Raw genomic sequence first — 254,993 nt, forward strand, 5'->3', positions numbered from 1 at the left:
ATTGACACTCCCTAAATTATTACTGAGTGAAGCCACACCAAGGTTTGGATTACAAACTGCACAGGCAAAGCAGAATACATGGGCCAGACTCCCGAGACCACCAAAGACCACCAAAGACTTTTTTTTTTACTGTTCAGCAATCAGTTTTTAGGGATATCATCTTGTAGCTGGGCTCTAAATTTAAGTCTAAATTTTAGGAGAACAGTATTTCATCATCTGGTACAATTTAAAACCCAAGCTAAGAAATTCCATTTCATTACGACATAGTCATTTAATGTTTATAGTAATTATGATGGGTGGGTAGGCAAAATACTGGACTATTTTGCTTACATGGGAACGTATTAAGAAATTCGAGGTTTTTATACCAGTCAAAGAATAGCAAAATAAATACAAAAGTGTCCTTTAAATGATAATTTAATTTATTAAGGGAAAACAGCTAGCTCAGGGGTGGGCAGTCTCAGTCCACGAGGGCCGGTGTCCCTGCAGGTTTTAGATCTCACCTTGGGTCAACACACCTGAATCACATGATTAGTTCGTTACCAGGCCTCTGGAGAACTTCAGGACATGTGGAAGAGCTAATTTAGCCATTTAAATCAGCTGTGTTGGTTCGAGGACACATCTAAAACCTGCAGGGACACTGGCCCTCGTGGACTGAGATTGCCCACCCCTGAGCTAGCCAAACCTAACTGGCCCTATGTATGTTTCACTAGCCACACCCAGGCCTGATTACTGCCAGACCTGCTGAATCAAGAAATCACTTAAAGAGAATCTGTCTGAAAAAGTAAAGTAGGCACAAGAAAAGCAATGTGTTAAGTCACAATCTGAAGAAACTCAAGAACAACTGAGAAAAATGGTAAATGGTAAATGGCCTGCATTTGTATAGCGCTTTTCTAGTCCCTAAGGACCCCAAAGCGCTTCACACTACATTCAGTCATTCACCCATTCACACACACATTCACACACTGGCGATGGCAAGCTACATTGTAGCCACAGCTGCCCTGGGGCGCACTGACAGAGGCGAGGCTGCCGGACACTGGCGCCACCGGGCCCTCTGCCCACCACCAGTAGGCAAACACGGGGTTAGTATCTTGCCCAAGGATATTTGGCATGCAGCCAGGAGGCAGCCTGGGATCGAACCACCGACCTTCTGATTAGTGGCTGACCTGCTCTGCCACCTAAGCTACAGCCACCCCAAAGTCATTGACATGTATCACTCTGGAAAGGGTTACAAAGCCATTTCTAAGAGTTACTTCAGTGAAAGTCATTTTCCACAAATAGAGAAGACTTGGTAAACCTTCCCAGGAGTGCCCAGTCTACCATGAAAGACAAAGACTCATCCAGGAGGTCACAAAACCCCAGATCAAACCCGAACTGCAGCCCTCTCTTGCCTCGGCTAAAGTCAGTGTTCATGATTTAACAATAAGGAAGAGACTGGTCAAAAATGGCTTCCATGGGAGAGTTCATAGGTGAAAACCACTGCTGACCAAAAAGATTAAAAGGCTCCTCTCATGTTTACCAAGAAACGTCTTGATGATTCCTGAAAGTTTAGGGAAAATATTCTGCGGACCTACGAGAGCAAAGCTGAATTTTTTGGAAGATCGTGTTAAGTGTTTGACAAATTACATAAGTTATTGTTCAGACTCGCCAAAACCCCTCGGAGTGCGACTGTTCTCCTATCTATGCTAAGCAAGCAAAACCCGATTTACAAAATCAAGTCATGGGCAAATTCAGAGACAATATTAATATATCACTTAGTTCTGAACATGAAATAGTCAAGGTAAAAAAAAAAAAAAAGCACAGCTCTTTAGATCAAATGTAATGTTCCAGTCACTTCTGACCTCTGAAGGCGGGAGATGTTGCGCTAACCGTCAGAAAAGGTTAAACCAACCACACACTCAATGCAGCCCCTCCACTTAATTACCGCAGAACAAGAGGAGATGGGGAACATGTTGAGAATGAGCTTAATTAATGTAGCAGTAAAAAGTGGCCCTCCCTCTCCGTGTCCGTTCTGCTGTTCAGTATTAGTTCCACTTCGGTGCTCTCAAAGCCTCGAACAAATAGTGACTCTAATGATGGACATGCAACCTCCCCCCTCTATCCTCCTCACACAGCCTCACGGCTGGTCTCGGGTCACTGCCCTCCCTGCTTGCGTTCTCCCCCCCCTCCAGCTTCCCCAGGGAGTGCGTGGGGGGTAGTTAGACAGCCGTGTTCACTCCATCAGCTCGGAGAAAGCAGAAGACAACCTTGCATACTGACTTCATTAGCACTGACAAGTTTGGGGGGGATGCGGCTCAGTTTATAAGACTTTAGAAACAGAAGAGAGGAGAGCCTCATGGGGGTGTAAGGGAGTCAGATGCAGCTCTGGATTGTTGCTGTGCCAAAGTGTTTATTGTGATGTATTTCTGGGCCCAAACTCTATAGACAGCCATGTTTATTTCACAGCTCAGGGACTATCTGCTTCCTGTCTGAATGATATGTAAATAAAGTAAATATAGAAGAAAAGAGAAGGAAGATTTGTCAGATGGGGCTGGCCAATCAAAGGAGTGAATTCAATTATGAATATTTGAAGTTTGATTCACTGTCATACATGGAGAAAGAGGGATTATGAGAATAGGACCTACACAAACCCTAGGCATACTTGGCATGCAGTAGTGTTGGGTAATCTGTTCCATAGTTCAATTGTCCTGTTGTCTCCCTCTGTGATCACCAATAAAATCAGCACTGGGATGGGGCTGGGGGAGTAATTAAAATGCATCCATTAAGGTAGCGTTATCCATGCGACATAATGCACAACGTGTGGCTCAAAACAGCTTTCTCACTAGAGCTGGTGACAGTGGAGCACACAAATGGACACCAAGAGAAAGAACACACCTGCAGGAAAGCTTTGTTCACCTAGAATGATGCATAATTTAGCCTACCATAATTAATGAATGTAAGCGGGTAGATATCAGCTGAACAGATCAAACAGTATTAAGTCACACTTGCCTTCCTTTTTATTTTTTAGCTTTATAGTTTTGCTTGTTGTTCAGCTTGTTTTTATGTATAAAGTGGCTTAATTGTCTTTACTTCACTCTTCATAGTGCCCTTCTATAAGCTGGCAGGAGAAGTGGTAGAGGAAGTACATTTGGTTTGCAGTGATTACCAGGCAAACACAGCAGCTCATGCTGGATTTGAATAAAAAACAAAAACACACACAGAGAAAAACTATACCAAAAAAAAATGTAACAAACTGTTCAAAAGAACATAAAGAGACTTAGTCAAATGAAAAAAAAATGTTTCTAGGCCTGTGGCATTTGGGCAGTTGGCTCCCTCAAAAATATATTTTAGAGGTTTTGCAGACATGTTACCACTAATATTAACTTGTTTGACAATTCAGGGTTAATAATCACAGAGGCATAGAAATCCATCCATGACTATCTGGCTTCCATCAGTCAATAAGGAAAAAGACACTGCCAGTACTTAGAAAGTGTTTGTAGACAAGTCGGTGTCTTCCATGCAAACTACAGGTCATGGGCTACAATTGTTATATCACTGCATTAATGTATTACTGGGAAGATTTTGCCCCGGAAGTTGTCCCCAGTCACTCTGATCATCATCGATCTCGATTAGTACAACCCTGCTAGGGAGCTCACCAACCAAAGAGCCAACAGTACACTGCCTGATGCTGTTAATACGATGTGTGGAATCAAGAACAAGAACTACAATGTACAGACAATGGCTACAGGGAACAGTTTTCATTGTTTTTAACACTTGTTTTTTCTTCACAAGAAATAGGTTTTCTGTCTTCCATTTGAAGTGGGAAGTTGGAAATCCCAAGTTCTAAGATGGAATTTTCAGATGAAATACTTTCCTCCAGAGTTGTTCTTTCCATTCAGAATGTTACACCAACCACCATCCCTGACTTCTTAATCCAAGATGGCAGCAGTGAGCGTAAATTGTAGTAAAACTTCCAAGTCTTCCTGCAGTGTCTGTGAACACTGACCAGGCTCCATCAGTGAATGTGGTGCAGAGGTGTTTTAAAGAGCAAAAAAACCCAAGATAAATAGCTCTGCCTTCTTAGTCAGCAAAACAAAACCTGTTTTTGTTACTTGTACTACTGGAATGCGGTCAAGTGGGACATCACTTACTGGTCCGACATTTGAGGTAAGCATAAGCTAACAGGCCAAAATAAATAAAACAATAAGAGTAACCAACATTATAACTTGTTCCACATTTTTGGCCCTGGCCCCAGTGCAGTACACAGCTACAACAAAGCTCTACATATCACCGAAGAACCACCAAAGCATGCTGATGCGGACTAAACCAAAATAGACAAAATCAATGTTACAATGTACTTGCAATATACAGCAAATGAAGAAAGATGTTGTTTTTTTTCTTGCACTATTCTGATGTTGGACATCAAGGTGCTTCCTCGCATTACAATAATGCAGTCTTGGATTAATACTACAGAAAAATCGACACTTTAATACTACCCAACCCTATCATCAACTCCTCCTGAAAAAATGTTAAAAAAATCATCAACAGACACAGTGTTGTGATCCCAACAGGCGATGCAATCACATGTCTAAGGCAGTAAAGTAGCTGCCATGTTCTGCGGTTTAAATTGGAGAATTCTGAAGCAACAAAACAAATCGATACTCTCTCGAGAATACACTGGGACTCATGTTGGAAATCTATTCTAAACAAAACAAAAGGAATATCACATGAAATTAAGGTGTGAAAAGGTGCCATGAATGTTTTATGCCTTCCAGCCACTGACATAAAGGATATAAATATTGTATGCAAAGAGAAAAATCCCCTGTTTGAAGTCTTGAGAGCAAAGACACTGGGAGAGAAAGGGAGGGGAAGCAGGTAATTACTAGTGGAGATGCTCTTTGACGGATTATTATATTAAAGCAGGAGGAGGATCAACCAAACACAGCTAACCTCTAACAGCGCTGGTCTCCACCTATCAGTGACAGGAACATTACAACCTGAGGAGCCACTTGCACTTGACAAACACGACAACGAGCAACAAATCCCCAGGCTGATAAAAAGAAACCTGACTGCCAAGAAGGCACCCCATACTGCAAACCTACCACAGTCGGATCTAATGAAAAGCTAAATACGAGGCTTTGAGTTACTTTAACTTAGGCTACAGTCACACCAGGGGAAAACACTACAGACTGCAGTACAACCAAAATCATTGCAAGTTTGCAATCAGCTTGAAAATTCTTACCTCTAAAATCATCACTTTAACAACAGGAAACAGGTCTGCAACCTCTTGCAGTCAATTGCGGTCTTTAAACCAACTTGATGCGTCAATATAGCGATAAGACAGAGTCAGTCTGCTAACTGTTTTTGATAAACCTAATATCTATTAACGTAAACCTTAACAACGCATGTTTCTTTTTTTCTTTATTTGATGGAGACAGCAAAAAAAAAAAAAAAAAAAAAGTAATGCAATCACTATCCAACCACTGTTTTTCCTGGTCAGTTGGAGGTTGCCATCCTATTCTTACTGCAGTGTGAAAAGAGACACTAGAAAGGACAGCAGCTGCGCAAATATAGCAGCAAATTTTTGTCCTCTGCTCCAAATTTTTACACCAGCTTTGGATTATACAAAATTCAAAAGTACCTTTGAATACACCTTACATTGAGCCTTGGCACAGCCCCTCAGTTGATCAACTATGAAAACCACAGCTTATATAGAAGACTATAAAACTAGCCACTGTGACGCCACCTAATGGTAAATGAAGCCTCCTGAAACCTTGAGCTGAATGTTCTCACGGCACCATCTTTGCTGTTTCAAACCAGACTGTGAATCCAAGCATGCTGCAAGCTCACTGGCTAACTTAATTAAAGAGTCATTAGCCTGTGATCGCACCCTGGATAACCATATTCCTAAGAGGTGGGTGGGGCTTAAGTGTTGTATCTGAAATATCTGAATATTCCCTCTCACTGACATCACAGTGGGGCAAGAGGAGAAAGATCAGCTTGAAACTGAGCATACAGAGCAGTCTGAAGTCTGGGCTTTTGGCTCATAATTCCTTGACTCTTCAGAAAATGTTTAATATAACAACAAATGTGGAAAAGCACAAAGCTCCACTTGGAATGAATAATATAACTTTTTCTTTCACGTGTTTTTTTTTTACATGTTGCTTAAAAGTTGGAAAGTGCGCTCATCAGTTCCACCGGGGAATGCCGTATCACGCTGAGTGGTGCAACCCGCATCATACCTTACATCAAAAAAAGTGTAAAAACACGCAAACGGTGTGTCTTTTATGTGTGTCTGACATTTAAAAAACAAACAAATCACAAAGGACATCACAGGGAAATAAACAATGGTTTGAAACAAACTGATGAAGAAGAGAAGATGTAGATAAAAGGGCCAGAAAAAGACTAATAAATGGACTTGTTTAAAATCAGTCAAAACTGAGCAATCCTTATTGAGAGTTTTGTCATTTTTGGTTATAAAATAAATAAAAATGATCTGCATCCACATGGTCTGCAGGATTTCTTTCAAATTTCAGAAGAAAACTTCACAGTGTCATTACATTTATATATTTTCTCAGTAGTCATTTGTGCACGTTTTGCACTCTGTTGTAGTCTGCAGACACGTTCGTTTAATCAATTTAGAAACTTTTAAGACTGTTCTTATAATTTTTTGGGACAGAGCAGAGGCGAGGGAAGGAAATCTGTGGGTAAAAGCACGGGAATAACATTTAACCCTTTGTGGACCTCAGGAGGAGTACTGTAGAAGCCACATCAGAAGTTAAAGAGAGTTCTAGTTGTGTTCTTTATTAGCCTTGGCACTGTTCATTTAAAAAAAGGACTGCCTTATGCAGCTTAAAAGCAAACTAATCATACAATAGTCCAGGGCATCTCCTGCAGCACTGCACAGGATAATGTGATAAGCGATTCAATTTCAAGCAAAACGGGAGACACTCCTTTTTTCTACCGATGCGCTGAGTCTTCTGAGTCTTGGGCCAATAAATGCCACCACTGAACTGAGAAATGTGGGCTTAGGAAAATAAAGTAAAAAGCTTCCCTTTCATGAGCTCCCGAGAGTTTGGAGCAGAGCTGCCTCCTCTCTCCTTGCCCGGGGGCAGGCTATCATCTCTGGTGACACCAGAGGAAGGGCAGCCCCAACCCCGCCCCTGTCGGACCTGGAGATGTAAGGCCGCAGTGGAGAAGAGGCTCTGCTGCCGGCCTGGTCTCTCAGCTCCGGCTTCCTCTTTGATCACCAGCAGCCGACCTCCATGTCTCCACAACAAGGAGGAGGGCCAGATAACACGCTGCTGAGCCTGTAACCCCACCCTGCAGCCCTTGTTCTCTCCAAATATGAAAAAAGGGTTAATTGTATTTAACAATATGCTCTCTATCCTAACACCCCCCGTCTCCATCACCTCCACCCTCCCGTCCTTGATTAGAATTAGAATCACATCTGGCGCCATGTTCTGTCCCTCATTACTGCTGAATCTCATTACAACGGGCTCCCGTGGGAGGGACACGCTGGGTTTTTAAGCACACTTTTTGCTTTCTTTCTGCCTCTTGCTCATCTCATCTGCCTCGCCGCTTCTTCTCTTCTACGTTTACATTAGCGGAAGTCCTCATCTGAGAGAATGACTGAGCACCACCACCCTCCATCTCCTCCTCCCAGAGCTTGGAAATTGTTTTACAGTGCCAATTAAAGTAGGTATGTTGAGTTTCTTCCAGAGTATGTATTATTCAGAGTGTATTATTTGTTGCACTCAAAAAAAAAAAAAAAAAAAAAAGAGGAGAAGAAGAAAAAACCCACTAAAATAGGACTTGCAGAGTAAGTTCCACTTACTTGCAATAAAAACTACACCAAAGGTTTGGAAATAGAGTCAACATGAGGAAAATGAGGGAGCTTATTTATGGCGCCCTGAAGTCCTACTGAATAATAAAAACCTCCACATATAACCACATTTTAAACTTTGTTTCTGAGCATCTCTGTCCAAAAACTGCTCTGAGTGGGAATTCGCTTTAGATGAGGGGTGGAAAATAAAGAAATGTGTAAAGTTTGACTCCAAAATGTTTTACCTCCGTAAAATATTAATTTAAAAGTTTAGAGGCAGGAAGCACACACTGCACACTTTGTAACTGGAGTGAAATAAGAGTTTCAACAAATATTCAAAGCGTTTTATTTGCTCTTTTAACATACCAATATAAAGTAATAAAAACATGAACAAAACATATAAAATTAAGAAAGAAAAAAGCAGTGATGTCTGACAAGATTGGACCCGGTGTCAGAGCGGCGAGCTCTGAAGGTCGCGGGGAAGCCCTGAGGTTTTAATGATCGTTTAGCTCTAGATCATCGGCGAGTCGCAGAGCGTGCAGGGTGCCTGCAGTATCTTCTTTATCCACTCTGGATCTGTGGGGAAACAAAACAACTTCTGTTTGTGCTCAAGATTACGAACAACAAATTCATTTAATGTGGTTATGTATATATTAATATCAGAGACTTTGAAGGGTGACAGGAGTACAATTTAAGACCCCCCCCCCCCAAAAAAAAATGGCCTCATTAAGCACTACGAGTATACAATTGAGCACAAAATAAGGGCATGTGCAAACTTACCACTGGATTCATTAAGTGTGCACACTGGCCAATTTGTTCTCACTGCCATGCATATGTTACATCCTCGTTCTACAAACACAGTTGTACTCTCGTTATTTGCAATCTGCGTAGTGCCACACCCCTTTTCTCTATATAAGAAACACAAAAATCGATAATGTTCTTGTCCACTAAAGCAATAAAAGTGGGACAATCAATAGTGCACACCATTCCTAAGAAAAGGATGTGGCTAAATAATAAACATTTTTAGTAAGTAAGTATACAAGTGAAGTTTGAGCTGGAACAGCCGAGGTAATGTGTTGTGCCCTCGAGACACGAACTGTAGTTCAGACAAAGAAAGAAAAGGTTTGATATCAAAAGATGGGGAGAAGTAGGTGATGAGATACAATAAAAATGGACTGCAATGGAACGCAAACATATTTAATAATTATGTAATAACCATTTTTATATGCTGAGCATTCAAAACTGGGGTATGATCACTATTGTTTGTGAACTCTACATTTTTATTTGTGTTTTGTTGAGTCTTCATTAGTGGTACTGCACTGTAAAAACGATAACTAGCAATTGTTGATTTCACTAAAGTTTTTAAATTAAACTGACTTAGAAATAAAACTTTCTATTTACAACCTAAAAAAGCTTGTCTACCCAACAAATTTCTTTCATTGTTGTCCTAACTAAGATTTTCTAGACAGCATAACAAAGATTATCAACTTTTGAGCAGAGTTTCTGAGTCAAGTTGGGAACCAGTGGGAAACCCCGTAGATGACTGGCACATGTGGTCTGAACAAGTTTGAACTAAACCAAACGGACTTTCAACTGAGCCTGAGCAGACCTGAGCTGTGTGATAGTGGTTTACCATGTGTTCTAGACTAAAAACCTCCTAAGAAAATTTGAACCATCGTGGCTGGATTTGGATGCAAATTGCAATTTTTCGACCATTGAGGATTTTCACTTCTGCAGTTTTGGACAGGTGCTGGAGCTGCCGACCATTTACCCTAGCAGGTAAGCTAACTACATGTGTTATTAAGATTTTCTACAAGCGCCTAGGCTGCATCCTCCTGAGGACCCGGGAGGATGGAACTAGTAAAACACTGAAAAAGGCCAACTATAGCATTTTTAAGTTATCTAAGTGACTTAATTGACCCCCCCTTGGCTAGCTATCGAGCTGGTGGGTAACAGACGTCTCCGAAAGCGTCGGAGCACTTTTGCAAGTATATGTTGTCTTAATAAACTGAACAGATATTAGCAATTTACACAGCTACATTAACGCCTGAAAATATCTTAAAAGTTTATTTTGTGACCCAGAAAGAGTAATATTAAAACTAATTCCACAGATAGAATTTGCACATGCGCAATAAGGATCGGGGAGTCCGATCCGTAACTTTTTTCTCTCGTTTTTTTTCTACATTATATTGAAATGTTTCAATATTGCAAACATTTTAAGAGATGCTTATTATAAGGAGGACGTATTTCTCGGACAAATTTAGAGGAGTCCACTATGAATTTGGGCAGCCTTCGTCGCGCCGCTGTGTCGTAATCGGGCTACAAGCAGCCTCTGAAGGTTTTAGCTCAGAGAAAGACTTCAGTAGATTCATTGCTGGACATCTCTATAATGACTTTACTGTGAAATGGGAAAATGTTGTATTTTGTTTCTTTCGAAGGCAAAAAAAAGAAGATGTTTACTTTATAATAAACTTATTAGTTATCTTAAATAAATTTTATTTTCACAAATGCAAATACAGTAACAAAAAACCTAATTTTAAACATTACTATAATGATGTTTTATGTTACATAAAATTGATTAGTGGATCACTTAACAAAAAGGCTATGAAAACTATTACCATTTGTAGTAATTACAAATTATTTGAATGTATGTAATTCTTTGTATTACACCCCCTGGCATATGTTAATTTTGTTCTGATTGTATACATGTTCTGTATACTGTTTCTTAATAAAGTTTAATATTTAAAAAAAAAAAAAAAAGGTTTTAGCTCAGAGTAGTGGCCAGCGCAAAAAGTAATGTTTAATGTTAAACACTCTGATATTTAGACAGACATCACTAAATGACGGTATCTCACACTGGCTTTTTACAGCACTTCTGCCATGGTAAAACTTATTAGCTTATTACCCGTTTTGTAACCAGTTTCAATGTTATCTTTGCATGAAAACGTTATGTTAACATTGACAACAAACTGGGCCAAGCACGCGTTGTCATGGAGACGCTTTCATGGGTCGGTGTAGGATATGTGCGCCAATTATATGACAGTGATATAAGTAACTTGCATATTGTCTAATATTGTTTTTTCACTTTTTCAATAGTCACCGTTTATCCGGTGCAGCACTGTTACTTTAAAGTAATGTTTAAAGCTGACTTGACAGTTTGTCAGCTGGTGTAAGATTGCCTAATGTACTGTAAGTTAATGTCACACGCAAATTAAAGTTGTACTTCATGCTCTGTATTATAAGATTGCTACATTTTCAGAGCTTTTTACATAATGGGGAAGGAGACAATATTAAAGGAATGATTGTGTGTTGTTGATGTATACTGTGTTACAGATAGTATTAATTTTTCTATAGTTATTGCATTTTTTTATCATAGTAACAAAAAAATGTTTGAATTCAAGCTTGCATTTATGTTACATGTCATGTATGTTATCAATCATATACTTGATATAGTAGACAAGTGGTCATATGTAAGTTAATATGATTCCTTACATATTTTTTTCATGATGTCTCTGGTTTTGGCTTGTTGATGTATTCAGCTCCTGCATCTATGGATTCCTTCTGTGTGTTAGATATGGATGTTTTATCCCATTGCAAAAGTGCTTTTGGCAAAATTGACTATGTCTCTTGTGTTTCAGGGGTGGAGTTCATGCAGTGCCGATTTTGCAAATTCACAAGCTCCAGTCAAGAGACTCTTTTGAAACATTTCCGCCTTCATCACGGACAAGGTGCACATTGGCCATGCATTCACACAGACTTTGTATGTGTATTTAAAACACCTGGAGCATTACGATCACACCTCTCAAGGTCACACTCAATAGTAAAAATCCACAAAAATTCCACATTTCAGTGTGAACATAATATATATTTGCATATTGATACTGTTTTTTGTGGAGGGTGTTTCTATTCCTGTGCAAAATGTGTATTCATGAGAGATTTTTGAAGTAGGTTTTGCGGTTGATAACACAGTCAGGCATATAATATGGTGCAGACTGTACAAGGCAGCTACCCAGAAATTTTCTGTGCTGAATAAATGGCAATATTTTGGTTATTGTCTTGTTTAGATATCTGAAGAATTTCATCGGATCACAAGCAAAGACCTCCTGGGGACGTTCAATGCATCCCTGGACAAATTTGTGCCTGGCCTGCTGAAACTATACCGGTCTAAGAAGGGAGCTCTTGGTGAGGAGATGGAAGACATCTTGGATAAACTTGATGAACAGGTAAGTGCTCCTTTACCTGACATTTTTAGAAGAGAGTATACCTTTGTCATAACAGAAAAAAATGTTGGCTTCAGCCAAAACACATCAATGGAAATGAATGTCATCAGTCATTACTTTGTTTTTATTTGGCGGTATTTTATTTAATTTGTAAAAAGAAAGTAAAATTGTTAAAATGGTGTTTTGTTTTTTTAAGTTTTACATGTTGCTGGGCCTGATCTGTATTTTATTTTCATTACTATAAGAGTTCTGATTTTGCATTGTGTGTAGGTACACCACGTTACTATACTAATTTAAATGTCTGTTTTCCACTGAATACTCTTTAGACATCTGACATTGTGTCCCACCAAAAGACAGCAGCACTGAGAGGCCTGCCCATTTTCCTCGGAGAGGATGCAACACAGGTTTTCCTGAAGTGCTTAGTAAGTACAAAAAAGTAATGCAAGAAAAACTAATTGCTATGAGATGTTTTTAAAAGATGATTTAATCCAAAATGGAAATGTACACTTCCTCAGTGCAGTCCAGATAATTTTATGGTGAGGATTGCAGTTGTCATAACTCTCGCTGCTTTTTTTTCTGCTGAGGAGCACCTGGGCATTGTTAGCGGGTGTTCAACAGCAGAAAATATTTTTGTACAAAACTCATCACAAGGTTGGTTGGTGAAAGATATTGTGCCGTTAATTAAAGGAAAATAAGCTTTTTCTTTTTAAAACCTCCATGAGTCAAATGAGCATCATGGTATAGAGGTTAAAGTTAAGATCTTTAGAAATGTATTTTGTCTTTAATTTTTCTTAGCTTTCAATAATTCATATTTTACTTTTCTTCTCTTCAGGACACTGACATTTTGGAACCAGTGTTGAACGGTGCATCAGTTGCCATCCTCACCATCCTGCAAGATGACGATGCCGATACGTCTGTGCGAGAACATGCTGTTGTGTTGGAAGGGGACATCGTGCTACATAACATTCCAGACCTCTCTACTGCCTTGGCATACCTCTTTGGCCTTCTGTATGCCCTCAACATTGATTATCCAAAGCAGATGAGTTTACCTTTGAAGCAATTCAGGGCATCTTTTTTGAACTCGGTGGCTCTCGATGCTCACAGCGCATAAGGTCTCTAAAAACAAAGCTTTTGCTGTGACTGTTAACGGGGAAGCCAGACATGAGTTTAACTTGTTCTTAAACATGTTCAAGTGCATTGTAGAGTCATGTAAAAAAACAAAACAAAACCCAGTAGTTCAACCCATTTCCCTCTATATAATCGTTCATTTTACCTGATAGTTCACTGTTCATTGATGGTAACATTTCTAATAACTTTTGACTTCTGTAGTTCATCATAGTGAGCCCATGTAAAATGTCAATGTCTGGGTACAAAGGCAATTGTTTGTTGCACTACCCTATTTAGTGTGCAATAGTTAAGTTAAGCTTTTACAGGACAGCCAGGGTGTGAACGTGAATGACTAAGCTGCTGGACACTTTTCTTTTTGTCTGGACTCTGGAATTTTAATGTCTCTGCTGGGGTGCTCAAAGCACCCTAAAGAAACTGGCAACACATTTTTTTCTGTTTGTTTGCTTTTTTACAGAAATTCACCCCACTGCCCATGACCTTCTGAAATATACTGAAAGCACTGTTGAAAAAAATAAATACGTTTTTACACAACATTCAGTTGTGCTTTGTTTTATTCTATATCTGTTTGAGTGTTTTTTCAAGTACGATAACAGCATACATTTTTCTTTATTAATATTGGTAAATTTTCAACTCACTGGAGTAAGAATTGTATGATTATTCAACAAGAATATCTGTGTTTGGTGAATTTAGGAATACATGGCCTTGGAGGGAATGATTGTATGTTAATTCAACAGGAATATCTTTGTTTGGTGAAGGCAGAAATACATGGCATTGAAACCAGAATTTCTTTGTTAGACTTACAGGATTATCCTAATTAGGTGAACAAGTAGATCCAAGTTGGCAGAACATGAAAATATTAGTTAAGTCAACTACAGTTGGCAGAAGTTGAGAAAACTCAAAAATCTCTTGCATCATGTTGCCTTGAAATTTTAAGTTTTCTCAACTTTTTCTTTTTTACAGTGTGGGAGGCCGGCCTATTCTAATACGTTATATAAAAGTACGCATACATTAAGCTGAAGCTTTATCCTGCACATTCACAGTTGTTATTCAGTGTCATTTACATTAATTAAAATACATTACAATTCATTGTTAGTGTGCATGCATAGTCTAATACTAAAGCACCAAAAAGAAAAATTCAGGTGAGAAAATATGGATGAAAAATTAACAAACTTAGCCCTAAACTTTTCACGACACACCACAATTAAGTGAGCCACCCCTTGCACACACTGGTCTGACAAACTAAGCGCTTCCTGTAATGAGAGCATGCTTCTCTCCTGCTGCTTTCTACACGCAAGACAGGACAAGTGTAAGCGATGGTCAGTCTGCATTGTCTTCCAACATTTGTTAGAAGTAATGCGAAGGAAACGGCTTACTTTTCTAAAACATCTATAACATTTGTCAGAGTTTCTGACCACTGGTTAAACAAAAACATCTATGCTTGAGTAAATTAACCCGCAATGAATAAAACGGGTTAAAAATTGTATTTATCCCACTGTACAATACTGAAAAAACTAATTTTAACCTCATGTTTGCTATTGACGTAGAAGTATAGAACAGGGCTTTCTAATGAAGTATGTGAGAGATAAGAAATGACTAAATTAGGAAGTTTACTGTGAAAGTGCATTATCTCACACTCATCAGTGAGGCAGGACTTAGGGGAAAAGAAAATTCTTCTTTGTGATCCCAAAACACCCACGACTAAAGTTAGATCTCACAGACATGATGTGCAGTGGCTCAGCGGGGGAAACGGCCTCCTGTCTGCTGCACAGACTGTAGTGTCTCGGGCATATTCAAGATGGCAACATGGCTGGTTTGTTTATCTCTAATTATTTAATGCCATATATTTAATATTAATGTAGGTTTTTTTGTCTTTTGCTGTCAGACATAGAGCTTCTAAATTGTTTTTAAGAATTTCATGTATAAAAGGGTTTTTATTCCAAACAGAAACTGCTGTGATAATAATAAAAATAGTGAAATAGGAACTATAAAGAAGGCAAACATCCTAAAGATGTTTTTAGACAAGTGGGGGGTGATGCTGATTTTGACAGATGCCACAACTGCACAGACCTGTCACTCATTAGCTCAGATAGGCTGGGATGACCAGCAGAGCTGCCCCTCAGGCAGGTTTGATAAAGACCTGAGATCATTTTTCCCCCTGCAGGACCACAGAGCCTGCTCTTTTCCCACTTCTGTGTTTATGTAGAATAATATATTTTTTTCTCATTTGTATCATTATTGAGCTTACCTCCACCCATTTATAGGCTATTATGATGATGTGTACATTACATGTCATAGAGACATGTACTGTAAAACCAATGCAGAGCAAAGATCTCTAACTTACAAATATATCCGAACATAAATATGTAAGAGGGTTTCCTACATTTAATGTGAAGCAAATCATACTTTCCCCAAATCCAATTAAAGAAACTGAAATACTGGATACAATGACCACAGACAGAAATCTTCTTAATCAGTTTGAGTAAATAGTAAACGTCTGATAATCAGATTACTTAGATGCAATAAACGTTCCACAGACTCACCGAGGCTTTCTGCGTTTCAGGCTTTTTAAGACCATTAAAAGAATGCAAATTATTACTGTAATGGTCAAAATATAAAGAAGACATGAGGAACGTATGGTAGGAGGAAAACAATTATAAAGATAACAATTATTTGTTAGCATACAGTACAATTCCCCTATGTTTAAGCAGTATATTTAAATCCTAAATTCTAATGTTACAATTGTGTACTGTAATGACTCCTTATCAGAATCGATGTAGAGCTCGTACCTAATGAGTGAGCAGCAGTCAGCAATGTCACTGTGGTCGGGACACCCCCAGACTGATACAGAAACCTTTGCTGGCTTGCCTGCACAGTCGACTGCGGGCTCGAGACAATACTTAAGGCTTTTGTAAACTTAATTCTTTCCTTTAGGACTTTTATGAGGAAACAGAATGCAATCATTATTTCAGATATAAAGGCAATCAGAAAACATGTTTACATGCATTATATAGTAATGATGTATGTAATGCATTCATCTCCTCTTTCATCCCGCAGCTCTGCTGTCACACCTGTGTTTCTGTTTACAGTCTGTTGTGAACAGGCTGATTAGAAATCCATCTAACTGTACACATGGCAGTGGAAATCAGCTTTCCACTGCCAACAGGTTTTTCTAATCCAGGTTATCGTTTACTTAAGAAATCCGGACTAACGTGTCTCCTCCTCACTGGAACCTCGGATAGTTTTGTTTTTTTCTCCCCTGAGTATCAAAGTATTAACCCCTTCAGTAATTCACAAGCACAAGCAAAAAGAAAAAAAGTAGTCACCCGTTCTGTTAATTGCATTGTTGCACGTGCATGTCAGTGCACATTTCTACCCTCCTACTGAGCTGACCGACCTTAAAGAAGTCATGCAAAGATCACTTACTCCCGCTCCAGCATTCAGAATTCCCCAGCTACACATTTCAAGTCCTAGCCGAGAAAGTGACAAGACTGAGCTTTGTGACCAGTAACTCAACTCTTGCCTTATAAGAAAATACAAAAGCACACTGGCTAGAAAGAAAGAAAAGACGCTGTGCTAATTTCTGCAATCAGTCACAGTTAATAAGTATTATGTTTGTGTGGCTCAGTCATCCAACATGTCGAGCATTGATCCGAGCGGCAGAGGCTGAGGTTGAAGGTGACAGGAGGAGACGGCTGATCGAGAGCGCGACTGTGAAATGGAGGTGGAGGGAGATGGAAAGTGGCGCTTACCCTCAGGCTCTGGCAGTCTGGCGATGCTATCCAGCAGGAGGCACCGTCTGAACGTCAGCGTCTGGCAGGCCTGGTATGACAACGCACACCTGGAGGAGACCGAAAGAAATACATTAGAGAGCTGGCTGCCAGGGACAGTCACACACACACACACACACACACACACACACACACACACACACACACACACACACACACACACACACACACACACGCATTATAAAAGTAGAGCAGAAACAGTGCTGAGGTGCAGCTGACGGGCACAGATTTCCCCTCAGTGCCCACCAGAGGCACCACGTTCAAGCTAGAGAGTAGGCAGGAGAAATGTTTGACAGACGATATTTATGAGACGATGAGAGTGCTGCATGGGTAAATATCAGAAGGAAGGAGCCTTGATTACTGCTCCGAGAAGATAAATAAACCGTCAAAGAAGGCGTTCGGCATTGAGATTCAATTCATGTCCCAACGCTCAGGCTCAGCTGTGGCATCTGAACCAACGGTGCACCTACTCATCCTGTCAGGCTAAAGCTAAGAAAAACAACCATCCTTAGACGTTTTAAGTTTCTAAAGTTGTTCAAGAATTTTGTGCGTACCTGAGCCACATGTGTCCATTTTTACACATGGTTTGTTTGTGGTCTGTGAAGGGCAGCACATCCTGACACAGGCTGCAGCGCTCCGAGAACGTCTGCTTGTTCATCTTATTCTTGATGTGGCCAATCAGGACCTGAAGGACAAAGCATGCAGGACCAAAGGGTCTGAATTAAAGCAACCAATGCAAGCATTCCCAACTTGTATAGCGGAGGCAAAGAAGTCAAAGAAGTTTCTTCCACTGCAGCCTTACATCTAACAAGTATCCCCCTCCTACATATTTGCCAGACTTGCATGTTTCAGATAAACAAAACCTGAGTAAATACAAAAGTTAGAAAATTTCCAAACCCTCTTGGAAAAAGTAGCCCCCTAAACTTACCTGGTTGCGCCACCCTTGCAACCATTGTAACTGCAATCAAACATTTGCAATAACTGGTAATGGGCTGGTTTCAGTCATTATGCAAATGTACAGTTTATAAAATTGAGGAAACCTGCAGTCAGCTGAGGCTACATCCACACTAGCCCGGATAGATTTGAAAACGGCGTTTTTGTCTGAAAACGCTCCGCGTCCACACTAGCGTTTTCAGTCGTTTTCACAGAGTTGCGCGTCCACATTGAAACGGCCGAAAACGCTTACGTTCCAGTACTGCGCATGCGTGAAACACAAGACGATTCGGCCTGCCTCATTTCTGTCTGCCGTTTATTTACTTTCCGGCTCTTTCAAACGTTGCGGCAAAACGTCGAGGAAACGCACAGTTTTTTTAAATGGACTAACAATGAGGTGGAGTTGTTGCTGCATCAATCTTTGGAAATTTACTTACCTGGATGATTGAGAATGCATCACGACGAAAACTGGTAATGAGTTTAGTGAATTCTTAGCCAACTATTCTTTGTAATCAACCCGCACTGAAGGGTTTTCAAGCTAGGGTGGCCTGTTTATGGGCGTGCCAAAGCACCTCAATTGGATTTAGGTGCTTGGATTGGATTTTCTGGGTCATGAAGCAACAACAGAAGTAATTGGGGTCTGCAGTTCTTTAGATGCTGTTCTAGGTTCTTTTGTGACTTCCTGGATGAGTCTTTGATGAAATGTTTTAGTAGGCCGGCCACTCCTGGGAAGGTTTACTACTGTTCCAAATTTTCCTCATTTGTGGATCATTGCTCTCACCGTGGTTCACTGGAGTCCCCAAAGCCTAAGAAATGGTTTTGTAACACTGTCCAGAGTGATAGATGTCATTGAATTTGTTTCTATAATCTACAGGTTCTTTTCAAATGATCACGTAAAAACTCTGTCCTTTGACTACTACTAACATTTTTTAAATGATCTGAAACATTTAAGCTTTTCAAATACTTTTTACAGCGCTGTATTCAGGAAAACCAAACCAAAAGAACGTGCAGTGGTGTCTTAAGTAGAAAAAAATAACACGCGAGTCATTACCTCTGATGCTCTGTCGTTGGTGTCTTTAGAGAGATACTCCACCAGGCCACAGGTGGGTATGCTAATGTTCTCTGCTAGCCAGGTATTGAGGTACACCACCCCTAACACCTTCTTCATGTTTTCTCTCATCAAGTGAGTCTCTACGGTGTTCATCCAAGCCTGTACCTCTGCCCTTTGCTCCTCCTGATTTTCCTCCTTCTCCAGTTTTTCTCCTCCGGGCTCACCTTCCTCTTTCACAGCACCTTCTTTGTCTTCTCCATCCTCCTCTTCCGCATCTCTTATGAACACCTTGCTTCCCTCTTTTGCAGGTTTCCAGTTGTTTTCTGTGTTAGGTGACTGCAGTGACTGGTGAAGTATTCGCACCAAAAAGAGCTTGAACCGCCACAAGTAAGGAGAGTCCGCTTCCCGGATCTTTTGATCGAGCTCGTCCTGCAGTGATGCAGGGATGGACTTGTTTTTCAAAATCTGCCACCTCACCAGGTCGAGCAGGTCGGCCATTTTATACAAGTTCTGCGTAGGAGACCTGAGCAACAACGCTGCTGCGGCTTCTGGAGTTTTTAAGGTCACAAAGTGAACCTGGTAAGTCCTGTTAACTGGATGATAGCCATCAACCATACCTTGCGTGCTGACAAGTGCAATATATGCTCCGTTGCGGCTCACTGCAATCCCGTGTATCCTCCTCCCCGTGAGGTTCTCTGGTCGCATCATTTCCTCCTGCTTAAATATTAAAGTGCTCTCTGTAAAAGTTGGCGTCAGCTTTTTAATCCACCCGTCTGTGGAACAAGTGTACACCGCGACACCTTGTTGACTGACCGCCAGGGAGACTACAGGAAGGGAGTGCAGCCCAGCCACGTGAGAGTTGTGTACATTTAGTCCAGCGGGGGAAATCACAAGTAAACACCAAAAGACGTAGCAGCCACGTGATGCGACGATGAGGCTGCAGCTGGATTTATGTATCGGGTGGATCATCGGGACACATTTGAGGTTTTCAACAGCGATTTCATCGCACTCCTTCCACAGGATGACGGGGTGTCGGAGGGTGAAGTACCCCTTTACTCCCGACAGGCTGACTGGCATGATCTTGACGGGTCCCACCTCACTGCCGACGATCAGGCCGCTCATGCGACGATCTGCGTTTTCATACTCCCACCACGCTAAGTCACTTGGTCTGGTCACGCCTGATTCGATGGTGTCATAAAACGTGACATCTGCCCCGTCTGTAAAAGGCAACACAAACTTCCACAAGACGAGGTCACCGTTTTCCATCAAGACAGCGAGGAGGACCATCTCTAAGTCTACGCCCGTGTTGTCCGGCTGAACCTGTTTAATCGTGTAAATACTCGACCACTCCATTCTCAGTGGCGTCTGCATACGGAAACGCCGCTGCAGCTCGTCAAAGTCCTGTAAGTTAGTCTGCGGCAGCTTGTCATCCTTTCTGGCATAATTCCGCTCTTTTAGCCTCTCGCTGTACTTTTTAGTAAGATCAACTAGCGTGTTCCACTCAAGACGCTTGTGGCTGTTATGAATGGTAAGTCTGTGGTCAAGCGTTAGGCAAGCGAGCAAGCAGCGTCCACTCGAGTCACAACCCAACGGAGACCAGCTGGCGTACTTTATTCCTTTGTGCACGCCTACTGATGGGTTGATCACGCTGTCAGCCAAAAATGCTTGCCTTACTGTGGGATCTGGATGTGTAGCGAACTTCACCATTGCTTCAGACAGCTCTACTGATGGCCCCACCTTAAAAGGCAAAAACAACATATATTTAAGGATTATAAAGTCAAGTTTGTTCTTAATTTCATGTGCAGAAATGTTTTATTTGATAAACCACCAACACTTCATCTGAAAAGCTGTGTGTTTACACTACTGCCATTTTTGGTGCTTTGACCAAATGTGAGGACTGAGGGTGGATCAGCAGAGTGGACATCCAATGAGCATACCCTGGATAATCCCGCTGACTCCAAAAATGTCGATAATTGCCTAAATTAATTTGATGTTTTAATCCCCATGACTTGACCCATGAAATCAAACAGCAAAGTATTAACTTGGGTCAGAAAAGTAAGGCACAAGAGGGCTGATTTCCCCATAGATTCCCATACAAATATTATACACACGTGTTGCCCCTGCTGGCCATTGAAAATAAGGCCGGTTTAAAGCACTTTTGTATTGGCTTTACTATGATATTTTATATCATCAAGCCAACATGCCCCAGCCCTTCCTGTTTTGTTTTCTTACAGGTTGTCTCAGCTTGGGGGGGCCACTGTAACAACACCCTGCTACAGGCAGAAAACTGGTTCTTTATGCCAGACTTGCTCAGGCTACAAGGAACGTGCCATATCATAGCATCTGCTATAACGCAGATATAAAATTTTCACGTGATATAAAAGCATTATATCTTGGTGTCAGTGACATAGGGATGGCACATGTTTACATTCCTATGCACCTACAACAACAGCACAAGAGCCACATCATCAGCCTCTGATGATGATAAGATAAGATAAGATAAGATAAGATAAGATAAGATAAGATAACCTTTATTAGTCCCACACGTGGGAAATTTGTTTTGTCACAGCAGGAAGTGGACAGTGCAAAAGTTATGAGGCAAAAATTAGAATACAGATTAAATACAGAAAAAAAGGAGCAACTTCAACAACATCCAAAAGAGCTGAATACTTTGCAAAATATGCAAGAAAACTATGCAAAGTGAGAGCAGAACAGAAGTAACGTCATCAGCTACAACTCAAGACCTACCACAAAGTCCTTAGAAATGTTGCAATATTGCAAAGATTTACAGAGAAGCACCATATAAACAGTATTTTTGAAAACTATTCAAAAAGTGTGCATTTATCTCACATATAAATGCACTTATATATATATCATTTTTCTATGTGCACATCTGAATGTCAGTATGCACTGCTAGATGTTAAAAAAGCATTAGAAGCACTACATATAATTAGCTGTAATGATCTCTTTTTAGCAATCATTTATTTCTTCTGTTAAGCAACAAAATCATCATCAGGTTTTAGCTTAATAAGTGGTATTTCCACAGAAAAGGCTAAAACTGTTACCAAAGCACTGATGATCCATTTTCTGTGAATCATCTAATGAAATAACCACCTAATTATTGCTGCTCTACAGCGAGTAGAGCTGGGCAATATGAGATTTTTTCATATCACGATTAGGGCTGCCACAAACGATTATTTTGATAGTCGACTAGTCACCGATTATTTATGCGATTAGTCGACTAATCAGATCATCATCCACTGGACGTAAAACTACAGCTTATTGCACCAGCAGCATCTGCTCTTATATAACTATCATTAGCTTACAGCTTTAAGCTTTTAAGGTGCTAACTAAAAATAAAGACAAGATGATAGTTTATTTAATTTTAATGAAATTTGCAGATTGTTTTGGTAAAGTTTAATAAACTCCTTGCTATCTAAAATATAACAGGACACCGGAGTATATTCTCCAGCATCTCACACTTCTGATAATCAGCTGTCTGCTTGACGTTTATTCAGCTGTGTAAAAACTATAACTTTAATCTCAGCCAAACCGATTTACTCAGGAACAAATAAAATACTAAAAAAAAAAAAAAAAAAAAAAAAGCCAAACAACAACATTTTTAATTTATCTAAGTGACTCATATATATTTAACCTGAGTCGCGAAAGACGGCGGTGGGTTTGAAAACAATTTGCCGGGAGTCCGGTGTTCTCACGGCGCTAGTGACCTAGCCCCCGGCTAGCTATCGAGCTAGTGGGTAACAGACGTCTCCGAAAACGTCAGAGCGCTTTTGAAAATATGTGGTGTCCTGATAAACTGAGCCGATATTTGAGGTTTACACAGCTACATTCTCGCCTGAAAATATGTTAAACGTTTATTTTGTGACCCAGAAAGAATAATAAGAGTAATATTAAAACTAACTAGCTACCGCCATTGTTGGAAACTAAGCTGGGCCGCGCTATGAATTCTGGGACACAGCTGCTTCTTCTTCTTCGGGGTTTAACGGCAGCTGGCATCCTTGTACATGCAGTGCTGCCATCTTCTGTTTCAGTCCGTTATTACACTCTTAAATCCTGCTATTATTCCTGCGTCTTTTGCGATCTTACAAAGCTTCAAACGACACGTCGACTATTAAATCAGTCGTCGACGATTTTGATAGTCGACGTAATCGTGACTAGTCGACAAATCGTGGCAGCCCTAATCACGATATGTTTTTTTCATTTCAGGCGATAACGATATCTATCACGATATAAGTCAAATAACTATATTTGTAAGATTTAAATGTGCCGTTGCTCACAAGTAAAATGTGAAATAATCAGCAGCTTGTTTTAATTTAAATATTTATTTCCCATAATAAGTTCAACAGGGTAGATGTACTTAAGGAACATGAGACTTTTTCAGATAAATAAAGGCAAATATTGCAAACTACACAAAAGGCAGCCGCTAAAGCGTTTAAGTTTCAAAATAGAACAAACGAAACAGACTAAATTGTCAATTCCACTTAGAAACAAAATATTAATTCTAAAAATAAATCTCAGTTTGTTTTACAGAAGAACAGACAAAACTGACTAACTTTTGTCAATATCAAATAAACTGAGAACTAAAAGGAAATTCTCAATCTCTCCTTGTTGTATAGCTTAGCTTTTCAAACAGTTTTAACAGTTACTTTAGTCTGACAAAAACCGAATGACGAATTAGCGCTTCCAGTCAGAGACTGAGGCTACGTCCACACGTACACGGGTATTTTTGAAAACGGAGATTTTCCGTTTTCGTTTTAAAAATAATCCCGTCCACACATAAAGGCAGAAATGAAAGAAAACGCTGCTATGAACATGCCAAAGCAGCAGGTGGCGCTAGATTCCTAACCGTGCAGAAATGTTGCCCAATCAGAAGTCTAGAAGCCTCGGTGGGAAAAAGTAAACAAAGCTGGGGCATAGAAGCAGAACCGAGTCGTATGTGTGGACGGACAGTAACTGTGTGTATATGTAAGCATTTAAACACTGCAGAGAGTAGAATTAACAGTAACAGTATTGTAGAAATTCATTTCACCGAAACAATAACGTGGCGCACAGTGTGACGCATGCACCAGTTTATTGTATTTCCAGACTTGCTTTCGGCACAATTTACAGTGCACGCTACTCTGTTTTTTGTCAGACTTGAAATAGCCGAAATACCTTCACACTACGGAACTTCTATGGCTCTTCTGTTCGACAATCTCTCCGGCATTGGAACCATCATCTGTTTTCTCTTCGGTCACGCTCGGTAGATTTTTCTAGTCGGCACACTCATTTCCTCCATTACGCGCTGGCTCCATTACCCGCTGGCTGCTTCCCAAACAAACACATGTGCGGCTTGGCACTTGTGCTGTATGTAACAAGTCACACGACGTGACGCTGTGGCTGTGATTGGTTCGGCTCTGCGCTACTTAATTTGGATTGGCTGACCTTTTTTTTTTTTCTTTTTTCTTTTTTTTAAGAGGACAAGAGCGGCAAGGTCTATCGCGATAGTTTAATTTCTCTATCGAGTAAAAGTTATATCGCGATACATATCGTTATCGTTCTATCGCCCAGCTCTAACAGCGAGTAAAACCTAGAAAAAGTTTTATGTCAACAAACTGGACAAACAGGATAGACGCAGTATAACCAAACAGACTGCAATGAATAAATTAGAGATATCTAAGTTTTGTTATCTCATTTTTTAATGCAGGATCATTTTAGGTAAATGGTGAACATCATGGCCCAGCTTCACCACAGAAAACAGCCTCCTGGGTGGCTGTACTATTATACAGACAATATCATGGCCTCTAAAAAAAACCAAGCCATGCTTTGTGAGCCACAGTCTACAGCTCCCAGCTCAGTACCTCCCATTAAAAAGCAGTTATTCATATCAGCCATTGACAGCTGGAAACTTTGCCTGTCTGCCACCGTGCCTAGTGGATTATAAAATTCAGCTAGGTCCAACAATGTATCTGCCAAGTGGATTTTTGGACTGGAGACGAAACCTAAAAGCACTCATGTTTATACACAAGAGCAGCTGCGAAGAGACAAATTTACCACAACAAAATTGTTTCTCTCGTTTTTTTGTTTGTTTAAAATCAGCATTTGTATTCTATTACTTTGATTATCTTCCCTGCGCTTTAGTAAATAATGAAAATACAGAAACATTCACCACTGCCAAACTAATAGCCAAACTAATAGCACAAAAGTGCTTGGCTCCCTTTCTGAGACATGTGTACACAATTTGTTTAATGAGAAAACAAACATCAACACCGTTACAGGAGTAACACATATCAGTTTGTGATCACCTATTTATATGTTATTTATTTACTGAAGCAATGACTTTAATAATTTGTGAGCAGTGATCATGCTCTGAAAGGTCTTGCACAAAGCTAATGGGTCAATAAGTTGAACACACAATGCAAACAATTGGGAATGTGTTACAAGCCATTTTTGTGCTTCAGGCCTGTAATGTGACGAAAGTGCATACTTCATACACCATCATTTAAAGGGGTTTCACAAAAATACTGCATCAACTGTTTAGAGTACAGCCATTTTTAAGCACTGTTGCCCAAATCGCAGTTTCATGTCACTGGCAAGCAGTTTCATGGCCAGGGGAGACCTGTTCCTTTGTTATTTCATAACAAATTAAGCAAATCGAGGATATGGAGTTCTGCTGTTCAGAGGTGCCCATGCAAGTTAAAGAAAGCATTACTAGGTTGAAAAACAAAACAAACGTAGCAGAGACACACACACAAAAAAAAACTTCAGCAGTGGCCAAATCCAAATCAGTAACCTGGTGCATTCTTAAAAAGAAAAAATGCACTGCCCAACTCAGAAACAAAAAGACCAAAGATGACATCATGAAGTTCAAGACGACAAAATTAATTCCAAGGTCTAGAAAAACCAGCACTTAGCTGAGTCAAGAACATTCGCTTGCCATTGTGAAAGTCTAAAATCAAGAGACGCCTTCATGAATGCAAACACAAAGGGTTTAATACAGGGTGCAAACCACAAAAACCTATGGGCCCAACTGTATGTAAAGCTCTGATCACAAGAGGAGACATGAGGGAGACTGAGGGAAGAACCTAAGAGTTTATTTATTTCCCACATTCATTTATGAATATGAAGCAATGTTTGAAAATCTCGTTTAGAAACAACATTAAACAGCTGATTTAGTCTACCTTGATTAGTAGACATAAGTGGACAGATGTGAGCTAGTTAGCTGTACCCTACATGACAGGAAGAGTACCGTAGTTACATGGTGGAAAAGCAGGGCCTTAAACAGCTGGTTAAAAGGCTCAACCGAAGATAAAACATCCCAGCAAGAAAACATTTTTTTTCTGTTTTATGATGTGACAATATTGCAAAACTCCTGAAGAGTTTCAAGGCTAGTTGCTCTTAAGGTCAACTGTTTAGCAGTTATACTCTTTCTTTTGTTCCTCGGTTAATGAATGACTGTCTTGCAGTGTATTTAGTATAGCTATAAGAGTAGCTATTAACCTTGGTTAACATGGTTTGAGGCAGTTATAGTTAACTCTTCCTGTTTTCCTTTATATCCATATATACAGTGGCTTGCAAAAGTATTCGGCCCCCTTGAACTTTCCCACATTTTGTCACATTACAGCCACAAACATGAATCAATTTTATTGGAATTCCACGTGAAAGACCAACACAAAGTGGTGTACACGTGAGAAGTGGAACGAAATTCATACATGATTCCAAACATGTTTTACAAATAAATAACTGCAAAGTGGGGTGTGCGTAATTATTCAGCCCCTTTGGTCTGAGTGCAGTCAGTTGCCCATAGACATTGCCTGATGAGTGCTAATGACTAAATAGAGTGCACCTGTGTGTAATCTAGTGTCAGTACAAATACAGCTGCTCTGTGACGGCCTCAGAGGTTGTCCAAGAGAATATTGGGAGCAACAACACCATGAAGTCCAAAGAACACACCAGACAGGTCAGGGATAAAATTATTGAGAAATTTAAAGCAGGCTTAGGCTACAAAAAGATTTCCCAAGCCTTGAACATCCCACGGAGGACTGTTCAAGCCATCATTCAGAAATGGAAGGAGTATGGCACAACTGTAAACCTACCAAGACAAGGCCGTCCACCTAAACTCACAGGCCAAACAAGGAGAGCGCTGATCAGAAATGCAGCCAAGAGGCCCATGGTGACTCTGGACGAGCTGCAGAGATCTACAGCTCAGGTGGGGGAATCTGTCCATAGGACAACTACTAGTCGTGCACTGCATAAAGTTGGCCTTTATGGAAGAGTGGCAAGAAGAAAGCCATTGTTAACAGAAAACCATGAGAAGTCCCGTTTGCAGTTTGCAACAAGCCATGTGGGGGACACAGCAAACATGTGGAAGAAGGTGCTCTGGTCAGATGAGACCAAAATGGAACTTTTTGGCCAAAATGCAAAACGCTATGTGTGGCGGAAAACTAACACTGCACATCACTCTGAACACACCATCCCCACTGTCAAATATGGTGGTGGCAGCATCATGCTCTGGGGGTGCTTCTCTTCAGCAGGGACAGGGAAGCTGGTCAGAGTTTATGGGAAGATGGATGGAGCCTAATACAGGACAATCTTGGAAGAAAACCTCTTGGAGTCTGCAAAAGATTTGAGAGGTTCAGCTTCCAGCAGGACAACGACCCTAAACATAAAGCCAGGGCAACAATGGAATGGTTTAAAAAAAAAAAAAAAAAAAAAGTCTGGAATCATGTATGAATTTCGTTCCACTTCTCACGTGTACACCACTTTGTATCGGTCTTTCACGTGGAATTCCAATAAAATTGATTCATGTTTGTGGTTGTAATGTGACAAAATGTGGAAAAGTTCAAGGGGGCCGAATACTTTTGCAAGCCACTGTATCTATCCCCTGCACATGCCTAAACCTTTCAGTATGACTTTGCTAAGCTACGAACCGCACAGTTTGATGGATTGTCGGAGCATTACGGCTAACGTAGGCAGGAGCCTCGCGGAGTGATCTGTACTGCGCTTCGATATAATATTACCGTGTTGTGCGTGTATGACGTCTTTTTAAGTTTTGTGGATATAAGGTTATGCTGAGGATATGTCGGCCAATTTCCACTAGGTTTGGTTAAACTGTCAGCAAGGAATTTGCATTTCCACTGTTAATTTTTATATAAATTTAATGCACATAAAAAAAAAAAAACAGCTGCTTGTTTAAGTGAAAATACATTGATGGGTTTTGTTTTTTTTGCACTAATAAAGTTGTGGAGTTGTAAAGTATTTTGTCTATTGTCAATTATATCGTCAATTATATTGTTATCGCAAATTTTCAAATGTATATCGTGATAAATATTTTTGGTCATATTGCCCTGCTCTACACCAGTCTCCCTCTCACTCACACATGTATTATGTCTTTCCTCTTTGCTCCACAGTATACCTCCACCTCTCCAGGCTCTCTTCCACCTGCTCTTTACTCTCGCAATGTCATTGCAAACATCACAGTCCACGGAGATTCCTGACTGACATTATCAATCTGTCCATCACCGCTGCAAACAAGAAGGGGCTCTGAGCAGATCCCTCGTGCATGTCCTGCACCACCCCCACATACTTCTCTGCTACTCCGGACTTCCTCATGCAGCACCACAGTTCCCCACTCTGTACTCCTACGTTTTCAAACAAAAACTAAACTAGCCCAAACTAAACTGAAATTTAAAAAATAAATAAGTAAAATAAAGGTGAGCTTCCCGCAGAAGAAGTTATTGTTTCCCAATCAAAACAGTGGAGCACGTGACTTGTAAACACCACATCAGCTCAGTAAGCTAAAGCTACAGAGCTGCATGGGTTCTGATATTTCCCTCTTATAACGTGTTGGTGTTAGCAGGTAACAGGCGACTGTATGCGGTCGCTTACCCGCAGTTTGTATTCCTCGGCTGGGACGGGGATTGAAGTCCTGTGCAGCGTTAGGTCCTGTTTGTTGTTGTGGACGTCGCACACCAGCTCCATCACCGCCAGGGAACTGGAGGTGCACACAGCCAGGCGGTGGTCCTGCGACCACGAGAGAGGCTGGAGTCCGCTGACCGGGGCAATGAGAGGAACGACGGGCTCCCGCTTGACCGACACATCCTCCGCTTCTGGTTCAGTCTTAATGACTACGTTTTTGGGCAGGGTGTGCACCGAATCACAGGTACTGGCAGCCGCCATGTTTTCTGGGCGGCGGAAGTGACGTCAGATAAGCGCGGGAGGAGAAAAGTGAGGAGCTTCCTCCGCCGATTATAAAATTGACTTTTATCAAGTCATTTAGCACACATAATAATAATGAAATAAATAATAAAATAATAAGAATAAAAAAATATTAAAAATAAAAATTCAGCAACATTAACATCAAGTGACAAAATAACCGAAACACTACATTTCACTGTAAAGAAAAGGTATGGATTGTCTAAGAAACATACCTTTCCATAATGCTTTAAAACACTGCTAATAAATTAAAGCATCAAAAATGCTTTTATATGATTTTTATATGCATGCTTTTTATTATTTGCAATTCACAAGAAAATGTTCATTAATCCCTTTCATATTTTGCCACATTGTGCTTAATTATAAATAAAAGTCAACTGTCTGGCTTGTACAGTTAGTAATATTTTTTTAAGCTCAAGTGAAAATGTAATTGCTTAAAAAGGGAGTAAAAGGGACTCTTGCTGCAAAGTAAAGACATGTTATTGGGTGCAAGCTGTGACCTATCATGTTATACCAGATCAATACATGTTATTAAACTTACACAGGGAGCTTTCTTTGACCATGATACACTTAATCTCTGCTAAGGCTGTAAGAATCTTTGACTTGAAGGCATTAAGAGGGCTCAAGAATTGCAAAATTGTCTCTTACTTGTCCAATACACATTCACTGGCCACTTTCTTAGGTATATCTGTTCAACTGCTTGTGAACACAAAAATCAGTACATTTAAGCACGTAGACACGGTCAAGATGACCTGGAAGTTCAAACTGACATCAAAATTTTTAAAAAGTTCATTTACTTTGAGTGAGGCATGGTTGTTGGTGCCTGAAAAGCTAGTCTGAGTATTTCAGAAACTGCTGATCTGTTGGGATTTTTCTATACAAACATTTTGGAGAATGCTCAAAATAAAAAGAGAGACTATCCAGTGAGCTGAAGTTCTCTGGGTGAAAATGTATTATTGATGTCAGAGGTCAGAAAGGACAGACAGCTTTGAGCTGACAGGAAACAGTAAAGCAACTCAAAACCCATCTAAATATCTTCAGTCATATTTAGACAATACACAGACTTACATTAAGATGATGTATGCTAAACAGGCTGAGCTTCTTATTACAGTATCAAGCAACAAAAAATAAATAAAAATGTTGCCTCAGAGCAGATACAGCTTCATCTAAAACAGATGTGAAACCGCAGCAAAACTATATGTAAAAGATTGCAAATTTTGATTTTTAACCTTGTCAAAACTAAATAAATAAATAATAGCAGTGTAGTGATAGCTGGCATGCTGTCACCACATCTTCAGTACCACTGTAACAACGCTTTATAAGGAATATTTAAATTTCTAATCTGGATATATTTTTGTCTGTTCTGTGTAGATTCGCTGTTGCCTCGCAGCCTTGGGCAGTTTGTCAGGACTTGAACTAATTCGATTAGATTAGATGAAACTTTAATGATCTCCATGGGGAAATTTTGTCATGTGTGTGACACATTCATTCAAAAAGGGTATGTTGAAATAGCGCTGGCACTCCACAGTGACATATTCATTCAGCTAGCCCGAGCACTGACAGGCACGGCATTAGTCACTTCATTTGTCTGCGTGTGGTGATTTGTCACCAGGAGAGATCATTAATGGCCATTAATTAATAAAAATATGAAACCTGTCCCTTTCTTGGTTGATGGCTCAGGTATGTATCAGCACGCCGTGTGTGATGAGTCCCTGGCCACTCCTGGACCAGTCAAAGGTCAAGCTGCTGCAATCGGATGCAGAGCTGGATAGTCCCAGACAGACAGACAGTAATTTGTTACAGCCCCTCACATGAAAGCTTCTCTCGCAGTAGCTGCCTGACTCTCAGCAAGATGACAGCAGGATTTCAACAGACAGAGTTATTTGTCACAAAACAAATCGTTACAAATCTGTGAGACAAATACAGAATAGCGCGCCCACCATGTTTTAATCTCTCATTTTTCTGTCTTTTGTTTCGATAATCGAAATGAATAAATGAACGGGGACCATGATATGTTTCATTCTTAATGAAGTGTGTAGTGAATGAATATTTTACACACCTGCTGTGTGTCTTTGGTGGGTTTTGACTGGGGACCCAGTCCCAGCCCTCGATGTATGAATGTTGGATTAAACATTCATCAAATGCTGTCACAAAAACTTTATCCGCTCCTGTCAACCACATATAAGGATGGAAACATTGCCAAGCACAGGCCAAAGAAGCCCAGCCATGATTTGAACCTAAGCCTCTGCTTCACTCGTTGTGTGGTGGTGGAATTATTTAGGCTGCTCTGGACCCATGTCTTAAGGTATATAGGTTAGGTAGTGTGGGTTTAAGGATATGGATGGGTCAGCTCAGGTCAATCCTCTGCATCTCTAATATCCACCTGCTGTCTTGTTATTGCCTGCAGGTTTCTCCCCGGCCTTTCAACCCTCAGTAGATCACATCCTCTGCTGTTTGCTGGCTCAGAGTGTCAGTGGAGCTGCTTACATGTATCTTGCGAAGAGGCCCGCAGGGACATTTTGATGCATGGTTCATCATACATGTTTTAATCATTCAGTCTTTCAGACACCTCCCTGGAGGAGGCTGCTGCAGCACGTTACCAAGCACACACAATTAGTGATATAATCATGATGATGATAATGAAATGTATTTAGAGCATGTCAGCGTGGTTCATTCTGTTCGGGGAGACATTAGCAGGATTGTAGCCCCAGAAAAGCCTCAACGCTGGGGCTCCTGGCGCTCTCTCTCTCTCTCTCTCTCTCTCTCGAGACTGGCAGAGCCCGGCAGGTTGCCACGTCACAGATTAGCAGTCATAGCGGTCGACCTGGCACTCTTTCTGCGCTGTCAACTGCGAAAGCCTCACCTGACAGGTGTTGTTCCCAATCAGTGCTCCTCTGCTGCCCTCCTTACTGTCCTTGGGGCAAGAAGGGATGAGGAAGTCTCTTTTCGACACTTTATGCACCCTGACAGCCTCTTTTTCGCAATGTGGGCCTTCATATACCAAAAAAAGCAAGAGCAAATCCCCCCCTTACTGAAAAACCATTGATATCATATCAGTGGCATCAGTAGAAAACACAGTGGTGCCCTTTTATTTAGCTCCCCTCAGGGATGCTCAGTCTTTTGTTAAAGGTCAAGGCGATAGGATTTCAGCATCAGAGGTTTCAGTGCATGAGCAATTGTACAGGCTGTGAACTGTTTTAACCAACCCCGAACAAAACAGTGATGATAGTAATAATAATACCAGATGGCCAAATTCTTTCTTCTTTAAAGTAAAGAAATGATATGTAGGTCTCTGGCAAACCAAACATATAAAGGTTGTGAATGCATGAAATAAGAATTTGGTGTCTTTTGAATCTCTTACTTAGTCCAGTTTAAAATGATGCCTGTAGGGGTGTAATTCAAGTGGGTTTTTTTTACTTAAAAGTATTCTTAATTAATTTCATTATTTTTAAGATTATCATTTTCAAAGCAGAGATACGTAAAGGAGCTTATGATAAGTATCACTGTTTAGCTTGCAGTGTAACTGTAGAAGAGGCCCTAACTGCTGATGCAGAAAAGATACCCCAAACCACGACTCTGCCTCCTCCAAATGGACTTCTCACACTTTGGACACATTTCTCTAATTTTCTTAACATATATAATATAATAAAAATCAAATTAACACAAGGCGGCTGCATGCATGACACTGGATGCTAGGTGGCTCCTGGCTAAATATTGAGAGGACTGTCATTTTAAAATTTGAATCGTTTAAGAACTGGAAAAACTACACTCTCTTACAATTGCTTCAAGGGTCATTCTGTCAGTCTTTACCTTTAAAACAACCACGAGCTCGCCATCTTTCAAAGTGATTGATATTAGTTTTAGGGCAAAAAGGAAATTACGACCAAGTGCAAGGCTTCCATCTGTGAAGTGTCCCAAAGAGTTCATTTAAAAGCTTCTAATTTGAGGGTTAAAAAAATAATTGTGATGTGCAATATTTGCAGTTTTGATATTCCCCTCAGCTTGACCCCCCAGTTGATGTTAGGATAATTTTAAATTATCCTAACATCAAATTAAGATCAAATTCAGGATAATGTAAGTTGTTGTCTAATTTTGAGTAATTTTGAATTGTAGTTTTCACTAGTTTTTAATCTATTAACTGATATTAGAGAGAAACCCAAGCTATTTAAAAGAAAAAATGTTGCAGTTATACTTTGAACTAACATTTTATTTGCTGGTGAACATATAAAATGCTGCACACATATGTATATAAAGTACTGCAGGTTTTGTAGTATGCCTTCTGTGCATTGCTGCACGCTGTGTAAATGATGCATGGCTCAGACTTTCCTGACTAAATTATGAGAGGACGTATTGATCCAAGCACTACCTTAAAGCAGTACCTAGCAAGAGTTGCCATCATTTCAATAAGAAGAAATGAGATGTGGGCCAAATTTGCAGGTTAGATTTGAGAATCATCTGTTAATGTCTTGTGATAGCCTCTGACATTGCTAAGCCATTTGTTCTGAAAAAACCTCCCTGAGAAGTCCTCATATAAGAATTATTAGGTTATATAGGGGGAGGTTTGGTCTGAAGTCACTTTTGTCAGTTAAACCACATTTTAATATTTATTTGGTTCTAAAGTTTTTCTTTTCTTTGACTTCATACTTGATTGGATTGGATTGAAATGTACTTATTTACTTATTATGTAGCATTCCCACAATAAGTAAAATGCTTTGGACAGTCAGTAGACGATGCACTTTTTCGACTGGCTGAAAGCATTTAGAAAAAATAATGCATATGCAGGTTTTTGTTACCTAGGTATTCTACATGCTGTCTTCTAGCCAAAGGTTTGAAGAAGAAGGGGTAAAGCTAAAGGCTATGGCTCAACTCGGTGGGTAAGTAGCTACCTAGCTAGCTTAATTGCTGCCTATGCTAAGCATCTGATCAGACTTGCTTTTTCTTGAACTTTTTTTTTCTGAAGAAAAATTACACGTGTCAATATTACAAACTCCATGATAGCTGATTTAATTCTGAGGCTTTGGCCTTAGGCTTTCATCTTATTATACTGTGAAGACTCTATTGAACACATGCAGAACAATGCCTTCTGTGTTTTCTATTAAACCCAAACAATGTTTTATTGGCTTTATATTGTCCACAGATATATCTTTATTGGCATGTTTTGACTTTGTGCAGAGGAGGAAAGCAAGGAGTAATTTAGAAATGATCACTTACAGTAATGTGAAAAACATTGAAACAGTCCTGTAAAAAACATCTAAACACAACCCATGATTCAACAGCTTGTAGAACCAACTTTAACAGAAATAACACGGACCGACTGTTTTCTTTATGACTTCTCTCACATCATCACAGAGGAATTTTAGCTCACTTTACTTTACAACATTGCCTCAGTTCTTTGAGATCTGTGGGTATTCATTTATGCACAGCTCATTTAAGGTCCCAACACATGATTTCTGGACTTGCCAGACTGAGCCATTGCAACACCTAGACTCTTTTAGTTTTTTTAGTCAGTCTGATGTAGATTTGATTAAGACAGACAGGCTCACATTCGACTTTCAAATGACTTGGTATACAGAGGAGTTCATGTTTGACTCAAAGTGACAAGGTCCTGTGGCTGTAAAACAAGCCTAGTCTCTGTGGACTGTGATGTTTGCAGATGGCATTGTGATCTGTAGTGAGACTAGGTGGAGTGGAAGAGACCCTGAAGAGGTGGAGGTATGCTATAGAGAGAAGAGGAATGAAAGTCAGCAGAAGAAAGACAGACTACGTGTGTTTGTGTGTGTTTGTGTGTGTGTGTGTGTGTGTGTGTGTGTGTGTGTGTGTGTGTGTGAGAGAGAGAGAGAGAGAGAGAGGTGTAACAGTGAAGCTGCAAGGAGCAGAGGTGGTGGATAACTTTAATTAAATAGGGTTAACCATCCAGAGCAACAGCAGTGCACAAGAGATATGAAGAAGAGAGTGCAGACAGGGTGGAGTGGGTGGAGATGATTTTCAGGGGTGATTTGCAAGAGAAAGATAGCAGCAAGAGTGAAAGGGAAGGTCTATAAGATGGTAGTGAGACCTGCTTTGATATATAGTTTGGAGATGGTGGCACTAACAAAAAGATAGGATACGGAGCTGAAGATGCTAAGTTTTTCATTGTGGCCAGAACTGACAAGATTAGAAATGAGTATATCATACTGACTGCTCCAGTTTGTAAAAAAGATAGACAGCTGCAAGGCTGAGATGGTTTTGGCATGTTCAGAGGAGCGATAGTGGACAGAAGATGGAGCTGCCATACAAGAGGAAAAGAAGAAGGCCTCAGAGGAGGTGCATGGATGTAGTGAAGGAGGACATGCAGAGGCTTCATGTGACAAAAGAGGAAGCTAGCAATAGGCTGAGATGGAGGCAGATAATCCCCTGTTGCAACCCCTGAAGGGAGCAGCTGAAGAAGGAAGAAGAAGAAGAAAATAATGCTTGACTGTGAGTGTTGTTAGTTTTGTAAGCTCACTGTGATTGTATTTTCAGTAACTGCAGAAAAATACAGCCTTTATATTTTAACACCACCGCACATGGAAAATGAACTTCATTTCCCATTTTGCATCAACAGGAAACACTGACCACACACAGTGATGAGCATTGATTCCTTTCCAATGCAATGTTCTTGTGGGAACCACTGTGCCCTGCAGTTTGCTGACACACACCACCCATCTAAAAGCCACTGTAGGCCTTGTAGACACCCCCCAGGGCAAAGCACCCTGCTACTGGAACTGCCTGTGCCAGCAGTGAAAGCGCACACCACCACACAACAAAATCTGTTCAGAACAATGTGAGGATTACGATAATAAGCCTAAGGCATTGGATAGGACCTCTAAAATTCCCAGATCTCAATCCAGTCAAATAGGGCAAGGGTTGTAAACGACGACACTCAATCCAAGATGGGGCAACCTCTGGAGAGGCCTGAGCTGTTTAGAGGGTTTTAATGTTAGCTGATCATGTGCATCTTTTCATAGGACGAGACCTAGAGCTAGCAGGACATCGCATGCTTTGTTTTGTAGGCGGGACGTAATATAGCACTTAAAACTAAAATCCTATCAAAGTGTGTTTCCACTGACCAGTTTCACATTATTTGCATTGTAGTGTAGAAGTAAATTACCTTTTATCGACAAGACTGCAATGTCTAAGAACACACTTTCTTAAACTGCTGAATATCACGACGTATTTCAGTCTCTATTAGTTATAGGGTGTATTAACCTGGGACCAAGCCCTAACTATAGGCTATTAAGGAAAAGATGATAACAGAATGGATGGAACTCAAGAGGAAAACCAGCCTTACTATTTATTCCCAGTGATAATGGCTAAATTATTCATCCTGTATGATGATTAATTAAAAAAAGGCCCCGGGTCCTGTGGCAGGTACAGGCTGCTGAGGCACACACTGACATTCCCATGTGATGCACTGGATGTCGCACCCTCCATCTGCCCTCCTTCCTGCTTTCCTTCGCACGTCTACACAGAAGAACCTCTCATGCCTCTTACGTCTGTGCACCCAACATTTTAACCAATTTCACAAATACATGAGGTGAAAGTGCCTGGTAATCATGTAAAAGTACAGAGAGGGTCAAGTAACCATTTTCATGGCTTTCATTACAGTTCATTAGATTTCAAATTTGTAACTTGTGCAGATGAAGTAAAATACACCGATTGTAAATTTCTCAGCCAATGTGACACCAGTGTTTGGAATTGCAATTTGACCATTAGCTGATTCTAAATTTATTTTGTTTTTGTTATTTATCCCCAGGCCCCACAGTGTGGAGGACAGGCTTTGATGACCTTTGCTCCACATTGATGCATCGTGTGACTCGGCCAGCAGCTGGCTTCTGCCAGACTCAGGTAGGCAGTGGCTGTTGCATTCTCTGACCTATTGTGGGCAGCTGGCAGTGGGATGACATGCCCTGTGGCAGTGCCAGGGGAAGGCCAGTAAGGCTGGGGTCCAGGCCTGCTCTTGCCTCTGCTTGGGCCCCGCTAATGGAACAAGGCTGGGGCGCCCATATGGCACTTGTGAGGAGAACTGGGGGCTCTGGAGGTTGGCACGCGTAGTCACCAGGCAGTCTGCCGTTAGATATTAAACAGGACAGGGCCAGACCTGTGTGATCAGTGCACAACCATCAAGGATTATGGATGTGTTAGCTGATGGGGATGGAGTCACAACTGCTTCAGAGGGCTGAGGCATTCATTTGAAAAAAAGAATACTTGCAAGGGAAGAGCACATACATGTGGGCACAGGCTTATATTTATACAGCTTTCAGCCAGACTTTCTGCTTTCTAACTACTTTGAGAAGTCCTCATGATTTTGCTGAAGAGATGATCAACAAAACATTTCCAGTTAACAAGCCAGACTCTTGGAGAATGTCCTCTAGTTGGAGGTCAAGGAAAAATTGGTTTGCCAGGATATGCACAGTGCTAGCTCTGCGATCAGGAGCTGGCCAGATAGGGCTGTGTGTAGGCAATGAGGTAGACAGGGGGAGAGCAATGTAGTCCACCAGCCCTCTCTGGCACTGGACTGACCTGGCTCCTCTCTGAACTGCATGGGACCAGGGGAAGGAGAGCCACGTGGGATGGGAGGTTGGAGGAAAGTGAGTCGGACTGGACTGCAGTGCTGCACTTTCTACAAAAGTGTTCACAACAAGATGTTCTGAGATAATGCTTACCCTCTGGAACAGCTCTGTGCTCCTTGCTGACTGTACCTCACAAACTGATGCAAACTGAACTAAAATTACCTCTTCAGGGTGACACTGGCAATTTGTACTGCAGACCTAAAAAGAGAGAAATAGCTGGGGTAATTACAGTCAGCAGAAAAATGCAGCTTGACGTTGCCCTGGCCTGGTTTTCCTGCTAATACTCCATTAAAAAGTAAGGCCTGACTTTTAAAACGGGTCAGTTTTGCTAACACTCCCTCCCAACTCCATTTTCTTCCCCTCCTACACCCCTTCTTCATCCTCCTTCTTCTCCTTCCACCTCCCACCTCTCTGGATCTGGAACAAAAGCCACCTCCGCTGCCGCCGCCTCCCCTCCCCTCCCCATCTCCTCCTTTTCCATTTTATTGGTGACAGCTGCTGCGAAACAGACTCTCGGAGCGAGAGAAATGATGTGTCAGTGGAAGGTCCTTTAGCCCGCGCTGCTAATCTGTCACACGGCGTTTGTTGTTTACTGTTTCTTCCTGCTCGCCGACTGGCCGGCTGCGTGCACCACGCAGTAATGGCGACAGATGCTGACCCACAGAAGTGTGAATCTTGGCGATTTCTCCCTGCTGTCAACCTGTAAATTACAGCTATCGGGAGTAATTAGACCCGATAAAACCCTTCCAAGCCTCAACCCCCCCTTGACACACACACACACACACACACACACACACACACACACACACACACACACACACACACACACAGCACTGGCCTGTCAGTGACCTAAGTGTGTCATCTGAAGATATAAAGGTTCAGGTCTTAACTGCTGTGTTATTGTTTTGCTTTTGTAACTTCTAAAGTTTTATCGTCACTATTATTCTTTTAAAATTCTATTATGGCCCTAAATTCTTCACCACTCTTTCCTGGTTTAAGGGTGTTATCTCTCTTTTGGGTCAAAGTCTGACATCCTTCCCCCAGTATACTTCATGACTTTGAGGACTCTAAGATCGATGTTGGCAGCAACCCTGAAGTTGCAGAGGTGAGCCCGTCGACAGTGAACTATCTTGGATGGATCTGCAGGCATTGCCATTCGTCCTCTACTTATCCTCGCTGAGGTGTTTCAGGGACAGCAGGGTCTTGGGCACAACCAGAGAAGTCAGCATCAGGGCCACCTCTTCTTGCCCTGGCATCCGTGTTCGGCCCGCAACCACCACGGCGGCCACCACTGCCAAGCATGCTCTTAAAAGCAGGGCCTCTGCCCCTTTAGATAACTCGTGCGATACGAAAGGTCGCGCAGCCAGGTCTTGTCATCCTCTTCCTTAACGCTCTGCACTCCTTCTACACCTCCTTCTCTAGTCCTCGGTGCCCACTTCCTGACCATCAGAGCCAATCACTTTCCACCCCACTCCTTTTTCGCCACCGATGCCGAGCGGCAATCTGTCACCCGGGCACTAGGAGATGCCACCCTGCCGTCCACCTTCCGTACACTGCGGTAATGGCTTCTGGCAGCTCCAGAAAGATAAGTAACGGGCAAAATGGCAGGAGATAGGGGTGAGGCGGGGCAGGGTCTAGGACCCTTCCTCATATTCAAGCTGCCCTCATCTTGCCACTGTTCGACCCTCCTCTCCCCCTTTCGCCTCACCCTGCTTTGGCCCGGTCGCTTTGCACGATACTTCAGTGAATAAATGAGTCGTTTTAATCCGACTGACAAGCTGGCATTGCCCAGCCCTGCCCTCCATCTGTACTGGCGGCCAGCGCAGCAGCAGGCCCCAGGCAGCCCAATGTGCCAATCCAACACACAGCTTATCCTGGCTGTAGCTTCAGGGACAGAAGGGTTAGAGCTCTATGCGGCAGCTACCCTCTCCACCAAAAGAGCTATTTATATAAGAAAGGGATTAGCTGGTAGAGGCTTTGATGAAGTGAAAAAAAGGATGAATTTGCTCCCATATTGCTGTAGTACGTGTTTGAAGTCTTTTTTTTTTTTTTTAGATGAACGCTACAGCGTGCGTTTTGCTTTTGCACGTGATAAAATAAACCATTCTCAAAGAGGCTATTTCTGTTTTAGGGTGGCCATTGGTTGTTTGCAGAAGCAATCACAAGATCAAATCCACGCATCCCTGCAACACATTCAATTTAAGAAGACTGCAAAACTGAATGTAAAACTCTCTGAATTTCTATCCTGTCCCCACCACTGAGGGGTTAATTTTGCTCTGTCATCTTTGGCACAGCGAGAGGCCAAATGCACTATCAGTCCCGCAGTCCGCCATCCTGAGCAAAAAACCCAAAGGGAGAGAAAAAATACTTGGCGGCGGGAGGTGCTAAACCCTCTGCTCCATTTCCTCTCTCCACAAGCTCCGCTCCACTCCTACTCTTGGCCATGTGTCACCTCCAAGTCGTTTGGGAAGGGACCTGATAACATTTGAGTGCCCAATTAAGCGCAGGGGCTCAGTCCGCACCCCCCTCCGGGTTCCGTTCAGGCACGTCACCGATGAGCACGCTGCCATATTCCCTGTGAACCCCACACACACTCGCATATAAACACACTCCTCCCACCCTCTCGTTCTTTTTCATGCTCACTTCCCCCGTCTGTTCTGCCTCTTTTTCACACAAACACACTCTCCTCTCTGGTTAAAGATCCCCCACAGATCTGATTGCAGCTTATCTTTGGAACAGGAGGTTATGACTGTTTGATCCATGGCCGCCGAACCCGTTGCCAGTTATACACCGGGGCCTGGATGCTGCTTATTAACCGGAGGGGTCCTCCCGCTGCGGCGCTGAAGCCCAGTGTTTTGCTGCTTTTGGTGAAAGATTAAGCACTGTTTTCTTAAATTAGCCTGGAAAACATGAAGCATAGAGATAAAAGAAGATATTCTTTATCCACAAGGTCAAATAGGCGCTCATTATCACCCAGATTGAATAATTACTGAACTTAAGAAGTGCAGAAAAAAATAAAACAACAACTCAGAGTTAGCACAGTCAGGCCTTTTGAAGTGTTAAAGGACTGCTTATTCCCTTAACTGGAGTGAAAGAGCATCACTGTATAATTTAGGTTACAGGCTCGGCGGTGACAGCTGGGCAGCATTGAAAGCCAACCAAATCGACATAAATCACTGACTTTTTTTTAATAAGTAGGTTAATATCTCAGAATGGTGTTTAATGTTTTATTCAGCGCTGAGGCAGAGACAGTGTAAAGGGAAGGCAAGTGTTTTTGAATGCAGATGGGAGGTGGAAGGCTGGGCAGGGTTTGGCAACTCTCCGCGGTCGCCTCAGAGCATGCCGGCCCTGTAAAAGAAGCGCAGGAGCTATCCTCGCCCCTCTCGGGCCCTCTCCATACTAAACAAGTGCTTTGTAAGTGTGCCGTCATTACTATTCATCGGAAATAAATACTTAAGCAGTGACAGCTTAGCACCCTGCTGCTTTACAGTTATCCATTATTTCTGTCACCTGGTTGTCCTTCTTCTGTCTCCTCCTCTCTTTGCCTCTCATTCCCTTTTGTGACTGGATGTTCCGGTGCCCTTCAACTCTGTAGTGTGCTGGGAGGGAGCTGGTGGCTAGTGCCCATGTGCCAAGCCTCCCTGCTTGGTGTCCCATATTCTCTGCCCTCACCTGAGGCCTTGCCCCAACAGGACAGCAGGGCCAGAGGCTGTATTGTATGCTGCACTTCCCAAGATGATGCCTTTGTCTGTTTACAGCACTTTTCCCCTCCATGCTCTATTTCTTGTGTTGCTGCATAAACACAACAGCACACCCACACAAACACATCTCAAGTTCAAACACTGCACCAAGTCCACTCCAGTTTCAGACACGGGGGCAAAAGTCCACTGCACCCCGTCCTCTACGGTGGGTTTTTGGAAGGTGATCCGATCCTTTTTCCTCTGCCATGGTGCTTAGTGGGCTGGCTGGCTCTGATGCAACGCGGCGTGTGCTGGCGTGGAGGCTTCGGGCTGGGCCAGTGTGCTCAGAAACTGATGAATTGCAGGCGAGATGCGGAGCGGCAGCCGAAGAGGAGCTCCGGCAAGCGGCCGTCACGCGCTATCACCGTCTGCTTATGTGATGGGGGAAATCAGAGAGACAGCGCTGACAACTTAATTTAACACCAGATCTGGAGGAAGCCAGAGTGCCACTGCGCTCTGGATAATTGATAACTCTGCCACCCCTCCACACCTTGCTTCACCTCGCAGGTCGTCAATGATCCAAATCACTAGTGGACAGATTACTATAGAGCTTAAAAGCTTCTTCTGTTTTGATAAAGACACGCACTTATATTACAAAAGCATGGTCGCAAACTGAAAAATGTGTCTGCAATGCAACCTTATTTCCGAGCTTCGTTTGGGACTGAGTATAATTAGAAATAGCAATATAGAGCAAAAACACAAATTCTGTCCTGACTTTTTTAACCTTAGCTTAATAATCTGAATGTTTTTGCTTTTTTTAAAAATATGCCTTTTCTTTTTAACAAAAGAACACAGTAACATCAACACAGAAGAAGCAACGTTTTGATTTCCAGATCAAAGAAAATATTGCTATTCAACTATTACAGTTTTCAATAACTGGCGCTATAGTAAACAGACCACAGTAAGCACTGAGGTTAAAAACCCGGCTTCAGCTTGAAGGCTGTTTAGGCTTCGTGCTACATTCTTCCGTCTGCAGTCAGACTTAAGAGCGACTACACTGTTGAAATTTCTCCTTGGGCCATGAAGCCGTGGCGCTGCAGGGGGATTGCGCTGCCTGGATCTTCTTCACAGGCTGCCGAGCAGGAGCCCGGTTGACTGGTAATGCCTATTAATTACTAATACAAACTGCTAATTAGCAGACCAAACACTGGCATCTGTACAGTTTGTTTTTCCCTGCAGCGGTGATATTGAGTTCTAACACAAAGAGGCAGTAAACCTGAGCTGCCGGATGCACATCAGAATCAAAGGGGGACTTGCTGCTAAGCATACTTAATGCCAGGATCAGGCACCAGAGTGGTCAAATAAAGGACAAAGCCAAATTTCATAACAGTGAGATGATTCATGACTTGTAAGATCAGCTAAGTTCATAGTTGCGAGGTAACAAAATATTTAAATAGAGTGAACGACTGAATGCAATTTTCTCACACTATGTTTTCTGTTTGGTTTCTCTGTAATACTGTTACCTCACTGTTCAAAGTGCCCTTTTTATTTGATTATTAATAAATAGGGGTAAGATTTTTTTTTATAGCTTTTACTTAATTTCCCATGCCAGTAGTTAGGCTTTAGCTGCTTTCTATAACATATTTGTTATATTTAAATCCCGGGACAGTTTTGATGATGTCTGGGAGGATTCTGAAATAAAAAGATGCTCCTAAAATGATCAACAACTCTTTTGCTGTTAATTGTTTAACTCAAGTAACATTTTTATTAACAGTGCTTTGCTGGAGCTACTTTCACTTAACTGATGATTGGAGTCACAGTAACAGAAATGCATTTCCCTTAACACTCAATCTATTATCAATTCTTTTTAGATTTTTTAAAAATATTTTTCACGTATTCTTTGAAGACATGGCATCAGCCTTTTCATTGTTTTTCTTCTGTAACTGATGCTTATTGTTTTGTTTTGTTAGGCAGTGAAAATTTGATTCCAAAACTCTGGGATATTTTTGGGAATAGTATAGAAAATCTGAAAATGCCCAACTGCTCTACCCTGATAAAGGATGCTGAAGTCAGTGCATTTGTAAATTATAACACTTGGCTAGCAGCGTTACCTTTGAGTATCCCATCCCCAGGCCCCACCCAGCTCTTCCCAGCCAAGTCAAGACTCAACCCCACCCCGCGCTTCTCACACACAAAAAATAAATGAGTAATCGGCCACAAAGTGTCAGCCAGCCCTAATCCCCTTTTAATTTCCTTGTGGGGCCTGCGCCAGGGCTCTGGCTGCAGAGCGAAGCTGGCCGCCGATGTCAGGATGGCCGCAGTGACAGGCAGGCAGCGCAGGCCTGGGGGTCTTTACTGGGATCCAAGCAAAGAAAATACAATAACCATGCACTGCCACCACTGTTTGCCTTTCACTTGAGCAGGATTTAGGCTTCCCCAGCACACTGCCGAGAGTGTGTGCGAGCACACGCGCCCGAACACTCAATCGTCATGCAACCAGATTGCTCTATGGACATATGCATGCTCTTTTTCTCTTTGCTTTCCTCATGTTGTTGCAGACGCACACAAACACACACCTACATGCATATATTAAGCATGTGCTTGAACACTCAAGCACACCCATGGTAATACTGCACTAGATGAGGCTATTAATATCCTAATTTATACAGGATGGTCTCAGCATAGGGGTGCCTGCCACACAGCTGCCCATTCCTCTGCAATCCCACAATGCCAAGAGTTTTATCTCCTTTTGAACAGCAATTTATTCTCTTCACTGTTATTTAAAAGTAAAGGTCCCGTCATTAAAATGTATGCTTTCTCAGTGCACTGGCACCAGAAAAGGGCAGCCGGTGAACAGTATTCACCTCCCCGTTCACATAATGAAAGGCGTAACGGAAGAACGAGCTGCAGGCAACGGAGACGCCTCGCATCTTTGTAACACATTTGCCTGTGAGGTGGGTTCAGTGGAACAAAATGATGAAGGTTATTCTGGCAGATGAAGGAATTTTTCATGACATTTACACATAGCAGGGATTTTCTCCGTGGGTGCACCCTCATAACACTCTGTACGCAGCATATGAGCTGTGGCATATGCATTAAGTGTACAAAATATTAAAAGTGCCTCCGTGTTCCAGACGGAGCCCGTTTTCAGATGAAACTATAAACACTTTTTAATGTGCTACTTTGTGCCAATTATACTGTAGAGATGTTTGTAGGAAATAGTTAACATATTCAGACTTGCATACAAGTTGGCAATCAGTAAAGGCGCTCAGATAGCACACCCCAGCCAAGGCCAGTGCTCTATTTTGCAACATAATGAAAGAGATTCAGATGTGCACCAAATTTAATAATTTCTGCCTTTTTCCATGCACCACCTCTCTGCCGAGGTTAGAGAAATTTGGTTAGGCAAATTTGCAACTTTGTAGTTTGGAAACGGTGGTGCCATTACAACGCCTGACCCTCAGAGAGGAGGGACAGGTTTATTTTTCAACTGATAAGTGCACAAAATGTACACAAAAATATCCACATGGATATTTTCTACATCATTGGCTAATGATGTTGCAAACAATCATGCTTAAGCATGGTTTTGATTACCTTGGAGTCATGTCTGAATGTTATTTGGGGTGCCAGTAAAGCAAGTAAAGACAGAAACTAATATAATTGTGGGGCGGTTTTCCCTTCCTAGATTCACATGCTTTGATTGTTTGCTTTTTTTCAGCGGTAAATGTATGTGTCCTTCAACTTCTTCCATGATATGCCTTCACTAACATCGATTCTGGTAGCTTCAACAATTTCTATGTGACTCCTCATGTGGAAGCTATGATTATTATTCTTTATTTTGAGGCAATGATTGTTATTCTCCCTCTGATATGTTCAAAAACATTGGTGATAGAGTTACTGGAAATGCATAAGAGGAATCAGTAATACTAAATGAGCCAATAAGCGGTGCTGATGTCATGTGCAGTTACATTTCCAGACAGGTGCATGTTGGATCATGGTGTAGGGTTTTAGAGGAGTAGATTTAACATAGAAGTCTAAATCACCTGTCAGTTCTGGAGATAATAACTAGCAATATCTGCTTCTTTTGCTTAAAACCAAATGCTCTTTTGCTTTGTTTGTTCACAATGTCCCCCCAAAAAATATGTTTAAAAAAAGCTTTTCATGCATTTGGACCCAAAATATCCACAAACCTCTAGTGATATGAATTGTTTTACTTCTGCTAAATAGCTGTGCAAAAGAAAGCAGCTGCACACTTTCTTTGAGGCTTGTGCTCATGATAGCATAACAGGATGTAAAGATTAATGGCCTCATTCCTGGGCTGAGCTAGTAATGTTGGCTAGCTACACAACTTCTTTTGACGGGTGGTTAGACAGTAGAAAGAAAACATGAAACTGCAAAGTTTTTTCTTGTTGCAAAACAAGATGAGAGCCATCAATTTCCATAATATTTAGCAAACTGCAAACATCTCTACAGCTGATATCTCCAAAACTGGGCGATCCTTACCGAAAATGTGCTTTTTCCTGCACTATTCATTACGTATGTCACAATAAGTAAATATTTAGGATTCATTTTAATTATGCAACATGAGGCAGATGTAGTTGCCAATGCAGATCTACCCATCTTCTATGCTATTAACCAAAATATAGATGAAAATAAAATGTTTCAATAATTTAGTCATAGAAAACTATTAGCTGTGAATGTTAGGAAATAAATGTGTTAGTCTCATAGCCCGAGGAACAAAACTGTCCTAGGAAGCTTTGATTACCCGCTACAGAGCTGTTTTGGTGTTTGTGATGTTTCCAGTTAGGATGTGTTCCATCGCTCTAGTGCACAATAAGGATTCTTTATCATTGTTTATATTTAACAATAAACAGCTGATGTACCAGCCTGTTTCAGTTCCCAGGGTGTTGAATACTGCCGTTTTGTCAAAGCTGCTGTCGTCTCACAGATTCGCAAAAGTTGTCCTTTGGTGTCCCGCTCCCTACTCAGCACATATGGAGGCTTAAAGGACGTCTTGGAAGCTCACTTAAGCTCAGAGATAAGTGTAATTTTTATAGAATGCAGGGTTAACTTTGTGAAGAAGTGGATTTTAGCACAAACCACAATTTTATTCTAAAGCCAAACAGGTAGCCATAACCAGCGAGTGAGACAAAGCAATAGCTCCCAAATTTGTGACAGAAATATAATGAACATAACTTTCACTGACAAATGAAAACATGGTTACGTCCCCGTAAAGAGAAAATGCAAAACATTTACTTGTTTTTAAGATGCCAGCTTGGCCTTCGGGAGTTTGCTACGCATTTTTAGAAGGTTACAAACATTTACTCGGTTGATTAGAAAAATGATGATGAACTTTATTTGGATTTTTCATTGTTAGTTTAGCTGAAAGGAAGGGAAAAGAAAGAATGACACCACCTTGGGTTCTGAAAAGTTGTGATGGCAAATTTTCACCATTTTCTGACGTTTTATAAATTAAATGATTTATCAGTTTCTACTCTACCCGCCACTTAAATTTATATTTCAGCATCTGCTGTGTTTGATTATAAATAAAGCCCAGTAAGTGGAAAAGAGAATTTTCAATCATCATCTACTTTCCGTCTATAAAGGTTTTTCTAAGCGCCGGTTTTCACAGCAAAGGTCTTTATGGCAACATAAGGGGTTAGCCTAGATTTCCAGTCCAGTCTCATTTAAGGCTAATTCCTGTGTGGGTCTGGATGTTTGATCCCATTGCCCATCTGAAGTAATTAAAGGGTTATTAGTAAACAGATATTCACGCTCGCTCACTCTTGCCAACTGTTTCATGCCATCTGCTGCCGGCGCACGTGCTTTGACATTGGAAATATGCTGCTGAACTGACACGGATGTTACAACGCATAGGGAATGAACCGAGCTTTCATCAAGTCTAAACACAGTCAAACAGTGTCATTTTTGCTCTGTGTGTGTGTGTGTGTGTGTGTGAGGGCGTGTCAGAGAATAATAGAGAATATAGCCCTCTTGTTAATTTCAATCCCTTTTAACAGGCTCTACTTTGGATAGCAGACGACCACTATTCATATCATCTGTTCCTCCTCTTCTTCTTCTTCTTCGTCTCTCACCGCCTCTCTCGCTCTTCTCTCTCTCTCTCTCTCCTCCAGCACCAGCTCTGCCCTCCTGTCTGTTTTTATCCTTTTTTTATTTTCAGTAATATAGAAGGGATTAACCCTGCTGCCCCCTTGGTGGTTACTGTTTCATTTTATTCTTATTAAAATCTTAAGAACCTGCTTTATTATTCCTGTTTGATACTACCTCAATAATCCTCTGCCTTTCTGTGCATGCGTGTGTGCGTGCGTGTGTGTGTGGGAGTGTGTGTGGGTGAGTGTGGCATGCAGCCACAGACCCATAGGTGTGCTGCGTGATGGATGTGTGTGCTTGTGTTTGGGCTGGCAGGAAGTCCAGGACACAAATTTGAATCATGGATTCGCAACATATAGATGGAAATACACAATTTTATACAAGGACTTACATCCAGGATCCCCCCCCCACACACACACATACACTCACACTAGGACACAGACACACACACATTTAAGACCTTAATAATGGAGAGAAGCCTTGTAATATGACATGTTGTACATTTCAACTCATTGTCTCGTGTGTTTTCTGTAATTCACCGCTTCTGACAGATGTATTTTTTCTCTCCCTGTTACGTGTCGAGATGGCTATTACCGCTGATGGGTCTCTAGTGTTTGCTGTGATCTTTCTTACAGTGCGCTGCATTGATTTTGTGAAACCTCTGATAAATCTCAGACAGAAACTAGACAGGAGTTGTTGTCACAGCAAAGCTTCCCTGGATCATCCAGTGATTTCTCCTGCAGTTCCACTGACCCAGGAAGGTTTATTTAGAGAATCGGTGCAGAGTGGCACTGTAAGGTGCTATCTGGTAGTGTTTTATTGAATCCGCTGCTAAATATTTTAAAGCTGCTGAACATAAATGGTAAGATGGTAGGGGGTATCGATTGATCTCATTTCTTTCGCTGAATCTTCATGCGTGTTTTGCAACAGTTAAGGTAAATGGCAGCCATGCAGTTGCTCTTGATTTTTATGAGCAGTCACACGGGAGGGGGATAAATTAAGATTTGCTTTCATCCTGGGTGAGGAATAGCTGATGTGACGTTAACCTATCATTTAGTATGCTTTTGGAGAGCATCTGTCTGAGTCCAGATGTAAGCTTTTCAACCCGGAGGCTGATCAGCTCTTCATTAAAAAGTGTGATACTGTTCAAGCGTCTCCGCAGGCAGCACAGAAAGCACAGAGGATTACTCTATTGATTTAGCAAAAGGTCAACGCTATTTGATTTTCTTAAAGGTTACTATTTATACCCATTTATCGACTGCCATCTTCCTGTAACATGTTTGAGCGCTACGCGAGAACGTCACGCATAACTCGTTTCCCTCTCTTTTGTCCTCTTGTTTGAGAGTCGTCAGCAAAAGTGTGTGCATCCTAACTTCTCATTTACGATGTATTAAATTCAGATGAGGGGAGGATTGGTGGGGACAAAGCTGATCGTGCTGCGTGAGATGAATCAGGAACTGAACCAAAGTGTTTCATTAAGAGCTGCTGGCTGGCTGCTAGGACAACATGGGAGGGCACATCCTTCCTTCCCTCTATCCTTCTTTTCTTTTCCACCTTTTCTTCCCGCTCTCCATCCTTTTTCATCACTCTCTCTCACGTCCTCTGCAGGAGCTCATTTTGTCATTTCAACCCTTGCTTCGTAAAAAAACACCGCAACCCTCTTGTACTTTCCTTCCTCACCGCGTGCTCCTCTTTCCATTTCCCCTACCTCCTTTTCCTCTGTTTCATCAAGACCTGTGAGAGCACCTCCTCCTTGCAAACAGAGACATAACCAAATTCTTCTCTCCACCCATCCCGCCGACACCCCCTACCGCCCCACCTCCTCCCCCATTCGCCTGTGCACCGGGGTCACACCGTCAAAATGACTCTTTTTATTACAGTTCATAAACAGCGGCTCCCCGGTGGCCCCGGGAAATTTCACATAAACTTTGATCAAACAGACGTTAGCCTCCCTGGTCCTCAACCACCTCTCTCCACGCGTGAAAATAGCTTCGCTCAATCACAGGCAGAGAAAACACACCGAAAACAGTGCAAATAGCAAGGTAGTCACTGATATATCAAGTCATTATTGACCAGAACACCAGGGGAATAGATCTCATATAAAAACAATAAGTTACTCTTTGCCTTTTCTTTTTTCCTTTCCTCTACCCTCTCCTCTTTTAGCGGAGGCAGAAATGTGAGGCCAGGCACTGGCAGTAAACTTTGTGGCTTAGAATTAATAGCTTTGAGGGGAGCTCAGGTGAGCAATCCAAAGTGATAAAAGCATCCAAAATAAAAGCCAGCAGTTGATTTAACTGTGTGTACGCAGACACTAGGACCCGCACAGTTCGTGGCTTTCCCTCTTCTTGTCATCCCTTCCATCTCATTTAGTAGAGCTGTCAAAACGTTTTTTCTCAGCGTCGAGGGCTCGCAGCGCTCCCCTGTTAGTAATTGTGGTTGAGGCCCGCTGTAATGGAGATGAGCAGCAGCAAAGCAACACACAGTTTTGTTGTTTAGCCTGGTTTTTAAGACGCCATTTCACAGCATTTCACCCCGTAGCTCCAGATCTAAAGTAACATCAGTTCTTTGTCTTTTTTCTCGGGTCATGCTTCAATAGCCTCCAGCACTGGTTTTCGCTGTAAATGTTCAAAGGGACAGTTGACACCAATGTCAAAACACACATTGGCTTTAGTTTGAGTTGCCCAGTTTTGGAGATATCGGCTCAAGAGTCCACAGTAAGCAATCAGAATGCCAAAAAATCTGTTGGAAAAATTCACCCCTATCCAGAAATCATGACCTCGTGTTTATTAAGTGTATTGAAAACTCCAAGTAGTTTGGTATCATTACATCCAAGAGAAATGTCATATCTTCAAAACTAGGGAATCATATTTGCCTGCTCCAGCAAATGTGATGCAAATCAAAACTTATATATGCATATTATAATTTAACTGATTCGTTTTTAACTTCATCAGAAGACTCACTAAACACTCAATTTATTTTTTTAAATTAGAATTTTCTGGCAATTACTTCATGGTTCAGGCTTTAAAGGGCTCAAATTCTCTCATATACATATATATTTTTCAAATTGATAAAAATTCAAGACTGCAGATTCAGAGCTGAAATCAAGATCATTAATAAACAAAGAAATCAAGATTTCTGTATCCTTGGATACTGTGCATCTGGAAAATATTTAAGGCCTGGATTGCAAATCCAGATCAGATTTCTGTTTGGTTTTCTTTGATAGTTTTTGTTAACCAAAGAGCTTAGAAGTGCCAGAATCACTCTCTTTTCACAAGGTCACTTCTTAAGAAAATTCCTAATTTTTGAGAACAGGTGCATCTAACATGCATCTCACTTTCCCATAGGAGCCTCAGCAGGTTGGTGTAGGTAAGCTATAGTTACTCCTCTGTGGTGTTTGTGTATCGGCCTCCTTGCCACACTGTGCTGGCTTTGCCTGGGTCTTCATATCAGCGGGTCTATCTTTCCCACCCCCTGCTGACTCCTCGCCTTTCCTTCGCCGCATCTTATAACTCAACCTCCCCTTTCTTTAATACTCCGTTAGCTGCGCCAATTACTCTATCTGCGCGAGCCATCTCCCCACTCCTTGCCTCCCCTGGCTGCTAATCCTCTCTCCGTCCTAACTGAAGGGGACAGCAGTTCTTTGAGGTCACACGCCAATGTGGTGTTAAAACAGAGAGCCTGGTTACAGAGTGACACATCTCTTCATCACGATCAGCTTCTCCTATGTATATATATATATATGTGTGTGTGTGTGTGTGTATATACGCTCTGTTGCTATTATTGTCTGAGCCTCTTCCCCGTTTCTGCCTCGTCTCCTCTTTCTGCTCCTGGGGGTCAGGAAGCAACCTGGAGCCAGAAGCAGTCTACAAATTGTCAGAGAAGCCCAGAAGAAGAAATGGAGGCTCGATGCCCCTAGTTCATTATGACTCAGGATGTGAGTTAGGCAGCAGTATGTGTTGACATTGTCATAGTTATCACTGGAACATCTGTGTACGGCCTGTCAGAGGTGTGTGTGCGTGTGTGGTGGCATGCATACACATATTGCAGACATGTGTGCTCTCTGTGCATTTTTTCCTGGTTTTTTTTTTTTTGTGAGTCCATGTGGAGAATGATAGCTCCAGGTTTGGATGGCGGCGTCTTGGCACCCTCGGGTCTGCTGAAACCTGCCTCTGCGCAGGATCAAGGGGTGCAGGGGCTGCTGCCGCACCCAGCCAGCCTGACTGCACGCCAGCTGCAATCCCCAACGCCTCCGCCACATCCTTGGCAGGCTGCTCCCCTGCCCTTTTTCCTCCCCGCTCTGGCAACCTCCGAGCTTCTTGTGAATTTATTTTATTCCTGCTTCCTCGTCTTCACACCTCAGGATAGGTGACATACATTGAGGCTATTAGATGAGGGGGCTTGATCAGCGGGCAGTTGATAATTGCTCAACCTTTAAATGTGCTTAAATCACATATTTCTGAGTAGTTTCACTGTAAATAGTCCCATCATCTATTAAAAAAATCTCCAACAAGCACGATGGAGCACGGGTATAAATTATGCTGCAGAGCTGTGGAGAAAAATGTTTGATGTGATGGATTTTTATGGGGAGCCTGTTTATCTTTGTACTCATGTCAGTGTTTACAAATATGTTGGAATTATTTTGTATGGCTCACAGTATTTGTCCTTTACTGCGTGTAAGAGGATGCTGATATTCTTAGGTTAAAAAAAAAGTGTTATGAGAGCTGTCAGGAAAAGTTGATTCCCATAAACAGGCTAACTTGAGACATCTGTTGTGAGAAGCACTTGAATCACTATTTACTGTTTTGCAAATTTCCCCTGCACATCATAACTTGTTGGGGTGTTTTTTATATTGTTTATTCTCAGCCAAGTGGGAGAATTTGTTGTGTTTTCTTGGGATGTTATTATGGTTGAGTTCGGGGACTGTCAAAGGGACACGGTGCTGCGCAGTTAAACTGGGACTCTCAGTACCCATCAGGCCCCTGTGAGTCTTTCTGAAGACGACACCACAGAAGGCGCCTTCCAGTGAAAGCGTCACATCCAGTTAGCAGACACCCAGCTTGCTAAAGAGGTTAAACTGCTGCGCCTGGCACAGCCAATTGTATTGATAACCGTTTGAAGCTAGTTTTCTCTCCTACCTGGCATCACGCTTCACATGCTTTATTCAGCTTGCCACTCCAGACAAACTTCAAAATAGGAGAGTGTGTTTTCCCCCCACTCAGGTGTATACAGGTGTGGGTGTCTGTGGGTGTCTGTGTTTATGAGTGTGTGTGCAGAGCTAGGGGCCTTTGCTGTTGTTTGTTTGTGCTGCCTCCGTGCTCTAAACCGGGCCTCTGATCTCCCAGGCAAGATGCCTCCAAATTCCTCTGCTGTTCCTTCTCCATGTAAATATATCGGTGTCAGTTTGTCTGATGATGAAATGCGCATTACGATCGTGAGCAAGGCAGGGAAACCACGGCGCTTCTTTTGCGATTAAAGCCATCCTCTCGGCAGTGTGAGATCTCCGGCTTCTGCGTGATTCAGAGAATAAAGTTTCTGCAGCAGAAAAGTGTCTCCTCTTGACTTCTCGGCCTATTCCTACTTTTGCTTTACTCCTCTCGGCTGTCTTTCTCGACTCTCTATCTCTCACTCCACCACTCTTGCCTTATTGGCTTGTTAGCCCGAGGTCCTCGCTGTGGCCTGGAGTTATGGCTCTGTCGGGCAGGTGCTTGGCCAGCCCTAGGGGTCCTCAGAGGCAAATGGCATGTCAAGAAGTGGTCACTGAGGTAGATTGTCTTCCCCGTCATCAACATCAGCGCCACCGGTCTCACTTGTCCAATTAGGGGCTTTTTGGCTCCCCTTTAAGTCCCTGACCCGTCCACTCTTGACTGATTCTCCAACATCAGTGACCCCAAGACGGACACTCCTGACACCCTCCATGAGTGTGTGAGATACACATAAATTCTGTGTGTGTGCAGACAAGTGGAAACAAACACAGTAAAATATTGACCTCTTGTTTTTATGTGTGTGTGGGTACATATACACACGAATATGTTGTTTATGGACAGCTGACATTACGCATACATAAATACTACTAAATTAACCCAAGAAAAATAGCATGTGGGTTTCAAATCCTCACTGATTCCAACTACTTAGAAAGTCATTTTATGTCATTGCTGCGTAAAAACAGAATGCAGTGATTTGCAAATCTCATAAACCCAGAATTTTTCACAATAGAAGACAGAAAACACATCAAATGTTTAAACTGACACATATTAGTATTTCATGGATAATATTAGCTTGTATTCAATTTATTGGCAGAAGCACGCTGCTGGGACGGGAGGAACAAAAGGCTGGAAAAGTAAGTACTACAATGAAACAATTAGACAAAGATTTAGCAACTAATTAAGTTCATTGGCAACAGATCAATAACATGATTGGCTATAAAAAGAGCATTTTAGGCATTTGTGGTACAGTTTAAAATTGCGAAAACTTTAATATCTCATAATCGACACTACATAATAGCATCAAAGAGTCCAAGAATCTGAAGAAATCTCTGTGCGCAAAGAACAAGGATCCCTGTGACCCAAGGGCCTTTAGTCAGCACTGCATTGTTCCTGTGACATCCACAAATGCAGGTTGAAGCTCGATCATACAAAGACGAAGACATATGTGAATATGATCAAGAAAGGCTACCGTGTTCTCTGTGCCAAAGCTCATTTAAAACAGACAATCAAGAAAACTGTTCTGTGGTCAGACAAATCAAAATGTGAATATCTTTTTGGAAAACATGAGCACTGGATTCTCTGGACTAAAAAATGAGAGAGACAATCCAGGTTGATCAGCGCTTATTCAAAAAACCTGCATCTCTGATGGCATGCGGGTACAGTAGTGCCTATGAAACTGGCACCTTGCACATCTGGAAAGGCACAAACATTGCTGAAAGGTGCATAGAGGCTATTTTATCCAGCTGGAGTCTTTTACAGGGAAGGATTTGCATATTTCAGCAAGACAATGCTAGACTGCATCTATTACCATGTATACAATGTTAAACACGGATGGTCCCAACTTTACTGCCATCAAATTCAATATTATTTTTCTTAAAATGATACATTTGGTATGTTTTCTGTGTTCTTTTGTTCAGTGTTCTTTTTAAACAGCATCCGGGTATTTTCAAGTTTATTGAACTCTGATATAAAATGGATGTTAATTTGTTTACTCTCAGTTGAATAGAGCTGAACACTAATGGGACAGTGCTGGTAGTCTTGTATTAGTAGCCTAACAGCTGCCTGCCTTTTGATAATGACAATAAATCAGTGGGATCTTTTTACATGCAAATCAAACTAAGGCTGTGCTAGTAGCCTGCCTGCCATCGCTGATCGAATCGATTGTTGTGTGCTCGCTCGCTCACTCCCCTGTAGGCTGCAAGCGACATCAATTACTTCCATTCCTGACTGAAACCACGCCGTTGCTCCCTTGACGCATCTGCAACTTTCCCATAATTTATCCACAGCCACGACTCGAGTCAATCTGACTAAATCCTAAGAAGAAAAATCAGCTGATCTATACCAGCCTGTAAACCGTCATGCTTGGCATATTTAGTTCTCTTAGATGTAGATTTCATTTTGTTGCTTTTCTCTGTTTTAGCTTTAGGCGCACATCATCATTATCATTGGATGGTCGAACAGTATCAGATCAGTGATTTTTATAATGCATCTTTAAAGACTTAATGACAGAAACCCTGTAGGTGAGACACTTGATCATGATGACTGAATTTCTCCTATTTACCCTGTTTCCAAACTCTCTCATTTCACTAATGAAGCAATCAGCCCGCTGGCAAAGGTGGGTACCTGTTATCCAGCGACATACTACTTTTTGGAGGGGCTTTTTTTTGCCTCCACCCTTCACTTACCCACTTCTTTGTCCTCACCTCGACACGCAGACAGGGAGTGAGAAAGGCCTAATTCAAAAAAAAAAAAAAAAATGCGTGGTCTTGCTCTGCTCTCTGCCCTCCACCAGGAGACAGAATGTGAGAGAACTGCCAGACATCACACAGAAGCAGCACTGAAAAATACATGTATACCACTCCTCATCTCTTATTGATGGCCTCTCCTCCCTTTATGTTTATGAGGTGAGAGGCCTCCCTGTGGCCCTGACAGTGACCCAGAGGATCCACTGGGGTGTGCAAGAAACTGCCTGTTCCCTCTGATTGAGCCCTCTTTCAAATCAAACCACAGTGTGCACATTCTTCCACATGTATAAGTACATTTATGCTGTGCTGAAGAGGGGAAAAAAAGGCTGCTTTTCCAGAATTTGAAGGACCAGCTTTATTATGAGATTGCTGACCTTGGTTGTTAGATAGAGGAAAAAAATATATTTTTAAAGGTCTGACCTGTTGTGATTAAATTTTTGCCACCTAATCAGGACCGTGAAACTTCCCAGTTTACAAATATGAAAATGGCAAATGTCTCCTGTTGTCTGGCAAGTGAATTTCTTATTTGTCTGCATCCGTTTTCTTTAATTTTGCGTTTTCCTGCTGACGTGTAACATGTCAAGGCTGAAAAATAGAAAGACCACCAATAATTTGTTTTGATTTATTTTTTATTTATTTATTTATTTCCCATTTTCTCAAATGTCTTTGTCTAGACTGAACAGTGTAAGATTTACTCACTGTTGGTCCCAGAGGCATTTGTAGCACTTGCTGACCGTTGGGGGTCAGGGCCTCGGGCTGTTTTTTTTTTTTCTCCTTTTGCCATGTTGTTTGACCGGAGTGGTTGCAGAGAGGGCAGTGTGGCAGGTGAAAAAGCCTGACATAACAAGGTATTGATTGGATAATCGGCGTCATCTGATAGTAGTGTGGCTTACACCAACCCCTGCTGAGAACAACACGGCTTTAAACACTGTATGGGAAAAGTGGAAATATATTCTAAAACTTGACTGGCCCTGGTTTCAGGACAGTTTGTTAAACATTAAAAAATAAAATAAAACAAAAAACTGTCATTTAAGAAATGTCTCACACTGATAGAATACAAAAACCCTGCTTTTTTTTGGGGGGGGGGGGGGGGGGGGGTGTAATCTACATCATATTAAACTGAAACATAATTGGCATCAGGAGTTTACAAACATTTTCCCGCATTTATCAGAATAAATAAATAAATAAATAATAATAACAGCTAGCTCTATAAAGTTAATGCTAGCTATTATTATTATTGGGGTGTGTCATGAACTAATGAATCTGTCTTTTAAGAGGACAACAGGCTTAACATATTTCGAAACTAGTTTGCATTGATTATTTGTGTACAATTAAAAACAAAAGATTCAGATTCAGGTGTCGACTCAGACAAAGCTCTGTATGGTGAAAACTGTTCAGAGTTGAAGATATGGGAGAAATTTCCTGTAATATTTTCAATTGGCAGACGTTGACAAGAAGAAATAAATAGAACGCAACATTACCGTTAATTCATTTAATCCTGCTTATTTAAAAGCTGCTAGAAAGAGTTGACTCCATGCCCGGGCTTGCCTTTGTCCCGCTAGCCTTTGTTACCCAGTGAGCTCTGATTTAGCGCTTCTTTCATTGGTCTTTGTGAATGAAACAGTCGCATTATTGTGGGTGTTTCCATAATCTAAAAAAGAAAAGACGACTTTTCAAAAACTATTTGAAAGCTTTTACGAGTTACATAAACTTTAGCTAAAATTACTTTATGAACACAAAAAAACTACAGCGTCCATCAAACTGCCACCATGCCATTGTTAATTTGTCTTGTGTACATTTTTTTCTTGTTTCTTGTTGAGTCAGGATGTTTAACACAAGAACATCCAGAGGTTGTGGGAAGTTGTCCTGAAAAGGCTAAAGAACTTTTTTTTTGGTTCTTTTTCGAAAAAAGCTCTTTAGTTATGAGCTTACCGTAGTTGAAAATATCAGGATTGTGATTTTTTTTTTGTACATCACACGAAACCATTTTTTGTGTGTTAGCAACCTTTTTGTTTCGTTTTTGTTTGTTTTGCTGACTAACCAGTGAAGGATATGTAACACTATCAAATAATGGTAATTTAGCTATTATAATAATGCTGGAAACAAGGCAATTTATTGATCTCTTACCAGCAGTACTTTAGTAAAACATTAGCTTGCGTTTTGATTACCATACTTTAGGACTAATAGCTGGCTAGCAAGCTAGGTAGCCTTCACCAGACTAATTAATAAGAAACTTTTGCTGACCTAACTCAAATAACACGATCCAAAATGTTTGCATTACTGTTGCTTTAACGACTGAAATCTTTGGCTGATACCAATGACGATGTTTAAAATGACAATTTAGCTGATACCTAATGTGGATACAGCTTTGTTGCTATTTATCTCTTTTTTTTTTTTGACAACGAAACAAGGACGTCTAAAAAGTCTCTCCCCCTTTTTTCATACTAGATTTGGAAGACAAGATTTGGAGTTCCTGGTGTATAGTGATTGCGAAATTGATGCTTGGCAACATTAAACATCATCCTGTATGCTAACTGGCTGATATTAGCCTATTGCTGGATCAATAAATTTCTGTATCTTTAACTTATTTTCTAAGCTTCATCCAATTTTAGTGAAAAAAAAATAGAGAAGGAAGGTTTTTTAAATACACTTTCAGTCAGTTTTTATCAGTGGTACTGAAGTTCTTGGTGGTTTGTCCTAAAACTACAACATATGCCAGTTTCAGTCAACATATTGGCATGTGTGAGATATTCTTTCTCCTCTGCAGTCCAGTGGAAGAAAATACAGAAATTAGATGTTTCAACTGTAGACTGTGTGTGTGTCTTCACTGAGTCGATCCCCCAGTTCTCCTCTCCTGTCTTCCTCCCTAACCCTCCTTGTGATCCGAGAGGAAAGCTTTCATTATTTGCTGAGATTGGGATGTCAATCCCCGCGCCCCTGACCCAAGTTTGTAGTTCTCCGCAGTCATATTGGGGAAATGATTAGTGGGGTTATCTCCCCTCCACTCCACGAGGCTTTCATTCCTCCTCACGGCCCTCTGTACGTCCAGGCAAGGAGCGGATCTCTAACTGGGAGGCTGCTGCTCTCCTTTTACTCTTTCTCACTCCCTCTTTACACTTACTGATACTTCATCATGTTCTTCATCTTTTTAAGCGTCTCTGTTCATTGCTGTGTCAGATTATTTTAAAGATAACCTCTCCTTTCTCTTCAGCTATTGGGCCAAAGGAAATTTTAGTGGAGTGAATGAAGTCGTGGGTGACTCTGCATGGAAGCGAGGACTAGCTCAGGCTAAAGTGTGCCTCGTTTTGCTTGCTTTTTATACTGAAGCAACACGCATAAAAGATCCCTGCGTCAAGCTTTGGTTCATTTATATTTTTGCTGTGAAGACTAAAGCATTATGAGTCTTTTATATTTTTATATAATAGACTAGTTTGCCATGTTTTTGGAGAGATACAAATATATATTTTTAGATTTCTAATTTCTCTTTTATGTTCCAAAGAACAGGTTTAAAACACCACCCTTTGTGGAAAAACTGGCAGAAAAATCTTTAACATTCTTTGTTTTTAACAACCAAAGTCAAACACTGTGTTTGGATTATTACACACATGAGGATCTGTGTGTAATAAAGCGATTTTGCTTTGTTTTGAAACACTTGTGTGCTATGATGGCTTCAAACGTTATTCCAAAATGACCCAAATGCACATAGCATGTGGGATGGAGACTTTAGGGATGTGGGGATAAATTGATATAATTTCTTATCTGACTGAGCGCAGATATAATGGCCCAAATGAAAGCACATTTCGCTTGTGCGCACGAAACTGTAAAATTAGAGCTTTTCTTTTATGGCTATTGTTCGAGGGGGGGAAACACGGCAAATTAGGCCATGCGTTTCTTGAACATTTTAATTGATCTATTTTTCATCTTCCCTCGCGGATTTTTTTTTCTTTTTTAAAAAAACAAAACGCTGGCAGTGCATCGCAACAGTCTTACTGCAAGCTGCACATGTGCCTCATTGGTCCACTGAAAGAAATAAAAGGAAATATAAAAGCTTTCACATTACGAGCATAATGCAAATTACGCTTTGATTGTCTCTTAATTTCATCAAAAGGTTGATGGTTTCTTTTCTTTACTTTTTTTTCTTTTGAATTAATATTATTAGTGGGGTCCGTGGGATTAGGCAGAGTCACTGATCTTTTGGGTTTAAGCCTTTTTTTTTTTTTTTTTTTTTTTAATGTCAGTCGGGAGCTCAACGAGACTCCATCCGCACTTCATTAACCCTGAGCCCGGGACAATCCACGGTAAGAGCCGGGGGATTTACCACCAGCCTTTCACATGCAAAGAATAGAACAAAAAATCTCCGAGTCATCCAACAAGACACACGGGGGCTTTTGCTTATATAATCAGCTGTGCACTTTGCAAGTATACCCCCCCCCCCACCTTTTTTTCCCTCCCCCCCAAAAATGTCTCGTTGTTAACTGAATCGGTCACGGATCCTTGTGATGGGACTATAATGATCTTTTGGCAAGTTGGGAGGTGATTTTTTTCTCCTTCTCTTCACTTTCCTAGTCGTCAAAACCCGCCGGGCCGGCTAACTGTATTTTTAATGCAATTTTACGCATCATGAAAGCGCACGTTATCGGGCCGTCAGTCTGATATTTCACGGCATGGTCAGCCACTAAGTGGAGCCCCCAGATAACAGGTGCCTTGCGTGGAGGACAGCAGGGGGAGCTGGCTATCAAACCCATTATCGACTTTCAATTAAAACCTATTAAAGTCTTTTGTCTAATCGTTAACATCCTACATGCCAAGTCGTGTCCGTCAGCCTGAACTCCTTTAACCCCCAAAGCGCCATGGCCGAATAACTTGGGTCCACACAGACTTGGAGGATGAGAGTGGGGTTGGTGCATGGGTGGCTGATTGAAATTTGTAAGGATGAAGGGAGGGGTTGTGGTGGTAGTTGTGGTGGAGCCGCTGACCAGCTGTCCCCACGCTGATCCCCGGTCTGCAGTCAGCTCCAGCCCGGTCACCAGCTGTTGGAGCCGTTTGGCAGAGGAGCGCGCATCCAGCACCCTCAAGGAAAAAAGAAGGATGGAAACAATCAATTTCCAAATGGGGATCATTTAAGGCACTTAAACAATTGCGCACATGACATTAATATTTCATCTCCTGCATTGTTTATGGAAAACGAATTGGAGTCGCTGCTGTTAATTTAGAAAAGTGGGAATGAGAGAGAGAAAGCGAGAGGGAGGAAGGGAGGGAGGATGGCAGGAGACAGGGGCTCCATTTTGGACAGAATACCCTTCTGCTTTGTTGGCCCTCCTTTAAAGACATTAGCTGGAATTGATCTTTGATTGCACTTTTGAATGTGTGTGTGTGTGTGTGTGTGTGTATGTGTGTGCACTGTCCGCGTGCGCTTTTGTTCCTTTTGTTTAATTATCTGTAAAGCCCTTTGCTGTCAAAAAAGGAAACGAAACACCCGATAAGCGCAACTAATAATAATATTAAGTGGAAAAAACCGCACTAACATTTCCAGAGACGTCTGCTTTTTTTTTTTTAAAGATTAGAAAAAGTGACAACTGTCCACCTTTCCATTAATTAAAATCAACACCACCAAACCAAACAGAGGAGGGATAGACAGTTTTTTCCTATAACTTCTTCATGTAAAGTGATTTAAAGCAGCAGGATGCATCTCCCCAACTTTTGCTCAATAACACTGACATTCCTTAAAATGTCTTTTTAATAAATCCCACTGACGTTTCGCTAAACATCAAACAGGACTCTGCTCATACCTTCATACTGCTCATACAAAATTCTTCTTCTTCTATGATTATTAAAATTTGCTAATATCCAGATTTCTATTTTCGTTTTTTTAAAAATGCCAAATTAAAAAAAAATAGTCAAAATAATTTTTTTGCTGTTTAAATAAGCTGTATTTGTTTAAAGATACTTTTTGCTATGTAAGCGGGTAATACGTTTTTTTTTTTAAAAACAAACAAACAAAAAAACGGCGCATGTGTACACAGCGCAATCCGAAATAAAGAGTACCCCCCCCCCCCCCCCCCCAAAAAAAAGAAGCTAATTCAGCACAACACGATCCCCCAAAAAATCAGAGCTTCATGGCTGCATCAGACTGCACCAAGTGTTGCTGCTGTTTTTGTCCACCTCGTGTAGCTTCTTCTGCGTGATGCCCCGCGTCCACGTGTTGATTCCACCTGAAAAGCCCTCCCGTCACACACTCAAGCAGCCACTTGATTAAATGAAAGACTTTTATTTCCACATTTATAAAAGTAATTCTCTTTTACATCAAATCCCCCCTTTTTTTCTGTCCAACTTTTGCTGTGAATTTCACCAGAAAAAAGAAAAAGAAGAAAAAACAGAACTTCACGAAATTGGGGAGATAATTTGGGGGAAAGCTAGAGGAACGAAATTTTTATTATTATTATTATTATTAATAATAATAATAATAATAATAATAATAATAATAATAATAATAATTAAAAAATATATAATTAAAAACGATCCAGGAGATATACGAGAACCACTCCACAAGTTTGATATCTGCAATATACATTTTTTTCACCAAAGGAGAGTATTAACAATTAAGGGTTATCACGGGTTTCATATGAAGTAACATAAGTAATCCACAATGTTCAAATACATCTATAGCAAATCAACAGGCGGTTACACCTGTATGCGGACCCGAGTCCAATCATTTATCGAAAAAAATACAAAATGAATAATCACTGAGGTGATTGCCTTCCCCTCTGCGGGGATCAAACAGCTTTTAAATAAATTACTTGACAACTTTACTCAGCTAAAAACTTCAACTAAGAACAAGAAAAAGACTTTTATAGATTTCTTTCTTTTCTTTCCATATCTCTCCTGTATATGTGCCTACACGTGGGTCCGGGCAGGTAGTCCATCCTTTCTCAGACAATATGTGTTTTTGTTTTTTTTGTGTGTTTTTTTTTCTGTATAATTTCTGATGGCTAATCTAGCCGATTATGTTATACTGGATCACCGTGGTCTGAAAGAGACGCAGTAACAGATCAAACAAACGGGAAAAGTTTTCTTTTAAAATCAGTCTTTTTAGGTTAAAATGCAAAATATTCTTATTTACAGGTTCATGACGGCTTCACGTGTAAAGAAAAATCAATGACAACCTAGAAAATCAACGAAAATAGAAAGAAAATCCCTTCATTGTTCCGTTAGCTCTTCAAATAAGCTATTATTCAGATTACAGGGGTGGTTGTTCGTTTCCACCTTTTTAATAATAATAATAATAATAATAATAATAATAATAATAATAATAATAATAATAATAATAAAGGTCTAATTAGCATTGGAATGAAGGTCAAAGTGCCACCGACAAATGCAGTGTATCTGTTTTTTGAGAAAAACACTGAATACTGTAATTGGGTTCAAATAAATACATAACTTAGATGCTTTGATTCATATTGAAAAATAAATAAGTTATAAATAAAGTTCCTGCCCCCAAAGACACAAAGAAAAAGAAAAAAAACTTCCATACAGGCAGCGGGGGTCTCAGTCACAAAGGTCCGTCCGTCTGGGTTCACCGTGGATCAGTTTTCACCATTTAAAGGCCGAACAGTTTGTTTTAGTCTTAGTTTTCTTCGGGGTTTGTTTTTTTAAAACTCTTTCTGTCTTTGTTTCGTTTATTCTAACGAGTCCCAAGCTGCCAGGATCGGCGAAGGAAAAACCAAAAAAAAAAAAATAATAATAAAAATAAGGAAAAATAATATCTGCAGGGGCCCGCTCACCGCTGCTGAGCTGGCCGGGGAAGCACGCCGCTCATAGGAGGCAGGGGAGGCGGAGGAGGTGGCGGCTCGCTGGCCCCCTGCAGGCCGTGGAGCAGGATCCGAGGAACCAGGGGTCTCTGCAGGGCCGGCGGGGGCGCCGATGGGCCTCTGTACAGATAGAGGGCAGCTCCGGGGTCCAGGTTGGACACCAGGCTCTGCGGGTAGAAGTACGGGGACGGGAACATCCTCTGCAGGGCGGAGTAGTTTCCAGCTTCGGCCAGAAGCTCGAGTCCTACCGCCGTCTGCCTCTTCCACTTTGTCCTGGAAGAGATAAAAGATGTTTTTAGGTTTTAGCTTCTTTTTTTTTTTAAGTGTGGAGCATATGTATATCTGAATACGTGTCTCGTGTTTGACACACCAAAATATCTCCCATCTGTTTACCTGGAATCCAATTAACATTCAAGTGAGGTTTTTTTTCTTTCTAAAATCACTAAAATCTCCAACCTGCCACATGTATTCACACCCAGCGATGTCTGTTAGGTTGCCAGTGTGCACTCCATGCAGGTGAATAATTCATACTAAAGATAATTGAGTAGATATAGTAGTTTGTTTGAATTATTAATATGCACACATGCAATGATACATTATTCATAGTCCAAAGTGTTGTTTTTATATTTATGTCATTTAGCTGCCTCAGAGACAGACTGCAGATAAATAAAGTTATCTGAACCCAAAAGTATTTTTATTTATTTTACATTTGTTTCCTGTGCAGCTTTGCTAATGTATTTGAAAAGCTGATATAGAAAATATATATTTTTGAGGTCAAGTGACACGTCTCCATTATGTGATGCCCTTTTAATTGTTTCTTAAGAGTATATAAAATACAAATATCCAGCACTAATCCACAGAAGTGCTGCCAGTCAGTAAGTGCTCCCGTAGATGTATACAAGTTAGAGCTGAAATTTTTATCTAATAAGAAGAACAACAACAACAAAAAAATAAAAAAAATAATAAAGCAATTTGTCCCTCTACTTCAAACGTGAATGCTGTTTTTATGATTTGGGATCAGATGTCAGATATATTTAGTTATTCTAACATTTTATGGACCACACAATAAATCAATTAATAGAAAAAGGCAGGCTGATCACTAATCGAAGTTAATGGTTCGTTGTCGTCCCGCATTCACTCAGATATGAGGTGAAATCTTGCCACCTTCAGTTGGAAAACATGGCGTCCCGGGTCATGAGTCGGCCGTGAGAAACGAGATTAACCCCCACCCCCCTCCCTTTTAGAAAACAGCAGCGTCTTTACCTCCGGTTCTGGTACCAGGTCTTGACCTGCGTGTCGGTGAGGTTGAGGGAGGCCGCCAGCTCCATGCGGTCCTGGACGCTCAGGTACTTCTGCCGCTCGAAACTGCGCTCCAGTTGGGCCAGCTGGTGGTCTGTGAAGGCTGTCCGGGCCTTCCTGGGCTTCTTCAGCCGGACCTGAGGGCTGTCTCTGCTGCTTGAGATCTCTCTGTCTCCCTCCTCTTTCACTGGTTGACAGAAACAGAGTGAAACCAGAGTTAAGGCCTCTCCCACGGCACACAGTAGAAATTTTTTGCGTGCAGCCTCCACAAGAAGAGGGGGCTAATAAATCTGTGCACGACTGTCCTACAGGGCAAACAACTATCAGTAAACACAAACAGAATAAATGGTTTGCCCTGTTACGTTGCGCTTACCTAATGTAGGATTTGAAGACGAAAACCACAAAAATACAGCAAAATTAATTTGACTTTAAGGATTTGTCAACATTTTTCTGTTTTTTGTGTGTAAAAGAAGCAAAAACTTATTTTGGAAAATTTTGATTGGAAATAAAATACATATCTATATCTATACAGATATATACATATATACATATATGTTTGTGTGTGTGTGTGTGTGTGTGTGTGTGTGTGTGTGTGTGTGTGTGTGTGTGTGTGTGTGTGTGTATTAAGCCGAACTTTTGACCAGAAGGCCTTGTTTTGTTTTTAAAGTTTCATTTTTAAATGAACACAACACAAAATCACTTTCTGCGGGCTCCAAAGTGCACCGTTTAATCTGCAGATATAAAAAAATCAATTTTAAAAACATTTCTAATGTGAAAATATTTTATAATTTATTTTTTAACCAGCGATGAGTTGTATCTACGTTTTAGAAGAGCTGTCATTTTCGAGTGAAATCGCGCCACTGGAAACTGCGCCTATAGGCTTATAGAGCTGTTTGATTTGGCCTTAAATTGTTATGAAAAGCTATTCCAATATTCACCCTTCCAATTTGATATTTTCCTGTTAGCAGATCCACAGCCTTTGTTCTTTGTACACGTGGTGTCGTGTCAGGACGAGCATTGATATGTAGTCCTTATAGTTAATTCTCTGATAGTTAAAAAAATATATATAAAATAAAATAGAAGAAGAAGAGAAAGAAGAAGAAAACAATAGAAGCGAGTAAGGCGAGAGATCTTGGTACTTGAATAGTTGAGTCGTCTCAAGAAGCACAATAATCCGCCTAATTGAGCCACAAGGGAAAGGACGAGCCTTTCAACCGCGACCGGAGAAACTTCACAGCACCGTGGAAATGAGTGGAAATCAAGAGCTGGGCGGCCGGGCGCGGTTACAAATCTGATTAGCGCCGGGGACAAATTGCATCAAATCCCTGATATATTACAGAAGGCGGATTCGTGGAAATCAAAGTTACCGTGGCGGGAGCCGCGCGTGGGACCCGCGGCTTCTTCAATCAATCAGCGCGTCGCATCCACTCTGTGATGCACGTGAGCGCACGGGCGGAAAATGTTGAAGAAATCAGTGACTTTACGTTTAAATGAATAGCTTGCGAGAAAACATAATAATAATAATAATAATAATAATAATAATAATAATAATAATAATAATAATAATAACAATAATAATAATAATAATAATAATAATAATAATAATAATAGTTTGTAGGTGTATTAAGTGTGATTTTGTTTGTATTTCCTGTTGTAGCCCACAGCGGTGGAGTTCTTTCCAGGCACTGCTTCATTAAACTGTCAGTGGAGGTGGCACGTCTGTTATGGCTGACATGATTGGAAACAGAGAGGCCCTTGATGGCATTTATCTGGAGGCGACCCTGTCATCTCTACCATTCGTGCCTCACTGACATCAACAGATGCTTTACGGATATTCTGCTTAACGCAGAGCTCGAAGCGGACCCCGCGTGTTTGCGTGTACAGGCAGGCAGCCGTTTTTGTTTTGTCTTGTTTTTTATTTATAATAACTTGATAAAAGGCTCTGGTCTGTCACCATCCAGAGGTAACCAATCGCGACTCATTTCCACGTCGATATTTTGCTTATCGTTGGTCATCGTTCCGGTGACCTGCTACTAATCACATAAGAGCAGTATGTTTGTATGATCACCTGTGTCTGCATATTTTATTAGAAAATAGATGCCTCGATTTTTGTTTTTATAGTAAAAAGATTGATTATCATGAAATAATTTAAGACGTTAAAAACGGAACTTTTATTTTATTTTTAATCACCAGTCAACACTCCAAAATATCCAAATTAGCCTTTATTTTGAAAAGCTGATCTGTTGTTGTTCCAACTTTATGCTCTATATTCTTCCACATTACACTAGCTTACACATTTTGTGCCAGACCTTTACATGACCCTTTTACTTTATTTATGACTATCGTATGCAAAATAAAAAGCGAAGAACAATAAATCAAACATAAACATCAATCAAGATAAATAACTGAATAAAGAAATAAGTAAAGGTTTTAAAGTGTTAAAATATAGATTTGAAAAACTCATTCAGTGGAATTTTTAACTACCAAAAGGTTTTTTTTTTTTTTTTTTTGATGTTGTCTTGTTTGTGTGTCTGTTTGTGTGTTTGTTTGTTTGTTTGTTTGTTTTGAGCCAAATATGTATTATGACGTACAGCAGGCTTGCCTCCATTCTCCTCTGTAGAGTAGGCAGTCAGTGTGGCACCCTTACCTTTATATTCACTGTCTGACGATGAGTTGCTGTGGATTTTCTCCATAAAGTCGTCCGCGATCTTCGAGGCCAGCCTCCCCGCCTCCTGAGTCGGCTGTCCATTGCTGGAGTAAGGAGCGCAGGCAGCCAGAGGCTTACAGTCCGCGAGAATATCTCTGATGAGAAACGACGAGGTCACGGTCCTCTGCTGCGACCCAGCAGATATCTGCGCGTGTTGCAGGTGCGGTGGTAGGCCGACGCCGTGACCTTGCCTCTGGGCTACCTCATCCACGCACTCCCTCCTCGGCGACGGAGGCGACGAACAGCCGCTCTCCACGTCTGATCTGGGGCTGAACTCCAGAGGGGAGCGGCACTCTCCCACCAGACTGTCCCCTTTGGACACCGGACTCCCAGGCCTGTGGGACAGCAGAGAGTCGATGCCAAAACTGGACCCATTGGCGGACGCCTCCATTGTCTTGATGAGACCTCCTCAAACTGACATTTGGTATTCAGGACAAGTTTTTATTTTAGGGCAGAAGGGGTTGTTTTAGTCTCAGCTGATCCAGAATAGAAGTGACCCCTTTCCGGCATCAACACAAATATTTTTGGATATGCTACAAATGAAGATAATTCACCCGCTACTTCCAGTCCCCCCGCCCCCAGCCGGCTTGTCGTTATTTTTAGGCCAGATATTTCCACGCTAAGATGAGTTACACGAATGGTCCATGATTCCAATGTTCGTCTTTCGGAAAAGTCTAAAAAAATAAAAGAGAAAGAGAGCGCGTGAGAGTCGAAGGAGTCTCTCTGAAATCAACCGTAGGAGTCACAATCGATTCGTTTGGCTTCCTTCGGGATCAACTCCTTCTGTTTTGAGTTCAGAAGCCTCTCCGGGTAGATGAAGCGATCATTGCTGACATCTCACCTGCAGTACCCGAAAATTCCCAGAAATACGGAGGATTTGTGGAGCAGCAGCCGCAGCTCAACGGCGTCTTCGGGAAAAAGCTGTTCAGCACCATGGACAGGGACAGCGTCAACCCCGAGATGGGACCGGGGGACAGTTTTCAGGGCAGCTGGTCATGAGGCTTTGCGGAAGACAGAGGCAAACTGCTCGCATTCCTTCAAGGGGGTCGGGCAAACCTTTAATAAATAAACAAATCTTTTAAAAAAGAAACCCAGTAGAGTGTGAGAGAGAAGCGTCCGAGAGCTGCTGCAGGAAAAGAGAGCAGCAAAAGAGGAAGAAGCGGAGGACGCAGGACGATGAGATGCGCAACGCAAAAGCAAAAATAAAAAAAAGCTACGATAAACTGGGTTAAACAGTCACATCTGGCAAGTAAATTGACGAGATGTGGTTGGGGTGGGAGGGAATCCCAAAAAATTGAACTTGAGGAAAAGTCAGGAGCTAGGTTTTAAGAGCGCCTCGTCCACGTGAGTCCCCTGTGACAAGCCTTCATTGGTTGAGGGGAGCTGGAAGTGGACCTCCCCACACGCCCACTCTCTCTCGCTCTCCCCCCCCCCCCCTCTCTCTCTCTCTCTCTGCCTCCCACCCTGACTCCCCCATCCTGGCTCATCCTCACTTTGATAAAAGAGACACTGAATTCATCAGGAGACTCAGATCCAACTGTTTACAGGCAATTTTCACACTGTTTGCTTTCATTACATCATTGATGAGGCTTATAATGGGGTTATTATGTGGGGCGGCTCGCTGTTTTTCTTCTCGACTCCTTTTCTTTGACTGGATTTGTTTCCCACCTCCACAGATTCCATTTATACAGTTTTCTTCCCTTCAACGATTTAGTTTTTTTTTACTCTCACTAATTTTACTTTTAGTTAGTTTTTTTTATTTGTAGGATTTTCAGGTTTAACCTCGATTACAACGATTGGTGGGTTTTGACATTGCACTATTAGTCTAGAGCAATGCCAACATTATTATTATTATTATTATTATTATTATTATTATTATTATTAAGTTATTATTATAGTTATTAAAATTATTGTTTGCATTTTTATAAACACAGCCCTATTTATTTATTTATTCAATTCAATTCAAATCAATTGAAGTGGGCCTTTTTGTGTTTTTAAAATCTTATTTTATTTTATTTTTTTCATTTACCTTAAGTTGCAACTTTACAATCATCATATATATATATATATATATATATATATATATATATATATATATATATATATATATATATATATATATAAACATACTAAAAGTTGCTTTTCTTTTCTTGGTCTCGCGGGTGAACAGTCATCATTTAGAGCATAATAATGATCTCATTGTCGCTGGTAATTATGCACAATATTCCGAGCAGCGTGACGCCAAAACTTCAAGTCGCCTCAAGTGCCATTGTGCGCACTTTTCACCTTAACACGCGTGAAATGCCATTGTGTGCGCGCCTTGAGCTCCATCCTGCACAACAGTTTGCCCCGTGCGACGGCCTCGACAGCCCCTAATAATCTAACTAACCCCCCTCCCATCATCACCGACACCCCACACCCCCCCTCCCCCCTCATCTTCCACCCCATGTGACCACCAGATTGGAGGCGCGCGTCGGTCTCAGACACCGGCAGGTTAGTGAATCCGCTCCCCGCTCCCATGGGGTCCCATCACGGCTGCAAGCTGTCACATATGAGGCGGGGACAACACAGATATAAGGCAACACACCCACCCTGACTTAGCTGTTTCTTTCTCCTCTGCTTGTGCATGAAAGGAGCAGTGGTTTGGTGCTTTCTCGATTTTTTTTTTAACTTCCCCTCTTTATTCTTACCGTGCCATGCATCCACAGGCTCCAGCGATGTTGCTGTGAATTAATCATAAGGTGATTAAACCGACTTCTTCCTGCTTGGGATCATCATGTGGCCTTTAAAACTTAAAGAAGCTTTAATTATTCCTGTTTGTTTCTTTAAAAAACCCCAAAGTCCTCTTATGTTTAATTTAATTTGAGTTGCTCATTATTGTGTTTTTATTTTTTGACCCATAATGTCGGGAAAAACACAATAATTACTTTTAAAATTAATATTTAGAAATGGAACCAAAGCTCCTTTAAAAAAAACAACAATAAATTTGTAGGTAATCAATGAATCAACAATTTAATTAATTAGTTAAAATAATAATGATAATAATAAAAACTGGGGGTAAAAAAATCAGTCCATATGTGTAAAAAATAATATGTATGTATATGTATGTATATATGTATGTATGAGTATATATATATATATATATATATATATATATATATATATATATATACATATATATATATATATATATATATATATATATATATATATATATATATACATATATATATATATATATATATATATATATATATATATATATATATATATATATATATATATATATAACCCGTTTGTAATTCTTAATTGTTTTAAATGTGACTTTAAAAATAATCATTAAAAAAATTACAAGTTTGCCAAAATTTTATGTTTGAGTGTCTTAATTAATTTAGATCAGTATAAAACTGGAAAAACACTGGAAACAGAAGATATTTTATGTCTCTTTTTTCCCCTCATTAAATCATTTTTGGATCAAACAAACCACTAATATCGACTACATGAGCATCTTGGTTTTAAAATTAAATGTGTTTTTGAGTTTAAATTTAACATTTTAGGCTGTTGGTTAAGTTTCTAAATCCTGGAGTATGTGTTTTTTGGCAGAAGACAGTGGAGATAGACTGTAACTGTAAGTGTGTGTGTGCTTGTGTGTGTAGTGTAGTGAAATGATTTGGCTCATGCTTCTGCTGGTTTTGAGCAAGTGTCCCTGTGGTCAAGTAGAGGGTTTTTTTTCCCTTCAGGAAGTGGTCAGAACTTGAGGGCCAGTGCAACTGTTAACCTGGTGTTGATACACAAACACACACACACACACACTTTCCCTTTTTCACGATCTTTTTCTGACACACGCACGCGCGCGCATACACGCACACACACACACACACACGCACACACGCACACGCACACACACATACACTGACTTTGTAGGAGGATGTTATTGATCCATGTTAAAGGAAGGAAACGGGGATGTTTTCAGGAAATGGACACTGAATGATCAGTTGCTGCCTGTCTCCGCAGCACTCACCTGGTTTAATAATACTTTATAATTGACCCACATTAAACAGCCTTCCACTTAGAAAACAAAATTGGCACCCTTGGGCTATTTTTTGAAGTGTAGACTGTTTTTTCTCTGGCTGGAATGACAGCTGTACAGTTCAATTTAATTCAGATTATTCAAGGCCAGTATGGATGTAAATATTTTATGCTGATCAGTCTTTTGTGCAGAAGCTTCAGTGGGTTTACATAGAGCCTGAGACATGATAAACTGACACCAAGTGCAGTTTCATCATAATAGTCCATACTGACTTGTCAGTGTTAATAATCTATCTGCAGATATGTGCTTTATTTTAACCCCCCACCCCCATTGTGCATTACTAGATTCCTGTCCATAAGCTTTACTACTAATAATGCCTGCTGGGCCTTCTCAGCTTTCCATGCTTTTGCAAGGAGGAGGAAAAAGAGGAAACATTGTGCTACATTTTATTTACTCGCTCAATTGAGCAGACGTGTTAAATATGTATCTAGATATGTTTTGTAAAAACGTGTGTCGCCTTTGAATAAACTTTGGCATCTCTATCGTTTCGGAACATCGAGTAAAGCGCGTCTTTCGAGGAGGATGTATGTAAAAAGATGACTCCTTTAAACAAACAAACAGTGTTTAAAAAAAGAGGGGAGGAGGGAAAAAAGGAAACAAAAAAAAGCTTGCTCCGGTGCTGGTGCTGCACCTCGGACCAGTCAGGGATGCAAATGATGCACCTTAACGGCATCAGGTACTGGAGTTGACAGAAAATAATGAGAACCCGCTGAATCTTTTATAAGGTTAACACTCACATTTCCCAGTCAGCTGTCACACAAGAAAGAATTTAGCACATGCATGCGGGCAAAATAAACCTTCATCGTCTCATTAATGCTGACAGGGCCCTGGACCGGCAGCTCCCAGCGCCTGCACCGCCACCACCTTCGTTTTGTGTCTGTAATTTGCAGCGGAGACAGACCTCCTTCTCCTGGAGAGAAAGAGAAAGGTAGGAGGAGGGAGATATTACGGAGGAGAGTGAGAGGGAAAGAGGGGAATGGTAGGGGATCGAGTGCAGAAGAAAAGAGGGAGGGAAGGTGGGCCGGGGGGGGGGGGGGGGGGGGGGGGGGGGTGAGAGGAAAGATGGCTAGCGCGCCAGGAGTCTGATTCTCCCCTAATTGGAAGCATTGGGCATTGTCAACGGAGGATTTTCAGCTGCTCACTGACAGGTAGAGCCGTCAGAATGATAGCCCACTTGTCAGCGCAAAAGACCAATAAAAACAAACCACTTTTGATTTAATTGGAGGCCTAACCATGGTGTGTGTGTGTGTGTGTGTGTGTGTGTGTGTGTGTGTGTGTGTGTGTGTGTGTGTGTGTGTGTGTGGTATAGTGCATGTGTGCATGTGTTGCCTGCAGGGCTGGGGCCATGGGGAGGTGGGTGGAGTTGAAAGGATGAGTGGGGGCATTTGTGTGTGAAGGAAATCATCACTCTAGCCATCAATGTGCTGCTCGCCCTTCCTCCATCTTTGCCACCTCTCCTCGTCCTCCCTCTCATCCTGACTCACTCTCTGGGGGCGAGTGGTCACCGGGTGCCTGTGGTGAGAGGGTATCAGAAGAGGAAGGGTTTTGATTCTGTCCCAGGAGGGCTTCCTGAGCAGCAAAATCAGAGCCACAAAAAAAAAAAAACCAGTTTCTCCTCCTCCTTCATCCTTCTCAGTTTCTCTTCATCTTCTTCGTCCATCAATAGACTTGAGTTCAATACAGGATGAGCAGTGTTTGACATTTCTTCTGCTATACTCTGTCGAATGAGACTCACACAACTAGAGGAAACCATCATAAACTTTCCTTCTCCCGTGAAAGCAAATGTCACAGACATCCGTGACAGCTTAATGTCCACGATGCTGACGTGGCATGTTCAGCAAACACCAGGTCACGCGTCTACTTGTTTGCACAATTTTAGCCATTTTTCTTTTTTTCTTCAAGCAAAGTAATGACCTTAATTTGTTGGTAATCATCAAATTTTGCTAATTCATTATCAAAGTGGCTAAGTGAAGCACTCCTTTCTTGGCAGTTTTGAGTGGAGAAGTTTGTTTAGCAGAGAAATGTGGTAAAAAAAAGGAGATGTTGTCTTCGTGGTATGTTTAAGTTAAAGTACATCCAAATGTGATTACATGACCATTTAATACAATTTCAGTATGTTGTGTTTCTCATTAGCATCACACCATTGCACTATTGATCATTATAATAATTAGGATGCCTCATTTGGATCTATTAGCTTTCATCATTGCATGTTCATGCATCTGACTATGCAGCTTACCCTCCCGTCCTGCTCCGTAGGCTCGGTGTGCATGCCTCTTGCAGCCAGTGTTTTATTATTCCTGACAGAGTTCAATGAACACATCTGGTCAGAGGATAAGAGGCGATGGAGGGATGTTGCCAAGAGGCAGAGAGGTGAGTGAGGAGCCAATGAAGAGGGGTTTGGGGAGGTGGAGGACGAGGGCCTACGACCATTCATCATAGCTGTCCCTCATGAGCAATGCCAGCTCTTTCAGGCAAGGGCCAACTTTCCCCAGCCTTTGACCCAGAGAGAGGACCTAAACCATGACGCATAAGTTTAAGGAGCTCTGTCCTTTAGTGCTTTTGTTGATATTTTGTTTTAATCACCGCTTTAGTTGGTTGTTAATCCTCCCAGGTGTTTGTGTTTGATAGCGATGAGTCATAAATAACAGGGCAGACAGATTTCTAAGCGTCAACAACAGCAAAAGCAGAATTATGAGGATGTTGTTACAGAACCATAAAATGTTACTGGGAGGAGGAGATGCAGGCAGATGGTTGGGTCATCAAAGTGTATCTGAACACACTTTGTTTCACGTTATCTTTTAACAGTAAGTTTCAGATTCTCTAAATTTCTTTCAACCACAATCCTGCATTCTTGTAAGTGATAACTGTAACTCATAAAAAAAGATTTTCCACTAAGCCAGACTAGGTATTTTTTGTGCAAAAGCAGTAATCTGATTACTTCTTTTCAATAATTTGTGGCGTAAATGATGAGAATGTGTAGAAGGAGTTGGCTTTTTGATGATACACAACATGACAGTAGCAAACCAAATACAGTGCAGGCAATGACTTTGTATTAAGCAATCTTATTGGATGTAAAATCTTGTCAAAACAAATCTTTTTAGACCAAAATGTCCAATATGCCAGAGAAAAAGAAACAAAGATAATCAACTTAATGAGCATGGGCTGAAAAATACACCCAACACTGATGTGTCAAAAACTGTAGTTCTTCAAGTGGCTGGCTCCAATAGCATGTTAAAATGCCTAACTTTATGTTTATTAAGATTTTTGATATAAGGGAGAAAAAACAATCAGACAACACAACAGCAAGGGCAAAAACACACAAATAAGGTAAAAGGTTACACAGCAGCAACAAAAACACTACTTCAACACTGGCAATAAACAGAAGTAGAACACTAGGGTGGTAGACTGAGTTATTTGTGATTGATCAAAGAGAACTTTGTTTTAATACATGATCTAAAAAAGGTTGCCACACATTACTAACTTACTAAGTTTGTCCTCTAATGTACACCTAATCCTCTCCATGTGCAGTAGAGGAGTCAGTTCTGTTTGCCACATTTTGAATCGAGGTACAGTGTCAGACTTCCAGAGAGTTAAGATCATTTTCTTAGCAATACCATTCCGAACAAAACTGTAGTTTGTGCAGCAGGGCTGAGGTGTAAAAGGGAAGAGGAAGATCCAAACAATGCAGTTATTGGGTCCGGCTCTAATGTGCAATTGTACATATCAGAAAAACATTTAAAGATGTCCAGCTAATAGTTGTACAATTTGGGGCATGTCCAAAATAAGAAGAAAAGGCCTAACTTTATAGCAGAAATAAGCATGTTTACAGCCTGATATTTTTTTTTTTAAAAAGTCTTAATATTCTTACAAATTCTGAAGCTATATTAAGGCTTATTGTTATGCAATACTCAGGAGTTAGTGAGGGTGAAAATGTTATGCGAATTCCAGGCACCAAACTGGAATTTTCAACTTTGTGTTGTTAGTAAACTGCAAAAAAAAATTAAAATAAACCTTTCTAAGAAATCTGTGCTCCAATTTTAGTCATTAGAGTTTCTCTTGCGCTCTCTCTTTTAAAAATAAAATAAAATTCTATGTTACTTACCCAGACCATCTGCCCCTTGCTAACCAAGCTTGCTAACATCTCCGTTAGCACTACACCTACTTGCTTAAAATGGTCATTTCTTGTAATTCACTTCATGGTGCTCATTTATACACAAACTTTGGATCTAATGTTATCTCTATTTCATGTTGTTCCTTATTAGCCGACATGCAGCCAGTTCTGCCTACATTTGATTTGTAAGCCTCCGTAGCTGTTTTTAAACAGCAAATACCGTCTAAGTGTAGACACAGCCGGTCTACACTTTTTGTTCCTGTGCTTGGCAGAAAAAAATGCAATCAAGTCACTCAAAGTAGAGATTAGTAACAAATCTAATGTATTATTTAATGTACATCCTAAAACAATTAATTGAAAATAGGTTTTCACTAAGCAATGACAAATATTATTTAAACACCTTTCTTTTCTATTTTGACAGAATCACCTGTAACACTTCCCAAACTAGTGCAATAATAATTATCCCCCCTATTTTTTGCCCACTAAGTGCAAAGCTCAAGAAGTTCCATACAAAGTTTTAAAAATGCTCATGTAAATTTGCCGGAGCCTGAGGCGATGTCTTCAAATAGCTTGTTTTGTTCAAAAAGTGCACATTTACATTGATCTAACGCAGAGAAAAGCAGGAAAGTTTCACTTCTGTGCAAGTGGAACCAGGGATTAGTGCATTCCAGCAGCCAAACATGTGCCAGTAGTAGTCAGAGAGGCTGGTTTTCCACATGTATTTGTGTCATAGTTCAATGTTAATCTGTCGTGTAGTCTCCTTCTGAGTGATGGTATATTGGTGGGTTCACATTGGGCAGGGGGTCTCCTGCAGCTGCCACAGGGAGACACACACAAGCTGGTGGAGAGCCGGTGGAGACATTCGGCTCCAGCTACTGCACCTTCAGGAGAGGCAGAAGGTCCAGGTTCACACCCCTACCCCCTGTCCCGCCAGGGAACACACAGGCGGGTCGGGCCCTTGGCCTTTTCCCTCCGTGTGGGGAAATGGGGGCGCTGAAGAGGCCGTGCTTCATCCATGAATCACATCATGATTGTCACTCAGGACAAGCCCCTCCACAGAGAGACACACACAAATGAGCATATGCACAAGTAATTAAAACCCAGTGCTTGACAAGATGCTGTAGAAACCTGTTAAAGTACCTGATGTGCTTCACCAGGAGATGGATTACGTTGGGTCCTGCAAACTATTTTAGTTATTTCATCATTATCTTGTAATGTCAGAGAAGTTCGAACATTCCTATTATGGCTTTCCAGAGACCTACGTAATCATTTTGTCCCAACAACGGTCCTAACCACCAAAAAGTATTCTTATTCTGTTTTATTAGATGTTGTTGTTTTTGGCCTTACATTGTTTTATATTTATTAGTAGTTTTAGGACATCTTTGGTAAGTTAATTAACATGTCTTGTAGATGGTCTGAGGAGCACTTTGATGTGGTCATATAGCTTTAAATTGGAAGACGAATTGTATACTCTAAAGAAACTGTGTTATCTTCTATTGCTCAGTCTTTAATCAACAAGCTGTTTCCAGTATGTTAAATAAACATTATTTAATACATAATGAGAAAACATATAAGTATTTTAGAAGATTTTCCAAGAGAAAAACCCTCAGAAGTACAGAAGAACTTCTCAGTTTTTCCAACTTAAAATTAGTTTTATGAAAAATGATGAAAAATTCACTTTTAACTTTGCTGGCAAATTAATTACCGTACACTTACAAAATTTGCGCGCATCTCTAACTGTGCAAATTCAACCAGATAGCTGTTCCCACTGGAATATTAACATTATGTCAATACTTCATTTTTTGAATATCACAGTTGTCATCAATGCTCTTATACCATGACAGCACATCTAATTAGCCTAGCTTACATTTTAATTCCATGACTACAAACTCAAACTCAAATACTTTTTTCATACTAACTAACCAGAAGTTACTAAAAAAATGTCAGACTCTCTTCTACTTTTGCACACACACACACACACACACACACACACACACACACACACACACACACACACACACACACACACACACACACACACACACACACACAAGGTGGATCACTGTGGGGGGTCTCCAGCTCTCTGTCCTGTCCTTAAACTCCCTGCTTCCTAATTTGGCCAATATGCAGGTAATATGTGGGGTCGCAACATCTCAATTATCACACCTCCTGTCAGCGACTCCCAATTCTCCACTCGCCACTACCTTCCCCTCCAACATGCCTCCAACCCCCACCCTCACCCCTCCCGCCGTCACTTTTATTGCTTCATTAGTATGCTCCACATGCTCCGCCGCACACCCACACTCCGCGAGCCTTCAAACCCTAACAACTTTTGGCACATCAGCACGTGATGAGGGGATGATGAGGGACTCTTTCTACTAAAAGCCCACCTGCCTGGCGCAGTGGACCATTTTTTATTTTTTCTGAGCGCGCGGCCAACCTGGGGATGCAGAAAGTAAGGGAAACAGTTGTGCAAATGAGTGTGAGGCTATTTCCAGGCATCACATCTGAAAAGTCATAGCAGATGAAATGATTGGACTAGAGGTATGGGCTTTATTTTAAGTTTTTTCAGTACTTGTGGCAATATAATGACTAAGTTTTAGTGCCACAGACTGAGAACATTTTTTTAAATTTGAATATTTAATTCTGTGTCATCATATAGCATCTATTCGACCAAACAAATGAAAGTCAGTGTGGAATCAGATGGGTTTTTTTATAATCTTAGAGCTACTAATAAAATTAAAAGAACAGTGTTAAGGAAGGTGGATGATGTCTTTGTGCAGTCATCTATTGAAGACCTTTACCTGAGTAAAACAAGTAAAAGGAGTAAACAAGAATGAGACCAATCATCCAGTGTCCTCTTCCTATACTTGACAGGTTTGATGGCTGATGCTACAGACGTATTGGGAAAAAATACTGAAGTTGGATGCACCTGCCACAGTTCACACCATACATGGATCACTCATCCCTTCCCCGCTCCCATGTGCACCTGCCCTCCTGCAGGGATGCCTGATTTCTGCGTAAAATACCTGTTGGGATGCATGCAAGCATGCTATATTTCCTGTCACAAACATCCATCCCACAGCTAAGCAGGTATGTCCAAGGTGTGCTTAGAAAGCATGCGCGCACATCCAGGTCGGGCGAATGTGTGTGCGTGCGTGAGTTGGGGGCCGCTCGGTGCTGAGAATAAGACCCCAGAAAATGCTCATTAGAGTTGACCTTGGCACTTGGAGCGAGTGTTTGATGGATCGGGTACAGGGCCAAACAAGCCCCTAGGGAGCCATGATCTTATCTCTTATTGTACACACACACCTCCCCCTCTGCTGACCCTACTCCACCCCTTCCCTGCTCACTCACACTCCTCTACTCTACACGCATCACAAGCAGAATAAATCTGTGTCTGACACTACAGGAAAAAAGAGAGAGAGAAAAAGAGGGAGGAGGGGATGGGGGGGCAAGAGGCCTTGCGGGAGTAAAGGAGAGAAAGAGAGGGAAGGCAATGCTTGAAGAAAGGTGGGGGGAGGGAGGGTGACAGGAGGAAAGAAAAAACACACAGAAGGCCGAGGAAAAACCAATAGCTCACTGAGGTGTCATTACCTACATAAGTCAGGTCTGTATGTGTGCTTTTAAAAAAATGAAAAAAAAATGTCTGAAGCTCATGGCCTGTTAAAGGGAAACTGAAGAAATTGGCTGAGTGGGGGAGGAAGGAGGGAGAAAGGGGTGAGGATCAGTAGATGATGAGTCTGGGATGAAAGACGAGCCTCTCAGGTGTCTCTGTCTTCATGGTTTCTTCTCTTCCTCTTACTTGTCCTTCTTTTCAATAACACACACACACACACACACACACACACACACACACACACACACACACACACACACACGCTCACACAGACAGGTAGACAAACACACACATTCACAGTCTTGCCACCGCAGCCCTCATGTCTACCCACTACGCTCCCAACCGGGGGGACACACCAAACACACAAAGAGACATGAGGCAACATCCACCTCCAGGATAGCAAAGTTTCTCCCCCACCACCCAGCATCCCCATATTCACAGGGGTGGCATCACAGGCTTGTGGGCTCTTTGTGTTCTCTTCTTCTGCTGCAGCGCTACGGGGAGAAAGTGACACTCTGAAGTCTTAATTGAGGTTTACCTGCTGTTTTTTTCCTCAGTGTTGTTGTGCGTTAAAGTGTGGTTAAACTTTATAATCAAGCCTACAGGGTTTACGGTGTGAAGCGCTGAAAGCGAGGAGCGTGTGATGACATTACAAACACAGTTGTTTACTGGGCTGCTAGCAGCTGCTGCAGCTAGCTCGCTCACCTGCACCTACAACAACAACAAAACTCTGCCACACTCTCACTGTCAGTCAACATCCCTCTAAACAAACCGCTGAGTGTTCCCAGAAAAGGAATTCGAGTAGAATGCAACTATTTACTGAATCTTTGGGAATGCTTGAATGGCTCCCTCTCTTTTCACTTTGCACTTGGTCCCCCCAATTGCTGTCTGTCAGTCTGTCTTTGCAAGATCTGGAAGGGACTGAGAGACTGATGTCTCAGCTCCTCCAGGATCCCACCAGGAACGCCTTTTGACAGTTGCAGGAGCAGCAGGATACAGCGCAAAGATGTTGCTGTAATTGCACCTGGTTGCGTCATGAAAAAGTAATAATTTGCTGTCAAGGACGTCAAGGTGTCAGCGTTCGGCAGGAGTTGATAAGGTATTGACTGCCTCCAGAGTGCTCACTCACTCACTCACTCTCAGTCACACTCCTTTATAAAGTTGACTCCCAGAGAAAGAGGGAGACAGCCGAGGTTGGGGAACAGAGGAGAAAGAGAGAAGGAAGTAAAAGAGAAGGAGTGGGGTTAAAAGCAACAAAGAAGTGAAATGAGCAAAGCAAAAATAGGCTAAAGACAGTCAATGTGCACACTCCGAGCTCCGAGGCATTAATTGCACTCTGTTTGCCACTTCACAAACCCCGTTCATTCATAATGCATGCACAGATTGCGTTAAATTATACATAAGCGATCAACAGGCTAAAGCGGCGTGGCATGCTCTCCTGGTAAGTTGAATAATACACAATTACCACCTGGCTCACTCTTCCATTCACTTTGATTACCGTCACACGGGTCATAACTCACTGCTGAGTGACACTCACAGCCTAAAAAAGACAAAAAGAAGAAGAAGAAAAGAAAAAAGGGAGACTTCTTGTTGTGAAAATGACCCTACTGTTCTCTTGAACCTCAATCTTGAGAGAGAACACAAAACCTTGCAGGAAGTTTCCACCTCCACTAAAAGCAAATACACCCTTGTGTGGTGCCGAGCTGGGGTTGAGAACAATGTGATAATGGCTCCAATGGTATTTAGAGAGACTTGTGAATATGAAGTTTGGATGAAAAAAATATTTAAATATTTAAAAAAATATGATGCTTTTGTTTTATAATAAAATGATATGCAGAAACTTTATTCCTTTAAGAATATTCAAAAAAGCATTTGAATCTTTGAGTGACCTAGAAAATGAACTTTTCGACATGTGGTTAAGATTCAAGATTAATTTTATTGTCATTCAGCACTACCTCAAGGATGCAATGCAGAATGAAATGATGTTGCACAAGCATGAGCATAAAAACATATAAAAGAAATCTCAGTACAAAGATTAAAAAGAGGCATGTGGAATATATAAATAAATACAGACGCAATGGTACAAATTTAAAAACACAAATAAAAAAAGATTTAATTGTTGCACATAAGAAATGCTGATTGCACTGAAATTTTTGTTGACTGATTTGTGATGTGTAATAACCTACAGAATAGGATCTGTTTCTGTGCTGTTCAACAGTCTGATGGTGATTGGAAAGAAGTTTCCACGGATCCGCACTGATCTGCACCTCTCGCTACAGTAACGTCAGCCGGTTCCGGTTATGCTCTAAATTGATGTATTTTAATCTAAACCATCATCTTTCTCAAATTCTATCCAAGTAGCTTTGCTACCTAACCAAACTATGAGTGAAAACAGAAGTAAACACTGAGTAAAATAAAATTTGAGACCCAAACTCCAATCTCACCACTGCCACCACCACAACATGGATTTTTCATGGAAACCCTTCCGTGCAAATTTAGGAAAGCTCTCTGTTTAGATGATAATGAACAACCATAATAATCACTTAGTTTGAAGACTAATATGCATATTTTATTGGTACATTTACTGGGTGCTGCAACACATGTGGTTTATTACCAGCTCACTAGCAGGCACCATTGACTCAAACATGATTATATAACAATTATAGGTAGAGGGAACAGGAGAAGCAACTATTCATATGTTGGTTCTGATAAATGATCTTTAAAAAAACAAACAAAAAAAAGATACCCAAACCAGGTTATTGAATCGCTAGAAGATATTTTTGGGCAGCACTTAAGCCATTGAAAACCAAGTTGTCCATGGGGTACAGCCAAACCGACACATTTGGTTTTTAATTAATCATGTAACTTTTACTATTTTTACACCTCACTACTCTGCCACTTTTAGAAGCCCAGAAACTGTGATTGCTGGAAATGTTATTGACCACGTTTTGTTTAAAAAAAAGCTGCAGGTTTGTTTGAGTCTGGACGGCCAAAAATGCAATCTGCTGGAAACAGTGATATAGAATCACTGATTTACTAAAGTTCAGTTGAAACATTTCAGGTAGACTTACACACCTTTTGCATTGTTACTCTTCTAATTACCACAGCTTCCTCTGGTGATGGATAATGCTTCTGTCTCTGCTGTAATATGTTGCTATATTTGCTTTGCAATGACTCACACGATTTCCAGTGCCATGACCATGGGCACTGGTCAGTTAGTTTCAGTAATAATTCGACCTCATGGTTGGCCCAAGCATGAAAACATGTGAGTGTGGATATACCCTTAAACAGCTATTCCCAAAAAAGACAAATTGATGAATTTGCTCTTCTCTTCTGCACTTAAAGCTGCTGGATACATCAAACATCTAAACCAGGGGTGGGCAACTCCAGGCCTCAAGGGCCGGTGTCCCTGCAGGTTTTAGATGTGTCCTTGAACCACCCCAGCTGATTTAAATGGCTAAATTAGCTCCTCAACATGTCCTGAAGTTCTCCAGAGGCCTGGTAACAAACTAATCATGTGATTCAGGTGTGTTGACCCAAGGTGAGATCTAAAACCTGCAGGACACTGGCCCTCGAGGCCTGGAATTGCCCACCCCTGGTCTAAAGATTGGAAAGAGAAGAAAAAAAAACACTGAGCTTTTCTCTGATTAAAAAATCTTGTCATAAATTTGAATTACAAATTGCAGAACATCTGCATTTGGGGGAAAAAAAGTTGCCACTGGCACAGGTTTTTCTCAACTTTACTTGGTGATGGAAAACTGTGGTTTTCAGCAGAGGCAGAAAAGGGGAAAAACTGAACAGCAAGGAGGAAATCGCTTAATTGATAAGCTGAACCGCTAATACGAACACTCTCGCACTGAATGTCTAGACACTGGCATCCTGTGCTGCAGTATTTCAAGACAAATCACTTGTCATCACTAGCCACCCACTGGAAGTGAGAGTAATTTTCACCATGAGAAAGACAGAGGATTTTACTGTTGTTAGAGCTATAAAAAAATATAGCTACCTTATGCTTTTCTCTTTTTTTGTGGTTCAGAAATTAGCCAATTACACTTCTTTAATGGTAGGCTGAAATAAGTATGACTCTCATATTCAGTGATCTCTAAATATATATTTACTGTTGTGCAGTTTAGCTACAAATGGTAATCAGTCAGTGAGGCTGATGACCAGAGTCAGCCACAAAAACTACAGATGCTCGACAACAGTAGGCAAGCGACTGTTGGCTCAGCATGTCAGAGACACTCCAAAAGCATTCATTAACAGGTGCTGGCATGCTGGCTACTACGGGGATCAAACCTGCAGGCTTCATTTACAGGACTGTCTATTTCTCTTCCACCCAGCTGCTCTCTGATCTATGACCTACTGCTCCATCTTTGATCAGGGACAGGCCTTCTGAAGTGGGATGATGCCCTGGGCTCGAGGTTTAATATCGAACTTCCCTCCATTTCTCTCCTCTTTGTATAGTCCCAGTCATTTCATCGTCATAGGTAGATGAAAGACAGATTGCTCATGTATGTTTGACAGCTAAAGCATCCACATGTGTGAGGAGAATAACATCTGCTTCAGTCTCTGCTGCTTGCTTTTTCGAATGAGGCTTAGCGTTAAGGAGGAATGCCCTCTCCTTCAAAGCTGGGCTGACGTAAGATAAAAGCTCTCACTAAGAGTAAAGAGAATCAATGCAGCAATGAAGTAGTTATCTGTCCTCATTGTCACTTAATGAACCGTCAATGGAGCAGCTTGGACCAGCTTATAGACTTCTCATTGTTGCACAGGGGCTCCCAGGGTTGATAGATTCAACGTTAAGGGTCAGGATTTGTGGAGTTGGAGGCACAATCCTTCGGCTATTTCCCAGAGATCTAAAAGCTGGTTAATCAGCTCCCCCCTTCATGATCTCCCTGGCTGTTCATCTTCCCATGGACGAATTCTATCATTCTTTTTACCGCTAGCCTCTGCGTGGTTTCTGTGCTTTTCTTCTGCTGTGTTTGTGTTTGGGATTTGCCCAAGTGGCCCCCAGATCAGTTGACCTGACCCCTGCTTGGCGGAGAATGGTTCAGGTCTTAGCCGAAGCCTCTCTTACATTTTAATCAGAGCCCTCTGGTTTTTCCACTGCCACACACGCAGAAACATAGAGAACTTTTTTTTTCTTTTTTTTTACTCAGTTAAATTATCAGCATGATAGTTGCTGTGCTCCTTCTCTTTAACCTGTACTTTTAAACTGTGGTGATGATGAACTAATCTCTCGCAGTACCTCCTGTAATTAAGCTTGCTGTCTTTATTTCTCTTGGATCACCTTGCATAAAAAATTTCCCCCTGGATATCAAGTCCCCCCCCCCCCCCCCCCCCCCCCCCGTCCCCTCCCTCCTCCCCGTCTCTCTAGCATCTCCCCCCTTCCTGTGCTGTTTGTCAGCTGAAGTGATTGCCTCCCTCTTCCACCCCCTCAGTGGCATTTAGCTATTCTCATTTGCATGTACATGCCCTCGCTGTGCGGCCCATGGGCTGGCGAGATTGATCAACAATGCCACACCGTGTTTTATTACACGTCAGTCGGAAAGATGGGTACCGTGCGTCGCGTGAGAGCATGCAAACGTGCATCTTGGTGGGTAAGCATGTTGTGTCGGTCGTGATGCTTGCAAATAAAAACACGCACATAGCTCGTATGTCACTTCAAGATTGTGACAAACGTATGCATACGCACACGAGGCACACTTGAGACCTGGTTAAAAGGTATTGAAAACACACACATCATCTTGGACCCTGTGGGAGTTGATGCAACTGAACATGTATATTCTTGCTCGGTGAAGCCTGTGTTTACGGCTGTACTTTAGCGTAGCCTAAGCTTTCATCTCCTCATATTGCATACTGAGCTGACAGATATTAATATGCAAAATAGGAGGATGCTGAACAAAATGCTGATAATTAAGCGAAGATGTTCTGGGTAGAATCGCGCTTAAGAGTGTGCATGTGGGACCCAGCACATGGTAAGCCATATGCCTCTGCGCAGTTAGCGCTATCCTTTGGGGTAGAGGGGGTTGGGGCCTGTTTCCACAAAGGCACAGTACAAACGGCGCATGGGAGACATGAACTGTATCCTTATCGTGCTTTTATAGAGTCATCACAGACGAAAGATGCTCATCTAGGAATACAATGATGCTTTATGTGAGACCGGCACAAAGGTCAAAGGTCACTAGGATCTCCTCACTCTGACATCACTGGTGTGACCTTATGAAAACCGGTGCCTGCGTTTTATCTCATAAAGGCGCATCTCTCCTATCTCAGGTTGGCTTCCTTACCCAGCAGCTCCTACTTCCTTCCCATCCCCTGGCTGATCTTGCCTTCCCTCCCCAGAGGGAGTGAGGGAAGTAGGGAGGATTTTCGTGCTGCCGGGGGCGACAGGCTCTCTGTGCCATCCACTTACACAAACGGCAGGATCAGCGCTCCACACAAGAATAATTAGAAGATAATGGGTAGTAATGCAGCCCGATCTGTCCCGATTATCTCCTGGCACCAACCGGCACAGCGCCATCTGGTGCCAGATCTCGGGGCAGCGGCTGCTCTGCCACATGAAAAGAAGGTGGGCTTAGGCTTAATCTCACACCCCATTCTGTTATTGACTGTCTGTGTGGTGCTGTATTCAAAAGTGAGCGTGTGTGAGAGTGTGTGCGCATGTGTGCGCATGTGTGCCAGTCTCTGTCTGCTCCTCTGAGCTGGTTGATATATATCACAGAGAAAAAGTTAGGTTGCATTTATATTACATGCATAGGTGACAGGCGGTGTTGCTGAGTGTCTTGGTGATCGACAGTAAAGCAGAGTGTTGTTGAGAGCCCGGTGTGAGTTTCTGCAGTGCTGTTACATGGACAAGTGTCTGTCACACTGGGCTCTCTTTCTCAGCTTAACTCCCACCCTGCGTCTTCTTAACCAGCCTCTCTCCCACAGCTCTGGGCCAATTCAATATGACAGTCCATTGTATGGCCAGTGTGGCCTGAGATTTAGCACGTTAAGGCGTCTTTGTGCTTTCTGTTTACAGACGCTTTATGTGCCCGGCAGAATTCAAAAGCCCCTCGCACACCCCGCACCTTTACACAAACCAAACGGTCTAATTCCCATAATACCCCTGCTATTATCTGTTAGCCTGAGCAGAGGCACGTTGCTTTATCAAATCATCCTATCACGTACGTCCAAGCCAGCCGGTGCCATTTAGGAGAAGTTCTGGTTTTGCACTTTAAGGGAGGGAAAGTCCTAAAAGTGTCTCATTGTGTTACTCACCTGAGAGCAGTCATTTTTTATTATTATTTGAAAAAAATGCCAAACACTCACTCATTTCTGCCTGTGAGAAGTGGCTTTTGCTTCTCCCAGTGTGACATCACTGTAAATTTAAAGACAGTTGGCAAAATAAAATCAGCATTTTATGTAATTTTCTCACACTGTATGGAGTATTTGCAGTCTAGAAATGTACACTTGATTTTGTGCTCATATTATTTTATTTGAAAAGTACATTAATTTAATGGCTACATCACGTTTTTTGCCCGAGGTTATTTCCTGTTATATGAGAGGTTTTCCTTCTCTCTGTCTCCAAGTGCTTGATCATAGGGAGTAATCTGATTGTTGGGGTTTTCTCTGCATTACTGTAAAGTCTTCATGTTAGAATAAAACAGGCAAGTGTCCATCTGATTAGGCGCTATATAAAGAAAATTGAATTGAATCACACTAAATAAATTGGGTACAGTCCATTTAATATTTCACAATACATAAGAAAAATAAATTATTATTTTAGGAATTAGCTCTTGGTTGAATGTTCTTACCAGTATCCAGTGGCAATGATTAAATGGTTGCATAACTCACTCTTGCAGCCGGCGGTTCCCCTTACAGCTGCTTTTCTTATATTATTTGTTTATTGCCCTCGTCCTCTATCAGACAAACAATATCTGAACGGAGAGACCATGATGTTTAAATTAAGTAAAGGTCCTGGGAACTGAACCTGGAACCAGTTGGTATGCACTCTAACCACTTGGCTTTCATCATCTATACAAAATACACTCCCCCCAAAAGTTGCAAGCTCTGGCAGATTTCTGGCAGAAAGCAAAAACACATCTGTTTTTTGCGTTCTGACTAATATACATAGACTCTGCATAAAAGAGAGACATAGCCACGGCAATGACACCCACTGATTGAAGTCCAGTCTTGGGTCATTTTCTCCAAGAAATTTATTATAGTAGTACAGGCCCATACTCAGTCCCTGCTCTGCTATATGAATATCACTTTATTCTGTTGGTAGGTGGTTGCTAATCAATAGGATGAGATCATAATATCAAATAAAGATAATAACATAATATTACAATTTTTGGGACATAAATTGCATTGCTGTCGTTAAAATGAAATGATTGTCTTATAAAGTGTTACAGGTGTATAAACATTACAAATGAGTCATTTTAACCTGTTGGTAGGTGGTTGCTAGGCAAGATGATGATGTCATAGCATGTGCCCCTGCTGTTTATTAGAAAGATTGCAGCTTTAAGCCTTCATTGGCTTCACTAATATATAAGTATTATTTTAATAATTTGTGTGATTAAACATGAACTTGTCAAAATGTAAACATTAAGAATTATGTCATTTATCTTTAGGTGTATTATCACCATAGATACACACATTTAGTGCTGCATGGTGTGCATATTTGGGGACAGATCTACTCCTATAATGTAACATCAATAAAACAGTTGTCTTGATCCACACTAGGAATGCATAGAGACTATACTGGAGTCTGTCATTTTTCTAAGTCAGTATCTTTGACCAGCAGGTCACTGTGCAACCCCTAAAAGACAGAATGAAGAGGTTGCATGTCAGGAGCTACCATGTCACCCTTTAAATTGCCTTGATAGACCACAGTCACATGCAATTTGGTACAGTTCGGTAGATCATAGTTTAACCCCACCTGGTGCCAGTTCATATGACTTTCTTTTCCTTCCTCCATCCCACTAATTTGCTCTCCATACACAATCTTTGCTTTTTATTGAGATGCTAACTCTCTTTATGAGCACGTAATCCCGGGGCAGGGAGGATAATTTATGAAGCATTTACATGAAGAAGCCCAGCTAATTGGAAGCATGTGTTTGCGTAAGCCTCACCACTGAAGAGGCACACTGCAGATGAGCAGGCTAGGATTCTCATCGCCTGAAACATAAAATAGTAATGATCGCTACACCTCAAAATAAAGAAATTCTCCATGACTCTACAAGCCAGTGAAGTGCACACTTAGTGGTGCCATATGTCAAGGAGGCCAAGCTATTGCTAGACAGTCCGGGAAGCTGTCTTTTGTTTGCCTGGACACGAACGGAGGCAGTGTTCTTCTCAGGCTAACTGCCCCATCAACAGAGAAATGAGCCGTCGGAGAGGTACTCAACGCTTCTCTTAAGGCTTGACCCACAGTCTGCCAAGTCCAGGTTGAGGTCAAAGGTCAGGTAGGTCAGTCTTTGCCAGCCAGCCAAGAGGGTACTGGCAATTTTGATGTCAGATGACACCCTCCACTCTTCATTTGCTGCACCCCAGCTTCCGTGGCCCTATTCTCTCCAAACCGAGCCTCCCTCGGAACACCCCCATCCTCATTTACATCAGGTCGTTTGTTATGACTTTATGATTATATATGGGGCTTTGTCTGGCTGTGCATGTACCTTCACCACTCCCAGCTGGTCCCCATTAATAACAGGGCCCCGGTGTAGACAGAGCCGGAGAGACGGAGGAGCTTGTTAGCGTCATAACCGAGCGCAGAGGCTCAGCATGTGAGAGTGGAAGGGCCGACAGGACAGGAGGGAGATGTACAGTACACACATATACACACAAACACACACACAGAGTCACCTGGAGTATCTTTTTACACTCCAACAACAAATTTGAAGTACATGACATGATGTCCGGCATTTGTCCTAGCAATTGCACAAAGCCATCACGACGTATTTCTGTGGAGCTATATGTGTAAATGTGTCAGTCTGCTTGTGTCTGTGTTTGTGTGTGTTTGTGGGCAACTGGGCATGTGTTGGGGTGAAATCATAATGAGGCTCACTGGACGAAGTGGGCTGCCATGCAGACGGGCTCCATTGTGGGTCCCAAACGGCGGCAGAAGCCCCTAAAATCTGCGTCCCTGATCTACGCTCCAGGAGTCGGTGGGGAATAAAGGCGTGGAAATAGGATTTATTTAGCACGCCTCATCAAAACGGAATTAGCAGGGTTTGGGGAGGGAAGACGGGGCTCTGTTTAGAGCTAGGATGAATGGCAGGATCATCTCTGTAATCCTGGCCACCCCCCCCCCACTCCTCCTCCTCTCCTCATGCACCCAGGAAAAAGAAGAGAATCACCCACATCGGCTCTGAAACTGCCTTCTGTACCCTCATTCTGAACCTCAAACCAGCGATCCAAAAAGAAAAAACAGTTTGTAAGATCTTGGCAGGTAAGGTTAAACCACAACACCTGGATCCTTTCTTCCTTTTTTTCCCACCCATCCCTATTTTCTAATTCCTCCTCTCCCTTCAAAACATGGCCGCGAAGCTGTCAGACGTGATGATAGCGAGGCTGACGGCACAGAGCTGGCGCACCAACATGCAACAAACAACGAGTGAGCATGTAAACTAAAGCAAACAAAGCCCCTCTCCGCTCCTCCAAAGGCAGGATCCCTCCCACCTGCCACCCTGCGCCGCTGATGAAACATACAGTAACAGAGAACAGCCATTAAATGGGCGAGCAGTAAAATCGGGTTGTACAATTTGAGGGGGGCTTGTTGTGGCACATCCTGCTCCCAGTCACTCGCACACACATGCACACACAATCTTGTTCATTATTATCCCTGCTCGTGTTTGTGTTTTCCGACTCCTCTTCTGCCTGAGACAAGGCGGCATGAGGGGGATTTGATACCTGGGAAAAGGTGACAGGCTAAAGGGTGCTTGACTGGCAAATCTCTGTCAATGAGGCAATAAACTCAAGTTTTGCTCAAGTTCCAGACAAATCTCATCGACATTCCTCTCAGTGTTTATATAATCAGATTTGCAGGCGGGGGTATCAATAATTGACAGGGAGCTCAGTTTCCTGCAGTTGGGCAAAATAAGGTGTAACCATCCATTTTTAAAATGTCACAGAACAAAAAAAAAGAAAGTGTTGTTTTTATTTCTGATGAGCTGCAAATGCCTCCTGGTCAATGTCTTAATTTCTCCCTTTAAAAAACTACTAAGCCACCAAAGCTTAAATGAGGCTAAAGTCCACACATTTAGACAAATGAAGTTTTAATTGTGCTAAAATATGCAACAGTATTAATCTACATTTTCTGCTCCCAAGGGCTCATCTCAATCCCTTGCCGCGTCTACCTCCTCCACCTCCTCTTCGTCTCACCAGCGGGGCTGATATAATGGGCTTGGCCAGAATAAGCAATGCTACTGTGCCCATATATATCTCATCGCCTGGGTAATTCCAGCTCAGTTTATGTGTTCTTGAAGCTGCGACGGAGCCCCGGCAGACCCATAGTTCCTTTATGTAACACCCAGGAGAATCTGCCCCCTGCACAGGTACAGGCCTGTGAGAAACAAACACCATCAGTAACCTGTCTGCTGTACACAAGGCTGCTGGGCCCACCTACACCCCTCTTCCTCCTCCTCCTCCAATCCATCCGTCCTCTCTTTTCGCTTCTCCCTCCATCTCCGCACTCCACAACCTAATCATCGCCGGCCCCCATTCCCATGATTTATCGCTCGGCACGCTGCTGAGAACCAATAGATCAGGCTTGCAGCAGGGAGCCCTGGAGGCAGAGAGGGACAAGGGATGGGGATGGTTGGTGGCAGGGGGGCCGGATGGAAGTGGAGGGGACCTGGAGAAAAACCCACCTAAGATGAAGTGCTCTGTGACGCCGAGGAACATCACAGCTCACAGTTGCCGTCCTTTGGTTCCTATGAGCACATTTCTCTTTCTTTCCTTCACTCCATCTCTGCACAGCCCTCTCTCCACTGTCCTCCTCTGTGTCGGTGTTATTCTCATTTTTTTTCTTTATGGATAGCCCCCCTTCCTTGTTAGAGCCCTCACTGTTACTCCATAAGGAGCACATGGATAATTTCCACAATTAGCTTGGATCAGCGGCCTGTGCTCAGTGATCACTGATATGGAATAGGGCCATGGCCAAGACTGTAGTGCAAATGTTCTCCCCGAGCCCAGCCCGCCTGTGAAATAGCCAAAGAAAACCCCTGAAGTTATCAGAAAAGACATGACCTCAGTGTTCACAATGGCAGCCGTTTAACATGAAACCACACAATTGTGGTGTGTGACCGCTGAATATGACACAAGCTCACCAAAGATCTACAAGACGCCTATGTGTTCATCCTTTCCTAATCCTGTCATGCACTTGTTTTCGGTAGGCCATATGTCATTTTACTTGTGTAGTAACAGAAATGAATTTTATCTAGAATGTTCTAGATAAAATGAATCTAGAATATTTATTCAAAATTTAGATAGCAGCGTGGAAATGGTCCTAGTGGAAGAGAATGGATGGATGCACAATCTTTGTGATATTTGATCACATTTTTATTAGCTGTAAATCCTTCTCATTTCACCAAAGTGAAAAATATATTATAACTGATGAAAAATGTGAAAATGTATGGTTGTATGTTTGACATCGTTGGTGTAAAATTTATGTAAAGTAGTGCTCATCACAGACTCTTAAATTGTTTCAATTTTATTTGATCAAAAATCCAATTTTTTTTTTTGTCAAACTAAAGCGAGAGCATTAACAAAAGCTAATTTTTTCAGTGATTACAGCTGGTATAAAAGTTAAATATATGACTATAATCATTATTTTTCTTGATCAGTGAGTTTTATGAGTTTTTGATTATCCCAAGTAAAAAGTAAAATACATCAAATTTATTGTTTACTATCCGTTTATCTAGTTACAAAGTTTTGTGGTTTACATCCATTAGTGTTTTTTCAAAGGTGTAAACCAAACTCCTTCATCCTCAGGAAGCAGAAGAAATCCTCACTTTTAAAAGTCACGCAGGTACATGAAACACTTGACCTACTGGCCACCTGGTGTCTGCGTCCACAGCAGACGCATGGTGTTGGTCCTTAGAGAGCACACTTTATTACAAACATGGATTGGATTATGTCTTCCAAAACAGACTGACCGTGTCCAATCACTCTACTGCGTCTTTGAAAGAAGAATATTCACCTTATGTCTGGACTGGTGGATCGGGAACGCTGACACGCACACACATGCTCAGAGACCGGCCCTCCTGGGGACTGCTACATGGGGCTGATGGTGGAACAGCGGGGCATGAAAAGAAGCAAAGGTGTGTGTGTGGGTGGGGGGGGGTGCGAGAAAGAAAGAGAAATGTCTTTTAAATGACATTACCATTGTGAGCTGGAGCAGGACGATGGCACTTTGCAAAACTGCTAACAATGAGCGTGGTAGAAATCCCTTATCCTACAGGGGCCTGGCAGCATGCTCACCATTACCATAGTCATTTAAATACAGTAATCTCATTTTCTGCCTCAGCCGAGAGGGCATGCTAAATTTCCCAGTGTGAAAGGAGGAGGGAGGGGAATGCACAGTGTTCAGGGCCAGCAGGATTAGTGACTTTTCCCAATTTGTGTGTGTGTGTGTGTGTCTGAGTTTATGAGCTTGTAGCAGAAACACACTGCAAAAAAACAAAAAAAACACAGTGTTTTCTAACCCTTAAACTCTGATTCTCCTGTATTTGAACTTAGACCACCGTTTTGTGGTTGAGTCAAAAAGTCAGGCTTCAACTACTTGAAATACTCTGTTTTAACAGGTTTCTTTAATCTGGGCTCCCTGTGATCTCAAAGAGAGTGGACATCTCTAACGAACACAGAAGCCCCACCCATCTGTTTGCAGGGGGAAAGCAAAACACAGAATTTGGTATAAAAATGTGTAAGTATAAAAAAAGTATAAGTGGAAGTATAAAAAATAAGAAAAGAGTTCCCCAGTTCCCAACAGATGAACTTGAAGACTGCACGAAGACCCAGTATACCATTAATAAAGACTGTCTGTCCAGTAATGCCAATGGATCCAAGTTCTGTGTGATGCCAGTGAGTTGACCGAAAAAAAAAATTGCACTATTTGACACCACAAAAATGAGACTGTATTGAATGACTTAATCAAAAAAGATGTTACACAGGTCAAGAAACACATGAAGTCGGATTTTCTTCTATTAGTGGCGGACAAATTAATGAGAATGAGATTCAGTTTGTCCAAATTATCTTTTAAAACATGTTTTTGTTTCAAGAATAAAAAAAAAAAAACTAAACCAGCAATTTGTTTGATTAATTCCTAGTCTAATAAAGTGCAAAGATTTATGATTAGATCCCTGACTAAAATTTAAAAGTCCAAAAATATTTAATTTACACTATAAGAAAATTTGCTTCTTTTTCCCCCCAATTAAAGGGTCATTTAATCAATTCAGAATTAAACATCTAAACAGGTGCATTGTTTTAACTTTGAGCACCTCATATGATGCCGTCTCAGATAAAGTTGCATACACCATTAATTATCAATCCATCAATCAGTTTCCAACTATGGTTGTGTGGGTTTGGGTTTAGAGCTAACCCCCGCTGACAGTCCTAACCCAGAGGGAAAAATCATCTGCACCTGTGGTCAAATTCAATTCACCAGATAACTTAATGCGAATGAGATAATAGAACTAACGGCATCTTGTCTTTGAAAAATGTCAGTCAGATTTTTAAGTATCTAGTCTTTAATTCCAAAGAAAAAGAATACATCTAAGGCTAGAAAGAGCCTTCATGAGACATAATACGAATCTGAAATAATGAAAATCAAGTATCTTTTTAACTTTTAAGACTCACTGACGGTAAGTATGCATGTAACAAGCCCGGACATCTTTTGCAGTGCAAAGCGTGCCTTTCAGGAGTAGAGGTGAAGTGTGTGTTTTTGTGTGTAGGGGTGGGGGTGGTGGTAGGGGCTGCTGCAGCAGCTTTGGGGATATCATATCAGATCGAACAACAAAAGAGGAGCTAGGGAGAGAAAGCTGTTTCCACACAACCTGTTTTCATTCTTCTCTGCTTCCGGTCCAGTGGAACAGTTGATGAAGTTTAAATGAAGCAGAATTAGGAGATCAAGCAGACACAGGAACCAGTGTCGATGGTATCTGCGAGCTCCACCTGCCTTCCCTGCACCCAGGAGAATCGAGCCACGGACAACTGACCTGGATGAAATTGAGAGAAAGAGAGCCGCGGTGGAAGGAAAAAGAAGGGCGAGGAGGAGCAGGAGGGGTGGGGGGAGTCGAGCGGGGCGGAGCAGAGAGAGATAAGGGGATGAAGTATCTCCTAAATGTGATAATCTCCAATCACCTCTAACATCAGTTCTGTCAAGGCCCGGGTTAATGAGCTCATACCCGATCAAGCGTTATGCACCACCGCCCCCACCATCCCCTGATTCTCCCTTTCTCTCCCTCGCAGTTGCTCTCATCATCATTGTTGTTCTTTTGATTTAATCCCTCTTACTTCAGCTGATTTGAGCAAGAGGAGAAAGAGGGATGGAGGGAAGGGAAAAGCCTATTACCCAAGCTCCTCTGCTCTCAACTATCTAAATGCTAACGATGTGAGGGGGCGAGAGAGAGGAGGGAGGGAGTGTAGGAAAATGATGATAGGAGGAAGACACCGAGGGGAAATGGAAACGAGAGTGCGGACGTGTTGGCAGGAGAGGACAAGACGCAGCAGAGGGGGGCTAATCTGCTGTAGTACTGGGTCTCCGGGATCAGTTTGGTTATTTTGAAAGCAGGTTAGCTGAGGAGAGAGACCAGTGTCCTGTGTCCTGACCTTTCATCTCTGGGGTCAAACCACCTGTTCTCGGCTGTTTACTTTCACTCGAGCAGTTTTGACACAGCAACACTAAGAATCTCCCGCCGTGTCTGTGCTCATTTTTACCTGCTTTCACTTTTCTATTGATTAAAACACCGGGGGAGCACGTGTGCGTGCCGCACTGAATCACATCTTATATGTGTCTGATTCGCTTTGGCTGGTGTAGTTGGTTGGAAAACACTGGGGTAAAAGCTGCGGGTCACCTTGAACTGAGTAATGTCTGTTTCGATCTGGTTCTCTGTAGCGCACCGAGGGACCAGAGTCATTTTCAGATTATGTCGTTATGAGTTTCCACTCCTTGCTCCCTGCCTCCTGGACAATTGTTTTCTTAGTTAGGCTTCTTGATACAGTACCCAGAGGCCCCTAAAAACAACTGAGTCAATATTTGGCAATAGCTTGAAATGATGATTATGGTTTGGCACGACCACACCGATGCAGTGTTTGTGCGCTGAGCTTTAATTGGACTACAAATTCTCCAAAGAGTGTGCGTGCAATTCCAGTGTTCCCCGTCTATAATTTCACTTTTAGTGAACTTTGCAATCATGCAGCGGTAGGTAGCGAATCACCTGCGTGTCACAAATTAATTGCCATACAAGTTCACACGGCAGCTCAGCTAATTTACAAGATGACATGAGGAAGAGAAACACGGTGCCACGTGCCACTCTTTCAACTCGAACAATCATTTTGATTTGTTTTCACTGTCTGGCACTCAGCATTTCAATTCATCTGGAATACACAAGAACAATGGGAGGAATTTGCTCGAAAACACACGCACCCGTTTCACATCTCCCCGAGAAGCACTTATTCTGTGCATAACAACTCTACCCCTCAGATACTCCTCTTTCAAAAAAATAATAAAAAAATCCCATTTGATTTCACATTGTCCAATGAAACAGTGGAGGGTGAGAGGCAAGTGAACAATCAATCTTTGTAATGTGATCCATGGATTGAGCGTGGTGAGTAAATGTTTGCACAGGCATCCATCCAAGCCTGCAGTCAAACGAATTTTGCAGAAAAGGAATCTATCCAGGGCAGGCCTCTCTCTTTATCTCTCTCCTGCCCGACAGCAGCAGGGTATCAAGCACATTATATTCCAGCGCTCTGTGCATTTTTCATATAGGCTCGCCTTTTATGTTTTATGTACGCCAGCTCAGGGGAGAACAGCTGTGTGGGCGCCACATCCTCTGTAAGTTTAGAGGGAGAGAGAGAGAACTCATTTCAGTGGGAGAAGTGGAGCAGAATGCCAAACGCAGCAAGCGCAGTACCTGCGAACAAACAGGAGCTGCAGACCAAGGCCTGCCTCAACTATTACATTACCATAATACACGGAAACAACACCTCGCATGCTGGTACTGCAGTAATTTGAAAACAGATTGACAGGATTTACAAGTTCTCAGCTTATCTTCACCGTGACCTCTGTGACCTCCATCTTCGCTGTCAACTTTTGGAGTAAACTCGTGTGTTCGAGGCTTATTTGCAGACTTTTCCAGGATAATCTGGTATTACATATACAAAAGTAAATAGATTTTTCTTTTTTATCATATTGCATTTGATTCTTTGAAACTATATACAGACCCCTTCCCCCCGAAGAGGAAAAAACATATATGGTAGTGTGATTTTATAATTGACCCTACTTGCTCTTCCATGCAGACTTGATAAATCCCCTCCGGCTCAGAGAATAATGCACTGCTTATATGGAAGAGCTCACTACAAGTCTTTGAGAGATTAAGCTGCATTGGAAATTAGTTTCTGTGCTGTCTGTACAAAATGTTAACATTTTTGTTTGCCGCTAATGCCAATCTGCTCCCAGTAAACAAAAGAAAAAATAAAATGAGACAAACATTGTATGTAAATAAGTCTGAAATGCAGAAGTTTTGAGGTTTCTAATATTATTTAGATTAAAAGATTGATTAAACAGTACAGTGGAGTATATTTGTATATCGATTATGTGTTGCCCAGCCCTGAGTACGGCATATCGATTATAATATGTCATAAAAATCTCTATTTTTTTAACAGTATTTTGAAGGTGAGGAAAACTAATTAATAGAGACTCGGACCCTGTGGTAAGGTCTTTTGTGGAATATTTTTGCCTCAGTTAAGCTTCAGAGTGGTCAAACCTCAGTGCCTCTCACAGACTGAGCTCCTCTGCTGGAGGCAGGAGGTGAAATCTTTCCTGTTTAGAGGTACACACTGCCACCCAGTGTTATCGGGTCTAAGGCAGGAAGAGCTGAAGTCCACTGAAGTTTGTCCAGTGTGCTACTCGTTGCTTCGGCTTGAGCCATCTCTGCTTTTATGTTCCCATTTAGCCCACCAACACTGACTGTGTGATGCTTATGTAGAGTGCATTTAAAAAGCTTCTAAATTAAACATCATACTTTGTTAGTTTTCTTAACGGATGTATTAACTCATTGTCAAAAATGTTCATCACACATGAAGCGGCCTGCCAAGTCATGACAAGAATATATGACTCCATCATGGTTTAATCTTATAATGGGAATGTTGCAAGGTTGCTTCACATCATTTCATCAGTCTTTGCTTTCTTTTGGATAAAAGAAACAAGGTGACCTTTAGGAAGCAGTCATGAGTTTAGACAGTATAAGGAAAAATGTGGCTTAGCAGTTGCTGAAGCATTTAATTACCTCCATCTAATATTGTTTGGCAATTTGATTGTTATTAGGTGCTGATTGTTTTTGTTGGAAAACTAAAATATATGTGGATGTATGGATTATAGTGATATTAGAGGAGTACAGAATTAAAAGTAGGTCAGAAAAATGAAGAATAGTAAGTAATTATTTTTCAACCACATGATTTTGATTTTTCTTTGTTTTGGCTTCTCCTACATATAACTCAAGTCTACCCTGCTGACACAGGGCTTGTGGCAGGTTCGTCCATCACAGGATAAGATATTTAAATTTCAGTGTGCACAGTATCGCAGAGGTTGTTGATCAGTTTTTAAAATGCGCGTTCCATTTTATTTTCTGAATTTTTCTATGAGTGAATTATCAGCTCAATGCCTGGTCCTCATTTCATTCCATGTTACGGCCCTGGGCCTTGGAGAGAGTGAGACTACCTTTTTGTGTTTATGCAAATCTAAGTGTGCTAGGACTCGTGGATGACTGGCTGCTGGGAGTCCTGTGCCAGCCTTCTTTTATGCAGATCACAGTGTGCCAGACCTTGCGGACGATTGGCTGCCTGGAGATCCCATGACACTCCGAGACCAATTGACTGGCTGATTGTCTGCACCTGGGAGTATAAAAAGGCTGAAGATTCTTCACACTGTGGGGGATTGTTGTGCTGATGTGAACATGCAGTGGCCTTCTTGTCTGCCTAATAGTTGAACTGTGTTTGTAACCTGATATACAGCTAACCTTAGTTTTATTAGACTCTTGTGTTTGCTGCCCACTTTAGTTAACCCTTAGCTTTTACTCTTGCCTGTTCTTTTCTTTGTGTATTAATTGTTTCCCCGGTGGTCTGTTGAACAGCCCCGTCGGTTTTCAGTTTGTTTGTAATAAAACCCCTTATTTACTCTGATTTTGTGAGAGGGCTTATGTATGTTTATCCCCTCCTGTCGCCTAGCAGAGGGGGTCGTAACATTCCAACTGATTAAAGTCGTTATTTACGTATTTATGTTCAGTCATGACGTTTCTGGCAATTCTGAGTTGATGTTGTAACTGTCTATCACTGTTGCATTCAAACATAAAACAACTGATGCCCCAATGGGTATATAAATAGCTGGAAACAAGTTGAAATACTTTATTCTGACTGGATCAGACAGTGAAATTATTCTTTATGGAAAAATATAATGACTGCTGTCTAGTCATGTTATTAATCCAAAGCCGTTTTCATTTGCTCATCAGTGTTATTCCTGAGATATATTGGCATAAACTACATAAATATCCATATATCAATAAGAGGATCCTCTGTACAGTGAGGTCTATAGCAATTCTCCTGTGCAGTGCGTCAGACAAACTATGCTCTGCTTTCAGTTTTTTTCTGTTTGTGCTGCACCAGCCTATGTTTGACGCCTCAGTTTGTATTGTAACAACTTGTCAGCTGTTTTTGTAGTCATATATCTGCCCATTCACTTCTACATCCAGCACATTTTTTTGTCATAACAGTTCACTCACTGCTCTGTGTGGCTGCCTGCTAATAGTGACACAGTGGATGAGGAACCACCTCAATGACCCCTAGTGGTCAATTATTAAATCGCTTACCAAACGTCTCTAGTCTTATACTTTTGCCTTATACTTTTGTTTATTTTTATTTGAAGAAAACAGTGCTACTAGGATCAAATGTAACATTTCCAGACAAGTTTTAAAAAAAAACATTTATTTACACCTGCTACTTTTCATTTTGGATAAAGTCTGCAGGATGCTGATGTGGCTCTCTGTAATTTATAATTGATCACATTTCTTTGTACTGTGATACATCAAACTAGCTAATGTTAGCCCTATCTAGACACTTCAAGTACTTGTGTGGACTATTTGGATCCTAATTGATTCTTTTGTTCACCTTAATCCCCATCGGCATGAAGCTGAACCTCCATTATTGGCTAAGAAAAGGAGAGACTGAGAAATGGGCAGATAGAGCATGAAGAGAGATAGTTAGGGATGAGGAAAGATAACGAGGAGGACAAAGTACCCTGTAGGATTAGCAAAAAGGGTGGATAATAGGGAGCAAGTCTGGCTGCAGATAGAATAGCCTATCAAGTGAGAGTGAAAATGGGGGAAGGATTGGAAATGAGCGAATCATATGCTGTAACTTATCCTCCCAGTTCACCAGAGACCAAAGACACTTTGGTTTCAGCTGCAGGAAGCCCGAAGCCCAGGTAGCCTCGGGGAGATGGAGGGGTATTTTTTCACACATGAGAGGGTCTTAGCTGTACCTAACTGGCCACATTGGCCACCAGTCTTGTACACTGGTCCCAGCTTGGTGCTTTGTCAATGTGCTGTGACTAATCCAGGAGGGGTTCCACATTTTCTCTCACTCTAATTAAAAGAGGATTAGGTGAGGTGGAGCTCTAGACCACTGCAACATGCACAGCCACCATCCCTTAGTTTTCCCCAGGATAATTGCACTTTGCCTGGGTTTTCTGTGCATGCCACCACCTGAACTCAACAACCAGCTCTGTCACTAAAATGATTGGTGTTAATACTGAAGGAGCTTACAAATAAGGATTGATCCAAAAGAAAAAAAATACACTAGCACTTCGTCAACTGGTGTCTACATATGGTCTATACGCTCTAAATCTGCTCCAATTTTGTATTTCATTACTGACTGTAAAATTTAATCCTGATGGCTTTATCTTCATTTGTGCATGTTCTGTAGGGATCTGTAAAGGGATTTAAAATACCGTGGCCTATTAATTTTTCCTCAAAATACCGTTTTCTTTGATAATTATTAATTCTGATTTAGAGCAAAAGAAAAGAAAAAAATCCCAGTTTTGATGCATTCACATCCTTCAACATTTCATTATTGAACTCGTAGGTGTAGCAGTGTTAAAATGAATATAAAGATAATAAAATAAAGTAAGCAAACTTCAGTGCCAAATTCAGGATTAACTGCATAAAGATAATGATTCTTTCAGCCACAGATTATATCAGAAGTGTTCTGTGGATAAAACCTTTTCCAATTATTTGGTGGCTTGTGCAGTCTAGTCTTTTTTTTTTATTTGTTTGTGTTTTGTTTTTTTAGGATTTATTTTTGCCTTTTAATATTATTATAACATAAAAATAGAGCTTACAGGAAAGGACTCAAACCTGGGCCCCTGCAATAGTCTTTTGGTACATAGGTAGTCTTCCAGCCTACAGAGACTGACCAACTCTCATGTTTAGTATTCAACAGGTTTTTATGGTTGCTTTTTTTTTTAACCTGTAAATCAATCTCATGTCATTTTGAAGCATGTCTTACTTTCTAAAATGCCTCTGGAGGCAACAGTAACAAGTAGAGAGGAGGCTTACTGGAGAAGCTGTAATCAGGTATTTACAGATGTGCCCTTGGGAGAAATGTTCTCCATTGATGAAAGAACAATGCCAAAACACTGGAACACTTGAACCACGTCAGGTGGAGGACTCTAAATAGCTAAATAGCTAAACAGGTGTGCCTTTATCAGGTACACCTGTTTAGCTGCTTGATAACTGCTGCTTGGGCTTACAGAGAATGATCCAAACAATAGAAGATTGAAAAAACACTGCCTGGTTTGATGACTGTCGATTTTTACTGCAACAGTTGGGTGTTGGATCAGAACTTGGTGTAAACAGCATACAAGTATGGATCCATCCTGTCTTGTATCAACAATTCAGGCTGCTGGTGGTTTAAATGGTATGGCAGACTTTGGGCCACTTTTTATCAATTGAGCATTATTTAGACACCACAGCCTGCCTAAGTATTGGTGTTGACCACGTCAGTTCCTTTCAAACCACAGTGTACACATTTTCTGATGGTTGTTCCCAGAAGGATAACACAAAGCTACTGCAGTCAAATAGCAGATCTTAACCCAATAGAGCATCTTTGGGATTTTATGGAACAGGAGATTCACATGCACAGCCAACAAATCTGCCGCAACTGTGTGACGCTATCATGTCAACGTGGAATGAAATCTCTGACTGCTGTCGCATAAATTCACTGAAAAGATTTCATTGCCTGGGTTATTAATGGAAGCTACTTTCAGTTGTTAGCAGGTTAATTTAAATAGGCTCCAGCTGCCACACTGAGTAGACCAGGGGTGTCAAACTCAAATACACAGTGGGCCAAAATTTAAAACTGGAACAAAGTCGCGAGCTAACGTTAATATTTATTGAAAAAAAAATCTTCCTCCAGATTTAAGAATGAATCTTTTCTTATGGACTCAAATAAGTTTTGCTGGAAAACTGAATATGGAACAAGCAAAGCTTAATACTAAACAATATATATATTAGCTGTATAATACCAGTAGGCCAGCTCTAACAGTAATTTGGTATGGCTTCGCGGGCCAAATGTAATTAGGCTGCGGGCCAAATTTGGCCCACGGGCCAGAGTTTGACACCTATGGAGTAGACTGTTACTTCCACTACATTTTTTGTATGTGAGGAAGCCATAAGAAAGTCAACCTTGCTGATCTTTCTTTAACCTCATGAGGCGGTGCAGACTACATAATGTTTTTAAGCTCATTTGCAGTTGAATTGTCTGACAAGGTCTATTGGTGTATCAGACCATCTTAAATAAAAAATGTGAGCTCCAAGCACTGAGCTCAATGTCTCACTTAAAGGTTCTGCCATTTTTTTTAAATATTCAACTCATCTCATCTCAGCTTCAGATGCCAACACCTACATGCACATTTTTAAGTCAAGCACATATTTGTGACATCATTAATGCTATATATTAGGCTTCAAAATGTAAGCAAACAGTATAATATTGGAAATACAGTATAAATATTGGGTCAAATATGCTTTGGACTCAAAAGTTAAGTATTAGCTTTTGGTGGTCACAGGATACTTTGATCTGTGTGAAAGTCTAGAATATGAGAAATTTTTTTGTTTCAAACCAGAGGCGATGCTTATACATCTAGTATAAATATCTCCCCATCGAACTGAACACATTCAGTTTGACTTGACATGTTTTGTTTCTTTTAATGAGACTTCAGTAGGGATAAGAATGACAAAGTCAGGACAGATCAATCAAATTAGTTTTACAAGTCTTGAGCCACTCCTCACATCTTTATATTTTGCTTCCAAGGACCTATAATTTGTTGTAATTTTTTTCTTATTTATTCCTATTAATTTTTAAGCAATGTTTTTTCAGACTCTAAAATGTTTCTTTTGAAATTAAACCAGTAGAAAACAAAAGAAAAAGTGTCGGGCATAAAATACTTTCTACAGCAGATAAACACAATCTGAAGGTCTTACAGAAGGGCATTAGGGAAAAGATTGTATCGGTATGCCAAATTGCACAAGAACTCGACCAAATATTAGCAGGTCTTATTGAGTGATGAATCCAAACTTGACATTTTTGGTTCAGATCATTGTTGACATGTACATAAGAGGTCAGGAAAGAGGTGCAATAGTGAGCATCTACATCAATCTGTAAAACGCAAAGAGGTCCTGTGATGTAATTCATTTAAAGCCTATGGTGTTTGGGGACCTTGATAAAATTGATAGTATTGAATGCAGAAAAGTACTCTTAGATTTTGATCCACTATGCAATGCCTTCATTTTTTTCAGTGCGACAGTCCCAAACACATTGTCAGTGCAGTGAAAACATACCTGGATAGAAGAAACTCACAATGGAAGTCGATGATGGATTGGCCTCCCCAGAGCGCGGAACTCAACATTACTGGCATCATCTTGACAGAAAAATTTAAAAAAGGAAGTCAACATCCAAAGGAGAGCTCTGAATGTCCAAGAAACTAGGAGAACTATTCCTGAAGACCACTTAGAGAAAATACTGGAAAGCTTTCCTGAGAAAGTTCAGACTGTGAAGAATGACTGTGGTCACACCAAATATTGACTTTCAAGGTAATTAGAACAAACTGTGTTCACCTTATACTCTGTTTGTTTTGCCGCATATATTTAAACATTTCTTAGCAAAACATTAAGAAATGAGAAGTGACTCCAGACGTTTGTATAGCATGAACAATAGTGAACTGAATATGAAACTTCCTCGTTCTCTTCTCCGGGTGGTTTTTCCAATGTTTTCTACAGTTATGGGGTCTTCCAGGACGTGGGGTGGAGCTGGTCTCAGCCACGCCCCCTTGCGTCAGATTACTGCAAGTAAAAACTTGGGTAAACGTCACCTCGCACTAACTGGCTGTCGCCCATAGTGAATCAATATATCGCTATCATTTCCTGCTGTCACTGTTAGTTATTTATTATTTGGCCGGGACTATGGCTGACGACAACGAAGATGCTGAAATGAAACGAGCCCGAAGTCGCGAACGGCAGTTAGGTAACGGCTGCTTAATTTTCTACGCCTTTTACTGATAGCTGGACAGAGATGGCTTCATAAAGTCAGTGAACTTTGGCCCAGCCGAGTTATTTGGCTTTTTCTTTAAGTCGGCACTTAGCTGAAAGTTTTACTTTTAGATTAGCGTGAAATTTCTAATTAAATGTTGGTAGAAGTACATATTTTTTTTAGTGATCATTACTTAAAAAACGAGCTAGCTAGCTCTGACCGTTAATAAGCCGTTAATAAGTTCCACTCACACCTTAACCGTCCAGTAATGTTTTACAAGACAGTAGCGTTCAAGAAACAGTATTAAACCACGTAACATACATGTTAATTACTGTAAAAAAAAAACACAAAAAAAAATTATTGTAAGTTAAGTATAAGCCGTTCATGGCATTCTGACTTCTAATTTTGTCTGTTGAATGGATTGACAGAAGTAGAGAGCTGATTTCTTAATTTGTTTGCGTTACATGTTTCAGGTTATCAACAAATTTTCAGATTAGATAAAGAAAACCACAGCAAACGCAAAATGCACTTTCCATTTATGTATTAAGGGGGAAAAGCCATCCAAACCCTACCTGTCCTATGTAAAAAAGGAATTGCCACCTAAACCTAGTAACTGATTGTGCCACTCTTAGAATCAAGAACTGCAGTCAGGTGTTTGGATGACTGGCCACATGTGTTTCACACAAAAAAAAGCCTTTTTGTTCAGCATTGTGTTTTTTCCTTGGCACTCTTGCTGATATCCTTCTTATTGTTGATTCATGAATACTGTTCGTTAGATGTTGTTTTATATTCTGTTGTGACCTCGTAGATGAATCGTTGATGTGCTCTTCCAGTAAATTTGGTAGGCAGCCTCTTCCTGGGAAGATTTATTAACATTACGAGTTCTCTCCATTCATTGATAGCGTCTTTCAAAATGGTTTGCTGGAGTACCAAAGCTTTAGAAATGGAGCACTTTCCAGAGTGATAGATTGTCAATTACTTTGTTTCTTTAGATTGTGGCATGTTGCATTGTTTTTTTGTTTTTTTTTAGATCTTTTAGCTTACCTGCTTTGTCAGACAGGTTCTATTTAAGGGATTTCTTGATTCAACTATTTGAAAGGCTGAAAGGGGGCAATTACCTTTTCACATAGGGCCAAATAGATTAGGATTTTTCCCTTCCATTTTACCTTTGAAAAATAAAATAAATAAAAATAAAATCTAAAATATAATTTCTTAGCATCTAGAAGAATATACATGCAGATATGTCCAAATATACAAGATTCACTATGCATTAATATATTCTCATAGTTGGTACAAACCAGTTGAAATCATGCTGTCTGTCTTCTTTCCCCAGCTTTGGAGAACCCAAACACTGACATTGGCTTTTGTGGCAGGATTCTGGTTGGGCTCGCCCTCATTTTCCTGCTGATTACTCTGCCCATCTCCATATGGATGTGTATTGTGGTCAGCTACTTAAATTACAGTGCTATTTGTTTTATTTTAGAAACACCTTTTAAAAGCTGGTGACGCATGGTTGTTTACCATTCACCCAGATAAAATGCATCTTTACTTTACAGGAAAACTCATTTCTTTTTAAAAGTAGCATGCATAAGAATACCTCCATATCTAGCTGCAAGAAAAAGAAATTACTCATACTTACTTACATATTATATATGACCTTGGGGTTGTTTTTCTCTGTATACAGATTGTGAAGGAGTACCAGCGAGCTATTATTTTTCGCCTGGGGCGCCTTTTGTCAGGAGGAGCCAAAGGACCAGGTAAGAAGTCATGTTTTATTTCTTTTTCTCTTTTTATTACACCATCGTGTTTTTTTTAAATAGTCATCTAAATATACAGTTCCTTTATTGAAATGTTAGTAGTCTTTAACTCATAGATAATATATTTTTCATGCTCAGCTGTGGTTGCATGGATCATCATTCAAATGTCCTGACATTTCTTTGCAAATGTCAGTTGTTGGACATTTGTTTAAGTGTTTCAGTGGCTCACTTTTAGCTACCGTAATACAGAGCTGCTTCAAATGGGCGGGAGGAGAACAAGCACTAGTCAGTGTCCTGTTACCAGCGATTTAGATTGTCCGTTATTTTAGATGCAGTCAATAAATTTAATATTGATTACTGCTTTTATTGGCAGACTTAATGACATCAGTTGCTATCAGCTGAGCTTTAAATTGGAGGGGTTTTTTCTTGCATTAAATTCAGACAAACAGTGTAGGAAACTTACCCATCGTCACACAGCTGACCACAGTCACTGGACTGATTGACCTAAACATAATTTTTTCATATATGATGTGTATTGTTGAGTTACATTTTTTTCCACCCTTTGTTTTGTAGAGCACACCAGTTGTTTGGTTGCGGTTACTTTACTACAAAAACCTCTAATTCTATCAGTCTGCAAGGGAGCGCAAAAAGTTACATAATGTATATCCAAGTGTCATTACAGTGTGGTTGTTAAAATGCCGACGTGAAGAAAGTACTGATTAGATGTATGATCCGTTTTGTTCATATAGCAAAGTATTGGGCAAATTATGCACCCTGATGATGGCACCAGATGACAAAAAGAGTCATGAAATCACAGAAGCAATTGCTGTTGATTCTCGGGGCATATTAATGCGTGTACCAAATTTCATGGAAATCCACTTAATGTTTTTTTAAACAACTCGACTCAAAGTCGCAGAAGCCAACTTCATTTTGGGGGATCACAGAAACATTACCATGCATCATCTGGTAACCAAATGTAGTGCCAATTCCTCCAGTAAATCCTGAGGATTTCTCATTTGGGGGGGGGGGGGGCACGTAATGTGTGTTACTTACTATTTTGTGACAGTCCATAGTGTAGTTTTTGAGACACTGATTGACAGTCCAATATTTGTGTTGTTAAAACCATGAAAAAAAAAACCATAGGAAGAATCAAAGAGAAGCATGGGGGCAGTGGGTCCTGTTGTGTTGTGTTTACAAGAGCGTTTTCTTCCTGCTGTTGGGCAGAATGACACAAGGCATGTCATAGCTAAAAATTAAAATGTGATTTTTTTGGTAGGCTTTATAGCAACAAGACCACAGACAAAGTGGGCATGGGTGCAGGTTCACTCAGGCCCCACACAGGGGCCCGAGGGAACCTGCACCCACAGAGCTGTTCAAGCGCTACAGCATATTTTTCTGAATGCCTTATCCATGCGATCAGTTATGTAACTTGTGTTTTGAATGGCAGCAGATTTGTTAGAAGCATAGAAGTAAAAAATACAGACTCCCACGAGGTACAATTTGCATACACCTCACAACTCACTGTCTCTTTATCTTTGATTTCTTGTTGTACTAGATCTAAAAACCAAGCAGTGTCCTCTCAAAATGCTGAAACGTGGCTCCTCAGAGAGCCCCGGGCTTGAGTTTATGACAACATGGGGTTAATAATAGCACCTGCAACCTGCAACTCTTGGCTTCTCTATCTACGGGCTCACAAAGAAAGTGTCACGGAAAAGAGGGACCCAGGCGCGGTTCTTGCTCACAGAAACACAGTGCGTTTATTTACAGTGAAACAGATAAGTCCAACAATCCATTCAAAAGTGCAATTTTCCAATCGTGCTCGTCCCTTGCTCCCAGTGCGTTCCGTGTAGTAACTCCCTTAGTGTGTGTGCTCCCCAACTCGCTTCTCCGCTCGCCCCTCCTGGAGGAAGAAGGAAAATCCAGCGTTAGCCACACGCTAGCCGAATAACACACTCACACTGCTCGCACAGACTATACCAGTTCGGAGTAATAATCCCACGTCGACTGTCGCCGCGAGTCCAGGTTAAATACCCCTTTCTAGCCTGGAGGAATGATTACCAACCACTGGTCAGGTAATCAGCTGCAGGTGGGCCGGCAACAGCGAAGAGGGACTCCCAATGACGACAGTCGCCAGGACACGCCTCTCCCACGGCGCGCACTTCCGTAAACAACCCCGAGGGCCAGGGAGGGAGAAGCAAACATATATACAGAAAACATAAACACAAGCAGGGTCGTCCGGAAAGGGCCGTCCGACCGTGACAGAAAGTTTACTGTAAAATCTTTCATTCTGCCTGAAACTGAGATTTTTATCGATAAACATGCTTATGTGCATCACAAGATGTTTTTCAGACTGTATTAGACCAACTGGGACCTTTTTACTTGTCTGACTGAGAGTGCTTCAGATTTCATGGTGGAAGTGGCACAGGGAGACTGTTGTTATCATCATTGCCCCTCCTGAACAGATGTCTGTGATCTCACCATTTAAATTTACAATATCTTGACAGGAATGGCATCCAACCACTCTCTATCCGGTGTGGTGTTAATGTTTGCTAAATGATTGCACACCTAGCACATGTCTATTTCACTAGTATTGTTTGATGCACTAATTCAATCATAGTGACTTGAAACAGGCTAATGAAAGCTGCAAATATCCACGGCTTTGCCTTGCTGTCAGTACAGCTGCAGTCTCATAAAGCGAGAGCTTGACTTGGCCTCCTGCCAGGATCTCATTCATCTTGGTCTTTTCAAACATTTGTGAGGAAGCTTCCTCATTATTGTGTTTACTGTAGCGTTAGTCTTTGTTGAAACTATTTGCATTCTTGTGATTTCACAGGCTTGTTCTTCGTCTTGCCGTGCACTGACAGTTTTATTAATGTGGACATGCGCACCGTCACCTTTAACATCCCACCACAAGAGGTACGACATGCACCCTTCCAGTTACATTAAGCAGATCACTTTCACTGGAATTCAGCTCATGTAATAATAACTGTGCGTAGTTATTTTATTTGTAGTTTTTTAGCTTATTACACAGTATTGTGTAAACACTGTTCTTCTCTCAGGTTTTGACCAGAGACTCTGTGGCAGTGTGTGTTGATGCCCTGGTCTACTACCGGGTCCAGAATCCTACTCTGGCCGTGGCTAATGTCAGTAATGCAGATGCTGCTACGCAGCTTTTGGCCCAAACCACCCTGAGGAATGTTCTGAGTAACAAGAACCTGGCAGAGATTCTGTCTGACTGTGAACACATTGCACATTTTATGCAGGTAAACTCCTTCAGCTTTTCTCTTAGCTGTAACTGTGACCCCAAAACATGCAAGAAATAATTATATACTTCCAAAATTTACTTCTTTTTTTTTTTTTTACATCGTTTACATTGTCCAATAAGCCTTTGAGCTGTCACTCTAAGGGTGTGTCCAAGGGTATGACCTTACACATTTGTTATATGTGGTATATCCAAAAGGTATTCCCTCATCTCTGTGAAGTCCTTCTGTCTCTATTGGCTCATTGTTAAGGCATTTTGAGATGCCATCTTGCTCTGAGCCTTGTTTACCAGGTGCATAATGCAGCTGTCACCCGAACTGTGTGTTACTGTTAAACTAACAAACTGCTGTAAACTGAGTGAAGCTTAGCTAATCCCATGTTTCTATGACGAGTCCAGCTTTTAGTTTGCTTTAGAATTTAATTATTTATTTTTTCCATTAAACTTTTACTTCCAGTTTATGCTGAGCTGCTGTAAATGATTAAATATTTATTTCTAATTCAGAGTCACAGAGACAGTGATCAGGAGGTACTTCAGGAAGTGGACAAATGTCTGTGACCACACCTCTTACTCGCTGAATTCAGCAATGCCGTTGGATTGTTTAGCTGGGTTTGGCCTGCGCCTCTTACGTCCACTTAAGGGAAATCTCACTGCTTCAGCTTAACAAGACATTTTGGACAATTCTATGCTTCCAACTTTGTAGGAATAGCCTGGGGAAAGACCTTTTTTGTTACATACTGTGCCCTAGTATACAAAGCAAAGTCCACAAAGGCATGGTTGGATGAATTTTGTGTTGAAGAAGCTGACTGAAAGTCCACTGAATACCACTGGGATGAACTAGAATGGAGTTTGTGAGCCAGGCCCCTTTGTCTAACACTGGTGTCTGACCTTACAAATGCTCTTCTGGATGAATGGGCAAAAATTCCCACTGGTAAATCTTTGTAGCAGTAACAGCTTCCACTCTCAGAAGAGTTGTATAATCATAGTATGATCAACAATGACCAATAGACACTTTTTCATGAATTCTTTTGCTCATAAAATGTAAAAATAGACATGCAGTGTGTGACAGTGTGTAGATGTAAAATGTGTGTCTGTTTCTCTGCTTTGTGAGAGAAACGTGTCACCACTGTCAGCTCCATCTGCTGGACAGTTCTGAAAAATGTAAAACTTTGAAAGATGAGGGACATCCTTCTCATTCATTTAAAAACTTTGCGATAAAATCTATTGTTGTTGAGGGTTTTTTAAACATACGTTCTATTTTTACAGATGTGGTACTACAAACGGTATATTGCATGGCTGTCTCCTCAGGTCACTCTGGACAATGCCACAGATGACTGGGGAATCAAAGTGGAGCGGGTGGAGATCAAAGATGTGAAACTGCCCCCTCAGCTACTGAGAGCCATGGCATCTGAGGCTGAGGCCACCCGTGAGGCCCGAGCCAAGGTAAGGCGGTTCTACATCTCCATATCACTGTCTAAACACAAGTCTTTTAAGGGAAATGTCTTCGAGGACCATCTGAGAGACGAAATGCTGCAAATTAGCAGCAACTGAATTTCAAAATAAGATCAAGTGGATTGTCTGGCCATTCATTTCCTAATGTGTGGGAAACACTGACCTATTTTGAAAGTATTCAAATAGCACTCAGCTTTTTGCCTTCCAGTTTCCTGTGTCCTTCTTTTGCATTTATCGATTGTTGTTATTTTTCTACACTTCAATTTCATAAAAAGGAGAAAAAAGTAACATTGGGAGATTTATGTAGTTTGTAAGGTTACATACTGGTCTAATCCTTTTAAACAATAGGTTATTGGAGATTTTAAAAATTGGTTTAAAGGAGATTTACAAATAAAACAAGAAATCTATCGCAACCCAGAAAAAAGGAATTCTGCAAGATTTTGTAATAAGAATAGTCGTAACTGTGGGTGTAGAGGCTTCTTCCACTGGGCTGTGAGATCAAGGCGCTCTTTTCATTTTCTTCCCTCCTGTTTCTCCTCTTAAGGTGATCGCAGCAGAGGGGGAGATGAGCGCATCGCGGGCGTTGAAGGAGGCGTCCCTGGTGATTGCAGAGTCTCCGTCAGCCCTGCAGCTGCGCTACCTTCAGACCCTGAACACCATCGCTGAAGAGAAGAACTCCACCATCATTTTGGCACTTCCACTGGAGATTTTGCCGAAATTCGTCAATACATGAGAAAGTGTCTAAAAAAAAGAAAAGAAATGCACATACTCCCAGCATGCATCACTGAGCACATATACATGTGTAATCAACTTCATTGCCTCACCGTCATTACATCTGACAGCAGCCAGCTTATTTTCACATAGGTTTAATTTATAACTTCTTTTTATTTTTTTCCAACTTTATAATCAAAGAAAAAAAGTGACACAATCTAGGGTATCATCTCCTAGCCCACAGGCCTTCTTTGAGAATTTACCCTTTATTACAAACCTGTGAAATTTAGCATATTCTCTGTTTATCAGAGCTGGAGTTGAATATTTGCTTTGCCTCAGGTGCTCTGGCAGCTGAGCGGGTAGCTTGAGCCAGCAGTGGCAATGCCCCGCAGTCATCTTGGTGTGTTTGCCAATAAATGACCACTGATTCAATATATTATATAACATATATATAATAATATGTAGTATGAGTTTTTAGTCTTAGCATAACCTTTAACTTGAAGTTTTATTTATTTAATTGAGTTTTCTTTAGTTTTTGTTTTAAGTTGTTTATTTATTTATTTATTTGCAAGTTTGTTCATTTAAAGCTTCAGAAAGTGTCCAAGTATCAGGAAGCTGAAAAAATGAGTTATAATTGATCATATTCTTTCTTTCAGCGTGTAAATATTTAAACATGTTTGAATTTATATATTGTGAAAATGACACGTTCTGTTTTAATCTGTTGTTCTGCTTTCCTACTTTTAACATAAGTGTTTGGACTGTTTGACCAAGAAGTGATTTTTGCCTACAGCCACATGTTGTTGTTGCCACACAGAAGATTTCTTTGTTAGGAAAGGGAAAGGTTGTTCGATTTTACTTTAGTAAGTCGTATAGGTTTCTGTTGTGGTAACAATAGTGACATTTAGGGAATTTTGATACATATGGAAACACAACCAGTGGACAACACTGTGCTGCTGTGTTCTCTAAAGACTGTTTGATTGATTGTTGTCCAGTTTACCAGTTTTCATTGTAATTTAAATGAATTTGTTTCTGTAAAAAAAAACCTCAGACACATGAATAACTTTTTGAAGTTTCGTTCAGGATTAATGCCTGTGTTTGCTTTGTTGTTGTTTGTAGCACACATTCTTTTGTGCAGTATGATTTGATATGATTTTATTTTGAGTTAAGTGTATATGACTAAATAAATCTGAAAGCATGTTTGTGTTGATTTTTTTTTCTTTCAGGTCAGTGTGAGAAGTTAAGTGTTTGTAAAAGCAGAGGCAGAAAACAGCTGGTATATTTTAATTTGGCTTATTGAATTGATTACAGGAAACCTTAGAAATTGCCACAGAAAGTGGAGCTAATAAAGAAGCAAAGCAGTGGTTTTCCACTAAAAGACACCGCAGCAGAACACAAGCTTCCTGGGTTAGAATCTGTGGCATTATTTTAAAATAAATATAACATCTAAAGGTACAAAAACATCAATAAAGACAGTACCCTTTAAAAAACAAGCTTACTGTAAGCTCAAGGAAATCATTCTAAGGCATTGGTTGTATTGCTTTTTATAAGCTGTTTTCTTGGCAGTAGCTTTTGTAATATTGCAGGAAAACCAAACTTTAAACTGTCTTCTTTTATGTTTGTTATATTTTGCTAGTAAACAGGTTTTTATTGTCAAACATGGGAAAATCGCCTTGAATGAGAGTCGTAGTTTGAGGCTATATGTAGTGCAAATCCTAAAGGAAAGCCTGTGTATCTGTTGAAGTTCTATTTGTACTGGATGATTTCACTGGTTTCAAGGCACAACAGTAGCATTTGAGACAAAGTGAAAAAAAAAACAGTGATTCATTAAAAAAAGAAAAGGGCACGTGTAGCTTAAAAAAAAAGATCTCGCTACACGGTGACAGGTCGGGGCAGAGAGGTGGGAACAAGGGAATGTTCAGATGTTCAGTTCAGCCATAGCGCGCTCCAGAGGGTCGGTGGTCCAGTAGTCGTAGTCCCAGCCCAGGAACCAGCCAGTGAACGTGGGCGGCTCGAAGCCCTGCTTGATTTTGACAATGGGCGTCCTCGGGTCTCTCTTGGCCGGATCTGTCTCGATGTAACGGACCGCTGAGGAAGACGAGTTTGAATTAGTACAAGGATTAAAAGGGTAGCAGAAGATGCTTTATGCTTTGACTCTTGGTGACACTGCTGCTCTAGTTATGGGGCACTTTGCTGTTAATGCATGTATCAGTAATTATGATGTCTTTTAAATAAATACATTCTGTTTTTTGATTAAGTTTTAATTTTTTTTATCTAATGATTGATGTTGTGTTAGATAATTTGCAATGCCAGCTGTATTTCTCGTCTCCTATTCCACATGGCATTGTTCTTTCTCCTCATATTTGCTCACCAGATGCCATAGCTTCAGTCTTCTCCTCCTCTTGGGCCTCATTTCCAATCCAGACAAACACCTAAGAATAAAAAAAAAACCCAAATAAATAAAGGTTTATTGTGGAGTTTATTCTTTTTGTGGGCACTGATTCTGCTCTGAATGCATATAGTACAGCAAAGGCAGTCAGCTTGTTTTTTACCTGCTCCCAGGTGTCCAAGATCATGACATCATCAGTGGCAAGGTCATCTTGGGTCATCTCACCTGGTACCTCCTCAATCTAAGAAGAAGAAGACGGATTTAAGGGGGCTTTATTTTTATGTACACGTAACGACAAATAAAGACACAGTGCACTGTTTTCAGCAGGTACTTTGAAATATTCTTGACATCCTGCACATGCTCGTGCAATACCAAAGACTTGAAAACTCGAGTCAGAATAGGACAAAACCAATCCAGCAGGAGAAGAAAACGTACTATAAAGTTTCCAGTCTTATTGGAACAAGCAAAGAGACGGGGTGGATGAGCATCCATCTTGTCCTTGAGTCTAGTGGAGGTGCGATACTCCGTCTTTCCACCCAGAGCCTCCCAGAACTGATCTGTAAAACGACAGAAACACTTCAAGCTATTACAACCATCAGAATTTGTAAGAGGGCAAAGCAATAGTTTGACATTTGGGTAACTCTGTTCCTTTTTTGTTGGTACAAAGCCAAATCAGGTTTTTAGTTTAGCATAAAACCTGGAAGTAAGCCTGGTTCTGTCTAATGGGGAAGAAAACAAAATGCTTGGTTTACATTATCAGGTTATCACTATTTTTAACTGAGGTAACTGCTAGAAGTATCTGTTAGTGGACAGATGTTCCAGTGATTTCACTGTCATCACACACAAATTCCTCTATTTGCACTGGGAGGCAGTGGGATAAGAGATGTGCATGTGGGAAAATGTGTTCTGAAAATTTCAGGTCAGCCAGTCTGACACTTAAATCCCATTTCTTCCCAATCCTGGCTCTCGCTTCAAATTCCAACACATCATCTTGACCATGCTTTCATGCCTATATGCACTGAGTTGCTGCCGTGTGATTGGTTGATTAAATATCTGCATTAACAACCAGTTGAATAGGTGTACCTAATAAAGTGTCTGGTAAGTGCAATTGCAGTGTTTCCCCACACATAGACTTTAGTTGGGCAACCTTATTTTGCTATTTATTCATTTTATTTTGCCCATGTGGAAACTGGTGGTTTTCGTCAAGTGAGCAGTGGTTTACAGGTGAGATAAGAGCACTGAAAATGTCAGTGCTGTTACATCACCTGCCATAGACCAAAAAAAAAAAAATACCTGTAAACATATATAAAGAATGAAACAAACCAGGAGCTAAAAGCTTAATGGACCTGCTGAGGTGTTTGCAATATTGTGTAGTTTTTGTTACAATTATTCTTGCCCTTCCAGCTATACAGCTATTTAATCAATTTTTAATATACAAAATTATTGTTAGAGCACCTTTAAGGGTAAAATAAAGCAAAATAAAACAAAGTGTAAATGTAAATTTGCAACCAGCATCTGTGAAACAGCAGGTACCTGCACAGTACAGCATCAATTTTGAATAGAAAATCTTTTCAACCATCAGAAATAAAATGGTGAATTTCTCGTTTGTCTTTTGCGAGGCCCCAGCCGAGGCCAGTCCTCAAAAGCAGGGTGTTTATGAAAAATTGAATCTGTTATGTTGTAGCCTGAGGTGTTTTTATATGTGAAACTGTTAGCAGGGAGTTTCTTCTTCTTGAGCTTGGAAAGCAAATAGCAAGACTTCTGACAACATCAGAAGGGGTGATGCAATCAAGTCTGCTTTGTTTCAATATGGATGAACATAAGCGCTTAGCCGAAATACAAAAAGGGAGCTATTTAGCCTCGCATTAAAGCGCTATTTTAACAGCCAGACCACACTTTGTAGCTGACACAGATACAGTTCTGAGTATGTTAACAGCTGTTGGGTTTCAGCTTGACTTAAATGCAGCAAAAAAATTAAATAAAGGAGAGAAAATGATAGTGGAGGTAACTGTGTTTATCCTGTTTCCTCACCGCTCTCTCCTCCCTCGGACAGCTCGGAGACAGACACGCCCAGGATGTCACACAGCTGCTGAGCTCCCTGCTTCTCTGTGTCGCTGGCACCCACTCCCACCCACAGGAAGGAGTTGCCGGGGGTCACCAGAATAAAAGCATCATTGGAGTTTAGGTTTGATGCCTGCACGTCAAGCTGCATAGAAACAGAGATATTGCAAGTTATCATGAGGAGCTGTTGTACGTTGACCTTCTTAAGTGTTGGTGGTTTTTCATTTTTACCAATATTCATGCTAGCATAATGCTTTATTTGACATTTTATGCCCTCTAACACCAATTCGAGAGGATATTTTAAAGGAAAGGACATCGGTGTTTTCCATTCTTACTATGCATTTTTCCCTTTTCCTCTTAAATACCCTTCAACCATTTACTGAATACTTAAAAAAAACTTCAAGTATGAAGTGCTTCTGCTTTCCTTTAAAACCTCTAATTGTTACTTCATTGTTAATGGACAGTGCTTATTAGATTAGAAAACAAATATTTCAGAAATCTGTTAGAAACTGTTTTGCAAAAGAGAGAAGAAAAAAATTAAATAATCGAGGAATGATTAAATTCAGGTAATGAATGAGACGTTTCCTCTCACCTCCACAGCTCGTGTGTGTCCTGCAGAGTTGGAGCGCACCTGGAAGAGTCGAGTCTCAGCTGGAGCGGACTGACCTCCTTCTCTGGACGTTCCTCCCTTGTACACAATCATGGGCTTTCCTCCAAACAGACTCATCAAATGGGCCGGCTCTTTCCCCTGCACCACCCTCACCTGATACACAAATACCGAATTTAAATCTCTGCATCTAATGAAGTTGTTGTCACAGCAATTCATATCGAAAAATACCTCATGCATTTTGATGTTACAAGCGGTGCTACCAAATCACTGCAGACACATCCTCCCTAATTGTGTCCTGTGAAATATGCATCAACAAGGTGTGGAAAAAAAGTCTGCAGCAGTTCCCACCACTGACGCAAGATGGCAGCACAGAGCCAAATCATGCCATACCCTGAGGTGAGAGTGAGATCTGTGATATTAGTAACCACGGTGAAGATAAGGTATGTCGAAAACAGTCTGCGGTTTTTTGTAATAAACAGTCATAACTCTGAGGTGTTGCAGTCAGTGGTTCCTCTAATTCAGTAAGCACTGCACATTACACTAATCCTGAGCTTGCTGGGGCAAACAGAGAAGAGATAAATATTTACTGATGAGTTTACAGGGAGAAACTATTTGTATTACATGAAGTTTAACATAGAAAGCCAACATGCTTTTTTATGTTCTGCTGTTCCTTCAAATATTTGACATTTGATGCTTTTGGCTTGCTGCAGTTGCTGATAGATTAAAGTTGAGTTCATAGACTGTATATACAAGTGTGAAAATTCCTTAATGCTTATAAATGCATTCTATTTAATGGTCAGAAGGGGGCAACTTCTCTTAGTGAAAAAAGCCTCTAAAATCTATGAGAAACCAGCACTGCTCCTCAATTTGGATCCACTGGGACTTTGCTATGACCTGAGTAGAAACTTTCCTGACAAGGTTTTGGACAGCGTAGCAAGTCTTACTTAACATAACATAATGCTCATTATCATTATTAATGTAGCATATGCATCTTGTGATTGACAAGTCCCTGCAATGGGAGCGATTTCTCAAATGAGACAGAGGTGAAAGAAAAGCTCAAACTCTGGCTTCAGGCCAGAACTTGACCAACAGGTGACATCACGCTTGCTATGCTCATCCTTAAGTACAGCCTGTGATTCAGTTTAGTTTGACAGATGAGCAAATGCAGAAAGTGTTTGGTAATTGCAAGATGAGGAATCAGGAACATGAGGACAAATAACTGGGACTGCTGCTGATTCCTACACACAAATTCAAACACATACAGAGTCGTGCCACAACACACGGACAATAAGAAGGCCGTACATGCACACGCGAGGAGTGAGCAGTGAATGACCAAAGACTCGTATGAGTTCAGAGCCACTCATGAATATTTAGGCTTCACAGACAGGCTAAGGCATCATAATGTTGGTGTGACATCAGTTCAGGACAAAGGAAAAAAGTAGTGTGGCTTATTTATGCTAGCAGACCGAGCTGGCGACAGAGAAGGAGGGAGCCTCCCATGAAACTCCACAGTGGAATGTCCTGTTTGTGTTTCAACGAGTCGTTTTCATTTGAAATTCACTTTAGCTCATTATTACAGTCACTAAACCTGAAAGGACTTCTCAAAAATGAATAACACAATACCCTCCAGTAATTATAAAGAATGGGAGAATCGAGAGAATATGTCCTTGTTGCTTCTATTTTTGCTGTGGCTCTGGACACGAAACACATGAGTCCCTTAGTGAAGATGAGGAGCAGGGAAGGAATGAAGGAAAAATACCTGAGTGGTTATAGGAGCGCCAACAACCTGAGGAGATAGAAAAGGCCAGAAACCAAGCAAGTGAGGAAATGAGCAGCAGCACGGAAACCATGAGGAAGAGGGAACACAGTGAAAGGATGTAAAAGTCAGACAGGACGTGCTAAGGAAGCCAGACGTGAGCAGAGTCGTTGATGACAGGGAAGATCAAATAATATATAAGCATATGGAAAAAAAAAACAGAAGCACGCTAAAAGAACAATATGTTGTACCTGCACAGGACCGCCACCGAGTTCTTCATCCAGCTGTGCGCCGAGGATCGCAGAAGCCCCAATTTCATCCTGACTGGAGTCCGCTCCCTGCCTGGAAAACAAGATGAGTTTATCAGCTCAGCATTCAAACATAACAAGAGGAACTGACTTGGACACAGCATATGCTTACAGCCCAACCAATAAGATTTATGACTGTGATTAATCTAATATATATCAACTTTGTGTCTCTCGCTGAACTTTCTGAACTTCACACCTTCTCAATCTTTCCTCCGCGTACTTTTCACAGTGAAACAAAAGTGCAAAACTGAACTATGATTTGTTTATTTCCAGTGACTATTACATTAAATTCAGTGCTACCAAAAAGAAAATATATCCCCCTTTTTATAGTATTGAATGACTGATACTTAAATTTGTGGCAACAAGTTTAAGCTCCAGTGACTGAACTAGCTCTGAAAGGGGGATGCGATGAGTGCAAAATAACAACTTCATAATGTATAAATTTCTATGTGAAATCCCTTTGTGCTTTACAAATGTAATGTACCTACAAATTTATTTCTGACTCCTCAGCCTCGATGTTTGCTTATGAATCAGTAAATCTGATCAGACCCTGCTAATTATCTAAAAATAATAATACTCCAGCTCCACGCCGGCTGCTTATATTTTAGTGCTATAGTCTGATGACAGGTAACTTCACGATACAGACTCTAATTATGGTTCCACAGTCTTGACAAATTTATGTCTCACCACATGTAGATGATGTGTCCCTGGCGCCCTCCATGAGAGTAGTTGTAAAGGATGATGTAGCTGTCTCCTCCATAGAACTGTCCATAAGTGGATGGATCCACTGGGACTTTGTCAGATCCCTCTATACGCCAGATCTAAGAGGGGGGAAAAGAATAACATGGAAAACGTAAAATTAAAAAAAATCACATTTAGTAGGCTGTAGATTTCAAGGTGCACCTGCTCCCCCTACTGGAATGGAAAGTAATGACACACACAGGCAGCACTGAAAGCAAATCTGACACATAATCACAAGCTGAATGACAAACCCCCACCTGTTTCTCTCCGCTGCCATCGTCCACCATGCCATGCTGGGCGGCCATGGCGGAGGATTCATGTAGGGTGGCGGCATCGAAAGGCACCTTCTCAATCTTTGCGATGCTGTTAGCGATGTAGGCCACACCCAGGCCCACAGTCTCATCTTTATCGCGCCAGTCTTTGAAGAACTGCTTGAAGAGCGGCGTCTCGCCCATCTCAGGCAGGATCTGGACCTGTGTGTGTTTGGGGTAACCCATCTTCTTGATGAATTCGTCTGCTGCCTTCATCGCTGCTTTCCGCTCTTCCATGTTGGCGTCTTTGCCTGAAGAGAAAAGACATTAAATACTGGAGAACGAAATGGAGAAATGTTACTGAAAATCAAAAAAGGAGGCCAGAAATTATTTCTAAACCTGGGTGAGAAAGGTCATTTGGTGCATTGACTTCAGCACTAATATAAATATTACAAAAGAGTTCTGAAAGTTGAAGAGTTGGTAACGAGAAGGTAAATAGTTTAACTTTTGTGAAATGCACGTATTTGCGCTTTTGCTAAGAACGATATGAGACAGCTGTGTTGTCTGCAAGAGTGGAAAAAAGCAGCTCAGCCAAGAGCCATTTCTTGAGTCCGCTGCACCACCCTGCACTGACCTTTCCAGAGAAAGATCTTTCCATCAGAGCCGTGGTCCAGGATAAAGCAGTCACCAGACTCCAGGGTGCTCTGAGCGAAAGGGTTCTCTGCTGCCACGAGAGTAATCGACATGGCTCCGGTAGCATTGGACACCTGCAGGGGAGGATGGGAAGGAGGATGAAGGAGCTGCCAAGCAGGGAAAAGTACCGCTTTTCAGGAGATTGAAAGGCTGCTGTAGACGCTGCTTCCTCTTGATCTTTTAAGCCAGGCAAATATGAGCAAGGGTTTTATAAAAGATACGTCTCTTAATTGATGTCAGCTGGCAATTTTACTCTATGAATCTTAGAAATATGACGCTCAGTACTTTATATTTTAACTGATGAATGATCACAAAAAAGGGGCTGCAGTAGGAAACATTTTGGGGGTTAGTTTAGAAAAATTTTATATTTTTCTAAAATAACCCACAAAATGTTTCCTACTCTCTAACACATTATAGTTTTACCTTAATTATTACCTAAATGTGTATTCCTGATAGGGAGTTTGTATTTTTGGACTATATCGATTTACACTTACTAGTCACTTTATTAGGTACACTTTCCTTTTACTGGTTTGGACACTCTTTCAGCAAGGTACTGGAAACATTCCTCAGAGATTTATTGGCAGATAGATTGGTATGACAGCATCCCATGATGGTGACTGTGGAGGTACAGTGAGGCCTGCCCAAGAAACCACTTTGAGATGATTTGAGCTTTCTGACATGGGATGTTACCTTACTTGAAGCTGTCATCAGTTGATGTGTACACTAGTAATAAAGAATTGTCAGCAATATATCTCAGGTATACTGTGGCTTTGTGGTGTGACCTTCTGCTGCTCTAGCCCACCTGCTTCAAGATTTGACATATTGTCTCTTCAGAGATGCTCTTTTGCATACTTTGTTGTGCTTATTTGAGTAACTGTTGCCTTTCTCTCAGCACAAACATTATCCCTTATTCAGACCACTCTCTGTAAACTATAGAGATGGTTGAGTGGAAAAATCACCCCAGATCAGCAGTTTCTGAAATACTCGTACAAACCCGCCATATTTAAAGTTTAAAGTCACTTAAATCTTTTTTCTTTCTCATTCTGATGCTTCAGCAGGTCGTCTTAATCATGTCTACCTGCCTAGATGCATGCAGCTGCTGTCTGGATTGCCTGATTACTTGTGTTAATAAGCAGTTGAATAGGTGTACCTAATAAAGTGTGAGTGTATATATGTGCAAAATTAACAAAACATTTACTACATTTTTTTTAATCTACTTTATTTTTAGTACTTTGGGTGCATCGTTCTGGAACTAAACTAAAACGTTTGTGGTCACTTGTAAATTGTTGTTGTTCACAATGAATCATGAATATATTAATTCATCATAAATAACTTTATTATCCTTTTATAATGAGGTTTCTGTATTGGTGTTTAGAGGCCCATTTCTAGCAACCAACATTTTTTATGTTGAAGAAGCCACATAATCAGCCTGTGCACAAACACAGGAACAAAAACTTTCCTTGCTCATGTGCCAGGCACGTTTCTAAGTGAGTGAACGCCATGTTTGTTTCTGTGTTGTTGCTTTTTTCTTAACAAATCCATGCTCTGACCTTGTAGAGTTTAGCCCTCATCCTGTTTGAAGCATCAGCTTTGATGTCATCCGAGTCTCCAGCTGGTAGATCTGGTTTGGGACCTAACACCTGAGGACAGAGGCAGAGATTTTAATAAAAAAGCGACGCCTGAAGACCTAAATTTGATCTCATAATGCACTGATCGCACCTCTATCATCTTCTCTCTCTCCACCCCCTCATCACAGACATAAACTCGAGACCTCCCACTGCGCTCATTATCACGGATCCCCTTGGCAACCTGAGTAGCCTTCAGCTTCTCAAAGCGGTTGCTCTGGGAGCCACACCACTGGTAAATCTCCTGTGGGGTGAAAGGAAAGACAGTGGATTGAATGAAGAAGAGCTTTTACAAGTCATTTTTTAAGATAAGATCTATGTATAAGATTTACATCTCCCAGGTCCAGGATGAAACAGTCTCCCGTGTTGAAGCTGTCCCAGCTGACCGGCACCTCCGTTGCCCTGACCACGCGGCGTCCTTTAATCTGGAGCACTCGCTGCACCGACACCTCATTGGTGACAACGTGCTTGAAACCAGATGCCACGCCTCCTTTCTGCAATATGAGCGTCGCATTTAAAAGTGAAATAAAATAAATAAATGAAAGTAAAGTCACTCCAACTGTAAATAATAAAATGTTTTTTTGAGCCCTGTTCTCTCTGCAAATTTACTGCCCTCTTGACACATCTGTGGCAAAAACGTACATACACATAGAAACTGTATAGAAAAATCCTCATATATCAATATTTCACTTACACAGCTTGAACCCTTATCAAAATGATCAAATCTTCTATTTTTGCACCTTACAGTATACTATGGAGCCAACTACGGGGATTTGTTTCTATGCATGTGAAACATCTAAATTTACAGCAGATGTTTCATGTAACAGTGAACGAATAAAGGAACTGAGATTCTGTTTCAAAATATGTGATAAATATAAAGTATTTCTTTACATGAGCCTGGTTTTAAAAGCATCAAAAACATAAAGGAAACACACCCCTCTAATCATTTATCATATTCCTCTTAGGTAAATTCAGATGTTTCTGCTAGTTCAACAGTGACATCTTACCATGTATTTGATTCCAGACTTGAAGTAGCCCAGAAAGGTTTTGGACTCGTGTCCCTGCACCTCACGGTACTGGATGGGTTTCCCCCCGAGGAAATCGTCCATTTGGACCGTAAAGATGGCTGCTGAGCCGCTCTCATCCTGGGTGCAGAAATCACCTGTGCGAGAGAAACCAAAGAAGGGATCCATCTTAAATCCAGCCCTCACAGTTCTGCTGAAAAATAACCCAGTTAGCCATATTTTGTGTCTGACCAGTTCTCCCAGTGAGGACTTCAGTCAGTTAGGAGATCAATATGTAAGAGCAGCAGCGGGTCACATTAATACATGTAACATTGTTTTATTTATGGGCACACAGTGTAGTCCATCAGCATGTGGGTGGATTACATCACATCCTGCTTATTGGTAAACTGTCTGTGCCAAGATCAATCAAGCTTACGAAAACAAAATAAAATTAATAATCTGACTCAGCAGTGTAAATAATGCGTTACCTAGTAATACCCATTTCCCATTATTAATACCAACACACACAGCACAGATACAAACAGTGACAACTAACTGGGATTTGAAATTGGAAATGAAAATGTTTGGTGATTAAGATGATTATCTTACCAGAACATCAATGTTGGTTTGGACACATCCAATACACAATTATAACTTTTGCCCTGTCTCCCTCATGTGCAATGTGCACACAGACAGGGCAATTTTCCCCATTTTCCCTATTTAACAAAGTATTTTATTCTATTAGTACAGTATTGTTTTCTATTTGTATAGTACTTATTCTATTGTATATAGTATTCTTTCTATTTTGTATAGTATGTTATTCTGTTTATCTTATTCTATTCTATTGTTTTTCTCTTTTTCTCTTAATTTTTTACTGCTCTTGTATTTTCTGCCGTGACCAAAAATTTCCCACGTGTGGGACTACTAAAGGTTTATCTTATCTTATCTTATCTTATCTCCCAATTTTAATCAAATAAAGAAGTATATAGTATATAATTAATTTAGTTTTCTCTGTAAAGCTCCTAGTGCTTTAAAATTTTCCCTTGACATAAAGGTTTTTTTTATTTTAAACCGTCATAAATAGTTATACATTAAACTGTATTGGGTAAGTCGTTGGTGAAATAATCTACAAACTTTTGCATGCACGGTTTAAATTTTCAGCACTTCAATGTAAGACATTATGTTGCATTACTGGCAGCACTTCCTCCTCTTTCCTCTGCTTTTTTCCCCCTTTCCTCCCTCTCGGTTTTGGGTTTGCATGTGTGAGTGTTATTGTGCATCTGGGAATGACACCGACTGGTCATCTCTCCAAAACACCCGCTGGCTTTTCACTTCACACTCAGCCAAACAGATCGGCATCCTAAATGATAGTGCGCAATAGTAAATGGTTATACCAAACTCCTGTAAAAATACAAGAGTTTGCACAGCAAATTCTTTGTGAATACTGGTAAAGGTGTGTTTTTTACAATATGATCTGTGATTGATTTTTATTGCTGTGGATGGAGATGTAGAGCTTTATCGTAAAATCATAAAATCTCTATGAATATTATGTATAATAGGAGCTAATTGTGTTAGAAAAGGGAAACCTGTAATCTATACAGCAAAGTCTTCTTTCGTTATGTAAATGTTATATTACCTAGTGGCAGATAACAGCTGACACAACCAGCTGCCAGTACAGTGCTGTACTGTAATTTAACAGGCAAATTCTCATAGCATGCAGTCAGGCTACGTTTTAGTTCTCACTTCCAGGTATTTCAATTTCCAGGAATTTATTTTCCTTTGCACCTGTGCACCAGGTCTTCACGTGGTATTCAAAACCAATTATCTGCAGGGCGGCTCCACCTGTCACATTCTTCTTTGGCTGACCTGCCTCTCACCTTATTTGCTCTTCCTACTTCAGCTCTCCACTCTGGCCAAGATTGCCTGGACTCCTGTGCTCACCTTCTCACTAACATCAGGCTGACCTCCTCTACAAAAACCACGAATCATTTTAAATATGCAATAAAGTAAAATAATTTTCATAATAATCCTGTTTATGAGTTCAAACTCATGTTCACTAATACTTTAGCTTAAAAGGTCATCTTTTACACTAATCAGCTTTTTTAGGGATCTCCATACTTCATTTGTCACTGAGAATATCTACATTTAGTCCTTATTAGGTTTTAAATGCATGAAAAAAACATCTACTATTAAACACCAACCCTCATTCGTTTCACAATCTGATAGAAATGATACAGCTTATTATCTGATAAAACTGTTTGCCAATGAGCCATGTGGCTTTCTGTTGCTTTATGGCACATGACTCACTGTCCTGACTAGTTTCAGCCTCTCCACTGCAGCAGCAACAACGGGCAAAATTATTTTCCAGGGCCTTCATCCTCGTACTGTTCCTCATCTGCTTTGCAAGTCAAAGAAGATCACACTGGAAAACTGAGATCATCTTTATTTTTTGCCACATCACAATGGAAACAAATACAAAAAGGCATGTCTCCCATGTGCTACTAGGGGTTTTGTGCTCAGCCTCAGTGTGACCTGTGATATTCGTGGTTTACTTTCACATTTGAATAATCCAAAAGAAAGAACAGCACTGTATGGTATCCCTTCCAGTTATAATGGTCGACTCTGAGTAATAACCCAGAGATCATTTCCCTTTCACGGCACTCACCCAACCAGAAGTGGAGGTCGTACTGCAGGCTCCCGGAGCGCTGTTTGATAGTATTGAGGATGAGGTAAGCATCTCCGGTGTAAAATCCCCCGCGCAGGTTCTCAGGGACAGGCACCAGGTCAAAGTTCTCCACCCTCCACACCTGGAGGCCTGGCTGCTGTCCAGCTCGCTCAAATTCTGGGTGGTGCGCTGCCATCCTGCATTCAGGGAAGTCACAGACCTTAAGTTAAGGGCTTTTGCTACTGCACAGGCCAAAAACAAATGCAGGTCAATGAGCTAAACAATAAACTTAGTTGGTCAAAAGGCTACTGCACCAATAAAACTTGCAGAGGTTGTAATAACTTTACAAAGTGAAGCAGACACTGCCCACATGAGAGCTATAAAAGCCACTCCCCTTAAAGCTCAGTGGTTGCCATGAATATAAAGATAAAGCTTTGTTCTAGTTAAGTATTAATACAGAGCAGAGTGATTCATCCACTGTGCTCAGGGTATTTCCTCTAGAGAGCAGCAAGAGGAAGCCATGGCAGTTATGACTCATTGTTATCATCATAAACTGTTAGTGATGGTTGGCAATAGAAACACTTCTGTGTTTCTGTATAACTGTCTATTTGTATATCCTGCAACCAGGGGTTTAAAAAAGCCTTTAAATGTGTCTTTAGATAACTACATAGTGGACAAATCTGCTCAGAGACATCTGTCCAATCATAAACACACACACAGACACACACATAGACCCATTCATTCATGTCTGACATAATGCCACCCACAAACAGTTTCAAGTAGGTGCCTGTGCTACACTAGATTACTGCCTACTGCCTTCTGGAACGCCTGAGCGGATGTCTCAGATGCTAAAATGAGAGCGGGGCATCCTGTTTAAAAAAAGAAAAGTGGTTAAAATTTGAATAGTTTTTCACTTTTTGCAGCTGTTATGTTGTTTGGGTAAAAAATTCTAATGCCAACAACACAATTCATACCACGACGAGGCAATAATTTAAACAAAATTATGCTACAAATTCTGCAGTAAAGATCAACAGCCCACACAGTCACAGCATCCTATACCAGCTGCTTGTTACGACATAAACACTACAGAGGTAACATTTTTTCTGCAGTGGAGTGGAGTAGTGCTCTAACCCAAACTACAATATCAAGTTTAGATGTTATAAAACTGTATAAACTAGAGTTCATGCAGTTCAAAACAAACACAGAACCTAGTTTTCCACAGGAATGCTGCTCGTGTACTGCCTTTCAATTTGCATGCACACTGAAGCAAGAATCGGCCATTCTTCTAGGCAGGCGCCTGCCCACAAACATGGCAGGAATCTGTTATTGACCCGGGAAGAGGAAAGTGGCTCCGAATTCATGCAACCAAGCCAACAAACGTGGGGCTTCTTTCACCCCCATCTGTGCTCTCTTCTTATGTCAAACTCAGTGCACATTACTTTGTAGCTAAGGAATGGTTTGAGATGGAAAAGCAGGCGGATAATTTCACAGTGAAACACATGCAGTCAAAACAGAAGCTTCCTGGAGTCATACGAGGCCAGGCACCACCTGACCTTCCATAACTACACACAGGTTTGGCTGGACGGGAAAGATCTGAAGCCATGAGGCGATGCCATCACAGCATTATACACAGTCCTTGTGAGAAGCTTGACGGTCACAAAAACCATAAATGATGCTTCTTTAGCCACATAAGAAGAATTAACTAACGATACCAATGTTGAATAGCCAGTTTCTGAAAGCTTCAACACACATTAGTGGCTTGGGTCATAAAGTTCTCATATGTTTTATTTGATAAAAAACAGTGTAGAGAGTTTTCATAACAATTTCACAACAAAAGTGACCCAGAAACTATTTCTAATTTGGATTTTATCTGTCTTGGATCACCACATGGGCTAACCTCAGTCTTTCTACTTAAGCTGTCAAACACGAGCCAGCCAAATTTCCTACTGAATTCCTGTTTAGATCTATTGCTGTGGTCTGGAACATCAAAATGACACAGTTCAGCCTTTACATAACCAAACTTTTGAGTTCAGTAGTTTCTGTAATGCTGTTGTTCAGGCTATATAGTGAGAGTGTATATCATCAGTACCTTTTGAATTCGTTCTTGCTTTCTTTCCATAAATATCATAGGAAAAGCTGAAGGTTTGCAACTTTTTTGGAGAGCTAGATGAGAGTTTCAGAGAGCTACCACTTCCATGTAGCATGTTGTATCCTGGCCTAGCATGATAATTTAAAGCAATGGAAGAAGCTAGCGTAGCTCTGACGAAATTAAAAATGCAGGGCGTTGTAACTTCCTGATGTCTTATTCCCACACTGAGGTTTTCCTGTACCCCCAGAGGCTGTAACACCCCCTCTAAGACCTCAAATTTCTCTTTTAACACTTTCCCAGTGTTTCATAAACTTATTATAGCACAAAGCCAAGCGTGTCTCTTTTCTTTATGCTAAGCAGCTAATCATCACCTTGCTGCCAGTTCATCTAAAGGTTGAAAAAGAAGAAAAAAAGTGATATTTCCCTCCCCAAAAAAAGTTTGGTTATTTCTTAGAGCTATTTTTATTATATCAGTGAGCCCAGATAGCATCCTCAAAACACACCTGATGATTCATATTTTTCAATTATGTATTTTCAAAAGTCATCTAAGTGCAGAAGCAAGCACATCCTCCCAAGATGGCTACTTCCTGGCAACTAGCAAAACACTGTAGTGACATACAATAACACTGTGCTCTCATGCAGCTGGTAATAAATCTGGTGCAATGCTACAGCATTTCTTTAATGAAACCAACATACCCAGAAATCTGCAAACAGCTTCACTTTAATTTGAAATCAAGCGGTAAAGGGAATATTTTTACCCCAAGCTGGCCATTACACAATCATTTAATATTCTCATGTAGAGGGTGCAAGTTTTATGAGCGGTTACCTCCTAAATCACATTCTCAAAAACATACCTGAAAACAAAGCTAGGTTTCCTTAACAACTGAAGGGTTTTCATTTAGTAGCTGCTGAGTAGGCTAACTTCCCTCTTAAACATACCACTTGTGGAAAAGACAGTATCACTTCTGTGCAGCTTCATATTCTGAAGATGATCATCTCTGTGGCACTAAATAAACATGACTGGCTGTGACTGTGATCTTCTCCTCTGATGGAGAAAAATGTTCTGTCTTGTCTCCTGCACATCAGAGCTCTTTCATCCTAGAGTTAGGTACGATCCCTGACTTAATAAAGCAAACATCAGAGGGGATACACTCAGCATCTGAGCAACCTTTGAAGAATCAAAGCCAGTAATGGTGAAAAAAAGAAGACGAAAACTTACACGAGGAAAAGGTTAGAGAATGAAGTTTAAGGCACAATAAGACTCTTACAAATACAAATGTTTTTGCTTGTATGAGGGGCAGCAGCTGACTAAAACAGTCATTTACTATTCAGGGTTGCTTCACACTGGATAAAGTGACTCAAGGAACGGTGGTTTGTTGACTCAACACAGCCTAAATAGAACCGATCACATGACCTGTGGTCAGTCACGGGCATGCTGAAGAAGGGAGGCGTCTGCCACCAGCCGCACACTGGCATCCAGTCAGTTTGTACCCCCTCATCTGTGGACCCACCCACCACCCCTTCGCCTCCTAACAAACAGGGAATGAGAGCTCATTCCAGCTCCAGTTATCTGATCCCCTCCCCCAATCCTCACCAACCTCTCTTTTGTGTCTGCCTTCGCTCGAGGCCCGAGTGAAAACTCGAAACTTGTGCAGGTCACAGCATTGGATTCATATGACAAGAAATAAACTGTTACATAAGCCCTTGTGATTTGTCTGCTGGTGTCCATTCTTCAAAAACAAACTCAAAATAGCGTTATCTGGAAAATCTTGATTCTTGGGGGCCATGGCAGCATATCATTCCTGAGTTTCTCCCAAATAAAACAATATTCCTCCTTCAGGAATGGTGTGTGTGCGTGTGTGTGTGTGTGTGGGGGGGGGGTATTTCTGGTGACTCATTTCCTCCATGCATGCCACTTTCAGCCTCTTCAGGGCTGCTGAGCTGCCATGTAGCTTGTTCAGGACACATCAGATAATGCTCTGTACAGACTCTGTAATAGCCACTCTGCTTCCCTACCATCTGTTGACACTGTGTAAGACAAGGAGAATCAAAATGGCTGTTTATGACTTTGTAAATAATCTCCCTGATTTATGGATGGCTGTCAAATGATATGAGAAACTTATTTCAGGAACAATCAATATGTGAGTAGCCATAGCTGAAAAACTCTGTAACCACTTCTCTTCTCATGTAATGTGCAGAAAGTTTTAAAGATGGGATTTCACTCTGTATGTGCGCATATGAAGTGAGTTCTCCAGTGAGTAATTAAGTAACAAGTAATGTGTTACACATTACTTTCTTTTTCAATTATGGCCCCAAACAATGCAATTTTACACTTTTAAACAGGAACATTCCTGATATTGTGTGGTCAATTTCACAGTAACAAAACTACAGTAAAATGTTTGCTTTATGTATCAGTTATAGAGAAGTCATTATGATTGTGGTTGCACTGCTGCCTCAGGAACTTGGCAGTTTGCAATCATTCGTTCATCTGTGCACTTAAAGTACCCAAAGACAACATGAGGCAGAAAGCTGAAGTTAAAAAGTAAGCTGACCGTTATATTGATGATCCTACAAACATAATTACATCCACCATGAAATCATTCAAAGCTAATAATTGGAGAGTTAGAGGAAGAACTACGAGAACTTTGCATGTTTAAAAAAATCAGAAGCCATTGTGAGCTACACATAAGACTTACAAGAAGTCAATGCTGCTTAATGGGACAAGACTGGCTTCTGGGGCTTGAGGTGTATTCACATATATTCATATACAATGATGATCACTTTCACAAGTCTAATTTAAATGGCATTTAAAATAAAATATTTTATAAAATTACCTAGATCTAAACTTAACTTTAACTTGTGGTTGAAGGCAGCCTAGATATCCCTAGTCGTGTTTGATTCATTTGACAGTCAAATCATAAAATAAAATTTTGCGGTGACTGAATGCCAAACATCCATCCATAGCCACCATAGCAATGCTTTACAACATTGACACACAATCTCAACTTTGTAAAGAATGGGACAATAGTCAATACTAGACTGCATGACCACAAGAGGCAGCTGGTCAGGAAATGGATATTTAAAAAACACAAGACATGCCCTCATTTTTCATGCAGAGTCAATCTGCCAGGTTGTCTGAACTTAGCAGCTTACAGCTCTCTTGGCCTTTTCTGACATAAAAGGTTGTCTTTTTCTATTGGTTTTGAGCCTCAACAATGCAGACTGAGTGCCAAATTATAATAATAAAACTGCTATTGAAATTATTTTACTTTAATCCTACTGAATGGGGCTGCCCGGAATGTGTAATTTCTATTAAATCTCACAGGACCTTTATTTTACACAGGTAAAATATCCACTCCTGCTTATCTTAACAGTGTTATTAATTGTTAATTGAGTTCATGTTTGCAATGAGTTATAAGTATCAGACACTTTCAGTGGTTGGGGCACTCTTACTTTGACGGGCGCTGCAGATTTAGCATACAAAAATGCTCTGCTATAAAGACACACAGTACTCTCATTAAAGTAAGATTCTGTTAAAAGTTTGATATACAATATAAAATTTCTAGTGCTGTCAACGTTAACGGGCTCGCTCCATGCGAGGGCTGCATGGCATCAGCTCGTTAATGCGTTAGCGCCGTGTAGCAACTCGCATGGGGCGATCTGCGTTAACTCGCTAACGGAGATTTGCCGCGTTAATGCGGTTATGGCGTTAACGTCATTTTAGCGAGATTAAGGCTGACAACACTAATAATTTCACAATGAAATGATTTCTGAGTACAAATAAAATGTTTATGATCTATTGCACAAAATAAGACTGTACAAAGATTAACATTAGCCTGTTTTATCCATTCCAAAACCAGTTTTGTGTGTTTGGGAGCAATTGTCCTGTTGGAACATCCAACTGTGACCACGTTTCAATTGTCTAGCTGTTGATTTGAGGTGAAGTTGAAGAATTTAGAGGTAATCTTCTTTCTTCATCATTCCTTCCATTTCCTGCAATGTACCAACACCACTGACAGCAAAACAGCCCCACTGGTGATGCTACCACCACCATGCTTGACAACTGGTACCGTGTTCTTGAAATCCTCACTTTTACTCTTCCAACCATACCTCTTGTCATTGTGGCCAGATAGCTCAAAATTTCTCTTATCTGAACATAAAACCTTTTTACAGAAGGCATGTGGCTCGTCCATGTGGGCAGCTGCAAGTTTCAATGGAGCTTGAAGCTGTCGATTTTGGAGCAGGGGCTTCTTTCTTGGTTGGCCCCTGGTCAGTCCATGGCGATGTAAAACTCGTCTCACAGTGGACAGTAATGGTGGTGTACCAGCAGTTTCCAGTTCATGGCAGGCTTGAACCTGCCATGAACTGGTGAGTCCTGAGTTATTCGTGAACATCTGAACTAATTTCCTTTCATCTGACGGTGACAGTTTGGGTCTTCTTCCAGACATCAGCAAAGTGGTGACACATCCGAGTAACTTGTACTTACATACAATTGTTTGAACTGATGATCTTGGAATTTGTAGTTCTTTAGAAATAACTCCAAGAGACTTTCCCAACTTGTGTAAATCTACAATGCTCTGTTTTAGATCTTCACTGAGTTCCTTGGACTTTCCCATTGTTCTGAGTATTGGTCAATCCAGCCAGAATTTTTGCCAGAAGCTTGTTGATGGCTACCAAAAACATCTGGTCAAGGTGGAACTCACTAAGGGACATTTAGCCAAATATAGTGAGCGTAAATACATATTTGAACCTGTATATATATACTTTTGACTCTGTGTGCAGTAAAGAAATCCAAAATAAATTCCAACTTGTGCACCCAATTCTTGTTTTTGAATGGTATTAAAGATGTATGCTGTACAATCATTCCACCCTGGAAAAAGAACAGTTCAAAGACATCATTGAAAGCCCAATATTACCATAACATTCATGCCCGGGATAAGTGTATGTAAACTTCTGACCACAACTTGGTATGCACTCATTCTTGTTGTTCCCCAGATGAGCCCTAAAGAAAGCATGCACACTGTTGTTTAAGGCGTATAAATTTGAAGTAGGGTGTAGTTCAGACACCACTTAATCTCTGGAGTGAGGAGCTGACTCAGTTCTTTCTAACTTCTGCACACATCATACAGTCTGATGAACTCAGTATATGCTCGCTACAACTGTCACGAACAGGATGTTGTGATGGATCTGCTCATAACTGTTTCGTCATTTCTGTGGCAACCACAGCACAGTAACTAGTGTTTAGGACAGACGGGTACACTCAGTTTAGTCCACGGGTGATACATAACCCATTTTAATCTAAGACCAGTAAAACTTTTTGTATAATACTGCGTTTGTGTGTAGTGATATTAGCTACACCACACCATGAATAACGGTGCACTTTATTAATAAAACTCAAATTGTTAAATGATTTCTGTAATTTTCATGCTTTGCAACAACCAACCTTTGGTCATATGTTCGACACTCCAGCTTTAGGATACAAAACTGCTAGGTAGAATCTCACAGTTTCTACCATAGATCCTGAAAAACAGCATGTTTCTATAGTAACATGTTGTTTGGGTTTTTGCATCACATCATGAAAGTCACTCTAAATACAGTCAGACAGAGTGTGACGTCAGTTTTCATCCACACTGCATTTTCAGGAAACATTTCAGGTTTCCGTCGACTTGTCCTTATATGGCAACACTGCCTTGCATTATAGCTAATTAAAAGCTAAGTTTAGCACTTTTTCTATTTATTAGATAAGAAGAATATTGGTTAAAGTATAACAAAAACCGTAATTTCACCCTGTAGGTTAGTCTCTCTCTGTTAAACCTATAATCCAGACAGAACTAACGGGCGTTAAATAACGCATCAAATTACCATCCTGCAATCTGTGCGTCAGGCTACATATTTTCTTCGAATAACGTGGGTTAATAACACAAACCTTACCTGAACGCGGAGGTTGTGATCTGGGTCTATAACGGACGGACGGGTGTGGACCTGAGCTGCAGCAGGAGCACAGAGTCGGTAGTTCAGCAGAGCGCAAAGCAGCTTTTTATGGTCTGGCCCGGGACTCACTATATGACACACCCTCTCCGCCTGTCTGCTGCACCGCCTGCTGCATATCTGTCTGTCTATGTATAATGTAGCTGGGACAAGATGCACAGAATAACCGGTACAAGTAATAGCTGCTTACATATTTAGGGGTTCAGTACTGGCTTGGCTATTTTAATATTTTAATTTATTTTAATATTATTTATGAAAGAAAAAGAAAAAAACAACAACAACAGCTTACAAAGGTGTTTTTGTTTGGTTGATTGGTTTTGTGTGCCTGTATGTGAGACAGTTTATTTTTATTGTATTTTTATTTATCTTTTGCTAAGGGTATTATAATAGAATCTCTGCCACAACTGTAACTTCCGGCCACGACTCACTCTTCGTTCAGGAGAGGGCTTCTTAAACAACACTGCCCCTGTCTGGTACTACTATACTACCATACTATTACCTATTCTACTAATAAAAGCTCATCAATGGCCCTCTTGTGGCCTAAAAAGCAAAGAGCAGGCTAGTTTTTAGTCCCCTAACTGGCATACTCAGACAAAGGTTGTTTGAGTGACTGAGCAAGAAAGGTGGTTGGCTGGGCAGTTAGTTTAACTTTTGAGTGATGTTTAACAATAACAAACAGACCTTAGAAATTTCCCTTACTATTGTTAATATTATTATTCTTATTGTTATTATTTACTATTCTAGGGGATATTTAGACACAGTTTATGTTGAATAAATGTTGTGATAATGAGTGCCTGTAAATAAAGCATGATTGCTTCTCGTTCACACTATCTAATATGATGAACATAGTTTAGCATCAAGGCAGCATAAAAATGTGCATCAGCCAAAAAGTGTACGTGTGTTTTTGAGACTTCTACAACATTAGTGTGGTTATTTTTTCAGGAAAAAAAAAGAATAAAATGCACAATACATTTTTAGTCAATAAACTGCAAATAACTAACAAACTAACTAAATGAATAGATAAATGAATAAAATGCCCGATGTAGCAAAAAAAAATGTTACAAATGAAAATTCAAATATGAAAATTGATATTAGATTGCTTTTGTTTTTGATTTGTCAGGTGTTCAAGAAGTTCTCCAGTTAAAAGACAAACAAACAAACAAAACAAAGTATTTAATTATTCCAGGTTAACATGGTTAATAAAATATTTATGAAAAGAACAAATTGCTTTGAAGATATACTGTATTGTAAATTGCTTTTAATAATGTGCATTTCCTTCTTCTTGCTAATATTTGGAGCTGGACGATTTACAAACAGAGGAGCGTCCAGTCATGGATGAAAACATCCCAACAAGAAAGTCTTGTTTTCGTGCCATGCTTTTTCAGAGTGACATATGCTGCCCTCAGCCTGGCATGCAGGAAATCTGGTAGCTGTATGTTCTTTTGCATGTTTTTATTTTTAGTGATATCTCTTGGCAGCTGCTTACAAAGCTCAGAGGATGACTGCTAATGACTCTGGCAACATCCTGATCAGCAGGTCGGCATTTTCCATTTTCCTCATGAAATACTTTGGTGCTCCTTCAGTTGACCGGCACGCTAATCTGTACAGGCATGCATTGCTTAGGAGGACAAATCCTAATAATTTGGGTGACCCCAGGCTTCCCTTGTACTTGAATGTCACCATTCATATTTTTAAACTCCCATTTCCACCAAGTGATGGTGCTGTTGACCTCTTAGTTCTTCAGCTATCATTGCTTTGCTAAAGTTTTCATTTATTATTCTTTTGCTTTATGATTAAATATAAAATTGAAGCCTCAGCTGTACTTTGTGTTTAATGCTAAATATTATGAAAAGCTTTAGCGTGGTGGCATTATCATCGACTAAAATTCCTGCTAAGACATGATCCCAAGACAGTGATGGAAAGAGTTGTTTTTAGAGAATACTAAATATATAATCCCAGTGGAAACAGCTAGCTGCAGGGTTTGTGGATGATTCTTAAAAATAGACTTACATGAAACTTTGGCTGCCAGCTGGTCCGTGCAAAATCAGAGGCATTCACAAGGGGTGTCCATTACTCCCATCTGCTGTCCTTAACCTCCCCAGTTAAACTTTCTTTGTCTCCTGCTTTCTGATGAGAAGGTCAAGCAAACAGATGCACTTTCGCTGATAATAACTGAGATGGGGTTTTAACTGGAAATGTCTAATACCGGGCTTGAAAACACTGACAGGTAAAGTGGGTCAGAAAGAATTGTCTTGCAAAGAACTGACAGCTTCACTAAGTCTAAGATATTATATTTGGCAGTAGTGTCTCTCTCCAGCTGAACAAGCATTTAGAAACAAAATATTCATTTCAATCTCTTTCTTCTTCAGGCTTGTCTTTTGATGGTATTTCTTGCGTTCCTGAATTAGCACAGATAACGGAATGGTGCATTTCTATTTTCTTCGGTAGGCATACTTCCCCTGAAGAAGATAAAGGATCTCAAGGATCCATGTAGGTGGTGAAACGATCTCTTTGCCATCTGAAGGCCTGTGTGTTTGCAGTGCTAACAGACACTGGTTCCTTTACAGTACGCATAACTTACTGAAAAAATAAAGGAAGAGGCAAAGAGAAAGAGCTTGTTTTGAAATTTTGACTGCAGTAAAATTTGCTGTGAAAAAGAAATTTTGAAATACATTAGTCAAGACACATAAAAAAAACATTTATAAAAGTAGAAGCAGGGTACTGTCAATATATCAATGTCCAACACCTCTGCACCTCTGCATCTAAATAATTACATTTACTGGTTCCTCATGCTTCCATGCATCCATCCATCCTCTTCCACAAAAGCAGTGATTAATTAGTTGCTAATCCGAAGGTCACCTTTCACCTGACTGTTTCTCTGTCTGATCTGGCCTGCGGTAACCGGGTTTCCTACTTTAGGTGGGACTGTAAAGCAGTCTGCCACATTAACTGCATGTCCTCGTTCACTACATCTTCTGAGGCACTCCTATTTTCCTGTATATCCACTTTTCTTCTTCTGTATATGTCCAGAACATCTCAACCATATCTCGCTAACCTCATCTCCAAACCTGCATTCCCTCTGAACCACTCATTTCTAATCCTGTCCATTCCAATAACTTCCAGTAAAAATCTTAGCATCTTTAAAATCTGCCTCATACCTTTTTGCAAACATCACACATGGACAGCTCTTGCTACCATCTTTCTTTCCTTTCTCTACCTCCCCTTTCATTCTTGCTCAGGTCTTATGTCTAAACTGTGATTCCCTCACTGAGACTGTAAGTCATATTTTCAGGAAATGTACATATATATTGACACAAGTTGTGGCAACACACATTCAGAGTAATCGTATTGGGAAGTGATTTATTATTATTTTCATAAGATTCAACCTGCATGCTGATTTGATTCAGATTTGGTCATCCTTGTAACGGAGTACAAGGAACTACAAGAACTATTAATACTTCCTTAAGGTTTGTATCGAGTTGCAGTATTAATGCAGAATACGTTTATACCCTCTTCATCCAGATGTGAGTACGCGCGTGCCCGTGCATCTACTTTGCTGTGTGCGCGCGCATTATAAAGACCTTTTAGTTCACGTGCGGAAGAGACTGTGGTGCGGGGTGGGGAAGAAATGACTTGTGGGATGCGAAGTAGCCGGCGGCAAGAGAGGCAGAGGAGGTTGATTGACACACAGAGAAACGTCAGGGAGCGTAGCGGGAAATAAAATAAGGAGAGTTATAAAACATCCAGCTTTACGGTTAATTTAAAGCCTCGCAGACATTTCGATCTGCGCACACAAACAGCGGATACCGAGCGGAAGAAAAAAAAAGTTCAGATCCCACGAATCAGCGCGTGGGAGTGGGAAGCAGGATCGTGACTGACTGAGGCAAGCTCCACTGTCTGTCTCGTTATGGCAGGTAATTGACTTTAACCGTTACACATAAAATAATATGGACGGGCTTGAGTCTTTACAGCGAGACCCCGCTCCTAGGAGCTCTTAGCTGCGGTAACTGCGAGATTTCGCAGTCGAGTATCGGTTTAGCTAACGGTAGCTAGCTAGTGCTAGCGTTAGCTAGCCAGCTAACTCAAGTGTCATCCTCCATCTGGCCTGCCCTTACCGGCTAATGCTAGCTAGCTAGCTAGCTGGCTGTTTACCGGCCCGGGACCATTTTCGTAAGCTAACTGTGCACGCCGTATATGCTAGCTATCCCCAAAACCTCAGTGCTCAGATTTTTAGTCTAAGGTTGATTTTTTTTTTTTTTATTTCGAGAAGATTAAACAAATGCCCAGAAGGGCAAATTTTGCCTAGCATGCCGTAATTGGCTTCGCTCAAACTTTGACATTACCCACATGCAGGCTAGCCCTCCAGGCCCTGCTGCAGACTGAACAGTTTTTGCGTAAAATGAGTTAAAAGTCATCAGGCTTGTTTTTTTTAACACGCGCATGCTCGAGCGGAAAAACGAAGAAAAAAAAAAAACAACCTCAAAGCGAAAGAAATAAAAGCACTATGATCTAAACCATGACTCTGTCAGAAATGGGTTTATTTAGCGCAGTGTTGATTTTCAGTTCATTCATCAGCTCAGTAGTTGTTTGAAATCGTGTTGGCCTTTAGCTCCCCCCGTAGCCAGACGGGACTGATACTTGTAAAGGAAATATCTAGTGACATATTTGGTACATGCATTTGATTCATTAGGGTGGAGAAATTAATGACACTGCATGTTATCCTGCTTCTAAAACAGATTTTTGAGTTCATTTTGAACGCCTTTTTCTTTTCTGGGATCTTTGTCTTGCAGAAAGTGCAGGCACTGTGAAGCTATTACATTTTGTCCAGATCAGTACTTTTATGATTCAGTCCAGAATGTGTGTGTGTGTGTGTGTGTGTGTGTGTGTGTGTGTGTGTGTGTGTGTGTGATGAATCCGTGGTGACTCATAGATGTCCTTCATTTTTCTTCAAAGCGCGTGTGTTTCAATGTTGTTAAAGACAAATCGGACCAGTTTCCACTTAACCAATAAGAGAAACGATCATCTGTGGAAAATATGCCAAACATTTTTGTTGTGCAATGAGCTATGCTGATGGAGAACCTGTTGAGGCAAGTGATTAGAAGTTATTATTGAATCAGACAGCAAGTTTTGTCTTGTTGATATAGATTTTAAAAATAAGAGACGGCATTAGGAGACCATCTGCCTCCTCAATTGACCAGGCCTAAAATAAAGAATGTGTAATTACTTTCACATCCAGACCATTTGCAGTTTAGTTGGTATTTGTGAGATTTGAACCAGACTCTGTATCTCAAAGTGAGAAACCACTACCAACTAATCATGGCTTAGATCTAGCATGTTTATATTTATTTAAAAATCGCCGGTTTCTACTTGTTGCTTAATGTGCCTGTGACCCAACAGTAATATCTTTATGTTAATGTTAGTTTGGAGAAAAAATTACATTTTTATCTGTTTTCTTTGAGGCTAGAATTGCAGTAGTTGTGAGAGGATATGTGCACATCTGTGACCACACGCATTTTGCAAGAACCCTGTCTCTTTTAATTTCTAACATCTTATCAATTATCCCTTGCTGTCACAGGCAGCAGGGGACACTCAAATGATAAGTTTTCTTAGGAACTTGTTTACATTGTCCAGAATGTGAAATGTTATGTAATAAACCTGCCACCACCCAGAACTAAATATTTATAATTGTATTTCTGTAGGTCCTGGAGGTGACATGCAGTGGTGCTTCTCTCAGGTGAAAGGAGCAATCGATGATGACGTAGCTGAGGGTAAGTGATTTGATTAATTCAGACTAATGGATATTGCACAATTTAGCCATAGTGGGGTATGCCTTGGTGAAAATTCAGACATTTTTTTCTGTTTCCTGTTGGCAGCATTATGCAAAATCTACCAGAGAGTGAGTCTGAGGCTAAGGCAGAATCGACAAAATATTGGTGCTGATGCAAATCCCGGTTTTTCTTTTCATAATTCAGTCATACTAGAAGCTTGTGAACAGACATTCCAAGCAGCTGTGGCCCCAGGCTTTTAGGAGACCACCAGGAGCTGACAAACTTTCCTCCTTTAACCAATCAATCTAGGGATGTGCAATGATATTTCTGTAAGAAACCTCCCCAAAGGGGCCCCACATGGGGGTGGGGGGTGCAGAGTACACCAGCTGTTTCAGAAACCGTTACATTGAACTGATCTAATGTTCCTCCTTTCCTGCTCAGACATGTGTGATGTAGTGATTATAAAGTCTGATCGGACTGTTTGCCATGGTAAAGGACTGTGCTTTTTAAGTGCCCTTCTAGTTTCCACTGAAGAGATGCAACCCAAACACTTGATGCTGCTCCTGCTTTACATTAAAGGCTTTCCATTGGTGAGTCACTGGAAAGCTCTTTTTGAAAAAGGCAATGCAGACATTTAGGTTGCTGCTGGAAACTCGCTACTGGGTCCTTCTGTACCTTCTGTACATGGATCAGCCACTAGATTTGGAGGTTTTAGCATTTTCAAGAGGAATGCTTAAAAAAAAAAAAAAAGGAGCTGAGTCAGGCGTTTGGATAATTACCTGCTGATAATGCAGGGCCACTTGTGCTGTTCCATGCACTCTGTTCTTGGTTGCTCATTGTGGGAGTATCGTACTTTTCAGGAAAATTGGAAAACGGGACCTCCAGATGGCTGATGGACAAAAGCTCAGAGGCTGAAAGGATAAATCAATAGCTGTGAACCACTATCAGATGCTGTAGAGTGGTTTGCACCTCTGTTAGATGGGATTTTTGGTTAATTATATCATATTATAATCTTAATTTTTGTTAAATAATTTTGGTGATGTAGTTATATGGAAGGTGAGCATCAATATTTGTATTTAATTAACTGGTAAGTGAGTGAGCATTTAAAAATATATATTTAAGTCCGTCTTTCTTTATTGCCCCCAGTATTTTGCGAGAGCGCTGTGGTGTTACATATTGTTGAGCTTGTGGGTAACTTTTGTATCTAAAGAGTTCGTGGATTGTTGCAGTCTTTAAACTGTGTGGTAAGACTCAACAGCAATGGACTCCTATAAACAAGTCATTGATGTCAGCAAAGTAGGGGAAGGCCATAAAAAGATATGAAAACACTTCAGCTCATATTTACAGCTTTTAAAAAAAAAAAATTATTTGAAGGAGGAAATTATGGGCAAATGTGGAAGTCAAAACAAGATTGAAGAGCAACATGACTGCATGTTTCCTTTTCCAAATGGAAATATTATTGCACAGGCAGGAGTTGCAGGAAGGTTTAGCTGAGAGATGGGTGGACTGTACAGCACTGGTGATATGAACTATGGGCCATCATATAGAAATACAAGAAGAGTTTTCTAGCACAAACTCTAAAGGCACGTTCGAAGGAAAAAAGGAGCAGGATTTGATTAAAAGAGCACTTAGTCAGATGTTAGGCATGTGGATGGAAATATTCTGTTTTGAGGTGGGAGGTCAGTCTGAGCTTGTTTTGCAGGCAATGGTGGAGGAAACAACTAAATAATAAGCTTATTGTGGAAATAACCTGTAACGTGACATGGCTATCACAGATATGAAAATGATGGATAATGAAAGTCAATATATATCCACACTGTATGCAGTGAAGTGAGAAATGTACTGTCTTTACTGACAGAACATGTGAAAGGATTGGGAGCTGTCAGACTGCTACAGAGTTCCACGTGAAGCATGTTGCCATTCTCTAGATGCCAGGTACATGACCATGCCTGGAGTTTTGCAATAAAAAACATACAGAGAATACCATAGTACTGATATAGTTATTTCACTGCTTTACAAGTAGCAGCATGCCCAAGCTTTTCAGGTCATTTCAAGCCACATTCTAACCTTATTTTAGGATTTGGCATTTGTATTTTTGATGTCTTTACTTTAAAAATTAACCAAATACAGTCTGTCAGAATGATTTGCTTGGATATATTAATCCTTACTCTAGGCCTCAGGGACTGTGTCGTTAACAATGACCACTCGCTGCAATTTCTTGGAGCATTGTCTTTCTGCTCCAGTGGGCAACAAAGGGTTAAACAACTGTCTATGTGTGAGTGAGCTTCAGTGTATAAAGCAGCATACTGCTGCTGGGGGGGAAAGTGTAATTCTGTCAGAGTAAGAGGGAAAGAAAAGATGAAAACTAGGTTAGCAATCGTTTTCATTCTGCCCGACGTGCTGTGACATCCTCCTGCATCTTCAGGGCCACTTGCCTGTCTCCTCTCTGATTCTCACAAAGATAAATCCAGGGTTAGTTGAGAATAACTAAGTGGTTTCCTGGTGTACTTTCTGAGTAGTAGAGGGGCACATCTGTCTTGGTACGCCACTTTCAAAATGTTAAAATTGCACATGTAATCTTATGTCCTTTTTATTTTATTTTTTTGCAGCGGACATTATATCTACAGTTGAATTTAACCACACAGGGGAGCTGCTGGCCACAGGAGACAAGGGTGGACGCGTAGTCATCTTCCAACAGGAAATCGAGGTACAGCTGCGTCGTGGTTAACTTCTGCCTAGTTTGATTCCCACACATTTTAGAAAAGGTCATCCTCTGAACTTGGTGACACAAAGTCAGAACAATTATTCTAGTTTTTGGAAGCATGTCTGTAAACAAACAATAGTGGGCTTTATTTAAAAGATGGTTTTGTCTGTTTTCATACAAAAAACCCTTTAAACAAATTTACTCATCTCTGGTTCTCAACAGAACAAAAATCAGCCTCAGTTCCGGAGCGAGTACAATGTTTACAGCACTTTTCAGAGCCACGAGCCAGAGTTTGACTACTTGAAGAGTTTGGAAATAGAAGAGAAAATCAACAAGATTCGCTGGCTTCCTCAGAAGAATGCTGCTCAGTTCCTGTTGTCAACTAATGGTAAAATTCTCTCTTTAATTAAGCTGATGATCAGATATTTAACAACAGTCTGCAGTGAGTTTAATTTTGAATACAGGCATTAAAGAGAAATGAGTGACTCATAGACCCCGTCACACTTGACTCAGATGTGAAGAGAACTAGATATTAAAACATAATATTATAATTTCCTCCACAAGATGGTGAAATTAATGAATCTGCTTGTTAGTTAAGAGTAGTACTTTGTCTATCATAAAATTGCTACCTGACTCTTGTGAAACCACCATCGCATGTATGTAGACACCATACACTTGCATTTTATAGACGGCTCTGAGCAAAAAGTTCATTATTTATAGCACCAGGTGAAAAGGCAACTTTTTCAGAGTACAAACAGTTTAAGAAAGTCTGCTGTATATTGACTACATGAAGACCTGAATTGCTTTAAAAATCTCATAAATCTATAAGAAAATAACATTTCCATTTAGTGTGCCCGACAGTTGGTAATGTCATTTAAAATGTCTTTTTTTTTTTCCACAGATAAAACGATTAAATTGTGGAAAATCAGTGAACGAGACAAGAGGCCAGAGGGCTACAATCTCAAAGAGGAGGATGGGCGCTACAAGGACCCTAACACTATCACATCTTTGCGGGTCAGTTCTCAAATCAACCACTGGCTGGTTCAAGGGTGTGGTTAGTCAGACAAACCAGTAGTTCTTTGGAAGCAAAACTTTTAAAACCTGGGTGTGTCAGAAGTTGGGAAGGGCTGGTTTGTCATCCTTTGCTGTTGCTGATGGTAAAAATGACTGTTATTACTAATCCGGGCTGTCTTTTTAGAACCTTGTGTAACCTGTTATTGCAAAGCTAAGACTGTGTTCTGTGTTCCTGTATAAAGATATGATGGTGCTTCTTATTTTCATCTAGCTAATAGCTTGATGTTGTTTCAAATCTGTGAAGAGCTTTGAGCCAGCTAACTCTCACTGCCTTTTCTCATCACAGGTACCAGTTTTAAAACCCATGGACCTCATGGTGGAAGCCAGTCCACGGAGGGTGTTTGCCAACGCTCACACCTACCATATCAACTCTGTCTCAGTCAACAGCGACAACGAGACCTACCTGTCTGCAGACGACCTCCGCATCAACCTCTGGCACCTCGAGATCACTGACCGCAGCTTCAGTATCCTTAGATGCATGCGGGCATGTTTGTCTGTGCACCTGACTTGTGCATTAACCTGTCTGTCATCAGCTTGACGTTTTTGTCCAACTGGGGGTGAACAGTGAACATAAAAGCATCATTATTCCTACACCTCAGCACAAACCGGCAGAAAGGTTCTGCCTCACTCACTCTACTGTGGCTGGTTTGCGTGTGTGCTCTCACCTCTGACACAGAACAGAAAAGATGGGGACTGAGATGTAACCTGGTCCATTGTTTTCTAAAGTCTTGCATGGAAAAACATAGCTGTAGCCATGTCCAGTGGCTAATATGACTGTCCTTTGTGGGTCTTCAGTGCAATGGGAAAACGGAAAAGACAAACCAAGAAATCTTGTAGTTCCATGAAAAAAACATTTCAGGACCTACATTGGGTCACACTGTCCTGCAATGGCTCTGCAGAGGTCCCAGAGGGATAGTTCCTGCAGTTCCAGCATGCACACATGCAAGGTACAGGTTGCCCTGAAATGGCCCATTAACTCTTGTGGCAGTAAACCAACTGTAATCGCCCAGTTTGAAAGTCACTTCAGCTTCTTTTGGTAGGTGTCAGAGTATGAAAGACGTTATCCCTCCTTACCCGCATGCTCCTCAGATATTGTTGACATTAAACCGGCTAACATGGAGGAACTTACAGAGGTGATCACAGCAGCAGAGTTCCACCCTCATCAATGTAACACCTTCGTTTACAGCAGCAGCAAAGGAACCATCCGACTGTGTGACATGAGGGTTTCAGCTCTATGTGACAAGCACTCAAAGTGTGAGTACCTACTCATCATACTTTTATATGTCCCTTCTTCTACCCTGATAGGCAGATTAAGTACTGGATTTGTTATGCAAAGCACTTTCATGTCACAGTAGACCTTTTGGTGAACACTGCAGTTTGACTTTTTTCATCTTTCTGTCATCCAGTGTTTGAGGAACCAGAAGATCCAAGTAATCGCTCCTTTTTCTCTGAGATCATATCATCAATCTCAGATGTTAAATTTAGCCACAACGGACGCTACATGATGACTAGAGACTACTTGTCTGTAAAGATTTGGGACCTGAATATGGAAACCAGGCCTGTGGAGACATATCAGGTGAGAATGACAAATAGAAACTAGTGTGTGGTGTCAGGTTTACTACACAGTTATGAACAGTTATGAAACGACTGGCAGTAGGTTCATACACTGATGCCCTGGTTGCCACAGAATCTTCAAATTGTGGCGATTAATTTGTTAATAACTTTGTGATTTTGCTGCTAATATTTTACTATCAAAATGATTACAGATCATTTATTGTCATTATTTTGCATAGGAAATAATAGCATATAGATTTTTTTCATTACTGGAATGTAATAATCTCAGGTGGGCGCTTACTGTTTGCTATGTCTCTCAGCTAGAAAAGGCTATAGGCATATTTTAGGAAATGTGATTGAGAGGTGATGCATGGAAAGAGGAAGGAGGATTGACACCTAATATTGTCTGATAGTGTCCACAGCCTGTTAAACTCTGGTTTTCATATTTACTCATTTGATTTTAATGTACTTTTAGTTTTTATTTTATTATATGCAGTGGTAATTCATGTCACAGTTGGACAGTGGCCATTCTTTTTTCTTTTTTTTTTTTGCCCAGTCATTCCTGGTAATGTAATATAGTGGCCACTAGGGGGAACCCAACCCTGAAAGATAGGGTTACAGATAATGACAGGCATTTTAGATGTTCTTTTTCACAGATTCAAGCACCTTCTGCTACTTTATGGGGGTGCAGGAGATTTTGAATATTGGAGGTTTGTCTTTTGGAAGTCTCATTTAAAAATTTCTTATCATCATGTTTCTGCCCCCCCCCCCCCCCCCCCCCCCCCCCACAAAAATCATTACAGGTCCATGAGTACCTGAGAAGCAAGCTGTGCTCGCTATATGAGAATGACTGCATCTTTGACAAGTTTGAATGCTGCTGGAATGGCAATGACAGGTAAAAGGTTTGAGACACACAGGGGGTAAATGCAATAATAACACTAGGAAATTACATAATCTTTCAGGTAGCACTTTGTTTATTGCTGTCATGATTTTAAAGATTACACCCTGCAAGTTTTTTTTCCCCCCACTCTTTCTTTTTGCTTGGTGCACTGCACATTTGGCCTCGATCCATCAAACCCTGTTTGTGTAGCACCTTTCATTCAGGTTCAAAGTGCTTCACAGATATCTGCCAAAGCTGATAAGACAGAACAAATATATAGTAAAACTAATAATATGCAATGATAAGCAATTAAAGATAAATTAAAAAAAAAAAAATCAAAGAAATGTAATAAAAATGACTTAAGTGCATAGAGATTGCATAATTTAATATATTTGAATGAAGAAACATGAATGGAAAGTACAGCTAGATAAAATGCAGTAAAAAGATAAAAATGATAAAAGGTAGGAAAAATAATATGCTATAATCATTGGATATAAATAAAATAAACCAACGCAATGGTACATAAAAATAAAAAGCTTTCAAAGAACAAGTGATAAAATGATTATTAACCCTTGAACACTAAGGTGCGGTTTTTGTAACACCATCACTGATGTTTTCTGTAAAAATATATTAAATATATACACAATGGATGGGATTTGTTTGTTGCTTTAAAGCTGATTGACTTTTCAGCCTCCGGTTGCCTATGTAACCCTATAACATATTTATTACCACGTCATGTGTCAGTCAGAAGTAGTCTTTATCCATTGGTAGACGATTCAGTGACTTGCCAGGTTCTGCCCACTTTGTATAGCCAGTGGTCATTTCACCCATAAGCCTGGTTGAAGTTATCCTTAACTTTCTTATGATTTCTGGCAACCACGTACCTGGGAATCACTTCTGATGTGTAAGCAGTTTTAGAGTTGTCCTCTAATTGCCCATCACTTGTAAACTAGTGGTGCACAAAGTTTAAACTTTATTTTCTAATGGACATTGTTTTTGGATAACTTGATTTGATGACTCTCACTTTTCCCACGTCTCCCCACCTACTCTGGGCAGTGTGGTGATGACCGGCTCATATAACAACTTCTTCAGGATGTTCGATCGCGGCCACAGACGGGACGTGACATTGGAGGCGTCCCGTGAAAACAGCAAGCCCATGCAGGTCCTGAAGCCCCGCAAGGTGTGCACAGGCGGCAAACGCAAAAAGGATGAAATCAGCGTGGATAGTTTGGACTTCAATAAGAAGATCCTGCACACTGCCTGGCATCCCCAGGACAACATCATTGCGGTGGCAACGACCAACAACCTCTACATATTCCAGGATAAAGTGAACTAATTGCAGGGTGAGCTTGTCACATCTGGCGCGGGTGATGTCATTTGTAACCACCCGCAGCCTCACAGCCTCATCCAGGGCCATCTGTGGTGGTAATGCCAACAACCAGCATCCCTGTCCGGCCCTACTGAGTGACCAGACTTTGCCACTAGATGTGGACAGAGGAGGACTTGCTTTTGCCCATCATCAGTCTGTCTGTGGCAGAGTGATGCCTGCCTTGTTGTTAAGTGATGTTGTGCCAATTTCTTTCTCTTCATCATCTTTTTTTTTTTTCTTTTGCCAACCCGCCTGCCCTTTACTTTTCTAATGTGGGTGAAACAAGTTTAATTTCCTTAAATTTCTGAATACAGACACACTTATTTTTATAAATACCCCGTCCCCTAAAATGGTAGAAAATGAAAAACCCCTAGTTTGTCCCATTATTATCCTGTGCCATTGTAGTGTTTACTTTTCTAAGAAAAGTTTGACCTTTGTTTTGTGTACACTTTTTTTTTTTTTTTTTTTCACAAATTCATCAGTTCTGCTGTCTGTTTTTGAGTGTCTTCACATTTCCTTTTTTTCATTAAACCATACATTCATCACAACTTGCTGCTCATCTTGGACACATCCAGGATTTTGAGAAGTACAGTGGTTTTTTCTTTTTTTTTTTTTTCTTTTTTTTGCTGCTTTCTGGGGGTTGTTTTTTTTGTTTTGTTTTTTGTTGTCCGCTCAGATTTGGTCCAGTGAGATTTTTGTTCTGCTTGCTGTTTGTCACTGTGCCTCAAGCTCTGGTTGGCCAAACAGGCCCAAACTCAGTAAGAGCTCCTCCTTTGGTTTTTTTTTTTTCTTTTTTTTTTCTTGTTTTTCTCCCCCTTGGGTGTGTGTGAGTGTATCGTGATATTTTTGTGCATCGGCTCCTCTTCCTCCTGTTTTTTTTTTTTTTTTTCTTTTTTTTTCTTTTTTTGTTTTCTCTTGTCTTCTCTTGTCTTCAATAATAGTCAGGTATCAGAGAAGGCCTATTCAAAGATAATTATGATGGTCATATTTATATTAAAAAGGTTAAAGAGTCAACAGGTTTGTTCCGTCCTATTTTGTGAGATGAAGCCTAACCTCGAAACGTGACTTTTTTTTTTTTTTTTTTTTGAGGGGGGGATGGCTTTTTACCCCCCCCAAATCCTGTACCACAACATTCAGCTCAAGCTGCACTTCACAACAGGGAATAACATCTAATTTGACACTGGACTTTGTTGCTGCACCAACTCAAGTATTTGGATGTCTGTGATGTGAGACTGCAATTTTTTTTTTTTTTTTTAAAGAAAAGATTTGAGGCATTACAGTGTTTAAACTACTGCAGACGTAACTGATACTGTAACTGTGATGGTGCAATGAGCCTCACAGAAGATCTGCAGCACTTGGATGTCTCCACACTCTATTTAAAAAGTGGACACTTAAGAGTATATTGATGCCTCTAGTAATGTATAACTACAATTTTAATCAATGACAGTGGGGGGAGGGGAAAATAAAGGAACTACTTTTTGCATCCTTGTGAATGCTTGGTTGTTGGTGGGATCTCATCACTGCTCAACTGATGTTATGCTAAGCGTTACAGCTGGATTATCACAGAGCATTGTTGTTGACCTCATTAAACTCCTTCAGTTGGTAAGGGGACTTTTTTTTCTTTTTAAAGCTGTTGCCCCATCATTCACCGTGCAAGACTTACGTGCAGTTGCGATTAAGGGAATACTTGATGAACGTGATAAAATTCAGCCGCTGAAAGTTTATTGAAATCAGCTGAAAGGGTGTCCACTTGCTGAAAGCCGGTAATAAACATTCATCTGGCTCGTGGCTTGACCGCGTGTGTACGTGGGGGCATACACGTCCCGTCCTGCATGGCAAACGCAGAGCCCGTGAGCAACAAATCCCGATGCTTAAAAAAAAAGAGAGAGAATTTTTAAAAAAAAAAAATACTTAGGATCTTCTGTTTTCCAATTATTGATGCACGTAATATCCTGAGCTTTTGTTTTGTTTTTTTCCGCCTCGTTATGTCGACTCGCCCTCTCTTCTCGCTTATCAACGGGAGGCTGTGATGTCATCACCCAGCTTCCCGGAGAGAGGGAGGGAGCGAAGGCGTGAGCGGGCTCGCGGGGAGACTGGCTGCTTCCAGACCAGCTAACGCTCGAAAACAAGCGACAGCTGTGCTGTAGCTTAGCTAGCTGCTGTCCCCCTCAACCCCCATCTTAAAGAAAAAAAAAAACAAAAGGAAAAAAAAGAAGCACACGACTCGGGTCTATTCTCTTATTACAACTCTGAATGTGTGCAGCTAAAACACTGCGCCTTTTGCACTGACTCGAGCCTTTTATGCAACCCATCCTGCTCGCCAGGCACGACGATGTCCGACGCTAACACTACTTCTACAGACAACAACGGAGACTCGGGGCTAAACGGTAAGCTAAATCCTAACCAAACTGCTCAACTGTGACAGCTACCCGGTCTATATTCTTTCTAAAAATAATTTCTGGATGTTTTTATAGTAGGTTTATTGCAGGGCTAACCAGTAATTTTGTATGCTTATGTATTTTTTTTTCACGGCGAAGCTGCCTACAAGGGGACGGTTTACAGAACGGTATGTTCCGTGTGTTTATTGACACTGTTTGGGCCAATGGTGTTTTAGTTGTACGCGCGATTGACAGGATCCTAAGCCAATCAGCGATTGGTAGGTAGAACGTAGACGTGGGGTTTAAGCTTTGTCAACAAGGCTAGATCGAAAAAGTTCAAAGTGGCAAAAATGGGGAAATGCATTTTGGTAATTTAACCTGAATCGTTCGTGTCGTGGAAAGTAGCAAAAAGAAATTTAGAAGACTTAAGTACTGTCTTTAAGATTTTCGTTTGCTTGGATTTTTGAGGTTACTTCTGTCGTTCATGTAACTTTTTTCCCGTCGACATAAGTTTTTGTTGATAAGCGGAATTAAAACTTAATATTCTTTTCTTTTTTCCCCCTCTGGTTTTCATCTGCTTTAATTTATTCTGCCAAATGTCTGTTTAAACATTTGCACTTTGTTTTTTTTTTTCTAAACTTTAGTTTCGTGGTTTATTAACTAAGTCCATTGGTATTTATAGAAAGATATGAAATAAATATTTTACTTAAGACCATTGTTTGCATTGAAATCAGAATACTTTATTAATCCCAAGGGCGAATTGTTTTGTTACAGATGTTCATTTATACAAATATGGAAAATCTCTAAATATATAAAAAAAAATTCCAAAAAATACCCCAAAAAAATTAAGTAAAACTAATGTTAAATTAAAATTAAATGTCCCAAAGTTAAACTAATGTTATGTACAGTATAGATGTGATATTATAAGTGGAAAAACACCTAGGTTTCATCAGGAGCATTTATAAAGTTTGATTTCCTGTGTTTGAATGAGTCTTTTGCTGAACTTGCCTCTATGGCTCTCCATCTTGTGCCTAACAGCTACAAGGGTGTGAAGGATTGTCCAGTATTGACCGCAACTTGGCTAGCATCCCTCTGTCTAAAACATGCCCTTAAAGGTGGTGTGATTAGAACGCTGACACTCCGGCTTACTTACTTGAGGGGGGGCTCTGCCTAGACAGCTTTTGTGATTCAAGTTTTACAACATAAATAGCATGCAATGACTTGGCATGCCATTTTTGGCCACAACGACAAGGGGACAGACCTTATACACATGACGAAAGAAATTGGTTGGGGAGGTGAGGAGTATGATACAAGAGGCAGCATGTAAGAACACAGAGGCTGCTTAATTTTAAGCCAAAGTCTGCTGGATAGGAAACAAACTTTCCAGCTGGTTTTCACACACACACATCATTTTGAACAACCAGTGGAGATTAGCTGCTTCTAAAAAAGGCTAGAAAATTGCCAGTTTTTGGTCACTGGATGGTAAATGTATTCCACCCGAGTTCATGGCAGACATTTTTAATATATATATTAGAGATGGCACGATACCACTTTTTTATGTCCGATACCGATATCATAAATTTGGATATCTGCCGATACCGATATGAATCCGATATAGTGTTTTTTAACCAACAAAACTGTTTTTTAAATTATCTTGCTGCATTTTGCAAGTCTGCAAGTTCATACTCAAGTTTAAAACAACAACTACACTAAAGCTATTCTGTTATACCTGTATACAAAAAAAATATTTCATAGTTCAGCAATACTGATCAATCTAATAAACTTAGACCTACACCATCCTCCCTATTCTGGTATTTTAAAGAGTACTTAGTGTAAATATTAAGCAACCTAACTAATAGGGTTCCAACTCCCAGCAACAACAAAAATAAATAAATAAAAAATAGGGAACCACCCCTCACGCTCCACCTCATGATGCTTAATCGACGTAATCAACCTTAATTTGATGCAGTGCGAAAAAAAAATGCACAGAAATCAATTATTTTTCAAGAAATATTAAATAGATTCAACATCTTTCTTCAACAAAATTGCAGACTGCACAGATGGTACCTTCCCAAAGGAAAAAGTACTATAGCTTACTAGGGTATATATATTAGACTTAATAGTTACTATATACAGTAATTGACTTCTATTCATTTTACATCAAATTAAAACTTTGGGTGTCAGATAATTATTTATTAAAAGCTAGACATTTTAAATGAGAATAAGAAAGAAAAGTATGTCTTTGTGCCCCCTTTTCCCTGTTCATGCCCTATCGGCCCCCCTGGCTAAACTTTGCAAGATCCGCCCCTGCACAGTTGCCAGCGTCAGCTACGTAGAAAAAGATCCTCGAGTAGAAAGTAAGATTAAATAAATTCTAACAACAGCTTATCAAGCTTAAACGTTTTGCCGTTGTTCAGCCGCTGGTTTCCTCTTTCTGGTGCAAAGTGGGCCAAAAACAAACCAGAGAGACGGACTCGTGACAGAAAAGCCGATCAGCTGATCATTAAGCAGTTTCATGATTGAAGTAGCAGCCGGAGAGCGAGAGGCAGTCGGTTAAGCTTAACGCAGGAATGCTTTACAAACATTCAGAGATGGACTTACACACTTGCTTTACTTCTCTCGGGGATAACTTTGTCGGAGATGAAATGCCGGGTTGCTAGCGAAGCTCCAAATGCTATCCAGACCACCGACAGGTCCCGCATGCCACAGCCGCTCTATCACGTGATGCATACTGCTCCGACGTGCTAACGTTCTGAGGTGAGTTACGGCGTGTTGCAAGTTTTGTGAGGTGCTTTCGTGATATTTAATGGATCGGATTACATTTTTTATTTTTCTCCGATATCCGATCCAGTAATTTAGGTCAGTATCGGACCGATACCGATACGTAATATCGGATCGGTCCATCTCTAATATATATGAAACAGCCTGTTGAATATCATCTGCCCAAATTAGAAGATCAAAAAGAAAAAAATGTGGATCTTAGTGCATGTACTGTTTGTGTTGTCACAGAAAAACCTGTGACACACCTATAAGGACAGCTAGCCCTTGTGCTTATCACAAGGGAGAGGCCAGCAGTGCACTTTGTAATCTGATTCTTTTTAGGTGTTTTCTCACTCACACCAGTGTCATAAATATAGTTATGTAATCCCAGGGGTCTTGAGTCCCAACATGCGACCATGGATAAGCTTTAGCCTTAACATCATGTCTCACCCCTATGAACCCCACCAACAGCTGATGGCTGGGCTGGGCCAGAATGTTCGGATGCATCAGCACCATGGTAACGTGGTTTTAGTCCACAGAGTGGAGACAATGGCCTGTCAACAGCAGCTTGGCTTGCAGTCCACCGTGTAATCTGCAGGATGAGTGTGAGTGCTGAGTCGAGGCCTGTTAAGAGGGGGGGAGGGGTGTGTGTGTGGGGGGGGCTGCACCCTTTGCTTTTAACTGACCTGTTGTCTATGAAATTCTATGCCACATGGTGTTTACATACTGTAATGGTAATATTTATGAGGACTTCTCCTCCTTCTTTTTTTTTTTTTTTTTTTTTTGGTGGAGTAGGAGGAGAAAGTGTTTTAAAGCTGCGTAAAGATTCCCCCCACCCCCTTCTCAAAATTCTAGACTTGGGTAATCTGCCCCCCTCTAAATTTGTAACTCATCTCTGACATGCTGTACTCTTTAGTTACCAGTTCATGTCAGACATCACGTACAAATGGGGACAGCGTCATATATCACAGCCACAGCACATACTGTACACTAGGTGCTCTTTCACCACAGGGCTGTGAAAATGACATTACTTTTTAACTTCTTCAACTGCCAGTTTTGGGCGCCCAGCTTGTCTCTTTCCAGGAAATTCCCCTCAGGAAGTGATTGTTGACATGCTCTGTCTTTGTTGTCTTGCATGTTTTTGCTTGGATTTCCTAGTAAAGGCCGCTTTACCTTAATCAGAGGGAATGCTGTGGCTTTGTCACACCCTGTACCAGCCATAAAACAAAAGGCAAATATTGTGACAGGTCGTGGCAGGATAACAACAGGTGCAATTTATCATCTGAATAACCAGTCAGATGCCAGCTGAGAGTAATGTCTTCCAAGGCTCCAGCTAAAACTTTGCCGCTTTCCCTAGTAGTTCAAGGAATCTGTCACCCTGTGGGTGGCAAAGAGACTTCTGTTGTCATAACAGACATAAATCGGTCAAATTCTGACTAATGTATGTAGACATGCAAAACTCAAAGATTAAAAAAAAAAAAAAGAATAAATAATAATAATCAGTGGCTTTAAAGACTTCCCCGTGTCTATGGGGAAAGGCCTCCCAGACCTGACGTATAAGCACTTTCCTGATGACTTGATGGACTCAAATGGTCATTTCAGGTCACACTTGTTGTAAGTTTTGGTCACTCACAGCCCTGGACCTCGTTCAGACATCTCTATTTAAATTATTATAATAATATCTTTTTGATGATGGTTACTTGTTCTACACTTTTACTTAGTACATATGGGAAAAAATGTTATGTCATTATAAAACCATTCTTTGCGTATGTTACTGTGCTTTCCATATTATCATGATTGTGGAGATAAATTATGATTTGAACAGGTTCTACAGGCTTATAGAGTGGGAAATTTGAAAGCTTACAGTTGATTCACTTCCTCTTTTTAAAAATGTAGATGATGAAAAATTAAAGCCATCGATAACTCCACAGTTTCGATAACCATCGAAACTGTGGAGGAGAAGGGGAAACAGTTTTCCCTTCTCCTCAGGTTAAGAGCCTTGGTGTCATCCTGGACAGTTCGCTTTCCTATAAATCTCACATCAATAATCTCACCCGTTCTGCAATTCTCTTTTGCATGGTCTCCCCCAAAAATCCCTCCATAAGCTTCAACTGGTTCAGAACTCTGCTGCTCGCATTATCACCAGAACCCCCTCCTACCAGCACATCACCCCTGTTCTTCAGGAACTTCACTGGCTCCCTGTGAAATTCCGGATAATTTTCAAACTTCTTCTGCTCACCTTCAAGGCCATTCATAACCTCGCTCCTCCTTACCTTTCTGACCTGTTAACCACCACCTGTTCTGCCCGTTCACTTCGTTCTTCTTCTTCTATCCAGCTTGCTGTACCTTCCTTCCGCCTCACCACCATGGGAAGCAGAGCTTTCAGCTGCTCTGCTCCCAGGCTGTGGAACTCTCTGCCCCCAGAAATAAGAAACACTGGTTCTCTCCCCCAGTTTAAATCCCAACTCAAAACTCATCTGTTCAAATCTGCATATTCACTGTGAATCCACTGTTTGTTAATTTTATCTTGTGCTTTTATTTTATTGTTCTTATTCTGCAATTGTTTTACTAAGTGTTTTATCCTATTGTAAAGTGTCCTTGGGTGACTTGAAAGGCACTCATAAATAAAATGTATTATTATTAGAACTGTATTTAATATGAGATTTCCTTTTAACAACTCATTTTTCTATATGAGGCTAATTAGGAGAGAGTTGATAGTTGTATGCTTCTATCAACACACAGTGAGTTGGTAACAAATAGTGTTTACGGTTTAGAACAAAACATAAATTTTTAATGGATAAAAAATGTTCTGGGGCATTAGGTATACCCATATATGATATATACTTTTATGGCTTGAATGCAATTCAAGCCCACACCAGACTTCCAGGTTTTTCCTGCAACTGTAACTTGAGAGCAGGTGAACTACCCCCATCCCATTTGAACAAAACTTCAACTATCCATTGTTGTTTATCTCTCTACGAGCAAAAAAAATTTGACAGTGGTCTGCTCTTTTTTTCTCTCCTGCTCTCTATTGTGTGGTCAGACCTGCTGAGCTGTTTCCTCATGGAGAGCCTGCTTGAGGTTCCTCTTTAGCTCTGTGCAAGCCAGTAACGGGTATAAACAAGTTTACTTAGAACCAGCAACAACTCGAAACTCATTACTGGGCACGGCAGTGAGTTTCAAAGCCTAAGAATGCTTAACTTTAATCAGGATAGTTAATGACCTATCCCGCACAGCTCTAGGATCTGGCCTGTTAACTGCAACCCATCAAGGTTTAGGGTTGGGTTTTATTTCATTCACAAGCTAAAAAGGCACATTGTTGGAAATTTACATTTTAAACATGTCCTGTCATTGTGTCTGGTTCGTTTGTTTGTTTTAAAGTCTGTAATTATTTTATAAAAAGTGGTGGATGTTAACTTTTTAAAAAACAATTTGGTTAACTGTTTGATAACCTGAATACTTGTTTTCAAGTCCATGCACAGGGAAGCATGTGCACGCGTCTCCCTTTTTGAAAAGCAATGCAAAATTTAATCTAATCTTTAGCTTAACACATGTCCATAGAGTCAACTGGATTTCTAAAAATAGAAGCTGGCTCATGTTTATACAAGAAGATTTAAGATAACAATGGTTCTCTTATCACAATATAAACAATCTTTTTGTTTGTAATTCTAATAGAAAGAAAAGATCCAAGAATATTTTACTGTTATTTTTTTGCAAATAAGTAAAAGACCAACAAATGGAAAGTAAATGGTGTTTCTTAAACTATAACTTTGGCCATTTAAACTCAAAGTTCTTGTAAATTCAGAAGCCGCTAGTTTTCTATCTGCTTGTTGCAAGAACACATTTTATGAGAGATTACAGTTAGCCTAGCAGCAAAACTCTTCTCTGTTTGAGTGAAGATGTTTTAAAATGAAGCTTTAACTCACATCAGAAAGAAACAAATACTGAATAATATTTCTGTGTTTTCTCCCTCAGGGTCCTGGGTGGAGTTGGAGATGAACAGAAATCACCAAGCCCAGTCATTGTCAACAGTTGACTCTGTTTCGGGCCTGCTGCCGCTCCCTCAGGTGGAGGAAGAGGAGGCCATAGTGGGAGGCTTGGAGCATGTCCCATCCTCTTCTTCAATCCACAACGGAGACATGGAAAAGATCCTTTTGGATGCCCAGCATGAATCAAGCCGCAGCAACTCGTCCTGTGACAGGTACTTTTATGAACAAACATCGCTCAAGCTCCTCCGTATATCTCTAACCTATTCAGTTTATTCTTAACAACAAAGTTTCATTTTTAGTGCAAATATTAAAACTTTCAGAATAAAACCAGCTTAGTTGCAAAGCTTCCTGTATTCCCAGATCTGTTTGACATTAAACACAGATTAGGACACGGGAGTTTAATCACGATCAAGAGTCAAGAAAGTCATTGGTTCATAAAGGCCTGTATTTATAGAAGATTTAGTCACATGAGGAAGTTGATTCCTCTCCAGCTTTTTCCTGTGATTTTTCTCTCAGTGTAAAGCTACATGCTTCAGAAATGCAGATTTAAAAAAATAAAAGAAAATTATTTTTTGCTAAAGCCATATGAATTGCTAAAATAAATTTATGCATATTTATGTTCTTATTACGTATTATTCTTAGAAGTTAAAAACTGGAAACAGTTAGCTTAAATTGCACAATTGAAGCCCTTTTTACACTAACCTAACAGGCAGCATGTATTAGCAAGTCAAATGCCTCTGAAGTAATACTGGGTTTTGGCTATGATGACCTTATTTTCACCTGATTCTTACCAGTGACATGCTATGACAGGGAATAGTACTCGATGAAGTGTTAGCTCACTGTGCTAACAGCCTATCAGATGTGATATCTTCAGGGCACAGTGTAAACACACCTGTCACCTGACTAGCATGATGGTGTTAAACCAGAAACTATGCTGCACTTTTTTTTTTTTTCTTCTATTGTTTTTCCTGGCATATATTTATTTACAAAACCAGCTTTTATCTGTGCATTTTGGTGTGAAAACCCTACAACCCTTGAGAAAATTGCTTTTAGGCTCCATTAAGACTTTGTGCAACATAAAAACTCTTACAAGGTGTTAAATACTGGGCAGTTTGCTTCTAAAAGCTCGTTGGGGGCGGCTTCTCTGTCACAATAAATCAGATTCAATTCAGAGTTGAAAGGGTCTCAGTCGACTTGCTTCTTCTTTCCTTAGCAGACTTCACAATTTATCTGGCATGTAAGCAACAAACTGACCCTTTGCCCCACAGCCACATCGTGTGCTTGTGTGTAATGCTCAAAACTGTGATAAAAGGGACCTTATCAGTCCGCTGTCAGCAAGTCACCTGAGCACGATTTCAGATATTTGAGCTGAGAGCAGTGTATCAGCAAACCGCTCAGAAATGATCAGGGACACAAGCACTTGACATATATTTTGTCATAACACTCTCAGAGCAAGGCTGGTGTCATTTTGCTCAGAGGCAATTAGGCAAGTGTTTTCTTTACTTATCTTTCTGAGATGCTTTGCACACATTTCATCAGAGGGGTCAGAGTGAAGGAAGAGCAGCACTTTAAAGGACTTCTAACTCATAGCCAATAAATACAAGCTACAAGTTGGCATTTTAATCCTGTTATTCATATTAAGTGATTCATTTGTTTAATATTTCACAGATCCATGATGACGATGCATTTATAGTGCTTGTGGTACGGCAAGGCGGATGTGCTGTGGAATAGGCTTTAGTGGTATTTGTTTATAGATTGTGTGAAGTACACTTTAATATTGCAATACCACCCAAACCTGGGGGCTTTTTTCTACCCCAAGGTTAAAATAATATAGGGAGCCTTCATTTTTGGATTTTGTTGTCTTGGGTCATACGATCCAGTCCAGCCTAGTGTTGCAATGTAAACTAATGCATAAAGACTGTGTATTGCTGTGTGTCAGATCAATTTGATAAGGATCCGCCAGCTGGTACTGGTACAATAAATGCTGATATTAAAGTAATATTTTTTCTGTATGTAGAACACATTACCACAGCATATATGCGCTTTTGTACTGCTTTGATAACTGGTGACGCAAAAACATGTACATCACTTGTTCACTTTAAAGTTACATGAGGGAATTGTCAAGTTGTTGTTGTTGTTGTTGTTATTATTATTATTATTATTATTATTATTATTATTATTATTATTATTATATATATATTTTTTTTAAAACCACAGCCCCCCACGACCTCACTCTCCCCAGGATGAGGGTCAGATCATCTTTGACGCGGAAAGAAGAGACAGCCAGGTAAGACGTAAGCATATGTATGCCTATCATATGCTTCATCAGTCTGTTGCCATGGCAGCTTCAACCACTGGCCCTGGAGGGGGATGACAGCCGTTGCCTGCCTTTAGTTTCCATGGAGATGGCTGCCACACCCAGTGTGTATTTCTGTATCGTCTGCACAGCCTGTCATCAGCATTATAGTTTTACTTATGTGTTTTCCTGGTGTCAGACATCTGAAAACATGGCGTGCACATGCTCAAATATTCCAAACAAGTCTCGTTTGTCCTGACAGACAGATTGTGAGGGTCCTAAAGGCTGCAGGCTTTTATTGCTAAACTACATGTTTTTATGCCTTTAGTCTGAAGAGGATGTCTTGGACAAGGAGAAGGACATGGACATCTTGATGAAGGACGCAGATTGGGTTGCAGACTGGTCTAGTCGACCGGAAAACATTCCCCCCAAGTAAGTCTGAACTCTGTAAACATCAGCCTTCTGCGTGCAAATGATCATGCTCAGCTGCTTGTTTGTGCAGAGAAAGGAAATGATCATTATGGTAATAAAGTCACTCTAAAGAACAAATACGAAGCCAGCTGCTATAAGGTGTCAGCTCTGATGCTGGAATAAAAACTATATATTACTTAAACCCTTGAAAACCTAAAGGTTTCTGTAATGTATCTCAGATAAATGTGCACGACATCTGTGATACAACCTAAGATCTCATGCATACATGACACATCTCTTTTAATTGGTACCAGCTTCGAAAATGCTGTGGGATTAAAACTAGTTGATTAATCACTTAGTTTTCTTCACATCACAGTGTTTTTCAAATTGCTACTTTTCTCCAACACGCGAGGTGTTTTAAGGTGTGCAGGTATAAAACAAAGAAAAGGTGCAAACTCTTACCCAGAAAGAGCTTGCTTGCTTCATATGTGACTGAAAGTTATGTTTACAGCTATATTTACCTTTTATTGAGAGGCATTAGGTTATGAAGCAACTGTTCTGCATCTATAATGCGTCTGTTTTTAAACAGGGAATTTCATTTCCGGCACCCCCGACGCTCAGTAACGCTCAGTATGAGGAAGACTGGGGCCATGAAGAAAGGAGGCATTTTCTCTGCCGAGTTCCTCAAAGTCTTCATCCCCTCGCTGCTGCTATCACACATCCTCGCTCTGGGGCTGGGGTAAGAATCAAACACCACAGATCACCTGTGCAGCGTGTGTTATGTCTAAAGCAAGACTGACAGTAGTTAGTGAAATTTGCTCAACTGATTTATTGATTTATTTTTTTAAATGTATGTCAAAAAAGGATAAAATCTTAAAAAAAAAAAAACATGTTGTTGTACATAACCCCAGCAGGGGGAGCTGTATAACCACAGACGAACATCAGCTGCAACCACTCTTTTGTATGTTGGCAGAACAGCTGCAGACTAAAAGGCTGCACACCTGCTGCTTCATAGTGACACTCCCAGGGGTTCCATGTGATAACACATGGTACAATAATCTTGGCTCCCCAGTCAGACACAATCATTACACAGCATTAATACTTCAGACATCATTTGCTGAACATGATGTGGTATTCAGTGGGAGATATTAACGAACCAATCATATTGGGGGGGGGGGAATATGTCTGCTGGGCATTTGCATTCAAACTAAAGGGTTGGTTTTAGAGCGAAATGTATCCAATGCAAAACAGTATTTAGCATTAAATCTGCAGATTAAGCAGTCATTGTGGCTTGGCAGTCTCCAGGAGTTGCTTTGGGAAGTTGTTTAAAGCAGTAACTAAGTAACGTTATTATAATGGGACCCTTGAAAGCTATAGTTCTAGCACTGTCATCTACCTTCCCCATAGAGTTCAATTCAGTTTGACTTATGTAACACCAGTAGTTTTCAGTCTCGTGTGCAGCTGCTTGTTTCATATAAACTGGCTCTCCCAAGTTTGGAACCACTGGTTTAATGTCCACTTACTTTCAATGGATTCATTGAAAGGTGACAGAGTAATTGAGGTACCCCTACCTCAGATCAGGCTTTAGGCACCTTGCCTAGCTCATTGATTAAACCACCACACCCAGTCGTGTTTAACCTCATTTACCTTCTTTTCAGGGTCTACATTGGCAAGAGGCTGACCATGCCACCCACCAGCTCTTTATGAGAATGAACATGAAGAAAAGTGCCTCAGAAGTGGGCAAGCGTCAGAGGAAGTTTTTCTGTCGTGAGAAGAATGCTTGTCTCTCCTTCCTGTCCTGCTTGCCCCTATTACCCCTCCTAAACCCTGAGATATGACATGTTCTCAGGCAAAGTGCATCCTCTTCCTCCTCAGCCTCCCCTCCTTCCTGCCTCTTGTTTTGTTTTTGTTTTTTTCTTGATCTACTGTTCTTACTGTCTGTTGATACTCCCCCTACTCTTGACCTCCCCAATATCTTTCACTAATTTGCATAAACTTTTCAGAAATGAAGGTCATATTTCCTTTTCCTCATCAGTTGGAATGTTTATAATGCATGGGTTTCCAGGGAGGGTTGCAGCATCAAACCAAACTCTTCTTCTACACATGCTGTTTTAGTCCCCTTTTGACTAACTGACAAGGAGGGAGGACTGTTATAGAACTGACCAGAGATTGTGCCACCTGCAGGTGTAGCCCAGTACTCGACCTTGGAAGCAAATTCAGACTTGGCTACGCAGACTAAAAATGTGACCATGCCTTTTTCAGAGTAGCCATTTTATTTAGATTATTATTATTTTTTTTTAAATAATTTATTTTGTAATGATGGTGGTTTACTGAGAAGTTTTAAATAATGAAAGGCGTTTCCACAGTGGCCAACCCATACCACAAGCTCTCATGAAATTCACTGGAGGAGTCTGGCTCTGTCTGCCGTTAGATTTATGTGACAATATGCAGTTATGTGCATACGATTGCATATTTTGCTTGGTGACAGGAACTGGAATACAGGTTGTAGATGGAAAGGCAGGCAGCGCGTCCCATTCGGTGTGTACACGAACAGTATTTTACATACACCAATATGGTTGGGTAACAGTGGTGTATGTTTCAGGAAAGGTTCATCTGTCTGTCCAAACTGTGAGCGTCCAAGTTGTCCTTTCAGTGAGCCTCCTGGTTTCTGCGGAGCATAACTGATCATTTCCTGCATGTGTGGTGTTTTTGTTTTTTTTGTTTTTTTTTTAACTCTAGACTGGGCTGGACTTTACGCGATTATAGTTTCAAATTAGTGCACGCGTTGTATTGTTCAAAGGTTCGATACCAAAAGGCCTAAAAGTGAGATTTTGATTTGAGATTAAAAAAGAAGTTAGATATTTTCTTTGAGAACATTTTTGAGTGTTTAGAGGATATCTCATGAAACAAGTTACTTTTATACATGGAAATTTACTTCCAAAGATTTTAGAGCCATTAAGGAAAATGATACAGCCAGCCGTGCTTCCTGACACTCCAACAGGTTTGCCAAAACAAAAAACGAGGAGAATTAACTTGACGCTGCAGATGAAGGGATCAATTTGGATAGGCAGAAGGTACCCAGTGGTTCTCAATCTATCTCTCTTTCGTGATGCTGCAGCAGCTTCTGACTGACTGGAGGAAAGTTTGTGTAAACACAGGCTCTAATGTTAGGACGGCTGTAGCATGCATGGAAAACTTTATCTCTGAAGCTGATCAGTTTGTCTGAGCCAACCTGGGTCCAGATGACTTGAAGTCAGTTAGCGTTTCTGCAGAGTTGATTTGGAGTCGATATGCACTCCACCTGCAGTAAATGTTTTTTATTTTGTAATTATTTTTAGTCATCGAGGAGTAAGCTGAGTGCTTTTAAGTTTTCTTCCCCTTATCCACTTGCTCCGAGTCTACTCTGTTGATGTTCGCGTATCAGCATATAGCACCACAATGAGTTCCTGTAAGTCGCCACACAACACGTTTGCTTTAGCTTGACCGTTTCTTCCCGTTTATGACACAAAGTCAAGCATAAATGCAAAATGTTAACAAGGACTTGTTCCCTTTTCAAAAATGAATTTCATTGTGAAATTTTACGGTACAAAAGAATAACATACAAAATCTTAAAGGATACGGGGACAGTAAAATTTGACTCCTCATCATGCATACAAGCTGATTCAAAGACTGGCTAAGAACCACTTGCGGGGTGTGGATGTTCTCGTTTCAGCCACAGAGATACTAATGTTTTTCTTTCTGCCTATGTTTGTATGTGCAGCATTTGAAAGTGGTAATCATTCTCTCCTGTGTAGTTTGTTTTTGAAATGTTTTTGTTTTTTTTTTCTCCTCTCTTGGTGTTGGACAAAGATTGTGAACGCACAGGAGTCATGTTGGACCTGGATCATGATTTAAAGTGTGAAAACAAAAGACCTCCATTGTTGATGGCAGGGCCTAATGTGAATAGAAATGGAAGGAGCTGAAAGACTCGTGGTATGAAAGTGTTTATTGTAATGCTACATTTGCTTTAATCTCTTTTTTCCCCACTACATTGGAGAAGATAATGGACATTTTTGTCATTAAAGATTACCTGAATGAAGCAATATGATTGTACTTCCTTTTTCTTTATCTTGAAAGTTGACAACCTGAAGTTTAAATTTTATTTTCGGAAAGAGGAACCACCTTGCAGTTCTTACAAACCTCAATTGAATATTCAGATAATTTTCAACTGCTTTGTTTTGATGTTGGCTTTGCAATATTTAAATTAATCTTTTGAAGCTGTTTAAAGTAGTCTAATCACCCAGTCACATGGCAGCAACCTACTGCATTTAGCCTGTACATATGATCAGGACCTGCTGAAGTATAAACTGAGGATCAGACTGGGAAAGACAGGCGATTTAAGTAACTTAAACCAGATGGGCTGGTCACAGTATCTCCGAAACTACTGAGCTATTGAACAGTTTTTACAACCAAGGCAGGTAGAAGGGCATATCTGAATGCACAATGTATTGAACCTTGAAGTGGATAGACTACAAAAAATCTATACCAGAAGTTTGGAAAAATGTTGGCTGGTTTGAGTCTTGATCTCTGCTGTGATGTTTGGATGGAAGGGTCAAAATATAGCGTAAACAACATGAAAACGTGGACCTGCCTTGAAGTTTCAGGTGTAATGGTGTGATGCTATAATACCAGCCTTGGTATTTGGTGAGCATCATGTAAATGTCACGTCTTACCTGAGTATTGTTGCCGACCATTTCCATCCCTTTATGACCACAGTTTTCCCATCTTTTGATGGCTGCTTTTAGAAGGATAACGCAACAAAACTCACGTAATCTCAAATTGTTGAACATGACTATGAGCTCACTTTACCCAAATGGCCTCCGCAGCCATCAGATCTCAATCCAATTGCGCTGCGGGACTGTTTTGATCACGCGGACTGGGAAATGTTTCACGTGGCCGCCAGAGACATTGATGAATACACAGACTCAGTCTGTGGATTTATCAGGAAATGCGTGGAAGATGTCGTCCCATCCAGAACAGTCAAATCCTTCCCAAATCAAAAACCCTGGATTAACGGAGATGTTCGCGCGGCACTGGCGGCACGGAACACCGCCTTTGCCTCCGCGAACACATCGGACTACAAACACGCACATTACCAACTCCGGAAGACGATCAAAGCAGCCAAACGTGAGTACAGGGACAGGGTGGAGCAACAGTTTGACAACCCTCGGAGTATGTGGCAGGGACTAAACACGATCACAGACTTTAGAGGGAAAACCAGCACACCGCAGACCACGGCCTCTCTGTGTGAGGATCTAAACGTATTCTACGCTAGATTCGACACAGCGAACACCATGAGACCGGACAGTGTGCGCACCGCGGATGACGTCAGTGCGCACACTGTGTCTGAGGAGGATGTGCGGAAGTGCTTCAGGAAGGTGAACGCACGCAAAGCTACTGGTCCGGACGGGATTCCCGGCCGCGTCCTCAAGTCATGCGCGGCTCAGCTGGCTGGAGTGTTCACGCACATCTTCAACCTTTCCCTCTCTCTGTCTGTAGTCCCAGCCTGCTTCAAAATGGCCACCATCGTCCCTGTACCCAAATCCTCCACCATCTCCTCATTGAACGACTGGCGACCTGTAGCCCTGACCCCCATAGTAAGCAAATGCTTCGAGAAGCTGGTCAGGGACTTCATCTGCTCTGCACTACCCGACTCACTGGACCCTCTACAGTTTGCATACCGCCACAACAGGTCCACTGATGATGCCGTAGCCCTGACACTACATACTGCCCTGTCACACCTGGAGAAGAGAGACACGTATGTGAGAATGCTGTTTGTAGATTACAGCTCAGCATTCAATACCATCGTTCCCTCGAAGCTGGACAGGAAACTGCAGGATCTAGGACTGAGCAGCTCCCTCTGCAGCTGGATCCTTAGCTTCCTGTCTGACAGACGCCAAGTGGTCAGACTGGGCAGCATCACCTCATCCCCCATCACACTGAACACTGGTGCTCCACAGGGGTGTGTACTGAGCCCTCTCCTGTACTCACTCTACACCTACGACTGCACAGCCACTAACAACTCCAACATCATTGTGAAGTTTGCGGACGACACTACAGTGGTGGGTCTTATCACCAACGGTGATGAGACGGCTTACAGGGAGGAGGTCAGCGCCCTGACCCACTGGTGTCAAGACAACCATCTCACCCTCAACGTCGCAAAGACAAAGGAGTTGATAGTGGACTTCTGGAGGTGCAGAGAAGTACACACCCCCATCACCATCAACGGCGCTGCTGTGGAGAGAGTGAGCAGCTTCCGGTTCCTTGGTGTACATCTGGCTGAGGATCTTACGTGGTCAGTACACACAAACAAAACAGTGAAGAAGGCGCAGCAGCGCCTCTTCTTTCTCAGGAGACTGAAAAGATTCGGCATGAGCCCCCGCATCCTCAGGACCTTCTATCGCTGTGCCATTGAGAGCATCCTCACTGGATGCATCACCACCTGGTATGGCAACAGCACCGCCTACAACTGCAAAGCTCTCCAGCGAGTAGTGCGGTGCTCTGAACGGATAATTGGAGGTGAGCTTCCCTCCCTCCAAGACATCTACAGGAAGCGGTGCCTGAGGAAAGCGGGGAGGATCATCAAGGACTCCAGTCACCCCAGCCATAAACTGTTCAGACTGCTTCCATCAGGAAGGAGGTTCTGCAGCATCCGGTCCCGTACCAGCAGACTGAGAGACAGCTTCTTCCATCAGGCCATCAGACTGCTGAACACGTCATAGGCACCTCAGCTTCACTACTGGAACTTCAACATTATGCACTCCACACTGTATATAAATGCCACTTGTTTTGCACATATTCAACTCTGTATATTTTATATATTTTATTATTATTATTATTATTTTATTTTTTTACTATTTAATTTGTAAAAATGTGTATACACACACACACACACACACACACACACACACACACACACACACACACACACACACACACACACACACACGTAGGAAAATATTTAGTATACACATCCAGAAATGCATACACTATTATATATTGTACATATATTTATTAGTTTCAGGTTGGCCATTCTTGTATCTTGCTCGTTTGTGTTGTTGTGTTTGCACATCTCTGTTGCTTGTGGGGCTCGCACACAAGAATTTCACTCGCATGTGCTGTGCCAGTGTGCCTGCACATGTGATGTGACAATAAAAAGTGATTTGATTTGATTTGATTTGATGGAATGGGAGTTTCCCACCTTTGATGTGCAGCTCACAAATCTAAAGCAACTGTGTGATGCCATCATGAGGAATGTTTCATTGCCTTGTTGAACCTGTGCCAGGAATTAGGGTAGTTGTGAATTCAAAAGGGTGTCCAACCTGGTATTAGGTCTACCTAATGAATTGGCTGTGAGTGTATATTTTTAACTTCAGAGGACTCAACTTTGCTTGTCTTATTTGTAAGAATAAATTCTAGCTAGAGTTTGATTTTCCTCTGACTTACTGTACTTCCATAGACAGCTACTATGAAAAGTCCACAGCTATTACTTTGCAATCCAGTCCAAAAACTGTGCTTTCCTGATGAGTTAGCACACGTAACTAAGACCTGGGGCATCAAGCTTCTCTGGAAATTCCTTTGAGCTCTTGACCATTACAGTGTTAATATTCTCAGAGCAGAGAAAGAAATGTGGCTGAGGTTGCCTTTTAAGAGATAATGAAATGCCCCAAACTCAAATTTCAGTTAACATTTTGGTAAATTATACATTTAAATGCTTTTGGAATGTCTCTCCTTGTTTTTAAATGTGCATACCTGTCTATTAAAAGTCTTACCAATCAGAAGATATTATTTCTTTTATTTTTCTTCTTTGAAACATCATCTGGATATTTTAGCTGCACAAAGCAGAAGCAGGAAGACCTTCCGGTTTGATTTTAGTGATTAGAAACAGTCCCATAGGACCCCTGAAGAACACAACTATAAAAGCTTGAAGCTCTGCTCTCAAGTGGGAGGTATTCTGCAACAGTTTCAACAATCTTTTCCTCAGTAGTTTAGATAATACCACAGTCAGGGTACATGAACCTCATAATCTTATCCATCTGTTTGTTTAAACTGCTTCAGTGATGTCAGATGACCAGCAGTGAATATCATCAGCCATCACGAGGTTTAAATGTAAGAGATCAGTTTTAGTGCTAAAAATAATCAATCAAAATTCAGAGTTTGAATGCGCTAGTCAGTTGCGGCCTTTCTCTGCAGAGTATGTTTTCTCTTCTCACAGTTCAAAGCCAGTTAGCTTAATGAGTGATTCTAAACCGACCTTGGGCATGAGCCTGCGTGGCTGTCTTGCCCAGTGGCAGCTGGGATATGTTCCAGGCCGACATGACTTTCAAGGATAAAGTAGGTTTAGCTAATGGATGGCTGCATTTCTTTGATCAGGGCACTTAGTTACTGTAATGAGCTTCTGAATGACTTAGAATAACCTAATTGACATAAAGTAACTTAAGTAGTAAACATACAGAAGTGCACTTAGCCCACTTAATCAGTTTAACATCTGGGAAATTTACTAGTTGTATTTACTGGTTGTAAAGGGAAGCTGCTATTCTGCAAAATTCCTACTGATATGTGATGCAAAGACATTTGATTCTCCAGACTCTGGTTCATGATCAGCTGATTGAGAGTCAGGATCTGGTTTCAAACTCCAGCAAGAAGATGCTTACACACAGACTGTGTATGGCATCTCCTGTAATGAAGCAAAAGTGTCAAAAGTAACACAAGAGAAGATCATCTCATCCTGCACACTTTATGAAACACAAAACGGGATGATGTGGCACTCTACAGGTTTCTAAGGGATATTTTGGTCAACCTGTAGAAATACCAGAAGTTTGGATAATCCAAAGTAGCAGAAAACCCCCCACACAGAATAATCACAGACAATAAAATAATTGATCTGAAGGCAGCCTCATCCACCTCAACCCAATAATGCTTCCACCGGTCCTCCTCCATCTTCCCTATATGGAACCTCAGCACACCTGTTCCTAGCCAATCCGGACACAGTGTGACACATAGCCCCTCCCACTGCAGCTGATGGCGTTACCATGGGTTACAGGGTGGTGGCCAGCTCCATCTCTCCCTCTTGTAAGGAGACTTTCTTCCCCTTCTTCTCAGGATTCAGCAGAATACACTGCAGCAGCACACAAAGATACTGAAACAGAACAAAACACAGCCCAACAGGTTTGATCAGGGTGCCTGTTCCTGCTTGTTTCCATCAGTAACTCATTTCCACTCATTTCCCACTTCCAACTGAAATTACCTTTTGTACTTATTGTAAGCATTTTTATTTTCTTATTTTGAAAAGGAAAAAGGTCTTCAGTAAGCAGAAGGCTCCTTTAAGTATCTGAATTGTCTGATCTTATTTATGTTCATATACTGATACGAAGGGGATTTCCTTCGAGTGGTGGGGTCCCCTCCTGATCCCACCCACTGATATTGGTCTAGAGTATTGTTAGGCTTACAATGCCCCAAACTCCCAAATAAAAACACAGACAGAATCAGAGGTGGAATGTAACTTATTAAAGTACGTTACTAAAGTAAAGTTTTAATGTACTTGTGTTTTATTGAAGTATTTCCTTGTTAAAACTTATCATTTTATTTAAATAGGATTACGAGATTAACGTCTCAGAGACATCAATGGGTTGTTGTGTATGATTCTGCTGATAAGCAAAGAATAACGTTCAGTGACCGAAAAGCACAATTTTGCTTACTTCAATCTACAATTCATTAAAAAACAACAACAAAAGACCTCTATTACATCAGTGTCTGTGCCTCTTCAGTGTAAGATATCAACCTGGCTGCTAGGCTAACATTTTAATGGTATTTGTACAGTAGATGAAAATTTTTAAAAAATGAATTCTCTTCACATAACCCTTGTAACTTCCTTCTACTGGAATAATATTTTCCACTGGAATAATATTTTCCTGTGTAAGTTGCAGAAGTTCTGTTGTAGCAGAAAAACAATGAGTGTTGAACTTTATGGAGACATTTTGAATGATTCCATAGACACAGAGTCAACCAGTCCCCCCAGACCTTCCAGCTTCTCTGATTTCATTTGGACTTTTCTAAACCTACTTCATTACACTGATGCTGGAAACCATGTCATTTGTAGAGAAAACTATGCAAAATCAGGCAGCAGATTCTTCGCCTGTGCTTTTCTTTTTATGATAAATTAGCACCAGCTCAGTGATGACCCATGCTCAGTGATTTGGGTTTCCTGAAAAGTCTAGGTTTCCATTCCTCCCCCATAGTATCAAACTGGCTGCCCTCAAAACTGACAAAGTGCTGTGTAAATTGAACTGAACAGGGCTAATAATCTAATCCAATAAGTATGTTTTGGTTGGAGCAGCCGATTCCAGAATCCACTCGTACTGCTGATCTCCCTGCTTGTCCTACATTTGTTACTGGATGCCAGAGCCGTGCCCTTCCTGTCCAGAGACCAGACTCTCCCTGTGCCTCTTCCAACTGTTTATCGGGCACCCCGCCAACTTTCCCTTCTAATTATCTAACGCTGCCCCCCCACCCCCCGCCCCTTGCTCTGCTCTCAGCAGGGGACTTTTTTTTTTTAGTGTAAAGACAGTTCAGGATAAAGGCAGGAGGTGTACAGGTGTCAGGGCACACTCTTGGCCTTCAGGTGTGGCTGTACCCCAGGCATGTTCACCTTTCAGAAGCCACTGCTGGCATTCAGAAATCAGACTTTGCCATCTTCCTGCAGGAATGACCACCCGCCCACACACACACACACACACTGCAGCCCTCTGGGAGAGGGAATAGTAGCAGGAAAGCCATTTGCTGCCCACCACGTTGTTATGGAAACTGCGCGGACACGGACTCTTGTGCAGGAGAGCTTTTGTCTGTCATGCTTGAAGTCAGGAATCAACAATGTGTTATTAGAATCAGCTGTTACAGCCTGGTCTTATTGATCACCATGCAACACTGATTTATTTATACCTCAAACACATCTGTTCTCTGTAAGGCTCATCTGCAAATGTTCTTTATAACCCTTCACTTAACCTCTAGCAACACATATAAAGGTCATATATATAAATCTGCACAGGCTACCTGACTGTTTTTCATGTGACTTCACTTGGTGAGTTAAGTATGATATTTTTAAACCACACAATGTCCCGGTGTTGAGCTAAGCCACACTTTATAAACCACACTTTAGTCATGCGCTTGCGTTATCTATAATTACATTTATGACTCTTTGTAGTGTTAAAGCGTTTGTTGCTGTGTTGGTCGGGAGAAAGAAAGGTCTTTATGAAAGAAAAGTTATTACTTTTATGTATTGTTTTCCAATGTCCACAAACAGCATTACAAGGCTACTTATAGGTAAGTAATTACTGTACATACTGACATCTAATATTTAACCATGGGAGTTCTACGTATGGCAAGTACCCTATGCTAACCCCCACCCTGTGTTTTGGAAGAAAATACTAAATAACTTTTTTTTTGGAAGAAATTTAAACTGCTTGTTTATTTGTTTGTTAGAGTCATCACCAAAAACCTCAGAAAACAATTTTCAAGACAGCACAGCGTTAGGGGATTAAACCTCAGAGGATTAACCCCTTAAGTGCTGATTTGGAATTGGACTACCCAATGTGAGGCAAAGGACATTGGGCACAAGAATCCTGCATTCATTTTAGTCATTGTAGTGGTAGGTGGCCCCCGACAAATACCCAGAACAATGGGCTTTCAGGAGAACCAGGTTACATACTAATACATACTGACGATGATTTAAACCAAAGGTTTTACATTTGATTTCACTCCTTAGACCTGTTGATACTGACAGCTGCTACTTTTTCAGTACAGAGATATGCTGAGTTTTGAGCTAATAGCTCTTTGGGAATCACCTTGTTGGTGCAGAACTTTTTGTGCCAGTGTTTTCTTTGGCATTTTTCCTACATTCAGATGAAGAAATAGGAACAAAGTAGGTTTTTTTTATGACAAGTTGTTAGTAACAAAGTATTTAAAAATGCAATTTAAACTTGGTTCTTTGCTGAGTTGTCTGTGATGTGTAGACACTGGTTCATCTATTAAGAATGATTCAATATTTTTCAGTGCTTCAGTGATTCAGAAGTCTGAAAATGGTCAAGTACGAGGACTGGACTGAAAAGGAGTGGAAAAATAGACAATGTCTAAAGAAGTACTTTGGAAGAACTTCAGAAATCATGGCTCTATCTATCTATCTATCTATCTATCTATCTGTCTGTCTGTCTGTCTGTCCGTCCGTCCGTCCGTCCGTCCGTCCGTCCGTCCGTCTATCAGTATTAAGCTTTTAGTACAGTGTAGCTGCAGATTGATCATAAAAAAATGCAGTAAGCGAACCAGGCTGTCAGTCTCATGCATCAAATGAATGTGGTAAAAGACAATCTGAAAACATGCTGAGTATGGAAAGTTTAACACAAAGTTTTGCACTGCAGATTTTGCAGGGGTAATAATCGATATAATAATATTGGGGTTATTGTAGGTGCAGCATTTTCTTACAAATGTGACCGTGTCTCTGGCATTGGGTTTGATACCAAAACATGCCAACTGGAAGAAAATCATGTTATGATCATTTCCAGGCAGAGTGGTGCGAAGAGTAAAACTTAAATCCAAGCGGAAAAGACAGCAGGAACTGTTATTTTGATTTCCTCTAGTTTAAGTTTCTTCAACACAGGACACTGATGATACCTTAAGACACCTTTTGCAAAACTATGCACAATACTTCAACTATGGTTCTCTACAACTCTGCATCGTATTTATCTGTTTAGCTGTTGGGATATTTGAGCTTCCAACAGAGAATTAGCTATGTGCAGTTTGAATAAAACATTACAGGCCAGTTTTATAGAACAATAATATCATCCCTTTCTAACAGATTAACCTTAGTGAAGGATGTGTAACTTATATCTAATGGCTTAATATAGGTTTGATAAAGTATTTTCTTTTTTTCATCACATTATGAAATTTCAACCAACAGCTGAATCACAAGGCTGAAGTTGTGGCAGAGCTGAGAAAGCCATCATTACCCTTGCGTTAAAGGTGAGAAATTGGTAGTTTCGAAACAAAACGTGGAATTCTATCTTTTCTTAACTGAAATTGTATTCCTCTATATGGTTCTGGTTAGTTTTGAAGGGGTGGGTCTTACATGGAAAATATGATGTCACACACTCTACGTACATTACGTTGCTTGGGGCTGCCATATGTCCTGTAGGAAGTGGTAAAAGTAAAAGAAACAGATAAAAGACAAACTAAATAAATAATAACAGCTCAAATCATTTAAGTAACTTGTAATACAAGGGAGAGAGCGTCCACATGTCCCCACTTCCTTTCCCCTTAAGTGGCTGAACTTTATGATTTGACTACAAATCAAATGGAAGCTGGAGTTGAAACTTGAGCAAGTGCTGGACACACCTGAGGGGTGTGTGTGTGTGTGTGTGTGTGTGTGTGTGTGTGTGTGTGTTGGAGCCCGGGGTGTGGTGCTGAAGGGACAGCTATCCTCATTGTTGGACTGGGTGTGACTTTGAGGAACTCTCCATGGTGCTGGGCCACTCTTGACCTCAAACATCCGACAGAGACGCCCTGCAGAGACATTTAAAGACTGCACGCCACACTTTAATTATTACATTACACAGCTCTCTGGCGGGCAGGACAGCTGCGAGGACACTGTCTCCGGGTTAAATAGAGCTACAGCGAACAAGTCTTCAGTTTGGACAAGTGAGAGCGCAATATTTCCGGACATTCAGCTGTGATGCGCTCCCGATAGTGCCAGTCTGGACGGTTTCATTCGGGCTACAGGTAATCCCTCATTGGGAAACATCCTCCTCCTCCACCCTATAGGATCTCTTTGTGACAAAGCCAGACTTTAGGTCTCTCCCTCATATGCTGATTTATAACTCAAACAGCTGTGGGCAAGGAGCTAATTTAGACTCATGAGTAAGCAAATCAGAATTGTTGCTGATCTGTGGCGGAATCACTGACAAGCAATATAGCAGAAGGCTGTCTCACATCTTTCCCTAATATCAGATATTACGTGGATTCATTTTGCACTTCTCTCTCCACCGTGAGAGTGTGTGTGTATCTTTTTTTTCTCGAGCAGCATTAGCTTTACTGATTTTTTCCAGCTTTGGTCACAGTGCGACCACCTGCGATTGAAAACCGGCAAAGGCGGTGGCTGTCCAAGCGCACAGCGCTGAGGGAAGGGGAAAAAACCGGACAACACAACAAGCTGAGACTCCGAGCATCTGTGCAGCTACACACCGCTAAACCCAATCACAACCAACCGCCTGGAAGGGATGTCGACCGCCGGGGAAATGCCAGCTTTCTTTCAGAGGATGGGCTCCGAGAGCCCGGCCAGGCCCAGGCAGAAATTCTGTGGCGTGTTCTGTCCAGTGGAAGGTTCCTCGGACAGCAAGACGCTGGACTTTGATGCACTCTCGGCGTGCAGGGGCAGGAGTGACGGGCGAGTCATTGACCGACAGACCGACATCTCCCAGCCGAGGAAGGTAGAGATAAGGGAGAGCACAGGGAAAGAGGCTCTGCAGAATCTCGATGATAAACGGGTAATTTTCTCCGATTTTGCATGCCGATTGTGTATATTTTACACCTCTCCTTCCCAGTCTTCCTCCTTTTGTCTTTCTTTCTCTACATTTATCATTCCAGCTCTCATTTATTTCATCCAACATTCAGCTTTTTGCACACACCCGCGCCATTTTTCATCTACAATCGCATCAGTCACAGAGCCTTTGCCACTCAGCAGAGTTTGTTTAAGCATACACATCCAGTTTATGCCAGACAACTTGCCATGACTACATTTCCCAGAAAGCACTATGATGTAACAGAGTCGCTGGCCCTCAGTTAGAGGGCCCACCATGCAGAAATGCCAGAGGGAGTGGCTCTGTTAGTCAGAGTCCTTAACAGCACAGTGCAGCTGGCTGTTGGTGAAGGAAACACTGTTAACAGGTCTGCACGAGAAAGAAAAAATAAACATATGTGTCATCTACCATGGCATGATTTAAATAGGAGGCACACCTTTGTGAACACATCAGCCTGGTTGCTTTTGCAAGGTGATGCAGGGTTGGACCATTGCAGCATTACTGCCCTTGAGATCTCTCGTTCTTTTAACAGCAGAACTGAGTTGATGGACAGGCTCAACCTGACCTGCATGACTTGCAGGAAAATCTATCACGTCTTTTACTGCTGCTCCAAGCAGTTATTCAGGTTTTAGTGATTGGTGGTCAACCCACATCTGTACTTCCTTTACTTAATACTCAAGCACTCAGGATGCTGTTAAAAGCTTTGGGCGTTGGTGTTGAGCCCTTTTATCATGTTACATATTGATCGGAAGCATTCGCCACATAACCCACTCCCTACTCTCTTCCATCTCTTCAAGTCATATATGATTAGTTAGTTGCTCTTCACTTTTCTGATGTGAGAGCTTACTTCACAAACACAGACTTCACAGACTTAATTGATGTGATCTTCAATATCAGTGATGTCATTATTACAGGAGATGCATTTCAGCGTTGCGTTCTTCAAAAGCAAGCTGACATTTTAGGACTGTGGTGGATAAAATGCGACACAACAGCGCTGCAGTGCATGTTTACTCAGCTATTGTGTGTAAATGTGGGTTCGCTGCACTCGCAATTTCTAGTTTTACTTCTGCTCCACTCAATTTCAGAGGCACACACTGCACTTTGTAACCCACACCATTTATTGTACACTTATTGTAAAGTAAGCTTTACAGACTTAATTAATAACACGTTAAGATAAAACTCTATTGAATTCATGTAAATGTACATGATTTTTTAGCACTGATTTCCAGCTCCATGTTTGAATCCATGGACTCTACTAGAGTAGGTTTGCACAAGTCACAATTTAGAATAATCCTTCTCTATCTCATATTAAACCTTTGTGCAGATCCTCTGTCTGAAACAAGGCATGTAACTCCCTTTAGCCTCCTTTTAAACCAGCATTCCTCTGATTGGCGATCAGTGGTAAACAGAAGGTTTGAAAAGCAGGTAGGTGGAGCTGTTTGCCTAAGATCACCATATTTTGGATAACAACTCTCTATGATGTCATACGGAGCCAAGAGCATAAAAAACTGTCTGAAACATGTTGTTAGAGCAGTCTGAAGCCTGAGCTTTTGTCTCATGGGGATTACATGTACTTACATAACATGTAAACTCATTATGTTAAACTTTGGCCCTCTTTAATATGGCTATTCAAATTAAGAAAATAAGAAAAACTGAGTTTGTGACTGAATTGACAACTTTTACTGTGGTTTTACAGACATTTATATAACAAATGAACTTTAGATAGCAATTTCTTGCCTTAAGGACTTTGTTTGCAGTTGTTTTTTAATGCACCTTGGGCAATCTGATTACATGCGGATGGCTAAGAGGCATCACTGTTTACAACTGTTTATCACATGTCTCCAAGGCTTCTGTACATATTTCACAACCGGCTTCGTCACTTCCACTGGAAGGTTAAAGGACACTGTCCCTTTTCTCTCCCTTGCACATTAAGAAAACAAAGTAATGGTTATAGCAGCTGTTGAGACTGGCAGGAAAATGTCATCCGTGTCCATGGCATTAAAAAAAAGAAACACCACATGCTGCACTAATGACATATTTTCCTGTTACATCCTTGTCAGGGACACATCAAGACAAAAGCATTACAGACTACTTTGGTAAGTCCTGTGGCTGATCAGCTGCACATCATGATGTGAATCTACTGTTCCACAAAGAATCCTTATGCCTAGCGGAAGACCGTGGAGGCCATGCTTTAAGCGTATACACCAAATTTGGACCCTAACATTTGGATGTCACAGCAGAAGTCGAGGCTTATCAGTCAAGGCAACATTTTTTAATCTTCCATTGTTTAATTTTAGTAAGCCAAACTGTAGCTTTACCTTCCAGTTCTTAGCTGGCAGAAGCAGCGTGGTCTTCTGCTTTAAAGTTTGATGCGTTCTTCTCAGATCTCTGATTTTTTTTCTGTTTTTGGACTATTCTCTGTAAACCCTGGAGATGGGTTTGTGGGAGTGAGCAGTTTTCTTAATGCCGATACCATCCTGTCTGGCACCAACAATCAAAGTCACAAAGTCACTTAAATCACCTTTCTTTCTCATCCTGATGCTCGGTTTGAACTTCAGCAGGTCATCTTGACCATGTCAACATGCCTCAGTGGGTTGACTTGCTGCCATGTAATCAGCTGATTATATATTTGAGTGAACAAGCAACCGAACAGGTTTACCTAATAAAGTGTCTAATGAGTGTATATTTGCTGCTGTCTACTAATAATCTTATTTCCCAGAATGCATTTTAAAATCAGGTGTAAACACAGACATAAAAACTACAAACGGTTTTCAAACTTTGGTCTTAAAGGAACTGTGTCAGTTCAAATACATATTTTTTCTATTTATAAATAAGCACAAAACAAAATTTAGCGGAGAGCCTCTGAGTACAAAATATATCTGGTTAAGCTCAATTGACTACTTTTGGTAATCTTACACTGCTTTAACCTGTTATAGATAAATAATAAAGTTAACTGTGTACTGAGGAAGAACATTTTAAAAATGAAAGCAGAGTTTATCACATTTCTTTTACTATGAAGTGAAGTCTTCTCGATCGGTCTTTGATTAAAAATAAAAATGCAAACACTAAGTAAATCTCGAACAATGTCGGACTATTTTGTCTGTCAGCATTTGCCAAACACACAAAAGGCCAAATTTCCATTCCCGTGATTCCAGGTTTACCCATTTCTCAAATAGTGCTGTAATCCCAACTTGTATTGAGAACCATTCAAGTTGATCAGATCTGGAAACAGGTGAAATCACGTCACCCTGCCTGAGCCTGAGCTCTTGCTCGCTCTAATAACACCCCCACCTTCAGACACACAGCAGATAATATGAGGTAAGATGGCTGCTGGCTGTTTCTTCATTTGTTCCTTCGGTGGATGTTTGCAGGCTGCACTCCCTGCTTGCCTGCCTTCCCTAATCCGGCGAAAGCAATTGATGGCATTAGTGTGCTTCTCTGCTGTCAATGGAGCAGGGCGAGGCTCTGCGCATGCTCCGTGGGGTTCTTTTATTGGGAAGAGGCTCTCGAGCGGTCCCTCCCTCCCCTCTTGTCTGACTCCGTCTGGGAAGGAACGGTTTGGTGCATCGGCGGAGACCGGGAGGCTGCCAGGATCCGGAGTTGAGCGATAGTTTGATTCTTCACGTCTGTGGCCTCCTGCAGATCACCCGTGTCTGTGTAGTCTTCCCCCCTATTTATCTTCATCACCATCATCCTCACTACAGCCCGGCAGCCAGCGGTAATCCGTCCCGTTTGCATTTCTAGCGGTCTGCGGCGCACACGAAACACCGGTGAAGATGTCTGGCTACCAAGGCAAAAAGAACATTCCCCGCATCACAGTGAGTGCTCGGGTGTTTTCACGTTTGGAGTGGCAGTGAGTGGGTCCAGCCTGGCTGGTGTGGGCCTGCGGGGTGTGTTTGCAGGATGTCACCGGGGCGGCATGGTCCCTGCGCCGCTGCGCTCCTCGACGATCCAGGGCAATGGCGCAAGAGTTGATCTCCTAAAAGAAATTCCAAAATAAAATAAAAGCGTTTTGTAGATGGTTTTCTGTTTCGCTGTGAGATCGAAAGCACACGAGGGTCGAGAAATCAGTGAGGCCAGCGATAGTATGGTGAGGCTGAAATTTTCGTGTTTTTATTTATTTATTTATTTTTTTGCAGCATCTTTGCGACAAGTGCTTATGTCCGGATAAACCCGAGCTCTCGCTTTACATTAGAGTATCCATTGTTTGTGCACATTCACGCCACCCCTGCATTTCTTCTTCCGTGCCATGCATGACAGTTGAGATTTCACGCCGGTGGTCTTTGTTAGACTGTGTCTGGTGGCCGGGTATCACTGCACACCAACTGGTGGAGCAAATGCTTCCCTGCATCCGCTCCACGGCTCAGTACCCGGCTGTTTCTTTTAACCTTAGCGTCTTTTCCTTTTTTAAAGCCATCCTTGATATATATATATATATCTATCTATACATATATCTCTCTATATTTAGAGATATATATATATAGCCGTTTAGAAGGCACAAAAGGCTTTAAGATACATTCAGTGTGTCATTGTGGAGCAGATTATTTCCCCGAATTCATAGCGAAGCTGCAGGGATGTGGTGCTTCAATGGAAAGTGGAGAATAGGGAGGGGATGGGAGGGGAGCCAGGGAAGGGAGGGGACAGTGGGTCCTATTTCCTTCCATGCCTGTCTTTCAGCTGTGTAATGAAGGGAAGATGCATATAGGCAGAGCTGATCAGGGAGGAGGTCACTGCCTTTTCATCCTGATGTCAATGAGCTGAAACAATGGTGAAGAGTGACCCAGAAGAGCCTGTTTGAAAGCCATACAGATGGATCTGCACCTTCTAATTGTGGACTTACTAAACAAAGCATTCAAGCAGCAGGATATGAAGCATCATTATCCTGTTATCTAGCAGGCCCACGCTCCCCAAAGGTTTCACCAAGCTAGGAAAACCTCTTCAGTCTGAGGAGATCATAGCACAAGCATGATTATGGTCACGGGTTGTCTCTGAGATATGTGCTGATTAGTAGATTATAAGAATTGTTTTATTCAATAAAGTTTTCTTTTGATCAGCTAATCGATTGATTGGAGCTTTCTCTGCCAGAGTTATTTCAGAGCCACGGCCTGACCCACATTATGCAGAGCTGTTAGCCTTTTGTGTCATGGTAGCCAAAGCAAACTGTAATTGGAGTGTCTAAGTGGTTGACTGTTCATGTAGCTCTCATCAACTTCAGATTTAACTGAAATAATAGTTCTTTAAAAGAGACACACGTCTCTATGTACGTACACTGAAGCAGATCCACATCATGGAAAGATTGATGCTTAATATATATTTCTAGCAATAATATGAAAAATTCTCCTCTGTGTTAATATCATGCATCACTTGGTGATAACTGGCAACCTCTCACGTGAATAATTTTCCTCAGTTCTCTCTCTTAACTGCTTGAGACACAGCAGATGGATGGTGGAAAGATCAGAGGATTAGTGGGTGTTGTAGTCAGACCTAACTGGATAGACTGTCTATTCTTAAACAGAGCATGAAAGACATAAGAAATGAGTCAGAGTCAGAGGGGATCTCTTGAAGATCTAGCAGAGGGATCAGAGGAGAATGTGAGGAAGATGTTACTGGAACTGTAAACTGTAGATGCTGGAAAGTAGCATTCTGGTTGGTTCCCGTGGACCTGAAAAGGCATTATTAGGAGGCATGGATGACCTTATTAAACCAAAAAGACACTCAAGAGGAAATGAAGGTTACACTGAATTAAAAGTAAACAGCAAATGCTGAAGTAGATGCAAATGAGCCCCTTGCCTTCCGCACCTTTCTTCATAGACCACTCAAATCAGTATGAATTACATATTTTACTGAATTTGAATATTTTCATTGAACTGGGTGGAGCACTGGGCTCCATAGAACAGTTTAGCCAGATGGACATGGGTCAGCTGCACAGACAGGGACAGACTTAGGGCGGCTCTCATCAAATATGAATGAACCTCTGCAAGTTCACCACCTGGACTTGGTGCTTCTGTGTGACTTCAGAACCAGATTCATACAACAAGATCATTGAAACTGAACAACTAGCCAAGCAGGGCTGACACTGTTTATTTTTTAAAATGTTATTAGCCATTAAATATGAATTTTGGAGTCTACAACATATCATCCACTCCTTCAATTTCTGATGGGTTTAAGCAGAGATGCTCAGACCACCTCTCCCAAGCACCGGCTCTAGCTTTACTAAAGCATTGCCAAGCCACCTGAGAGAGATGATATCTCCAGTGTGTCCTGGGTCTGCCCTGATCTGGGATCTCTTACCAGTTGGACATGCCCACAAAACCTCACCTAGGAGGCACCCAGGAGTCTTTAAGATGCCCGAACCGCCTCAAATTTAAAGACGTTCTATCACTTTCTACAACTAGTATTGTCGCAGTTGACAGTTTTGGTGGTGAAACAGTTAAATATTTAGTCCGTCAACAAGTTGTGTCATTTATTAGGAATGTGATCAATTTATAAAGTTCAAATGTGCTGATTCTGCAGTCTGTTCTGTTTTGTGTCACTGTGGACAGACTATATTTGGCCTTTAAACTGGTGCTTGAGCAGAACCTTTAATAGATGCTTATCACTCTTCATGCTGGCATTCGAAAGATTAAACCCAGAGTCGATCCATCAGAAAACAAATGAACAGATTCAAAAAGAATCCCTGAAAAGAAAACCGGAGTAATGTTTGCACTTGAGATGCTGCAAGTGGAAAAATATTTTCTCATTTTTGCTTGATGAAAACATAACTGATTAGTAAGCAGAAAAAATGGTTCAATCAGTTACATTTCCTTTGATGCATTTATTGATTGATTGACTCTTTCAGCTCTAGAATGAGGGTGAGTTATTTCAGTGAAGGCTATAAATACAGATAAAAGTAAATCAAGAACAAGAAGGCTGTTTAAATGCAGCTCCAGTGAATGAGGTAAAAATAGAGCGAGGCTATTATAAGACTGTCCTGGATTAAAGTCTCAGTGGCTACAATCCTCAGCAAATGAAGGATCATTAAGTAGTGTGCTACTATAACATACCTTTAGTAGAGCAGTGTCTCTGGTGACAGTGCAGTGCATGTGTAGTCACTTCAAACGTGGCTGGAGTGAGTTCACGCAGCTATCTCACCCTGCAACACAGCCCGGAGTGCCTTCTCTTCACACATCACACTACGCTCCTAATCAGCCACCCACTGACTCAACCTTGTTTTTTTTTTCCTTTTCTTTTATTCCCCCCACCTCTCAGGATCATCCCGAATTCCCCCATTCATAAAGCCAGAAGTCAGGGAGACTGTACAGCATGTATCAACTCTGCTGTTATTCAGCTGCTGAGCAGAGGGGAATGCTGTTGAGCAACAGTATCGCAGCTCCTCCGGCTGCGCTATGTCACAGGAAAAAGGTCAATGAATGTATTCTTTTTCAAGTTTGAGATTAATTAAACAATTTTGTAGTCAAAGAGAAAGTTTAAATTTAGTTTTGCATTTCAATTGGGAATTTAGGCTAGTTTACTTTCTATTTCAGTGGTAGGGGTTTAAGTTATGAGTTAGTGGAAAAAAGTTTTTAAGTCAAATTTTCAGAGAAATAAAGAATGTCATATTTTCATTTCCTGTGAATGTGGGAGGATAACAGAGCAATTTAAGAGACTTTTCAAACTAAATGAGCAAGTTTTAATAGCAAAGAAGAGTGTTTTTATGGATTAAGAGGCTAAAACAATTAAAAACATGGTGATCAGTCATCATGAAAATAAAGTAAAAGTGGAATTTCTTGCATCAAAGGAAGAATCACATTCATCCAATGCATCAAGTGTGTTTTATAAATAAAACAGAAATGACTACTTAGAAAAATTTTGTATCTGTTTTTTCATGTCATTAATGTGCAGATGACTATTTCTGGGAATTACTTTATTTCCTGTTTTGCACTTTATTTTGAAGGAGCAGAGTGTTTTCCCAGTGGTTGCCTGAACATGTATGGAGATGATTTTAGCAGCGGGCTGTTTTTTGACTAATCCAGGACAAATATAAATCATAATGCTGCATGTCTGACCTGGCAGCCTTCTCCACCTGACTTAACTGTTTCCAGGATATCTTCCATTTGGACAACAACATACAATGTTGCCGGGTTACGTCTAACACTGGCAGACGTTTTCACTGCACCCAAGCTGATTTTGCCCTGATTTTATGAAAGTCAGCAGTTTGAGTACCCAGGCTTCTCTTCTCTTCCTGTGGAGGGTCTTAGTTTTCCTCCGTATGGTGCTGTGGTTTATTAATGTCAGGATTTTAATAATCGCAGCATTTGATTGATGTTGGTGATTTAACAAAACCATTACCTCTGCTTTCCATTATACCCAGTCTGTTTCTTTTTCTTAAGCACAATGTTTTACGTTATTAATAATACCTGTAAAAATTATAAGGATCTCTCATAACCTCATGAGAAGTATTATGTAAATCTACACTTCTCCTTAGCTTCGTAGAGCTTTTAATTCATTGTTTTTACGCCCCAAAGCACTGCAGAGTCCATACCCCTCTAACTAAATGAGAAAAAGGCCCATCTAGTGATCATCTGGTGAGTAAAGCATACATTTAGCAGCTAAACATAACGACAGAAACAACATTTCTGAAAAAATTTATCTTTAGACACAGGCTTTCCTGCTGTGCTGATAGTGTGACAGAGAACAAGACAGATTTTTACTAACCTGTCTGTTTTATACTTTGTTATTTTGCTGATGGCTAACCATGATATGCAGAGTTTACCAGCCTTGCTGGGACTTGTTTCTTGATCTCTTTCCATGTAAAATTCAGTTTTATTTAATCCAATGTGAATCCAGCTGATATACTTTAATGATATTTAGAAACAGAGTGTATGAGATATTCTAAAGTGATCCCTACTGGATGGAAAAACTGATCCACAATATACATCTCGGGGTTAAAGTGCTAACAACATGCCTGCAGATGGATTAAAAATGAGATATTTCTATGTTAGAGCTATTTAAAATCTAATGCCAGCAATGTGTTAACAGCATGGATATTAAAAAAAATGGACATAGTCATCAATTGTTGGTTTTCGACACTGTTAAGCTTCAACATCAGTGTTTTGTCCATCACCATGTTGGGTTTTTTTGGAACTGGAAGTTACCTTATGGATCAAAGATTGGAGTCATCAAAAGTGTAAAAGATGAAAGTAGCTGCTGCGATGTCATCTATTGCAACCTTACTGGTTAATGATTTATGATTGTCAACAAGCGTGCCGCTTTATACCATATCAATGTTGATGCATGATATGACCAATACTTACATAACAGATTTAATATGACCCAAAATACCTTTTTTTCTCTCGTATACTTCTATAGAACTGGAAGTCTTTTCTAATGGCTTTCAGATAGAATCCATCCAGCTTCTATCACTTATCTAAGTCCAGCTTGTGGGGGCAGCAGTCTAATTAGAGAAACCCAGACCTCCCTCTCCCCCAGCAACCTCCTCCCCTTCAGCTGGCTCATATTAGTGTGGAGGAGTGGCTGCGCTACTCTTTGTCTCTTGTGAATGACCAAACTCCTCACTGTATCTCTAAGGGAGGTTATTTGTATGTGCGATCTCATTCTTTTGCTCAGTCACTACCCAGAGCTCGTAGCAAAGTACACTGAGGGTACATTGGCTAATTAGCCCTAACTAGACTTTCACTCAAGAAGATAAGTACAACCCCCCCAAGAACTTCTGGTATCGTCAGTACATAATAGTGAGGGTTAATATTATTCAGGTATTACATTACAAAGGCACCAAATGCAAACACACACCCAGATAGATGATTTACAAAGAAATTCCTGCCACTCAGAGTTGTTATGAAGGAGGAAGGAATCCATAGAGGACAAAACTATATTTTGTACCCAGCTGTAAATGTGCACTTCAGTTCTCTAATATAGAAGTCTGTGGGGATTGACTTGAGCCTCAGGAGGCACAGAGACGAACTGGAGTTGTTGTTTCAGCTCTGGACGTTGCCCCTTCCAGTCACAAGCTCTTATAGCTAAGGTAAAACAAATAAACACAAACAAAACATTAGTCATAGATATCTAAATTATCCACACTTCACAGTAATTAAAGTTGCAGACAATCTCATAATACTTAAGGAAATAAATTTGTCTAAAACTGACACTTATCATTAACAAAAGACAGACAACACAGCAGGCTTCTGAGCTTCATTAGCCCACAGTTTGAGTCACGTGTTCACTCCTGTTTTCTGGAGGGCTCAGTTTTAGGCTCTGTTGATACTGCGTCCCACTGCACTGCAGTTTTTTGGCATCTATCAGCAGATAGAAAAGGAGCCATGAACTGTTTGCCCCTTTGGTGTGGGTGGGACTTATTTATGCTCTGTCTCCATGCTCCGCCCACTATGCCGAAAGTATTACACTAGTCCAGGATGTTTTGTTTGAGGAAACAGAGGTGAAGGAGGTTGAGGAAAGTTACTGTGTTAAACAAAATATTCAGTGATTGTTTTTATAAGTGTCCTAATTACGTTACAGATCAGGGTTTTTTTAATGCTCATTGAACTGTTTTTGCCTTGTATGCAATCTCAGTAAGGTTGTAGGTTGTAGCCTGGAATGTAAACACAGTAGTTTAGTAACAGTGGGCCCATTGAGCTTTATCCACATCCTGTTTGTGAGCTCTGAAAAAGTTCCCACGAAGGAAAGGTCACTGTCATGCTTGGCACAGATCCAGTACAATCACACGCTCTGTCACACGACCCCTGCGAGCTTTAAAACAATTGAATTATTTTAAAGCACGGTTCTGGATTCAGGGACACTAATTGTTCTGCAAATACAGCTCTATATGAAACAGCGCAATAGGTGCAATTTTGTGAGAAGGGCTGCAGTGTCTTGGCAAAGTTCAGTGAGTAATGTGATAATGACAGTCATGACGGGGCGCATGATGTAACGGCATATTTCAAAGCAGTTGTTGGGAGGAAAACGGGCCAGCAGCGGGCTGGAGCGAAGCCAGTCGCTCAACCAGAGCACTCTGTTCCACACAGATCGAAGATTACCACATGATCTATCTGCATTAGTTCCATCACTGCTGTCAGAGTGTGGCCACACCTTTCAGATGACAACTGCAAGGCATTTTCCAGAAGCTGCTGCAGTCAGCTGAAGTTGTTTTACTGTGTACTTTACTCCATTCTATATTTCATCCAGAAGAATACGGGGTATTGCTAATATGTGAAACGTTAGTACACATGTGAGGAAAAAAATGCTTCAAAAGCAGTCATAAGGAAATTTGGATAGGTATATATATCTGAGATCATTGTGTGAGGACTTTGTTTTTTCCTATTCAGGGGTACTACTGTACATGGAAAAGGGTTTAAAGCTTTTGTGGCTCCTGAGGGAACTGCGGATCTGATGGACATCACTTGAGTCAGTGGCCGTCAAAGCTGAAGACTATGAAACTGAAATTATTGGGCAGCCATCTTGAGGCTGCATTTACCTCTGCTAGTAAAAAACAGCTGAGGTCCTTCACACTGGGGTCTGGTTATGAATGGCATTGTTGGTCCCAGTCAAAATTTTCCCCCTGCAACAGCACTAAAGTTATGCAAAAGAAGTGCATATTTATGGAGCGTTTCTTTGCAACATCCATCATTTTTTTTAAACCATTAATCTGTTTATATTTTTAAGACTTTCCTGTAGTAAATATTGAATGTTGGTCATTAAAACCACCAAATAGACCAACTTGGTCTGTTTACATACTAAGCTAAAAGATATTCAGTTTATTTATTTATTTTTTTAAGTGAGCTAAATAAGTTTGCGTTATTTCTACATATGTGGCTGTGTTATATAAACAACCTATTAGGTAATATTTTACAGAGCTGGCTTATGGTTTGTGCTGCCTGCAGCACAGCAGTTGTCCTCTGGGCTGAAGCTGCTGGCCTGGCAGCAGCCAGTGGCAGCGCCTCAAACAGAGCAGCCTTTGTTAGAAGGGGGAACGCTGGAGCCCTTGTGACATAGCTGCCACTCCCTTTCTTGGAGAGAGGGCCAGGGCCTCCCCGGGGTGGCTCGAAGGAGGGACTGTGGAGGTGGTAGACTCCCCCCTCCTCCCCGTCCTCTCTCCAGCATAGAGACAAGTGGCACGGCAGCAGGCATGGATGATTGATTACACGCTCAGTGGCCTGATTGGTTCTCTCTCACGTCTGTTTGTGCGATAATTCGACCACATGAAGGGGGCAGATGGGTGTGTCTGGAGGCGGGCTGCTGTCTTTATTGTCCGAGCAGTGAATGATTTCCTTAATTTTGCTTTTAAAGCAAAGATCAAGTGATCCACCAGTGAGAGGAGCGGTGATGAAAATGCACTGGGCCCTCTCTTTGCTCTCAGCACAGGGATCTAGAAGTTTGTTGTTCTTCTTAATTTGGAGATAATGCTTTGTGTACTGCAGATGTTCACTAATCCCATTTTAAAGCAGTCAGACTGTTTGAATCCAGTCCCCTCCTTAGATTAACGTCTTTTCTTTGTCCGTATTCATCTTCTTTTCACAATGTCTTTCCACCGCCAGCCTGACATAAACAGTGTCACAGTGAAAACATCCACACACAAAAAAAGCTGGTGCTGGTCCAAACATCCCAGCTCTTAATACTCTTTTACCCCCTGCCCCTCCAATCAGCCACCCCCACCGGATCAGTGTGTTAGAGTATTAAGAGTGTGTACAGTGTGTTTACAGATATCTGTATGCGTGTGTGTTTGCAGAATAGGAAAGCCAGTGTCAGCTGAGAGACAATGCACAGCCATGTGTTCCTTATCAGACGGCAGCCTAAAAAGGCCAAGCAGAGCCAGTATTTATGTTTTGCTGTGATTGTTGCCAATCCACTCCTTGAAGTGACATTTCCCAAAACGTCTTTCATCAAATGCCCTTAATCCAGCATCCAGTTGAGCCAAATCGGATACTCACCCTTGTAAGCGTATTTTTATAGGCGGCTATAAATCCATGTCTTTTACAGGGTTGTTATTCCTACAGATTAACTCAAGCTGTTTTTTTAAACAAAAATGTGCAGCAATTCACCTTCTTTATTGTTTTCCAGAGCGACCGTCTCCTGATCAAAGGGGCCAAGATTGTGAATGATGACCAGTCCTTCTGTGCCGACATCTATATGGAGGATGGAGTCATCAAGTGAGTTTTCCTTTAAGCTGCCGGCAGTTTATTAAAAACCCAACTTTTACCATGTCCATGTTTGAAGCTCTCGGCTGAATCACTACAAACTAACTAAGGGCCTCCTCTGCAGCAAGTAGAGTTTACTACTCATCTCACCATAATCTCACTATGATATACAATTACCTCTAAATAGCACCACAAATAATACATTCTTCTTGCAGAGTGAAAAGTAAACTTGTCATTATTGCCATATAAAATCTTCAGTGTTTAATGTCAAAGTTACCAATAAATGAAACCAGCACTGCCATACTACAATTCTGATCACTTTTTTAGCTTGTCATTATAACTTTTCTGTAAATTCGTTAGGTTAATCGTCATGAAACTAAGCTGTTTTAGTGCCAAAAGTGACTGAGTAGGATGATTTATTTATGATGATGAGCTCTAGCAATGCAGGACAGATATTTTTTCTCAAGTCTGGCTTTTATCAGACGGCCCTGGAGAAAGCTGACAATGCAGTCAGTTTTTAGTTTTGACTGTGTTTGCTATACAAAACAGGAAAAGTTGTGAGTAAGAAGTTAATTACTTTTTTGCAGAGCGTAATGGAAACTGCCACAAAGAAAATGATGAGCATTGATACATACTCAAAAACTACTACCCTAACCCATAAGTATATGAAACCACTAATTACTAAAAAATAGTAAATGTAATTAATGAAATTAAAATGACTAATTCATTTGTAATTCTGCTTTCTAAAATTACTAAGGGTGGTGTAATCAGCAGTTTAAATGTTGCTTTTCTCTTTAACTCAGACAAATCGGGGAAAACCTCATTGTGCCCGGTGGGGTAAAAACCATCGATGCCCATGGTCGGATGCTGATGCCCGGTGGCATCGATGTGCACACTCGTTTCCAGATGCCCGATCGGGGCATGACCGCCGCTGATGACTTCTACCAGGGCTCCAAGGCGGCGCTGGCCGGAGGCACCACCATGATCAGTGAGTTGCTGAGCACAAAGCCCCTGCTGTCTGCAACAGAAGATTCAGAAATGGGTTAAAGTTGGTGTCTGAAAGCTTTGTGTGAGTGAAAGGAAGCTGAGTGTGTCTGTGGTGGGTTTTTCCCCGCAGTGATTCTTCATTTACTGATTGGCCCTAATTGAACATGTCTTAATGAGAACAGGAAGCGTGCCAGGCCTGCTCATGAGCAAGCCAAAATATGAACCCATCCATCTGGTCGGAGCACTCTGAGCCATGAGGTGCTGATTGCTGTACATACTGTGTCAGGAAGTTTCCAAAGAGACAGACAGACTCTGTAGTTTGTTTGCTATTATTTTATACACCCTGTTTATGTAATTTTGGCCTGTTGTAGTTGTAGTATTCTGAATTTCTTAATGGTGCTTGCAAAGCCCAGATTTTCTTCTCCTTGGGCTCGTTTCCCTTGCACTTCAAAGTCGTTAAGCTCAAGTTAAGAGTTTAAGCATTAGTTGAAAACTTGTCCGCAGGAATTTCTTTCTACTTCCTTTGAGTTACCATCTATCTGTAGTTTTGTTATGGCTTGGTTTGTCCTAGACATAGTTTTTAAACAGGGCATTGGAGTCAGTTTCAAGTTGTACCCAGATTTAAAAAAAAAAAAACCCAAACTCTTACCCTGTGTTTTATCAGTGATTTTTTTTTCTAACAAAATATCGTAAATATAATGTAACAGCAAATCTTGGTTCTTACATTGGTTTAATGGTAATGTTATTTTTAAATTTACATACAAATTTAAAGAGTTGACGTAATGAGCAAAGAAAACAAAGCTAAATGAAAACTTGAACTGTAAATGTCACACTGGCCCTCCCTCTGCTGACTCAACAGGAACACCATCCTCCTCCTGGCAGCAAAACATACTCACACTGCATGCCTTTTTTACCCCAAGCTAAAAGCCGATTGCTGTAGCTCCTCTTAGGGGCTTAGTCAGGTCTGGAATTGGTGTGTAACATCCTGCAGCCTGGTGACACTTGCCAAATAGAGATGATTTCTATAATGAAATGCTCTATTCAATGTAGTTTAGGCTTAATTAAAGGCATCTGAATCCAATCTTAACTACAGACTACATATAAAAGGTACATTTTAGCCACCTTGACACCACTCACTCACTGGTAATAGTCATGTTAGGTTGTTGGGTTTTTCTTGGAGCCAGTAGGGACAATGTTTTGGAGGGATTTGTGATGATATTAGTTAGCAGGGCTTTCACACAATAGATACCTGCTAAATCGTAAATATAATAGTATTAGAATTTCACTCACCAAAACTCAAACATAGACTTCTTATATTGACCTTGTGAGCGTTGTTAAATTTAAACGCGAGTTTAAAAAATTCTATTAATTCACTTTTATTTATATCGTGCCAAATCAGAAAAACAGTTTCCTCAAGGGGCCTTATATTATATGGTAAAGACTATAATAATACAGAGAAAATCCCAACAATCAAACAACCCCCATCAGTAAACACTTGGCGCCAGTGGGAAGGAAAAACTCCCTTATAACAGGAAGAAACCTGCGGCAGGACTAGGCTCAAGGAGGGTCAGCCATCTGCTGTGACCATTTGGGGATGAGAGGAGGAACACAGGACCTTACAAAGACATTCAGTCTACATACATATGTATCAAAGAGGAAAAATAGCAAATGTAAAGTTGGGCATTTTAGCATTGAACTCTATTAAGAATGTGTTTTGGGGAAAGCCTAAAGTGGCCACTTCAGGAACTGCAGTTTCTGCATTCACTGTTTAGCCCTGGAGTTTGCATCTTGCTCTAGATATGAAAGGTTTCTAATCAGACACGTTTCATACAGTTTCAGGTCTGACTCTGGTGTGTAAATATGATCATTTTTAAAAATCAGTTTGTTCCACATGTTCATACAGCCAGGCGTGAAATACATCATTGTCCATTAGGCCTGGATACAACATAACATAAAAGATAGATAAAATACAAGACAGCAGAGTTCCTGTATTTGTGTAGCTGTTTAACCGTGTGTGTGTGTGTGTGTGTGTGTGTGTGTGTGTGTGTGTGCGTGTGTGTGTGTGCGTGTGCGTCTAGTTGACCATGTGCTACCTGAGCCTGGCACCAGCCTTATGTCAGCCTTCGAGCAGTGGCGTGAATGGGCCGACAGCAAGTCCTGCTGCGATTACTCTCTGCATATCGACATTACCGAGTGGCACAAGGGAATCCAGGAAGAGATGGAGACGCTCGTGAAGGATCACGGTACGTCTCACGTAACCACAGTCATGTTTGATTATCTTGAATTAAAGATTTGCGCGTTGGGAACGTGATTGGAAAAATTAATATTTAGATCTGTTCGATGCAAAAAGATTAACATCAGTCAGTATCAGTCCTGTAACCTGAGTGCAGCAGCCTGCACGTGATGCATTTAATGCAACTTTTTAGAATGAAAGCATCAGAAAGAGATGTTCTACTCACTTTTTAGCAAGACACACGCAAAAACCCACAATAAAGGGTCTTATTTTACACAATAGTTTTCTTGCATTCAAATGATCCAAACTTAGGGTTCATCATCTACCAAGGAACTTCGTATTTAAGTTGGTTAATGATTAGTATTTTTTTCTGCTTTAAACCTTTCAGGTGTTAACTCTTTCCTGGTCTACCTGGCTTATAAGGATATTTTCCAGCTTACTGATGCTCAGGTAGGTTGTCACTGAATTTTTCAGCATATTCTGTATTGTGCTACAATAAATTGAATTATGCTACAGCCCTTCTGTACAAACTCTTTTAGCTTAAAGGCTGCTTATACTTACAGCGGTGATATTAGATATACTGTTGTCCGATCGCCAGGGCAACAAACAGGCATTAAGTATTGACCTAAAGAGGAAGAGAAAGAGATTGAAAGCCTACAGTAAATCTGACCTAATACTATCATAAAAGTCATATCCTACTCTTGATTTTGGCTCACGCGCTCACTCTACAGCGTGACTTACTGTGCGAGTCTGTTTGTCTTGGCTAGGCTTCCCCTCGTGCTGATTTTCCTGTGTGTTTCTCTTGGGAGAGCGACAGGATAATGAAAGCCACAAACTCTCTTTCTGACTGAAAATGAATTAATCCCACCTGAAAGCAGTTTTGAAACAGATCTGTGATGATCTTTGCACCTGTGTGAGGAATGCTGGCAGTTGGGTGCAGCCAGAGTTTATCATTTTCTCTTCCGTGTCAAACTCTGACGGCTTTTTATTGTTGCATGTTTAGCAGTCCTGGTTGGGGGGGATGATGACTCGTTCATCACCACAGTTTTTCTTCTGTCTGTGAACTCGCTGTGTTTCCTAAACTTCAGACTGTGGGAGACTCGCTAATAAAGATTACTACACAATCAGTTACCCACAACTGATAGTGGAAAAAAGAGCTTATGTTTGCTAAAATTATTCAATTATAGACTTTAAATCCATCTTTTAAACCAAATAAATACTAGGGTAGACCAGATGTTAGCCCTTTTTCCAATTAGTCACATTCATTCAGACAAAGACATTGTCTGAATGACCCACTGACTTAAAAAGAAAAGATTTTTCCAATATATCACTGCTGGAAATCAAAAAAGCAAAAAAAACCCCCATGCTGTGAGTTCCTCTTCATCTAAAACAATTGATACAACTAGACTTTAGGTCTGTGCTGGAGTTCAAAATTTTACTGTCTTTGTCTTTGCTGCAGGTGTATGAGGTTTTCAGTGTGATCCGCGATCTGGGAGCCATCGCCCAGGTTCACGCTGAGAATGGTGACATCGTAGCTGAGGTATGACTCTTCATACCATAACAAGATGCCATCTGGAGATGAACAGACATGATTTTTCTGCAGGATTTTTGCATTAAATGGAATCTTAACGCCCTAAGCTTTGAGGGTTATGAGTTACCGCTTGAAAGCTGGACTTTGAGCTCAAAGACTGTGACACATCAGTTTCTTCTCAGTTGTGACGAAATGTTCAGTGCTAAGCTGTTAATAGCCAACAGATGAGGATAGATATTCTCAGAGCTGCTTAGTTTTCACTGCCAAAGCCAGTCATGACAAACATTCGTCCACCTGCACATGACTCAACATCTCGTATTTCCCAATGCGCTTTGTGTGTGCTCATGTGCGTGTGTTTAGGAGCAGCGCAGGATGCTGGAGCAGGGGATCACTGGGCCTGAAGGACACGTGCTGAGCCGCCCTGAGGAGGTGAGTCACAGCTACAACTCTGTGAAATGTTGCTTGGACTTTGAGGAAAGCGTATCGGTTCATCTCCAAGTTGTTGGGGTTTTTTCGCAGTAGGGGATGTGACCTTTACGGGCTTCAGCGTTGCTGCGTCTGAATCGTTGAAAGTTTTACCTTGAGGCTCTGGATTTTTCACTTCTTTATAATCTTTGTAACTTTCTCCTTTTCCCATGATGAATGTAGATAATCACGCCCTAAAGCCACTTTAATTGAGTACATCCTCCCTGCATAAATCAATGTTATTTTAAAATCAGTTCCTCAGTTTTTCTTCTTAAGGTTTTCTGTATTTTTCTAATTATCATCTGATGAAGGCAGTGATTTCTTAGGGGCCTTAGGGGAAAAAGCACAAGTTAAATTGTCATGGCAGTGCTGCTCCTGCTCAGGTTAATCAAATCTTGACCATTTTCCATGGTCATACATGGAAAAAGAGACATAAAAATAATGAAAAATACCTTGAAATGTTGCAATAAATTGACCTAGAAAATTTTAAATTCCATATTGCTTTTCACCTCGGAACATTTTCTCTGTCATTTAATCTGTCAGAAAACGTCTCCCTTCAGTGTTTAACCTTGTTGTACCTGCGTTGCTATGCAAGGAGAATATGAGTTAAATATGAAGCTACAGCTCGCTGCTGAATACTTAGATATTTCCTTAATATTTAGCTTAAATTGATTCACCTCATTTATTCATTTTATATACTATATATAAGTTATTTACCTTTATAAATACATGTGATATCTAAAACACCAGGGCATTGACATACTGTTGTGCACACATTAAAATGACGAAGACTGAAATGAAGAAGAGAGGAATAAGAAAGGTCATCACCTCCATCTATTAAAGTGAACTCTTCTGTATTCCAGGTGGAGGCGGAGGCCGTTAACCGCTCTGTGACTGTAGCCAACCAGACCAACTGCCCGCTGTATGTCACCAAGGTGATGAGCAAGAGCGCTTCTGATGTCATCGCTCAGGCCAGGAAGAAGGGTGAGAACTAAGATAAAGATACTGCCCATCGTCAGAGAGGAAAAAGACAATATTAGTGGATTTTCACAATAATATGAAACTAAATTAAATTTAAGCCCAATTTTATGTTATGATTAAGATTAATTATAGAGTAGACTTCACAGAAAACGGTAAAATAAACACAGATAAGTACAAATAGATGCAATGAAGCTTTTGCGTGAGTTCGCATGACATGCACGTGAGGAACATAGGATCTTATGCTATGATGGGACTTGTCTTTATAGGCACTGTTGTCTATGGAGAGCCAATCACTGCAAGTCTGGGAACAGACGGTTCACACTATTGGAGCAAGAATTGGGCCAAAGCGGCTGCTTACGTCACCTCTCCTCCACTGAGCCCTGACCCGACCACACCAGACTATCTCAACTCCCTGCTCTCCTGGTAATTGGATGCAAACACGTTATAGGCAAAGTTAAAAAGAAAATGTCAGCAGTGCTTTTTCTCTGAGCATGACACAGTCCTGTCTGTCTTTTTTGTACTAAACTTATTACATAGTGGAGACCTTCAGGTGACAGGAAGTGCACATTGTCCCTTTAACACTGCCCAGCGTGCTGTGGGCAAAGATGACTTCAGCTTGATTCCTGAGGGTGTGAATGGCACTGAGGAGAGGATGTCTATCATTTGGGACAAGTGTGTGGTGAGTAAATTTTGCTTTTGGGTGGAGTTCACAAGACCCTGTGCAGTCCTGTGAAAACTCCCCATGATTCAGTAGCTTGTAGAACCACCTTTAGCAGCAATAACTTGAGGTAATCATTTTCTGTATGACTTCAGTCTCTCACATCATTATAGAAGTCTTTAGGCCAAGTTTGCTTCAGTTCATTGAGGTTTGCAGAAATTTCTTTATGACGATGGTGGCATTGTGTTAACACTCACCTGAAAGCTCCAGACCAGCAAACTGCCAAAACTTCTGCTTTTATAGAGGTGCTCACACTTTCTGATGCTCAGTTAATCAGGTGCATTTGATTAACAGCACCTGGCTGCTACTTACCCCCTTAATTCCCATGGAAGCGGTAAGGGTGGACTTATTCTTTCACAGGACTGTGTCTCACAATACACTAAAGGCGTTTTCACTCTTGGCTCCATTCTTCCCTCAAAGCAGCTCAGAGCAGTTAGTCAGCTCTTTTCACGTTTATGTTAACACTGTAAATGATGTCAGACCTCTTTTAGGCAAACTGAACTGGGACTCATTTGAGAAGTGTTCGGTTCACTTCAAGTCCACACTGCGGTCTGTTTAACCTGTGCATTGTAAACAGAAACTCACTGCCGGTGTATTATAGGTCTCTCGGCGTCTCTAGGCATGCTGTTGACAATAAGCATGCAACTGCTTAAAAACCAAATTGACATATGGAGTGAAGTAAAGCTTTACTCCAATTTACATCCAGCTAAAAGGGAACGGCTTTATTGGGAATACATCACCGAGCTGTAGGAGTTGTGCCAACCCTAAAAATGTAATTAAAGGGGAATGAGGTGATTTTATAAAAGTAATCTGATACCATCCTTTAAATGTACTCTGTTACAAGTAAAAATGCTAGATTTTGTATCATATTAGATTAAAACTAACAGTACTAAATGAAAAAAAAATTCGCCCCTTACTGTCATTCTGTTAAAAATCTGTCAAAACAATTAGCTTGTTTTTTATTTTTTGTTTTTTGGTACAATAACTTCTTCCAGGATTATTTTCCATGTTGCAGGTCCCCAAAATACATATAAATGGCAAAACATTTTCCAATTTTTAAATTATTGCTATTTTTCCCAGTAATTCTAAGCTGTGATAAGGTCAAAGTCACACCCCAGCCATTTCAGTTTGCATAAATACAACAAATCGATTTCAAACCCACTCTAATGCTAAACCTTGTTTGTCTTCAGTGTTTCTGCTTTATCAAACCACATTTGAGCACCAAAATCACAAACTATATCATGAACTATATCATAATAGTAGTATTATGATAGTAGTACTACTATTAGTGGTATAATAGTAGTATAATATATCATAATAATAGTAGGAAAACACCAGTTTAATGCCTGTGACATTAAACTGGTGACATTAAACTATTTAAAAAGTACACTTTGGATAAACTTCCAAGGGTCATAGCTCCAAAAATTCCACCCACTCCTATGTACTTTGAAGGCCAAAAACAGTGCTTTGTCCTCTATCAGATCTACAAAAAACAGAACAAAAACAAGCTAAATTTCTTGGTGCAAGAAGAGGATTTAGGAGGGTTGATCTTGATTAATTCAAAAAAGGGCCGTATGTGAATACACGTGAAACGGACAAAACACAAAAGAGGTCACAAGCTTTGGTAGCTTTCTCACTCTCAGCTCTGACTTATTTCAGGTAACGGGTAAGATGGATGAAAACCAGTTTGTGGCCGTGACCAGCACAAACGCTGCCAAGATCTTCAACCTGTACCCCCGCAAGGGCCGCATTGCTGTGGGCTCAGATGCTGATCTGGTGCTGTGGGACCCTGACGTCACAAAGATCATCTCCGCCAAGAGCCACCAGTCGGTATGGTCCTCAATTATTTCTACATAACTAGCTATTAATACTGACACAGAGGTCTCTTTTCTTCGCTAATGAAAGCCTACCATATACTGACTTTAATTATATACGCTGCATGTGCCAAAAGTTTGCGGGCATTCCAAGCTGCTAAGGAACTGTTTCCTGTTTCTTTCAAACAATACATCGTCATAGCAACAGCGTTAGATGAAAACCAAAAAGCTTGAAGGTCTGAAAAATGGAGCTGTCCAAATTTTGAGTGGTTCTGGTTAATCAGCTAAGAGTAGTTTATAAAAATATAGGACAGCGAACTTCCTGTAAGTCTATTGTGTTGTGACTGTGGATCGGTTTGGGCATGTTTATATTTTAAGAACAGGACTTTTTAACAAAAACTGGAGTCCAGTAACAAAAGTATATATTATCATATTAAACCACTGATGCAATTTAAAGCAGCAGTGTTAAATAAAAACCCACAGGCTTCAAAATATGAAGATAAGATCGTGAAAATACAACCTCTGGACTTCTGGTTTCCTGTAGGTGGCGCTATGACAAAGACTCAGTATTGGAATGCAGATATACTCCTACTTGTAAAAGGCTAGCCTTGAAACTAGCCATTTTGGTAACTCCTTATGAATGAGGAGAGAGCAGTAACTTTAATGACCACTTCCATGACCACAAGAGCCTCAAAACTACATGTATAAATTAAAATCTCATTGTCTCATTCATTTCAAACTGGTGTCAGAGTTCAGGATCCACAGAGAATAGATTATTTAGATTTGGATAAAATTCAGGTAATTTCATCAAGTGATTAATACTGTTTGATAAGCTTTTAATTTGCCCTTGTTAAATTGCTAAAACAAAATATCCTGCATTCTAAAATGTGGACCTTCCTACTTTAACTCTTTCTGAAAGAGTAAATGTAAAAGCTGGTGTGTGACTACTGAATCACTCAAGAGGTTCTTACAGACTGCTCACGATCTTAAAATGAACAGATCCCACGGGTCAGTTCTTTTCCTGGCCATGTGCATTTTACTAAGCACATGGATCATAGAGGAGAGCTGCTGTTAATGGGTGTGGCTGACGAATTGCACTTGCAGAGGATAGCGGGGCTGACATCCGGAGGTCTGGCAGTTAGGTCCAGGCGTGTCTCTCCATTCCTGATTCCCAATCCAGTTCCTGCATTACCTGTTGGGGAACACGTATATAACATTTGCTTACATATTTACTATGATAACCAGTAGATTTTTTTTTCTACAACCGCAAAGTAGAAACTGTTGCAACGCTATTTTGGGGGGCTTTCTGGCACTGAACAATTACTGTCTTTATGTCTTTGGGATTCTTCTGTGGATTTCTGTTTAGTGTTCTTTAATTGGCAGGTCTCTTCTATTAAATTTCAGAAATGCAATAACATGTTTTGTTAGGAATCTGCACCACAGAGAACCTTAGATGTGACTGCTCTGCTTAACTAGCATGGAGGAGTTTGTGAACGAGCTACTGCTGCTGTGCAGAAATGCCACAGTGAATGACTTTGGGATGTGGGGGTGTGGCTTTGTTGTGGACATGATGCACTTGCCCACCAAAGTTAATATATGCATTTGAAAGCTAATGTGGGGGATTCAACTTTGAAGTCTCTCAGGGGGTGCTATCAATCCGTATTGCCCCATCACTGCCCATCAATGTTTAATGACCTTTCAGTCACACTGAGGCCCTCAAACACACTATTCATTCTTCTAATGCTAATGACACTAATTGTTATGCATGTAACTGATGACATTCAAAATAAGTGGTTGATAACTCTTTTGTTGTGATCAAGGACTCTTGTTTTATGGCAGCCTGACTGCTGAAGAGGGTGTGGGCCTCACACAGCGTCGAGGGGGTGATGTCATCATTAAAATCTGCCAGAGAGCTGGAACACATCATTTCTGATTGTTAGCAGGCCGGTCACTGTGCATCTGTATCTGTGTGTGTATGGATGGAAGACAGAGTGAGCTGTACACGCTCATGGAATCTGTCTTCTTAATCCCGTCATGTTCTTCGGTTTCCTTTTTGTTCCGCTTGGTCAGAAAATAACGGACCAGTGTTCAGGGGAGAAATTGCTCATTTGGAGTGTGTATGCATGCATGTGTGTGGGTGTCATAGGATAACCCAATATACCAGTGATCTCATTTTAGGCTCTGTCAGATTGCCATGACCTCAGCTTTAGCTCAATAAGCTTTTTGGGAGAGGAGTCGTAGGGCTTTCAAACTGGTCACACGGTAACCTCCACACCCTCCATGTCCACACACAAGCACTAAAACAACACCTTCTTCTTCTCTCAGCCTGAAGACTAATGCCTCTGTACTCTGCATTAGTAGGCCCGAGGAAACACTTTTATGTGAGTTAAATCAGTTAAGCTCCTATGAAATTATAGAAATTTTACACAGTGAGTCCTACAATATAACTCTGGCAGCTTTTCAAATAAACATTCAGTGCGAGCTTCATAAGTCTGTGAACTAAAATGGCATGCAGAATGTGCAACAGGAGGTTACGTCAGCCTTATGATAGCGGAAAATAAGCGGGGGGAAGTTGAATGACTGCATCTCCGCTTTGAAGGTATTTCTGTTATGATTTAAAGTGTCGGCATGGCGTTAGGAAGAACAAGCAGCTGCCATAAAACATCACAGGAACACAGCTGTCGGGTGTCAGACAAGAACTTAAAACCTGTTTCAAATCTAAAAGCACCAACAAAAAGGCTTATCTTTAAAATGTCGTACGTACAGTGCAATACAGTTAACAATGCGGGAAAATGTTCAAATATGTAAATACACTCAGATCCTTCAGTCCTTATGTTTGGAATTATATGCTATAATAAAGTAGTGATGTTTTATATTGTATGTTACTTTTGACACTACTGCTGTCCTTCTCCCCACAGACTGTGGAGTACAACATCTTTGAAGGCACAGAGGTGCGCGGCGGGCCTCTGGTCGTGATCAGCCAGGGCAAGATTGTTTTGGAGGACGGGAACCTCCACGTCACAGAGGGCTCAGGACGTTACGTGGTCCGTAAACCTTTCCCTGACTACGTCTACAAGAGGATAAAAGCTCGCAGCAGGGTACAACACTCCTCTTTGTCTGCTAGGGTTTGTGTTTAACCGTTTAATCAGATGGTAACATACTGGAAGTCATTTTGACATTAAAGTTGCTTCCCACACCCAGCAATTTCTTTTACGATTGGTAATTTGTGGAAAATTGGAGGGATGTTACATCTTGTTAGGAATTGGCCAAACTGTCCACACATCCAGCTCCACAGTGTGAATCTTTCCTTGCTAGTTTCCAGTGCTGTGACTGGCCTGTGTCTCATTTCCAACAATGCAGCTGGCTGAGCTGAGAGGCGTACCCAGGGGACTGTATGATGGTCCAGTCTGTGAGGTGTCAGTCACTCCTAAAACCATGACTCCAGCCTCCTCTGCCAAGACTTCACCTGCCAAACAGCCTGGCCAACCCGTCCGCAACCTGCACCAATCTGGCTTCAGCCTATCCGGTCAGTTGTGTTACCATCAGTTCTGGAGTCATTTTTGGGATGTTGAAGCACTGAATCCATTTTGGGGAGAGATTTAAAACCATTTACCTTCTTTTTGTATATCAGAGACTCAACATTGATGAGTCAAATTTTGCACTAAATTTAATCTGCATGAAAAGCCTAAACTAAGGGATTCTTTCATGACATACGGAGTTAAACACTGCATGCATAGCCCCATATTGCTCTCAAATAAGCCATGCATTCATTCAAGTGTAATGGGCAGACTTTACACTGAAATTGGGTCCTTCTGTTGGACCGTGGCTACCTATCAAAAATAAAATAAAAGAGGCAGTTGGATACTATGCACCAGAAAAATCTTTACATTTGTCTTTCAGAGCTAATAATAATAATACTTGGTAAATTTGTGTGAATATTCATTTCCCATTTATTTTGTTATTGCTGTAGTTTTATATTTATTTCTGTGCATGATTGACAGCTTAAAAAACCTTGCTACAGTATCTCAATCTATCCACTGTCTGAGCCGAGCTGTTTTAGCTACTCTCCCTTGAAGGCCATTTCACTTCTCTTATTGGCTGAGGGACATGTGGTATCTGGCTCCACTGACACCATAAATACCCAAGAGTGGAAAAAGGGTCTGGTACCTGAGCAGTCACTGACGTCATGAATTAAAAGTTTGGCCGCATTAAAAATGAGCAGCCACCATATACTATAATCAGTATATAACACGTCCACTTGAAGTGTGTTGTGTTATGTTTTGTTTGTCTTTTAGTTTGTTAAGATTTTGCATCTTAATTTTGTGTATTAATTACACTCAGACCTCAACATCGCCCACTTTTTAAAGGACAAAATATTTAAAAAGTAGATTTTATTATGCTGGCTGAAGTTTTTCAGCCAGCTATGAGGTAAATAGTAACTGTAAAAATAAGATTTGATTTTGATGAAAAATGGGGGAAAGAAAAGGCAAAGCTGCATATTTTACGTTTCAGTGTTGAGGAACTACTCATCCCACGATGCATTGCAAATTTCAGCTTCCATAACAAATGGCTTCCAGCCTTCTCAAATTGAATCGTTTTTCGTTTACATGTGTGTGGCAAAGTGTGGCCTTGTTATCAATACATTACGGTGCTTCATTCTGGACTGCAGTCACCAATTGATGTTTTGTGCTCACATTTACATGGTAACAGCGACCTCCAGCAGCAACCTCCAACAATGTCTCCAATTGGAGACATTGCTGTTTTGGATTGTGGGTAGAGTAGTTTTTCTGCAGTGTCACAAATAAAATGTGTTAGTGTTAAAACAAGGTTGATATCATGCAGACAGGAGCACAGACCATTGTTTCACAGTGTCGTAGCTCGTAGTAGGTTTACTATGGATGGCTATGGCTTGTAATTAAAATCACTGTGGACAATGTGAAGGGGAATTTATGTTTCCTCCTGTGGTTGACTTCCCAAAGGAATTTTTCCTGCCACTTTCTAGTATTACAAAGACCAAAATTCATAAAACTAATCCTTTCCATTCAATCACACAGGAGCTCAGGTTGATGACAACGTTCCTCGCCGGAATACCCAGCGCATCGTGGCGCCCCCAGGCGGCAGGGCAAACATCACCAGCCTGGGTTAGAGCCCCATCCTCAGGCGCTGAGGAGGAAATGAGGATTTGTGGATGTATGGCCAGCAGGAGCTGAAGTGGTGGGGGGTGAAGAAGCTACAGCATTACACCAAGATTCAAACTCTTCACAACACCTCATCAGGCCACCTGTTAGCCTCCAGCCTTCATGTCCTCCTTTGCTGCTTTTTTCCCCACTTCTCCCCCAAAAACCTGTTCCTAGAGGACAGAGTTAGGAAAAAACACACAAACAAAAAAGAAGGTCTGCCTCATATGATGAAAAAATTGACAAAAAAATTGATAACACTCCTTATTTGAGCACTTTTGACTGCATCATTTCATTTTTATACTGTAATTTCTCCCTCCCATGTATCCCTGTGATATTTGCTTTGCTGTTGTTTTCATTGAGGGGTTGAGTAAGACTAACGTGATGTTGGAGCAGGATGTCTGTTCTTTTTCCATGTTTTTTTTTGCATTTTGTGAGGAGTTAGAATGAAGCATGGATATAAAAACACACTAATTTCCTTTTATTCTTTCTCGAATAGGCCAAACAGTAAGTTGCTTGAAATTGACCAATTTTGCATTTCATTCAGCCAAAAAGAATCTAATACTTCCTTCCAGCTGTTAGAAGTCTGTGATTTGTATTATATCACATTTCAGTCGCTTCATTTTCCAGTCCATTGCTGTCTCTCATACAGTGCCACAATTGATATTTAATTGACTATTCGCCACGAAGACGGCCTTAACATTTGAAAAATTGAACATGGTAATGCTGTACTATGGGTACAGTCTGTTGGGAGTCAGCTGGAGAGTCCTGTGGAGCAGAAGGAGCTTTTGGCACGTAGTAAATAGAGCTTTATTCTTCATCTCTGTGTGTAAGGTCATTGTTAAGTGGGATTGATTTACAGGGGGAAAGAGAAAGTTGTACTTAATGTTACTTCCGACTCGGCCTTTCCTTGCCTTACTTTCTCTTTAGCGCCGTCCTTTTAGAGAACTTTTAGGAGTGTGGGGAAGGTGCCGTTCCCAACGCAGCTACATGTTTTCCCATTTGTTTACATTCCCAGGAATCACAAAGGTCCAAATTCTTCATTGACAGCAGTAGAAACATCTGACAACCGTCCGTCACCAAGCAGTGCATTTACATACAGAATGTCTCTCCTTCCAAATGTGACTGTTTTATACTCCCCCCTCCCCTCCACACACACACCTCATTTTCTTTCTACTCTTTATGTGCCTGAACCCACAGAAGTTGTATTGATAGTCAGATTTTAGCTTCTTGTTTTGTTATTGTTTTTGAGGTAAGTGAAGGATGTAAGATAAAAAGATGTAAAATAGCCAGGATTAACCGATTCAAAGGTGCCAGATTTTGCGCTTTCATTGGGCCTATTCTGAAGATAGAGCCCTGTAAAGATGAACAGTGCTTGATATGTTGAAATGTTCTGTTGTTTTATAGTTTTGAACTTGTTGTCAAACTGCTTTTTAGTGTCATTCTGTAACTAGGTGCCTAAGGGCTGAGCACTATTGATTTATGCTTGAAAGTAGACATGAGCTAATGTACTTCTGACTAGTGTGCAGTGTTGATGTGTGAGGAATGGGACACGCACAGCAGGCTCCTGTACAGCTCTCAGTATGGCTGTGGAGTTAACATTGCTTCAGGCTGTACTGCAGCTGTATGCATTGTTCTTCTCCCTTTTCTTTTCTTTTTTTTAACAGCACAGTCTGGTTTTATTAAGTGAAGCAACTGATTTTCACCAGTAACCATCTTTCTGCCTGTGACTAAACGCTGAATAAACTTGACATGAACATAACCAGGGGCACTTATATAAACTGGGCTTAGATTCTTTAAATGCGCCTGTCTAGTTAACATAGTGACAGCAACTTAGGGGAAACCAAAGGTGAAACACATACATATTCCCTACCACTAAAAGGGTTAGGGATCACTTTGAAATACAGTACAAAATAGTCATCAATGTAATATTATACTGGTGGAAAATTGGGTCAAATAACCTTGTCTTTCATTATAAACCACTGATATATATATATTTTTTTAGTGGAGATAATTTATTTGAATTTCAGGGATAGGACTACACCTCAAACACACCACCCTTCCGGTTCTATATTTCTGAGCGCTGTGCCTCCACTACCATGCCAGGGAGCCGTTACCGATCCACACTGTGGCCTTTCCTAAACTGCAGTCACAGGTCCAGGTCCTTGCTCTCTCCAAACGCACTTCTTTCAGTAAACCTAATCATATTTGAGGTGTGATCCCTGCTATTGAAATGAGATATCCTAAGACAGCATGGAGAAGCTCAATTCCAGCAACCATGTCTCCCGTGGTCAGTGGGCACACTGTTAAAAAAAAAGGATGTTTTCATGTAACGGTGCGTACTGCTCCCTTCACACACTGGTGCAAAACTGGCTCTGAAAAGTGGTGGACCTGGATGCTCGATTGAGTGAGAGGACATAGTCTCTTGTTTGAGAAATAGGTATCTAATAGAACTACATATGGCAGCTTTGTTAAATAGTAGCCCTCAGAGCTTCATTGTGCTGGTTTTTGAAAAGACTAGTACACACTGTTGCATGAAAACTCTTTGTGGGGCATTTTGAGAGTGTAAACTAACACAACTGCCCTACCTGCTTGTCTAGCCAAATTTATGGCTTCTTTAGTCACCACATTGCAGGAGGTAGCACTGTGTCACTCAAGCACAGTCTGCTGAATGTATGCCTAGATGGATGCTACATGAAAAATCAGTGATTAATGGCTTCTCATTAGAACAAATGCGCAAAAAGGACATTCCCAAGTAACCCCAAATTTCTGAGTGGTTTTGTGCATAATGTAGATATTAAAAGTTACACTTTCAGCCTTAGTGTTCCAGGTTTTCTCCCCTCTGAAAAAACAGGAAGTCTGTAGAAGGCAGACTCTTTCAGCATTACAAATGCTTTATGTATTTAAAGAATCCAAGGCAGACGGGAATGTAATAAATGCACGTCTCTGAAGCATTCAAATATGTGACGAGATAGGAATGTCTTCAAGGCAACTTAAACCTCTGCAAGTCAGAAGTGGAGAATTTTACTGTTTCACAGTTTCTTAATTCTTTTGATACTTTTCAAAAACTTCTTCAACATCCATGTTAGCATTCTGCTGCAGCTTGTAGTAAATCCAGTTACCGCTTTTTCAACGTTGGTTAAAAGTGTAGGTGTGGGTGAGGCCCACAACACCAGCACAGTCTGGCTGCATCTGCTCCTTTCGCTCTCCCTTTTCCTTCTTTCTCTTCCTCCCTTCTTGGCTCTTTGGTTGTTTCTGGCTGTTGCCATAGAGACAGACCCCTCCACTCTCATGGGGTTCTTGCTTTTTTTGTTTGTCATGGCAACGCTTTGTCAAATTTGAGGTTGCCATCAGCAACCCGTCCTGACCTGGAGCTATTAGTACAGGTTTTTGCGGACACACACACACACACACACACACACACACACACACACACACACACACACACACACACACACACACACACACACACACACACACACTTTTTTCATTATTCACTTAGAGTGCTGAAACATTACTACATAATCCTGTGCTGGGTTATGTGGAATTCAGAATGCTACCATAGTTCACAGTGCACTGCAGACTATTGAGGAAACACACACACACACACACACACACACACACACACACACACACACAGACTCTTAGCACACTAAAGAGCAAGGAGCCGTTGCTGCATTGCAGCGCCTGTGCCTGAAAAAAATCACTCGGATATTAAATACTAGCTGTCATTATTGGCATCCTCTTCGTGTCCCATGCCTCCTCAGTTTACACGCATACACACACTTATACTCCTTTAATGCTCTGTCAGCTTGGATGCTTTTTCTATGCCATATTATTGCTAATGATATACGAGTGATATGTATGTAAGCAACATGCTGCAGATTGAGAGGAGCTTCTTTCCATTCTGAGGTTGTTGATGCTGTCAAACATCTCCTTTGCCACCTGCAGCCCCTCCGTCGCCCTCTGTAAGCCTTTAACCTTTGTGAAAGTGAAACTCTGTGATGGTATTTGTCTTGGTGGCTGTGGGGTTTCTGGGATGCTTGCTCACTATGTCAAATCCCACGGATGGTGATGTAAAAAAAAAAAAAAAGGAAAAAAGAAAGAAAAAGAAAAGAAAGTAACAGCGAGGACTTCAATGAATTAAAAAAAATGAGAAAAAATGAATTAAGTCTGTGTGTTTTTCATTACCTATTATGCGTTGTGTTAAGCAACATGTTTTCCACACAGTGCACCACACTGACTTTGATGTAGTAAAGGAAGGGATAACTATTAGACAGGTGAATTAAAGGCCCTAAGGCTTTAAAATCCATAAGAAAATAAAAAGTCATTTGGTCCCTAAATAAAATAAACACACTTATCAATAAATATATATTTCACCAAATCATTATTATATAGCAGTATCCTTCCTGTTATCTTGGAGAACCACCTTTAACAGCAATAATGTGAAGTTTTTTGTGTGATTTTATCAGTCTCTCACATCATTATGGAGGAATTTTGGCCCACTCTTCTTCACAACATTGCCTCAGTTCATTAAGGGCATTCTTTTATGCACGGCTCTAAGTTTTCCCACCACAGCATCTTAATCGAGTTGAGGTCTGTGCTTTGACTGGACCACTGCAGCGCCTTCATTTTTTTGTTTTTTAGCCATTCTGGCACAGATTTGCTGCTTTGCTTGATATCACTGTCCTGCTGCATTTCAGCTAAGTTTTAGCTGTCATCTAGGAAAAGAGGCTTTCTCCTGGTAACCCTTCCAGACAAGCCATGCTTGTTCAGTAGAAACTTTGTGCAGTTTCTCTGAGCATTGCACAGTCTGACCGTGATGTGAATTTGCTGGGAAATCCACTCCTGGGAAGACTGGCAACTGTTTTGAATGTTTTCCACATGTGAATTATCTTTTTCACTACAGAATGATGAACTTCAGATTGTTTGGAAATGACTTTATAACTTTTCCCAGATTGATGGGCAGTAACAGTTGCTAACAGTTGTTAACACACACACGCACGCACGCACGCACGCACGCACGCACGCACGCACGCACACACACACGCACTTGAATGCTCCAGACCAGCAAAATGCCCAATTTTGTAGGAAAAAATAAAAACACAGTCTAATATGTGTAATATGCCCTTTTGTTGTTCATCTGAAGTTATATTTAAAAAATTTTAGAACTTGATGAGGGAAGGAAAATCCTCCCCCTCTCCCCTTATGTATAAAACTTTCGACTTGAAAGAAGCTGTACTTTGTTTTTATATTACGGTATTTATGAATAACTGTTTTAGGAAACTGTGTTTCATTTAGCCCAATCCGATCAGTTAAGATAGATACCTCTCATTGCACCTCTGGCATGATCTGTAACCAGTCCTTAATCACAGCAGAAGTTTTAGTTTACATGATTTGAGCGCCCTCTGTTGGCATTAAGTAGGTGTGATCGGGTAGTGTTTACAATTTTTGCACTAGAGAGACACGGCCAAGGAAAAGGCCATACTATTTCACAGCACATTTAAAAAGCAAAAAAAAGCTAATAAATAAAATAAAATAAAATTAAATTAAATTTAAAAAAAAAATACACATTCTCCACATTTGTGTATTACAGGCTTTTCATAGACCATTGAAGGTTAGAGAGCTACAAATAAAGGTAAGACATGATGCACAGTTTTCTTTAAAGAAATAGAAACAAATGTAAACGCTTAGAGGTTTTTGTCATTTAAAGGTGTAAAAAAATCACCACTCAAGTAAAGTCTTTGTAAAATCAAGTGGTGGATGTTTTTGCACTAAATCTTATGTTGCCTTTTATCGTTCGTCATCCTTTTAGAAAGTGAATGATTTAAGGTCCCAGCATGCTTTAAAGGGAAAAACATTAAGGACTGTTCTGAGGCCTTGGCGTAGAAATAACATCAACTTCGATACAATTATCTTTTCCAAAAATGTAATCAACAATGCGATACCATATTTAAACTTTTTCACTATCACTTGGCATTTCCCTCTGTTAGGGATACAAACCCTCTATTAAACTGCACAGACTGCAGTGCTAACCTGATGGATGGCAGCATTACTCTTTGCTCTCTTTATTCAATGCAAATGCCAGCACCTATTTTTGGAACAGCCCTTGTTAAAGAAATTACTGATGTCACCCTTGGCTGAACATGCGATGGGTAACAAAAGTGAGTGTGTGAAGAATGAACCCATGACTCATCTGACTGTGCAAAGCACTTTGCTGTCAGAGAAATGCTGTCAGTGTAGTTCAGACAGACAAATGAAGGTGCAGTACTGCACTGCCAGAGACTGACTGAATGAATTTTTGGATTCAGCTAAATGTTATGAATTCATTTCCAAACTCTTGTAGAGCACTCGAGTGGAAAGGTCCTGTCTCCAACCCTGGTTGAACACCTGAGACCTGTCTGTTTGCAGTCTGCATGTTTCCTCCTACAGTCAAGATGTGCACATTAGATGACCTGCAAAAATTAATGCATGCTTCTTGCTGAGAATCTACTGGCCTTTCCATCTGCTGGAGGTAAACCATGGTGCACCACACCTTCTGCTCATTGCATTGGGGAACAGTCTCCAGCAGTCTGCAACACTGAATATAGAAATCAGTCATACAAAGTTTATGCAGCCTATTATAGTTCTACCTTGAAGCAAAGACACATTAAATTCATGCATCCTCTGTTTCTTCACACTCTTGCGGAATGAAACTCACGAGGGTAATTTTATGTGTAGAAAATAAAACAATTACCTGATGCTATGACTGTTAAAAAACTGGGGTGTTTGTGATGTGCTTCTTTTTTGCCGTTTGAAGTGAAGACATGCAAGAGGAAGTTTGAGAACTGCTGCACTACAAAGTGAATGCAGTAAATCTTCACCAGGAAGCATGCATCAAAACTCTTTTACACTAGGTGGCAATGCTGTCATCCTGTTCGCCTTGCTCTCTCTGCTATGGAGTGTTTGTGGGATTTCCTTTTTCCAACTGGTGAATGAAAAAAAAAATCTGTTGCTCTCCTTGCAAATCTCTCATGTTGGTGTACAAACTGCTTGAAAGAAAAATCACTTAGATTGGCACAACATTAGTGATACAATCAAAATGTGGTGGTAATCAGCAATTACTACAACTACCTGCAGGGCCTGTTCTCAAGAGCGTTAAAGTCAAAAGCCATCATTTCCTGTAACATAAAAGGCTTCAGAGGTGCTTTTATATGCTCTCCTCAGAGGCACATGAAAAAAATGTGGGGAAAGATCTCAAAAAATATAAACTGAGTAAAGAACGGATTGAAATTTAAATTCTGCAAGGATTTCCTCTTCAGGTACAAGCCCTGCTCGCATCCTCTCAAGGAAAGTGCATGGGAAATGTTTGTTGCATTATGGTATATAATAAAATGCAAAGGAGTGCCATGTTATGTCACACAGAGCCCCCTGGTGGCCACTTCATTAAAAGACTTTGTATGTCTATCATAAGGCTGACACATACAGACAGTCCAGAGTTCCCAGACAGTGGAAAGTCATTTAAGGTAAGTGTCATATCTCTACCTGTATCACCTGTAGGAAAGCAACAAAGATTGAGATTGAGGGTGCACATTTTTGACAAAATGTTCCAGTTAACCACATCCTCTGAATTTAATTCATATACAGATTCAGTGGGCACTTTGTAAGGTACACCCAAGTATTACTTGGACCCCCTTTTACCTTCGCAGCTGGTAAAATTCTTCATGGCATAGAGTCAGATGGGTACATGTTGGATATGGTCATCAGCGATATTCAGATAGCCTGGTGTTGAAAACTATTCTCAGCTAAGGAGCCCAGAGTGTTCCAAGAAAATATCCCCCACACCATTACACCACCACCAACCTGAATTGTTGATACAATGCAGGATGGATCCATGCTTTCATGTTGTTTACACCAAACTCTGATTCTGCCTTTCAAATGTTGCAGCAGAAATCAAGACTCATTAGATGAGGCAACATTTTTCCAATCTTTTGCTGTGCAGTTTTGATGATCCCATGCAAACTGTGGCCTTTATTGTTCTTAGCTGACAGGAGTGATACCCAGTGTGGACTTCTGTTGCATTTGGAAATGCTCTTCCGCATACTGATATTGATGTCTTTTTGTTCTCTTCTTATGTTAGAGGGAAAGATGGGACATTTTTCAGTTTAAATAGACTGCCGAATTGGAAAGGGTGTGTTTGGAATATAGATATTGCCAGCTTAGAGTTCTGATTATTATAACAGATTTGCACAAGGCTTTCTGTTGACTATATTACGATGGATATAGGCACTATGACCGATTGGTTATTGAAGTCCACGCTTGAAACCTGGATGTGAGCGTTTTGTTCGAGACCCTCTTGGTGTTTTGAAATGGGACGTGACTACTGAGGCAGATCTGACCGAGAAACAGAGGACACTGCAAGTATGACTCCAGCTCGTTTTCAAAATGAAGATCTTGTACTCAGTAAGACGTGAAACAAGCAAGACTGTAAGCCCATCAGGAAAGTTTTTAATGAGGTCATAGATCAATTAGTATTGTTTTCCTATAGAATTTTGTACAACTGGATGAGTCACCCGTGCTGTCCATGAAAAAAAAAAATCTAGAATAAATGCACTTCTACAGGCTTCAGTGTTCAGGCTTTTCGGCTACTGCTGTCTTTTATATACAGTATATGGAGCTGGCATTTTTTGTTTTGTTTTTTTCTTTGATTCTTTTGTGGTTTTTCTCTCCTTTTCTTCCCGTCTTTGTCGGGTTCTGGCTGCTGTCATTCTTTGATTGTTTCCACCTGTCCTCTCCTACCTCAGTGTATTTAGCTGCGTGTCTCGCCAGCTGTCATGTGTTAGTCAGTCACTTGCTGTTCGGAAGCTTCCACCAGTGTTGAAGCTCTATCAGCAAACTGTACTGGTGTATCAAAAGTAGAAGTGTGTAGAAACATGTCCAAAATGTTCATTTAGATTAACAGTGATTCACAAACTCATGATACCTTACACAGTTTAATTTTGAAGTGACAGACAAAGGGTCAAGCCCCCGCCCCTAAAGAAAATGTCATAAGAGACACGATGAACATTATTTGAAATGCAAACAGAATTATCAGATAGCAACAGTACCAAACAGCTGAATGCAAGCCTCAAACAGTTTCCTTCATATCTGTGTTTTGAGCTGATTTTTAACAACGGCTTGATTTTTGTAAAGCAGTCAGGCTGAAGAGTTTTCTTCTCTTTCTTCTCATTTTCTAAGAAATGAAAAGATCCACATGAAGTCCTAATTAGCTTCAAAGTGTCAAGGTTGACATAAATTATATTCACAAACTTGCTACATTTCCTAAGCTCCCAGCCTTTATTAAGTGGCAAACTGGGACGCTACCACTGCTGACAGAAGTGTATTGACCTTTAGATGAATCCACTAACCTTTTAAAGATTGCTATTTGGTGGCTGAAGTCAAACTGTGGTTACACCACAGATCACTGCATTGTGTTTTTTAGAAGCCATAAACCATCTTTTTATGACACTAACATCACTTTCCTTCCTTCTGAATAGGAAGAAGACCTTCAAATGCATCTCTCCATTCAGTTACTGTGAAAAATTGCTCTTTAATTTTTAAAGCTTACAGTAAAGAGATTTTATGTCCATTCCCACTAGACTTTTGGATAAAGGCAAAAGCAATTTCAGTGAACTAGAAAGGATCAATGTGCCAGATGTCAGCTGCCTGCTTTTAAAAACTAGTGTTCAGTGACGCGAGTATTAAATGCATCTTACATGGTATCAGCACCTTTTCGTGTGCAGGGGCTTTAAGTCCTCTCTTGTTAATTTTCATTCATGACTGCCAGCATTCAAACCAGTTATTTTAAGTCCACAAACACAGGCACAATAGTTCCAAATGCCAGCACTGAAAAGGTGTTAGGAAGAGATAAATTATTTGAATAATTCATGGAGTGAATATGGGGAGTCATTCAAATGTTTTTGGATTTTTAGATTGCTTTTATAGAGTGTTTTAATTTGCTCAGATGTAATATAAAAATGCGGAAGCAACAGCTTAATTTTCTCGAGCACCAAAAAAACCCACCGGTATGTCACTGCAGACCTTAACTACAGTATATTGATCTGGCAGCTTGTTTGTATTCCTTCACAGACTGTGTTCAGTTCTGGCACCGTGCGGGCAGATGCAGTGCCTGCTTCACTAATAGTAGAGCAGCTGCAGGCTTTGTTGTTCTTTATAGATTTTCAAGTTCCTTCACTACCACAAAGGTCTGCTAGTTATTCTGGCTGATTTAGGCTTCTGGAGAGGTTGAAGTTTAAGAAGCTGCAGAGCTCTGAAAAACGTGAGGGTACAAAACTCAAAGTGAATAATAAAGATGCATATAAAGATGACAGTCAAGCTCTGTCACGGTGCCAAAAGAGAGGTTAAGTCAGGGAAATATGTAAGAGCACCTGTGTTGGTGCGTGGTGTGTGGATGTGAGATAGCTTTCATCTGTGCTTACTTGTAGCTTGTCAATGAAAACGCATGTTAAGAAGGAATACTCACTAACACAAATATAACACCAGCCAATTACATGGAGGCAAGCTAATGCATCCAGCCATATAGACATTGTCAAGGCAACCTGTTGAAGTTCAAACCGAGCATTAGAACAGAGGGAGAAAAGGGTGTTTGAAGATGGTATGGTTGTTAGTGCCTGATGAGCTGGTCTGAGTATTTCAGAAACTGTGGATCCACTGTAAGTTTTCATGTCTCTTAGGTTTACAGAGAATGGTTCGAAAACGATAAAATATCCAGTGAACAAAGGTCAGAAGAGGCAAATGGCCAGACCTCTTCCAGCACAAACAAATTCAAAGCTTGGGTCCATCCCGCCTTGTATGAGCAGTTCAGTCTGCTGAACTAATGGTGTGTTTTCTTGGCATACTTTGGGGCCTTTACTACCAACTGAGTATACTTTAAACATCACTTTAAACATCACAGCCTACATGAGTATCGTTGCTGACCATGTCCATCCTTTTATAACCACAGTGGACCCATCTTCTGATAACCGCAGCCAGCAGGATAACATGCCATGTCACAAAGCTCGAATCATCTCAACCTGGTTTCTTGAACATGACAGTGAGTTTACAATACTTGAATGGCCTTCATAGTCATCAGACCTCAGTCCAGGAGAGCACCTTTGGGATGTGGCGCAATAGAAAAAAAGTGTAGCAACTGTGTGATAGTAACAATAAAATATGGATTGTGTTTCCTGCACATTGTTGAATCTATACCACAAAAATACACATAAGGTGTAACTTGTGAAGTGGACAGGTGACTGTATATATTCTAATAACCACTAGTTTATGTTGTCTATTACCAGTTCTGTGCTGTTTTGATACACATGTTTGCCCCAGTGTAGCCAAATTTAACACTGCAAACTGTCTGAAAGAAATGTCAATTGTTGTGTGTGTTTCCATCTGCTTCTGTTATCCAGATATTCTTAGGAAGGTGAAATGTAGCAGTCTGGCTGATTGCGTGCTGGGTGGACTTGAATCGATAAAAAATGAAGAAGACAAAATAATTTAAAAAAGCAGCATTAAGTGGTGCTTGTCCCAGATATTTGTTTGTGGAACAACATGTGCTTTTTTTGGCTTGTTTTCACGTCTTTATCACATACCATATTGTTTTTTAAATATATTTGCCAACTTTTTCTACCTTAGCCAAGTGTTAATAACTTACACTATTTCTTTCTTTGTTCTTTTTTCTTTTACATTTTTTTCCCGACATTCCAAACTCAGTTTTCTGTGCAAAATTGAAAATGCATATTTACATAATTGTGTGTGTATGTGTGTGTTTTATTGTTTCTGTAAGTAAAAAAACAGGGCAATCGACCGTTCATATTGGAATGGAGGAGTAATAGATTGCGGAGAGGTTTTACCTCAGTTCAGGTGAGACAGAGCTGAGCTAAGACTGGTTTGGAGAGAGGTGCCAACTGGAGTAACTGGTATACCAGTTGTGCATCTACTAATTAGCTTTTCATTCAGTGGTGGGCTGCAAGCTAGGAGACACGTAGAGAAGCACTCAGCTGCTGGTCCCTGCCAGTCTGCACAGGGAGCCTGGGATATTGTTTAGAGAGAGCTGTGCATGTTCAGTGGGCATTTATTTCATGTTACCTAAAGTGTGTGTCTTGGAAAATATAAAGTATGTGTACTGCCAAAGTTATGAACATCTGTAGAACTGTTCTACCGATATTTCAGGAAACCTCTATGGGTTTTGAGTTGGGACACAACAATGTCCATCTCTGATGTACTGAGGCAGACAGCAACTATGTCCCAGAGCTATTGCTGACCTTAGTTTGTCGCAGCGTTTAAGGCCACCACCTCAAGCCTGCAAATCGAATCACATGAGTAGACCAAAAAGTAACGGCATAATCCATTTGAAAAGCGCAAGCACAGGATTTAGAAAAAAATACAGCATAGGTAGAAAACATAACAACAGAACGAGAGAGCCTCAGTAGTCTGAAATGCAGGCTCCACGTGTCTCCAGGGAGGCACTAAAAACTGATGCATACTGATATTGGCAAAGTGAATTGTTCGGTTCCTAACATCAAGCATAAATCAGTAGTTCTGGAGAATGAGCCTGCAGCCAGATGACATATTAAAGGAAAAACCTAAACAATTACGGGAAAAAGCACAACAAATCCGGTCGCTTTATCATCAGGCGCACCGAGCTGCACAGCGAGGCAGTCAACATCCAACATGCTATGTGGCATTTATTAAAATTCTGAGCACGCCCAGCTGTTTCTGTGTCAAAATGGCAAGAGGGAAACGATCTAAGTGACTCTGAAAGTGAGTTCATTGTTGGGGCATGGATGATTGCTCAACTGACAGATGCAAGGAACAGTGACTAAAGTGACTTCTGTGGTTATCGCTAACTGAAAAAGATCAGTGGCGGGGCTTGGAAATTGTGGTTGACAGCCCTTATTTGAGGGCTGTGATGCTTGTGCATTAGTGTGATAGGTAAGAAACGAGTCGTCCTCAGGTGCCTGAGAATGTCAGAGCAGGACGTGATGTGACTGTCAGTAAGAGCAGTCCACTGGTGAATACCTAGAGTGGGATATTATACTAGGGTTGCAGTGCATGAACCTGTTACAGGGATGAAAGCAGGGTGGAAGCTATAAATACTAATCTAGAGATAAAAAGGACATATATCAATATCAAAAGACCAGAAGAAAGGCTTAAGACTTGAACCCTACAGTGAGGGGCTCAGTGGACACATCTTTACCAATAAATGTGCAATATTTACCACAACAGCGTATCTTAAGTAAAATTAATAAATAGCTGTGTGCTGAAAATATCTCGATCTCAAAGTCTCCACTTTTTAGTTTACCTCTCCTAACCATCAACTGCATTACTTGACATGCAGCCAGAGCAGCAATCCTCTTTCTGACATATTGACATCCACTTGCTGTCATAAAATTCTTATGATGGATATGCATTTTCTGAACGCGCTGGGTGGTATGTGCTATCCACATGAGCCAGTGTGATTTGAGATGTCCCCACATGATTTCACATGCACCTCTGAAACATTTTGTGTGCTTTCAGCTGAGATTTGGATGTGATTTCTGTAAACAAGTCCTCCTTCTCCCATCTCCACCTGACCCGCCACTTAATGGGTCATAGTGCCTCTCCAAAGAAATGGAAATTACGACATGCACCAGTGTTTCTGCTGCTGGTACGAAAACCCAAAGGAAGCACATTACTCAACAGACAGTTTAATGAAAAGATGATTTTGAAGTGAACTCTACAGAGGGGCTGGTGTTTGGCATTAAACTTTACTTACTGTGCATGGGAAATAAGGGTGTCTGGCAGCTCATACCAACTCCTTTCACCAGCAAAAGAGAGGAAAATAGGTTAAATTATACATCATTAGCCTTCAATGAATATACAAAGAATCAAAATTACCAGTATTAGAAGAATAAAGAGAGAACAAGGAGTTTTCTGTACCACATTCTCATCATTTAGAGAAATATTTCAGCTGCCATTTGCTGCTCCCAACTTCTGGCTTCACAGAACCAGAAAGTTAATTTACGTATGAACCCCCAGCCCGAAAAAAAAAAAAAAAAGGTTGTTCTTCACTGTAGGATTATCTTTTCATGCAACTCCTGATTGCTCCTTTCACTACTTGCACTTGCACATCTGTATCAAGCTCTAAACTCCTCCAGTGAGTCAAAAAAGTGAACCTTGGACCCTTATTTTCATTTTGAAGGTGAGGACTGAGTCACTGAGAGCTAAATGTAGCAAGCAGAGCATGCGGAAAGTGAATATTTTACTTGGTGTGACCAAAAATGTGTGCTGTGAGCAACTAAACAAGAGAACAATGGCAATGCTTCAATGCTTTGGCATCTTTTCTTTTTCTGCCAATTTATGGTGCATGTTTGAATGTCAGCAAATGATGAGCATGCACTTGGACACACTCCTGACTTTATGGACGATTTTCAGGCTTGTGTACTGTGGTGGTGATCCTTGACATGTGGCTTGGATCAGTTTAACACAGAAGTTCATGTTTGTTCCTACTTTGGCACAACAAAATTAGTTAAAATCAGTTAAAAAGAAGTCATGCATGAAGATTAGATGTGTTTCTGTTTGGATTAAGTTTGAAGGTTGGTGCGAGCACAGACAAGTTGAAATACTTCTTTTATGTTTAAAAGGAGAGGTCAGGATCATGAAGATTTTTAATATACCTATAATAACCCTTAAGCTACCTTTGTTTACTCTAAAAGAAAGAGAGTGAGAGACCACCTCAATTATCTGGCCAGCTGCTATGCAATCCTCCAACTCCAAGAAAAACATTAGCATCTGCTACAGGAAGAAACTTTAGCATAAGATTTGACTTTTGGCCAAAACCTAATAACATATAATTCAGGGAGCCATAAAATAAAACAACTTTGTCCAATTTAATATACCTTTAATAACCCTTACGCTACCTTTCTTTACTCTAAAAGAAAGAGAGTGAGAGACCACCTCACATACAGGCAACTTAAAACTTGATATTTCATTTGCTTCAGCATGAGTTTACATCCCATTAAATCACATTTTCTTTACATTTCAGCAAAATGGATCAGATGGCTGCTTGTTAAGGAATGCAAAGAGCACACAGACTGACAGACAGACGGGAGAATACATACAGAGATTCCATTATTATGATTATTATGATTGTGATGATGATTGTGATTATTATATGTTTCTGTAACTTTAAAAATCAAGAGATTAAATGATGTTACACAATATTCAGCAGGTGTTAGGTCCTTCATGCGCAGGTTGTCTGTAGAGCTTACAGTAAATCACACATTTGATGTAAAACTTTCTTCAGATCAACAATATTTATGTGGATTTTCAGCTATGTGTTGCTTGTTGATGTTCTCTCTGCATATACGTTAGTAACACTGTTAATAGGGTTAGGGTCACTCTGATGTGCTCACTTCTAATCAGTCCCTGTGAAAATCTTATCATCAGCTCTGCCTGCTGTGTTTTTGCCACCGCCAACATATCCAAAACATACATAGCAGGTCTAATTCCTATCTTTTAAACCTTCCCTTTCACTCTTGCTGCTATCCTTCTGTCACAAATCACCCCTGACACTCATCTCCACCTGCTCCACCCTCTTGTTCCCTGTCTGTTGGTTTTGATTGCTGACTTCAGATATTTAAACTCATCCACTTTCATTACGTCTCCTTCTTTCTTCACTGCTACACATGTCTCCCTCTCATTCATACACATGTATTCCATCTTGCTTCCACTGACTTTTTTTCCTCCCCAGAGCATACCTCCATCTCTCCCGGCTCTCTTCCACCTGCTCCCTACTCTCACTACAGATCACACTGTCATCTTGCAAACATATACTAGAAGGGGCTCAGAGTCAGTCCCTGATGTAATCCCACATCCACTCTGAATCCATCTGCCCTTCCTATCATCCTTATACATGTCCCGCTCCACCCTCAAACACATACACATACACTCCTGACTTCCTCATGCAGTACCACAATAATATACTTTCTCTAGATCCACAAAGACACAATGCAGCGTCTTCTGAACTTCTTTGTACTTCTACATCAACACCCTCAAAGCAAACATTGCATCTGCAGTGCTCTTTCTCAGCAGGAAGCCATGCTGCTGCTCACTGATCGTCACCTCTCTTCTAACCTAGCTTCAACAGTTCTTTCCCAGAGCTTCATGGTATGGCTCATCTGCTTTATTCCTCCGTAGTTGCTATAGCTCTGGACATCAATGTCCTTCCTGATGCAACCCTCCCCATTTATCTGGGCTTGGGACCAATCATAGTTGTGATTTTGCTTTTGACAACAGGGGTGGCAATATATGTGCTAATGGTCAACTGGCTCTCAGGGCCTGTTCCTTTTGCAGTGTGTGCAAGTTTCCACTTCTACTGCAATGCTAGATAAATGATGAAAACACTCACTGACACATCTAGTTACTTTTTACACTGCAATTATTGAGTTTGGACTAATAGAGAAACTCCAAAACAAACTCACTGATGCATGGAAACAATGAGATATTAGCATTTATTTGGAGTTGCGCATGTGTTTACCTGATGAATGTATAATGTACAGCTGGTGACATCGTCTGGGCTCATGTGTCAAGTTTCCCTCACATCCACTTTGATTAATATTTTTCATGCTCTTAATTTTAATACTTGAACTAGAAAAAGTCTCTCGAAAATTGGATAGGATGGAAGGACATTACATTCCTTATGGCACAACAAATGAAGCTGCAGAGCAGTTCTCGTTCAATTATCTGGCCAGCTGCTATGCAATCCTCCAACTCCAAGAAAAACATTAGCATCTGCTACAGGAAGAAACTTTAGCATACGATTTGACTTTTGGCCAAAACCTAATAACATATAATTCAGGGAGCCATAAAATAAAACAACTCTGTCCAATTTAATTTCTGCTGGCAGGCAGAATTCGTCACCTCTCGTGTTGCAGAGTATCATCTAAGCATTCAATGAGACAGAAAATGATTCAACTAAACAACACAGTGGGGAATTCTGGCAACTAAACAGCAAAACTTGTGCCAGTTATTGCATTTTTCAAGTAAGCTACTCATTTCCGCCCGCTTGCAGAGATATCAGTCTTGCACCTGAGTATATTTTGAATATGAGAGTTTCCATTTACTTGGATTTGGAGTTGTGCAAACTTTTCGCTCATGCTTTATAAGCTATGTATTCCATGGGAATGCTTTTGATAGTCTAATGAAAATTACACATTTATGCTTGGTGACTTGGTGGAACCCCAGCTCGTGAACAGTTGCCTTTCAGAAGAAGTTTTTGCGAAGTCTTCTAACACAAACGACACTTTCCTCATTGAATTGAGGCTTCTTTGACTTCTCGAAGTTACAATTCTTGTCACCTGCTGTGCTTCACCGCTCAACATTATTAATCATGATCACACGGTGTAATGAAACATCACTTTGCTAAGTCAACTGATTAGGTTAAAGCTTGTCTTTTCCCCAATGGAAGCCTGGATCCATTTATCACAACACTGTTTGCTTAAATATGACAGCTGCTGCAACACTCTTTGAATCCTTTGCTCCTTTTTTGAAAACGAGAGGTGAATGCTTAATAGGAATCTGATGCATTTATTTCCATAAATAACATTGGAACCGATGGAAGCAGACGCCACACCACTCAGCTGCTCCTCGCACACACACACACACACACACACACACACACACACACACACACACACACACACACACACACACGCACATAAAAAACTGGTAGACACACACATGGATGGGCACAAATCACTTGGGCGTGGATGTGCGTTCACCCAGAAAGGAGCTGTGTGATGATTCTCCCTCTCCATGTACCCTGTCTTGCAGTGATATTGTGTTATGAGTCATTAGTTTTCGAGGCTGTGCCCGCAGTCCAAAGATGTGAATTTAAACAAAACAGAGAAATGTGAGGACGGACTCTGTAGTTTGATTTCACAATGAAACACGAGTGAAGCCATGGAGATAAGAATACGTGTTCTATATTTATGCTGCTATTGAAAATTAGAGCTACTGGACAATAAACAAGAGACGTTACAGCAGAAATCCTTGAGAGCAAAGCAGGATGAAAGAAACTCCTCTTACAGACCTTAGGTTATTGTTAAATGACAAATCGCTTGTTTTCTGGGAATTCTTTCTACAGTCTGCGTTTTGCAGATAAGCTCATCTCAGGTATTCATCACTGCTACGATGTCTGTAGGGTAGAAGAACGCTTTTTAATCCGAATGCTGTGAAGAAAAACAACTTATAACTCAAGGAAGCAAAGGATTTATAGTTTAAAAAAAGACAAAAAAACATAACAACTTTTTAGAGAAGATAAGACACCCAAAGCACATTTTAAAGGTATGAATCAATGCTCACAACATGTTCTTTTTTGTTTTGTTTTTTTGAATGAAGAATTCAGCTTATCTTGACACAGGAATGTATTTTGTTTGTTTATAAACTGGTTTTTAGTTAATGAACAGATTTAAACTCAATTTCAATATAGACACAGAATGCTCATTTCAGAGCATTCATTTTTTTAGACTGTTATTTATTTCTGTATTTGTTTTCTGCTGCTTTTTACTTTCATGCAATGTAATTTAATTAAACTGCAGTACCGCTGTAAAGTTTTCAGTTATTGATGTGATACAAAATAATTCATTAACAGTTTCAAGTACTGATGACAGGATAATGTTGGCATTTCATAAACTTACAACATTAAAAAAGCATTTAATTGCAGAAGTGATTAAAGTAAACACTAGAGATGCACCGATCATTTGGCCAGGGTCACAAAATCACTTAAATCACCTTCACTGAGCTGAACTTAAAATGGACAGTCTGAAAAAGCCGAGAGAGGCAAAGTGGAAAAAGTTAAAGCCATACAGTCCCCAGAGCCAGCCACAAACCAAAAGCCTCAGTATGAGCAAAGGATCAAAGCTGTTACAAGAGAAATGAAAGAGAGGAAAAGGGTTGATGTCCTGTTAGCTGCTGAATTTACAGTTGTGGTCAGAGGTTTAGATACACATGTCATAGACATCAATGCCATGATATTTCTATTTGTAATCATTTCTGAACTGTTCTCTTTTGACAGCACTCATTAGATTTATCAATAATCAGAACAAGTATGAGTTATTTTGTTGTGTCACCACTTATCTGAGGGCTGGAAGATGACCTAAACTGTCACTCTTAGAACCAACCCAGGAAGCACCAAGGCTCAGGAACCCCATCAGTTTAAATACACTCTACCAACTCTGCCAAGAAGATCAAATATCCAGCACAAATTATCCCAGACATTTGTTGATAGCTACCAAATGTGTCTGGCAGAGGTGCAACTTGCTAAGGGACAATTAACTAAACATTAGCAGGCATGGATGCATAATTTTGAGCCTGTGTGGATTAGAGAAAATCCACAACCGATTTTTGAAAGTCTTTAAAGATGTGTGCTGTACCATCATTTTACCCTGGAAAGAGAACAGCTTAAAGAAAGAGTTAAAAACAACTCAAATTACCATGGTACTCATCATGGTATTCATGCCCATGATGAGTATATTTAAACCTCTGATCACAATAAATAAGCCAGACAATTATATACGTACCTGACATTTGTTTTGTCATATAAATATAATGGTCATGTTTCTATTTCTTAAGGTAAAATGTGCCATACAACAGGGGCACAATTAATGATGCATACATTTTAAAAAGAGAAAATCATGAAACTTACTGTTCGATAAGCTACAACATTGGAATGCTCCAGGAGAATTTCAATCGGTGCATCTCTAGTAAAGGCCATGGGGGGTCATTCCAGGTAAACTGAATATTGACAGTCCTGAGTCAAACAAATGGAAATTCAGTGATAAGATTTTTCTGTCACAGGGTATTTTTAGGGGTGGGGTTAATTCACATAGAGATCTGGTATCCTGTCCTCTGACATTACCAGTTTAGAATTTTGTAAGTCGATTAATTAAAATGTGAAACCATTATGGCAGTGTCACTGGCAAACAGTGCATCTATAAGAGGGTCATTTTGGATTTAATGATAACAGCTTTCCTCTACTGCTGGAGATATAACATAGGTAATTTGATCAGTAAATAGCACATTCATTTGATTTGATTAGATTTTTTTTTACACAAGGAGTAAACTCTCCAATGTGTCCAAATGATTCCAGGCACATTGTTAAAGCACACTTCACAGCTGTGTTCTCCCACACACTTTTTCTTTGTATTTTCATACTCTGTCACACAGCTAACTCAATCACGACTGGTAACGTAACTGCCACTTATGTCTCAAATTACATCTGAGTTGAAGAAAATTGATTTCACTTAATTGTTGCACTAGGAACTGGAATGTAATTGGCTCACAAAGATTCAGTCTTCTTTTGGCTCATTGTTTTTGTTCTGGCCCTGCACCAAAGGCCAGGCTGATGGTATCTATTAAACAGGCATTTTAATTAGGATTTGTTAGACAGCAAAACGCAGCTAAAATGAGAGTTACTGTTAGACTTTCACTCATCAGGTGGACAGTAAAACACATTGTTAGAGGATGGTAAGGTTGCTCTGCTGGATGTGTAAGCAGAGAAATGCCTCTTATGTTAGCCATAGCTTCTTTTTAATGAGGTAATAATGCACATCAAGCCTGAGTTTTTGTCAGCTCATTTTAGAGTCCTTCTGCACAAAAAACCTTATGGATGCATCTTACAGATGAGAAGAACCATTGCAGTTTTGAATGCGCGTGCATCAGTTTTAAATAACCAGAATAAAGCACAAGTCGTACACCAGCAGGAAGCCAGTATTCACACAAGCAATGCTGTAAAACACTGAAAGCTGATTTTTAACACAATTTCCAAAGAACCCAAACAAACAGCAAAGCAAAACTCTTCCACTTTAAATCTGTAAACTGTGCTGTGCTGTAAAAATGTCCTTTTTTTTTTACCCAGTACTCACCAAGGAATGCAATTTTCAACTTTTTCTTTTAGGAAATTGTTTCATCTCTTTAAAGCAAAGGTCACACATGCAACACACACCCTCCTCTATCTTACGCTTTCTCAAAGCTTTCGCTGAATACTAATTATTTCCATGACTTTTGAGTATCTCACCCTTAAGGGTTTTTGTGCAATCTGAAGAAATACCACTAATATTCAAAAAATATCATGTCTCCAGAGTTCTCTTACAATAGCGTTTCTATAAGTTTCTGTTATCTCGTTTATTCCTTGGCATTCAGGGATGGTTATACTTTCTATCCTAGACACTTGCCAAAAGGGCTTTTAACTTGCATTCTCAAACCAAAAGAGCTTTGCATCTGTTCCAAAATTCACTTGCTGGACAGTCACAGGCTCCTACTTGCTGGCAGCTGAAAAGCTCCTCTCGAAAATTTTGACATTTAATGCCCCGTTCAAGTGAAGCTCAGTAGTGGCTGTTGTGAGAATACAAGTATTACTTACTAGCTCTCCAAATGACGTGTCATGCGACGAGGCACCATCAAAAGCTCAAGCCATTATTGGCTAGACCTGCACTCTAATGTCTCTGTGAAATATAATTATATGTAAAAGTTTTACATAGATGTCGAAGTGAAAGCTGTCAAACAGCCTCTCCTGTAATGCCGAGGGAAAGGTGTAAGACCTTAGCAGATCTGTTGGAGGCCTTCTCTGGCACTGGAGTTTGACTTGCTGAGAAACACCATGCCTTCAGAAGACTCTTACTCTGGCCTTGTGCACTCTGAGATTGGTCTACACCATCAGCAGATGAGGATGAGGTCGACAGCACTCTACAGCAAGTCAGTGAAGAAAGGGTGACAGGTTCTTGCACTGGGCCTGGGTCGGAGGAGTGGGTGGTGATGTGTCCTAGGGTTTGAGAAGTAGTCGGCACAGCAGTTCTCAGGCACTGGCCACGCAGCACGCTGTGGAAGGCTTTCTTGAACTCCTGGCTAAAGCACGGGTAGATAATGGGGTTAATGCAGCTGTTGAGGTAACCCAGCCAGAAGGTTATTTTAAAGATGGTTTCAGGAGGCTTACAGGATGGGAAGATGGATCCTAGCAAAGATGCAGAAAGAACCTCAAATCAGAAAATGAATAAAAAAGCACACCAATGAGAGCAATAATACCTCAAGGTCCTAGATAAAGGCAGATATCGAAAGCCCATGGATCTGACAAGATTAAACCATTCTCTAATTTCACGTGGTTTCAATTTATTCATGTTTTTGTATAATTACAACTTTCTGGAAACAGATATTTTTATTTGTCAGCATGACAACGTCCCCGCACATTTCCAGCTTTATAAATAAAACATTTCCCAAGTGGATGATCTTGACTCGTCCCTTAACAAAAAAACAAAAAACAAATAATGAATAATTTAAAATGGCATCTTGGAAGAAAAAGGGCAAGTGTAATAACTGTACTGGCACTAAAAAGGCAGTAAATCTGTGAAATGGTTAGGCTTTTTTCCCTATTCATTTATTCTGGCATTTGCCAACATCGGGTGACTGAAAAAATTAGCATGCATGAGGGGAGCATACATTACAGCGGTGTAATCCTGCAGAGTAGATTCATTCTTTACCTGCTCCTTTAAGGCTTACATTTATTATACCATTTATTTATATTATTTTAAGTTGCTTTTTAGTTTCATTTTGTTGTGTGGTGCTATGTCTTTCTCTCAGTTATATTTAGGCCAAGTTCTGGAGCTCAAAAATGAAGCCAATGCCAATTTACCAAAAATTGCAGTGGCCACTTGAGGCTGGCTCCAAGAGCAAATCAATCCCCACAGAATCCCATTTTAAAAACATCAAACTTCAGAGCACATTACTCTATTATTGGATTTTGTTAATACCTTAATTTAGGAGCGTGGATGTTAGGCCTTACCTCGATGTAGCTGAATCATTAAACCTTGACCCTATTTGTACTGCTGGTGCCTTTTGGAGCATTTTTTAAACGAACTTATCTGACAAATACTGCGGTTTGCTGTGTGGTACACCCTGTCCACAAAGCTTTTGCTTGAGTTTTGTTGTGTTAAATTCCAGTTATTAACTTAGCAGTAACGAGGCATCTGTGATTTGTGTGCTTTGGGTCCACAGTTTCTTTTTTATAGATGTAGCTTTGAAACCAAGTGTTCTAGAAACTTCTGGCCAAAGAGTCTAGAGAGTAAATATTTATGCCCAGAACACTGACTTTGAGCATTTCAATTACATGTTAATTTACCATGTGTTTTTATTAGAGAAATACAGTTTAAATGGTTACATTTCATGGAATGTGGCCAAATCAAATTTACTTGACATCGACATAACTTTTGGTTGCAATCAGGCATCATTCAGGTTTAGAAACCAAAACTAATCTGTTAAGTTTTGGGAAACATCTTGGTTTCTCTCACAGTGTTCATGTAATTTTTCAGCTTTAATTGTAAAAATTCTAATGTACCTGTTACACAGACTGGGCTGGAAAAGGAAAGCAGCTGTCATAATGTGAACGTGCAAGTTTATATTTGATGTTGCCCCTCTGGTGTTGTATCACTCTGACCTTTGTGTTTGTATGATGTATGTTTGTATTACAAAAAATCCGACTATTGGCCTTAGCAAAGGTGAATGCTCCCCGAGTGCCCTTATAGTTGCTATTGAAGCAGCTGCTGTGAAAGGCTGGTGACCAAATGGTTTAGAAAAAAAAACCAAGCATTTGATCTGAGGGGCTCAGGACAATTCAAAATAAATAAAAAATATACTTGTGGTTTTTCAAACCCTCAGTCTGTGAATCTCAGAGCTTGAATGAACACTGTGCCGTGAGCCGTGACGGACCGTCTCAGTTGAAATGCATAACTATCCTCCTGTGACTGGCTGCCTCAGGTGGGTACAGGGTGACTGAGGATGCCTCCTGGCATTACAGCCCATTAAGCCTCATGCTAGTTATTATCTATAATAGCTTTCATTGGGGAGGGAGTAGTAGTTTGCTTCTTTCCATTTCAGCTCACAGCTGAAGCCTTTTCTGCTCCAATATGGTGCTTTAATTGGTCTGTGTTGTTGCTTATAATTGAATTTCTTGATGTTCCTTTAAAGAAACTTGGCCAGTAGAATCAAGGCAGAGTAGAGAAGGAGAAAGAGCTTGCTTGATGTTGTTTTCATAGACCAAAACACCAACCAATTTTATGCAAACTATGGGTACTTTTACATTTTTTCACGTTGTATTTAGCAGTGACTCGAACAAAATTCAAACCTGGATACAAATTTTATGGACCGTGTACAATAAACGTGACACAAACGTAAATATAAAACATAACATGAAATGAACATAATATATATGAAAATTAAAAGAGCTGTAACAAATGTTTTTGAAAAACATGGAGTATAGATATTAATAATCGCTGTATGTTTGATGATGTGCAAAGTTTTGTTAAGATTAGCACACCGTTCAAGGATGCGATAAATATGCATGTGATCTTTATAATATGATGATTCAGCTGCTTTTTATGCAGACTTAATTATTGCATTGGAGTGGGACTGTGATGCACAGATTGCCGTTCCCAAAAGACTGTTGCTATTGTATCTAAAGGTAATATATTGGCAAATGTGAAAGAGCCACCATGAAAATTCCTACTGTCCCCCTGAAAATGACTGTCATAACTTCAGTGGACCTGAATTGACACCTTGCAGGGTTACCACACTACCACACAGACAAACTCCAAAGAGATTTTAACACCTGCCAAAGTATTTGTGGTAGTTCCCACTGCAGCAAGTGTCACGGGGATCACATTTTGCCATGTTGGCATGCATGCATGCACTTACAAAAGATAAAAACAACATCAGTTGCAGCTGTTAAAGCTGCCCATCACAGTTTTATGGTCTTTTTTTGTTTGTTTAATCCAATAGTGCAGAGCCCTTTAATGTTACGTTCCCCCTATTATAAGCAGATGGGCAATAGCACTGTGCAAAAATCTGTCACAGTTTATTAGCTTTGAGAAACAAATGACTCATTAATAGCTGTTATTTCCTAACAGACATTTAACATAACAGACAGTCACTGCAGGAGCACACGTGTTCGTACTAGCATTAATAGCTCTATTTTCGAACACCAGTAAGCCATAATAGCAAGTGCCTGAAAAGAAAACAGGTGAATGGAACTCAGCCATCATTATTTATTATTAATCATTTGCTTTTGTGAGAAAAGGCCTACTGACTAAATGTTTCAACATTAATGTTACAGGGCCCTAGAGTGCGGCACTCTAAAAATAAATATTTGGTCGCACCTGTGCGACCAGATGATCCGGTAACAAAAAAAAAATCTCTGTAACTCTCCGTGTGGTCAACAACAGACACACATTATGCCCCTATCGTGGACTAAACCAATCAGAGGTAGTCAGGGGCGGGACCTCTCTGATTGGCCGTGGTCCAGTTGAAAGTGCAGGTGGAAGAGAGAGGTGAGTAGATTGAATAAAGCGATATCAATTCATTAACGGATTCCACACAAAGACCTAAACACAGAGCGGACCCGACGCATCAGAATCAGCTTTGTCTTTCTCGGCTTTCTCACCCGACGGCCCGAACACGGACACGCTGTCGGAGCTTAGCGATTCTGATGTGTCGGGTCCGCGCTGTGTTTACGTCTTTTTGCGCTGATTCTGAGCTGCAGGTTTTGCCTCTCTCCAACCAAAATTCGCCGAGCCAGCAGCAAAAGAAGCAGCAAACTGCGCTTCACATTTGATCAATGTCGTCATGAATTCCCTCTGACTTTTGCTGTTTTGCTTCCACCACGATAAAAATCACACTTCCTGCACAGCTCTCTCTCTCTCTGTACTTCAGGAACAGTTTCCCGTCTCAAATCTGTTTTCTGCATTATTCATTCGCTTATTACCCACCAGTCTACCATTGTTTACAGCGCTTTTTCTTTTTTCACTTAAATGACCTCGGACAAGAAAGCCTAATTTCTGCTGTTCAATACTGAAGAAATTTAAACTTCTTAAAATTATGCAAAATTGCAGAATATTGCAGAATATTTTTAAGGTTATCTGCTATAAAAAGCCAGACCAGGAAAATCTCCTTCATGTTTTCCTGTGTTTTATTCTCAGTTACTTTCACACAAAGGCATCTGCTGTGATGTTCACAATTCTGATGAAGTCAGTACTGATAAATGATCAGAATTATAATATTTCTGACTGTCTGAGGCTAAATTGAATCAAATCAGGACTTTGAGAACCGGAATCGAATGGATTATAGAAATCAGTGATGATACCCAGCCCTAGTGAGCAGCCTAGGCCTGAGAGAAGTGGATGTAGCTGTGGGTAATAAGAAAAGATGAAAAGAACTATTGACAACTTTTTTGTTAAGGCCTGATCTGTCTGAAATTCATAGCCAGTGCTCTGACACGGTGTCATCAACCTTTGAATGCTGAAAAAGCACAGTGTATCCAGAAAACACATTATATGCTGCAATAAATGCACTGCCCAAGTGTCCCCTCTCCCCACGGCCTTTCAGCAGCAGACAGCAGCAAACAGGTCGTCAGAGGAGGCCAAGATGATGATTAAGTTTAACATTTTCTACAATATTGACAAAGCACTTTAAGCACAAGTTTGTTAGTTAATAATTTAGAAATTAATATTGTCTGTATGGACTCCCCCCCCCCCAAAGAAAGTGCACATGTAAAACTGCGGTGTTAAGCGATGCGGTTGAAAAATTTGAGTGCGCCTAACTTTTGTGCCGGTACGCCCAAGTTTTTAAAGTTAGGCGTACCGGTGCGCCCATGTCAAAAAGTTAGTCTAGAGCCCTGTGTTAAACAACAATGGCATAGAAATGATCATAAAAGTTGGAAAATAAGGGCAGTGAAAATAGTAAATCTTTGATATCATCTCTATCAACATGGAAAAACTAACTACGGTAGTTGACCTTGGCTTGGTATTGTTTTGTCATATTATGATAACTGGGGTACAGTTATTGTGATGTGTTAATCCCAGTATATAAAGACTTGATTGTTGACTAAACCGAGACATGAACATCTAGTCTTTAGAATAAAAGGCCTTTTGTTTGCACTTGGATTATACCTTGTGTCTGTTATATGGATAGTTATGAAAGTACACACTGCAAAGAAAAAACTGAAAACGATAACACGTATATTATTTGTCCAGATGATGTGTTTCATCCACGTCTCCTACGTCTCTTATCGTAGCTGGGTTCCGCCTTCAATAAGATTAGTATTTATGTAACCAAATAGATTTTTCAGCGTGAATCTCACCATCTGTGACCTGGGAGGTAAATACTGACTGACTGGTATTCTTAAAAACATGCCGGTCCACTCCAACGATCACTTATCTCAGTCAAGCTGTAAGAGTTATTTCAGAAGCAATTAAGATTTCTAGATAGAGCCTCACAACGGTTGGTCTCTGTCCTCTCTTACATCTGTGATAGCATCACTGCTGTCACCATCATTGACGAGAATGTAGGAAAAATTTATTACACATAAAGCTGAGGATATCTGACTGAATGGACATTCACCTTTTATTGAGCTTCTTCACATTATCCTCAGCCCATATCTACAGATGGACACCAGCAGAATAATTCATGCTTGACAGATCTTTTCCATTCAATGGGGCTTCTGTGAAAATGCTAAAATTACAGTTATAGTCTTCTAAAAGGAAAAAAAAAAAAATCAACATTGTTTGAATCACATTAAGTCTCCTGCTTGGAAATGTCAAGTTTTTCATTATCTTTGCAATCAAAATATTCCAAGAAACCTGCCAATCAAACAAAAAAAAAAAGTAATGCACTTACTGTCAGACTAAGGGAACTGAGGTGTAACTCTATTACAAGCAAATTAATTCCAAAAATAATTAATGATAAGCAGACTTTAGATTCTCCAAAACAAGTTATACTATATTTTTCCTCTTCTTTAAACCTGCCTTAAACCAACGTTACAAGTGTGGCATATAGGAGTAGGTTTCATTCTATTGCTACATTTACTAGTCTATTCTAGGGTTAACTATCTTCTGGGTAATAGGTGGATACTGCTAAAGTGTTATTTATTGAAGTGGGAGGGGTTATGAAGCCGCATGCTGCAGTGGCTGTACCCAAATACTAAATGGTGTGCATCCCCATTTAGCATAACCACTGCTGTAATGAAGTTTTCTCCAGTTCGATTATTTTATCTTTAGTCTGATTTCTTTTTTCTTTGTTGTACTAAAACCTTTAGCAGCAAAGAAAAAGAACACAGACTGTTGAACATTTTCAAGGCTCTTTCTTTGTGTTTTCACCACCCAGCCATCTGACACAGGTACATCCATACAAAACTTGTTTTACAAAGACAATTTCAACTCATCTGCATTTTTAACCTTCAGTGAGGTTGAAAATGCCGTGATAATATTATATAAATATTTGTGTATTTTTTTCATTTCAAAATACCATGTTTTCTCTTGTGTATATATTGATAAATAACTATTTTCTGCTCTCCAACTTTTTGATGCTATATGGAACATTTTTAGTAGCTAAAACAGCAGTAAATGTCCTTCAGTATGCAACAAAAGATGAATTTCTCTTTGAGAATAGCAGATGCTTAGGTGTGTGCCTTGAACCTAAAGAAGAACACGAGTGTTACAAAGTGAGGCTTTGTCAGCTTCAGTGCAGAGGAGGTAAGAAGGTACCTACCGATGGGCAAAACCAGGAAAAAAGGCAGCCAGCACATAATAAAGCATCCAACGACAATGCCAAGAGTCTTGGCTGCTTTTTCTTCTCTTGAGAACTTCAGCAGCCTTGGTAGGGAAAAGGAGGAGCGTTTATGCATTGCGGTCCCCTCGTCACCCTCCTGCTTCCCTATCTGAGCAGCGTTCCCTCTGTGTATCCTCAGCATCACCCCCTCCATCTCTACCCCCTTTCCTTTCCTCCCTTTCCTCAGGGTTTTGGTCTCTCTCTTCGCCACGGTATATACACGACAGTACATGGCCAGGATGATGACCAGTGGTATATAGAAAGATCCTAAGGCTGAGAACAAGGCGTAGCCAGGCTCCTCTGTAATTCGGCACACTGTCTCGTCCTCTGGGTCGGGCTCTTTCCAGCCGAATAGAGGGCCAACAGATATAGCTGCTGAGAGTCCCCAGAGAGCAGCCACCGCGGTCAGGCCTCGCCGTCCGGTAGCTATAGCGGGGTAACGCAGGGGGTAGCTGACAGCCAGGTAGCGGTCAATAGAAATCACACACAGGCTGAGGATAGAGGCAGTGCAGCAGAGGACATCCAGGGCGGCCCATACGCTGCAGAAGGACCGGCCAAACACCCACCTGCCGAGAGCCTCTGAGGTGGCGGAGAAGGGCAGGACAGCAGAGCTGAGCAGCAGGTCTGCTGCTGCCAGGTTGGCAATGAAGTAATGTGTCACAGAGCGCCAGTGGTGGTGGAACAGCACAGACAGGATGACCAAGATGTTTCCGAGGACCCCAAACACTACAAAGACCACCAGCACCATCCCCAGGACGACTGCCTTGGCTACATCCACCTCTGGGTGGGCGGAGGAGCTGCAGTTTGGACAAAGACCTGCTGCAGAATAAACACTCATGTTCTCTGCAGGAAACATTGTAATCTGCTGGTTGCATTAAGATGTAAAGTGTCTTGCAAATTGATGACACTCATGCCACATCTGTTCTTTAATTACTTCAGCTCCAACCCTCTGCCGTCTTCCGCTCCTCCCAGTGCAGAGGATAAAAGCTTTTACAGCTGCATAAACTGCTCTTCCAGTTAATTTGTAGGTACAGTGGCTCTTGCCAGCACTCCAGTGATCATGTGGCCAGGGTTGCTTGGCAGAACGTCTTATGCTGGAAGAGTAACACTGCCACAGTTTGCCATATTTAGTCTGGAAAAGCTTAATAAAAATGACAAATGCTCAAGTGGCAGTCACAGATGGATTTGGGGTGTCATGTCTTGCCATAACGAAAAGGCTTTACCTGTTAAAACAAGAAAAGAGATAAAGGAAATTTATCAACACATTCATAATCCTAGACTTTTATAAATACCCAAAACGAGCTCATTACTGCTTTAAGTGCTATTCTTTCTCTGACAGCGTAGGAGCAAATCAAAACAGAGGATGCAAGACAGAGCACATTAAATGTAAAATTGTAAAGTATAATCACCCGGCCATGATTAAAGGGTAAAAACATCATTTAATGGCCTCTTTCAGCCTCTTTGTGTGCAAATTCTTCTCCCTTTATTACAGCTGCAGTAGAGAAAAGAGAGCATGCTCCTGAGCCCAGCATTCCCAGTTTTCTTTTTCATTCAAAAAAACCAAAACAAAAATCCCCCCCCCCCCAGTGCGGTTTTCTTGTTTTGTTGGCTCTGCAAGAAAATACTGGTAAGATTAAAACATCCCATTATTTATACCTGATATTTGTTTAACCTTCATTTAAGCTGTCAGACTGATTAAAGCTAAACATGTCTTTACACAGGCGGTGTTCTTGAAAAGTAACTGTGGTAAGAATTATAATAGAAAAGAAAATATAAAGAAACAAGATATCATCCATTAAGAAAGAGGCAAACACAAGGACAACACAGCAGGAATATTATCCTTGGGGGGTGGGAATCATTTGTGGCATCATGAGAAATCCAGCCAAACATTCAGAGAGCTTAAAGATAAATTAAGACAGAGATCATTTTTTAAAGTCCCTCCCTCAGAGGTCTTGTGTCATTAATCAGGGTTTTAACTCATCTACCAGATGACAAGCCAAGAATTGAACCTTGAGGAGGGCACTATATTACCCCAGTGAAGGCTTCAGCCATCGATAGTCCCGCTCAGTACCACTCGCAGTGAGCATGTTTTAGATCAGGGATGTCACTGAGCGCGATAAGCACCAGCGAAGCATAGAATAAAAGAAAGTGGCCGTGATAAAGCCTTCAGAGAGAAGAGTCATCCTCGTCACATGTTCGTGCGGGATCAAAGGATTTCACTCGCCGCACGTCCCACTGCCAGGCGGAACGAAATTCACCCAAATAAACACTTGATGCTGGGATTTCCACATCAGTGGCCGGAGGGGGAATTGATAGGTGGTGAAAACATATCTTGGTCATATCTTAACATTTTTGGTTGTAATAAGATTTCTCAGTGTGGTGTCGCGCCTGCACGGAGAGATTGCTTTTTTTTGTTTTGTTTTCCTCAGCCCACCAGTGTTCGAGGACCACTGTTACTATGGAAGGATGTCAAACATATTTACATTGACCTGAGGCAGCAGTTGCAATTCTACATAGGTGAAACAAGATTACCAATATCTACAATGTGATGCAGTACTCCTACAACCACGCACAATGTTTTGTGTGCCTCAAGGCCACACAGTTGTCTTGATGTTAGCTGATAATGTAAAGCATGTATCAATAATAATAACAACGAGAAAAAGAATACTTTAATCATTGTTTTGGGAGCATTCATATTCATTTGATTATATCTAGTAAAAGGACTTTCTGCATCTCTCAATTTTATATTATTGCCAGTCGAATATCCTTTTTTCATTTAATAAACCACGAAAATATTGTAGAGATTAATAGACAGCGATAACCACAGCCTCAGCCCCCAAGGGCATTTTCCTTCAGTTGTCCAGCAGCAAGCAAAAACAAAGACTGAGACTGCACACGTCCATCATTCTCTGCAGATAAGATTTGATTAAAAGCTATCAGTGAACATCATTACAATCTAATTTACATCTGAATCCAAAGATGGCTCACTCAGGTTATTGCATTAGCAGAGCTCCTGGAAAGATTGTATGTTGTCCTTGAAGAAACTTTTTTGTTCCCCCTCCAGCTGGGCGGCCTTTGCCGAATGGAAACAAGTCAGCCAATTAAACCTAGAATTGGAATTATAATTAGGGTTTTGTTTTTTAAACAGATAGGATATTAGTGAGCATATTAACTGACGTAATGTAGCCTGACCATGGGTATATTAAATCAGAACAGCAGTTCCTAGCATGGGATGGTCTCATTATCACAAGGGTAACACAGACAATATCAACTTACTATTAACTGTCCTGATATTGTTTTGTGAATGCAGCAGATGAAGTCCCGTGAAAGCAATTGAGTTTGCTACACTTTGTAAAGTGCAAACATCTCTGCATCATGTCAAACACATTCCTACAGACTTATTAGATTATGTTAGGCACTAATCATCAAGGATGCACTTTTTTCAACCTGCTTGCCTGTAACTAATTTATTGCTTTTCGGTGCATGATTTGCAGACTGATGAGAGTGTATTCAATGAACTTAATTTGGAAAATTTGTTACCACAAGCTCCCACAAGGACACATGAAAAAAATCACTTATGATGAAGTGAGAAAATGCTCACATTTGCACAAAGATCTAATTACTTTAGATCTGTTCTATGTCCAACAAACAAAGAAATGTAATATTTCTCCAGAACATCAGCTCTGAGAAAAGGGAGAAAAGAAAAATCAAGGATGTTAAATGCTTATCTTGAACATGTTTCCTCCAGGTCACCATATCACATAAAAGAAAAATGGAATTTATGACTGATTCAGATGCCTGTGAATGCCTCGGTAGAGTTCATATATCATTTCTGCAAACACTGTAACATAACTGCTTGTGTCAGGTCTCTGAAGGAGAGAGCACTACCGTGATGAATCACTGCACATTTGAAGTCAGTTTCTAAATTGCTATTTATTCTCTTGGGGGGGGGGGGGGGGGGGGGGGGGGTTCATAATTCAGTCCCTGATCATTACATTCCACTAGTCTTGAACATACACAGCCTTTCAGGGCGGATAATGTGAGTGCATCTCCTTTTCATCCACCTGAAGAAGTGATTTTTGTTAGTGTTTGTCATCATTTAATGGAAGATACATCCCTGAGGACCAAAGCTTTGAATTCTCCTGAGCTTTAAAGCACGTTCCTTATGCAGCTACAACCATTCATCATTTTCTTTGCATTATTAATATTCACTTCAATATTCCACATATTCTGAATGAATATGGCCTGTGCATGCCTTTTATTTGCGTTCATTTCTAATAATAAACCTTCGTTACATATTTTAAATGCACAGAAAACATAAACTCTCTAAAAGGTTGCCTGGATTATCATTACTAAACGGAAATAAAGCAGTTTTCTCAGTGTGCTTATATGTGGCCTGCCAGACAATAACCGCCTCCTTCACATGGTTAAAAATAATCACAAACAAGCACAATGATCCATTCTGATGACTGGAAGCCACTCAGTTTGTGAAGTACAGTAAGCAGGAGTATGGACAAGAAAAAAGAAGGGAGGGGGTGAAAGTCTTACCTTCATCCATGTGCGCAGATCTCACCGGAATTCAGCTAATTTTCTCTGAAAGCATGTCATTTGTCACAGTGTCAGCCGCAGACAGCACGGAAAGCAAAGTCAAGTGCTTCTCTCCCTCCTGCTGTCCTCCTGCTCTCTCTGGTGAAAAATAAAGTCACAGTGGACTACCCCACCTGATCCTCCCAGACCCCGCCCCCTCACCGAGCGGCTCACACCTTTTAATTGCCGTTCAATTTAAATTTAACGCTTATTCAGGTAACCGCGTTCACGTGCGTGTGGCCCGGTAAAAGCGAGCTAACTGAGCTGTGAAACTAATTACACGTCGTTTCAAAAGGTTCATTAGGCTTCAGAAAGCAAGATTTATAACTCTGTTATTTTTTACTGCATTTCTCTACTGTTAACAAGTAAAGTGATCCTAACAAAGACTATTTTGATATGTCTTATTCCGCTGTGCTTATAGCTATGCTGCTGTACAAACGCTACAGTACTGTGCAAAAGTCTTGAGCTTTTTAAATATTTATTTCACTGGATCTAAGAAAAATGCTAAAGAAAAGAGAGTTCAACAGACATAAGATAGCCTTGCTCTGGTGATTACCAGAGAGCCAAAACTTGCATTTTATATTTTATATCCCGGGATATAAAACAGGGAGAAAAGGACTTGTGTAACCAAGTTACACAAGGGCTGCACTGAACATCAGTGGCAACAGGTTTCATGAAGTGACGAGTCCACATTTGAATTTTTGTTTGTTTAAATCGGCATTAATTTATACCGAGAGGCGAAGCGGACCCCCCCCCCCCGGGCCAAAAGCTTACAAAAGTTTGATAAAGGTGTCTGCATACTTTGTTTTTCTTATAGCTGCCTGAAACATTTGTGAAGGACTTTTGCCAGTGAGAAGATGATGGATTTCTGGTTCTCCAGAGACTGAAGGGACCGGCTTGATCCTGGTGGTGCTTGTCTTTTGCTTTGCAGAGATATACTAGATGTAGTGAGGCAGAATCCTTAGTGGGGGCAGGAGAGGTCCAGTGCATCAATAATACCTCAAGGATGACAAATAGGCTATTTCTTCTCTCAGATTATTGTTTCGGGTTGAGTTATTTATGGATTCTCCAATGGCTGAGCAGCTTGACCGCAGGTGTCTCAGATGTTGTTGAGGGCATAGGCAGCTCTGTTCACTTAGAGATTTTTTTTTCACAATCCTGTCCTGAATGCTGGGATGATGCATTCATCTTCACATGACAGAGTTGTCTCATATGTCTGTTGCCACTGTGTGTATTGATCTAGTGTATGGATCTTTCTTGCGTATGGGCTCGTTGCAGCTTTCAGCACACATTTGTTTTTGTTTTTTTTACACTGTCCTTAGACTGACCTCCATGGCTTGTTCCCTGCTCAATGACAACAAGTGATTTGTTGTTTGGAATTAGTGGGGTCTGTGCTGATTGAGCTCATCCAAAAACAACAGCAGTTGAAAGCCTTAAAAATGAGAACTTCTTCTTTTATTAGTCATTTAGTGTTATCCAAATTAAAAACAGAGAGTGTGGTTTTAGCAGCTACAATGTGTTGAGCTCCAGAGATTTAACTGTTCTTTGGCTCTGCAGTTATTTACACTATTTGTCCAAGTAAAAGATTGAAAATCTCTTTTTCAAAGGACACCTCAACATTTACATCGTAACCTGGTCTCATGCCGTAAGTGCTGGTCAATTAGTCCCACAAATTCAGTCTCTTTTATTGTGTACACAAAGTTGACCATCATTCTACAGGAGAAATTGGGAGAATACTTCATGATCCTGTTACTGTATATTTTTGAGTGCTCACCGAGTGCAGACCCAGCTAACCAAGAAAACAGAGCCTTGAACAAAGTGAAACCCACTTTACTTCAGTCTGATTAGTTTAGGTGCCTAAATATAACCGAGCATCAAATTAAAATGAAGAAAATGGACTTGAAACAAAACTTAAGTGAAAAAGTAACGGTTCTGCTGTAGGGCTTAAACAATGACTTTGGCCTCTGCCATTCCTTCAGCATCCAAACATGGACTTTTTCCATCCTCAAAACCTCTGTGTTGAAGGACACAATGCAACAGATCAGCAGAGGCCATGCTGATAAATAACTCATATTCCTGTAAAAAAAAAAGAAAAGAAAAAGTTAGGGGTTGTATCGAGGGAAATGAATAATAGATTCAATTTTGTGAGCATTTCACGTACTGCTGTGAGATTGTGTTGCATGTGGAACCTAACAATCAGTAGATGAATATTGCAACCTGCTGTTAAAAAACTTTGATTGACCATAAAGCTATTTAATGGTTGTGTGATGACAAACTTCGTTTTACTAAATCAGGGCTCTGCACAGGCTTAAAATGAGCTTCAAATTTGCTGAGCACAGCACAACATGTTTTAATAATGAAACTAGGCTTGCAGTTGTTTCAGATCTTCTCAAAAAATTAGTTTCACTCAGCAGAGGTGTTGATGCCATCTGTGGGTTTAATATATAAATGTTAAAAGAGTGTCTTTAGGAATACAAAACCCATCTAAAGTATTAAAGATAGATAGACGTGGTTAGAGGCAGATTTTCCTGTGCAAACGTTATGGAAAAATGTGACTAGAAGTGAATTTTCCTTTCAAAAGACCATTGCTGACACAAATTATGTGCTTTAATGGAATGACTAGAGAATCAGCTAAACAACACTGAAAATGGAAAGGTTTTTTCACCTACACAAACCCAGATGAAATGCATGGACACTGAGTCCAGCTATAAAGCCTCTTCTGGTACAAGCATCTCTCAGTATAATACAAAACAGTTCAATGTCAAGATTTTGCTGTAGTACACAAAATGCAGGACACAGTCGAAAAGTAGTTTTCATAAACAGAATCTTCATGAAAACAGAGCAGACCATTATTAAGTATTAAAATGTTATTTTACAAAAGAATGACAACAATAAAAGAATGTAAACAAACATTTTTCATAAACAATGATAATCATATCTCATTTGAACTATTAAGGAACAATATAGGATCCATAAGCTTAATGCATGATTATAAATGAAATTTAGATATGTTTATTTTATATAATATTGCAAGAGCTTTGGGCATTTTATTTTTACATTGCTTATGCAGCAGTGGACATCACAGGCAGGTAACAGACAATTTTGATCAGGCAAGTATCTTTGGATTAGTCTCTTATTTCATTCACAGGCAGGAGCCGTACTAGGAAAGGCAACTTGAGCAGTCCGAACAGCTTGTCTCTGTCTCTGGGGCAGGGGGCTATATTCAGATAACTTTATTTGGGAGGAGAAACAGAGCTTCTCCTCTTTTTCTGCCAGTCTGAGCACCAATGCTCCGAGCAGGCAAGTAGTTATTGTGGGCAGGATGAGAGTGGGTCAGGGAGGTTAGAAAGAAAGTATTTTCTGCAGGCTCTTCAACAGGTTTCCTTGGCGGAGACAGACATGTAAGTACAAAGCAAATGTAGACTGAGTATAAATACTGCCTTGATTTGAGATGGAAGACAAGTGTGCCTGCCCTGGGTTAGACAGCACCCACCACTGAAAGAGTCTGATAAGTTTTCATTGACACATACATTCACACAGTCAGGGGAGAGATGAAGAGAAAGGCTGATGCCATCAGGACCTTCAATATCACTTTACCTCATTCTCTGTGTAGAAACTGTTGAATTAAACTGAAGTATTTGCTGTGTGTACCTGTCTGTAATAATGGGATGCAAACGAGAAAACGTTCCAGCTGAGACCTGGCCAGTCCATCCTTCTAGCTGCTCAGTGGATAACAGTTACACTGAACTTGCGGAGCTTTTGCACAGCTGAGCCACATGAAAGCATTTAATGCTGTGTTTCTACACTATGTTCAGGCACAAACACAATAAAACAGCTACTTTAAAGCTGAAAACTTGTTCCAGCTTTTTCATACAGGAAACGAATCAACAATCAATAAGGGAATCAATGAAGGACTCAACCAAAGCAAAAATAATAAAGCATATAAATAAATAATCATGTAACTTCTGACAAAGTCAGGGTTTCAGACAGTGTTTGGAAAATGTTGGCTGAATGATTGAGTGAAAAAAAGCAACAAACATATGGGCCCCTCCTGAAAAACCTTCTTAACACGTCTAAACCAGGATTGTCAAACTCAGTTTGGTTTATGGATCATATACACTGCTCAAAAAGAGATAAAGGAACACTTTGAAAACAAATCAGGAAAAAAACAAAACAAATAAACATGGCAGATATTTATCCTTATATGGACTGGGTAATGTGTTAGGAACTAACGGACAGATATGGGCTGTAACTGTTACTTGGAATGCGTTACTGTTATCCGATTACTTTTTTCAGGTAATGATAAAAGTAAGAGATTACTATTGCAAAAAAGTAATTAGATTACTGTTACTTTCCTGTAAGCACACAGCGTTATGGCGTTACTGTGTTACTAAACTGTGATTTTGTTTTTGAGAGTGTCTCATGACAATGACGTACGAGCGTGCGATGTCCGTGGCACCCTAACCTCCACCCACCCCACTCCTGCTAAACAGGTGAAAATAGATTTAAGAATCACAGAATCTTTGATTTTATTTATTTTTGCTGTGTTTTACTTGCCTCTTTTTGAAAGAGTGAGTGCAAACACAAAAAAATATTTTATTTAATATGCTGGAATATGCAGAAAATAGATTTACATGTTAAACAAATTTCTTCCACTTAAAGACTGTTGCATAGGATTTAATTTTTGCTTGATGTAATGTGCATAAAGTTAAAAGATTAAAACAAATAAAACTATTTTTAAAAGAGACTTTTTCATTTGATTACATTTTATATGATGGATTATACAATAAAAGTCCAATTGGGCTGAAAGGTCTATTGCTTTATAACGTGTTCAGGTTGTGTGTCATGTTTTTAAAAAGTAACTAAGTAATAAAGTAACTAATTGCTTTTGAAAATAAGTAATCAGTAAAGTAACAGTATTGCTTTCTTGGAGAAGTAATCAGTAATTAGTAAATAATTACTTTTTTCAAGTAAGTTGACCAACACTGCTAACGGATGCCACATTATTAGACAGAGATGAAAATGACCAACTCAAAATGAGACTCAGCAGTTTGTATAGCCCCCACCTACCTGACAGTGTTGAGGCATGCTTCTAACAGGACAAGGGGATCTCCTCCCAGATCTGTACCAGGGCACCGCTGAGCTTCTGGACAGTATATGGTTCATCCTGATCCTTGGTTGGACTCAATCATAATGTCCCAGAGATGGAATTAGATCAGGTGAGTATGGGGCCCAGTTAATGGTATCAATTTCTTCATTCTCCAACAACTGCTTGCATACTCTTAACACAGGGGGCCAAGCTTTGTTATGGCGCAGGAGGAACCCAGGGCCCCCTGCAGCAGCATAGGGTGTGACAGTGGATTCAGCAATTTTTATCCTGATATCCAATGGTAGTCAGGGTGCTGTTGCCTAGCCTACAGAGGTCTATGTGTTCCTCCATAGACATGCCTCCCCAGACCATCACTAAACCACCACCAAACTGGTCATGCTGAACAATGCTACAGGCAGTATAATATTCTTCACAGCTTCCTGAGACCCATTCATATCTGTCACATGTGCTCAGGGTAAACCTGCTCTCATTTGTTAAAAGCACAAGGCACCAGTGGTGGACCTCCCAATCGTGGTATTCTATGGTGCCGAGCAGTAAACACAGGACCCACTAGAGGACATCGGGACCCTCAGTTTCAGTCTGAGGCAAGTCTGTGTCTGATTGTTTGGTCAGAAACATTCACACTAGTGTCCCGCCAGTGCTCATCCTGTTTCTCCTTGCACAAAGGAGGAGATACTAGTCCCACTGATGGGTTAAGAACCATCTATGGCACTGTCCAGCTCTCCTAGAGTAGCTGCATGTCTGCTGTAATCTCTTGAGACTGTGTTGGGATACACAGCAAACCTTCTGGCATAGTATGTATTGATGTGCCATCCTGGAGGAGTTGGACTACCCTACCTGTCTGTAGGGTCCAGGTATTGCCTCATGCTTTCAGTGGCGACTCTGACAATTTGACTATTTCACTCTTAAATATCTTTATACCTTTAATCTAGAAAAGCATCTTGTACTTTTTCACTCCTGCATACTAATTCTGGCATCATCTTACCAGGAACAGCTCTGTACTTTGAATCTTTATTGACAAGTTGAAAATATTTGACTGCGGTTCAAACTATTTGTAGAGGGGGGCCAAACTGGACCCTTTGATAGGCTGGTTCTTGCTACACTTTTAAGACAAGATATTAACATCTGCATTTGCTCAAGCGATATTGTATGACTGCACAGGTGCCACTATATATGAAAACACACTTGATCTTAGGCTGCATGTCTTTAAAGTGTCAAGGTGCTTTGTGTGAAGATCTGAAAAGTGTAAACAATGAAAGGCCCAAGGCAGTTTTTTGGGAAGAAAAGTTTTTCTTAAGCTCTCTTTCTGACTACTTATTTTATATGTCATGCAGGTCTATCAGATGTTGACTATGACTTGTGTTGACAAATCCTGTGTTCCTGCCATGAAATGTCAACTTGAAGTTTTATTTTTCAAAGTTTAGAATGACTCAAGAGCTCCAGACGCTTTTTAGACATCAATCAGAAAAGTGTTTCTTCTTGTTCTTGTTGTTTCATTTTTTTTTTTTTAAATCTCTGCAGTTGTTGAAGTTTAGCTAGTCTACAAACTGGTATGGTTTTTTTCTGTTGGAAAAGGAATCTCAAGCTTGTTTAAAAAGAAAAGATTATTTGCTGCCCTGTCACGGATAAAACATTTACTCTCTGGTCAGTCGTTTTTGCTATGAGCTGGATATTTGTTGTATTCAGCTCCTGTCTGGAGATTTCTCGCTAAGGAAGAAATACTGAACTCCTTTACTTTAAAGGTCAGGTTCCTCATCTTCAGGCAGACAGACATCTTGGAGAGCCATTTCTGCACCGTAGTGCTCATAGCACCCTCTCACAGCTGATGTTCTCCCACATTCGCCACCTTTAGACATTTAAAGTGATTGCATTTGTAGGAAAAAACTCACTCCTTTTACTGCCAGGGGAATGCAAACACACACGGCGCCAGCCTCTGCTTGGCAGAGAGAAATACATTTTGTTGTTATCAGTTTCAGTTGGTTAAATGCTAAATTATTCATAGGAAGGTAAAGGCTTGCCCTCATGAGATTAGTGGGCCTAATTGTTCATCCAGTTTGCTGCTTGAATGCAACTTCGCTGGCTGAACACCAGCATCCTGGATGAATCTTTTTTTTTTTTTGTAATGAGAAAAAGACATGGCAGTCACTATTTACAGAACCCCTCAAACTTTTAATATAACCAGCAAAGTAATAATGGGTATATACAAGTTTGCAGGATGTAAAAATTAAAAGGAAATTATATATTAAGTTTGGAAAAGGTGGATAATATTTAGTTTTGAGAGCATTTTACAAAGTTCACCCTAACGGCACTTTAATGACATTTAAGAAATTTAGAGAAAATTTAAGTAAATTGTTTTTAATTCTTATGAGATCTGTTCAGTTACTAATGAAACTTTCCCAGACCTGAAACCACACATCAGATGAGAATCTGGTTTCTTCTTTAGTGTCAAAAATCTGCATTATTTATACTGCTCAAGCTTTGTAAGTGATTGTTTAGTTACAGAATCATTCTTTTGTTTGTTTTACTTTATTGTTGCAAGAAGTGGTGATGTGAAAAAAATGTGTTTTAGTTCTACACTTCCTGCTGTGCCTGGCAGGAGCTTTTATTTTGAAGATCCACAGGAAGTTGTGCGTTAACATGGCGTATTGTTACCAGTTACTCAATGAAAAAGAGAAAACCCAGAGCTATCTTGATTAGCAGCAGAAACTGCCTCGGTTACTGAAGCAAAGCTTCATAAAAGTTGTTTTTAAAGTGTTTCAGAAGTTATTGGCTAATATCTCAGTAGTGAGATGAATGTTGGGCAGAGCTGAAGTGGCAGCTAAGTTAATGGTGTTCCACGTGTCTCGGTCAGGTCTTTTATTGAGCTTTGAGCTCCACGAGGAAAGACCAGTGATTCCAATTGATCCAGATCTGCACAACCAGTCAGACGGCCAAAGATTGATCTGGTTTCTGGTAGGTCATCCCGACTGGCAACAGTCGACAGACAAAAAGAGTATAAATACACCACGCGTGAAAGTTCTCTAGACTTATGAGTTGCTGACTGACAGATGATTAAAGATCATTCCCTCACCTGATCTGTGTTTTGACTTGACTGACCCTTGACTCTATAAAACTCTGAGGAACAACTGAAAGATAAGTTTGCAACCTAACAAAATACCTTTTAAAGGGACAGTTTAAATAATTGAGGACAATGCATTTTACTTTTATTTTATTTTGTAAAAGGCCCAGGTTGTAATCTCTGTTATGAAGCTGTTGCCTGTTGAAAACTAAAGTCACTGTTAACGAAAATTCCTGTGTGTACGATTATTCACACTCATATCCAGCTCCTCCCCGATTCATGGATTCATTTTCCAGTGTTCGTCTGTGAATCTAAAAGATATGCCACTGTAAACTTTACAGGGCGGATATTTTAAAGTCAACTGTCTTTACTTGCCCCCAAAAATCTCACTCACACACATAAGGTTGTTTTATGAATACAAAACTGGCTGCAACTGATGTTAAGCCCTCACATGCTTATTCATATTATAATTAGTTTGAACTAGTGGAAATAATGAGTTTATGGGTAATTTAAATACTGCTCACAGGAGCCTCATTCATTCAAAAAGAGAAGAAAAAAAACTACTTTTCAACACCTTTAAGTTATTTGCTTCGGTTTTTAAGACATGTACTGTTTGGTTCAGCAACTGTTTTTAACAAGCGGGCCAAGAACACTATTTTCTACTGCCTCAGATCCAAACATCAGGCAGACAAAGTTAGCAATTAACTGTGATAACAGAGTGGAACATCTGGCAGCTAAACAGCTACAGTGCTATGAAAAAGTATTTGCCCACTTCCTGATTTTTCGTTTGTTTTTTGCACATTTATCACATTGACATGTTTCAGATCATCAAACACAGTTTTATTTTAGACAAACATAACTGAAATAAATACAAAATAGAATTTTTAAATGACGATTTCATTTTTGTTTGGAAAAAAAACCTGTCCCGACCTGCCCGACCCTATGTGGTTGTGCTATCTTTCGCAACATGAAATGTATTCAAGCGTCTTTCGCATTACTGTGGAGGAGCTCTGGCCAAATCTTCTTTGCAAAATTGAACAGCTGCACATTGGAGGGTTTTCGAGTGAAAATGACCTGTTTAAAGTCATGCCAAAGCATGTCAATCGGATTTAAGTCTGGACTTTGATGAGACCTAAGAAACACCAAATTTTTTTTTCTTTTTCAGAGGTGGAAGAGCTTGTTCTTTTTGGTCAACGATGGTTTTCTCCTTTGAACTCTCCCGTGGATGCCATTTTTGTCGTCTGTTTCTTTTTGCCTTATTGTTGAATCATGAACTCTGATCTTAACTGAAGTAAGTGAGGCCTGCAGTTCTTTGAATGTTGCTCTGGGTTCTTTTGTGACTGTCATGGTCCCTGGGTCTTGGACCCAGGAATGACTTTAGAATTATAATTACAGCAGTTTCCCTTTTTGTATTTCCATCCTGTTCCCTCTCTGTTCCTTCCATCAGTCTTGTTTCTGTGCTGTTTTTTTCTTTCAATGTCCCCCTGTGTCAAGTTAGTCTTCTTCATTTTTTCAGCTCTATTCTGCTCCCTGATTTATTTATTTGACTGTTGTTCCTTATGTATTATGATGAGTGTAACTTCTCTCCTTTCGTATTATGCTGATTATCTTCAGCATGTTCCCCACTTTTTCCCTCTTCCCTCATTACCTCTTAACCCTACCTATACTGTCTCAGTGTCCTTTGTCCCCATCACATCAGCCATATTGCTGTGTGTTTGGCTTGCTCTGCTTTCTCTGCATTTGTTGACTTGGTTCCCTGTTATCTTTTGGATTTTGGACATGTGGTTTTTGATTTATCCAAGAAATATTAAAACATTGTTTAAAGTTTATTTTTGTCTCAAGAGTCTTGCATTTAGGTCCATAATAGCTGAATGAGTCACTGATGCACTATCTGATGACTTTTTGGCTGGTTGGCTACTCCTGGGAAGTTTCACTATTATACGAGCTCTCTCCATGTGTGGATCTCAGCATGTTTGGCTGGAGTCTCAAAGCCTTAGAAATGACTTTGTAAACCTTTCCAAACTGATAGATGTCAGAGACTTTGTTCCTCTTTCTTTGGTATAAAGTGGTGCTTTCTTGTTTTCTGAAATATTTTAGTCCATTTTATTTAGTCTGACAGGTTTTATTTAAATGATTTTTGATTTCAGATGATATTCTTGATTTAACAGGTCTGGCAGTAATCCAGCCTGTGTGCAGCTATAGTGAAACTGAACACGGCTTTTTAGATGGATTTAATAAGGAGGTGCAATTACTATTTCAGGTAGGTTTAGATATCCTTTTTTCATAAATAACACATTTAACAAAGACACATTTAAAAATGGTATTTGAATTAATTTGGTTATCTTTGTCTAATATTAAAATTTGATTTGGAACATAGGTGTGGTGACTATGAGAAAAACAAAGAAAATACTTCACACAGCTGTAGACATATCATTCAGCGCTTGGCACAAACCAAAGGAGAGTGCCCCCTAGTGAGCAAAACTCAATGCAGTTATAATATTTCATGTATTGAACTGCAAAAAGCTTTATATGAATATATGCAGTTTTCCACAAATGGTCTGACAGACAAAAAATCCACACTGTGGACCTGACATCATCATTTTCCCAGCAGCAGCCTGCTTAGTGTTCTGACTTGCTATCATATATGCAACAGATGCTGAGAGCAATGGAAGCTGCAGAAGGAAGTCTTCTCATACAGTTATTTATTTATTTATTTAGACTAATAGTATACTTAAAGCCAGCAGTGTGAGACATAGATAGCAAGGTATGTTTCAAAGAAACGGTGTGAACGCTAATTGCATTTCCAGGGCTGGGCAGAGTTCAGCAGAGATGCTAGTGGATTTTTACAACACCAAGGGACTTGTTGGGAGAAATTAGTGAATTGAGTTAATTGTGGAATGTGCTTAGAGATAGGCAAATGGAATTTGCCTATCACTTTTGTTTCATTAATGTGCAAAGCCTCTGGGGTCGACAATAGAACAGGATGTCTATATCAACATTTGTGGCAAAAGAAGGAAAAAAAAATAGTTGAATGAATGGGAAACCGTTCTGGGAGCCGACCTTGCGGACGGCGATGATGTCCAGCTGGTGGCCGGCGATTCCGAGGTGCAGAATGTGGATTGGGCAGAAGCAGGACCAGGCGAGGCAGCCGCGGAAGCTGAAGCTGGACAAGGCAAGGCAGCCGCGGAAGCTGAAGCTGGACCAGGCGAAGCAGAAGCTGAAGATGAAGTGGCATGAGGCTGGACGGGCTCCTCGGGCCCCCCAGCTGGAGCAGATGCAGGACCAGTAGGTGCAGAGACCACTTGCTGAACAGAAGGCTGAGCAGGTGGTGGAGCAGACGACTGAGCTGAACACTGGGGAGATGGCTGAGCTGCCCAGTGGGCTAAGGGCTGAGCTAACAGTAACACAGAAAATTGAACTATTGACTGGGCTGCTAACAGAGCTAATGACTGAGCTATAGACTGAAATGCATGCAGAAGCGATGGTGGTGATGATGGTTGTGGACTTAACTCTCCTGAGCCTCTGGAACACAGGGAGAACTGCTGGGCAGGCTTGCCTGAGCCTTCAGCAGAAACAAGAACGGGTGCAGGCACCTGCCGGACACAAGCTGCTCCCACCCGAGGAGTAGGTACGGGTGCGGAGACGGGCTGTATCCTGGCTGGCCTCACCCTGGGGACCGGCATGGGTGCAGGGATGGACTGGTTCACAGCCCCCGCTCACCCTGGAAGCTGGGACAGGCACCGGCAACGGCTGGGCAGCTGTTCTCACCCGAGGAGCTGGTATGGGTGCAGAAACTGACAGAGCCTCAGCCGGCCTGGAAACCAGAGCAGGGACCAACTGGGCCCCAGCCTCCCTCACCCAAGGAACTGATATGGGTGCAGGGGTACGCTGGGCCCGAGCTGCCCTGGGAGCAGGAACACAAGGAGGCAAAGCAGCGGGCTCAGAAAAAACAGTCTTAGAATGGGCAGGCTCAGGGTTAAAATGTACCGGGTCAACAAAAACAGACTTATCAAAAATGAATGAAATGATGATGTGAGTTTATTACTTTTAACGTCAGATGGGACGTGAGAATAAAAGTCATTGTCACTCACCACTGTGAGTTGCTCAGCAATGTCCAGTGTATGGCGGCGGGTGCGCCGCTTCCTTTGAACAGAGGAAGCTGGCGGAGCGAGCAACTGAGTCTCTGGTGCACAGAACGGTGACACTGAGGCTGGAGCGTGAGCACCTGAAGCCACACGGAGGACTCCCACTTGAAGCGGGCAAGGCTTGGATGCAGGCGGAGCAACAGGTGGGGACTTTCGGCAGCTCTTGGGACCTCCGAGAACCAGCCGAGTCCCACGGAAAATGCGCTCGTAGTCGGGAGCACGCCACGGCTTCCAGCGGAGCTCGCTCGTTGAGCTCGCGGTCTGCTGAGTCCATAATATGGTCAGGTCGCATACAGTCTGGCTGAGGCAGACTGTATGCGTTTGCAAGAGAGGACTCAAACGCAGACCAAAAACTGAACGTGATGTGGATTTAACAAAAAAAACTAGCCGTTTATTGAAGCTAGGAAACAAGGTACAAACAAAGGGCAGAGGTGAAACTAAATAATAACCTAAACTGGGTGACCTAAAACTAAACATGAAAAAACCTTAAGCATGGTGAACTGAAATGGATACCTGAAGTTGTGACGTGGATGAGCAGACGACCTGACAAATAATGACTGAAGACACACGGACTAAGTACACACAGGAGGATATATTATTAATCCTTTATTTATCCAGGTAAAAATCTCATTGAGATTAAAAATCTCATTTCCAAGAGAGACCTGGCATCATGGCAACAAAAGTCACATACCACATAGGTATATAACATTTAAAACAAATACAATATTCCATACAAACGTGTAAAATATACAATAACAGATCAAATTAAGAGTACATTAAAAACAATCACACTGAGTAAAAGAGCTGTTCTCTCGTTCCTTTAAGACAGACTTAAACTCTCCCAAGGTAACTAATTCTGATAATTTCAGTTCCTTCTGCAGATTATTCCAGGAAGCAGGGGCAGCGTATTTAAAAGCCCTTTTCCCCAATTCTGTTCTGATTTTTGGGACAATCAATTGTATGATTTTGTTCGAACGAAGGTTGTATTGGTTGTGGTTTTTACACATATAAACACATAAATAAGATGGAACCAGCCCAAGGAGAGATTTATAGATAAAGATCAACCAATGGGAGAGTCTACGAATATGCAAAGATAGACATTTAGCAGCAGCATACAAAGAACAATGATGTACATGATTTCCATAGCCAGTAATAAAACGTAAAGCACAATGGTACACAGTATCCAACCTCTTTAGGTAGTGGGCAGGTGCATTCATAAAAAGCAGGTCACCATAATCTAATAAAGGTAAAAAGGTTGCACGAATCAAATGTTTTCTCACTTGGAGGGAGAAACAGGATTGGTTTCTAAAAAAGTAACCTAGTTTTAGTTTTAACTTCGACACAAGCCTTTGAATGTGAGTCTTAAATGACAAATTCTGATCTATAATGATCCCTAGATACTTGTAAGATGTGACCATTTCAATTTCAGATCCTTGAATTGTTTTAATCTTAGGAGACGTAGCTAACAACTCTTTGCCATTTGAGAATAACATGAACTTGGATTTCTCTGGATATAACACCAACTTAAGTTGAATTAAATGGGACTGAACGACATCAAAGGCAGACTGCAGAAATTGCAGGGTTTGTGCTACTGAAGGGGATGAACAATAAATAATTGTATCATCTGCATAAAGATGAAATGCTGCATTTGACAAATTATCACAAAGGTTGTTTATGTAAAGAGAAAATAGCAATGGCCCTAATATGGAGCCCTGCGGAACTCCTTTGGATACTGGGAGAAAAGAAGAAGAAGACCCAGCAGCACGGACATAATAATGAGGGAAATGGAAACACATGGGGAAACAGCTGACACACATGAACATAATGAATTCACAAGGGGAGAGTAAAACTAAAAACATTGAACATAGGAACTGTAACGTCGGGTTGTGTTTAGTGGTTGAGAGGAGGGGGTAAAAACACTTAGCAGGATAGTCGAAAGAATACACACTCACACTGGCATTGGGAATTCCACAGCGTGTTCTTTAATATACCTTCTCTTCATCAACCATATAAGCCCAGTTGAACGGCTGCAGCTTAACAAACATAGCGCACAGTGTTTGTACAACCCATAACATTGCAAACAAAGGTGTCTGGAGAGGTAAAATATGAAATCCGTCCCTCCTCATGCACTAGCGTGCAAGCACATGTCCACACAATCACAGAGAGGGCAGTGGCGCATACTGATGACAACATTAACCCTCGACTTGGGTTGTCTTAAAGACACACCACACCATTGTGACTGTTACAGAACACAGGACCCCTTCAAAATAAAACAGGAAACATAATGAGATGCAGACATGACAACCTGAACTTGACAACATAAGACACAGACATGAAGGGCAAGGGAGACTTAACAGGGGTTGGAAGACACAAGGGGAATCTAATAACAAATGAACTAGAAAAACTAATGAGCGTAACCATATACTATAAACATCAAAATAACTAAAACTCAAAACACTGGGTAATAAGACCCAGGATCGTGACATTTATTTACTTGATTCCTGTCATAATCAGGTTATAGCCAAGTAATAAACTGTGATTTTACATCTGCATGCTGGGACAGAAACACCAATATACAATGTGTAAACACATGTATGCATAAATTCACCAACTGAAACAGTACACATAGATTATTTACATTGTGAGTAATAATGCAACCAGCATTTTTGTATGAGCAGAGCAATGAATAAAGATACACATGACTCTATATACACACACAGTGCACATAGCTGTGGACACACTGATATACAATATAAACACATCGGCTCAGTTTAGCTGAAACTATCTAATTTAACAGCCATGCAACCATGCCTTTAGGTTTTTGCTCTTTAGACACGTGATGATTTAAATTCTTCAGTCAGTTTAGAAACTTCATTTGTATTATGCTGAGATTAGTTTTTACTATTTAATCTGCCATGTTTGCTATGAATAGGGTGGATTGCACAACTATATGCATGTCTTTACTTCTCTTTCTAGCCTTGCTAGAAGGGGAAAAATAAAACACTAAAGTCAGGGGATCAAACATCATCTCTAAAGTTATGGACTGTAACACTATATAAGCATAATACTGGAAAAAATGTGCTCAAATGTCATGGCTAAAAAACATACTATTACAAAAATGTAGGATATTTCCCATAGTCTGACTATTTCATAAGCGGTCCTTGCCTTTTATGGTAAATGTAGAAAACAAGCTCAAAGAGGCAGGACAAATGAGGAGTAGGCTAGTACACAGTTGGTGCATTATGGGCTTTCCCATGTGAACAAGGCGTCCTGCCAGCATCGCCAGGCGAGACACTGTGTTTTTCTTTATGATCCCTGTAGCAGCAGCAGGCGTCAACATCATGCTACAAGCCATGTAATATTTTCCATGGTACCAGGCTCACTTTGGCTTCAATAGTAATTTTCAGCAGCAACCTTTCACCACTTTCTGAAGACCAGCCTGAAACAAGTGTTTGTGCAATTAAAGTGCCCCAAGGTCTTTGCTAAACAGAGCTAAACAGAGTACTGCACAAGCACTGTGTACCTCCAGACTATTTCTCATTTGATCGTATCTTTTTGATTAAATGAAAACACTCTGGTTAATAAATAATGGACACAAAAAAGTTTGTGACTTCCCTAAATTGGCTAGAAGCACAAGCCCAAAGAAAAGTGTTGTCCCTGAATTTAGCTTTACCTCAGACTTTAATACTGTTCGTAAATTCCTCAGTACTGCAGGGGTCTGGTGTGCCTTTTGATTTAACGCAGTAAGAAAGGAATGCTGCTGATATGCCCTTTTGAGTCTATAGTATTTCATAGAGTAATTGCTTAGATGATGGCAATAATATAACACTTTCAACATTGTTTCTTTCCTTGACACGCCAAGTTCTTTTCGTAGTGTTAAGGTTCAAAATTGAGGAGGGAGAGTACAAACCACCCTTGGTCCAGAAGGTCTTGGTCAAACAATGATTTTAATGACTACACACGTGTGGGAAGAATAATCTGTACACAGACAGGAATTAATCTTCGACTTAATCAGAGCATACACAGATTTTTAAAGCATCAGGGTTTGATTTACTGACGCCCCTTCATACGTCACAGACAGGATATATACGTACGTCAAATCAAAACCACAATGACCTTTTAACACAGTTTAAAAAGAACATCGTCTTCCATCTTCATAACAGGTGCATCCTGTCACTGCCGGATGCTCGCTTGTCATCTTGACACCTCAGCAGCAGTTCGGCGACAAACTGCTCTTTTTGCAACCCCAAGCAAAACATGATTAAACTTTCACCTATAAATGATTCTCTAACTGAGTGTGTGTGTGTGTGTCTGTGTGCTAACCACAATTGCACCCTGTTTCACCTCGCGACTAGCTCCTAACCTCTAACCAGACAGAGAGACAGAAGCCACTCTGATATGTAACAACTGAAACTATGTATGTGTCCTCTACTAAATAAATGTTTTAATCAAGAACCCCTACTAAAAGCTTAATACAAGAATATGAACATATAAAAGATATTAAAATGAACTGTTGTGTAAGCATGTACTGCAATTCCTTCTATGTTCTAGTTTTCCCTCAGCATGGATCATCTAGACACTCTCACTAGATGAAGCTTAAGACCATTAATGAACCTGAACATCAACTCAAATAAGCACAGATATGCATTGTGTACACAATAGTTATAACTGCATCTGAAATACAAAATTAACATCATCATAAACATCTTAAGGCCATCTTAAAGCTATCTGTTACATTGTCAAAGCAATGATCATACTGCAGATTATATTATTAATGCAATGGTAATAATGATGATTATTTAACAATAGCAGTAAAATAATTTCCCTGCTCCACAGTAGTTCTCACAACGATTGAAGTGGTGTATTCTTAACAGTGGTATCTTATTTATGATAGTTGGGAGTTCATGCTTGAGCACAATAAGTTCTCAGTGAAGGTCCCTGGTTTCCTGCCATCAGTAGAAAAAGGCAGCTGACTTCAGGCTCACACAGTTTGTTCCCTCCAGTTATATCCAGGTTCTCTGAATACTGCCTGCAGCTTCCCCAAATGGTGTTGCTGTTGTCTTTTGAAGTGGCATTTGGAGTTTTTCATGTAAATGAATGATGTTAATATTTAACTGAATTCATTGTCTGCACTGACCTGTTGCTGTGTTGTGGATTTTTGTGAAGCGGGATGACGTACATGCAGTATTTCATTATTATTTTCAAAGGATACAGGTATTAAAGGGATATTAAAAGGATCTGTCACCTTATTCTTTTTAAATTATGAATGGATGGCAGCCTTTACCTCCTTTTCACCTATGAGGTGCTGGTGCCATTACAGGTGGGGAATCATCTTTGTCTTGGTGCCATTTGAGAAACAAGCACAGGTATGAGGAAGGGAACAATCCACAGTGTTACTTAGCACATTTGAGGTAAATGTTTTGGGAAGGGAAATGGAATGGATGTAATCTGTGGGCTACATCTGCAATCATCAGTTAATTTTCCTTTTGGTGACTCCTCATAAGCCCCTGGCATTAATAGTTCCAGCTTTCAGCACTGTAATTTTGTTCTGGTGTGCTGATGGTAACTTTTGGTACTGGCATCAGTATTTATTTATTTATTTATTTTTTGTGGTAATGTATGGAATAGGTTGGTAGAAAAGAAGTGTCTTTCTGTCAACCAGTTGATCCACAAGTTGGTCCAGACTCTCCATCAAACTATTGCCACTGCCATGAAATTCCATAGAAATGCTCATGGCCAGCAAAAGATAAATTCTAATGAATATGGATAAGCATTCATGGTTTCCAGTGGATGAACCCAACTAATTGCCTTAGCTGTCAGTTGGTTGAAGATTTTACCTATGCAAGGAAATCAGATTATTCCATATAAAATCAGCTAAACATGAGAAGAGTTCCCACTTGCCAAAGTAAATGTATGAAATAAATGTTTCAGTGGCATACACTGAAATCTTTGAACGTTTTTTTGAAGCCATAAAAAAATGACCTTCAAGCAATGAAAACTGTCTAAAAAGACTTTTGGGTAAAGATTTTTTTATGCCCATGTGTGATCAGGTGACTGTTTGAAACTAGTTAGTGTATATGAAAGGTCTCCTGTTGATCTAAAATTTAATCCCAGGGTCATCTTCTAGTCATGATTCATGTGCCTAGCTCCTACTGAAGAACATCTGAGGGATCAAATTTCAAACTACCCTTATGTGCTTTGAGCACCTCGCCCTTCGTCCGTTTTCATAGTCTAAAGGTACAATTTTCTATCACTTCAGTTGATATGCAGACATTATTGTACAAATATAGAAATAAATAAATACATTCTTAGGGGGTTGTTGGGAGGCACACACTGATTTTCCATGGAAAGACCCAGTATCTATTGGATGGATTAGTACAAAATTCAGCAGAGACATTCATGGACAAGCATAACAATAGAGTGTATAGTTTTGACCCAGTTTTTTTTAAACTAAAGTCTGCATGCAAAGTTCATCTTTGCTCTAAGGCCATATATGAAGGCATCTTCATCTTATATAATACATAAGTACCCAATATATGAGTGGAGCTAAGATGCTGAAGCTGGAGCTTAATATCTTGCCTTTAAAAGATAAATTCTATATAATTGCATCAGGAAATCCCAAACTGTGTGAACTCTCTTCCGCTTGTTATCTGATTCTGACTCCCACTGAGTGAAGAAATGCTGCCTGAAGGAAGGTGGCTGATGCTATTGATAGTCAGCAAGGGCAGTTAGGATTAGTTTAGCAGTGAAGTAATCATTAGTGATATATTTCAGTAGTAGAAAGTAGGTTGCATTTCTTCAGACTACACTGATAAATATTTATGAGCATGGTTGTATCTAAATTTCTATATCTAGCAATACAGATGACACACTATCAAGCAAGTGATGGCTGTTGTTTTGTGGAAACGTGGGGAAATATGGGTCTTAATCTTCTGGCTGTAATGGTAGGGACTTTGTTTTGTATGCAGCTCAAGAAGGATCTTATCCTTAAGCAGAGTGACATTTACTTTCAGCTTAACCAAAAGGACCCGTCCCATCCCGGCAACAAACGGCAGGTGGAATTGAGTTTACTGTGAAAGTGTGAGTATAAATCACAAATACAGTGACATAGAAATGTAACAAAAAGAGAAATAGCAGAGAGAAACTCAAGGATGATGTCTTTCTGAGGACTGCATGCCTGAAATTTTGAGAGGAAGGGGAAAATACCAACAGTTAGCCTTTCTTCAGATAGTCCGTATTTATATGCTTACATAAATCTTAACAGCAAAAAAATAGAATCATAAAAAGATAGTTCACAATCAATAGTTTCTAGATAGGGTATTATGAAAAAGCTGTAGTATATCCCAGGAAAAGGAGTAAAGGACCAAGGAGTGGACTGTTGCCAAAGTAAATGTATAAAAAGAAATGTTATGCAACTCAAATCTTTAGATATAGGTCCAAAGAAATCTTTGGAGATTGGTCCAAAGATTTATGGGTGACACATGGGGCCATACGCATGCATGCTATGGCTAAGGAGCTAGAGCAGGTTGTCAGCTAATCGAAAGGTTAGGTTTGATCCCTTGCTCCTCCAACCTGCATGTTGAAGAATTTGTGGGCTGGATGACAAACCCTGATCTGTCCCCAATGCAACCATGTGAGTGTTAGATTAAAAATGTACGAATGGGTGAATGAGGGTTTTAGTACGATATACAGTGATGTGAAAAAGTATTTGCTCTCTTCCTGATTCCATTTTTGTTTTGTATTTTTGTCATGGTTAAATGTGACAAATTTCAATATTAGACAAAATAACACAAGTCAAGACCAAATGCAGTTTCTAAGTGAAGGTATTTATTATTAAGGGGGAAGATAATTCAAACGTACACGGCCCTGCATGAAAAAATTAAATGGTAAAATGGTAAATGGTCTGTATTTGTATAGCGCTTTACTTGGTCCTAAGGACCCCAAAGCGCTTTACACTACACACAATCATCCACCCATTCACACACACATTCACACACTGGTGATGGCAAGCTACAAATTACAAATTTGTAAATTACTGCCCACATAAACAATAATAACTGGTTGGGCCATACTTAGCAGCAACAACTGCAATCAAGTGTTTGCTATAACTAGCAATGAGTCTGTTGCAGCCCTGTGGAGGAATTTTGGTCCTCTCATCTTTGCAGAATAGGGTTTTTCTAGCTTGAACCGCCTTTTTAAGGTAATATCACAGCATCTCAACCGGATTTAGGTCAGGACTTTGATTGACCCACTCCAAAGTCTTCCTTTTTTCCCCTTAAGTCATTCAGAGGTGGGTTTCCTCGTGTGTTTTCGATCATTGTCCTGTGGTAGAACCCAAGTCCGCGTCAGGACAGGTCATGAACAGATTACCCACAATTTTGGTAAATTGCGGTAAATTGATGCTTCCATTTTCTTCCAGGTCCTGAAACAGCAAAACAGCCCAAGACCATCACACTACCCCATCATATTTTACTGTTAGTATGATGTTCCAAACACTTTTTCACACCCTTAAAATAAACACCTTCATTTACAAACTGCATTTTGTTTCAGTTGTGTCATTGTCTTCTAATATTTAAATTTGTTTGATGATGTTTAACAACTAAGTGGGACAAGCATACAAAAAAATAGGAATGGGGAAACACTTTTTCACACCACTGTAATTACCAATCCATTTACATTACAGTGATCGCTTACAGGAAAGGGCTATTTATGCATTACTTTTGTAGTTTGTATGCAGCTAATTCACGGATTTACCTTGGAATCATTTGCAAAGGTATGCCCATTATAACCATATTTTTACTTACACTACAATTTGGAGAAAAACCTTTTAGCTCTGACTCGTCAGGGTATGGGCAGGATATCTGGTTCTCAGATTTTTAGTAACCTTTGTGTTTCATGATGGGGTCTCCATAGGTCAGGCTTGTTCTGATGACGATCCATCCAGAAAATTGAGCTCTGGGGAAGTGTTTGGGAAGAATTGAAGGCTTCAAGCCCTTTGAGTCGTGTTGTCCAATACACTGCCGAGCATGTTTTGTTGTGTTATGTGGTGGGGAGCGACAGCTAACATCAGTTTGTGCTGACTGCTCAAATAGAAAAGCGGTATACAGTGGGGCAAAAAAGTATTTAGTCAGCCACTGATTGTGCAAGTTCCCCCACCTAAAATGATGACAGAGGTCAGTAATTTGCACCAGAGGTACACTTCAACTGTGAGAGACAGAATGTGAAAAAAAAAAATCCATGAATCCACATGGTAGGATTTGTAAAGAATTTATTCGTAAATCAGGGTGGAAAATAAGTATTTGGTCAATAACAAAAATACAACTCAATACTTTGTAACATAACCTTTGTTGGCAATAACAGAGGTCAAACGTTTACTATAGGTCTT

At 40.7% G+C, this 254,993-nt stretch overlaps 8 protein-coding genes across 16 annotated transcripts; 4 read left to right on the forward strand and 4 right to left on the reverse strand.

The window, feature by feature from the left end:
- Nucleotides 1-8,130: 8,130 nt before the first annotated feature.
- gtf3c4 (general transcription factor IIIC, polypeptide 4) lies at nucleotides 8,131-29,104 on the reverse strand. Of its 2 annotated transcripts, XM_086300221.1 has the most exons (5): nucleotides 28,810-29,104; nucleotides 18,922-20,658; nucleotides 17,492-17,622; nucleotides 16,899-16,987; nucleotides 8,131-8,377 (listed from the first exon to the last, which is right to left on the reverse strand). In XM_086300221.1, the coding sequence occupies exons 1-5, from the start codon at nucleotides 29,098-29,100 to the stop codon at nucleotides 8,313-8,315; spliced, it is 2,313 nt and encodes a 770-aa protein (XP_086156347.1). In that variant the 5' UTR covers nucleotides 29,101-29,104; the 3' UTR covers nucleotides 8,131-8,312. The 2 variants fall into 2 exon arrangements, with proteins under 2 accessions (XP_086156347.1, XP_086156346.1); XM_086300220.1 differs by lacking the exon at nucleotides 8,131-8,377 and having other exon boundaries at nucleotides 8,527-16,987.
- Nucleotides 29,105-61,533: 32,429 nt separating this feature from the next.
- On the reverse strand, nucleotides 61,534-104,018 carry barhl1b (BarH-like homeobox 1b). 4 transcript variants are annotated; one of them, XM_086300224.1, is made up of 5 exons: nucleotides 103,472-104,018; nucleotides 103,196-103,275; nucleotides 67,221-67,615; nucleotides 64,538-64,760; nucleotides 61,534-63,547 (listed from the first exon to the last, which is right to left on the reverse strand). In XM_086300224.1, the coding sequence occupies exons 2-5, from the start codon at nucleotides 103,273-103,275 to the stop codon at nucleotides 63,244-63,246; spliced, it is 1,002 nt and encodes a 333-aa protein (XP_086156350.1). In that variant the 5' UTR covers nucleotides 103,472-104,018; the 3' UTR covers nucleotides 61,534-63,243. The 4 variants fall into 4 exon arrangements, with proteins under 4 accessions (XP_086156350.1, XP_086156351.1, XP_086156352.1 ...); XM_086300225.1 differs by lacking the exon at nucleotides 103,472-104,018 and having other exon boundaries at nucleotides 103,196-103,375; XM_086300226.1 differs by lacking the exon at nucleotides 103,472-104,018 and having other exon boundaries at nucleotides 67,221-67,954; nucleotides 103,196-103,286.
- Nucleotides 103,399-112,259, forward strand: LOC147325633 (stomatin-like). Of its 2 annotated transcripts, XM_086300229.1 has the most exons (8): nucleotides 103,399-103,447; nucleotides 103,634-103,714; nucleotides 105,217-105,326; nucleotides 105,568-105,640; nucleotides 108,474-108,556; nucleotides 108,700-108,903; nucleotides 110,208-110,342; nucleotides 110,896-112,259. In XM_086300229.1, the coding sequence occupies exons 1-8, from the start codon at nucleotides 103,414-103,416 to the stop codon at nucleotides 111,082-111,084; spliced, it is 909 nt and encodes a 302-aa protein (XP_086156355.1). In that variant the 5' UTR covers nucleotides 103,399-103,413; the 3' UTR covers nucleotides 111,085-112,259. The 2 variants fall into 2 exon arrangements, with proteins under 2 accessions (XP_086156355.1, XP_086156354.1); XM_086300228.1 differs by lacking the exon at nucleotides 103,399-103,447 and having other exon boundaries at nucleotides 103,675-103,877.
- A 77-nt stretch (nucleotides 112,260-112,336) lies between these two features.
- On the reverse strand, nucleotides 112,337-133,318 carry gsna (gelsolin a). Of its 2 annotated transcripts, XM_086300222.1 has the most exons (17): nucleotides 133,183-133,318; nucleotides 125,163-125,359; nucleotides 122,501-122,655; nucleotides 121,826-121,987; nucleotides 121,588-121,737; nucleotides 121,419-121,508; nucleotides 119,810-119,942; nucleotides 119,182-119,486; nucleotides 118,871-119,004; nucleotides 118,127-118,217; nucleotides 117,879-117,905; nucleotides 116,102-116,272; nucleotides 115,480-115,654; nucleotides 113,884-114,005; nucleotides 113,612-113,689; nucleotides 113,431-113,491; nucleotides 112,337-113,147 (listed from the first exon to the last, which is right to left on the reverse strand). In XM_086300222.1, exons 2-17 carry the CDS (start codon nucleotides 125,356-125,358, stop codon nucleotides 112,978-112,980), a joined length of 2,220 nt encoding a protein of 739 aa, XP_086156348.1. In that variant the 5' UTR covers nucleotide 125,359; nucleotides 133,183-133,318; the 3' UTR covers nucleotides 112,337-112,977. The 2 variants fall into 2 exon arrangements, with proteins under 2 accessions (XP_086156348.1, XP_086156349.1); XM_086300223.1 differs by lacking the exon at nucleotides 117,879-117,905.
- Nucleotides 133,319-136,860: 3,542 nt separating this feature from the next.
- On the forward strand, nucleotides 136,861-148,274 carry ppp2r2ab (protein phosphatase 2, regulatory subunit B, alpha b). The gene is made up of 10 exons (XM_086300230.1): nucleotides 136,861-137,153; nucleotides 138,939-139,007; nucleotides 141,617-141,714; nucleotides 141,934-142,099; nucleotides 142,613-142,725; nucleotides 143,072-143,249; nucleotides 143,875-144,039; nucleotides 144,192-144,361; nucleotides 145,143-145,234; nucleotides 146,276-148,274. The coding sequence occupies exons 1-10, from the start codon at nucleotides 137,147-137,149 to the stop codon at nucleotides 146,553-146,555; spliced, it is 1,338 nt and encodes a 445-aa protein (XP_086156356.1). The 5' UTR covers nucleotides 136,861-137,146; the 3' UTR covers nucleotides 146,556-148,274.
- A 397-nt stretch (nucleotides 148,275-148,671) lies between these two features.
- On the forward strand, nucleotides 148,672-162,504 carry bnip3lb (BCL2 interacting protein 3 like b). 2 transcript variants are annotated; one of them, XM_086300232.1, is made up of 6 exons: nucleotides 148,672-148,975; nucleotides 155,702-155,927; nucleotides 157,933-158,002; nucleotides 158,340-158,443; nucleotides 159,012-159,161; nucleotides 160,081-162,504. In XM_086300232.1, the coding sequence occupies exons 1-6, from the start codon at nucleotides 148,921-148,923 to the stop codon at nucleotides 160,127-160,129; spliced, it is 654 nt and encodes a 217-aa protein (XP_086156358.1). In that variant the 5' UTR covers nucleotides 148,672-148,920; the 3' UTR covers nucleotides 160,130-162,504. The 2 variants fall into 2 exon arrangements, with proteins under 2 accessions (XP_086156358.1, XP_086156359.1); XM_086300233.1 differs by lacking the exon at nucleotides 148,672-148,975 and adding an exon at nucleotides 152,242-152,331.
- A 9,940-nt stretch (nucleotides 162,505-172,444) lies between these two features.
- On the forward strand, nucleotides 172,445-201,829 carry dpysl2b (dihydropyrimidinase like 2b). 2 transcript variants are annotated; one of them, XM_086300234.1, is made up of 14 exons: nucleotides 172,445-172,992; nucleotides 186,076-186,164; nucleotides 186,956-187,140; nucleotides 189,218-189,382; nucleotides 189,761-189,822; nucleotides 190,832-190,912; nucleotides 191,264-191,332; nucleotides 192,232-192,352; nucleotides 192,616-192,772; nucleotides 192,887-193,028; nucleotides 194,727-194,897; nucleotides 197,800-197,979; nucleotides 198,242-198,407; nucleotides 199,936-201,829. In XM_086300234.1, the coding sequence occupies exons 1-14, from the start codon at nucleotides 172,726-172,728 to the stop codon at nucleotides 200,025-200,027; spliced, it is 1,947 nt and encodes a 648-aa protein (XP_086156360.1). In that variant the 5' UTR covers nucleotides 172,445-172,725; the 3' UTR covers nucleotides 200,028-201,829. The 2 variants fall into 2 exon arrangements, with proteins under 2 accessions (XP_086156360.1, XP_086156361.1); XM_086300235.1 differs by lacking the exon at nucleotides 172,445-172,992 and adding an exon at nucleotides 176,488-176,843.
- A 19,040-nt stretch (nucleotides 201,830-220,869) lies between these two features.
- Nucleotides 220,870-233,421, reverse strand: adra1ab (adrenoceptor alpha 1Ab). Its single transcript, XM_086300236.1, has 3 exons — nucleotides 233,257-233,421; nucleotides 228,649-229,931; nucleotides 220,870-222,070 (listed from the first exon to the last, which is right to left on the reverse strand). The coding sequence occupies exons 2-3, from the start codon at nucleotides 229,562-229,564 to the stop codon at nucleotides 221,619-221,621; spliced, it is 1,368 nt and encodes a 455-aa protein (XP_086156362.1). The 5' UTR covers nucleotides 229,565-229,931; nucleotides 233,257-233,421; the 3' UTR covers nucleotides 220,870-221,618.
- Nucleotides 233,422-254,993: the final 21,572 nt, after the last annotated feature.

This window comes from Aulonocara sp. 'chitande type north' Nkhata Bay, linkage group LG7 (genome assembly GCF_057382095.1).
Source record: "Aulonocara sp. 'chitande type north' Nkhata Bay isolate Kocher_YH1m ecotype deep benthic linkage group LG7, A_spYH_male_GT1.1, whole genome shotgun sequence".
NCBI lineage: Eukaryota > Metazoa > Chordata > Actinopteri > Cichliformes > Cichlidae > Aulonocara > Aulonocara sp. 'chitande type north' Nkhata Bay.

Coding starts and splice junctions, on each gene's coding strand:
- dpysl2b (XM_086300234.1), top strand. CDS start 172,726: ATGTCGACCGCCGGGGAAATGCCAGCTTTCTTTCAGAGGATGGGCTCC. Junction 190,913..191,263: donor ATGGTGACATCGTAGCTGAG/GTATGACTCTTC, acceptor GCGTGTGTTTAG/GAGCAGCGCAGGATGCTGGA. Junction 191,333..192,231: donor TGCTGAGCCGCCCTGAGGAG/GTGAGTCACAGC, acceptor TCTGTATTCCAG/GTGGAGGCGGAGGCCGTTAA.
- gsna (XM_086300222.1), bottom strand. CDS start 125,358: ATGGCAGCGCACCACCCAGAATTTGAGCGAGCTGGACAGCAGCCAGGC. Junction 113,492..113,611: donor TCTTGGACACCTGGGAGCAG/GTAAAAAACAAG, acceptor TTTTATTCTTAG/GTGTTTGTCTGGATTGGAAA. Junction 113,148..113,430: donor GACTGAAGCTATGGCATCTG/GTGAGCAAATAT, acceptor CGTCTTCCTCAG/CGGTCCGTTACATCGAGACA.
- adra1ab (XM_086300236.1), bottom strand. CDS start 229,564: ATGTTTCCTGCAGAGAACATGAGTGTTTATTCTGCAGCAGGTCTTTGT. Junction 222,071..228,648: donor TTTCCTGGTTTTGCCCATCG/GTAGGTACCTTC, acceptor CATCTTTGCTAG/GATCCATCTTCCCATCCTGT.
- ppp2r2ab (XM_086300230.1), top strand. Junction 142,100..142,612: donor GTTCCTGTTGTCAACTAATG/GTAAAATTCTCT, acceptor TTTTTTCCACAG/ATAAAACGATTAAATTGTGG. Junction 144,040..144,191: donor ATGTGACAAGCACTCAAAGT/GTGAGTACCTAC, acceptor TCTGTCATCCAG/TGTTTGAGGAACCAGAAGAT.
- bnip3lb (XM_086300232.1), top strand. CDS start 148,921: ATGTCCGACGCTAACACTACTTCTACAGACAACAACGGAGACTCGGGG. Junction 158,444..159,011: donor CCGGAAAACATTCCCCCCAA/GTAAGTCTGAAC, acceptor GTTTTTAAACAG/GGAATTTCATTTCCGGCACC. Junction 159,162..160,080: donor ATCCTCGCTCTGGGGCTGGG/GTAAGAATCAAA, acceptor CCTTCTTTTCAG/GGTCTACATTGGCAAGAGGC.
- gtf3c4 (XM_086300220.1), bottom strand. CDS start 29,100: ATGGCGGCTGCCAGTACCTGTGATTCGGTGCACACCCTGCCCAAAAAC. Junction 17,623..18,921: donor CCAACGACAGAGCATCAGAG/GTAATGACTCGC, acceptor TTTGTCCTTCAG/GTCCTGATTGGCCACATCAA. Junction 16,988..17,491: donor AATGGACACATGTGGCTCAG/GTACGCACAAAA, acceptor GGTCTCCTCCAG/GTGTGCGTTGTCATACCAGG.
- barhl1b (XM_086300224.1), bottom strand. CDS start 103,275: ATGATGCCAGTAATGTTGAGTTCCGCGCTCTGGGGAGGCCAATCCATC. Junction 67,616..103,195: donor TGTGAGTTTCTTCTATCCAG/GTATGTTTTCAC, acceptor GCTGTCCCACAG/GCCTGGGAGTCCGGTGTCCA. Junction 64,761..67,220: donor GTCAGACAGTGAATATAAAG/GTAAGGGTGCCA, acceptor TCTGTCAACCAG/TGAAAGAGGAGGGAGACAGA.
- LOC147325633 (XM_086300229.1), top strand. CDS start 103,414: ATGACTGTGGTCACACCAAATATTGACTTTCAAG. Junction 103,715..105,216: donor TACTGCAAGTAAAAACTTGG/GTAAACGTCACC, acceptor TTCTTTCCCCAG/CTTTGGAGAACCCAAACACT. Junction 108,904..110,207: donor ACATTGCACATTTTATGCAG/GTAAACTCCTTC, acceptor CTGTCTCCTCAG/GTCACTCTGGACAATGCCAC.